This window comes from Dasypus novemcinctus, chromosome 16 (genome assembly GCF_030445035.2).
Source record: "Dasypus novemcinctus isolate mDasNov1 chromosome 16, mDasNov1.1.hap2, whole genome shotgun sequence".
Classification (NCBI taxonomy): domain Eukaryota; kingdom Metazoa; phylum Chordata; class Mammalia; order Cingulata; family Dasypodidae; genus Dasypus; species Dasypus novemcinctus.
The window spans coordinates 50,699,197-50,987,554 of NC_080688.1; the positions used below are offsets into that span (position 1 = coordinate 50,699,197).

The 288,358-nt window shown below is 40.2% G+C and overlaps 2 protein-coding genes and 2 long non-coding RNA genes across 10 annotated transcripts; 3 read left to right on the plus strand and 1 right to left on the minus strand.

Moving 5' to 3' along the window:
* Positions 1 to 324: 324 nt before the first annotated feature.
* On the minus strand, positions 325 to 1,763 carry LOC139436668 (uncharacterized). Its single transcript, XR_011646033.1, has 2 exons — positions 1,661 to 1,763; positions 325 to 433 (listed from the first exon to the last, which is right to left on the minus strand). It is a non-coding gene; the product is annotated as an uncharacterized lncRNA (long non-coding RNA).
* Positions 1,764 to 1,812: 49 nt separating this feature from the next.
* On the plus strand, positions 1,813 to 164,728 carry MAPRE2 (microtubule associated protein RP/EB family member 2). 7 transcript variants are annotated; one of them, XM_058277134.2, is made up of 9 exons: positions 2,044 to 2,121; positions 29,847 to 29,908; positions 54,134 to 54,179; positions 99,944 to 100,071; positions 121,493 to 121,638; positions 124,087 to 124,300; positions 148,285 to 148,424; positions 154,808 to 154,966; positions 161,541 to 164,728. In XM_058277134.2, exons 4-9 carry the CDS (start codon positions 99,951 to 99,953, stop codon positions 161,613 to 161,615), a joined length of 855 nt encoding a protein of 284 aa, XP_058133117.1. In that variant the 5' UTR covers positions 2,044 to 2,121; positions 29,847 to 29,908; positions 54,134 to 54,179; positions 99,944 to 99,950; the 3' UTR covers positions 161,616 to 164,728. The 7 variants fall into 7 exon arrangements, with proteins under 7 accessions (XP_058133115.1, XP_058133117.1, XP_071064734.1 ...); XM_071208633.1 differs by lacking the exon at positions 54,134 to 54,179 and adding an exon at positions 81,864 to 81,900; XM_071208631.1 differs by lacking the exon at positions 2,044 to 2,121 and adding an exon at positions 13,259 to 13,336.
* Positions 164,729 to 188,540: 23,812 nt separating this feature from the next.
* Positions 188,541 to 189,077, plus strand: LOC101430401 (ubiquitin-ribosomal protein eL40 fusion protein). Its single transcript, XM_004464498.5, has one exon. It carries the CDS (start codon positions 188,575 to 188,577, stop codon positions 188,959 to 188,961), a length of 387 nt encoding a protein of 128 aa, XP_004464555.1. The 5' UTR covers positions 188,541 to 188,574; the 3' UTR covers positions 188,962 to 189,077.
* A 9,956-nt stretch (positions 189,078 to 199,033) lies between these two features.
* LOC131273609 (uncharacterized) lies at positions 199,034 to 201,711 on the plus strand. The gene is made up of 3 exons (XR_009180856.1): positions 199,034 to 199,217; positions 200,531 to 200,607; positions 201,651 to 201,711. It is a non-coding gene; the product is annotated as an uncharacterized lncRNA (long non-coding RNA).
* The last annotated feature ends 86,647 nt before the right edge of the window (positions 201,712 to 288,358 follow it).

The following is a 288,358-nucleotide window of genomic DNA, read 5'->3' on the forward strand; positions in this document are numbered from 1 at the left end:
GGCTAGTAGGAAAGTCAGTGGAAATGCCTAGCAAGCAGTTGTAAATGCAGAAATGGGACTTGGAAACAGGTTAAGAATGTGGGTAAAGAGTCAGAAAAAAACCTTCACCTACTTGAAAGGTGAAACTAAAACATGAAAAACATTTCCAAGGGAAAGTTCAGAGTAAGAAAAATAAAAAGCCAAGAAACGAGTCTTAGGAAACACCCCAAATTTTAGGGGCAGAGAAAAGGAAAAGCAAGGAAGGATGATATGAGACTATGATGACAATACCCATTCATTTTCAGAGCTAAGAATATCATATCTTCATTAATAAATTCATTTAAATTTAAACTTCAAGGTTTTTAATGAGGATAAAAAATGTACTCTTCCTTAATCCATTTGCCCTCTCAGATATTAAAATAGATTATCCATCCGGCAGGCAGCTGGTCATCATCTGTAATAAAAAGCAAAATGATTCTTTAATCCAATGTCTCAGAATTAACTAATTTATCAAGATTTAAAGTTTTGCAGAAGAAGCAGTAGAACTTTTTGAACATGCATGACTTGCTCTTGCTCTGCATGTCTTGCTCTGCATCATTTACTCAACAAACTTATCCTACACTTCTGGCCTGTGCTAAGCACTGTACAGTAGGAGCAAAGTTATCACTCTCAGCCTGGCTGCCTAATCCCCTGTGCCCATTTCTCACACTGCCCCTGCTGGGGATGCGTGGGGCTTTGTGCCAGCTTCACTCCTGCAAGGATGACCTGGAGTTAATTAACATTTACTGAACTCTAGGTTTGTATGCTAGACATTGCACGAGGTGCTTCACATGGGTTATCTCATTTAATCTTGACAATAACCCTAAGAGGTGAGTATTAGCATCATCACTATTTTACTGCTTGGGAAGTTTAAAGGTAAAGAACCTTGCCTGAGGTCTTACAGCTAGTAAGTGGTGATGTCAGGACTCAAAGCAGGCTGGCCAGGGCCAAAGTGGGTGCTCTGGCCCTTGCTGCTTAAAGTGAGGTCCTCAAACCAGTGGCACTGACATCGCCTGGGAGTTTGCTAGAAATGCAGAATCTCAGGCCCAAACCCAGATCCACTCGACCAGACCAGACGTGGTTTTAACAAAATCCCCAGGTGATCAGTTTGCATACTACAGTTTGGGAAGCATTGTGCTAAATCACTCATCATGTAGACTTCACTTTAATGGATGCTGGGGGGGCGGGGGGCGCAGGGGGAGCCATCTTCCCCCTGACACGCAGTTGCGGGGGTGGGTATGGGCACTCTCCAAGGGCTAAAGGAAGGATTCAGACAACAGGTTCTTGCGGTTTCAAACACTGGAAATCATTGTGATCAGTAGCTTACAAAAGCATCAGATACTGAACTGGGTCTTGACGCCAGAACATCCAAAACATTTTCTCAATTCATTTCATTAAAAATAGGTGCTGTTCCAAATGGACAAAAGCCCACTTCGATAATCTTCCAGAATTAGCTTCTCCAGCCTGGATTCTATTTTCCAAGTAGAATCCAAATATCAACAGCATCAAGAAACAGATCTTAAAACTCATTAAAACTCGTTATTATAAATAATTACTTATTATTCAACGGAGAATTGCCTAGTTGATGATCAAACTAGTTTGCCCCCCAATTATCACTTGTTACGCAGGTAGGTGTACTAACACTTGGTGTAAAAATCAGATGCACTGCTGTTGGTGTGCGGGTCCCCGGTTGCCGGTACCGAATTCAGAGCGTGGCGCCGCGTTTTCAAGCCCCCTCTAGGGCAAGCCGCGCCGGGGTCCTCCCTCTCGGGGGCGGCCAAGTACCCAGCTGGCACTTTCTTCCCAGTCACCAACTCAGCCTGGCTCCGCAGAACCCGAACCAGAGTGCCCCCTCCACCTGACCCGCAGGCAGGTCCCCTCCAACCCGGCCGGGCCCCTCCTCCGCAGGGGTCCCCACCTGCAGCCGGCACCCTCGGGAAAGGGCGGCGCTGGCGGGGCTCTCCGGGTGGAGTGGCCCAGCCGCCGCGCGGGCGGAGTGCGAGTCACGTGTCGCCGTGGGGGCGGAGCGCGGCCGGCCCAGTGGGTGGAGAAACAAAAGCCCCCAGCTGTCAGTAGAAGAAGGAGGCAACAGCGCCGGAGCAGGTGAGTCAAGTGTATTTAAAGCGGTACCGCCCTGGCGCACCCCGACACCCCCTGCCCTGGAGCAGCCCCTCCCGGCGCGGCCGCCGCCTCCTCCCGCCGCGGGGTGCTGCAGCTTGTCTGCCGCGCAGCAAGCGGCCCCAGGGGTCCCCGACGCGAAAAGAAGTTGTGCAGGGGTCGGAGCCTCGGCCGCCGGGGGAGCACCCCGCCGCGCTCCCGCGGGGTCCTCCTTCTCCTTGGGGTCCCCAGCACCGCGAACACCGGGAAAAGGGGAGGGAGTCGGGGCTGCCACGCTGGCAGAAGCAGAGTGGACTGGTTGGGGGGTTGAGGGCCGGGGCTACGCCGGGCAGGGAGACTGGGCGCTGGTGAGCGGGGAAAGGAAGGGGGTCCGGCGACTGCGCACCCGCTGAGCAAGGACCTCGAGTCGCCAGAGGTGGGGTGTCGGGACTGAGATCCGGGGGCGCCGTCAGGAGGGGCTGCGCGCTTAGGGGCAGACCAGGAAGTGCAGCGCGCCGGCACCCGCTGTCCCAGCGCGAACCCTACCTAGATCCCGGGTCTGCTGCGGATCCTGACTCCCTCTCCGGAGAAACGTGCCCAGCACTCCGGCTCTCCCTGGTGCCCGGACGCCAGAAACTCAGGAGTCCGGCGGGTGGGGAAGGGCGCGCGTTATTATTCTGCGCCCAAGTGGTTCTTTGGAGGGAGCACCCTGCGCACAGAGCGAGGGTTGTTCAACTAGTCCCCCACGCTGCTACCCTGAGAGTCTTCAGTCTCCACTTAGGAGGTCTGAACCGAGGCCAGAAATCCTACAAAGGGCCAGCAAAGGGGTGGGCACAGAAATACCCTCTCCTCTGAGGGTGGAGCGCTCAGAAATGCAGACTTTCAGACCCCGAAAGGGCTAGTGGGGTTGGTCACCCTTTGAGTCACTTTGCCAGTCGCGTGTCAAGGGCCTCCCGAGAGCAGAAGGCAGGGCTATAATCTAACAGGAAGGGACGCTGCAGCCGCTTGATTAGGAGGAGGCCTTTGTCTCACCCCCAGTCCCTTCTGCCAGTTCTCGCCGGGTCAGTAGCGCATTGAGTCATTAATATTCCGAACATTAGCAGTCCCTTCTCGGCACCAGCCAACGCTGCAGTTCCTTTCCTGAGAGTCTTCTCCATCACTTGTTCATGTCCTCTCTTTTTCTAAAACAAAACAAATTTTTAAAAATTAAAAAGGAACGTGGTTCCGACCCGCTCATTACGCAAGAGGAGGTCACTAAACACACTAAAGGGCAGTCACTTAAAATCAAGGGTTAAGCATTCGAACCCTCGCTGGTTGGCGGGAAGGCAGAACTTTCTTGATTAGCATAGTATCTGCCCCGGGGCCGCGCTGAGAGGCAGAGGTTGGTCCCCGAGCAGCTGAAGCGTGCAGTCCTGTCTTGATTGAGGCTGGACGCAGCACCTGCTTCTGATCTAAGAGCACCCGAGGCTTACAACTTTGCCGAACAGGAGTGGAATGAAACAGAACAGAAATCAAAAGGTAACCGAAGGGATAGCAGCATTTGAGATGCTTCTCTTGGACATTAAATTTTGACTAAGTTTTTGGCAAGCGAAGGCGGTGAGGGGAGTGCTCCTTGTCTCGCCAGTGTGCCTCTTGGCGATGTTCCTTTGCTTTGCTGGCCTTTGTTTTCTGCCAAACTAATTAAGACACGGAGCAGGAGCTATTTGTCAGTAGATCTCTAAAACAGGAGATTTGGGAGCCTACCTAGCCTTCCTTAGGCAAGTTTAACTGGTAGGTTTCTCTTGTGGGAAGGTGTGATGCTTCTCCAAAGCAGTTGTTCCCAACTTTTGTTGCTCATTAGAATAACCTGAAGAGCATTAGAAACTCTGATTCCCTGTACCATTTAAATCAGAATGGGGGGGAGGGGGGAAAGGTGAGCACCAGGCATTGATATTGTTAATGGTTTCCTGGGGATTCCATTCTACAGTGAAGTTTGGGAACCACTGTTGCAGAGAAACACAGCTGTGGCAGGTGTTGCAAGACAAGATGCCAGTTTAACCACTTGAATGGGTGAAGGAAAAGACACTGAAACTGGGGTGCCTGACGAAGGACCTGGGGCGGGGGCCTTCATCTGGCAGTCTGACTGATGGTGACACTTGCCACATCACTTTTTGCCTTCCTTGACAAGGGTCTGGTTCTTGTTGGAAGCTCATAGATCACTGTCAGTGTTGTGCTTCTGCACTGTTAAGGGAGACCTGGAGAGACTTTCATTCCAGTGGTGACTCATCTATAGCAAGCAGTGGGGAAACCCATCAGAAACCAGCTGGGAGCAGTCCAGTGAGTGAGCAGACTGCACCCAAGGTGGAGCCTGTGAGTAGGAAGTAATTACGGCCTAGTAGCTTATTGGCACGCACATACTCCACTCCTTTGGAAGCACATTTTAATATCTGATCAGGATCTGTCTGTCTGTAGAAGCCGCTCCCTTTTCCAGCACGCCATTCCACAAGCTACATGTAATGTTCTCTCCTGTTAGAAGGGAACTAGGCATCTTGCAGTTCCCTTGGTGGAGGGCAAGGTTATTTGAATTCCTTGCGTTTCCATGAATTCCCGTGAATTGTAAATTCCTTGAACTTAAAATATAAAAAAAGTCAAATACCATTTGATTACACATTCAGGGGTGGATTAAAAGATCTATGTAAATAGAATTGGTTGCATCTAGCATTTTACATGAAATTTTTTGTTTGCCACAGACTGAAGGTTTCTTTCCGGAAAAACAAAGGAAAAAAATATATTGTTCCCAAAGGATGACCCTAAATAAGATAACCTTTTTAAAGATATATACACAAATTTATTAAACAATGTTATAAACTGATTTTTCTTATTTTCATTATTATTACTTTCAGTTTTTATACCTCTCATTTCTTGGTTCTTCTTTGTATTAATATAACTATACCTCTTGCTACCATTGCCTTCTACCAAATGCTTTCTTCACCATTCTCAATTTCTTTAAAAGGAGAAACAGTGCCTGGCATATAGTAAGTACTCAGTATTGTTAGCTATTTTTATCCTCTCCTTGAACTTTGATCGTCTCTTCTAGCACCGATTGCACCTTACTTGGTATTACATTATCTTTTAGGGGCATTTATGGCTGTAGTTCCCACAGCAGGGACCAGAGGTCCCTGGAAGTTATAGCTACTACTTGTTTGTCCTGAAGATTGTCAGAAAGTGGATAGAATGTTTTCAACCCAGCATCTTCAGTACATTCAGTTTTATTTTCCACGGTGGACATTTTGGATACGTAGGAGCCAAAGTTCAGTTGCAATTTTTAAATGCTATAAAATGGTAGTTTATTGTTCACTTATATTTTTACACAAAAGCCATTTAGCATTTTGAGTTTAATAATTGATATACTTAACCACACTTTTATGAGTCAAATTTTCACTTCACACCAATTCTACCCATTACATGGAAAAGAACACATACCCAACTGTGACCTGTATGGAGGCCTAAAGGAATCTATTACACCAAGAGAGTTATTGCAGAGTAGGAGAAACAACAGGCTAATAGTTAAACAGGTTTTATTGTCATCTGCCAAATATACTGCTCTCATTAAAATGGCATAATACATTTAAATAACCTGCATATTTAAAAGTGGAAATTTGGATGTATTCATTGACAGGTATCATAAAATATAAATGTTAAAACTTTCCAAGGGCCAAAATGATGTAAATACATCTACTCTCTTGTGAAGCTTCAAAAAGAGACTGGGAGTGCACTTCTGAATTTCTAACCCCTTTTTGAGTTCATATAAGTTTTGTGGGTTTTTTTTAAGTACCAGGGCTGGGGATTGAATCCAGGACCTCATATGTGGGAAGATGGAGCTCAACCACTGAGCTACATTGGCTTCCCTGAGATATAAGATATTGAAATGCAGTTCATCAGAAGATGTTCTGTACCTACCTCTGTATTCTCTAAGACATCATAAAGGGGTGTGTAGAAAGGAAGGGCATCCCATTTTTAGAAGTTCTGAAATTTTTTAGAACAGGTGAGAACTACCCAATCTTATTAAATTTGTTATGAAATTTGTTTAGCCCTATTAACAAATTAGGGCCTCAACATAAATGGGTAGATGGTAGGTATTTCCATTTGTCACATAGTGAAAGTCCAAAAACTTAAGTGATCTTCCAGAGTGGCAATGCCAAAGTTAGAACATTGGGATACTGACTTTTTCCAGTGTCTATTCCATCATAGTGCTTGTTTCTTGAACAAGTTTTGATGTAGTCTTGCCTGGAGGCTTTGCCTAGAGGAGATTGACTCTAATTATCTCTAGGAGACCTTGTTCACAGACATTGTGTCCTCCCAGAGGACCACACTCTTATCGACCTTTGTACTAGAGGAATCCCAAACAATCAGAGCCATCTTTAGCTTCTTATCTACCCAACCAAAGTAATATGTTTTAAAAGTCTTTGCCCAAGTCACAGAAGAATAAACTCTGTTGCTTTAACCTTAAAGGTTAGTCCCACCATCCAATGAAAGCTTAACTGCCCCGCACAACATCTTTACTAACTAGTCCTCCAATTTATGTCTCCATGAGAAACTCTTTGCCTCATTCAACTATTAGGCACCCCACATAAATCCAACACTCTTACGTATTCACCTGCAGATATCTTAAACATTTAAATTGAATTTATTGTCTTTAATCTGGGAAAGGGAAAAATCTAGCTACAGTATTTAAATTTGTTCACTCCACAAAATCCGTGCTCCAAAGTTGCAACATTTGAGGAGTCACAATTAGGATTTGTCACAACAGAGTTTTATAGAATAGAATTATTGGTGAATTTGCTTCTAACAAATCTAATTTAATAATTTACAGACTTCAGAAATAACTGCTGACAAACTTCGTACGATGACACTGTTTTGTGTTGATTTGAAACCTTTGGCTCTATCTATTTCAGGGATCAGCAAATTATGTCCTGCCTGACTAAAAGGCCCAAGAGCTAAGAATGTTTTTTTTAAAAATTATTGGGAAAAAAATCATAAGAATAATATTTGGGAATACTTAAATTATATGAAATTCAAATTTGAGTGCCCATAAAGTTGTATCGGAATACAGTCATGCCTATTCATTTACATATTGTCTGCAATTGCTTTTGTGCTGCAGTGTGAGAGTGGACTAATTGCACCAGAGACCTATGGTCCACAAAGCCTAAGATATTTACTAAATATTTACAGAAAAAGTTTAAAGCCTCCTAATTTATTCCAACTCAACATACTCTACTTTTAAATGAGTATTTGCTCACGTAAAGTCTTATTCCTTTTTCAGTGTTTGCCTTTACAGAAGGTAAATTTGTTTCCAAAGACAGGTCAAGTCACCACTACAGAGTTTATTCTCATATTCCTTTTTTGTGTGTACTTACTTTGCAAAAACAGGATATTTCTAAATAATAAATGAATTTTAGTTATATGGTCATTCATAAAACTGCTGGACCAAAATAAGCCCAAAAGTGTAATACTGAATTATATTGCTCTATGTCATTGTTTCCAGAGTTCTAAAAATGAGAAAACACATCTTTGTGATTAGTCCCAGGGTGAACAGTTACCTTATTTCTTTAGCAGTAAGAACTTCCTTATTCTCCAAACTGTGAAGCCATTTGGATGCTTATTTCAGTATATGAGGGCATGATTTGGGAAGTTATTCAGATTTTAAAATTTTAATTGACTCAATACACTTAATGCATGATGGGAAAACTTGGTGCTGTTGAAAATAGTGCTACTTTTCTAAAGTATATATTTAAGATAAATTTCTTGCTACTTATAATGGCAAGTGTCATTAAAAAATAAGCAGATATACATATAGCCACTAACACCAGTAGTGACTAACATAATGCCATGAGCAATTTGGTTTCGACTTTCAAAACTCAGAAACAGACCAGATTATGATCCAGAAATTCAAAGTATTTGCCTTTGCCCAATGCTGGAAAAATTACTATTGATTAAAATTCTCAGAAAACATTTGAAGGGACAGTAACTGCACTAGTAGGAACTTGCCTTAATTTTTTACTATAAGTATTGCCTGCCATAAAACTTCCTTCAGTTAAGAGAACTTCCTCCTTTTGATGACTTTTTAATATTACAGACTGGAAGTTTGCAAATGAGTTTCACTTCAGTTAATAGAGCATCTTTTCAGGGTTGTATGTAACCGGTGTCTTCTTCATCCCTTCCAGAATCAATTTAGAGACCAGAAAAAAACAAAACAAACAATAAAAAAACAAACAGGGGCTTTTCTTTCACTAAATCAGAAGTAATGCATTAAAAATGTAAATTTTGAGATACCTGATATCAGCTAAGTTCTTTCTGAAAAACATACCAAAAATTGTAAATATATTTAATACCATTCGAGGACTATTGGAGTAATGGCATGTAGATAGACTCCCAAGGAAACTTAACCCTCTAGTCCTTCTGATGGAGTAGTTGGAGGAGGAGGTAGAAGAGGAGAGAGGGGTCTATATAGCTCCTATAACTCCTCTGCTGAGTTGGAAAGGAGCCAGTCCAAGTGAAATTAACTTTCCTCCCTTATCAGAATTTAGATTTTACATTTTTACTTAATACATTTTGTTTAATATCGATTATAACATACATATAAGTATATTTATCACAAGTAGTTCTCTCCAAAAATGAGGAAATTCCTAATATTAGCAAATCTCCTAAAATCGGGCAATAATTGGATTTACTATATTTTTTGCTAAAGTTGGGAATTCACAATTGTCCATTGCTTAAATGGGGGCAAAACATTCAAAAGCCTAACAAGCAAACCTTGGTCCTAACTTAAAATTAATCATAAGCAGTATGGCAAATACTGTTGGTAGCTGAGCTACGTAGAAGGGATAATGTACAAGAAAAGGCAGCAGGAAAATAGAGGCGATTCCTTTCAGTTCTGCTAAAATATCCAACTATTGGATATCACACATAAAATGGAAATCAGGACTAGATTATCCTTTTAAAAATGATAAAGTCTGCTTTCAACAACTGGGGAGAGGTGCCGTTTTCCTTCTTTCAAAGTTCATCTTAAATTAGATCAATTTGCAACAATTTGAGATATTAAGAAGAGAAATCTTTCATGATTCTAACTAAGAAACTGTCATCTCTCTTTTCCCACTGAACTTCCCCAGCCCTCGGTAAAGTGGAAAAGAAAGGAAGCGAGAAGAAAAAACCTCCCTGCTTTGCCCCACCTGGTCCTTTCCCAGGAGGAAGCTATTGATAGAGCTTCACTCCCAGCTTGCCCTCCAAGGTTTTTTTTTTTTGAAGTGTGGTCTTCTGGGCCCAAATATTCTAAAAGGAGTTTCCACAGATCAACAGCCGTAGCAGCCAAATAGTAACAGCTCTGAGCTGGGTGTGGTACTGGCAAAAGCAGAAGGCGGTGCCCGGTGCAGTTGGAATGTTTAAACAGTGCTGTCAGTGTGTCTGTTCATTTTCCATCCCAGCACCTGCTCTCTCAGGACTTCAGTTTCGATTTATGGGGTTTGCTTCTATCTAGGTTCTCCAGATAAGATATGAGATGCCCCACTAAATTCAAATTTCAGGTAAACAGTGATTAGGGTTTTTTGTATAAGTATATCCCATGTATTGCATATATTGCAATAAGACATTTATATTGGAAAATTAATCTTTTATCTTAAAAATCAAATTTGACTAGGGTCCTGTTTTTTGTTATTGAGTTTTTTGGTTTTTTTATTTTCTCTTTTTGCTTTTGCAAAATCTGACAATCTACTTTTATCACATAATAAATCAAAATGTCTGGTTTTCCTGGTCTGTAAAATATCTGATTTGAGGCTTTATTTCTGGGAATGTAAAATATCTGAGCCTTCATCTAGAGAAGTAATAATTGAGCCAGTAATTGGAATCTTCAGTACAAATTGCTTAATTAAGAGGGAGGAGTAAAACCAAGATTTAAAAATTAACAATTTTTTTAAATTTTAAAAGATATTTTAAGGTACTTTCTTCTATTTTTTCATAGACCTTTTGATAGGATAGTGCTTCAAAGGTAAATTGTTAGGGGAGCTGATGTGGCTTGGTGGTTGAAAGCCGGCCTCCTGCATAGTAGGTTCCAGATTCAATCTCTGGTCCTGGTACCTTAAAAAAACAAAAAAAAAAGGGAGTGTCAAAGGTAAATTGTTTTGCTCAAGCAAGGTGACACAAGGAAACCCATCAACCACATCACCAGTGCCTTGCTAATCCAAGTGTGATCCTGGGTGAGGCCCCTGGTTGTCCAAGGACCAGTGTCATGAGTATCATCTGGGCCTTACTTAACTCATAGACTTTTGGGCTCCACCCCAGGATCTCTCAGTCAGAATCTTCACCATACCAAGATCTACAGGTGATTCCCGAGTACATTAATGGTTGAGAAGCTCTGAACTAGAAGATTTGTTTTTTCTACTCCCAGAGTTTCTTACTTTTAATACTAGGCTTAGATAATCCTTAACAAACATTTTTAACATCTAAGAATAGTTTCCTTTGACCAAATATCTTTAAGACATACAACTACATAGTTCTAGTTCAGTCATATAAAAATGCCACATGACCATTTCTATTATTGTTTTATGATGAGTGTAACTAAAAATAATTCAATTGTAATTTTGAAAAAGACTCATACGGACTAACTTGTTGGCCTATTTTAATTTTCCAGGTTATCCTTGATTAATAACCTATAAATTTGGTGGGGCACATTTCCTGATCCCCAGATCACCAGCAAATCTCTTTTGTGCTTGTTCATTTCATGTATTGCAATTTACATGAGGATTTTTCTATGCCAATACCAAGCATTCATATAAGATATACCCAACTGAACGAATGGTATCCAGGGTGAACCCAAACTAGTCTTATGAGATTCAAAGTTTTAAAAAGTAATTAAAAACGTTCTTTGTGATCTATTAACTTTAATTTTAAAAGGTGTTAAAAAATTTTTTTAATTAAAGAGATCTGTAGGTTTAATTTTTTTTTTTTTTTTTTTTTTTTTTAGAAAATATAGTGTTATGTCCTAGGCTATTTTTTTTTAGAAAATATAGTGTTATGTCCTAGGAAGAAGTCTGGATTTAGAGTGAGAACACCAGAGGCCTGAGTTTTAAAAGTGATGCTGCTGCTACCTGACTGGCTGCCTGAGTTTTCTCATCAGAGACAGTGGAAATGCCATGATCTCACCATGTTCTTGAAAGGATCACATTAGCTAAAATGCATGTAAGGGTTTCGTGACGGCTGTATAGTGTACAGCGATGTAGTCATTCTGTGTGCCTAGTGCTTAGTCATCTGTTTCAGATAGGGCAGGAAGTTGACTATTATATGATGATGTTTCTGCAGTGGGCCCTAATTTGAAAGAAAAGTGATGTTGGTCTGACAGTTCCATCTGTGCCCTGGAAACAGAACAGTAGACCACATATCTTAGAAACGTATAGCTCAGGGCTGTACATACAAGACATGCTTTCTGCTTCTCAGACACTAAAAGTCTCATCACGACTGGGGAACAGTGATATGCTCCAGGGCATCAAGCAATAATTCCTTATTGGGGTGCCACTCTTTGCCCTGTGATATTGAAAGCCACAGGTTTTAATTTCTTTTTGCCAGAAATTTGTTCAATCCCCTTTGCACATTTTCCCAGGAAAAGTTTATTTATGGATTGTAAAAATATGCTTTGGTATTTTTAATTACTTTTTTTACAAAAGATTATTCTATCGATCATTCCTTCAAAACCACACATTTTTATGTAGCCATAATAATCAAATTATTACATAATTTTTGTGTGATTAGTTATTAAGTAGATTTGGATCTTATCCAATCATAAAATTCAAATTGGAAGAGGCTTCAGTGGTTATTTTGTTAAAGACCACCAGAGTGCCCCCACTAGCACATGCAGGAGAAATTAACTTAGTCTTTTGTTTTAATAAATACAATATAAATTCATAGGAAGTGGATTTGGCCACCTACCATATGGGAGGTCCACTGTTCAAACCCAGGGTCTCCTGACCCATGTGGTGAGCTGACCCATACGCAGTGCTGATGCACACAAGAAGTGCCTGCCACGCCAGGGTGTCCCCCACGAAGGGGAGCCCCACGCACAAGGAGTGTGCCCCATAAGGAGAGCTGCCCTGCATGAAAGAGTGCAGCCTGCCCAGGAGTGGCGCCGCACACACAGAGAGCTGTCACAGCAAGATGACACAATGAAAAAGAGACGCAGTTTCCCAGTGCCACTGACAAGAATACAAGCAGACACAGAAGAACACACAGCGAATGGATACAGAGAGCAGACAACTGGTGGGGGTGGGGGAAAGGGGAGAGAAAAAATGAAATAAATCTTATATATATATATATATATATATATATATATATTTTCATTATTGAGAGTCTGAAAAAGATGGAGAAAGACAGAGTGCTCTTAATCTTACCACTCTCATGCTGCTATGGTAAAAACTTTTTCATTTTTGTTCTAAAGCTCTTCTTGTCTTTATCCACATTCATCAGTATTTTACGCAGATTCTTAGCACATTTTTTTTAGATTTTTTTCCCTGCCCCACTGTCTTTTGGTATCTGTCTTTTGGTATCTTTTGGTGTCTTTGGTATCAAATGGTATCCATTTGCCGTGTGATCTTCTGTATCCATTTCACTTTATCTTCTCATCTTTCCCCTCAAGAATTCAGAGGGATTCCATCCTGGGGACCTCTGATGTGGAGAGAGGTTCCCTGTCTATTGCATCTCCTCAGTTCCTGGTCTCTGCTGAACTTCACTTTGACTCTCTCTTTCATCTCTCTTTTGTTGCATCATCATCTTGCTGCATGACTCACTTGCGTGGGCACTGGCTCACCATGCAGGCACTGGCTCACCACGCGGGCACTTGACTTACCATGTGGGCACTTGCACGGGCACTCGGCTTGCCACGTGGGCACTGGCTCACTGCACCAGCACGCTTTCTCTTCTTTTTTCACCAGTAGGTCCCAGGGATCAAACCTGGATCCTACCATGTGGTAGGCAGGGGCCTTATCACTTGAGCCACATCTGCTTCCCAGCTCAGCATTTGTAATGTTTCCTGCTTTGTTGTCTTTGCTTGTCCCTGTGCTGTTTCTTCTGCCTGGGATGCCTTTGCCTGACTAACTCTTGCCTTGTCTTTGTCTTACATCAGGTGTTACTTCCTCTAGGGCCTTGCTACTCAGAGGGTGGTCCATTGACCAGCAGCATCAGCTTCACCTGGGAGCATCTTGTAAGTGTAAAATGCCAAGCTGAACCCCACACATCTCAGTCAGAATCTGCACTTTAATAAGTTCCTCAGGTAGTCCACTGCCCCTGAAAGTTTGAGAAACACTCCTCAGGGAAGCCTTTCCTAACTTACTGACCATCATCGATTCCCCACCAACCACCCATCCAGTTCCATTTCTGTTTACCTATAATCCCTATGCTCACAAATTCTTTGAAGATTGCAATGGAACCTTATTCATTTTCTCATATCCAGATTCTGCATAGAGTGCTTGACACACAATAATGCAATGTTTGTAATTATTTCATCATTTTCCAGTACCACTATTTTGTAGATGAAGAAATGCAGATGAGAGTCTTGTTCAGTGTGGGAATGGGCTACTCAATAGGGCTCTCAGGTCACTGGCCTGCAGTTTTTCAAGGGTTCCCCTTTGTTGCAGTCTTTACTACTGCAAATATATTTGGCAGGGTATGCTTCTGTTGCTTCTCTGTGGATAATTTCTGAAAGTCCACTGCCAGAGCTTTGTCTATTTTGCTTAGAATAGTGCTACACAAATATTTCTGGGAGAAATAGCATTTTACACTTGTGAAGGTTGAAAAGTCAGCAGATTTTGGTAAGTGCTTGCAGTGAGGCACATACAGATAATGATTCTCTGACAGTAGAAGGTCGGGAACACTAGAAGAGAAGGAATAAATGATGAAATGCTGGGAAACAACCAACTCTGACAAATTTTTTTACAGTATTTTTGTCTCGATCCACACTGTAAGTTACTTTTTTCTTTTTAAAAAAATCACATTATCTTTAAAATCTCCAGCCCACCTTTCATCTCGGACAAACTTCATCTAGCCATACATTCAAAGTGAACTGCTGATGCCCTGGGGATTTCTTTTCAGATGTTTGTTTTAAAATTCTAAACACTGAAAAGTGTAGGTATTTCTACGCTGATGTTCCTAAAGTCACATTAAAACTCAGCAACAAGTGAACTCTAGAGAGCTTTCACTGTGTCTGCATATGTGAACACACTCCTGTTCTTTGTGGAAGGAATGCTTTGTGAATTTGGGGATGGGCAATCTGATGAAGGGAAGGCACAGCCCCTCAGGCTGTTGTTTTTAAGTTGCAGGAGGAGGATTGGAGCTTTGAAATCAAATTGTGCCTAATAACAACAAACATCTGTCTACAGGGCTATTGTTTGCCTTATTTGAAAGGAACAAGAGGCTACTGGTACTGCTTACCAACAGCTCTGACAATTAGCCACACAGAGCACAAGACTGAAAGGAGTGTAATTATATTCAGGATGAGTGGTTTTTTTTTCCCCCCCCCACGGGAGGTCTACCACTGTACTTACCCATCACCATGGATACCAACTCCAGTCGTGAATCTGAGTTAGGTTCATCTCTTACCGTTCTGTCCTAAATAGCTCGTCTGAGAGCCTGCGATGATGCTATCCATGGTGATTTTCCAGACCTGGAACCTTGGGTAGGATTTATAAGATTCATTTGACACCTTCCAAATGTACCTGATTGAGCAAGCTGACGCAGGCGAACCAGGCAGGACGGGGAGAACAATTGTTGAGCACCGCACACTTTAACATCAAGCCTAACTCTATGAGTCATATTTTCCTATGGGGTTTGTGACCTATCCCAATGAAAAGAGATTTTTTTAAAACAATATATTTTTGTAAGGCTTAAATGGTCTTCTAAGAGTTAGTCTTGGAATCTGAAAGTCCCATGTGATTTCTTTTGTTTTTCAAATATGACATTTTGTTTTTAATATTAAACAATGGTTAGTAACCTTGGACTTTATTACTATCCTGTTAATAATTTTGTTTAACTTTGGTTGAGAAACTTTTGCACCTTGATTTCTCTATCTGAAATATTATGCAAGTGTTTTAACCAATGATCATGAGTACAGGCTCTAGAGATTAAAAACTTAAAGCAGTAAGTTAAAATTTTTGCAGATAAGATGAGTTATAGAAATGATAGCCAAAGAGGAAGCAATAACATTTACTAAAATATTCAAAAGAAAAGTAAGCATGAGTTAAGACAAAGAATGGTTGTCTCTACCCCATATAACTTAAAATTAGAAATTAAAGTCTAGATAATGAGCTCACAAAACCTTGGCAGAATGTCATTCAGATTGTTTTTTATTATTACATGAATATTGGTCAGTTGGAACTGAGAGCCAGAACCTACCTCTGTTTAACGTGCAATTCAAGACAACTTAATTTACTTTTGTGGTCTCCAGTCTCTTCAATAAAGTGAGCATCTTACCTTTTACTTATCTTCCGCCCACAAAATATCTCCTAGTACTCTGAAAGATTGTTATTAATCCATCCTTTTTAGAATAAAGTATAATAGAAAAATGTGATGGTAACTATTTTTTTCTTTGGAGAATCTGTAAATTACTGCTTTAATTATTTACATATGAAGAAAATATATAGTTTTGATAGTCTGTTAGCACGTTAAATTATTTAGTTAAATTTGTATAGACAGGTGTAGTGATAAGATTAACACTTCAATTTAATATATAATGAATGTCATTTTAGTATGACAAAATACAAGATCAGTGTGATTTCTAGCATCCTCCTAGAAACCTTCTGAACTCACTTTCCCTGTGTGTGTAGTTGATAGAGTGGGGTCATCTCGCCATCATTCTGCATGGACATAGAAATAGAGGCCACATATCCTGTCCTGTTCGAGATAAGGGAAGACATAGTAAAAGCAGAACTACTGACCAAGCCCAGCAGTGAGTTGAATTATGCTGTTTCAGAATACAGTCAGGACTGCTTGTAGCTCAGTGGTTAAGTGTGGGCTTTGCATGTACAGGGTTCAATCCCAGGTACCTTCAGAAAAAAAATACAGGCAAAGCCAAGAAGGCCTGACTCCAGTGGTTTTGCTGCATGGTTACTGGACACCAATATAGCACTGCCTAAGGCACCAGAGCATGCAAGGAGAAGGAGAAAAAACAGTGTTAAAACATGGGGATTGAACCAACCATCACAGACCTTTTCTTTTAACCTAATATAAAGGGTGTTATCCTTTTAGAAGTGTGGTTGTGCTAGCAAATACAGAGAGGCCGCACATGGCGGGAGAGAAGAATGACTGCTTCTCTTGTTTTGTGGCCCTGGGACCCGTTGAGAGGTTTGTAAGGAGCAAAGCCTCCACCTAAGAGGCTCATGGTATCACTGCAGTCTGGACTCCAGAGGCACGGGCCCATGATCCCTCCCATTCCAGGGAGAATGGATGGAGCTGGTTGTGTTCTAGCCATTTTGAAGGTCTGGCGTAATCGGTGTGTTCTCACGGAACTCTCCTAAGAATAGGCCTTCAGATAATTATGCCAAAACGAAACACAGTATTGAGGGTCACAGGCAACCTTGGAGATCATCTCATTTTATACCATTGTTTTCTAAATGAAAAGTGGAGGCATGGAGTCATGATACTAAAAGCACTTAGTAATTGCAAAGTTTTAGAGTTTTCAGCTCTTTGTGTCTGACAGAACATCCTCCTGGTACTTGAGCATGTGAATGTTGACAGAGAGGACTAGAGAATGTATTAGATGTTCCTAAAGGGAGCAACAAGGAAGACCTGGTGGGAGGGAGGAGATCAAAAAGGCAGAAAGTCTAGCATCCCCAGGATCCAAAAGACTTAAAAGGAATAAGGATATTAAATATTGTGTTAAATGTTCAAAACAATCCCAACAACAATCTTAGGACTAGCATTGAAAATAAAGCTAATAAGAAAAGTGTCACTTGTGATCAAAAATTAAAGTTTTGGGGTTTTGCGTTTTTTTTTTTCCTGGCCATCAACCTCAGAGAGCTGGTGGTCAAACTGTGGAGTTTGCTGAGGTGATATACTACAGAAGGGGCAGCAAAAGGCCAGAAGGGACCAGAAGGGCTGGTGAGATTCCTGTTCTAGAGATTCCTTGGGGCCATTTTCATCAAGGCCTCATCTGCAAGCCCCCTTCAGACAGATGTCCCCTGCCACTCTGTTTAGAAGCTTGGTTTTCCTGGAGTATATTCTATTTTCATGTTTCCTGAGATATGTTGAAATTCCATTGTTTAATTATGATAAAAAGAATAAGTATTTTCCATTTACAAAGAACTTTATAGTTCCTAAAGAATTTTCATACACAGCAACCTCCTTTGAGTAATTCCACTTTCTAGATGTGAAAACTGGGGCCTGGAGTTAAAATGGCAGTCCAAAGTTACGTGATTGGGAACACCTCAAACCCAGGGATTTTACTCCATGTCCAATGCTCTTTATGCCAGAGAGGATTATAAATGATTTCCAGGTTCCTTTATCCCACAAAGATGCTGAATTTTACCAGTACCCTAACCTCGAGCCGCCTCATGTTTCCCATGGAAAGCCATATTTCAGGTTTCAAAACATTGATTGACAAATACGTTTTTGCTATGCAGCCCACCCTAGATGAGGATTTTCCCCTAATGGTTTGGCACTGATAGTCACTTCTTCTCGCACAGTTTGAAAATGAGAATTGACCAAGACAGGCCATAATGACCTGATCAGGAATACAATTAGAGAGTGCATTCAATCTTAAGCATCTTTGAGCCTGACCTGTTTAGGCAAAACAGTGACCCACACAAACATGAAAACACTCAGTAATTGCCATGTTTTTAAGCTTTTAGCTCGTTGTTTGTTTTGGGCAGAGTTTGGCAAGTCATCCAAGCACCCCCCTGTCTCCCAAGCACACTGTGGTGACTCAGCTCAATCAGTGGCCTACAGGAGTTAAAAATAACTGGCTTCATCGAGGGTGCTCAGGGAACAAGATCCAGGGCCAGGCATTCAGCTTAGCAAAAAAGAAATAACTAATTTTCGTTATGAGCCTCCTCTAATACATTTGTACAGGTTAATCAATTGAGTACGTGTCACCTTGGAAAGAAAAGAACTTTCCATGAGGACCTTGAACACTGGACGAGTACATTATCCTTGGCGTATGGGGGATATCAAGGGAGAAGAAAAGCACGGAAAGAGGAATGTGCCGCAAGGATGAATTTTACTTACTTAAATTTGCTTTGGTCTATCCTTGGTAGCAAGGTCTGAGCTATAAATTAATTTATTTCACTTGGGACCGACTAAGTGAATGGCCCGTCTGTCTAAGTGCTGTTAGATGACCCCAGTAATAGATGGGAAGAGATCTGGAGCAGAGCTCTCCTATGCCTTGCAACTCAGAGTATGGCCCCTGGACCGGCAGCAGCAGCGTCACCTAGGAGTTTGTTAGAAAGGCAGAATCTCAGACCTACTGAATCAGAATCTGCATTTTAATCAGAGCTCAGGTGACTCATCAAGTCTGAAAAGCACTGCCATGAAGGACTCTGAGAAGTTGAAATGCCAACTTTCCTCTAATTTTCAGAATGAGAAAAACTTAAATAACTCCAAACCTCTACTTAACCATCCAAGAGGTCAGCAGTCATTAAGTTTTCCCTTTTGCTCTTGGGTTCCCCTTGTGAATATCACTGCATTCAAAGCCCTGCATTTAATTATCCATGTATGTGTCCGTAGCCCAATTAGGGTGTAGGCTCCCTGGTTATTTCACTGTGTACTCTTCACCCTTCAAGCCCCAGCACCTAGCACAGTGCCTGACATATAGCAGGTGCACAAGGAAGTGCTCAAGAGCTTCAGATTCAAAGTCAGACAAATCTAGGTTTGAAAACCAGCCTCAATACAAGCCTCAGTTCATGCATCTATAAAACAGGAAAAAATGATAGAACACCTCAGAGGGTTACTGGGCAGAATAAATGAGCTGATGCATATAACACGCTTAGCACAGCACCTGATGCATGTTAGGTTCATGCAAGTGAGAATTATTTTTCTTGTGTTCCAATACAGTTGAAGAAATGAGAAAATAGGGAGTTCATTTAAAAACAGATTTAAGATCTAAATTTGGTGCCCTGCTACTTCAAGTATATGAAATTGAATTTAAAGTAATAATATTGCACAAAGGATACCTGACATCCATAAGAGAAGGAAAAGGTAAAATGGGTCATTAATGGTTCCGTAGGGAGCGCATGCAATTTGGAATCAGAAGACTGGGCCTGGGTCCCAGCTCTGCATGATCCCTGAGCCCATTTCCTCACCTAAAGAATAGAATTACTCGTGCTCTTTATTTCATTGGGTTATGCAAATAGGATTTTGTACCTTGCAGAGTAGGAAAACAGGGCCCACCTTACTCATTTTATATCTCTAGCTCTTAGCACATTGCCAGGTAAGTAGGAAATACCTATATCTGACAAAATCTTATTCCTTAACAGGTGTGCGTGGGGGGAGGGTAAGTCTTAAAAGGCTCCTTGCCTAGGGACAGAGGAAGGGTTGGGAGTGGGGACAATAATGAAAGAAGAAAAAAAAGAAAGGTTGAGAAACACTGAATTTGAGGTTTGGTTCTGCAACTCAGTACCAGATGAGCGTTCATAGGGAAAAGATATAAAGGAGAGAAGAGTATCAGGATGAACACTAGAGGAAGTGATGCAGTTTCAAGGGTGAAGTGAGATAACACATGTGAAGGAGTTTTGCAAACTGAAGTGCCATAGACGTGAATAATTACAGAAAGAAAAACCTTTAAGAAATATTTTCAAGTTGGGTATTTTGCCTAGATTTTATTTCCAGTAATAAGTTGATTTTCCACATGGTTGCTTGATCCCTGGCAGCATAATTGGGGCTTCTTCTCAGGAACATCGTTTGGAGATTTCCCAGCTGAGTGGATTCACATGTTTCCCCATCATGGGATTTAGTCGCTGATACAACCCCCAAACCTTTTGTAAGTGAACTCCCCTGTAAGACAGACCCAGAGCAGTACGTTACATCAGCATTCTAGGAGCTTCACATTGGCTCAGAACTTGTAGGCAGAGTTGTTGTACTGGCATACAACAGTTTGTGTACGCAAACATTCCCACACACAGTCCCACACTTATCAATACTTTTAACAGCCTCAGTTGAAAAATGTAAATGAATGAATGAGTGAATGAATGAATGAATGGTGTTTGAACAACACAAAAGTTGGATCTGAGGAATCCATCTTTTGAGGTTATAGCATCCCATGATGTCCAGCGTCCTAACACCTCTTAGTGCCACTCTCAAAGTCTTAATTTGATCTTGCATGTTACCCTATTAATATGATTAATATATTATTGTGTTCCTTCTTTGTTTGGTCAAAGAAATAAGAGTCTTTAAAGTCAGGAAATGTATAAGGCAGAGTTTTGTTTGCATTGTGACCCAAACACTAAATTTGAACCCTGGACCCTGAATTTGAATCTGACATCTCTCTGCTACTTTCCTACTTCATGAGTGCTCCGTTACATTTCAGTAATAATCATGCTCATAAGGAAAGGAACTATTCTTCCATTTCTAATACTCTGTTTTCAAGGATATATGAAAATATGGATAAAAGGATGAGTGAAAATTTTGTAATTATCAAAAACATTTCACACACTTATAATACCACAGACATGATATTTCTCATGCATGTAGTTTATCTCATGTTGTCTTTTCTTCTTTTAGAATTTTACTTTATACATTTAGCAGTATGAAAATTCTATTCTAAAATAGAAAGGGCTATCTTAAAAATTATTTTAATGCTAGTTCACATGGTAAGAAGCAAAATGGATAAATGAGGGCTCTAAGAAGAAGAGATAAGTATAGATTTGTATGAAAGGAACTGACTTTCTATTTTACTACAGCTGTCACTTTAGTAGTTCCTGGAGATTATCTTTTATAGAAATCAAAATCACTTTCCAGAATAACATCTATAATATCACCACCATTCTTAATTTATAGTACCAAAATCCCTTTATCAGCCAGCTGTAATTTTTAAAAATCCCTTAAGTATACAATATGGGTCATTTGGTAGTTTGTCTTTCTTAAGTTAAGGCATTCATTGTACCAGACTTAATACCCAAGATTCAGTGTAATTTGACCTCCTTTACTTGCCAAGTAATCTCACTTGGGTTTTGGTTTCCTTGGCGTGTGCTCAGCTCTGGGCTCCCCGGCCTTGAGGCCTCTGTGTCCTTTCTCCCCCCCTCCCTCTCCCCCCCCCCCCCCATGTGAGTTGGACTGGGCAGTCTCTCGCCTCCCTTGACTGCCCCTGGGGAAAACCCTGCGCCCCGCCCTAGACCTCTAATTGCAGTGCTTTCGTGGAGGCAGGGCTCTTTGGAAGGCTGATATCGAGCAAAATCAGTTTAAGGATTAATAGCCCTGACCTTCTATTAGTTATTACAAACTGCTTTATTCCTAGAAAGCTATGGGCCTCCCACACTAAAGAATGTGATATAAAACTGAAGTGATTCAGTATAGCGAAGTTGCCATGGGGAGTTTGGAAGTCAGGATGTAGTTTATTCTGAAGATCCAAAGGTAACTTAGTAAACTCCTAAGGGGAAAACCTGGGTTCAGGTCCCAGCTGAATTCTCTTCCTGGAAAAGCTGGGAGCAGCTGGGGAGGGCAGTAATTCTGTCCCTTTGTAAGGAGAATGCTTTACCGCTGTGTGATCAGAAGCCTCATTGGCTAGATACAGGAGCATGGAAGAAAGACATCTTATTTCTTTCAATGGCTTAGCATGATTAGAAATATTTTACTACCATTTTTCTCATTCTGGTTTATCACTTGTGTGCCTGTGGTTTTATGTCCTGACAGAGAAGCAGCTTGAGATGCTAGAATTCTGGGTTTATTTAAAAAAAAAAAAGGATTCAAAGTTTTAGGGGAAGGTGGTGGAGTAGACTTTTGTAAAAAGAGAATGCACTTTGTTAGAGCTTGATTGCATCATGACCCTTTTCCTAACAAAGATAGCTGGTGTTTTCAATTAAAACAAAACCAACCAATAGGCCCAGAGAAGCAGCTGGCTTATGGCTGCTCATTTCTGAAGCATTTCTCAAAATGAGAAAAGAGTAAAATTCAACATGGTCTTTTCTAAAGTGAAGGGAGACTATGAAAGTTCCTCTTGGAGTGTTGTTGATGAGGTTATATTCTTAGTTCATGTGTGGCCCAGGCTAGAATACAGAACACCTGCCATGTTGTCCACAAAACTACAAAGGATGAAATTGTACACCTGGACAAAGATTTGGGCATTTGGAGAACTTTTGGAATGTCCTGGATAGCATGAACTCAAGAACTGAGAGATCAGTTTTTAAAAATGCGGCGTGTATCAAACTGCTATTTAGAACTCACGGTTTGGAGAGTGTGTATTTTGTATTAATGCTTTGAGCTTTAATGAAGTATTAGGCAGGTAAATGTGGGAGAAAGGAGAGAAAATTCCAAGATAAGCAAGATTGGACACCAGATTGTTGGCAGCAGTTTCTGAATTTAAACAACAATCCTTTTTAAGTTTTGTGAAAATGTGAGACTTTGGTCAAAGCTTATTTTATTTCATTTTATTTTGGCCTATTGATATCTCAGTGCTCCCAGCAGGATTTGTTTCTCCATTAAATTGTTTTTGCCACTCTGTCACAAATTGTTTTGGTATATTTGTGTATATCTATTTCTGTTCCACTGACCTATATGTCTATCCCCTTGCCAATACCATACAGTCTTTGTTACCACAGTTAAATAAGTCTTGAAATTGGGTAGACTAATTTCTCCCACTTCATTCTTCCTTTTCAAAATTGTTTAGCTAGTTGAATTCCTTTTCCTTTCCATATGAATTTAGAATAATCTATGTAGATATAAATCTATCACAAATTGGGAAGCAGATTTGGCTCAACTGATAGAGCGTCCACCTATCATATGGGAATTCCAGTGTTCAAAACCAGGACCTCCTGACCCGTGTGGTGAGCTGGCCCATGTGCGGTGCTAATGTACACAAGGAGTGCCGTGCTGCACAGGGGAGCCCCACGTGCAAGGAGCGTGCCCCGCAAGGAGAGCTGCCCTGCGCAAAAAAAGCACAGCCTGCCCAGGAGTGGTGCTGCACACACAAAGCTGACGCAACAAGATGACACAACAAAAAGAGACACAGATTCCCGGTGCTGCTAACAAGAATGCATGCGGACACAGAAAACACACCGCAAATGGACACAGAGAGCAGCAACAGGAGGGCGGAGGGGAAGGGGAGAGATAAAATAAATCTTTAAAAAAAAAATAAATCTATCACAAATCTTCTGGGATTTTGATATACATGTTTAATGAGCTGTCTGTCAATTTGGAGAGAACTGACATCTTTTCTATGCTGAGTCTCCTAACCGTGAACACAGCATGATTCTACATATTTTTGTATCTTCTTTTATTTTATTCATCAATGTCTTGTAGTTTCAGCATAAATGTCATGTACATGTGTAGTTCGATTTATACCTAAGTTATTTCATATTTTTGAGGGATTATAAATGTCATATTTTTTGTTCCAGTGTCCACATATCCATTACTAGAATACAGAAAAACAATTGACTTCACATGTTGAAATTGTATCTGAGACTTTGCTACACTCACTAATTAGTTGTAGGAAGATTTTTTTTCCTCTTTTTTTGTAGATTCCTTAGAATTTTTTACATTATCATCATATCATCAACAAATGGCACAGTTTTATTTCTTTATTCCCAATCTCTATACCTTTTCTTTCTTTTTCTGGCTTTATTGAACTGTCTAGAAATTCCTGCTCTATGTTGAATTAGTGTGGTGAGAGAGAACATCATTGACTTATTTTAGATCTTAGGGGGAGATCATTCAGACTTTCACCATTAAGAATAATATTAGCTGTAGGTTTTTTATAGATGCTCTTTTTTTTCAAATTGAGCAAGTCTGTCTTTTTCTGAGTTTATAGCCTGAAAAGGTATTGACATGTATCAAATGCTTTTTCTCCATTGATTGATATGATCTGGTGATTTGTCATCTTAAGCCTGTTAACATGGTAGATTACATTAACTGATTTCCAAATATAGAGCCAGACTTGCATCCCTGGAATAACCCTACTTGGTGGTGGTGTATATTTCTTTTTATAGATTGCTGAATTCTATTTGTGAGGATTTTTGCATCCATATTCATGAAAGATACTGGTCTGCAATTTTCTTTTTTGGTATTGTCTTACTCTGGTTTTGGAATCTGAATAATACTGGCTTCATAAAATGAACTGGAAAATATTCCCTCCTCTTCTGTTTTCAGAAAGAGATTGTGTAGAATTGGTGTTCATTCTTTAAACAAATATTTGGTAGACTTCTGCGAATCCATTAGGGCCTTCATTTGGGGGAATTTTTAAATTACAAATTCAATTTCCACAGTATTTATAGAGTTATTAAAAAAATCTATTTCATATTGTATGAGTTTTGGTAGTTAGTACTTTTCAAGGTTTTTCAAGGTTACATTTCATCAAATTTACGTTGTAGAGTTGTTCTAGTGTTCCCTTACTGTCCTTTGGATGTCTGCAGTCTGTAGTGATATACCCTGTTTCATTCCTGATATCATTGATTCGTGTCCTCTTTTTTTTTTTCTTTGTCAGTTTTGCTAGCCATTCATCAATTGTATTGATCTTTTCAAAGAACCAGCTTTTTGTTTTATTGACTTTTCTCTATTATTTTTCTCTTTTCAATTTCATTGATTTCTGCCCTTTGTTATTGCCTTCTTTCTTCTTTCCGTGGGATTATTTTTGCTCTTTTGTATCTAGGTTCTGGAGATGGGAGCTTAGACTCTTGATTTGAGACATTTCCTCTTTTCTCAGTGTGTACATTTGTATATATAATTTGTATAGAGTTGTAGACATGTGTACATAAGGTATATTATAAATTTCCCTCTCATCACTGCTGTAACTGTGTCCACAAATTTTGATATGCTATATTTTCATTTTTGTTCATGCTATATAGTTTTTATTTCCTTTGAGACTTCCTATTTGACCCATGGATTATTTAGAAGTATGTTGTTTAGTTTCTAAGTGTTTGGAGATTTTGCTGTTATCTTTCTGTAATTGACTTCTAATTTGATTCCATTGTGATCAGAAAGCATTCTCTATATGATTTTAATTTTTAAATTTGTTGAGTTTTGTTTCATGGCCCAGGCGATAGGCTGTCTTTGTATATGTTCCATGGGTACTTGAAAGGACTGTATGTTCTACTGTTGGTGGGTGGAATGTTCTATAAATGTCAGTTAGATCCCGTTGGTTAACGGTATTGTTGAGTTTTTCTACTAGTTGTTCTATCAGTTATTAGAGAAGGGTGTTGAAATCTCCAACTATAATTATGGATTTGTCTATTTCTCCTTTCAGATAAATCAGATTTTTCTTCACTCTATTTTTTAGCACTGCTATTTGGTACATACATATAATAACTTTTTGGTGAACTGACCTTTTATTATTATGTAATGTACATTTCATGTTTGTAATTTTTGTTGCTCTGAAACCTACTTTGTATGTTGTTACTATAGCCTCTCTTGCTTTATTTTGGTTAATGTTTACATGATATATCTTTTCCATTCTTCGAATTCCAACCTGCCTATGCCTATATTACTATATTTAAAGTAAGTTTCTTGTAGATAGCAAGTAGTTGGGTTATTTTTTAATCCACTCTGCCAATTTGTCTTTCAATTTGTGTATTTAGACCATCTATATTTAATGAAATTTTTTGTATATTAGGGCTTAAGTCTACCATTTTATATTTTGTGTTTATTCTATTTTTCATTTTTTTGTCGTATTTTATCTGCCTTCCTGTGAGTTACTTTAAAATTTTTAGAATTTCATTGTGAATCCCATCTCATTTATCTATGGTATATTTTAGCATCTCTTTGTGTAACTCTTTTAGTAGGTGCTCTCTCTATATATATCATAGTCTACTAGTTATCATAGTCTATTGGTTTCATCATTTTACTAGTTCAAGTGAAGTGTAGAAACCTTACCTCCCATTACGTCCCTTTACTTTCCCTGTTTATAAGTGCTTAAATATTTCTTTTGTATACATTTAGAACCACATCTTAAGCTATTCTTTTAGGATGGTCTGCTGGTGACAAATTCTCTTAGTTTTCCTTCATCTGAAAATGTCTTGATTTCCCTTTCATTCCTGAAGGGTATTTTCTCTGGATGTAGAATTCTGGGGAAGTGGATGTGGCTCAACAGATAGTCTGCCTACCATATAGGAGGTGCAAGGGTTTGATACCCAGGGCCTCCTGGTTCGTGTGTTGAGCTGGCCTGCACGCAGTGCTGCTGCGCGCAAGGAGTGCTGGCCCAAGCAGGGATGCCCCTGTGTAAGGGTGCCTCCCGTGCAAGGAGTAGCCCCTGTGCAAGCAGAGCCACCCCGCATGAGACCGCAGCCCACCCAGGAGTGGTGCCGCACACACACGGAGAGATGACGCAACAAAAAGAGACATAGATCCCCAGTGTCACCTGATGAGAATACAAGCAGACACAGAAGAACACACAACGAATGGACACAGTGGAGTGTGTGTGTGGGGGGGGGGGAGAAATAAATAAATAAATCTTTTAAAAAAATAATTCTGGGTTGACAGTTCTTTTGCCTCAGGGAGGAAAGCTCCTCATTACTACTGGGCATATCTCCGTGGCTGGTAGTGGCAGGAGTGCTTCCTTACTGCTCCCCACATGGCCTCCACTGGCACATGTGTGGAAGGTTAGTGTGTGGTCTGCTTACAGCTTTGCAAGGTAGAAATCTAGGCTCCCCACTTGGCCTTTGGGTTGGGGCAACAGTTTTCTCTGTAGCATTTGGAGAGGGTAGGGCAATTAACATTGAAAAGTTTTTTCTTGTAGGCTGCCCCTTTCTTCATCCTTTTGGCCACACTAGAGAGCAAGCTTTTGGTGGGGAAGTGATAGGGAACAGGTTTACCTGTCTGCACCCATGGGCATTTCTAAGTTTCTGTCTTTTTAACTGCAAGTTTGGGATATGTAAAGCAAGAAAGAAAACAGAGGGAACTCCCTGCCTGGATCCCAAGGCCCTAGCCAGTCCTATCTTCTCTTTAGCTTTCAGAGCCTTATGTTTCTTTTAGATATAATTCTGAAGGTTTTTAGTTTTACCTAGTGGGAAGAATAGGGAAAATATGCCTAAGTACTGTCTCCTGATGTTTTGACAAAGAAAAAAAAAATTATTTCATTATTTTCCCCTCTTTGGGTATTTTTCTTGTATGAAACAACCATTACTTTTCCCCTAGAGACTTTCATAAGTGAAATATAGGAAAGTTATGATTAAAGATGCATAACTAATAATGGTACCAATTAGCTATTCTTAAAATATTGTGACTTAGCTTTTATCTGTGATCCTTTCTTCACTGTCTTTGGAAGTATCATTTTCTAGTTTCCAAATAACAATCCTCTTCCTAATTAATAAGGTTTCATCATGCCTTATGAAGTGTGTGTGTTAGTAGTATTTGTCATGGATTAACTGCCAAAAGAATCAGGATTCTTCTGGTGGCAAATATCTAATCTATTTGTGCATTTTCCCGTGAAAGTTGCGTCAGATTACCCCACAGGTCACAAGCTGAAAGTTTGGTTTCAAGGTTACGGGAATTCCAAACCCTTTGAGACCAGATTCATATCTAATTAAAAAAGAGTAAATAACCTTCCATTGGTAATATATATATTTTTTAATTGACAGCAGCTTATTCATTCAGCAGTTACTTATTCGACTTACTATTTGCCAGGTCTTGGACTTAAAATGAGACTGAAGCAAAGTCTCTTCAGAAGTTTCCAATCTATGGCAAAGAAATGACTTTAAGATGGTATGTTGTGGAGCAAAGAGAGGACAGATACTAGATAGACCCCAACAGATTCAATTAAAATCTGGCACTTTCTATTTGCATGATTATGGACAAATTGCTCCACCCCTCTGAGTCCCAGTTTCTTCATTTGTGAAAAAGATTGCTTTAAGGATTAAATTAGATAAATGTGTGAAATGACTGGCACAATAAATGGCTGTTCAATAAATTATCTCATTCTTCTCCAGAATTGCTCCTTTGCAGCTGCTGAAAAATTAGCAATGAACTGTTGTCAGAGAACAGAAAATGGCCAGTTGTATACAGCCAATCCTGAATTTGCTACAGTCTAATTATTTGGTTTGTAGATGAACTAGGAACCTTATGCTCCTGCTTCCTAGCCTGAGGACCAATATTTTGCAGAGTAACATAGCTACCGGATACTGTTAAATAAAGACAACAAATGAGAATGTTTTCTTATTTGGTTAACATTTCTGAAAAATTCAGAAAGGGGACCAGTGGGTCTTAAGAGCAGAAACTAACGTGGATGGGAACAGATTTTTTTTAAATCTGATTTTTAGATTTGTCAACCATCATTAAATTATGGAAAGGTGTGAAATGCCCATAAATTTAAATTCTGCTATAAAACATGTAAAGTAATCCACCTGTTCTACCTAAAGGAAAAATTGAAAGTGTGGTGCACATACCTGAGTTCAGTTCTTGAAATCATTCATGTTACATTTTCTGATCTTTAAACAAGTCAAAGTTTATGAATTACTGTTGAACTCAGGCATTGAATAGCATAGGATTACAAATTCAACTTTCTTTTCTTAACACTTACCATTTTGTCCTTGACATTTTCTTTTACCATCTTTACTTTCCCTTATAGTAAAAATGCATAATGTTCCCACTTTTTAAAATTCTTCTCCCAAGAAAATCTCCAGAACTAAGTCTCGGATTAATCCCTTAGTGTTGGATCTGCCATAAATATTTTATTTTTATACAGTAGATTTTAGTCTGAATAGGTATTAAAGGCATTTCTGAGATGACCATACAGAAAACACTTAACAGAAGTACAATGTGTAAATAGAAGGTGGAAAGGGACCATTTCTAGTTTGTTTCTTGTAGTGGTGGCGAAGGCGGTATGTGCTCATGCATTTATGCATCTTTGGTCCTTTTGGGCTGTCTGACTGAGCCACAAGCATCCTCCCAGGTAACCAGCCAGCCCCCACATTGGACCCTCAAGGCTTGGAGCTTCAGACCCATTTCTCAGCCTCTAGAATTTTTGAGTTCACCATCTTTTCTTTATCATTTAGCCAGAGCATGTTTTGAAGAGAAATAGCCAGTTCATAGAAAGTAAATGATTGTTTGCTAGTGTATCTATTTTGCAGTTTGATCCTGTCATTTATAACCCTTACACTGTTAAAATTAGCAACGTTAATTGTTTTGACCAAAAGAATAAACCTCTCTTGATGTTAAATATAACACCTGCAAATTAACCTAAGTTTGGGAAGACTAAATACTTCAATTGATGTTAGCATTTGACCCCCCTCTAAAGGCTTTGCTTCTTGGCATTATGAGGGACACGTGATTCTATTCATATCACACTATCAAGGAGATGGTAAAAATATTAATGATATTATACTGAAATTTCACAAGCTATAATAAGTCAAACTATAAATTGATCTAATAATACAGATGGAAAACCCTATTCTCTTGTTTGGCTGGCTTAAATACTGTCATGGTAAAATCACCTGAATTTGGGTATTTTGTGGGATTTTCCTTTAATTTCCTTTTCCATCACTGACCACACCCAATGAACTAAATCACAACTTCCTTGCTCCTATGTTTTTTACACAGTAACAGATCTCTTTTTTTTTTTTTCTTTCATTTTTTTATTATCCCAGAATCCCATTTCTCAGAGGAATAGTTCATTTCAACAGCCAGGGAGAGAGCCTGGATGCTTAAGGTAAGATCTAAGTTTATATTGTATTATGTGACTCATGGTTTTTAGATCAAATTAAAGTGAGTGTTATTAATGTCTCTGAAACAAATTTATTTTTAAAATTTCATTATAGTAATTAAAGAGAATATTCAAGTAAACATGCTCCATTAAAACATTATTTTCCACTATATGCCATATTTCCCATGTGTACTAAGGGTGAATTAACTGCTATTAACAATTCCCCTAAAAATGGTCAAGCCAATTAAATTTTAATTTTGGAGATCTAATTTGTGATAAGTGGAGGGAGAGACTATCAAGGTATGGTCAAAAGGACTTCATAATAGTTCTCATAACTTATGAATACATGGTTTTTGTTTGGTATTGTTAAAAATCACAGCACTGGCTCTGGGGACCTTACAATAGACAGAGAGAGAGATGGCTGTCTTGTCTTAAAAAATGAAAACCTGCAAGCCTCATTTTTCAGTTTGGTAGATCTCTTTGAGACAATCATTTTGACTGTCAGTTGTTTCCCCCTGGTACTCTGAATCTATCTCACAATGCCTTCAAGGTTCACCTCTAGGAGCTCCCTAGAACAAAGGAACACTTAACTGAAATTCCAGCAGATGGCAATATTTGGAAAGCCATTCAGTGAGGCTTCAAAGCTGTGGGCTTGTTTCAGTTCATGCAGAGAATAGTCTTGCAAAGTATAATGCCCTAGATTTTGTCAAAGGTGCTCTAAATATCATTTATTTCTTTCTACCCACAGCATCAACATGTTTTACTAAGAAAAACAGGTGTCTATGGGTGTAGGTGTCTTCTTTAGTTTTTAACTCTGGAATGGTAAAATTAGAAGCCTCATTCTTCAACAATAATTCCCCAAACAGTATTAAGTATTAAAATCTGTCCAAATTAATGAATAATATTCCGTATTTGTCTTTGAGTCCCACTGTGATAAATACTATGGTTAGTGGCAATTTTTACATAAATTATTTTGAAAGACAAACCTGAAATGTTTAAAGAATAGAATTTTAAGGTGTTGCCTTGTTATTAAATCAAGTAAGGGGAAGTGGGTATAGCTCAGTTGGTTGGGGGCCTGCTTCCTCCCATGTCTGAGGTTCCAGGTTCAATCCCTAGCGCTTCCTAAAATAAAAAAAATCAGCTATATAAACTTTTTTATTGTAAAAATATTTAACAATTTTAAAGGAAATTTTGAAGAAAACTCCCCATTACAACACCAATTTTTCACTTTTTGCATATTCACTCTCCTCATAAACATTCATATTTTTCCACATATTTTCCAGGGGATATCATGGAACAAGTGAACTTTATCTTTTTCTTATATTAGTCACCAGTATCTTACTTTCAATAATCATCAGAACTATCATTAGAATAGTATAATAGTATTATGTTATATCAATGTGCCATAATACATACTTTAATTCTTAGTATTTTCCAAATTTTTACTACAAAAAACATGCTACAGTAAATTTTCTATAGAAACTTTGTTGTTGTTTTGTTATGGTTTAGTTTCTTGTTTTGTTTTTTAGTTAGTTTGTTTTTTTGGTCTGTTTATTTCCCTAGGACAAAATCCCAAAAGTGGGAATATATGAGCGGGGGTGGCTCAAGCAGTTGAGCACCTGCTTCCTAAATGGGAGGTCCCAGGTTTGGTCTCAGTGCCTCCTAAAAACAAAAACAAACAACAAGAAAACAGATGAAAAAACCAACTCGGGGAGCCAGTGTGGCTCAGTAGTTGAGTGCCAGTTTCTCACATATGAGATCCCAGGTTCAATTCCCAGCCCCAGTACCTAAAAAAAAAATAATAGTGGGAATATTATTCAACTGTGCAACCATTTTTATAACTTTTAAATCTAGTTTACCATGTTTTTCACAAAAGGTTTAGAATGATTTCTAAGCATTTCCAGTTTCACTACAACTTTGTCAGAAACAGCACTTAATTCATTCAAAAGTATTTATTCAATATCTATTATATGTAAAGCACTGTGCTGATTCCTTTGGTATATAATTCAACATGAATTATGTGCTCATTTCACAAACATTTACTGAATGCCTGCTATGAGATACATATCAGGGTTTCTATGGTAAGCAAATTATAACTTCTGCCTCAGAGAGTTTGATCTTATTGAGGAGCTAAAATCGATACATAAATAACTATAGCGAAATATAGAAAGTAAGAAACACCATAAGAGAAGTACAGTTAAAATGTTATGGAATTTTACAGGGGAGAGAGGTAGAGGTGGCATTTGGACCATGCCGTGAAGGTAAGTTGGTTTTGGATACTGAGTGATGGTGAGATTTGCCATTCATTCCATAAACTTTTATTGTCAACCAAGTGTCAGGTTCTATGCTACAAACTGAGAATATAGAAGTGAATAAGACAGAGCCCTTACAGCTTACTGGCTGGTGGAATAGAGAGTCTTTAAAGCATAATTGTAAGTGTGGTAAGTACAATAGCTCTCTGGCAGCAGATATATGGGGGTAGGAACAAAAGGGGGCTTCCTTTGGAACAAGGTTTCCACAGCTCCTCTTCTGGCACAGATCGCGTCACTGGTTATTGTGTCAGAACCTGTGGGAGATCTGCTTCTGGAAATTTGAAGGTTATTCTATTTGTACTTGTGCTGACCAACATTCCATTTAAAATTGGCCTACATTTACAACATGTGACCCTGGTTAAATACATTTATTGAGGAAGTACATAGAGCCTGGGCCTGGAATCAGTGGGACCTACCTTATGGCCCTAAGCAGCTAATGACTGAAGGAAATACTGAATGGTAGGGTTTGGTTTTGGTTTTGAACAGCTGGATGGACCCTCAGTGATAGCTTAGTCCATCTCACTCATTTTTCAGATGAACATTCTTGGGTTAAGAGAGTTGAGTGACTTGCCTTGGGTCAGATCATTAGTGACAAAGCCAGGACGCCAGCACCCTGGCTTTCAACTCTTATGTGCTGCTGCTTATTTTGTGCTCATTGCCTTAATCTTTCTCTGCCTCATCTATACCATAGTAGTGATCAGAACTAAAAAGAGAATTAGCGTCAACATTCTTCAGGCATGTAGAAGCAACAGCATCTTCTTCACCCCTCTCAAACCACTGCTATAATTTTGAAAGTTTAAAAATTGTAATTAATATTTTAATTTAAATAGTCACAAACAGATGACAGATGGAAAGAAGACTTGGAATGAAGGCATATTTCCACTATTTAACTACTTCGGGATCCTTGTCAAATAACTTCACCCCATTCAGCCCCACTTTCCTCAGCTTCGAATATAGGGAGCATAATACATTTTGAGTTTGTTGAAAGAATAATTTGAGGGAACATAATTGTGGGGTATATCATGGGTACTCAGCAAATGTTACTTTTCTTTCCCCTTCATTCCTAGGGCTCCAGATTTTTCACAGATTTCTTTTGTTTATTAATGAGGTTATATTATAAGACTTATAAGAATTAAATGGTGGAATGAGAGAACTTTTATAAAATTGCCTGCAGAGTTTAATGTTTAACATTCTCGTTTCTGAATTTCACCCAGCTATGACTGCATGGAGATTTATGGGTCTTTATTCATGGTTCCTTTTTTTCTTGAGTAGCTTATTTTATCTGTTCTATGACTGTCATGTGACTTGGTAAGACTTAAGAATTCGTTCATTTTCTCTGTGGTTTACTTTTCTGTGTGTGGTACTGGGGTGGGGAATGAATCCAGGACCACATATGCAGGAAGTTGGCACCCAACCACTGTGCTACATTGGTTTCCCTGAGTCGGCTTTTTCGTTTGTTTGCCTGTTGCTTGTTTTTGTTTTTAGGAGGCACCAGGGACCAAACCCAGGAAGCAGGCGCTCAACTGCTTGAGCCACCTCCAGTCCCCTGTGGTTTACTTTTAAATAAATTGTCAAATAATAGAGAGGCGGATAATTAGATGAAGCATTTAGATATGGCAAAATGTTGAAAATTGCTGAATATAGCTGGTTGGTATGTAAGTGTATATTATACTATTATACTACTTTTCTACTTTCCTGGATGTTTGAAATGTTTCAAGCTAAAATTTTCTTTTTTTTTTTTTTTTAATATTTATTATTATTATTATTTTTTAATTACATTAAAAATATATATATGAGGTCCCATTCAACCCCACCGCCCCCGCCCCCCACTCCCCCCACAGCAACACTCTCTCCCATCATCGTGATACATCCATTGCACCTGGTAAGTTCATCTCTGAGCATCACTGCACCCCATAGTCAATGGTCCACATCATAGCCCAGACTCTCTCACGTTCCATCCAGTGGGCCCTGGGGGGATCTACAGTGTCCCGTAATTGTCCGTGAAGCACTATCCAGGACAACTCCACGTCCCGAAAACGCCTCCACATCTCATCTCTTCCTCCCGTTCCCCACACCCAGCAGCCCCCATGGCTACCGTTCCCACACCCATTCCACATTTTCTCTGTGGACATTGGATTGGTTGTGTCCATTGCACACCTATGTCAAGTGAGGGCTTAGATTGCACATGGGTACTGGATGCACTCTTCCCGCTTCTAGTTGTAGACACGCTAGGCTCCATGTTGTGGTGGTTGACCTTCTTCAACTCCATGTTAGCTGGGTGGAGTAAGTCCAATAAGTCAAAGTGCAGGAGCTGAAGTCTGTTGAGGCTCTGGGCCTGGGTGTCATATTATCAGTCCAGAGATTCAAATCCCCTACATATATCTTAAACCCAGCACCAACTACAATTCCAATAAAGTAGCATGCAAGTATTGTGAAAAGAGATCCCCTCTGAGTCCATTTCCATCACGCAGAAACACCAGCTCCAAAGAAGGGCCATCTGTCATGGCAGTGAACCCCTTCTGCCATGACCATAGAACCCGTGGGTCTCTTTATCCCTCAAAAGAACCAATACCTGGGGTTGTATCTACCTTATCTGTCTCTTAGACTCTGTTCAGTTGTACATAGGGGTATTCCTTCTGACAACCTCCAGACTCTTTTTTAGAGACTCACAGCCTTATAATCTCATTTCTCCTTTCCATTTCCCCCTTACATTAGGTCAAACCGCTTCCCGAAGTCATGTTATTATATGTAGATAGGTATATTCTGCTGTTCCGCATTGAATCTTTAATTCAAGGTCATTTTCTAGTTGCTTCTTCAGCTGGTATGTGGTAGTGATCCCTCGGTGCCAGGGAGGCTCATCCCCGGGTGTCGTGTCCCACGCTGGGGGGAATGCATCACATTTACATGCTGAGTTTGGCTGTGAGAGTGGCCACATTTGAGTAACATGAAGGCTGTCAGGAGGAAACCCCCAGGCACAATGCTACTCTAGGCCTTGTTCTTATTGCAGGTGCATAGGCTCAAAAGTGTAGCCATTACTATCAAGAGCCCACTGTTGGGCCCTCCCTCCTTCCTGGTTCTTGCCGTTGCACCTGGAGGATTGCCGCTGCTCTCCCAGGGCCCACAACAGTGACCCCCTGGCCAGGAGCCCAGTACCCCCCCAGCTGTTGTTTTTAATTGTTTCCACTATGAGTATATATAGACATTACCATATACCCTGGGCATATGCCCTGTATAACTCCCTGTCAACCATATATATCCTGTCAATAACATCCCATATCAGTATTCCTCCGCTGCCATTGTTGAACCACTCTGTGATCCAAAACTTCCCGTAAAGTGAATCCCAACATAATGTCAGCTTCAGAAGAGTCTTAGATCACCAAAATTCATATATACAATATACAGTATTTCCCCAGATCCACTATAAAACCTTTTCCCTTCCACAGCAATAATCTTTTAACTTATTCATATCATATTTCCTGAAACTGATGTACAGATTCCGAAACTATAGTTTTCAAACAAAGTAACATTTGTGCTTACTATGTGGTCCATACTTTAGGTTGTACAGTTTTCTAAATTTTTTAGTTATCCTATGTTTTGTCTTATGGTTTTCATTATTAGTCTGTCGTCCCCTATATGTTTTTGGTGTAATATTAGCTCTTTTATACTCATCCTCGTGTACTCTCACATAACTCCTCTTTTGCCCCCTTATTTACCTTTGTTCCATCCATTGCACGTCCATTTTCCCCTCCCCTTAGGGCCCACAACGCCTGCCAATCTAATGCCCTGGGAGCCGTCCTTTCTCACGAGAGATACAGTTCTCTCTATTCGATGGCATTAGTCTTCCCCAGGATATGGGTCCACCCCACCCAATGGTAGAACCCACCTTGGCAAAATGAGCCTTCAGCTATTCCCTCCGGAGTCCTCCCGCATCAGACCATACCCCCTGAGCGTCCTAACCAGGTAACCCTCCTACTTTTACTTTGATACGTTTTACTCAACATTTAGTTCTCAATGAACTTCTGGCACTCTCCCATGTTTGTATGTTGCCCCTCCCTCCCACCTATTTCTTGGACCATATTACCCCTCTTCCCATCCCCAGCCCCCCTCAAACCCAGAAAACCCCACCCGAAGGTAACCCCTTGCCCCCATTTTGTCCCTTCTTTGTGCTCATACTTACCCCCAGCTCATCACAGATTCCACCCCTACAGACATTAACTCACATCCTTCCTCCACCCCCCGATTTCCAGTAAGCCACTTTTCCAGACTCTAGCTCTCTGAGGCAGTTAACTTATTTCATATCATTGAGGTCATATAGTATTTGTCCTTCAATGCCTGGGTTGCTTCACTCAACATAAGATTCTCAAGGTTCATCCATGTTATCACGTGCGATTGTAGTGTATTGGTTCTTACAGCTGAGTAGTATTCCATTGTGTGTATATACCACATTTTATTGATCCACTCATCTGTTGATGGACTTTTGGATTGATTCCAACTTTTGGCGATGGTGAACAATGCTGCTATAAACATTGGTGTACATATATCGGTTTGTGTCCTTGTTTTCAGATCTGATGGGTATATACCCAGCAGTGGTATTGCTGGGTCATATGGCAAATCTATGGATAATTTTTTGAGAAACTGCCAAACTGTCCTCCAGAATGGTTGGATCCTTCTGCATTCCCACCAGCAATGGATGAGTGTTCCCCTTACTTCACATCCTCTCCAGCATTTGTATTCTACTGTTTTTTTCATGGCTGCCAATCTTATGGGAGTAAGATGGTATCTCATTGTAGTTTTGATTTGCATTTCCCTGATAGCTAGGGATTTGGAGCATTTTTTCATGTGCTTTTTAGCCATTTGTATTTCTTCTTTGGAGAAGTGTCTGTTTAAATCTTTTTCCCATTTTTTAAATGGGTTGTTTATCTTTTTGTTTTCAAGATATATGAGTTCTTTATATATGCAAGTTATAAGTCTCTTATCAGATATATGGTTGCCAAATATTTTCTCCCATTGTGTGGGTTCCCTTTTTACTTTCTTGACAAACTCCTTTGAGGTGCAGAAGGCTTTAATTTTGAGGTAGTCCCATTTACCTATTTGTTCTTTTGCTACTCGTGCTTTTGGTGTGATATTCATGAAGCCATTTCCTATTACAAGGTCCTGTAGATGTTTCCCTACACTGCTTTCTAAGGTCTTTATGGTCTTGGCTCTTATATTTAGGTCTTTGATCCATCTTGAGTTGATCTTTGTATAAGGTGTGAGATGGTAATCCTCTTTCATTCTTCTACATATAGCTATCCAGTTCTCCAGGCACCATTTGTTGAATAGGCCATTCTCTCCCAGTTGAGAGGGTTTGGTGGCTTTATCGAATAGTATATGGCTATATACATGAGGTTCTATATCTGAACTTTCAGTTCGATTCCATTGGTCTGTGTGTCTCTCCTTATGCCAGTACCATGCTGTTTTCACTACTGTAGCTTTGTAGTATGTTTTGAAGTCAGGAAGTGTGATTCCTCCTATTTCGTTTTTCTTTTTCAATATGTCTTTGGCTATTCGGGGCCTCTTTTTATTCCAAATAAATTTCATAGTTAGTTTTTCTAGTTCCTTAAAGAAGGCTGTGTTGATTTTTATTGGGATTGCATTGAATGTGTAGATCAGTTTTGGTAGGATAGACATCTTAATAATATTCAGTCTTCCTATCCATGAACAGGGAATATTCTTCCATTTATTTAGGTCTTCTTTGATTTCCTTGAACAATCTTGTATAGTTCTCGATGTATAAGTTTTTTACCTCTTTAGTTAAATTTATTCCTAAGTATTTGATTTTTTTATTTACTATTGTGAATGGTATTTGTTTCTTGATTTCCTCCTGATCTTGCTCATTATTGGTGTATAGAAATGCTACTGATTTTTGCGCATTGATCTTATAACCTGCGACTTTGCTAAACTCATTTATGAGTTCTAGGAGCTTTGTTGTAGATCTCTCAGGGTTTTCTGTATATAGGATCATGTCATCTGCAAATAATGAAATTTTGACTTCTTCCCTTCCAATTTGAATGCCTTTTATATCTGGTTCTTGTCTCAGTGCTCGAGCCAGTACTTCCAAGACAATGTTAAATAGGAGCGGAGACAATGTGCATCCTTGTCTTGTTCCTGATTTTAGAGGGAAGGATTTCAGGATTTCGCCATTGTAAACAATGTTGGCTTTAGGTTTTTCATATATACTCTTTATCATGTTCAAAAAGTTTCCTTGTATTCCGATCTTTTGGAGTGTTTTTATCAGGAAGGGGTGCTGTATTTTGTCAAATGCCTTTTCTGCATCTATAGATATAATCATGTGGTTTTTTTCTCTCAATCTGTTTATATGGTGTATTACATTGATTGATTTTCTTATGTTGAACCATCCTTGCATACCTGGAATAAATCCCACTTGGTCATGGTGTATAATTCGTTTAATGTGTTGTTGAATACGATTAGCAAGTATTTTGTTAAGTATTTTTGCGTCTAGGTTCATTAGAGAAATTGGTCTGTAATTTTCCTTTCTTGTCGTGTCTTTGTTTGGCTTTGGTACTAGGGTAATGTTGGCATCATAGAAGGAATTAGGCAGTGTTCCTTCTGTTTCGATTTTTTGGAATAGTTTCAACAGGATTGGTGTTAGTTCTTTCCGGAATGTTTTGTAGAATTCACCTGTGAAGCCGTCTGGCCCTGGGCTCTTCTTAGTTGGGAGCTTTTTAATGACTGATTCTATCTCTTTGCTTGTGATTGGTTTGTTAAGATCATCAATTTCTTCTTTCGTCAGTATGGGCTGCTTATGTATTTCTAGGAATTTGTCCATTTCCTCTAAATTGTCATTTTTGTTGGAATATAGTTTTTCAAAGTATCCTCTTATGATAGTCTTTATTTCTGTGGGGTCAGTGGTGATTTCACCTTTCTCATTTCTTATTTTGTGTATTTGCATCTTTTCTCTTTTTTTCTTTGTTAGTCTTGCTAAAGGTTTGTCAATTTTGTTGATCTTCTCAAAAAACCAGCTCTTGGTCTTGTTTATTTTTTCAAGTGCTTTCTTATTTTCTATTTCATTTAGTTCTGCTCTTATCTTTGTTATTTCCTTCCTTCTTCTTCCTGTTGGGTTACTTTGTTGTTGTTTTTCTAATTCCTTCAAATGTGCAGTTAATTCTTCAATTTCTGCTCTTTCTTCTTTTTTGATATATGAATTTATGGCTATAAATTTCCCTCTCAGTACCGCTTTTGCTGCACCCCATAAATTTTGGTATGTTGTGTTATCATTATCATTTGTTTCAAGGTAGTCATTGATTTCTTTTGAGATTTCCTCTTTGACCCACTGTTTTTCTAAGAGTGTGCTGTTTAATTTCCAAATTGTCGTGTGAAGTCTGGGTCTCTGTCCCTTGCAAATTTCCAGCTTGACTCCACTGTGGTCAGAGATATTGTTTTGTATGATTTCGATCTTTCTGAATTCATTAAGCCTTTCTTTGTGGCCTAGCATATGGTCAATCTTGGAGAATGTTCCATGTGCGTTTGAGAAAAATGTATATCCCGCTGTGTTTGGGTGTAATGATCTATATATGTCTATTAGATCCAGCTCTTCTAATATACTGTTCAAATGTTTTGTTTCTTTAGTGATTCTCTTTTGAGATGTTCTGTCCAGAGTTGATAGTGGTGTATTAAAATCCCCCACTATAATTGTAGATGCATCTATTCTTTCACTTAGTTTTTCCAGCATTTGCCTCACATATTTAGAGGCGCCCTTGTTAGGAGCATAAATATTTATGATTGTTCGATCTTCTTGACAAATTGTCCCTTTCACTAAAATATAGTATCCTTCTTTGTCTCTCACAATTGTTTCACATTTAAAGTCTATTTTGTCTGATATTAATATAGCTACTCCTGCCTTTTTTTGGTTGTTGTTTGCTTGTATGATTGTTTTCCAGCCATTCACTTTCAACCTCCATGAGTCTCTGGGTCTAAGATGTGTCTCTTGTAGGCAGCATATAGATGGGTCATATTTCCTTATCCAGTGTCCCAGTCTGAATCTTTTGATAGGTGAGTTTAATCCGTTGACATTCAGTGTTATTACGTTTAGAGAGTTATTTATGGTAGCCATATTTTGGTTGGATTTGTGTTTGTTATATTTTGTTTGTATTATTTTATTTTCCCCTTCTATTTTTGTCTTTCTTGTTGCTTTTACACTCTCCTCCATCTCTGACTGTCCTGTTTTTTCCTTTCTTCCTGCAGAATTCCCTTAAGAATTTCTTGAAGGGGAGGTTTCTTGTTGATATACTCTTTCAGTTTCTGTTTATCTGTGAATATTTTGAACTCTCCATCATTTTTGAATGCTAGTTTAGCTGGATAGAGTATTCTTGGTTGGAAATGTTTTTCCTTTAGTACCTTGACTATATCATACCACTGCCTTCTTGCCTCCATCGTTTCAGATGAGAAATCAGCACTTAATCTTATGGAGTTTCCCTTGTATGTGATGGTTTTCTTTACTCTTGCTGCTTTTAGAATTTTTTCTTTGTCTTGAGCATTGGATAATTTGACAAGTATATGTCTTGGGGTGGGCCTGTTGGGGTTTATGACCAGTGGAGTGCGCTGTGCTTCTTGGATATGTACATCTGTCTCTTTCAGTAGATTTGGGAAGTTTTCATTCATTATTTCCTGCAACACTCCTTCTGACCCCTTTCCCTTCTCTTCTCCTTCTGGAATGCCTATAATACATATGTTTGAGCGTTTTGCGTTATCATTCAGGTCCCTACGTCCTATCTGGATTTTTTCTACCTTTTTATTGACCACTTCTACTATCTGTTTGATTTCCAATGCACTGTCTTCCACATCACTAATTCTCTGCTCTGCCTCTTCTAGTCTGCTGATATTTGCTGCAAGTGTATTTTTGATTTCTTGAATTGTGGTGTTCATTTCCATCATATCTGTTATTTTTTTGCGCATGTCTGCAATTTCCCCTCCAAGTGTTGTCTTCACGCTGTTAACCTCTTTCATTACTTCATCAAATTTGTCGGTGATAAATGTTCTGAGATCTTTCATTGCTTGTGCGAAGTCCTGCCCCCCTTCCTGATTTTCAGTTTGTTGATTGGATTCAGCCATGTTTTCCTGATTACTGGTTTGGTTTGTAGATTTTTGTTGCTGTCTTGTCAACATTTTTTCTTGACGGGTTTAATCAGTTCCTTAGCTTCTTTGTCTAGTCTTGGAGATTAATTAGCTGTTGTTTTTGCGTAAGTGTTATATCTTCTCTTTGTCACTTTGTTCTTCTTATTCCAATTTCTTATTGCTAGTTAAGCTCACTTTAAAGGAAAGTATTAGTGCTGGGGAAAGTCAATTGTGTAAGGAAGGAAAAAGTGTGAAGTAGTATTGGTGATATATGTTTACAAAGCAACAATATGAGTTCTGGGAGGATGGAGGTTAGATCATGTAAATTGTGTAGAGTTATAGTAGTAGGAAAGTACCTATAATGAGGTAGACGACTGAATATGGGAGAAATGTGGTACGTACTAAGAGGCTATTGTTTTCGTGAGAGAGGGAAAGAGAAAAGAAAGATAATAGTTTCAGGGACGAATACCAGATGGAAAACTAAACAAAGGTATTAGAAATTAAGAGTTAGACACTTTGTGGATCAAAGAAAGGGAGATGGAATATAGGAGAGATAGCAGATGGTGGAGGATATCAAGTTATAGGGGAAAGGGGATAGGCTAAATCTATTCACAGAGAAATGAGGCAGTGGAGGGTGAGGAAACCCAGCAAATGTGAGGTATTTCCTGTAGGACCTATTGTATTGTTAAGGTAAAATAGTATAAGAAGAATATTGGGGACAAGAAAGAGAGGATTGAAAAAAAAAAGAACAACAACAACAACAACAAAATAAAAAAAAAAAACAAAAAACCAAAGAACAGAAACCCCGCCGCCAGGCTCAGCTGGGCTCAGCTGGGCTCCGGTCCCCCGCCTGCCGCCCGCCGCGGCTCGGCTGGACTCGGCTGGGCTCGGCCGGGCTCGGCTTTCCCGCCTGCCGCCCGGCGCGGCGCAGCGCGGCTCGGTTCTCCCGCTCGCCGCACGGCGCGGCTGGGCTCAGGTGAGCTCAGCCGGGCTCCGCGCCCCCGCCCGCCGCGGGTCAGCCGGGCTCGGCCGGACTCGGCTACCCTGGCCGCCGCCCGCCGGGGCTCCGGGCGGTGCTAGCTGCCTCGGCTCCGCCTACCCAAGGAGGGAATCCTCCACACGTAGCTGGGATCTCCGTGTATATTTCACAGATGGATCCTCTCTGTTACCTTCCCTCCAAATCGATGTCCAGACACCTCCAGACCAGGAAAAATCCCGAAACAGCCGGTCCCAAAGAGTCTCCGACGCCTCCCAGCCGATTCCCCCCAGGAGCTAGTAACCGGGAAGTTCACTCAGCCGCCATCTTGCCTCCCCCTCCTGAAAAGTCCCAATTTATATCTTATAGACCAGTCCTTTCCATTACCTTCCCACCAAATCGATGTCCAGACACTTCCTGCCCTGAAAAAATCCTGAAAAAGCCTGGTCCCGGAGAACCTCCAGCGGTGCCCAGCTGCCTCTTCCCAGGAGAGACGGCAAGGCAAGCTCACTCAGCCACCATCTTGCCGGAAGTCCCTAAAATTTTCTTGAAGAATGAGTTATTAAATATTAATTGACCCTCTGCCATGGCCCCATCAAGGTACAGGGTGTGGGAGGCCTCAGTCCTGATGGAGCTGTGGTCCACTGGAAGTACCTTAAACAGGCAATTCCACTAAAGGGTGCTAAGTGCTATGGTGGGAGAAGCACAGGATGCCATGGGTGTCCCCAGCAGTGACAGCTAAGTGAGCACTGGTGTGGGCAAGCCTTTAAGAGGAAGTGACATCTCCTCTGAGAGGGAAAAGGAGGAGCTAGCCAGGTAGGGATAAGGGAACTGAGGAGAAGGGGGAAATTGGGCAGAAAGAATAGCAGCCTCAAAGACCTGGAGAGAAGAAGAGAGCATATAGCATATTAGAGACAGCGAAAGAAGCTTGGTAAAGCCACAGTATCAACTGAGAAGTGAAAGATAAGGCTGCATAGATAAACAGATCAGGAAGGGCCTCTGAGACTAATAAAGAACTTTGGATTGCATCCTGAAAGTGAGGGTTAAAGTGTTTTAAGCAGGGAAGTAAAAAGACCATGTTCATATCTTAGAACATTCTTCCTGACACCAGCGAGAGAGTGGATCAAGAGGGGATGGGATTAGAAGTAGGGAGGCCAGTTTCAAGACTCCTGCAATGAGGAGACACAACAAGCAGGGAGCAGATGTGGCTCAAGCAACTGGGTGCCTCCCTCCCACATGGGTGGTCCCGGGTTTGGTTCCCAGCGCCTCCTAAAAGAAGATGAGCACCACAGAGAGCACACAGTGAACAGACACAGCAAGTGCAAACGCAAAGAGTGTAGGGAGAAATAAATTTAAGAGAGAGAGAGACTTCTAGCAAACCTAGATGGCTGTGTAAGATCCTCCAAGGTACCATTATCCCATAGACTCTTTGATGAACAATTAGCAAAAACTAGCAGAACCATCTTCTTCAAAACTCCAGAAAACAAAGGGTTACAGTAACTAGGTGAGTGCTGAAAGTGAAGGCACCCTTGCTGGCATCTCCCCAAGTTCCCTCCCTCGTGTGGTGTAGAGCCAACCTGTGCTCCCATTGTGGGTCCCTGACCTTTCTCCAGAGGGAACAGAATAACCCCTATGCACATATTGGGGTGCCTGTACGTCAATGCCGATCTATTGGGTGGTGCCCTGAAAGACTCAACCAGGAAGCTCATCTGTCTTGCCTGCCCAGGATTTATTCTTTAGTCAGATGTAGCTTGCACACACTTAAAGTAGCTTAAAAAACAATTAAGTCAAGGTGGCCTGGGGCAAATTGTTACTGGCTTTAAGAAACTCAGTACAGGACCTGAAAGGAGGGGAAATTCTATTTCATAAGGAGAAGAGGAGGCATTCAAATTCTGGTAAGTGGGGAAATTCCTAAGGTCACAAACAAACACAGGCTCAAGACAAGATGCAGGCTCAGAAAAAAATGGAGAGAACCCTGCACTTCATTTTTGCCTCAGGATGATCTTCTAGATAGGAGATATAAATGCTGAAGGAAAACACCAGTCAACACAGAATGAATTTGCAAAAGACTGAGAAAGATGTTTTGAACATTGGTTTGTTTGTATTTGTTAGCTCCTGACTCCTAAAGAAATAAGTCATATCTCTAGCTGGATACAAATTTAAGGGACAGAGAGCTCAGGGACTAAATCCCAGATATAATACTTTAAACTTTTAAAATGCACAATGTGCAAAAAAAGATTACAAGACAAACAAAGAAGCAGGAAATAATGACCCATAGAAAGGAACAAGATAAAAAATCCAGAAGCCAACAATGAAGAAGACCAGAATTTGGACAAACCAAAAACTTTTAAAAATGATCCTCAATATACTCAATAAAGATACATGGAGAAAGACCTAAAGAAAAACAGTGAATGAGCAACATGAGAATAAGAAAAAAAAAAAAAAAAACAACAGAGAGACACCAATAAGTGCTGGAGAGGGTGTGGAGAAATAGGAACACTCCTTCACTGTTGATGAGAGTGTAAAATGGTACAGCCTCTGTAGAAGACAGTTTGGCAGTTCCTCAGGAAACTAAATATAGAACTGCCATATGATCCAGCAATTCCTCTACTAGGAATATATCCAGAAGAACTAAAAACTTGACATAAACAGACATCTGCACACCAATGTTCATAGCAGGTGTTGTTCACAATTGCCAAAAGACGGAAACAACCCAAGTGTCCATCTACCAATGAATGGATAAACAAAATGTGGTATATACGTACGATGGAATACTATGCTGCAGTAAGAAGAAATGAAATTGGGACATATGTGATAACATGGATGAGTCTTTTTTTAGATTTTTTTTCTATTTATTTCTCTCCCCTCTCCCCATCCCCCCAGTTGTCTGCTGTCTGTGTCCATTCACTCTGTGTCCTTCTGTGACCGCTTCTATCCAGGAATCTGTGTTTCTTTTTGTTGCGTCATCTTGCTGTGTCAGGTCTCTGTGTGTGTGGCACCATTCTTGGGCAGGCTGCACTTTCTTTCACACTGGGCGGCTCTCCTTATGGGGCACACTCCTTGTGCGTGGGGCTCCCCTGTGCGGGGGACACCCCTGCGTGGCATGGCACTCCTTGTGTGCTTCAGCGCTGCACATGGGCCAGCTCCACATGAGTCAAGGAGGCCCGGGGTTTGAACCACGGACCTCCCATGTGGTAGGCAGACACCCTATCCATTAGGCCAAGTCTGCTTCCCGACATGGATGAATCTTGAAGATGTTATACTAAGCGAAGTAAGCCAGACACAAAAGGACAAATATTGCATGGTCTCATTAATATGAACTAAATACAAATAATGGACACATGGAATTAAAACCTAGAGTATAGGTTATAAGGAGATAAGAGGAGGGTTGAAAAGAATTATGGATGCTTAATGTATGTAGCAGTTTTAATTAACTTGACTGTAAAAGTGTTGAGATGGATAGAGTTGATAGTAACACATTATAGTGAGTAATAACTGGTTTATAAATGGGATTGTGACTGAAAGAGGTAGTCTGGGGAAGTAAATGCCAATAGAAAGAAAGCTAAAGAATAATCTAGGGATTGAAAAACACAGTGAACCCAGAGGTGGCTGAGAATTGTGGGTAAGGGTACAAATGCAAGAGTCTTTCTGTGAGCTAGAGCAGATGTACTTCACTACTGCAGGGAGATGGGAATATGGCGAAACATGGGAAAACTACAATTGGTGTGACCTATAGACTGTGGTTAACAGCAATTCTATAATATTCTTGCATTAATGCCAAGCTATACTGTGTTGATAATGGAGGTGTATGGAAAAAGTGTGCCAAATGTATGCTATGGACCATGATTGGTGGTAATAGTCTAATGATATTATCTCATAATCTGTAACAAATGTTCTACCAGGGTCTGGAGTTGTATGGGAAATCTACACATATGTATGATTGTTTTTGCAAGTTCACAATATCTATAACAAAAATACATTTTAAAAAAAATATGGGGGGAAAATACACCAAATGTAAGATAAGGAATATACTTGGTAGTAATATTTTGACGATGCTTTTGCGTAGTTTGTAACAAATGTTTCACACCAATGCCAAGAGTTGGTGGAGGGGTGAGGTATGAGACCCCTGTGTGATGTTATGTATGTTTATTTTGTAAGTTTGCAATCCTTACTATATATACTTATTGTTTATGTGTGTTCATGTATGAATGATATACTTCAATTTTTTTAAAAAACTAAAAAAAAAACAGATAACCAATGAAAACAAAAGTTAATTCTTTGAAAAGATTAGCAAAAGCATTGAATCTTTAGATAGAATGACAAAGAAAAAAAAAAAAAAAGAGAGACTAAGCATATAACTAAAATCAGAAATGGAAGAGGGCCATGACTACTGATCCCGCAGAAATAAAATTGATTTTAACATGACACTATGAATAACTGTATACCAAATTATAAGAAATTATAACTGTATACCAAACTGTATAACAAATTAGATAACCTACATGAACTGGATGAATTCCTAGCAACACACAAACTACGTACAGTACTTTAAGAAGAAATAGAAAATCTCAACAAACAAAAACAAGTAAAAAGATTGAAAAAGTTATCAAAAAACTCCCAACAAAGAAAAACTCAGGACCAGATGGCTTCACAGGTGAATTTTACCAAACATTACAAGAATTAACACCAATCTTGCTCAAACTCTTCCAAAACATTGAAGAGGAAGGAACGCTTCCTAACTCATTCTATGAGGCCAGTATCACCCTAATACCAAAGCCAGGTAAAGATTCCACAGAAAAAGAAAACTACAGACCTATATCCCTTATGAGTAAAGATTCAAAAATCCTCAACATAATACTAGTAAACCAAATCCAATGGCATAGTAAAAGAATTATACACTATGATCAAATGGTATTTATCCCAGGTATGCAAGGATGATTCTATGTTTTAAAAATCAATTAATATAATATACCACATTAATAGAATGAAAGAAAAAAACAAACTTGGGCATATCAACTGAGGCAGAAAATGCATTTGACAAAACCCAGCACCTCTTCTTGATAAAACACTTAGAAAACTAGGAATTGCAGGAAACTTCCCAACCTGATAAAGGACATTACGAAAAATTCTCAGCTAACATCATACTAAATGATGAAAGACTGAAAGCTTTCCCTCTAAGATCAGGAACAAGACAAAGATGCCCACTGTCACTACTGTTATTCAACATTGTATTAGAAAGTTCTAGCCAGAGAAGTTAGGCAAGAAAAGGAAATAAAAGATATCCGAATTGGAAAGGGACAGCTTAGTATTGGCACAAGAATAGACATCTAGACCAATGGAATTGAACTGAGAGTTCAGAAATAAACCCTCACATCTATGGCCAATTGAGGTTTTTTTAGGTGGTACCAGGGATTGAACCCAAGACCTGATACATGAGAAGCAGGTGCTCAACCACCGAGCCATACCTGCTCTCCAGCCAGCCAATTGACTTTTTTTTACAAGGGCCAGGGATTGAACCCGGGACCTCATACATGGGAAGCCAGCACTCAACCACTGACCTACACCCGCTCCCCCAATTGACTTTTTTTTTAAGATTTATTTATTTATCCCCCTGCCTCCTTGCCACTTGCTTGCTCTCTGCTCTCTGTGTCCATTTGCTATGTGTTCTTCTTGGTCTGTTTGTCTTCCTTTGTTGTGTCACCTTGCTGTGCCAGCTCTCCGCCGGCATGGGCCATCAGCTCTCCACGAGCTCAGGCCAGCTTGTCTTCACAAGGAGGCCCTGGGAAGCGATCCCAGGGCCTCCCATATGGCAGACAGGAGCCCAATCGGTTGAGCCACATCCACTTGTTCCCAATTGACTTTTAACAAGGGTTTCAAGTCTCAGTAGTCTCTTCGACAAATGGAGCTGGGAAAATTAGAGATCCATATGCAAAAGAATGAAGAAGGACCCCTACTTCTTACCATGTACAAAAATGAATGCAAAATGTATCAAAGACCTAAGTGTAACAACTTGAACTGTAAAACTCTTAGAAAAAAACATGGGAAAACATCTTCAGGGCCTGTGTTAGACAATGATTTCTTAGACTTTATAGCAAAAGTAAAATTAGATCAATGGGGCTTCATCAAAATTAAAAACTTTTGTGCATCGAAGGACTTCATCATGAAAGTGAAAGCATAGATAGGGGAAATATTTGGAAAATCCATATCTGATAAGGTTATATATCCAAAATTTATAAAGAAATCCTACAACTCAACAACAAAAAGACGAACAACCCAATTAATTAAAAAATGTATCCAAAGAAGATACACAAATGGCCAAAAAGCACATGGAAAGATGCTTAACATCAATAACCATTAGGGAAATGCAAATAAAAATCACAATGAGATACCATTGCACATCCACTAGAATGGCCACTTTAAATAAATATATAAATAAGTGTTGGAAAGGATCTTAACACTTGTTCATTGTTAATGGGAACATAAAATGGTACAGCTGCTGTGAAAAATTATTTGGCTCTTCTCCAGAGAGAGAAATATAGAATTACCGTATGATCCAACAATCCCACTCCTAGGTATATCCCCCCAAAAATTGAAAGCTGGGACTCAAAAGAGATATTTGCACACTGATGTTCATAGCAGCATTATTCAAAATTTCAAAAAGATAAAACTAACCCAAGTGTCCATCAACCAAAGAATGGATAAATAAAATGCAGTATACACATACAATAGAATAATATTCAGCTGTAAAAAGGAAAGCAGTCCTGAGATATGTGACAACATGGATGAACCTTTGAAGACGTCACGTTGAGTAAAATGAGCTAGACACAAAAGGACAAAAATTATTAATTCCACTGGATTGAAACAATTAAAACATGCAAACTCATGGAGTCAGAATTTAGAATATAAATTATCAGAGGATGCGGTGGGAATAGGAAATGGGAAGTTAAGGTTTAAAATGTACAGGGTCCTATATGGAATGATGGAAATGTTTTAGAAATGGATTATAGTGAAGGTAGCACAACGCTGCGAGTGTAATTGATTCTGCTGCATTATAAATTTGAATGCACTTAAAAGGGGAAATTTTAGGTACATATGTTACTAAAATAAAAATGTTTTAAAAATCATAGGACTGTCGAACACAATGAACTCTCAAGTAATATTGGATTATAGTTAACATAATTGTAACAAATTTACCACACTAATACAAAGTGTTAATAATAGGGAAAACTGCATGTGTGTGTGGGGGGGGTGTAAATGGGAATTCTGTACTTTCTGCATGATGTTTCATTACATACAATGAAATGCGGAGAGAAAGAGTGATAAACAAAGATTAGCCAGAAACATAGGAGAAAGACCAGTTGAGTATGACACCATGGAAAAAGTGAGAGAAAATAGCATTTCAAGAAGGAGCAGAGTTGTCAATAAATCCAAAGGTACCACAGAGGTTAAGCAAGATGACTGAAAAATACCTTTGATTTAGCAAAAAAATGTGATTGGTGTTCCGGATGAGGGCTATTTCAATGACTTGGTCAGAGTGGAAGCCAGCATGCAAGAAGTTATAGAGTGAGTGAGAAATTGGGAAGTGGAGAGAGTAGGTTTAGATAAACTTTAAGTAATTTGCTGAAAAGGTGAGGAAAGAAGGACCTATTGGAGGAAAGAGTTGATTTAAGTTGGAAGAGACTTGAGCAGTTACGAGAGGGGCAAGGAAGGGCCTGGTACAAAGTTCACAGAACAAGGTCTTTGAGTAGGTAGGATGAAATGGATGAGGGTATACCTCTTCATTCAACAAGCAAGAAAGAGATTGGGATGGCCCTTCAAGTAAACATGCACATTTAGGGGTAAGAAACAAATTCTTGTCTGATGGCTTCAACATTATCTGTGATGTGAGAGGCAAGGTGGAGAAAAACTGGAAAAGTGTTGAAATATTTGTTTTATGGATAACAGAAAAATGCTGACTAGGGAAGCAGAAGGATGATCTGGAAGCATCAGTCCCCACTTGGGTTTGGAGGCTTTGAATTTTTAGTTGAGCTGATCTAGGCAGAGCTGACTTTTTTTGAGTATGTTCAGCAGCACGAAAAATGTACATGTACCCAGGCAGATGGCAACTTTATAAAACCTCTTCTTTGGGTTAACCCAAAAAATGATCATTAGTATCATGCATTTATTTTAAAGTGGGCTGGTGCTTTAATCTTTCTTTTTCTAAATACCATGAAAGCCAAATAATTGGGTTAAGCGTTGCAAATTGTTTGGCATGTAATGAGTTTGATATTTGTACGAGGACTCCAACTAACTCACAAGGGCCCCGTTGACTGCACAGATTATTGAAAACCACACTTAACAATCTATATGACTGATTCAGAGTGAAACTTTGAAATTTTTTGGGTAGTTTGATGGTGTCACAATGACATCTCACGAATTTGTATTGGCTGTCCTAGGGGCTTGTGACACCAGGGACAATTACTGTGTTCACACAAATAAAAGTGCTAACTGCTATCAACCCTTTAATAGATAGTACAGCTTATAGGCATTTTCTGCATTTTGCGTAGAATATTAGTAAGTAATATTAATTTTTGGTAGCAAAAATGTCACCAAAATTATTCTGAGGTTGACATATCTTATCAAAATTTTCTTTACAAGTGAGCTGTGCTATGTGCTATGTCTCATAGGGTTGTGCCTGAGGTGCTTGTCTTTTGAAGCCCCTAATCAAGAACATGTTTGTTTTTTTTTAAATCCCACTTGACCTTCTACCTTCATTTTCCCCATCTAAGCATCACTGAAAATGAAAGAATTAATGAACGAAGACGATGGGCACTAACCCTAGGACAGTTCTTTTCCTTATTGCTATCCCTAGAAGTCTTGAATTGAGCTGTTAAAAATGTGCTTTCTGCCATGATGAAAATGTTCTATATCTGTATCATCTAATTTTGTAGCCAGTAGACACACATAACTGTCTAGTACTTGAAATGTAGCTTAGTGCAACCAAGGAATTGGACTTAAATTTTTCTTTAATTTTAATTAATTCAATGTAAATGGCCACATGTTGACACTGGCTCCTGTATTTGACAGCATAGCTCCACTGGCCAACTGGGAAAGAACTGAAATTTGGATACAGCTTGCAAATACAGCCACCATAGGAAGCTCACTCTGGTCTTCGATGTCCAGACAAGTCTGGCCTGGCTTTATCTTGCCATCGCCAAATTGGTTATGGCCTAGGAATTCCAGTTCATGTGAGGGTAAGTGTAGGAGAAGGAAGGAGATCTGAAATCGATGGGAGCCAAGGTGGATTCACCTTTGTTTCTACGTAAACTGTCAGTTTAACACCTGGACACCAGAGTCCTGTATACAAAGAGGGGGAAATGTCTCCCCAGCAGACTAGATTTATGCCATGGAAATTTTTAATTTTCCAGCTGTACTCCAAATCCTACCTGCCTTCTCAAGTGTCTCATGCATGTATGATATTTTTTTTCTGCTACTATAATATTTCTAAAAATTTCATTATTAAAAATAGTGGAAATCATGAAAAGCAAAACATCTACAATCCTATTCTAACAAGTCCTTTGTTTCTTTTTTTCCTTCTAACCCTTATACATATGATTATATACCTTGTGCATATTTTAGTGTTCTGCTTTTTTTTAACCTAACTTTGTCATGAGCAATTTTGCATGCTGTCATTCATATTCATGATTATAGTGTTAATGTCTTTGTAATAGTCTATTGAGTTAACACACCATTTTTTATCCAAGCTGCCATTTTTCACCATGTAGTCTGTTTCAAAGCTGACTTTGATTTGATTTATTTTAAATGTATAGATCATAACCGATTAAATAACTCCCCTGAATGGCAGTCTCATACCTGTGTGTTCTCTCTTTCCCTGTGAATATAATTTTTAGTATACCACAGAATTCGTGACTGGCTATTACCTCAGATTTCTTTTTCATTTTGTCACATAAATTTTTTAACTTCCCAAATAAATTATAATAGTCTTAAGAACAAAGTTGATCCTTTCTATTTTAATTATCTCCCCAGACTTTAGGTACTTAATATATTCTTCTGGAATTCTACATAGCCTATAAAACCAGCTCAGCATCAAGTTGCCTGGCTATTTGCATTGTGGATGACACAAATTTTGAGCATCCCTTCCCTCACATGTCATTCTGCTTAAAATGTTTGCACTGACGTGTTTGTCTCCATTCTAAACTTAGCCATGCTTCAGTCTTTAAGAGAGAAATTCAAATAAATCGCTATCAGATTATCAAGTTTCTATCAAACCTTATTAGGGAACATGAGTAGTTAATGTCAAGTTAAGTCTCAGGGTACTCCTCAGCAGACCAAATTTTAAGCCATGGAGATTTTTAATTTTCCAGCTGTACTACAAATCCTACTTGAGAGTATGGAGTAAGCCTTTACTGGAACATGGCATTTCAAAACACTGATGTGTTATTTTATTATGATTTCTCAAAGCGATGACTAGGCGTTATCATATCTTCTCGATAGAGTTTCTCTCATGGGATTCCTGTGTCCCTAACTTTATTTTTGCTCTTGATGAGTGATATGTTTCAGACCTGTATGAGGTAATGCCATTCACACAACATTACTTTGGTTTATAAGCTGGACTGACCATTAAGATCTTCTTCCAGTGCTTGGCTTAGAGAAAAGCTTAGTTTGGTTTATCAGAAAATATGGATTGAATGCCTGGAGCATTGTGTAATGACAATATTGCCTCTAGCCAACAACAACGTAATTCTATCATGGAGACTTGGAATCAGAATATTCAGCCACTCTTGCCTCTTGCTGAAGAAGACATATCCCCTACAATAAGGAATAAAAATTGCCTAGTTCAATAACATTATTATTTTTAAAAGCATCATCTCATCAAGAATTTGATATTTTCATTGTATAATAAAATATCAAGACACAAAGCTTTTACTTCTAAAATTTAGTTCTGTTCATATAAAATTATTTTGGATTTCAGTATAAAAATGGTATAGGAGAAAAGTCTAGTTAGAAAAATTGGCACCGCCAGTACAAAAAACCCACAACAGGGAAGCAGACTTGGCCCAGCTGTTAGGGCGTCTGTCCACCACATAGGAAGTCCGTGGTTCAAACCCCGGGCCTCCTTGACCCATGTGGAGCTGGCCCACGCACAGTGCTGATGCATGCAGGGGGTGCTGTGCCACGCAGGGGAGTCCCTGCGTGGGGGATCCCCACGCACAAAGAGTGTGCACCGTAAGGAGAGCCGCCCAATGCGAAAGAAAGTGCAGCCTGCCCAGGAGTGGCGCTGCACGCACAGAGAGCTGGCGCTGCAGGATGACATGGCAAAAGGAAACACAGATTCCCATGCCGCTGACAACAACAGAAGCGGACAAAGAAGATGCAGCAAATAGACACAGAGAACAGACAACTGGGGTGGGGGGGAAGGGGAGAGAAATAACTAAATAAATAAAATCTTAAAAAAAAACCCCACAACAGAATCATTTACCTGCAACACATGTTTTAAAGTGATAAAGAATTTGAGGTATTCTAGAATAGTCATAAAAGGCCTAGAAGGAGGTGGGCTTTGAGCTGAGCATACCTTTGTAAGGTGTGGACAGATGAAAAAGAGGAAAAAGATATTCCAAGCACTGGTAAGAAGTTACAAGGACAAGCATAAGCTATCCTAAGTGGGGAGAGAATCACTTATTCTTTCATGTGAATAATGGAGGATAACGGAAGAAAGATAAACTAGAATCAAACTGTACAGAGTCCCAAATACTAAGTAAGTAATATTAATTTTTCTAGAAGAGTCCTTGCATCATGTTCAGTCATGCATAATTGAATTTTATCGTTGCAGGTATGCATAATTGAATATGATGCGAGGACTCTTCCAGAAAAAATGAGTGAGTTTTGTTTCAAGATAGCAATCTAAACACACAGTTTTGCTTCCCTTCCCTTCAGACATTTATTGAAATAATAATAGAGTGTAAAATGAAGAAAATTCCACGACAATACTGGAAATGTGAAAGGGGATCAAAAATTGACAAATTGCCTGAAGACAGAATGGAGCATAAAATGAACAAAGAACAAATATGAAAAGAACGACAAAAGCAAAAACAAATGAAACTCAAATGATCCAGGAAACAGGAAAACAACAAAAGAAATCTAATTAGTGTTCTCAGACAAAAAAAAATTACAATCATTAAACTCTATTCCTCTCCCCCCCAAAAAAAGTCACTATAGATTAGAAAATATAGTTAATTTGCAAATTAAAAATATAATTACCACATTAAAAGTCAATAGCTCAGGAAGCTTATGAGGCTTAAGTGATTGGGCTTCTGTCCACAATATGGGAGGACTGGGGTTTGATCCCTGGAACCTCCTGGTAAAGGCGTGCCCACATGGCTAGCTGACACTTCAAAAGAGAGACCCAGGGGAGAGTCAAGGCAAGACGCGACACTAAACAAGTAACTGAGGCGTCTCAAGTGACCTTACCTCTCTCCCACATTGGAGGTCCCCAGGATCGTATCCTGGTGAAGCCTAGATGAGAAAAACAAGGAGAGAAGACAGGAAAGCGGATTTGGCTCAACTAATAACATTCACCTACCATATGGAAGGTCCAGGGTTCAATACTCAGGGCCTCCTGACCAGTGTGGTGAGCTGGCCCATGTGCAGTGTTGATGCGCGTAAGGAGTGCTGTGCCATGCAGGGGTGTTCCCCAAGTAGAGGAACCCCATGCACAAGGAGTGCACCCTGTAAGGAGAGCCGCCCTGCACAAAAAATGAGCAGCCTGCCCAGGAATGGCGCCACACACACGGAGAGCTGATGCAGCAAGATGATGCAACAAAAAGAAACACAGATTCCCGGTGCCACTTACAAGAATATAAGCAGACACAGAAGAACACACAGCAAATGGACACAGAGAGCAGACAAATAGGGGGGAAGGGGAGAGAAATTTAAAAAAAAAAGAAGACAAAAAGAAAGAGATGCAGAAGATCACACAGCAAATGGACACAGACAGCTGAGGGGGGTGGGAATAATAAAAAAATCAATGGTTTATTGAATGTGGCTACAGAATTAAGAAGACAAAACCTGGAAACCATGAGAAAAGAATAAAAGAGATATGGGAGGATGATCTAGAATGTCCACCATGTGTTTAAAAGAAAAGTTTTTAAAGAAAAACCAAAGACATTGGAGAGAAAGAAATGAAGGCACAAAGATTCAAACTAACAGAGGCCACTGAGCACTGATAAGTATAAATTTAAAAACCAAAACTCAGATCCATCCTGGTGAAATTTCAGGATAAAAAAGTTCTTGAAACTTCTAGAGTGAAAGAGTGATCAGATCACCTGAATGATGTAAACTTTGATAAGCAACACTGGAGGCTCAGAGACAGGAACCCGGTTTCCAGAGTTCCAAGGGCAGTGAATTTGGAGCTATAGAGCTATAGAAGGCCAGTAGTAGTGTCAAAGCAATTGGACCAAATTAGGCAATGGGGTCCAAAAAGAAAAAAATCAGATTGCACTTCTTAAAATTTAGACCTAGACCTGAGTATTTTTTATCATACAACATGACATATGTTTTTTCTATCAAAGAAGTAGTTACTAAATTCTAAGAAAACAAAAACTATATATGAAAGGCAAGGTTCAAGTTTAACAAATCTTAGAATGAGACATGCTATTGAACAGTTAATGAAGAGTAAGAAAAGAGAATATATTCAACTTTGATGCCTTTGTAAAAATATTCTACTGATTGTAAAATTAAATGGGAGGATTCTATTTCCTTCTCTTTGGAAGGCAATGCCACTTAATCTAGAGAAAATAATTAAAGTCAATATATACTGTCCCTTGGAATGAATCAAGATAAAGGATTTTATGAATGTTATTTTAAGTTATGAAGGTAGCCACTACAAGAACTAAGAAATATATATTATTACCAATGAAATTGAGAGGGGAGATGCAAAGTAGTAGAAGTTTGTAATTTCTTTCATAGTGAAAAAGAGAGACTAAGATGATAAACCAAGAATAGAGGGAAGCGGGTTTGGCTCAATTTATAGAGCATCTGCTTACCACATGGAGGTCCGCGGTTCAAACCCTGGGCCTCCTTGACCCGTGTGGAGCTGGCCCACGCGCAGTGCTCATGCACACAAGGAGTGCCCTGCCACGCAGGGGTGCCCCCCATGTAGGGAAGCCCCATATGCAAGGAGTGTGCCCCTCAAGGAGAGCCATCCTGCATGAAAAAAAGCACAGCCTGCCTAGGAGTGGTGCCACACACACACAGAGCTGATGAAGCAAGATAACGCAATAAAAAGAGATACAGGTTCCCAGTGCCGCTGACAAGAATACAAGCAGACACAGAAGAACACACACTTCATGGACCCAGAGAGCTGACAATGGGTGGAGAGGAGAGAGAAATAATTTTTTTTAATTGAAAAATTAAAAAAAAAAAAGAATAGAATGTGTATGAATTTTCATAGATATGGTTTGTTTCTGTTTGCTAGGCTGCCAAAAGCAGATACCATAAAATGAGTTGGCTTTTATCAGAGGGAATGTATTAGCTTACAAGCTTACTTGTCTGGGGTATATACAATTTCAAACCATCACATAGTTTTACACACCTCCAGAGGAAGTGAAACAGAAATAGTTAAAAACCATTCATTCTGAAGAGTAGGATAAGGTAAGGGATAGTAGTAAGAGAGATGTTTACTCTTCATTTTACATAGTCTGTAGTCCTCCTTTTGTAATATATCCATGTTATTTTTATAAATTATAAATAATAATTGTTTACATATTTTGAATGGATTAGAAGGGAAGGAAAGGCAAGACAGAAACTTGAAAGTTATTGTGCTTGTCTACATTTTAAGTAATATGAATCTGGTGAAAACAAAAAACAAAAACTGAAGGAGGCAATTGAAGAAAAATTATAGGATTTGGTGATTGGGTGGATATTTGAATAGGAAGGTTGTGGTTTTTTTGTTTTGCTTTGTTTTAAAAGTAAACAAAGCAAAATTGCATAAAATTTTCAGACGCAGTATAAAGGTAACCTAAATTAAAGGTACTGACAAAATGATACCCTGGATAACATATTCACTTTTAACTTTACTGAAGCCTTGCTCTTTCTTACTCATAGTATTTTCCCAGGCTAAGTGAGAGTGAAAATATAACTAATCAGTAATATTTGTATTATGTGCAAATATTTATTATAATAAGAATATAACCCAAACACTTATTTAATCATAATGTATTTAATCATAATGTGTAATATATTACACTAAAGAACCACCATAAAGCGCAATACAGAATAATTTAAATGACATCACGTTTTTATTTAAAAAAATGTGCATTAATAACAAAGAATCTAGGCTTCAGGTTAATAGTGTATGCTATTTCTATTGGATATCTTTGAACAATTGATTTGTAGTAAGGGTAAGCACCTATGTTTTATTCCATTAGAAGCACTTAATGACCCAGGGCTATGAATATTTAAATTTTAAGTGAGCTTCTAATCCTACTCTGATACCATGAGCTGGGTTTCTAGCAACTTCCTGATCTTGGTCCTATTTCTTTCCAAACCCCTTCCAATGTGAGCCTCCCTGTGTCCCTCTCCCTTGGCATCCCAACTCACTGGCGTTCACACCCTGATGTCATCCCTCACTTATGGCATTTCTATTACAATTATTGGCTGAAAGACTTTTGACTACCGACATTTTTCTCAGACTGAAGTAGAGCAAAGCGTTTTATTCCAACAAACATATTTCAGTTCTACTGATAACTATATGACCTTTTTAACAAATAGAAATGGTAATTTCAAAATTAATAAAATTTACCAAGAGTATCTACGGAACTGAATCTTTATAAAGTATTACCCTGCATTTCCCATTTTGGAGAGAATTATAATCATGCATAAAATCATGTAGAAAACTTGGCCCTCATGTTTGCCTGAATATCCAGTAGGAATCAAAAGGAGATTTTTTTGAGTAAATTAAATGCCTTCCTTCATACCACAGAAAATATAATGGACAGCAAGTCCATTGCAATAGGGCACTCACTGAGTTTTACCAGGTCAAATCAGTGATAAGAAACTCAGGACTGTCAGATTCTATTTTGTTTTCTTTTGTTATTTCCTCCATGAAGTGAATGGCTATGGTGATGAATGACAAAGGATGGAAGTGATTCTTTTGCCTGGAGGAGGGGGATTGGAGAAAAGAAAACATGCAAAGTGATACATGTTAACTATCAATTTTAGAATCCTGTAAGTAGGAAACATTAGGGGCTTATTTGTAATGCCTTTTAGTGAAGTCAAGCCTCACTTTGATTAGAATACTAGCCATATCTCTTCTCTTGATGTGCAATGTCTTTTATATAGTATTTGTACGATTCATGACATAAGCATGGATTTGCAGCTGTTTCATAACCACTGTGAAGTTTATTGGCTCTTTTCCCCGGCACCGTGTCCAAACTTCAGGAACCCTTCTCATGTACTGTGAATGTGGGAGGAGACCCCTTGTGGAATGATTTACATTGCCCAGAGTCGTGTGTTTTGCGTGCAGAATGTGAGCTGCTGTTCAGCAGGTTGTGTCCAAATGTCCGTGACCAGCCAGACTTTTTTCGAACTTGTCATCCAGCCTCAGAATTTACCCTCTGCGGAACTTTGAACATTGTAGCCATCCGTTGGAAATGGCAGTGCTACAAGTCTTTATTTCTTCTAACCAATAATTCCCTCTGAATTTTTTAATTGATATTTTAATTCCCCAAAAATGCAGTGATTCTAATTTTAATGACATGATATGATTGTAGTGAAAACAGTTGCAAAGATGAGCCGGTGGCGACTGAATGTTCCTGGCTCTTTCGCCTCATCCCGAGTGGACAGGGACTCCCCGAAGGTAGCAAACAGCTCAGATACTGTTGCGTTTACATCATCATCATTCATTTACGTAAGTCACTGCCCTTCCTAGTTTTATAATGAAGTAAGCTGAAGTAGTAATTTCCAAATGGCAGCTTAGAGGTCCAGCAGTCCCACTCAACCTAGTCCATTACAGTAATAGGATGGCAAAACCTAATTCTACAAGCGTTTGTGAAGATTCAAATTAGGGATGTTTATAGGCTCTTCGCTTGTCCCTAAAATTAAAGACATTTACAGGCTCTTTGAAGATTCAAATTAGGGACATTTTCAGGCTCTTTGCAGGGAGAGGAAGCCTTTTCTTATTCTGAGGCCAAGAGGTAGAACTATTGTTCTAGGTTACCAGGTAACCAGGTTAAATCCTACTCTTCCTACAGGACAGGAAATAAGATTCTCATGGTAGTTAAATTGTATAGGGTGTTAAGTGCCAAAAGTATAACTTGGAGTTTTTATCCTGAAGGTGATAGGAAGCCCCTGGGGAATTTTGTAAAAGAAATGAGGAAAGATCAGTCTAGTGGTGATATGCTAGATGCGTTGAGAATTGAGAGAGTCAGAAGCAAGGAAGCCTCTTGGGAGAGCTTCGAAAGCTAAGCTTGAGGTATCAGGTCTGAAGTTGGTTGTTAGGGGTGGGAGAAGAAAGAGAAATACGTGTCACATTGTGACATGAGCAGATTTGCTACTGAATCAGAGGGAGAGAAAAGGATTGAGGCCTCAGGACCCAGGGCTGGATATCAGGAGTCCAGTTCAAGGGGGATCAGGAAAGGGAGTTAAGAGGGAGAAGCTTCCTTGTTAAATGCACTGTGCCTTATCCAAACCAATGGCACCAATCTAATTTCTGCTTCTGCCTCTGGTCTGCCTATTTAGTAAATGAGAGAATCAAGAGATGAGTATAGACAACCACACCACAGTCCCACATTTTTACAAGGTGCTTCTGGAAATCTGAAGAGAATTTTATTTTATTTTTTAATTGTTCTCAGGCCAACTCTTCTCCAGGAAAACCTGCTCAGTCAGAAGAGGAAGCCTATTTCTGCTGATGTTTCTGTCCCTACCACATGGGGCCAGTTTCACTACCATATGGGGTCAAATTTGCTCTTTTTCTTCCCCCCCCCAGTAAGAGTTGACAGCTCTGTAGAATAATTGGTGTCACCCTAAGCACATCATCTGTATTTCCATTCTGCAGTTCCTGTGCCATGGTGACTCAGGAATCTCTTTGTGCCTTGCCATCGATCAGAGTTCCAGATATAAAGACGAGATCAAGTTCCATCTACTTTCAAATCCCCAAGCCTACTTGGGGGCTTGGCTGGGGTGGGGAGAAGACAAGGTCCCTTCTCAAGGAACACACCACCCCCTAATTTTCATGTTTTCTCTCTGAATTTCCTCATTCCCTGCACTCACGGACTGGTTGTCCACTCTCAGAAAGCAGTCAGTCATGTAGAGCTGTGGTCTATGGCATAAACTTTAGGTTTAGTCTTTCAAGGATCTTTGTCTTTTGACACCTGAAATCAGACTTTAGAGGATCGCAAATTTTTTTTCTCAGGTTATCATCTCTTCTTAAAAGCCTGTTTTGGAACTCAATACCTAAGCACTGATTCTTTTCTTCTTCTTTTACACCATTACTCTAACAACCCTATGTTGGGAAATGGGGATTAAGAATATGGGAATACGGTGTATGTGGCAGAATTATTTTCCAAAGATGGCTACAACAATATCTCCCATCCCATTGTAACCGGATTTTGTTAAGGTTCTTGACTATGCTGCAGAAATGAATTTCAAGAGCATGTCAAGTGAGTTAGGTCAGTAATTTATTAAGAAAGGGAAGAAAGAGAAAAGGGAGAAAATAACAGATCATGAGTCCCAGGTAGAGAGGAAGGGGCTGAAAAGTGATAAAGCAGGCTGATTTATAGACTACAAATTCCCATTATAGTTTATGAATGCCCAGGTTTTACTTGCATGTTGATCCATGTGGGGACACGGCAAGAGCAGAGCGCAGAAGGCAAGAACTGGGGTCCAAGGCAAGAGAGCAAGCTCAGCCTTTGTGCTTGCTTTTTAAGCCATTAATTATTCCACCCCTTTGCTAATGGCAGGGGAGGAGTCCCAGTAGTTTGCTGTTTTGATTGATTACCCCATCCATCAGTCCTCCAGAAAGGCCTAATAATAAGGCCCCTGGAGAATATCCAGGGCTTCTTCTGGCTTCCAGAGCAAATCTTGTTATGAATTGGATTTCTCTCGAGAGTCTTCCAGCAGCCATCCTGGGGTTGTTGATATCTATGTGGACTTCTTGCCAGGTTCCAGATCCACCTATTGATTCCCTATCTTACTACCAGCTTCACCTTCATCTTCTTATAATAGGATATTGACATTCCTCCCATTTTGGGGATCAATGGTGTTGATATCCCTGTCTCTTGATTCTGGATGGACCTTTATGTTTGCCTTGACCAGAGTATACTGGAAATGATGCTGTGATTTCCAAGGCTAAGTTTTTAAAAATGCCATGTCCATGTTCTTCTGCCTTGCTGTCTTGGAATTCTCCTTCTTGGAACCCAGCTGCCATGCTGTTAGGGAAACCAGGCCACATGGAGGGCTTGTGTAGGTGTTCCAACCAGAGCACTGATGGAGACCCAACCAAAAGGCAACATCAACCACAGTCATGTGGCTGAGGTGACTCCAGTAATCATTTTGAGATGACTCCAGTAATCATTTCTGACTTGAACCACATGTGAAACCAGAGGTGAAATCACCTGAGCCCTGTCAACCTCCAAAATGACAATGATAATAATGAAATGATTGCTATTTTTTTAACCCACTAAGTTTTGCAGTGATTTATTATACAGCGGTAGGGAACCAATAGGGCATTTCTGTTATCTATAACCGAATAATAGACTACTCTGAACTTATTGACTTTACATAGACTTTTTGTTTTATCTCCTGGTTTGTGGATCAGGAAGTCAGGACCATTTTGGCTAGGCAATTTATCTCTGATCCACATAGTGTCGGCTGTGGTGGCTGGAGCTGGAGAGTCTGATTTCAAGATGGTTTCTTCACTTACATGTCTGGAGCCTCAGTACCTCTTGGTTCCCTCCCCTCCATTTCCCTCCCTGTTTTCCTCCACCCCTATTTTTATCTCTGGCTCCCTCACTCTCCACAATGTCTCATTTTCTGAGGCCTCTCTACATGGCTTGTACACCCTATGGTATACTGGTCCTGGGCTAGTAGTACTTCTTATATGGCTGCTGGCTTCCAAGAGACTGAGGGAGACGCTGAAGGCATTATGAAGTCTAGGCCAGGAGCTGGTTGGCATCATTTTCACCAAAATCTGTGGTTCAAAGCAGATACAAGGCTCACCCGGATTCAAGGATGGAGAAATAGATCCAACTTCTCAAAGAATGTCAAAAACGTGTGCCCACAGGGGACAAAGTGACCCTGTAAATTTTATTGCCTCCATTTTCTCAATGAGGAAGATGAGGCTAAAAAGAAGTTAAGTTATTCAGCAAAGGTTACACAACTTGTAAGTACCGTACCTGAAATTGGATTCAAATCCACATATGCATTAATCCAGTCTATGAGCTTTTTTTACTTTGCTGCTCTTTTCTTCTGCACCAAATAGAGTTAATATATAATTTATACTATATTTTCTTGATTCTAAAATGCATCTTTATTAAGGAGGATACCCGCCCCACACACATACACACACACATTGCAGCTCTAAATTTAGAAAATTCTAGAGAAATATTCTGAATGGCCTGGCTTGGATCACAGGTCTGTCCCTGTGGTCAGGAGGATGGAATATTATAATTGGCAAGCTCCATTAGAACTGTAATGTTTAAAGAAACGTTTCCCAGAAGAAGGAGGGGCAGACAAAATAATAAATACTCACTACACATACTCTTTGCACTACGTGCCACAACTTTTCATTTCTAATGATTCCATTGCATCCTTGAAGGTTGATATGATCCTCCCCAAAGGAATAAGAAGTGGGACCTGGGGAAGTGTGTGAAGGGCAGGCTGTTAAGGAGAATTCATCCCAAGAACTGGTTCTAGATCTCACAACTGACTGTGAAGGCATTGTCTTTGCTAATATGTTGTTAAGATTAAGATCTCTTTGCCTTTTCTAGGAAGTCTGATTCCTTTATAAATTAATAAAGGCATCAGCTTCCTTATATAGAAATTAAATGGAAGCTTCTTGAAGGTGATCCTTAAGTTTTTGTGTGCTGTGCTCTGTAGTTGGGTCCCTCCAATTCACTTTATGTATATTCAGTGAATGAGAATTAAGGACATGAAATGACTTGGCATTATAAGCTCACAAGGAAACAAAATATAAGCTCTAATTAAAACATTTCTGATAGAAAGTTAGTCTTCATGATTTCCAGTTACCTTCTTTTTTTCAACGAAAGCTGTTTTTGTTTGTTGTTGTTGTTTTGCAAATTTTATTTGAATGAGGTCAGATATTGAGGGATTTCTCTTCTATTACTCCCACTGCTTTCCCAGCTGCTGGCCTTATGTTCCCTTGATAAACTGTAGAGTTCTCCTCCATGGTGCGTTACAGCCTTAGCCATGGCCACTGCGTGCAGCCCTGCCTCGACACAGAAGGCTTGGGATGACCTCTCTCCCACTGCCGCTGGTTAGGACTTGATGGCCCGGGTCCTGAGCGGCTCTGAAACTCTGGAGGCCCCTGGTGTTAGTTAGAACAACTGTCTCCCAGCATGTACTAGCTTTAGTTTTCATGCTAAGGAGCCTCTTTACCCAATTTGGACTTTCAATACCAGAGTAAGAGATAAAGCCCAATGGGTTAGTTGGCTTTTGAGGGGAAACACTTTCTTGACAAATTCTGAGTCTTCTGGAAGATTATTTATTTGTTAATGGTACCTAGAGTCTCTGTCAGTTCAACAATAAAATGTGTTTTATTTTAACATGGAAACAGAATAGGGGAAGGAAATATAGAAATTTCATGAACTTGGGCTGAGATGTATTTTAGTGAAAGCATTCAAACCAGCAAGTATATAACTGGTTAGTTGAATTCTGACAGTGTTTGGCATAGTGAAAATGGAAGCAGATTTTAGCTTTGAAAACAAATTTAAAAATGCTTGCCATCTTCTCTCTCCTCCAGAAAGGTATCAGAGATGTGGATATTTCTAGTTGATGCTTACTCAGAAAAAATAATCATAAATAAGGGTGAGATAATTATTATTCTCTGAGTCACACATACTGCTAAGCCTGGTATCTCTTCCTCCCCACTCCCCTTTTCCTTGACCGAGATTTAAAACCATTTCCTTCCACTTCTTTTAACCCCTCACTCCCACAATTGCTTGCCTGCACAGCCTTCCATCCTTCAGCCCTCCCTCTCACCTCTCCGCCCCTTCCTAGCTTTACCCTCTTACGCCTAAATAGAAGAGTCTTCTCGCAGCAATCTTTATTATTTTGCTGTCCCATCCCTGCCAACTCCTAGCCCTGCTTTCTGCATTCTGACTTCCAGGTCAGGCTGAATTAGTAAATAAGAACAAGAGTTTTGACATTTGGCAGCATGTTCATGCCCAGCTCTGCCACTTCCTAGCTGTGACCTGGCCAAGTTATTTACCTAGTTACCTTCTCTGAATTTAAAATAGCCCCTTCCTTATAGGTTTCTGTGAAAATTTAAATACCTACTCAATATAAAGGACAACCCTTGGCCTATCAAAAATACTCAATAAATGTTAGGCATTATTATGGCTATTATTATTGTTATTGGAGAAAATTCCATAACTGTGTGGCACACAGTCAGGGCTAATACTACTACAAAATGAATGGTTTCTAATTTTGGTTTTAAGCCAGACTTTTTAAACAGCCTTTCAAAGCCTTATACATTCTAGTCCCCACCCAATCTTTCTGACCTTATCTCCTAAAATTCCCCACCCCACCCTGCATGTACACACATGCACACTCACTCTGCTGCAGGCACACCTAGTCTCCTCATTGTTCCTGGAACAAGGCATGCTCCCACCTCAGGGCCTTTGCACTTTCTTCGTCTTGGAACATTCTTTCTGATCTCTGTGTGTCTATCTTCCTCAAGTCTTTGCTTAAATATCACCTTCTCAGAAAAGCCTACTCTGGCAACCCATTTAAAATTGCAATACCGGGAAGCAGATTTGGCTCAACTGCTAGAGCATCTGCCTATTACATGGGAGGTCCAGGGTTCAAACCCAGTGCCTCCTGACCTATGTGGTGAGCTGGCCCACGCACAGTGCTGATGCGCGCAAGGAGTGCTGTGCCAAGCAGGGGTGTCCCCTGCATAGGGGAACCCCACGCACAAGGAGCATGCCCCTCAAGCAGAGCTGCCCCGTGCGAAAAAATTGCATTCTGCCCAGGAGTGGCGCCGCACACATGGAGAGCTGATGCGGCAAGATGACACAACAACAACAACAAAAAGACACAAATTCCCAGTGCTGCTGACAAGAATGCAAGCGGACAAAGAACACACAGTGATGGACACAGAGAGTAGACATTGGGGTGGGGCAGGGGGAGAATGCAAGAGAAATAAATAAAATAAAAAATTGCAACGCCCCTCCTCTGTACTTTATCCCCTTTCCTTGCTTTATCTTCCCCATAGCATTTACCACTATCTGACAAGCTATTCATTTTTTATTATTTCCTGTCTCACCACCCCACCATACACACTTTTTCCTCCATACCTCCACACACTCACACACACCCATACATACAATCAGGTGTAAGTTCCATGAGAAAAGGGAATATCTCCAGTGCCTAGAATTGTGCCTAGTACATAATAGGTGCTCACAGATATTTGGTGAATGAATGCCTGGGCTCTACTTCAAATGTTACTATCTGAGTGAAGCTTTCCTAGTTCCCACAGTCATAAGTTACTCCCTTTTCTATATCCCCATAATATTCAAGATGCACTTCACTTATAGCATTGATCACATTCTATTTTTACAGAAAACATATTTAAAGCTCTTTAATTTAACCAGATGGGTATAATTCTAAAGCACATTTTTATTTAATAGAGTGAAACCTCGCATTGCACGGATTTGATTGGATGTTTACAGAAATTGTAGGACTCAGTGAGTGTGTTTAAATTGCATTCATATATGTTCTGAGCTATTCCACAAAATTAAGTCCAAGTTTGAATAAATCCAAGAGAAAGCAAATAAGGAAAAAAAAATTCCCACACTGGAGAAATCTTATTTTATGCAGTGGCATATTCTATATATGTTTGGGTTTTTTTGACATTACAGAAACCTTGCTATTTTACTAGCAATTAGCGAGGAGACTTGCAAATTCTGCCTACTGAATATATCAGCATAGTTATAAATTTGGCTGGTAAATAATCTGCAAGGACAAGTAATCTCAAAAATCAGTCCTGGAGGAAGCAGATGTGGCTCAAGTGGTAAACGCCTGCTTTCCACATGGCAGGTTCTGGGTTTGGTTCCCAGTACCTCCTAAAAGCAAAAACAAACAAACAAATAAGAAGCAAATGAAAAAACCAACTCAGGGGAGTCGATGTGGCCCAGTGGTTGCGTGCTGGCTTCCCACATAAGAAGTTCTGGGTTTAATCTCTGACCCTAGTACTTAAAAAAAAAATAAAATCAATCCTAGATCAACACAGCTTTTTGGTTAGCTTTGAAGGGGGCTTTCTCCATCTGGAGAAAACCATTATTCAACATTTTTTTCTTCAATAAAATGCCATTACCAGAAGCCAGAAAGCATATATAAAGAATAAGACCCTCAACAGATTCAGAGGAAAAATTGATAAACTCTTTCTACACCTCTGGGTTAAAGATAATACACATGGACTAACCTCAAATACATTTCTATGCCACCAATGCAATTGCAGAGCAAGGGTCACTAGCTGACCAATTGTGTAGTTATCCACTGATTTCACTCTGGGTGTGGAGCATATTTGCAGCTATTGATTGATAACATGTATCTGTCATTCCATACTGGAAAATATTTTAGGGCATAAACACCGGAGAAATTATTTGTCCCAGGAAGTAGAAGTGACTGCTAAGTGGAATCTTCCGTCTGCATTCCAAGGTGATAACAATCTAAGGAAGCCCTGTGAAAAGTTGTGTGACAACTGTGAATGCCTTTGACAGCAGGGATTATCAGCTTCAGTGAACACATTTTAACTTGGAAAAGGCATTCGTGATGAGTAGGTGTTTCTGGAATTAGGATTAACATCTATCCCTGGCTAGTGATTTCATACCGTTTCTACTATTGTATTTTGGATTCCTTAAATCCAAGGCAATGTAAAATCCCTATTCTAGATGTGTTGGAGAAGTAGAGAGACAGTAGTTTCTGCCAAGATGCAATTATTGGTGTTTGCTGACCTAAGTCCTAAGAGAAGCATGGTTATGCTATAACCTAGGAATTATGAAAATTAAAATTTGGATGGGTGCCCAGTTCAAGCTTCCTTGATTGGACCTGTGCATTGGGGACCTGCTGCTAGTTTCCTTTTTGCTCATTGTTCTCATCCTCTACCTCTGTGTCTTCTGGGTCTGCCTTAGTAATCCTGCTCTCGAAATATGCATTTTAAATATTTGTTTTACTTTTTGTTTATGGGACCTGACACCTCTCAAATAGGGGCTTAAAGGCAGAATCAGTTCATCTGGTGGATAATGTCAGAGTTTGCTAAAGGCTGCCAATGCAAAATACCAGAAATGGGTTGGCTTTTATTTTATTTTATTTCGTTTTATTTTTTTAAGATTTATTTCTCTTCCCTCCCTCGCCCCGCCGCCCCTCCCCCCAGTTGTCTGCGCTCTGTGTCCATTCGCTGTGTGTTCTTCCATGTCCGCTTGTATTCTTGTCTGCAACACCGGAAATCTGTGTCTTTTTGTTGTGTCATCTTGCTGCATCAGCTCTCCGTGTGTGCGGCATCACTCCTGGGCAGGCTGTACTTTTTGTGCACTGGGAGACTCTCCTTATGGGGCTCACTCCTTGTGCCTGGGGCTCCCCTACATGTTGGACACCCCTGCATGGCATGGCACTCCTTGCATGCATCAGCACTGCGCATGGGCCAGCTTATCACATGGGTCAGGAGGCCCTGATTTGAACCCTGGACCTCCCATGTGGTAGGCAGATGCTCTATCTGTTGAGCCAAATCCGCTTCCCTGGGTGGGCTTTTAAAACGGGTATTTGTTAGGTTAAAAGCTTACAGTTCTGAGGTTGTGACAATGTCCAAATCAAGGAATCATCAGAGATGTTCTCTTGCCAAAGGTCGGCTGCTAGGGATCCTGGACTCCTGCCATGTGGCAAGGCAAAATGGCAGCCAGTCTGCTTTCTCCTCCAGGCTTACTTTCTCTCTGAGCTCGGCTATGCTCCATGGGCTTAGCCTCCGGGCCTCTTTCTATTCCTCTGTGCTCCACTGATTCTAGCCTCTGGCCTCTGGGACCTCTCCTTCTGTGTCTGAGGCTTTTTTTTTTCCTATGTGGCTTTTTAGTCCTCCATTTACAAAGGACTCCAGCAAGAGGGCCAAGACTCACCCTCGGTCCTGTAATCTAATCAAGGGCCCTCAGTTGAAGTGATCCAGTGAAAAGGGTCTCACGACCACAGGATTAGTCCCAAGGACATAATTTTCTGGAATCTACCCAACTCCAAACTGTCACAGATAACAAGTACTCATTCATTAATATGTTGACCCCTTCCAATATTGCTGGGAGTTTTTAATGCAAATGCTTGGTGTATCCAGTTAGTTGCTAATGATCAAAAGTCAATCCTGGATCAACTCAGCTTTTTGGGATGGTTTTGAAGAGGGCTTTCTCCATATGGAAGAAACCATTATTTACCATTTTTTGTTAAATAAAATGCCTTTACCAGGAGCCAGGAGGCATATACATGTGATAAAACTCTCATCAGGTGCGTATGTGCATGTTTGTGTGTATTCTTTGATTTGTTTTCTTCTCCTTCCTTGAATGTCTTGGTTTGGTCAGAGTTTTAATGATTTTGCAAAGAGTTGCAGGTTTACCCACTTATTAAAAAATTACTTTCTTCAGTAATCATTGACAGATCTCATATGTAATCCATCCTTTTAAAAGTACCTTTGAGAGTGGGAAGCAGATGTGGCTCAAGTGATTGGACTTCTGTCTACCATATGGGAAGTCCAGGGTTTGATTTTCGGCGCCTCCTGGTAAAGGCAAGTTGGCCTGTGTGACAAGCTGGCCTGAGCAGAGGGCTGGCCCATGCAGAGTGCTGGCCCACACAGCGAGCTGGCCCAAGCAGAGTGTTGGCCCACGTGGCAAACTGGCCCAAGGGGAGAGCTGGTGCAGCAAGATAATTCAACAAAAAGAGACACAGAGGAGAGACAATAAGAGACACAGCAGACCAGGAAGCTGAGGTGGCACAAGAGACTGAGCGCCTCTCTTCCACTCCAGAAGATCTCAGGACCAGTTCCCAGTGCTGCCTAAAGAGAAGACAAGCAGACACAGAAGAATGCACAGCAAAGAGACACAGAGAGCAGACAATGGGAGTGGGAGGTGGTGGTGAGAAACAAATAAATAGATCTTTTTTTTAAAAAGTACTTTTGAGAAATAAATCTTTTTTTAAAAAAAAAAAAAGTACCTTTGAGAAAATATTATCAAGTATAGTAACTACTTCTGTTACTTATTTTACTCAAATGTTCTATGGCATTGGCCATAAAGACCTCTTCTTTCTGTGCAAAACAGCGGCTTCTCCTCACCCCGGGGTGCCTTTCCCCTGTCATTTGCCTCACAAAGAAAAACCCTCCCTAGTCTCCTCTTGCAGACTTTTCTTTTATCGCTCAGCTTTTAAATGCCTTTGTTCCCTAGTGTTCCATCCTAGGCCTTCTCTTTCTGCCCAGTAAGACATCAGCAACTACAACTTCAATTATCACCTATGAGGATAATTTCCTCCAAATAATGTGCTTCTCCAAGCCAAAACTATCTCATAAGTTCAAGACTCATATATTCCCTTATTCAACAGGTGTTTAATGGACACCCACCATGTGTCAAGTCTGTTGACTACTCGTTATCACAACTAGGACACCCTATATATACCTCTCTGTGTCCAAAACACACTATAAGAATCTTTCTTCCAAAGGGGCAATTCAGTCTGTATTTGCTAGCTTGATAAATGATACCATTATTCACTTGGTCACCCAAGCCATAAAATTGGGATTCATCTGAGACTCTTCCTCCTTCACTACCCTTCCTTTTTTTTTTTTTAGAATTTAGTCTTTTTTTTTTTAAACTCTTCTTTTACTTTCTTTTTTTTTTTAAAGATTTATTTATTTCTTTAATTCCTCCCGCCCCCGCCCCCGCCCCAGTTGTCTGTTCTCTGTGTCTATTTGCTGCATCTTGTTTCTTTTGTCCGCTTCTGTTGTCGTCAGCGGCACGTGAAGTGTGGGCGGCACCATTCCTGGGCAGGCTGCACTTCTTTCGCGCTGGGTGGCTCTCCTTACGGGGCGCACTCCTTGCGCATGTGGCTCCCCTATGCGGGGGACACCCCTGCGTGGCAGGGCACTCCTTGCGCGCATCAGCACTGCACATGGGCCAGCTCCACACGGGTCAAGGAGGCCCGGGGTTTGAACCGCGGACCTCCCATGTGGTAGACGGACGCCCTAACCACTGGGCCAAGTCCGTTTCCCTCACTACCCTTCCTTAACCCCCACCAACCATTCTGCTCAAGTTAGTCACCAAAACCTAAGAGTTATACCCTCCAAATATCTCATATCTGTGCTGCTGCTTCAATCCCTTGGCCTCTGTCTAGTTTAGGCCTTCATTATTCTGGGCTCATTTTGACTTTCTTCAATATATCCGCCATACTAATAGCAGCATCAGATCTTCTTGATAGGTAAATTTCACTGTTAATTCCCCCCACTTCAGAATTAAGGTCAAGTTCTTTAGCTTGGCCATAGGAAAAGCTGTATGGACCTGGTCCTTGCTCTGTCTCCTGCCACAGTGAACTCTAATCGCCGTCCATATTAAACGACTTGCTTTTTCCCAGAGACACTAAATATTTCCTACCTCTATGCCAATGCATATCTGCCTGAAAAGCCCTTTACCTACTCTTCACACTTCCATTCCTCTTTTAAATGACTATATAGCACAGTGAATAAGCATACGAACTTTAGGGTCAAGCAAACCTGATTTCTATAGTGGTCAAGGTGTTTCTCCTCTTTGAGCTTTATTTGTCTCATTAATGTTGCTGTGAAAATCAACCCAAATACTTGTTGAATAAATGATTGAATTACATATTTATCCAGAACATTCCATGCCCTGTTTTAGGAATTACCGATATAACAACAAAATAGTTTAAAGGTCTTGCCCTCAGGGTGTTTATATCTATCTGGCACAGGTAACAAGCACAAATGTAACTATTATTATTACTCACCCAAGGCTTAGGTATCTGCTCTTTGGAGAAATTTTTCAGACCTACTCTCAATTTCCATTGTGTTTTAAGTGCTCCCATATCACCCTGATTGATAGCATTATTATAGCACTTACTATGCCATATTTTAAGTGTTAAGTATCTTGCACATCCACGACTCTAGGAGTTCCTCAAGGGCAGAGCCTGTGACTATTCTTCTTGTTTTATCAGCCCCCAGTGTTCAAGAAAGCAAGTTATATGTTCAATATTATTGAAAAATCAAGACATCTACCACTAATGAGCATTTGCTGTATGCCAGACACTATGTTAGCTGCTTACATACATTTTCTAATTTAGTCTTCACACTCTGAAATCAGTGTTATTACACCTACTTTTTAGATGAGGAAACTGATACTGAGATGCAAAGTGGTTTGTCAAGGTCACGTAGCCAGCAGTTTGTGAAGCTGGGCTTGGGGCCCAGGTTGGCCTGACTCCAGAGAACAGCCATTTTTCCATGGAGAGTTGGAGATGAAGGACAATGGTCTACATACACTCCATTTTAGATAGGCCTAGGCACATAGACCAAACCTTAATCCATAATCAGGTGCACAAAGATGTTTGAGTTTGGTTATTTTTTTTAATAATGATCTGTGTGACTCTCCCCTCCCTGCTGGGGGCTGGGGAAACAGAAACAGTTTTAAACTTGACAGTTCACTGTGTTATGGCTTCTTTCAGATGGTCTGCATCTTTGGGTGGCTCTGTGTCTAGGGTGAATATTCAGCCTTTAGATGCCCTTCCCTTTCTCTAGCCCCAAGACAGAGTCTGGATGTATAGGCAAGGGGGCAGTAAGAAGCATGAGAGTGTGGAGGGGGAGTAAGTCCTCCTGGTCTCATGCTGTCCCTTGGGTTTGCAACATCTGGGTCTGCTGGGGACTAACTAGTCTGACCCATCCATGGACATTCTACTGGTATCCTCTGCTGAACTCTTTGGCTGCAATATCTTGCTACAGACTTGGCCCTGGCACTGATGTGTGGCTTCCTTGGAACTGGCTATTTCTTCTGTTTGTTCTCTGCTCTAAATGCTCCACCCTATGGACCCAGGTTAAATATCCCTTTGCCTTTGTTGTGATGATATCTCTCCTCACCCCCCACTTCCATCCCACCCACCTCTGCCCAGTAACACAGAGACACACACAAACTAAGCTCTCGCAATAGGACAATCAGCTCTGCCTAAACACAGGAAGCCATTGATTTTAGTCTTCACTTTGGTGCAACTATACCTTGTTTGGGGAAGGAGCTCTTGGGCAATCTTCTCTGAGCCTTAAACAGGAAACGGGACCAAAGAAAGTCCGCTCTTCCTTTTTGAAGCTGATAGCTTTGTTTGAACCCTTCAATGTGTTCTTAGTCTATCTAAAGTCTCCCTTCTTGGGCGGGAGTCCAGAGTTTGCAGACAAGAGGCTCGTCTTTCCCTATCTCCACTCCCTTTTTCCTACACTCATGGGGCTGGAAAAGGTGGGCTTTCTCTTCCTTCTTGCTGCCTTTTTCTGGGCTTTCCCTATATCATATCATCCTTCCCAAAGTGGGATTTGCCCTCCCCCTTTCCCTAGGGCAAAACTGGAGAATGACTGCGAGGTAAACTGATTTATGGGGAGAAGGATGAAAATGCATCTGTTTAATATTTTCAAATTATTACCCCTGCATCTCCATGGGTAGTTGCTAATCTCTGGTGCTCTTTGGGTCCCTTTATAGTTGTGTAGCTCTGAGCAATCATAGGAGAAGATTTATAAGTGCTCTTAGATACCTACTTCACCGACTCACTACTCTCTCCTTTGAATCCATCAACCCAAATTCTTTGGCCGTAATCCCTTCCCTCATGAATATACCCTAGATATAAACTGGGTTTTTTGTTCCACAAAATTACATGTTGTAATCAATGAACTATACATTCAAAATCTGACAAATATAATCTCCTTGATAACACCAATATGTCCAACATATTACTTAAATGTGGGGTCATGAGAAAGTAAGTTGTACTAAAGAACCCGAATTGAGAAGGCCCATTAAATATTTGATTTGTAGACCATACCTTTCAACTTCAGACTGTCCCAAAGAAAGCGCAAGCTTTTGGGAACAAATTGGTAAGTAAATTGACAACCGTGGGTCGAGTAACAGAAATAAGAAGAGGAAGCTGAACTTTTGAAGCAGTGACTACACTCTTATGTCACTTTAGGCTCATTGTGCAATGTGAGAGTTGGTGTATATCTCTCGTGCTTTTAGGTATATTCATCTCTGTGCCTTGTAAGTCTGAAGTCAAAATTGAATCCTTACTGTATGAGAAAAAAATCTCATGAACTGAGTTATGAATGAAGGAATCAATTTGTGCACTGTGCATGTAACTGGAGAAATAGAAAATAAAATTATTAAAATAATAGCCCAAAAGGAGTGTATAAAATATTTTTTTAAAAGTGCCCCCTTATTTGATATTATCTCTACCATCTGGGTTGTGAACCATTTCATTCTAATTCTTAGACTCTCGATACCAGAAATAACTTATTACCTGGGAGATATACTGGAGAATTGACAGGAATGACAAAATTTTTACTTGTTTTTATCTGTATCACACAATGATAAAGCTGACAAATCACACAATAATGTGACGGGATGAGCCATAGCCTAGCAATTTCTGCCACATGTATTTGTGCTATGTTCTTTATAACCCAATTACTCTTCCATTCCCGCTTCACAAAATGTGAAAGACCATTTCTGATAAACAGAGAATCCTTCAAACTGGACACATTTGAGGTCTGTTTGGAGTTTATAGTCTAATCCATCCACTTGGCAAAGTCACTAGTAATTCCATTCACAGCTCCCTTTTCATGATGATCATGTTGGGGCTGTACAGAAATCACCTGATCACCTTGTATACAGATCCCTGCTGACCATTCACATTGGTAAGAATGTCCCTTTGAAGTTTCAGTTCACCTCTTCCTAGCTGTGTGACCTTGAGTTAGTTATTTAACCTTAAAAATTCACTCACTTTTGAAATACGAATAACAATAACAGTACCTGTGTCATAGCCAAGGTATTTGAAAAGTGCTTTGCAACAATACAGACCAGTTTGTATATTGAGAGGTTCCAAATGGTAATGGGATAAACATGTATTTAGTTCAGTTGAAAATAGAAAAAATGGCAGACGTCAGTTATCTGTATCAGGAAATCAGGAGGCTGTTTCAGAATTTGATTTGGGGGTCTTTGGGTGACCATTGCGTTTCAAAATGGTGGTGTGTTTATTTTAAACCCACCTTGGGGATTCTTTTGTGTAGAAAAAATTTATTTGCAACCTTTAATCAGATTATTAAAATAAATGCTACATTGATTAGAAGAAAATACAGGTTCCTCTTAGGCTTTTGGGTTTTTTATTATTATTATTCTGGAGAGGTTGCCGCTGTTAGAGAGTAGGCGGAAGAGGCTGGAAATCTTAACCCTTTTAGTCTGATACCTTTTCTAAAGGCAGGGACCTGGGTCTTTTTTATATTTTTCTGAAACCTAACCAAGTTTAATAAAATGGCACAGGAACTTGGTATTGAAGGAGTTAAAGGGTCTCCCCACACCCCTTTGCATGAATGGTTCTTTTGTGTACACAGCTGCAGTTGAAGCAAGGGTCGGAAAGGAAATGGTTAGAGGAAGAGCTGGTTTTCAGACAAGGCAAGTCTGCGAGGGGGGCTGCGGGGTAGCCTGGGGTTTTACATGCCAGATGTAGGCCTGCCCGCGTGCCTGCCTGGAGCTGCTGGCGTGGTCACGCCGCGGCCCTGGGCGAATTGAGGCGATGTGATGAGTTAGCGGGTTGCCATAGCGACGAGCCCGGACCACGTGATCCGGGTGCTGCTGCCGGGCGCTTTGACGTCAGCAGCTGGGAGGGCGGGGCCGCGGGAGGGCGGGGCCGAGCGGGAGCGCGGAGAAGGGAGCGAGTGAGCAGGCGGCAGGCTCGGTCCGCGCGAGGAGCAGACGAGCGGGAAGACGCAGCCCACCTTCCTCACCCAGCCAGCCGAGAGCGGTTTGTTTCCTTTCTCGGGAGTGCGCCAATGCCTGGTCCGACCCAAACCCTGTCCCCAAATGGCGAGAACAACAACGACATCATCCAGGATAACGGGACCATCATTCCTTTCCGGAAGCACACAGTGCGCGGAGAGCGTTCCTACAGGTAATGGGACTGGCAGCGCCAGCGGCCAGGGCTGGGAGCCGCAGGGGCGCGCGGAAATCCGGGCCGTTATATAATGGAGCAGCGTTGCCTCCCACCCTGGTTGCAGACGTGCATTTGTAAAGGCGGTTGTGATTATTTGGTATCTATTTCCATGTGTAACGTTGGGTGTGCATGGAGGTCTCACGGTTTCAAATGCCTTGTTCGGGCAGATGGAAAGCATTTTGTGAATAGGTTTGCTGCCTGCAAGGGTTCTCCCTCCACCTCCTCCTTTCCACATTGAGAAAATGCATGCTGGGTTTTTTGTGGGTTTTTTTGCCCTCTCCAAGGGGAGATTGGCTTAGCACTTCCTCTCCTACGTGCCTTTTAGATTTTAAAGGAGCCGTTAGGTAGCTGTGCCTAACAGCAGAGAACCGGAGGATGGCGAGAAAAACGTTTGCGTTTGCCCTGGCGTGTGTGCAGGAAAGATGGAATCCTCTAGATTAAGCTGCAGTCTGTGATGTTAAACCGCCAGATTGATGGAGCTTTGTAAGAATTCTGCTCGCTGATTGGTGCAAGGATTGACAGCAGAGGTCACGGTGTCAGACATTCACCAAAATTTTCCCCATAGAATCCTGGGCTTATTAGAAAGAAACTGGACTGTAATGGAGCTGAAAAAGACTGGGCGCTATTATGCATTTTCTTGGGAGCTTAGGGCCTCCTCATGGGTGGGGAGCCCTTCTTATTTAGTAGGAAGGTAATTCCTTGTATTTTGCTGAGGACTCATTTGAGGATGGGACTGATCTTGGTCATTGTGTTGTGAACCTTTAGATTAATGAGTTGGCTTGTACAGTTGGCATCGTTTTTACATTACCATATCTTGCAATATGTTCCAGTAGATAAGCTCATTAAAATTGTTTGCATTGTTTGATAAGGATAACAATGTAATGGAGACTGCAGCTAGAGTCTTATGCAGCCCAAGGCCAGATTTGAAGGGAGAGTGATAGCTTCGGTCTGGTCTTATTTCCTCTGAAGTTCTTTTGTACTGAGGTAGTTATTTTTAAATGTTACCTTGATAACCGCTAACAATGCTTTTGCTATGAGGCTGAGCACACAAACCTCCAAAGCGCATCCTCTCAGCTAGTGAGCAACAGGAAATGACTTTTTTTTATAACTTTCATCTAAACATTCAGATGGTATTATAGGTAGAATATTTTACCATATACATGCTGCATATCATAAAATAGGAACCAAAAGTACCTCACTTCCTTGATCTTTAATCAAAGATATGTACTATTTGTTGACTCAGAAAAAAAGTATAAGCAACCTTTGCCCTGTCATCTCTGGCAGTTATATAAATACTTGGAGTTAATTTTGGCTGTGCCCATGAGGTCACCAAAATCTCATGCCTTATGGTTCCAACTAATGTGTTGACAAGGCATCCTTACAGATTCTAAGTGCTTGTTGTTTTCTTAGTATAAAACAAAATTTGTCCAAAACATCTGGAACTTGCCTTTGAAGACCCTTGTGATTGTCAAGTTGGGCCCCTTCCTCTCCTTTACTCTCCTACCTTGCTGTCTGTGACCATCCCACAGCCTAAAAGCAAAACAAAAACTGAGTTGCTTTTAACCTGCACTTATTTAAATTGTTCTTGTAGCCCTTGTTTCCTAAATGATTTAATCCCTGCTCCATAGGCTGCAGTTGCTTTTAAGAAGGAGTTTGGATTTTACCACATAGGCCAAAGGAAGTTGCCTAGTTGGGTTTTATTACTCACATGAACTAACTTGAAATGGCAATGGAAAATTACTTGGCAGAAGGGTAAAATGTTAATGCTACCTTTGGTGAAAAATGACTGCCTTAAAATGAAAATTTAAATACCTCTTTAATTTCAGTCCATGTTATTAGTTCCATTTCTTGATTGATTTCTGATTTGCTTTCTAAACAAACTGTGTGTTCCTGTGTTGTTCCTGTGTTGGTACCTGAAATTACGTAAAAAGCAAAACTGAGTTTTAGTAAAGATCTGAACAAATTCTCAAGTCACTAAGAGTATCATTGCATTCATATTTTATATGAAAGGATTACTGGACACAGAGTGAGAGATGTCACCGGTTATTAAATGAAGAAGGAAGCCTCCAAAATTGCATTTGTATTGGATTTTACAAAGAGTGCATGCTTGGTCTGCTTTACTTGTGAAGTGGATGACTAATATACCATAACTACCACTTATTTTTTGGAGGGGCATAGGGAAAGGAGAAATGTCACACATTTTTGCATCTAGAAAGCATTCTATCATTATCTTGGCATTCCGAAGCTGGAATAATATAGCCATTTAATTGCCGAGGAAACTTGGAAGGTGAGCTGAAAGCCAGAAGAGCTTTAACCAATGCAGGATTATCTTTGGCTGTAGATTCGGTGTAGCTCTCTACAGTAGATGTGCTTGGAAGTTCTCCTTGGAGGCACGTAGGGGCGTGGATGAGCCCAAAGCTCTGGGAAGATCAGGTTCCTTTAATGACTTACAGGTAGGCCACCAGGAGGTCCTTTACCTTTGGCTTTATTTTCTATTATTGTTTATTACTACTGATATCTAGCCCTTTTCTTATACATATGCTGTGAGTTTAAAGGGGCATCTAAATATAAGGAGAATGCTGTCATTATTGAAAAGGGCCCTGGGACAAGATCACTCCTCACCTTGCTGGAAGCACAGGTGAAAGGCGCTGAGGACCCCTAGAGAACGAGGCCGTGTTCCCTAGCACTGTAAATGGACAAGCAGTTACTTTTCTGAGCAAGAGACATTATTGTTGTAGCATTTGCACCAGATTCTTCATAAAACATGCAGTCAGTTATGGTTCTTGACCCAGGTATCCGTTAGTGTAAATAGAGCGCCTTTACATAGTCTGGAACAGAGTGGGTGGTAGATCATTATTGAGACTTTGCAGTTTGGTGTTGTGCACTTTGATTAGAAAAGCCAATTTTCTTTGGAAGACTATCCTATTCAGAAAATGAGTCATTTCCATTGAAAAAAACAAGAGCAGAAGAACCACGTGGATGGACGTGTCAGCGTAGCTCCTCTCCACTACTGTGTGAGCCCCGGCTTCCTCGCTGTGTTGATGTGCACTAGAAATACATGTATTTTAAGGGGTGCTTAAAAAATAAATGTGGTGAGGGCCATCTGAGGCGACACTGTTTAATTCAGAGTGAGTGAGTCGTGCTCTGGAGCTCCCTGGAGAGGATACTCCCCGTAGCTCTATTTCATGCAGATGCTAGTAGGAAATGAGATTTATTAACTGGCCCTCTGCCCACCCATCTTTGTTTGCATGCTTCAAGCTTTTAAGAATGAATATATAAGTCTAGGGGACTGTTTCCACATGGGTGTTGGAACATGCATCTACAGTAGCTTGTTTCTTAATACTTTAAAAAAATGTATTTGACCCCAGGAATGGACTGTAAAGACAGGCAGAACTAGAATTTTTAAGGCTAAAACATTGACTGTGACCTCCAACTTTGTCAGTTTTGTGAAATGAACTATTGTTAAGGAATATAGAGAACAATATTGTGTGTGTGCTTATATGCATATATATAAAAGAGAGAGCTGTGAAAACGTGCCCCATTCAATAGAAGCTATCATAACATGGCTTACTTTCACTGGAAGGGAGATTTCCCATCATCCTCCCCCATACAGCAGTTGTAGACTACTAAAATCTAGTTTTATATATCTTCATTATGTGCTTAATAGTATTATCTGAGTATACTAATGTAAAAGGAGGTTTTGAATTTTATCCTTAATATTTTTCTCAGTGTTTGTAGAAATCAAAAGATTACTCAATGCTTTGATTTTGAACTTCTTGGCAGGTCCCTTTGTTGGTGTTTCTACTCTTAAACTTGGGTGAGAGGCTCTCCTCTGCTCTGCATCTGGTTGTCAGTGGTGGAATCTATTTACAGTGCATCATCTTTGCAGAACAATGGTTTGAGATTGGTCTTTTGGAATTTAGGAGGTTGGTTTTCATTTGAAGCATCTTTTCTCTATTTGTACGGCCCTCTTGAAGCTGTAATGAATTATCCCTTACATTAATGGAGGGTATCTTTGTTTGCCAAGGCTGCCGTGACAAGTGCTAAAAATTGGTTGCCTTAAACAACAGCAATTTATTGTCTACAGCTCTGGAGGCTAGAAATCCAAATCACCAAGCCATACTATCTCCTGGTGGCTGTTGTGTTCTCATGCATGCTTGATCGTATCGATGTGATCCATCACATATCGAGATCTGTCTCCTTTTCTGTGATCCACTTCTCTCTTCTGTGTCCAGTTTCCTTTGCTTATAAGAATTTCAGCCATGTTGGATTAAGGCCCATCCTTATTCAGTTTGGCCTCTCCTTAACTAATTACATCTTTGAAGGTCCTCTTTACAGATTTGTTCACATCCACAGAACCGAGAGTTAGGACTTGAACATGTCTTTATGGGGAACATGATTGAATCCTCAACAGAGGGGGAGAGTATTGGGATGAATTCGAATATTACATTTGGTTAAGAAAGTCTACACTGGCCACCGTCTGCTCTAGAGGCCCTCTAAGGACCTTAAGTTCTAGCAAGTCAAACATTGTAAACAGCTCATTTTGTAGCAGATTGATGTTGCTGTGAACTTTTAGTCTCTTTAAAAATGTTTTCTTTTGTTTCCTGGGCCCAAAGTGATTTAAAATAGAAGAAGATAACCTCAAGGCCACTGTGTTGTAGGAAGTTAATACTGAGAGGGGGGTGGGGGATATATGGGGACCACATAGTTTTTGAATGTAACATTGAAAAAAATAATAAGAAAAAAAAAAAGGATACTGAGAGACCAAAAAATTTGGTGTAAAGAGTGTAGGCTTTAGAATCAGGTAGAATTATCCTTGACCTTGCCAGGCTCTGTGTTGAGTGTTGTTGGAGAATAAAGTGGTTGGCGAAGGGGCATTGAAAGTCAGGCAGGGTAGATGAAATTTAGAAATGGGGAGCCACTGAAAACTTATTTTATGAAAAATAGAACAACAGCGTAATGGAAGCAGAAATTGATCTGTTTTGAAATGAGAGTTGAAAGGAAAATGGATTCCTCAGAAGTCCTGCATGGCTTGAGAATACCTAGCTCATCGGGAGAGAACTCATGACTGCCAGTAAAAGATAGGACAAGGTGGATAGATGTCTGCTTGCTCAATTCATCTTTCCCTGAGTGGAAGCAATCATTGCAGCTTCACCTCATAAGAGGACTGGTTGTTAGGTCAGACAGTGGTTTCCATATTTGCAGATGCCCACCTCACGGCCAGCAGTCTGACTTCCGGGAAAAGGGGCAAAGTTTTAGAGCTCACGCTGGTCTGTGTCTCCCACACTCAGAAGCAAGGTGTTTGGTCCATTATAGTGCGTGAATCTCCCTTGTCATTTGAGGCCACCAACCTTAAAGGGAATGGATAAACTGCTCTTAAAGCTCCATATGGCTCCGGTGCCAATTCCTCTTACAGATAGAGGCAGTGATTACCTGGATGGCGGTGTCCCTAGTGGAAGGAGAGTCTAGCCTGAATTGTGTGGATTTGTTAACTTTTGAGTTTTTAAAATTTCACTTTAAAGAGAAGCCTGATTCACTCCTCTCCTGTGAAAGGTACAATGAAATATGTTAGAATATATATGCTAGACTAGTTTTATTCTTCCTGACGTCAGGCTCTTACAGCTTTCTGCCTCTGTAATTATAAATTACCATATCTTAAAGTGGATATCTTAAGCATTATCATTCCAACAGCCTTTTTCTTATAACTTTCCATACACATCCCAGTGGGATCATATGAATCTTGTTTTAAAATTCTGATTGTTTATCTTGGTGTTTTGGGTGCCTTACTATTTATTTGTATTTTATTGAAAAAAATTCTTTCAAAATGGAAACGTACAGTTCACATAGGCCAAAACTGAAAGTATATGATTTCCATCTTATAGCATGAATCAAGGAAATTTCTCCTAAATATATATTTTTGTTAAATGCATCTCCAAAGATGATTTTACGGAATAAATTATTTAGTGAGGAAAAGACAAACTTTTACAGCTTATCAAGAAATAACTTCTTAGTAGGTTATTAAGAAAAATACTGGTGAGTTTACTGTGTCAAATCTCCCCAGGCAAATTAGGGTTTTACTCTTCTGAACCAGGATAAACTTTCTTAAAAGCATTCTTTTGTTTTTTCTGAAGTGACAGAAGATCCTGATATGTATACAGGATGATCAAGGTAATGGCTGTTTTTTGGAATGATGTCCTTTCATGTAAGTTGTCTAGTAGAAGAAAATATGGCTAGAGCTTAGTCTTCCTACCGTTTCTAGGTCTGGCCTCGTTCAGGCAGATAAAATGACTGCTAAAAGAACCTGATTTGGGCCATACTTGGAACAGAAAAGGGATAGGGAAGGCATCTCAGCGGGAAGAATATATGTCATATATATAATGTGCATTGGTGGAAATTTATAAAACTTGTGACCTTTTTCAGATATGCACTTTTGATATTAGGACTCTACTTTCTAAAGTCATTTTGGCTATCCATAAAATTCTATTAAGTGAACCTTGTGAAAGTACGGATTTTAAATGCACTCAGAACTGGTCCTGAAGTCTATGGCCAGTGTTGATGGTTGCATAAGCCTTAAATGACCGTGCCCTTCATGTCAGGCACATTTTAGCCAGAGTGGGATTTCTGTGATCCCGTTTTATTTTTACTAGAAGTATTTGGTTTTGGTTTGTTCTGCTTAAAGTCATTAATTCTTTGTTCTTTAGTGTCAGCCTAATCTGGTGAAGCCCTGGGAAGTGATTCATCAAAAATGCCAGACGCACTGACATCTCAGGAGCCTTTCTTATGTTCACAGTTTTACTTTGATTACCAACAGTAGTAGCCTTCCTTTAAGAGGTCCATGGGTCACTGTGCAGTTTTCATTTTGTGCTCAGCAAATCAGGAGAAAGTGAAGCAACTAAAATACCACGCCCCAAAAAGGAGGACAGTTGTCGTGATAAGAGTAATCTTGTGATTATTGTGCTTCTACTTTACAAGGGTAAAATGATCACCCTTATAATTTTCAAAAGCTTTCAGAAATGGAACATGTAAGGTAGAACTGTTCGCGTGTGTGTTCCCTACAATGACTCTATAAGTTTTAATACAGCCTTGAGGCCCTAGTTTGGGTATTATTGATTGACTTATATGGTAAGAAAGTTACTTATTTCTCCCTTGCAGAAGTTACTTGTGGAAAGTAAAAGACTTGTTACTTTGACCCACAACTTTAAAAATATTTGTATTGGTCATCACTGGACTAAACATAATGTAGCATACTAACTTTTATTTGAAAAAAGGAAGAAAATGAGAATAAACATTCATATTCACTTGATATGCATGAAGAAACAAAGAATACAGAATAATAAGTGGGAGGTAGGCAGTTAAGTCACAGTATAGCTTTTTATGTTTTTAAAGTTTGGAGAACTATATAAATGCATTATCTAATCAATCACTAGTGTTTCATTTAACACTAATAATAAGTGAGATTTAATTTTAATTTAATGAGTAGAAATGCTCAAATATGTTGGAAAACATCACAATTAAAATGCTTGGACTTATTGAAGTTATATGTGTATGATATTTAAAATCTGCTGAATGCAAAAGCAATTTTGGTATTAAAATATCACAAATAAGTAAAATATGCTCTTACACTATCTGCCTTGTTTAGCTTCTCGAGGTTTCATACATTGCTGCAGTCCATATTTTGTTTCATTTTCTCCGAGTACATTGGAGCTGCCTGTGTTATTTGTGACTTGTCCAGCCTGCTTAGTATGCTCCATGAAGCTTGCACTAACTGCAAAATAATCCCGTAAGGATTATTTTTCAGTATCCTTTTTGAATATTTGTTTTCTTTTTTATTGAGCGCCTGCTGTTTGTCATACATTGTGTGGGACCCTAAAGCTGTCCGATTACACCTTTTTTTTTTTTTGGCCACTTTCTCTGCAGTCCTCTGTCCTCCCCTAGTTCTTAGCCTAACTTCCCACCTTGTGGAAATTAATCAGCAGTATCTACCCTTAATATCCCCGCAATAGTATGGTCACCAGGAAACAAGCCATCTGGGTCCACCCTCCCACTCTGTGCCAGCCCCCCCATCGACCAGTCTGGGTTAAGGCTGAGTGAGTCCCCATGGAGACTGACCAATTAAAAAAAAAACAAAAACGAAGATGAAGAAAGCTCTAAATACATTAGCCTCACTATGGGGACCTGCTTGCCATCAATAACCATGAAAGAAAAAAGCTTGTAGAGCTTGAAAGGGCTGAGATAGTATGTCTGCTACAGAAGAAGGCTTTGGAAGAGGGCGTCCTTGTTGGGTGGGGTAGGTGGGGAGCCTCATGCAGTATGGAGGAGGGTGAGGGCTCCTTAGGGTGAACGTGCCAGGGTCCCCGGGGAGTTCAGTTCCAGCCCTGCCCTCCCTCCTTTGCTCCCCCCTCTCTCTTCCTGTTTCTGTAGTAGGGGTAAGTCTGCCTCACCAACTCTTGTCTTCTCAGAGACGAGTGTCCCTGTGGGCCACCTAGGCAAGGGTGTGGCAAGAGGAGATAGGAACTAGCAAGTCTCTCCAAGTCTCTTAGCTGGGCTTGGAATTCACAGTACACGGAGAAACAGGTTCAGTGGTTGGTGGCTGACTTTTCTCCCCCTGGAATTTCTGACAAGCACATAGCTTTGTCATAACACTGCCTTTAAGATGTCAGCATGAATAACAGTGACCACATTTCCAGCCTGTCCGTAAGTGTGTCACTACCTCGCGTCCACTTCACAACTTCATTCGGACGAAAAAGCTGGCCTGGACCAGGCAGTGTCTCCTCTCCTAACCCACATCAGGACCAACTGGGGTTCTCCAAGTTGGAGAAGCAGTCAGGTCTAGCAGGCAAAGGCTGGGCTCTGTTATTTTCCAACCCAGCTCCACCCCTTTCTAACTATATGTTCTAGGGCAAATATCTTAGGCTCCCTAAGCTACATTTTCCTATAGTGCAAATGGAAATAATAACAGCACCAATCTCCGGGATTCTTATGAGGATTAAATGAGATATAGGGGTGCCTCATTTACAGCAGAGCCTGGTGCAAAGCCAAATGCCTTAGTAAATGTTAGCTGGTCTTGTTGTTTTTAGTTTCACTCTATTATTTTACCCTGTCTTTGTAATAATATATGATCTTTGTGTCCTCAGTACCTGGTACAGGACCTGGCATGTAGCAGATGGTCATTAAAATCCAAATTGAACCTGAAAAAAACTCAGATATTGTGCTTTAGTCTTTTTTTCCCCTTTGTGAACTTTATTGAGGATTAATTTACATAGAAAAAACTACTTTCATCTAAAGGGTATCATTCAGTGAGTTTGGGTAATTGTATATGTTGTGAAGTTGTCACCACAATCAAGAATATGGAACATTTCCATCACTCCCAAAATAAATATTCCTTGTCCCCTTTGCAGTCCATACTTCCTCTGTCCTCAGCTTCACACAAACCACTGGTCTGTTTTCTGTCATCCTAGATTAGATTACATTTTATGTATGTATGTTATCCTAGATTAGATTACATTTTATGTATATAATGGAATCATACAGAACATACTCTTTAGCATCTGACTTCTTTTACTCAACATGATTTTGAGATTCATCCATACCATTATGTGTATCAGCAGGTGATGAGTTTTTATTGCTCAGTAGTACCTATTGTATGGCCATACCATATTTTGTTTACCAGTTTGCCAGTTAATGGAAATTTGGGTTGTTTACAGTTTTTAGCAATATGAAAATCTTCTATGAACATGAATATATAAGCTTCGTGTGGACATATTTGTCTTTGTGTGGACATATATTTTCATTTTCCTGGGTAAATATATGGGAGTGGAATGATTGGGTTGTATGTTTAACTTTTTAAGAAGCTGCACACTGTTGTCCAAATGTTGTCCACAGTTCCCACATCTACCTGCAAAGTAGGAGAGTTCCAGTTATTCTACATCCTTGTCAGTACTTGGCTTTGTCAGTCCTTTGAATGCTGGCCATTCTTAGAGGTATGTAGAGGTACCTCATTCTGGTTTTAATTTGTACTTTCCTGATGTTGGGTATCTTTTCATGTACTTATTCATACAATTTCTTTGGTGAAATGTCTTCAAATTTTTTGCCCGTGTTTTAAAATTAGGTTGTTTATCTTCTTGATAGGAAGATTTAAAAATATATTCTAGGGAAGTGGTTGTAGCTCAGTGGTTTGAGTGCCTGCTTCCCATGTACAAGTTCCCAGGTTCAATCCCTGGTATCTCCTAAAAATATATTTGGGGGCAGGGGTACTATAAAAAGGATAGTGGTGTCTACCTCATTTTTGTCCACAATGCCTTTTGTAGCAATTAGGTGTCTAGTCAGCTCTCAGTATGTACATATTAAATGAGTCTGTTAAAATAGACTGCAGAATAGTTACAGGATAATTATTTTACCTCAGAAGAAACACTAAATCCACCTTAAATGTTTCATATGAGAATGTTAAATTTAGGAGTTAGACTGTCTTTAAGGTCTTGATAGATAGGAGATGTTCTTTTAATTCTAATTATGTAGCTATTCTTTTCTTTGTATTGATTGCTTCCTTAATGCTAGATCACACTTTCCACAATTAAATTTAAGAGGAAAATGTGTATAGAAGTGTTTTTTTCTTTAAATACAAGAAGGAACCATTTACATGCTTTCAAAATTTTGCCCAGAAAATGAAAGCATTGGATCCCCATCCTTTCCCCAACCTTCTTGTTTTTTAAATTCTGAGGCCAGCAGCTCCCAGCTCCACCTCACTGCGTTCCCATTCTGTCTCATTTGGCCCTTCTGCTGTTGCCAGTTTGGCTCCTGACTTAAAAAAAGGAGACAGTGCCTCACATAAAATTTGGAGACTAGAAAGCAGAAGCCTCGCAAGGACATAGGTTTACCTGAAAGGAACGTCATGAGTGGCCTTGTTATTTTGGAGAGAGTGGGGACATTTGGCTTACAGAATCTGTTCAGAAATCTTACCAGCTAAAAGCCTAATTTCTAAATCACATGTGTTTCAAATTCCAAAGACATTATAAAATATAAAGTTTTACATAAGATCACTTACGATTTTACAAATGCTTATAGGTCTACTAGTAGATTTGGGGAGTGCTATTTATTTCAATATCATCTTTTCATTTTTATTGCCAAAACCTTCAGCCAAATTTCAGGTGAGTTTCTACCTCCATGATGAGAGTAATATCTTGCTATTTAGATTGTCGATTAGTATTTTTTGTGTTCCTGTTGAGATTGAACAGGCAAGAGCCATCAAGTATCAGTTGAGAATGTTCTTTTTGCTTTAACTGAGGATGTTCCATAAAAGAGAAGCCAGATAATCTTAGACAGGACATCCTGTGATTCCCTTAGTTTACCATGGCCAAGGACAAGACCTTTTTTTTTATTAAAAATAATAAAATGATGGCTTATTTCCTTTTCTGTTAACCAGGGAACCCAGAAATGATGATGTGCATTTGACTTTAAAGGACTGTAACTAGCAAACAACTAGACCCAAAATAAATCACCTGAAGAATTATAGATTGGAAAAATATCCAATATTTTTTTATGGGCTGACAGTGATTTGGTCATTGTTAGCATTTAACTAACCAACAGGCCTATTGTCTCAAAATAAAATTTAATTGAAAAAGAGGGGAAATAACTAAAGAAAGTACATGTTCTAGGAATCAAGGAGGAAGGAGTTTTATTTAAACACATTAAAATTATGCAATTGAATATATTGTGATACAGCTGCACAATGAAATATAATGCAAATATTACACATGAAGAAGATAAACAAAATGTTATGTTAACAGAAACAAGCAGACTGTTACAAAAGCTTGTGTGTGTTGAGGAACCCATTTTTATAAATAAGTGTGTATGTATAATCCATATATAAAAGTGATCTAAAAAGATGTGAATATTAATGTTAACTGGGTGATAGGTTGAGTACTTTTAATTTTATTTTTATCTGTGTTTTCTACTTCTATAGTGAAAATACTGATTTTTTAATAAAACATTTTAAAATAAAAACTAGCATATTGATGTCTGTGTTTAAAAAACTTTTTTTTTTTGTAACTAGCATCCTATCTTGAGTTTGTTGTTTCTGTGCCTCATTAAACTAAATTTGAGGTTTTTTTTAGCCTTAATTTTAAATAGAGTCCTTTGGAGAATATAAACATTGTTAATTATTATAACAAGCTAAAGCTGAAATAATGTAAAGTAAAATAGGTATTTGAAACATTGAGTCAACCAGTGTGATATCAGGTCTTTAAGATTAGGAAACCAAAAAGCAAAAGCTTCAATTATTACTCAGTTATTGTTACTGAATTTAAACCTAATTTTTGTTTGTCAGTTTGTTTAAAGTCTCTAAATCAAATTAATCCTGGGAAAGTAGAAACTAAGTGCAGGGTAGCGGGGGATACTTACCACATTTATGAAGGGTGGTGGGGTTGCTGAAAATTTATGAATTTCATCTGATTAAATTAGCTCAAATTGTTGGTAATTTTTAACACACATACCCACTCTAGAATTAATTTCATCCCCCCATCTTTTGTACTCATTAGACATTTTTTCTATAGTAACATCTCTAATTTATTTAGTCAAATAGTTTATAAGGTCTTCTCATGAGTCATTTCCTTACAGTTATCTCTGAATGCTTATTAACTGACTGCTGTCGTTCTGTCATTAAGTAACTTCTCAAGCTTAGCAAAACATTTCAAACTTAGTAGGGTCCACTATCCCCCATGTTTCTTAAACTATGCTACAGTGTGTTAAACTTTGTCCTTTGCTCTTGTAAGTCCTCATGTGATAGAACTGCAGGCTATAACAGGGAGACATTAAGAAGCTTCAAAACTTCCACTCTCTTCTACAAACCCAGCTGTCTTCTCAGGCCTCTGCCCCTGAGTATGATACAGTTCCTGTCCACTATTTGGAGACGTTTTACTGAAATGCTCAGTTTCAGTACCTCCCTTTGAGAACTGTAGTGATAATACATTGATGCTAGAGATATAATTTTTGACCTGTGACGAGACTATAGGGAGAAGAGTAGAGTAGTACTGCAAGTTAAGTGTGTGTGTATGAGAGAGAGGGAGAGAGAATTGATTTTTGTCAGTGGCAGCTGACTTTCCTAGCTAAGGCAAAAGTCTGTTAGTCCCTTCTTCATTCTTCCTTCCAGTAAAAAACGGTGAATAAGTTTATCGCTTTAAAAAACAAAACAAAACAAAACAAAAAACAAAAGACAGGCCTCTTCTACTACTACAATGGACAAGAAAGGTAGGATTGGTGTCTAGGTGCCCAAGGAAGAATATCAGGAAACTAGGGAAGTGGAAAGAAGAGTGAGCTCTGAGTCTGGGATGGAAGAGATGGGCCAGTTAAGTTCTCTGCTGAAATGTCGACAGCCATCTCATATGGGGAAGGAAGTTTGGGGGGTAGTGCTGTGGGGGAACTGGAGATGAACTAGTGCTCCTAGTTTTGATTGTATTTCTCTGTGGCTCCACCAATTTGGCTGAACATAGCTAATCTTAGTTCAGCTATAGCAGTGGCTGAAATTTCCTTTTTTTAGCAAGATCCTCATAATGTGCAGTAGAGGTCCCATCTCATAACTCACAAGGTGTTCTCTGGCGGGAGGGGAATAGGTTAGATGGGAAAGCTAATCAGTATGTTGTCAACTAAAGGTAAAATTTAAGAAGTTTAATGTACTCTTTTCCAACCTGAAATTTGCCATTTTGATTCCATGTTAGAGTCTGCTCTGGAATGGACTAAGGAAAGACAGGCAGGCAAGGAGGGCTACAAGGATATGAGTATGCATTACCCATTTTGGAGTCCTCTTCAACATTGGCCTGCACTTTCCTGTTAATAGGCTTAACTTTATTGGTACTACATTTTCCATTTCCATTTCAAACTGTTCCCGAGACTTTAAAAAATGAATTTTACCATAATATAAATACAGACCTTTGGATAGGCACCAGCCCCAAGGGTGAAATACTGAGAGATTTGTTTTATTTTTTAGAAGAAATCGATTTTTCTAAACATAGTCAAGATACCAATCTGAAGTCTTTTAATAGCGTTGAAAAAAATTATTAGCAGTAATATACAGGGTCTCTTTCCATTTTAACTAAACTACCAGAAAAAGCAAATTGAGAGGCTCAAATCCAAGATATGTAGTTACTAGAAATGTAAAATGTGGTGATTCCTAAAATATCAGCCTGGCTTATATGTTACAGCTGGCAGGCTTTCGAGCCAAAAATCATTCCCAGCAATAACCTGAGTAACTAGTCTACCCAAGGAAACTTCTGTAAAAATTTCATCTTGGTTAAAGTGAAAATGCAAAACAATGTCTTGGTAGAATGAAAAAAAGTAAAAATGGTTTTATTAAAGACCACATTTTTGTCCTCATTTGGGTTCTTCTTCCTTTCCGTTTACTATCATGACAAAAAGAGCAGGAAGGGACTTGGTAGGAAGAAGTCTAGCATCGAGTCTTGGGTCCACATTGTGATTTTGACAAGCCTCCAAACCTCTCTTAAGTATCATTTCCTGCATAATGGCATAAAAACAGTACCTATCACAGAGCATTGTTGTGGAAGACCAAATGAGAAAGTGCATGTGAGCTGCTTAGTCCTGTACTGGACACATGGTAAGTATTCAATAAATGTCAGTCGTTCCATCATACATCTAGTCCTTTTGCTTTACCAGTGAAGAAAAGGAGATCCAAAGTTGCCCAATTTACCGGACTAATTGATGATAGCTCTGGAACCAGAAGCAAGTGCCCCTGACTCCTAGGCCAGTGCTCTAATAGAGCTGCAGTATAACTAGTCAACTTTCAGATCTGTGTTCGAGACAGAGGAAGTTATACATTTTTCTGCTTACATCTGCATTTTTAAGGACAAAGGCCTTTAATCCACTCAACCCTGACTTATTCCTTCCTGGCATTTCCCATAGCAATGGAGACAGGTAATTGGCAGTCACTTACATGGTATGCTTTCGGGCACCCTGTGAATTTCTCCTTCTACAAACCTGCCACACATGCATTCAGTCAGTATTTCTTGTGTACCTACTATGTGCTAGGTACTGGTGTAGACCCATGAGATACAGCAGTAAGCAAAAATATTCTCTAAGTTCCTGTCTTCATAGAGCTTACATTCTGGGGGCAGGATGTAGTAGACAAACTGTAAACAAATGATAATTACAAATTATTTTAGTATGATGAAGAAAAGAACAGGGTGATGTGGGAATAACTGGAGGAAGCCACATAGGATAGGGTGGTCTGGGAAGGCTTGCTGAGGAGGTGACATTCGAACTGACTCTGAAGCGTAAGATGCAGCCACTGTTGCCAAGTGCTGAGAATGAGTAATCAAAGTTGGGCTGAGGTCTCTACCATAGAAGCTTCTCTTCTTTGCTTAAGACCTTGAGCTCTAATTATCTGGAAGGATTAACCTTGAAGCTGTCATCCATATCTGTTTTTTATTACGTGAACAGTTAGAGAAATCAGAAAGCTGAAAATGCTAAATACCTGAGGATGGGCCACCATCGGGAATCCGAAACTGAGAAACATGAGGCACTAGGGCCACCTCCAGCAGAGTGTGCCCACCACACCTTTTTGTCCTCAGTGGCCTCATAGTTGTTTGATTGCCACACACTCTTCTGCTCCATCTCGTGCACCTAATTTCACGAAGGGCAGATTAACAACTTGAGTGGCCACCCACCACGGTGGCAGCAGCACCCATGTCCTGGGAGGTTGACCTGTGGTCAGGCTAAGTGGGGGAGGTTTGGGCTTATTGGAAATGACTTGGGATCATGAGAGAGAGCTAAGGTCAGGGTGGGAAGGAACAGGGCCAACTAGGGCTGGGAAACTGAAAAGAAGGCAGATGGTTGAGAAGGAGTGGAGTACTGGAGCCAAGTAGGAGGACGGGAGGCTGAACAGAAGTTGGTGCCCTGAGGAGACCAGCCAAGCCCTGTGGCATGGGAATGAGCTCTGGGTCATTGAAATTATTTTCAGAGCATGGACCAAGCCACCCACTGCTTGAAACAGATGGGCATTTAGGCCAATATAATCAACTGCATTTCTGACCATATGAAGAAACATATGCCTGTTTTTCAGCGTGCGCGCATGTGTGCGTGTTTATAGCCTTAGCCTATTAATCTCTTATATGCAGTTAAGTTTCATTCATATTAGTGGACATTATGAATGCCACAAAGAACTTTTTTGGAATTCCAGAATTTCTTCATTCCTTGGATAAGAGCCAGCTTTCCAAGGAAAGTTGCCATTGATTTGTTAATTCTCAGTTAAAACAAAACAAAACCCTACATATGCTGTTTTGAGAGTTTCATTCTTTTTTTCACTTAGTTAAAATATGGTGGGCATCCAAATTAAGGACTCCATGCAAGTAGCCACCTAATGAATGATACTTGAAGGGGGTTCATACAGATAAGGAAAAAGGCTTTAAAAATGGGGATAGGCTTTATAGAATCTCCTTTTGCAGGCAGTTGGAGAAATATGTGTGTTTTGGTCATATTTAATTTTTTTTTAATAGTACATAAAATACTAGGGGTTATGGCAGGAAAGAGCTTGATCTGTTTTTAAAAGCAGTAGTAAATGGTGAAAGGGAGGGGCACCCTGAAAAGAATATTATTTTTATGTTCAGTCTCTCTGGGAGGTGACAGTTATTAGCTGGAGTTAGAGGATTTCTGATTGTCAGACTAAATGGACCTTTGTGCCCACATTAAACACTTCATGATTAAGTGATGAGTGATAACGAAGAGCACATGACTATCACGGTGATAGGCAACCTAGTAAAGCTTGGAATAAAGAGCAGGCAGCTCAGCACTCTTATAAATCCCATGAGCCTACGGATGTCATAGAATAACTTTAAGACACAAACATTTCTCAAAGCAGCTTAGTAATAAAGATACCTACACTGATTTTCTTCATGTGTCCTAAAATTGCAAATAATCTGATTTTGAGAAAAGAGTATCTGTATTGTAGTAAACCATGTATTTACTAAAATAGATCATTATATGTTAATTATTAAATATGAAAATTAAATATTACCCGGAATATTACTATTTTGATTATAATAAATATATGGATATGTGTATTGTATAATTCAGTCATCCTTGTCTGAAGTCAGCAGAGCACTCATACATCTGCTACTTCCAGAGGCCCTTTTATTCCCTCGTGGCCACTCCCCAGGGAGAGTGTGTCCTTGGGGAGTTAGCCTTGCTCTGTCTATTCTAATCTCATAACTGAGTCCCGTAACACTGTAAAAATAAAACAGATGCACATTTGCCCATGGTGGCTTTAAGTGTGTTATTACCTGAAGACAGTAAATGACTCTTAAATTCCCATTCCAGTCCTAGAATCCATGCATTCATTAGTTATGCCACAACATAAAGAGAAGCTTTAATACCTGATTTTAATTGATCTCTATCTAGTTTTTGTAATGTTCCTTCAGGGAGATTTCCTCTTGTCTTTCAAAGATATACTTTTTGACACTATCTGTACTCATTCCCCATCTCTGTCCTCAAGTACTTTCTCCCTGTCCCCATATTTTGGGGCGCACATAGTGATAAATAGAGAATTATCTGGAGATGTTTTTTCTGTGATGCACTGTTTAAATCCTGCCCCTCACGGAATTGAGTATAGAGAATGAATTATGCACAGCTGAAAAGTGGGGAAGTTTCTGGTTCAGGGGACACATTTAAGCTCACTCCCTACTCCTGCCCAGTTCATTATTAGGGGCAGCCGCAGGAGACTTAACTTCAGCCTTTTGTTACCGGGGCCAGAAGGAGGCGTTCAGGCAGAATCTCTTTGTGTTGAGAGGCTTCTCAGATGAAAACCCTCTACTTGAAGGTATGTGGTTGGGCTCTCTACAGCCGCTCTCCAGCAAATGACATCACAATGTCTATTCTAATGCAAAAGTGGCCTTTGAGGACAACTTTAGCACTCCTTCCTTTGGCTCAGCATTTAATTTCCTAGTATAAATGTACATTTTTTTTTCTTCAGAATACTTACGGATTACTTTAGAAAGGTGCTTCCCCACCGACTAGCTTGTAAGAGAAAAAATACTATTATATCAATAATTGGCTAAATCTCTTTTCATATTGACAAAGTAAACTATCCCACAATATTTGTGGATACTTAGGAGTGTGTACAAAATGACGATTTCTGTTAGAAAAACAAAAACAGTTCTCCCTGTTGAGTCAGCAGCCATGGTTGTGTGTTTGAAGCAGTCACTTGAAGACACTTGAAGGGAACTCTAAAACCTGGTCAGCTGGAAATGGCTGCCATGAAAACATTAATATTTTTAAGCCTCACTTAAGAAACCACTTCGGTTATAGGTTATAATAAGGGCTTCAGAAATCATTATGTGCCCAAGGTCAAAGAAATAAATTTCTCAGGTGAAAGGAAAATACCAGTATTTGCATCTCCTCTCCATCTGCTCTGTTTTCATTTATGTGAAACTGGGTAAAGGGGGGTTGCAGGTATTAATCTTGGGTTGTGGTTTACTTCTCCCAGGGATAGGGGAACATGTGGAGAGTAGATTCTGTTACAAGAGAGAAGAAAGACGTAACAAATATGGGTATAGTTGTCCGTGCAAAATGTTGAATGAAGGATATTGGCGTAGAGTTAGCTGAATTTTCAGAATAATTTATGAAGTACATATGGACACTTTCAGGGAGTGACATGAATGTGGTGACTTAAGTCAGGAAGAGTTTTTAAATGTTCAGCCTAAGAGTGGGTTTTGGGCAAATTTAAGCCAAATGGAACCCTCTTGCAGAGCAGCAGAGAATAGCCAACCACTTAGGGACGGCTGTTCTCCTACAGATGGTCATGTCTAAACTTGAGAGGGCTGGCAAACTCAGATTTCAGTTTTTCAAAAATCACATTCAAAATAAGCTCCACATGCCTCATTCCCAAAATCAGTTTGTCAAACCCATCTCCTTATATGCACACACCCAAAAGGGGACCAGTGCCAGGGTCCTGGGATACCTGGCCTCTGTGAGACCTACTGGGAAAAAAAATACCAGGTTTACCTCCAAAAGGAGTGATCAAAGTGTGAAGGGGAGGAGAGGAGGAAAAGGAAGCCCTTCCTGAAAGTATGACTGGTGTAGTCTATTTGTAAGGGGTGCAGTGGGGCAGAGAGACAAAACGAATGACGAAAGAACTAATTTCATTTAAAGGCCACACATAATACTAGTAGCTATGACATTCTGCATATTTGTCTGAGTTGAAGTGACACTCCTCTGGAATAATTCACAAACCTTGCCAAATTCGTTCTTAGACAAAACTGTAGAATATTTTGTAATCAGTTTTTGGTCCCAAGGCTGGTAAGGTGGAGGAATGCATATTTTGGTTACCACTGTTAGGCTTTGCTCTCTAGGCTAACTCAAAGTCTCACTGAGTCATATAAAATTCCTTTTGTTTTAGTAAGCCAAAGTGCAGTTCCTAATGTGTGTGGACAAAGGATAAACGTGCTTTCCCCCTCCATCACACCCCAGGGTTGAATGCCGGAGGAAAACCAACACCTGCCATGCAGCCTGAGGCTGTGCTTTTAACTTTAACCAAGTCTTGTGTGTCAGTGGTCACCGTCCACAGACAGGCCAGAATTGCACCTTTACCCCTGGAGGGATGAAGCAATTTTTGTTTTTCTGTGTTTTTCTCTCTCCTGTTCATAAACAGCAACAACAACAAAACCTCCCGCATACAAAAAAACAAAATAACCTCCCACCTATATATTGCCAGCTTCACTCAGAAAAGCGGTATGTAAATATGTTATGATTATTAGTTTATTTTCAATTGAATGCAAATTCATTTTGCAAGTAAAATTTAAATACCCTGTTAAAATATGGTGACCCAGAGACTAATGCTAGGCATTTGTCCCTAGCTTGTCCTCTTGTCTTCTCCTTTCTATTGCACTTACAGGTCTTGAGCACAGAGTGATCTGGTAAGATGCTGATGAAAAGCCACAGTGCTTTGATTTCCTTCTTTTCTCCTTTGGCATAGAGGTTAGATGGCAGGTCATCTGAGAAGAAACTGTCATTTCTGTATTAAAAATCATGCCAGAGATCCAAAATAAACCCAGCACAGGGCATTGGCTCTTTATTCTGTGGCATTTCACTTTTTGTTGTTTTTATTTTCTTATTCTTTTTTTTTTTTTTTTTTTTTTTTGTCTGCATCTATTGAAATTTCTTGGGAAACTTAAAAACTTAACATTTTGAATTATCATTCCTCCTCTTATGGACATTCATATATTTGTAAATACTCTCAGACACTAAGAGTTCTGAATTGAAGTTTGGCCTCCCATTTATCAGATAATGTGACCTGTCAGGAAACTGTGAGTTTGCATCTGTAAGTAAAGCAAATAATTTGTCCCCTGCCTTCCTCACAGGATTATTTCAGGGATCAAAATGGGAACATGGAGTCACTTTAACTCCTAAAATGATCTAAAAATTCCGTGTTATCCCTACAGCATTTCTGCAGAATAGGCAAGGGTGCTTACTTTGACCTTATTTTGTATCATAGATGAGGCATAAATTATAATGACATCTCAGGATTTTTAGAGTGTATCCAGGGAAAGTCTATGCCTATTAAATGCTTTCTCACCAACCCTAAATTTAACATTGGAAAAAATACAAATGTCCTTTTGTGAATGTTTTAACCTCCTGGTTGACTTAAGTTTGGCAAGATTATGCAGCTGTAGAAAAATTGGGAGCTGCGGGAGTTGGGGGGAAAAAACGGTAGGTGGCAGAGCAGGAATAGAATTCTTTTTCCATTTGTCCTCCACCTAAGAAACTGGAGGTTCAGGAGAAGGTCTGCTTCAGTGGAGAGGGAATCCAGAGCCAGAACCAACTGGGTTCCATTCAGGAGATGGTGCATGGCTGGGGTGGGCAACAAAAGAAGGAAAAGGCGGTCATGAAATGAAATTAGAAGTGTCTTGGCTGAAATTTGGAGGAGGAAGGTGGATAAGAATTTTCTAATGAGCATGGATGGTAAATAAACTGTTGATTCTGTTGCTAGTAATTTGAAGTAGACATTGAAATCTATTTATTTTATGTGTTGTCATTGTTTTATTTTAGGAAATGTGAAAAGGTATTTGTAAGCTTCATGGGTTCACCCTTACTCTTGCTCTGTCCTCTAACCTCTTTTTCCCACAAGTCTCTTACCACATGGTTGCGCCTACTGCAGGGTTTCTGGGGATTGCAGCTGTGTTGTTACCCAGGGGATATGGTAGAGGTTAGAGTGGTGAGTCCTGGTAACTAATTAACCAGAATTTTTCTAATCCACAAATCAGTGCTATTTTCATTGTTTACCTGGTCGTCACAAATAAGCTCCTTGAAAGCAGATAGTACCCTTACTTGACTTTCTGATGCTGAAAGCCTTATTTAGATATGAAAAGACAATTGGTGTTCTTTAGTGAATGTTACCAATGAAGATCTGGAGGAAAGGGCTGGTGATTCATTGACACAACCTGCCCAGATAACCGGCTTCCTTTCCTCATGACTTTTTAAAAAAGCTGTCCTAACTCTTCTGCATAGCCTTTTGTTATGTATTTCTTTCTGTTATGTAACCAGAGGAAATTTGCACTCATGTATTTGTATGTGGAGTATATTTCTAAAACACAAATCTGATTGTATCTTCCCTGCTTTGTGTTTAGTTTTGCATTTTAATCATCTGGAGCAACAACAACAAAAAAAGATTTCAAATTGGTTTGGTGCCATCTAGCACAATTCTGGGCCTCAGTTCCTCATCTTCCATTGCTATATTGGCTGGTAATGCGAACGCATTTCAGTACTGCCTGAGGGAGAAACCATTGGAAAAGTAAATTAGTTGCCAAAAGTTATTCCGGTATATGAAAATTGTATCAAGCAGTCCAAAATATTTTGAATTTTGAATTATCATACTAATGTTCTACATCTTTTGAATTATCCTTTTAAAACTTTTAAGTAATTTACATAGATGGTAAAAAAAAAATTGGGTATTAAAAAGTTTTGTTTAATAAATCAATAGACAAAACACTGGAAGTTATTAATCCAAAACTAAAAAGCCCTTAAAATTAGTTTAGAAAAGCAATTTTGGCTGCGTTACCTGAGATAGAAATGCCTTGGGTTTTTTCGATCATCAGGGCCAGAAGATTTAGAGATGAAAGCACTCCTCAGGGGTGGATGGATGGATGGATGGATGGATGGATGGATGCCGATATCCATAGCTCTATATCTAGCTCTTGACATATAGATATATACCTATATCTTTGTGTGTATGTGTGTGTGTATATATATATCTTCATATATTCACATGCACATTTATTTATAAATAAAATTTTCCTTTAGTACTGTGAAGCAGAAAACAGATTTCTATTGCTTAGAGGATTATGAGAATTAATTAGAACTCCAAAAGCAACTACAATTTTGAGAAAACCTGCTTAAAAATACTATTTCTACATCTCTAAATATCATTTTCCTGTGAAAGGAGTCAGGGATCCTTGGAGGAAATGACTAGTTTTATGTTTAAGACAGGAAATGCAAAGAAATGTACATATTAGAAAGCAAGAAAATCATTAAAGACCACTAGAATCTTGTGAAAAGAACTCAAAGCCAACTTATATAAGATCTTACTGGTTTCCATCAATAAAGACATAAGCTACAATGGATTGAAATTTATGAGTTCATAATGGTACTTTAAAAATAAAAATAAAAACCTCATTGGTTGTGTTTGGAGAATACTAGGGAACTACCTCATTGTTTTGAAAGCTAGTGAACAAAGTGAATTAATCAGGCACCTTCCCTGTCTTTATATGACCTGTAGCTTCAGAGGGGAAGTTTCTTTTTGTAGAATTATTCCAGCTTATGAATGAAGAATAAATAACAATATCATTCTCAAGTCTCAAGGGATTATTATATCTTGAAAAATATCATCAATGGCTAATAATGTCAAAAAAGGAGTTAATCAAACATTATGTACCTTCTTATTTAAGTTCAAACACCACATGAAGCAGTCTTGCCCCCTCCCCCATTCGAACTTGAATCAGATCATGCTTCTAGATTGAATTACTAGTTTATAGAAGTTCAAGGAATGGGAACATGTTAAATATACCATAGGGACAAAATGAGCAAAATCCAGATTGTGGGAAACATTATAAGACAAAGAATCCTTTTACTTCAACAGCAATAACAACAGCAACAAAAGAAATTTCAAGGAAAAACTAGAAATGGAGAAGAAACCTGTAGATAAAAATTAGTGAGTAAGGAAAAGCTCCATACTGAGTTGACAGAAGTTTGAATCAGCGTGACAGCTTTTGAAATTACTCTGAAGAGCCAGTAAGATTTGCTGGTGGTCTACATGTAGTGATGAGAGAAAGAGAAGTCAAGAAGGATGACTGAGGGAAGCTGATTTGGCTCAACTGATAAAGCATCCGCCTACCACATGGGAGGTCCAGGGTTCAAACCCAGGGTCTCCTGACCTGTGTGGTGAGCTAGCCCACACGCAGTGCTGATGCGCACAAGAAGTGCCATGCCCCTCAGAGGAGTCCCCACATGTAAGAAGAGCCACCCTGCATGAAAGAAAAAAAAAAGGTGCAGCCTGCCTAGGAGTGGTACTGCACACACGGATAGCTGTGGCAGCAAGGTGGTGCAAAAAAAAGAGAGATTCCCGGTGCTGCTGACAAGAATACAGGCGGACACAGAAGAACACACAGAGAATGGACAAGAGAGCAGACAACTGGGGTTTGGGGGGAGAGGAAAAAAAAAAGAAGGGTGACTGTATTTTAGCCTGAAAAACTGAATACAGTGGAGCTGCCATTGACATTCCTAAGGATGAGCATACTGGGGGAGTTGCCGATTGGCAAGTACTTGTAAACTATGAAATGCTATATAAAACAAAAAGATCATGTTGGTTGGTGTATACTGTTACAGACCTGCTAACTTTTTCATACCACATAGACTTAAGGACAAAAGTGAGACTCAAAATAGCTTTATGACCTAGGAATCTGAGAACCTGAAGAACATTTGGGTCTCTTTGAGGGAGAGGGAAAATGGTCCTACATGAAAAAACAAGAAATTTAGTCATAGCATGGCAAATAAGTAGAATATACATAGAGAAAGAGAAGCTAAAGGGCTTAGGACGGAACTTGTACATCCCCTAGAACTCTGCCAGAGATCCTATCCTGACTCTGAATAGGTGTCGTTTATGTTTCTGTGTTGATTTTTTCTTGTAGATAAACAAGCTTGTTTGTTTGTTTGTTTCCAGTTGGGGAATGGCGGTCAATGTGTATTCTACCTCGATAACCCAAGAGACTATGAGCAGACACGACATCATTGCGTGGGTTAATGATATAGTATCTTTAAACTACACAAAAGTGGAACAGCTTTGTTCAGGTAAGAGATTATCTTTTATGTAGTTACCTAAATATTTACTGTCTGTCATGTAGAATGTGATTTTATGAGTCATAGATAATGTATTTGGGTAGGAAAAATACATATCAGTCAGGTGTAAGTGGAGAACATGTGAAAAAATGTTTATGAGCGTTTAGCGCATAGAGCCATCCGGACGTGTATTGTCAACAGTTTCTTGCTTTGAGCTATTGTCATGCCTTTCAACGTGATCATCTCCTAGCTTTTTCTCTGTCTTCCCTTGTCTGTCACCACACTTACTCTTCTAAATAGAATCCTTCAGGACTCTACATTGTCCTTATTATAGGAGAAAAGTCAAACTGCTTTAATGTGGCTCATAAGGTCCTTTCCATTCTGACTCCAACCCATCACCTCAGTTTCATCCTCCACTTGTCTCTCCCTGTGTCTCAGTCCTACAAAATGCTCTCTGTTCCCTAAAGACTCCTTCCCTTTTACATTCTGTAGCTTTTCTCATGCTCCCTTCCCTTTGCTGGGAAAGGCTTTCCCTTTCTTTCTCACATGTGGTAAAATCCTGTTCATGCTTTAAAATCCAGCTCAGTTGCCACCTGCTCTGTTGAAGCATCCACAGCACCCCAGATTCCACAGTGTTCCCCTGACCCTGTGCCCACCCCTCCAGTATCACTTGACATACTGTGTCACGATATCTGGTTCTTCCTCCCCTGTCCTTGAGGGCAGGAATCTACTTATTCTTTGTTGTGCATCTGCACTAGCATCATCCCTGGTACAGAGTAGGTCTACAAGAAATGTATATTGAGTTAAACTTGTTTAAAAAGCAAAAAGATTTGAATTAGTGGTAAAGTACAGGCATGTTATAGAAACATGCCAGTGGCATCTAAAAGTAATTCATTGTGTTTTTTGCAATTTTTATTGTGGTACCTTGTATAACATAAAATTTGTCATTTTAACCATTTTTAAGTGTATAATTCAGTGGCATTAATTACTTTTACAGTGTTGAAGTAAGTCATTCCTAAATTTGATTGCTTATCCAAGAAATAAATGGTCCTCCTTGTGGAAGCAAGAAGTATTTTCTTCTTAAGAACTAATAAAGTGAGATTTTTTCTTGCTTCCTCTGATTCTACCATGAGCATGGTATTAAACAGTAGAAAATATTACTCAAATGTATTCGTGTGAATTTTCATGAGACATTATAGATATGAAGGAGTCATCAGTTTCAGCCGATGCAGTGGTGTTGGATGTTCTGCTGTCTCCCAGTGGGTCGTGCGTAAAAAGACTTCATACAGTGCAGTAAGAATTTGGAAAGACCCCAATGTCTGAATAAATGTCGTAGTCACACTCGGATCATTGCTAAACCTGACACACACCAATTTATATTCTCACCCTTTGCCAGATCTGGATTTGATCAGAGTTAGACTAGAGGGCTAACTTTCAGTGCTCTTGACACCTTTTCTCCCTTGATCATTTTGCCCACCAGGAGAACAGAGACCAGTGGCCAGGATCTAGCCTTGCCTCACCCACCCTCTCTGTGCCTATGGCATGAAATTCTGTGATTTACCAGGTCGGTAGTGGGTACTCACTAACTCACTCTTTGCCCTTCAGTACAAGCTAGAGAAAGGCTGACTTAGACTGTGATGATGGACCAGGTATTTCATTGATGTCCTGAAAGTTACTTTCAGAAGCAACCCTATTGCATCTTTGTTTTTTATTTTATTAAAAAAAAATTTTTTTTAAGATATTAGATTACATAAATGTTGCATAAAAAAGATAGGAGATTCCCATATGTCCTGCTCCCAACACTGCCCACATTTACCCCCAACTCTATTGCATCTTAACATCAAATTTCCTCTTGCTCAAATTTTAAGGTGCTATGATCTTGCTGTGCATTCTTGGAGCTCTCTACTATCTTGTTTTTAATTTGTGGGGAAAAAGAAGAGGAGGTTCTGTTGTTAGCAATTCCTTTGTCAGCACATGAGCTTTGTATTCTAATTGTTTATTTATGGCTCTGTTTCTCCACAAAACTATGGTTTGCCTTTAGAACAGAAATAAAGCCGTTTCATCTTTGGATTCTGGTGCCTAGCACAGTGCCTCATGTATGCCGTTCTCTCAGAAACGCTAATGTCAGGAATGAATGAAAAGCAGTTTGCAACTGCTAGGAGGCAAAGACAGAAATTTGTATTTTACCCACAAAGTGGGTGTGTATACATGTGGATGAGGGGAGTGGGGTTGGGTATTAAGGAAGAGAGGCACAGAATGGAAGAGACAAGGAGAAGAGGTGATAGAGAAAATTCCCAGTCATGGGTCTTAAATGTTAAGGAACCTATGAGGTGTTTCCCGTGCCTAGAAATTTGCATTTTAACCACCACCGCAAGTAGTTTTGCTGCAGTCCAGAGCTTGCAGTAGATTTTAAATAAACCCCAAATCACTAAAAGTACAATTTCATTATCCAGAACCCATCTGGCACAGTTTCCTTATTTATAATTTAATCTGTGACTTTTCTTTTGTCTTTAGTCATGGCATTTAGTAGGAGAATACAATCTTTCTGTTTATTTATTTATGAACCTATTTATACCTTTATTATTCTAGAAGACATTTTAAAGCAGCTAGTATATTGCAATTAGGATGAGAATAAAACCAAATATTGTTGATCTAAGTGATTTATCTTTATCATATATAGGAGTGGTCAAATTTCTTGGGTTGAATATTTTTTTCTTGAGGTTTTTTTTTAAAGATTTATTTTATTTATTTATGTCCCCTTCCTCCCCTCCCCCCCGCAACCCCAGTTGTCTGTTCTCTGTGTCGTTTGCTGTGTGTTCTTCTTTTTGTCCGCTTCTGTTGTCAGCAGCATGGAAATCTGTGTTTCTTTTTGTTGCATCATCATGCTGCATCAGCTCTCAGTGTATGCGGCGCCATTCCTGGGCAGGCTGCACTTTCTTTCACGCTGGGTGGCTCTCCTTATGGGGCGCACTCCTTGCGCGTGGAGCTCCCCTACGCGGGGGACACCCCTGCGTGGCAGGGCACTCCTTGCGCGCATCAGCACTGCGCATGGGCCAGCTCCACACAGGTCAAGGAGGCCCGGGGTTTGAACCGCAGACCTCCCATGTGGTAGAGGGACGCCCTAACCACTGGGCCAAGTCTGCTTCCTTTGAGGTTTTATTTTAATTCTTTTTAGTTTACTGTGTGGAGTTTAATTTTAGTAATGTGCTCTGGAAAACTATACACAAATTATCTTCACATATTTACCTGAATTTTTTCTTGTTCAATAAAATCACTTCTCACTGTTTCTTAAAGGCTTATACTTCAGGCCTGGTAGTTTCTCTTTTGCCTTTTTTTCTGTTTGCATTATTTCCTGTTTCATTTTCAGCTAAGACATCTCCCTTCAGTTAAGATGAAAACTAACATCACCTTTTCTTTCATGCATGAAGAGCTAAAATACTGCCTTACATTTGTGCTCTATTTTTTTTCCCAGAATTTTCAGCCTTTGTAAAACATCTTTTTTGTTTCTATGTAAGCAATTTTAAAAGCTCTTTAAAAGAAAGGTATGTGAAATGGTATAAGGCTTGGAAATACATTGTAGTAAGTTGCAAACCTGTGAAGATGGCTCGTCTTCTCTCCTGTTATTTCACCTCAAACTTGACACATTTTTTTCTTTGAGCATTAAATCTGGGTCATGTAATCATATGCATGTTTGCCTTGCATTTATTTCTTGTCAGAAGCAAACTTTAAGTTTAAGAAAGTGTGCTGCGTGAATTGAGAGTGCTATCCATGGGTGTGGAGAATACTTACATGACAGTACTCTTCTCACCAGAACCAATACTGGTTTTGAAAATGAATGGTATTTGTGGATTTCCCATAGTGACATGGAGGGTGGGGGTCGAACCAAATGAAATATCAGATTGGATCAACTTCAAAACATTTTTTGTTTTTATTCAATTGCTTTATAATATTTATAAGGACAGTCAAAGGGGAGTGGGGCAGGGGATATTTTGTTTTTACTTTACCACCAGCTAAAACCAGTTTATTAGATGTTTTATAAGGTATTCAAGAAGGAGAATGGACAGCAAGGTGCTAACAATCCATTTAAGAAAAAAGATGTAGCAACTTTAGATACCTAATTGGAGATAATAGAAAGCTTAGAGGACTCTATGGAGAGAAAGGGGAAAAGGGATGGGAGTGGAAGAAAACGTAGCTTTTTCTATATCTTCTTCCTCCCCTTTCATCCCCTAGCCCTACCATGCAGCTTCTTCACAGCTTATTTCTGACATCCATTTTTCTGTGGCCCAGGCCTCTCCCCTAGGCTAGACTCAGCTGCAAAGCCATTGAATCCATTGCTGGGTCACAGCCAGAGCTTGGCAGGCTGGCCTGTGACGGTCAGTCCGTCTGAAGTCTGGAGCAGCACCCTGCTCTCTCCATGCACCCTTCCCCTTCCCCTCTCGTTCCACGGGACGAGCAAACAACTGCCTTATTCAGCAGGCTGAGATGCAGTCCACCTGTAAGGTGGGCACTGCCTGTGCCGTCACCACGTCCGCCTATGCTGGTTCAGTTACTTTTCCAGAGATTTTACTATTTTAACAAAATGTAATTTGAATTAAACCATTTTGGGAATGAAAAACTTAGGTATTTTCTTGACTAGCTTAAGAAAGAGACAGACTTGAACAGGATTTGATTCCATTTTGATTCCTGCTTCTCCAGGTTGCCTCAAGCTTTGTCTTGATCAAGTTTCTGGTGTTTTCTTTCAGCAAAGCTTCTGAACTGGCTGATGGTCGCACTTGTAATTTTTTGTAAGTGATGGCTTCATGTAAGGGGTTGGGGTTCCCTTAACATCCTAGGACACCCCCTCACCCCCCAGGTGTGAGCACCAGCCTCCCCCTGGGGCCGGTGTTACAGGTGCTGGGCTTTGCCCTCCTGGCAGTTTCCCCCAAGCCCAGCAGACTGTTCTTCATGACCATTTTTGGCTGCAGATTTGTCCTTGTTGAACAGGTTGATCCCAGCCTAGTATGGTGTCCCCTCTGTGTTCTCCCTGCTGTCCGCAGAGACCTCTGTCAGGAGGACAGGTTAGTGATGAAATCAGCTCAGAGTCTAAATTTAGTAGGACTTGTCTTGTGTTCTCCCTTCCTGAAACCAAGTAAGGATGTTCCGTCAGAGTCTGTAAGCGCCAGAGCTGACTTAGCTTTATAAAATCAAGGACTGTTATTGCTGGAAGAAAGCTAAGTCATCCTGGATTGTGTTACTGTTGTTAGAGATATAATTATATTATATGGAATATTCTTCATATTTGTGACATATAGAGGGTGGGGTTTTTTGGTTTTCTTTTTTGCTGACAGTTTTTTCTCTCTAATTTTACTTGGTTTAACCTAATTTAAAAAATCAGTTTACTTGGTCTTAGCATATGAACTGATTGGAGAGGAAGGTGGCAAAAAGTGAGGTGGGTAATGGGGAGAGGTCTCCCTTCAGTTTAGTTGCTGCTGTGGGTAATATACTCGTATCTCCACTAATGCATGAGTTGAAAGGGAGTTTAATTTTAGGGGTAGAATATAGAATATATTGATTCTTATTCCTTCTACCTTTTTTATTCACATATTTTGATGCTTTGTTACTAAAGATAAACCTGATTTGATGGGGTTTTTGTTTTTTTGTTTTGTTTTGTTTGTTGCTTTTTGTAATGCTGTTTAAACACCATAGTGAATAAAGTATGTATACATTCACTTTCTTTTATCAAACTGGTGCTGTAATTTTTTTTTACTTATGCACATGTATATTTGTGAAAGCAATCTGCCACATCTTCCGTTCTGATAATTTTGTTTTATTTAACAACTTTTGAGCCCTTCTTTCGGCTAGGTCCTGGGGACCTGATGACAAATGCCATATGGACATTGTCCTAGAAGAGCTCAGCACAGCAGGGTACTGGCCTACAAAAGCCTACCAGGCTGTAGCAAGTGCTATTTTGGAAGAGCTTTTAGCATACAAAGGAAGAGTAATGAAAGTGGTGGGGAGATGGGGAGTCAGTGGAGACAGAAGTTCTGATTTTTTGGGAGTGGCTAGTGCTGTCTCAGTGACATTGAATGGCTCTAATTTGGGAAACACCTCTGAAATGCCAGTCATCCGGTGACTAGTACGCAGGACAAGGTGTGGAGTACTTACTTTTATCCACCCTGACTGGCTCCCCAGGCCAGGGTGGCCTTTCTCTTATTACGTGGGGATTCTAGTCAGTAAAAGGGATGTGTTTTATTAGGTACATGCAGCAACTTAAATACATGAAGCATGTTGTCTTCTCTAAGAGAAATGTAAAGGGTTTTTCCTGATGATCTCATCCTATGAGTATGCGAAATTGTTTTTCGGCTACTTGTTTGAAGCAACTGTGTATACATGTGGGATATTCTCATGGAAACCATAGAATTGCTATCTTCTTTGGGAGGATGCCACAGATTTTTAAAGCCTGTGAAACCAAACCTCTGTGATAACTGCTGGGTCTCTAAACACATAGGTGTCATGTGACTACATTAGCATTTTCTCAGGAACACACCTACAGGTACATCTTTCTTTTCTTACCCATTTATACTGGAATGCCTCCAGGCTAGTGATAAATATCCTAAACTACAGGACATCAAAAAAAAAAAACAGGCCATAAAAATAGAGCACCTGGGATATAATTATTTTATTGAAGGCTACAATATATACAGTATTCCCTTGCTAAAAATTAAGGAACAAGTAATCAAAATGAACTTAATATAGTGCCTTAACAGGGACGAATCAAATCGGTGGCATATTGGAAACTTAGATTGCCTTCAAGAATTCACAGTGAGATCACAAAAATTTCAGTAATTATAGGAATCTGTATAAGCAGCATTACTGGTTAAATCCTAGCCTTTCATCTCTTACATTTTCCCTTATCTGGGAGAATTTCCCAGGTGTCAGAGATGATGAAATCTTCAGGGTTCTTATTAAGTATACCACTAATTCACAATTTTCCCTTGGGCTCAGGTTCTTTTTCTTCTAATCTACTATAACAAAACCCAGGTCTTAAGTTTTCCCTGCTCAAAAACCATGAACGGGTTCAAGCATGTGAATCTAGAAATGAGAACTGCTGCACCATGGGCAGGTCATCAGAAGAGATGTTGGGTGGGTTCAAGTAATAAAGATGAAATTGATAAGGGTTTAGTTGTTAGACCAGTTAATGAGCCACTGAAACCCCAGCACAGGGTCTACAGCCCCAGGGGTCTCAGTGAAGGTTGTTGAAAACACAGGGCTGAAGCCCAAGGCTTGATAACTTTGTCTTATTTATATACATAATTCTAATTATAGAAATTTTTAGGGGGACACAGATGTGGCTCAACCAACTGGGCTCCCATCTACCATATAGGAGGTTCAGGGTTTGATGCCCAGGGCCTCCTGGAGAGGGCAACCTGGCCCACGCAGAGTGCTGGCCCACGTGGGAATGCTGTCCTGCGCAGGAAAGCCACCTGCACAGGAGTGCTGGCCGACACGGGGAGCTGGTGCAGCAAAGTGATGCAACAAGAGACACAGAGGAGAGAAAATAAGAAGACACAGCAGAACTGAGAGCTGAGGTGGTACAAGAGAGTAATCACCTCTCTCCCACTCCAGAAGGTCCCAGGATCGGTTCCCTAATGAGAATACAAGCAGACACTGAAGAACACACAGCAAATGAACATAGCAAATGAACCAGGGTGGGGAGTAGGGAATAAATAAAAAAATAAATCTTTAAATAAAGAAACCTTTAGGGCCCTGTGCTGGTTTGAGTCTTTTGTGGACCCCAGAAAATTATATTCTTAAGCCAACCCATTCCTGTGTATGTAAACCTATTTTATGTGTGAGACCTTTGGGTTAGATTCATTCAAGGAAACTTTTGATTAGATCACTTTGATTAGATTGCTGCTTCAGTTAAGGGCCTTTGATTACATGACAGGACCCAGAGTGGGTCCTAACCGTCTTACTTGGAGTCCTTTCTAAAGGGAGGACTAAAAGCAGAGACACACAGAAAGAAGCAGTAGAATGGCGCCGCCCACACTTCCCGTGCCGCTGACGACAACAGAAGCGGACAAAGAAACAAGACGCAGCAAATAGACACCAAGAACAGACAACCAGGGGAGGGGGGGGGGGAATTAAATAAATAAATAAATCTTTAAAAAAAAAAAAAAAGAAAGAAAGAAGCAGTAGAGACAGAGAAGAACCCAAAAGCTGGAATAGTGGAACACAGAGGCTGAAAGGAAGCCATTTTAGCCCAAAAAGATGAAACCTGGAAGATAAGGGAGAGACAGCCATGTGCCTGATCATCCGCAGCTGAGCTCGGAGAGAAAGTGAGCCTGGAGGAGAAAGCAGAGACCACCAGGGCTGCCATTGTGCCTTACCATGTGGCAAGAGTCCAGGATTGCCAGCAGCTGGCTTTTGGTGAGACAGCTCTGATGATGCCTTGATTTGGACATTTTCACAGCTGCAAAATTATAAGCTTTTAACCTAATAAATTCCCATTATTAAGGCCATCCCATTTCTGGTATATTACATTGGCAGCTTTTAGTAAACTAAGACAGGCCCCTGCTCTATTTTATGGTTAGACGCTTACTTTTAAAGCATATGATGCTCTGCATATTTTGAAGTCATTCACCAAGATCTATAAAAACAAGTATCTTAATAAGAAAAAAAAAAGGTATGTTCCAGAAAGTTATTTTGATTTTTCTAAAGCTGTCAATTACTTTACATGATGGATTTTTTTCCCTTGTAAAACATTATTTTATATTCTTATTGCTATTTTTGTCTTCCCCTTTTCTCCTTTCTACCTTAAATCACCTGAAGACTTTAGCAGTAAGAACGTAAATTTGGGAGAAAATAGTAATTTCCTTTTATAAATGAATTTGTGATTTCTTAAACATCTTATTCATTTATCTGGGGAAAAACATAAGGACTGTGAAACCTTCAAATGTTTTTCAGTAGATAGAGGAGGATTTGGGGAATGTATTTGTACCCTTCTTGACTGGTGGGAGGCCATGGACCTTATTTCATATGTGAGACAGACCAATTCAAGCCCATTCATTTTTATAGCTCTGATTTTTATAACCAGGCACATAAAACATAATTTTATATGTTAGGGGCATAATGATGTTATAAAGTCTCAGCTTTTCTTTATCTCTACCATTTTCAGTGTGCTTTTGTATGTATTATTTCATTTAATTCTTATAACAACCCTGTGAGGAAGATAGGATAGGAATATTCTACTGCTAATTTATATAATATGTGAGGATAAAAGCTCAGAGAAGCCAAGTGTTCACAGCTGATACTAGAACTAGGGTCTCCTTGGGACATAGCCTGGTGTTCTTTGTTATGTGGTAGCTGTAGATGTGATAGATGGTTCATTGTGTGTGTTTGTGTTTCTGATTTTTTCCATATCCATTCATCAGGAGCACATTAAAAGATCTCCTTTAGGACAAAGGGAATAAAAAATAAGTCTTAGTCCCACTCTTTAAATTACATTTTAATTTAAGAAATGAGACATATCTGGTAATTCATTAACTAATGACAAGGGTGTGTCCCAGTGATATCACTGTCATTGAGAACTTTCTTACTAAAAGTAGAAAGACACTGGTAGCATTTGTTCCAAGCCTCATACTCTTCCTTGTTCTACCAGCAGGGGAATAGAACAGGGAAAGAGCTTCCACTTCTCTCTGCCTGTTCTTCTCATTCACTCTCCTATTCTAACCTCTCTTCCCTTCCAAGCAAGACAGGTATGGTTCTGAGATTTTTTCCATCAGCCTTAGAAGTGCTTTTCAACCCTTTCATAATATTTCCTGGCCAGTGACACAGCAGCCAGGACCGTGCATCCTTACCATTGCACCTCATGCATGTGTGTGCATGACCTGCCATTTGAATCCCCCAAATATGGCCCTTTTTCATTCCTCATAGAACCCAGGCTTCCTTTAATAACTGTCTGACTGAGAGGACTTCACAGTTTCAGTTGCCTTCTCCCTATGTTATTGAAGAAAATAGAACATCTTCAAGAATAATTTTATTTACAAGTTTGGTCCCCCTGAGGATTTTATTCATCAAGGTATCAGTTTTCAACTTTAAATTCAGCCCAGTAAGCCTGTGTTGGCAGTAACTCTGTAAGAGACTCGGTAAGTACTTCTCCCTCTACTTTTTTAATATGGAAAGTTGATGTTTTCTTCTATAAAGTGACATGCTAATGCAGCACTTAAAAATAGCCCCCATTTTCCGTCCAAAATCTTTCCCCTTTTTCCTGTACTGGTTTTCCACTTCCAGCCATTTGCAGCTCCTGAACCATTTCCATATATAAATTCTCGAGCTTCCAATATATAGTCATTGTAGTCTGCTAGCACAGTCTTAAAGAGCTACTCACCAATCAGCAAGGAGAGATGGCTAATTAAAGCACAAGTTATACTGCTATTGGGCTCCCTTAGCCTTTATAGCAAAACAATTCTGCACTGGGAACAGAAAAACTTCATAGAGAAGGTGATGTTTGGATGGTGCTTTCAAGAATAAGGAGCTCCTACTTGAGATAAAAGGGGCAAAAGGACATTTTAGGCAAAAAATGTTTGATCAAGGCAGAGAGAAGGTCAAGTCCTTTTCCTGCATGTGTGCACCCGTGAGACATTTGAGACCTGGCACAATGCAGGGCAGCAGCAGAGGGACTTAATGTTTCAAGTAATAAATGCTGAAGGAGTCAAAGGAAGTATAGTTACAATCTGGAAACGCTTCTTTTTACCCTTGCTTGGGTTTTTGGCCCTAGTAGAGGCGTGCAAATTTAGTGGATGGTCAATAAGTACTTTTGAATTTGAATTTAACTTAAGTACCATTCCAGCTAGGTTTTCAAAGTGGACAGGATCCAGGCCAAAGAGAGGAAGATAAGAGACATTTTGAGTTAAAGTACCATTTGGATACTTTTTTTTAATGTTCCCCCTCTGGCTTTATTCATTCCTACAGTTAGTAAAGAATAAACTATGAGCTGAGCACCTACAATGTGTTAGATGGCGGGCTAGGAGCTGAGGCTACAGGGATAAGTAAGAAACAGCACAGATTGTATCCACCTGTTCATTTGCACCAACATTCCGCTAACATACATTTGTATCCAGAACATTCAGGTTCCTTCTTCTTAGCTTACTTGAGTACAAAAAAGAGCTAGAACAAGGTCCCTGGACAAAAGTAGATGTCTAGCCTGACTAACCATCAGATGACTTAGAATACTAATTAATGGGCAGTCTGTGCATGTGAATATCTGAAATACTCATAGGTCATCTAGTTTCTACACAAGATGATAAGCCAATCATTCCCAAATCCTGTTCTTCCAAAAAAAAATCAACTTTTTTTTTTCTAACCTATTTTTTCTGAATTGTGTTTTTTAAAAAATAGTTTATCAGACATGTAGTCACATGAAAAAGGAGTGTCAGAAATCACTGTCAAACGTTTGGTCATGTTAGAATTGCATACGTGGAAACAGAATAATTGAATTGCTTGGCAAGTCTTAAAATAACCATCACTCTACAGATTGGCTTTTTTCCACCCTGAAACCATTACGTAATTCTGGCAGATAGCAAGTTATGTCTCTTTTTTTATCCCCTCCCTTTCAAGGGTGTGTTCTTACCCAAGTAATAACACTCATAAGCTTTTATGACCATATTTTTTGACAATAAGAAGCATATAAATGTGAAACTAATGCCAGCACTATTTCTTGCAATTTCTTTTAACATTGTCCATAAAGGACTATCATTCTCCACTCTTACTTCTCCTAGATTATGTTTGTATGACAATTTATTGAAGAGCTTTAGAAAACTGTGAAAGAGCCAAATTTTAATCAAAATGAGTATTTCAACTTTAAAATTACACATAATTGCGCTAAACTCCATTGTAACAAAAACTTCCCTGCTTTCTATTTTTATTTTTTAATCAAAACTAAATTCCATTTGCCTTTTATTTTTCCTGTGGTCATATGATTGAATCCCTGGAGTAAAGACTAGTGCATTCCTCATGCTTCTAATACTAGAATTGTTCTTGGAAAAGCAACATATTCTGGAATTAGTCTGTGAAATATAAAGAAAACAATTCATATTAGAACAATATTTTGTTATATCATGCATCCCAGCCTGTGTGAATGTTATGTGGTAGCTCCTCTTGAGTTCCTCTTTAATCACTTGGGGCTAACTTTGGTACCACTCCCTGGCCTTCTGGGTTTTCCTTGACCACTGGGCTGTTTCTCAGGAACTATGAAGAAGGGTGTGCCAGCCTCTGGAAAGTTATAGTGCAGGATATTATTGGTTTTGGAGAGGGCTGGTGGATCAGGTGGAGGGGGAGTAAAGGGACATCTACCTGCAAACCCTGGAGAGAGGATGGAGTGGCTTAGAGCCAGGGAAGAATGCTGCAGCTCCCAGGGCCCAGTCCCAGGGACAGTGATCTCAATCCAAAAATAGTAGTGTGAGGAAGGCTGCATTGTGTAGAGATGGACTGTGGGTTTCTGCTAGGCCACTCATACCACCCTGTCGTACACAGCATACTAAAAGCCTCTCCATCATCACTTCATGGTCCAGCATGCAGTGGACACTCAGAAATAACAGTTGGTTGAATGATATGAGCAATCATTCAGTAGCAATTCCCTGCGAAATTGGGAAAAGTGTCTTAGTGTTAGGTTTCTCTTACTCTTAATCTCATTTGCCCTAAAAATAGCTGTGTTCTAAAATTGGAGCTTAAAAACTACATGGTTTAGATACCTTCTCTGAATATACTTATGCCCAGAAATCTTCACTGGTGGCTCTGCACTGCCTACCAAAATTAAGTATAAGCTTCTTCTTTCTGGGCACTGAAAGCCTTGTGCAATCTAATCCTAATCCACCTTTTCAACATCTGTTCCCACTGCTACCCTTCACATCACCAAACACACCTTTCACCTGCAGGTTCTAATTTCCTATCTTTGCTTAGAATGTCTCCTCAGAGGATCAGCTCAAATGTTTCTTTCCCCCTACTCTGGCCACCCTCAACAAGATGTGGGCTTTCCTTTTCAGCTTTCTTGGGCTCTACGAAGTATTAGATTGAGTACTTGTTTTTTGCTTTCTTTTTTTTTTTAAGATTTATTTCATTTATTCCTCTGCCCCCACCCCCATTGTTTGTGCTCTCTGTCTGCTCAACTTCTCTTTAGGGGGCCCCGGGAACTGAACCTGGGATCTCCCATGTGGAAGAGAGGCACTCAATGCTTGAGCCACCCCAGCTCACTGCTTTTTTGTGTCTCTCATTGTCTTTTATCTTTGTGTCTCTTTGTTACGTCATCTTGTTGAGTCAGCTCACCACGCCTGCCAGTTGCACAGCTCGCTGTCTTGCTCATCTTCAGGAGGCACCAGCACTGCCCACGTGATAGATGGGAGCTCAATTGCTTGAGCTATATCCGCTTCCCAAGTACTTGTTTTAAGTCTTCAACATTAGAGGTTAAGGTCCTTAAAGTCTGGAAATTACCATGCAAGTTTGACAAGACTTTACCTTTTGGACAACATGGATTATTCTCTTTTAGTTTTTTTATGTGCAAAACCTTTGAACTAATTCCTTTAGTATTCCTGTGTCTCTACTATATAATTTGGCACTTAATCAGAGTTGTTTTATATTTTGCTGATATTTTCCACGTGTATTTCTCTGGTCTTTCAAAGTTAAGTCAGTTGATTCTTTGAGGGAAAAAAATCTTGTTTCTCATTAAGCATTTGTTGGCTTCTTGATTTTCCATTGATTAATAAACAGAGTAGATTCCCCCCATGCCATCTATAGATGGTCATTTCTTTAGTGGTGACCTGTAACCACAGAAACTTTAGGAAATCTCTGTCTTTTCAGATTCTTATCTCCTGCTCAAACTATTCTTAACCGAAATCTCCTCTTTTCACATAATCAATCATGTAATTTCAGTACTAAAAAAAAATTGTGTCCATGAAAGTAGAGATTGTAATGCAAACAAATGTGTGAAAATAATGTGAGCTCACGTGTAGAAAAACTATATCCCCTTATATAACAGCTTTATAGTGCTTTCTACTTTGATGGTTCTAATAGAAAAAATGACCTCTCCAGAAGAGGTTTCATATGTACATTTCTGACTTGTTTTTCATTTATAATGAAGACTTTTTGTGCCTTCTTTTCTCCTCTCTCTGGGCTGCCAAATTCTAACTTTAGTTCTATTCTCGGACTCCAGCCTCTGGGACATCTCGTTGCCAGTTTCCGTATCAGACTCCCTGGAAGCCAGTAACATTTTGTACTGCACACCGTTCTCGACTTGTGCTCCAAGTTCCTCTCCTACTTCCTTCATTCTTGCCTCCCATGTAGAGGCAAGATCTTATTGTACAAAGCAGGACATTTCAGGCAGCTTATTTTGCTCAAGTTTGATGAGCACATTACGCTCAAGGAAATTGCTGGTGGCAGAATAGGGATGAAGCTGAGCACCAGCACTGGCTTATCAACTAGCAGAAGAGAAGAAACCTTTTAAACCAACACGATAATTTTTTGCCTTCCATTTCTTTATCCTTCCAATTGACCAAATCTCTTTCTGTTTTGATGAGCCAATAGGCAGGTTTGAAATCTAGTGTTGTTTTTTCCTACATTAATACAGAAGATGACAAGTTACAGGGTGATTACTATTTAATTGAATAAAATAACTGAAATGACCAATGTTCGTTGTTTTCCAGTTTTCCAGTAGAAAAAATTAAAATAGTTGATTTCTATGAAAATTATTTTCACAAATACCACTCGTAAAATATTAGCTCTCTTCCATGTATTGTATAATTCTGTTATAAACTCTAATTATTTCTCTATAATTTCCCTTTTAATAAAAATACTGATCCCTAAATTTCAGTCAAGCGCTATTTGCTATATAGACTTTTACCTCATTGAAATTTCATTTTGAAAGTTAGAGGAAAATATTCCTCATTCTTCCTTGTTACTAAGAAATACAACTGATTTTCTGTAAAGAACTTTTTTAAAATCAACTCAGTAAATCGATCCCAGTGTCTGATCAGTTTCTCTATAATTTCACTTTTAACTATTTTAACTTGTTCTGCAAGCTGTTTAATGAAAACCTGATTTAAAGGTAACTTTACTTTTTAAAAAAGTGTTCTTGGTTCTAAACAGAGGATGTTGGTACCATTAACTGCAATTTGCTACAGACTTACAATATTATTAAGGTTTTATAACATAAATTAATTAAAAAAACACAACAAAAAAACATCTAAGGGCATTTATCAGATGAAAGCCCAACCACTTTGGTTTGGCAAGGCCTTTTAATTTATCTGCTTATATTCTTAGAAATCCATTTGCCTGAATAGTAATGCTAGCTTATTTCTTTTTCTGAAAAAGAAAAGAGATGAAAATGTTCTTTGGCAGCTTACTCTGGTGTATAGAAGGACAGGACAGGGTGCTTTTCAGTGCTGTACACCGTTCACATAAACCTCTTTCTGTGTCTGTGGAAATTGAAGTCTTCCTGCTTTATTACTCCTTCTCTACGTGGAAGCTGTTTGAAAGTTACTTGTCTTTGGGACTTATTTGCAATATGTATAAAAAGTTTCTGGCATAGCTACAAGCTCTGGAAAGAAGCAGGACACTCCACTGGGGACTATGGGACTTCATGGAACAATCTCCGTTGAAACCAGATTTCTGAACTCTTGATGTTCGTTTTTGCGTTTATAACCAGGGCAGGTGAGGAAAACAGGGTCCTAAGTTCACTTTAACACAGTTAAATAATATTGCGGTAACCGATGCTGTCAAGCAAGCTTCTGTCCATGTCAGGAAAGTGAACGAAGCCTATAAAAACAATATGAAGCTACTATTAATTTAATCATATTTTTGTTGGATTAGAATGATACAGTTGAACTTTGGGATTTCTAATTTCTTTAAAATGTTAATCTTTTAACTCATTATTTCACCATTACTATTAAACTCTTCAAACCTTGCATTTGTAAAGGCAGAAAAATCTCTGCTGATGTACTGGACATATGCAGCACTGTATTTTGCAGCCTTATTTTCCTTTTTTGTAAGCCCTGATTTTCCATAGGGGAATACTTCCTTCAACGTGAGGTTTGGGCTTGTGGTTCTGTTGAGTCGTGTCGACTCAAGGAATGATAGGGCTGAATGCAGAAATAGAATTGTAATGATTTTTTGTGACTGTCACTTAAAAACAATATTCTAATATGAAAGATGCTTTTAATTGTTAATATCCAAATAGCAAAGATGCAAGCAAATACAATTATGTTACTTGCTATGTAAATATCAAAGGCACACAGAGATGTACCTGGAAGCCAGGATCACCAGAACTGCCGCAGGGAGCATCCCTCCAGCTGCTCTACATAAATGTCTCCTTGTATTGACTACGACTAAAGACGGTGAGGGTGGAATGAGGAGTACTGGCAAGTCTTAGTCTAAGAGGATGAAGCATTATTTTCTCCTAGATAGCAGAACCACCAGGTATCCCTTATAAGAAAAGTTGGCAGCAGACTGAGAATTGCCAGAATCGTCTCATTTTAGATTTTAGTGGTGGGGTAGATTTCCCGCCACTATTTTGCAGATAATACTGAAAGAGGGGTGGCTCAGAAGGGTGTGATGACATGTCACAGCCCATTCAGAATTAAGGCTTAAATGTACAAACCAAGTCCAGTTCTCCATCCCTACCCTCAACCCCCCATTGATATTAGCTTGAGAGAATAAACTTCTTTTACATATTGCTTACCTCTATTCCTGTAATGAAGGATATACTTGCTTAGATATAACCCCAAAAAAGTTATCATTCTTTTCTTCTAACCCTCCATCAATATCATGCAGGCCTATGGAAAGTGGAAAAGTAATTAAATTAATCAGTGATATAGGCAACTCTGTATAATAGGTCCTTGACCTGTAGGAAAATCAGATAGACAATTTGAATGGCTGTTCATGGCAGAACACAATAGGGCTTGATGTCTTTTCCATAGATTGTGTTGCATTTCTGTAAAAGTGTTGTGAGATATTGAAAGCAATGATGTAGACATAGATAGATATGTAAGTTGCTTCTAGGAATATGGGTGAATATACACACATAGGAATTATATACGATATATTTTTGTATATACATTATATATGTAAAATGGAACTCTCATGAGTGTATTCACTATAAAAATCACAACATTGGGGTAGATCTCTCTATCCAGTCTAAGAATCTACTATGAATAGGAAAGTTATAACTTATTCCCCTAGCATCAACCTGGAAAACATATACATTCTCCTTGCAGTTTTCTTTGTAATTCCTTATAAAATTGTAGTCTAGAGAAATTTCTGAACTTTCTTTGAACCTTTGTATTTTCACTTACAATTTCTTAGAAGCAGCATAGAAAAGAAAAATTTTAAAAAAGAAAAAAACAACATGAAGTTCAAACCAGAGTTTAAATTCCAATTCTGCTACTTATTAGTTGGGTGACTTTCTGAGTCTTGTTCCCAAATCTATAAAATAAGGTAAATGATAATAAAAATACTTAGCTCATAACATTACTAAGGGGTTCAGAATGTTAAAAATAGATTTGAAATCTTTTAATAGACTATAAAGCATTACACAGAGGCGGTGGAGTTCATCTCTCATACTTCTTGGCATAATATCTTCCATAAATTTATTATTGTTAAGTAGTATTTCCTTTTTCTTATCCTGGAATAACCTTTCTAAAACCTCCATTTATTCGACATTGCTGTTGTGGTACTGGTATCTCATGAAAATGAGATTGTTTTATCATGCTATTCATGGTTTTATAGACTAAAATCATATACCGCCAACTTTTGAGTATGATATAATTCTCTAAAGGATTATTAATCACCAGCTCAGAGGTTGGCCTGTTTTCAGGCTTCATCCTATTTGATCTCTCCACAAATAATTTTCAACACTGCTGGTGAGCGCTCTAGAAATTTCCCACTGCTTGTTCTCTGATGCTGAACTCTTCTGCTTTTCTTCCTGATGTGCATTTCTTTCTCAACTTCCTCTTTTTTCTTCTTGCCCCCTAAATGTATGCATTCCACCAAGACCTGTGCTTAGTTTTATTCTACATAGTCTCATTGATTCTGCGGACTCAAAGATGGATTTTTATGCCATCTCAATACCCTTTCTCCATCTCATTCCATAACCTACTCCTGACCCTGTCATTCCATGAAACACACTTGCAAAGGGTCCTCAATGACCTCCAAATTGAGAAATCCAGTGGACTCTTACGGTGCTCATTTTACTGGACTTTTCAGCAGATTTAGACACTGTTAGCCATTCTGCTCCCTTCCTTTAGCTACCCTGACACAACTCTCCCTAATTTTCCTTCAGTCTTTCTGGCATCTTCTCTGCTTCCTGTCCACAAGCACTCAATGCTGGAGTTCCCCAAGGCATTCGTCCTTTCTCTCTAAGTTCTCACTACCAGCTTCAACTGCATGGATATAAGGATGGATAATAAAAATTGCTAAAAATCATTATTTGCTGTATGCCATGGATAACAAATTCAAAGTACGTAGTGCAAATAAATGCAAGGAAAGTTAAAGAAAATTTTGAGAAAGAAGAAAAAGGAAGTTGTGCAACTGTAAACATAGAATTTAGAATAGTTCAGAGTATAGAGCTATCACAGGGAAAGACAGAATTTTAAAGTCTATAAAAACACCTAAATACTTACATAAAAAGTAATATATAGTAAAGACAGTGTTTTAAATCAGTGGTAAAAGTATGGAATATCTATTAAATGCTGTTGTTCAGCACCAAGCTAACTTTATCAGTTAGCATTTTGGTAAGAGAAACCAATCTTGTTAAGCTCAGGTGGAGCAGAAATTTGCAGGAAGAATATTGGGTGGCTCAGAATCAACAGAAGGACTGGAAAACAATGCTTAGAAGATGACCGGAGCCAAAGGATGGTAAGAAGTGGAAGCAGAGCTTCAGTGCCCCAGGAGCAGTGTGGTTAGGATGCCCCAGTGTTGCTGGTGCTACTGCGGGACTGTAGATGCCACCACCTCCACTGCAAACAAACCAGCGATCCCTGCAGATTTTTGCCACTCTCTCAAGACTCAGAGACCCAGTGAGATCCAGCCCAGCTGGAACACCCAAGAGGCAGGACCTACATCACAGGGGCCTGCACCCTTCCTGCTGGGCACAGGGAAAGGCTGTCTGCTCTCCTTTGACTACTGAGGTGGGAGGCAGGGCATCATCATCTCCCCAGATAGGAAGGTAGGTGTCCAAATGGTGGGGAGCCAAACACGACAGATTTCCACCAACATTTGGAATAACTAAAATTAGAACCATACTTTATATCGCAGACCAAAATAAATTCCAGATGGATTCAGAGTGTAAATGTAAAACTTGAAACCATAAAAGTACTTGCAAATTCGCATGAATATTTATATAATCTTAGTTTGGGTAAGTTGCTAAGCATGACATAAAAATCAGAAAGCAATTAAAAATGTTGGTAGAGAATATTAAATCACCCAGAAGGGGAATCCTGGTCTGTTAAGTTAAAAAAAAAAAAAAAAGTTTAAATGAAAAGTAGATATATTTTTTATAATGTCACATTTTAAGGAAAAAAAACGAAGCGTTTGAAAGGTATACACCAGAACACTAACATAGGTTATCTCTGCATGATAATATTAGAGGTGACTTTTGTTTCCTCCTTCCTTCCTTCCTTCCTTCCTTCCTTCCTTCCTTCCTTCCCTCCTTCCCTCCTTCCCTCCTTCCCTCCTTCCTTCCTTCCCTCCTTCCTTCCTTCCTTCCCTCCTTCCCTCCTTCCCTCCTTCCCTCCTTCCCTCCTTCCCTCCTTCCCTCCTTCCCTCCTTCCCTCCTTCCCTCCTTCCCTCCTTCCTTCCTTCCCTCCCTCCCTCCCTCCCCATTATTTTTTTAATTTGAAAGGGGAGTATTTGGTTGATTATAAGAATATATCATATGAACATCTGGGTCTCAGTAAGTAAATTTTACACTAAACTCTACAAAAATGGAAATACTCTTTAAAGAACAGGTAATGAAACAGTTATGTTTAGATACTCCCGTCTGTATAAAAATAATGTTGAAGTGGCCTTTGGAATTCACTCTAATTGATGGCACTTAAGAACTGAATAATAATTAAGTGACTCTAAGAATGCCCTCTGAACATATTTCTCTTGCCTCCCCCAGTGTGTCGTGCTTTGTTTTGAAGAGTACCCATCTGCTTGACTAGGAAATTATTAGTATTCAGGATATTGTCATCTAAAGAGATGCATCAAAGAGATGTAAATATTCTGGAGATGATAGTTACTGTTGCCTGTATTTTGTCCTTTGTACTCTTACCAGAAAGAGTGAGTTGCTCCAACCTGTTCTAACACCCCTTAGGCCCCATCCAGGTTTCTCAATTCCTGTCTCAGAAAAGGAGGCTGAGCACCTCTTTGGCATAAGAGACGAGTGTAGAACGAAAGGCTCCTACAGAAGCCTGATGGCAAAGGACGAAGAGAGGCCCTTCATATTCAGGAAGGCTTATCCTGGCACATTAAAGAAACAGACTATGAGATCTGGAGTCAGAGAAGAAAAGAGAGAACACAAAAATGACTGAGCATTCCCATTCTTGCCTCTCAGTTGCTCTTCTTCCCTGCCAAAGTAAAACGATCTTTCCATTCCTTTTTCGCAATGCCATTAGCCTTTTCTATTAAGAGGACATGAATCAACATAGTCTTGCTAGTTTTTTTCTCATTGAAATTGTCATGTTTTAAGAATTCTTCAGGGAAAAAAAAATCAAACTTAGTAATAAATCCCTTTTCCTAGTACTCTTTCCTCAGAGGACTCGTTGAACATTTCTGTCATTTTTTATTCTTCAGTCATAAACAGCATGACTCTGAACTTCTGTAAGTTTCAGTGTGTCCATTCTTCATGGTAATATAAGAACCCCATTGCTCTGGACTGGAATGAATTGGTATTTCACTGGTTGAGGTGGTAGATGGCTTAGTTATACAGTTTCACCTGAGTCATTTTATAAGATGAATATAAAACAACTTGGGCATATATGTACCTTTTGAATTACACACTTCATGAGAACTTTTGTAGTTCTCTCATGTTTAAATTTTTCTATTTTTTCCTTAAATTTATAAATTTTGATGATTTGGAAAAATAGCAACCAGATCAAAGAAAAATATGTTCCTTTTTCCTGGTAGAAGCTAAGGAGCATTTTTGTCACCCAAATTCCCTTAGCAATAAAATACGAGGTTCTGCTCCTTGTTCATGGACTCCGGTGACGCTCTGGTGAGCAGCGTCAGCACCTCGGGGGTTATGAAGGGGGGAAGCTCCCACCCCTGTGGTCAGGGAGGTATAAGTGTCTTCCATGGTGAGAGGAGCACCTGTGGCCAGGTGGGCTCTGCTCTGGGTGATCCTGGCCCCCAAAAGGACGTTTGCCTTCTTGCAGGTGACACTTGGGTACCATAAGCTTCAGTAACGCTTTTCTGCTCTCTGCAGGAGCGGCCTATTGCCAGTTCATGGACATGCTCTTTCCTGGCTGCATTAGTTTGAAGAAAGTAAAATTTCAAGCAAAGTTGGAACATGAGTATATTCACAATTTTAAACTTTTGCAAGCATCATTTAAGAGAATGAATGTTGATAAGGTAAGAGACTAATTTGTACCTCCTTAAAGTGCATTGTCTTTCCTTAAAATTGCTTTAGAATAAACAACCAAAAATGTTTCAGTAGAATATATCTTAGCATTTCTGCAGTAGATTAGAGTCTGTACATAGCATGAAACATCAACCATGACTCCCATAAAAAAGCTCCATAGGCCTTTTTTGTATACATTTTTATTTAAGGAAATGTTCTCAATTTGCAGCTATTTTACTGAAACTCACACAGGAATTACAAATGTTAAAATATTACTAATGTTTTAGTATTGCAGATGACAGCCTCTCTGGGTAAAATGCTGTGATTCTGTCCATAGGTCCGGTGAGAGACAGTGGTCCCTGTTCTTGTTTGTTGTCAGGTGTGGAATGGTTCTGTGCAGAGGTTTGCGCACAACCTAAGATTTTAAACTTAAAGGCCTTGAACTTCCATTTGGATAGAAATGCAAAATTAAGTCAACAGCAGTGACTGCCTTCTTTTAAAGGCTAATGCGCCACCATCATCTAAAGCTATTTATATATTTTCACATGTCTGGCAATAGGCAGAGTAGAGCAGCGTGTTAATTAAAGAGCCTCCTGCTCTAAGATGTCGCTTTCTAAAGCATAAACGAAATTTAAAAGTCAGAAGATGTGAAAATATTTAAATAGTGCAATGACAAGTAAATTAACTACAACATGTGGACTAAATGAATTCATCCTTGTGAGCAGACTTCCTGTTTAGAAGGGGTGGGTGGGTGGAGCAAGAGGGAAAATGGCACCTAATCTTGCTCCCTTTCTCTTTTTTTTTTTAAACTGAGGATTGAACCCAGGACCTCATACATGGAAAGCAGGTGCTCAACCACTGAACTATATCCACTCCCCCTAATTCTCTCAACAAAAAACAAGCAAAAAACAGAAAGAGTCAGCATGAAAAATGTGGACTCCTCTAAAAGTTTACTTTTTTAAATTTTGTTCTGTACTGATTTAGTTTCAATTATAGAAAACTTCTTTTAAAAATATATTGCAAATGATTTAGTTTTAACAGATGGCCTGAAATGTTTCAGTTGTTTTGTCTTTCAGGTTGTCATTGATACTTAACCCTTTCTACATTTTTTTTAAAGTGACGTTGATGATATATAGCTGCCGAGGTGGCAAAATCTTACCAAAAGCTTCCGTTCATATTGCTACACATGAAACAGCAAGTTTGTTTTTGTTGTTTTTTTGCGGGGGGAGAGAGGTGTGGTACTGGGGCTGGGGGATTGAACCCAGAACCTTGTATACAGGAAGCTGGCATTTAGCCACTGAGCCACATTGACTCCCCTGAGTTAGATTTTTTGTTTGTTTGCTTGTTTTTTGTTGTTGTTGTTTTTGGGGAGGCACCGGGAACCAAACCTTGGGCCTCCCGTGTGGGAAGCAGGTGCTGAATGGCTTGAGCCACATCTGCTCACTGAAGCCGCAAGCTTTTGAGTGCCATGTTTCTGTCTGAACCACATACTTACACATTTGCACTCACATGCATAGTCTAACTCCCTAGCTTTGTAACGCCCTTGTGGCTCACATTTAACCTATATTGCAACCCAAAGATGTAGCAAGTAACAATTGTAATGGTCCAATTCAAATAAGTGTTACCTTTCCTACTTTCCTTCAAAGAAAGTTGCCTGTTGGATTAGAACTAAGCAATCAAACCATTTTTTTAAAATCATAATTATAGGTTCCTATAAGACTTCCAAAGGGAATGCTGATTGGTTCTTTAGATTGCTGGTAGGAAAGATTGCTCTATGAAGAGCTGAGATTCATGCTTCAGAAGTTGATGTGAGCACTGAGCTCCTCCTCCAGGGAGCTTCCTCTACCCAAGTCAGCCTCCATTTCTCTCCTCCAATGCCTGTGACATACTACTGTGTGCCTGGTAGCGTGTGCCTTGAAAGCTGGGTTCCTGTGATATGGTTCTTTTCATGCTTATCTTCCTGCATTGTAAATCCGCTACATGAAAGCTCATTTTTGCTTCACTTGAACCATTAGGTTGGTGTAGGCCTGCATTGATTAGAATCTTACTCATTCACATTTTCTACTACCATAATTCTTGTCAAAGTTTATCCCAACACATTTGGACCAGAAATGAAGCTAACGCATCAATCCTGATGCATGTGTTTTGAGGGGTCGTGCTTACTCTGAGAAGGGTCAGCACCTCCTCTGACAGCTGAGGGTATTCCTTCTTTTGTGTGGTTTGTTCAGAAACATTGAATACCCCAAGAGACCCAACTGTGAAGTTTTGGTTTATTATTCTTTAATATGATGAAAATTCTCTTAGTTCTAGAAACAAGCTGGCCATGAAGCTGAGGAAGAGGTCGGCAGTCATGGATTGTGCAGACATGTAGGAAATAGTTATATATTGGGAACACTTCAGTTGTGGTGAATACAGACACACCTGAGGTTTGTGACTCACTTGGCAATTTTATATTGCAGGTAATTCCAGTGGAGAAGCTAGTGAAAGGACGTTTCCAGGACAACCTGGATTTTATTCAGTGGTTTAAGAAATTCTATGATGCCAACTACGACGGGAAAGAGTATGATCCTGTAGAGGCACGACAAGGGCAAGATGCAATTCCTCCCCCCGACCCTGGTGAACAGATCTTCAACCTGCCAAAAAAGTCTCACCATGCAAACTCCCCCACGGCAGGTTTGTAACAATGCGCTTGTTCTAGTCACTTCCATTTTAGGAAATGGTTCTGACCCACCTATGCTTTACTGTACTTGCCACTGATTCTTCCCAGCAGTCCATATTTTACCACCCTTGGATACTTTTCATTGTTGTCTACTGGATTACATTTGTCTTCCTAGCACTGACACCCTTTGTAGTAAGTCTAGGTCATGATTTAAACGATTAAAAATGCAGTGCTATTCACTTTACATCACTGATGCCGGATGTTAAGATAATACTACGATAAATTTTACTTTCTAATTTTTCTGAGAAATTTCAGATAGTCTATATAGATGTGTGTTTTTTTAAAGATTTATTTATTTTATTTCTCTACCCTTCCCCCTGCCCCCCCGGCCCCAGTTGTCTGTTCTCTGTGTCTATTTGCTGCGTGTTCTTCTTTGTCCACTTCTGTTGTCAGCGGCTCAGGAATCTGTGTTTCTATTTGTTGCGTCATCTTGTTGTGTCAGCTCTCTGTGTGTGCGGCACCATTCCTGGGCAGGCTGAACTTTCTTTCGCGCTGGGCACCTCTCCTTACGGGGCGCACTGCTTGCGCGTGGGGCTCCCCTACATGGGGGACACCCCTGCATGGCAGGGCACTCCTTACGTGCATCAGCACTGCGCTTGGGCCAGCGCCACACAGGTCAAGGAGGCCCGGGGTTTGAACCATGGACCTCCCATGTGGTAGACGGATGCCCTAATCACTGGGCCAAGTCCGTTTCCCTATATAGATGTTGATTGAAATATTTTCACCTTTAATCGCTGACATGACAGAACAGAAAATGAATTGATTTTATGCTTTTAAATATGGATCATCACCTACAATTCTTCAAAGGAACTTCATTAAATACGTATCTTAGCTGCTGTATAGATAGTGCCAGTTTTTATCTGATTGTGTTCAGAAATCTCTCTTTTATCCAGCTTTGTCCAGAAGTGAAGTCATTGAGGATAAATACCTGGAACTGTATAATTTTTAATAATTTTTTTGGATAAAACCTTTCTAGTAAACATTCTTGCCATAAAATGTAGACTTTACAGAGCAGAATGTGTTCTTGTAAAATTGGGGTCATTATTATAAACACCAGTTATGGTCCTGGAAAGTTAAACAATGAAATCCCCAGAAACCATCTGTTTCCATCCCAAATGTGGAAACTATTGTTCCAACTCATTAAATTAATAGCCTTAATTCTGTAAATAACACAAAATCCTTATTTATGCCCTACCTCCAATCAGAATGGATTAGAGATGGTAACACTACCAAATAGGAGGTCCCAGTCTTCCTCACTGTTCAGAAGCTTTTGTTTTTCCTTATTTCTGGGTTCTTGGCTATGTTCCAGCTAGACTGAGGCCATTAGAAATCTGGCATTATTTAATTTTTTTTAACTATGCTGAAGATACAGAGTTTAATGCCTGTAACATTCTCAGATGGTTCTAGAGAACATAAGTGTGCATGTATGAGTATGTGAGGGGAGAGAGTGAGAGATCAAGAGATGAAGTAAAAGTGGTAAAATATTAACAATTGATGTCTCTAGGTGAAGGATATAGCGATGTTTATTTTATATTATTGCAATTTTTCCATAACTTTGAAAGTTTTCAAAATAAAAACTTGGGGGAAGGGAATAAGATAATTACTGTCCTTCTTTCACTGGAATAGATATGATTACCTGATTATATCACAAATAATATTATCCTTTCATTAAGAAAACTGAAAAGAAAGGCCATTCTCTTGTTTCTTTTATGTTCATATAATTAGCTTGATTTTGCAATTTCCTTTCCTATGGCCGCTGGCTTTGGAGTTAGACTTAGTCCATTTTGTTTTGCTTTGTTTTGCTTTGTTTTTGTTAGTTTATTTGTTTGTTTCCAACATCAGACACTGGGTTTCTTCAGGAGATAGACTTGATTTTTTTTTTTAAGGATTTATTTTTTTTTTTAGTTTCTCTCCCCTTCCCACCTCCCTACCCCAGATGTCTGCTCTTTGTGTCCATTTGCTGTGTGTTCTTTTGTGCCCGTTTCTATCCTTATCAGTGGCACCGGGAATCTGTTTCTTTTTGTTGTGTCATCTTGCTGTGTCAGCTCTCCGTGTGTGCGGCGCTCTTCTTGGGCAGGCTGCAATTCCTTTGGCGCTGGGCAGCTCTCCTTACGGGGCACGCTCCTTGCACATGGGGCACGTGGGGCTCCCCTACGTGGGGGACACCCATGCATGGCACGGCACTCCTTGTGCACATTAGCGTTGTGAGTGGGCCAGCTCCACATGGGTCAAAGAGGCCCTGGGTTTCAACTGTGGACCTTCCATGTGGTAGGTGTATGCCCTATCCATTGGGCCAAGTCCGCTTCCCAGACTTGGTTTTAAATGACCATGTCTACCACTTGGGGATAGTTCTTTAGCCCCATCCAGCCTTGGTTTTTCACCTCTGTAAAATAGTGTCTGCATGCACACACTCATGAAAATAAACACACCAGTACGTAAGATGAATTCTTATTCACCTGGATATAGTAGAGATGGAGAGGAATGGATAAATCTGAGATATTTAGGAGACAAAATAGATTAGGTATTGGTAATGCATGGACACTGGGGTGAAAGAGAAATGTCAAGCTTGACTTCTTGATTGTCTCATACAACTAGACGGTGGCATTCGTTGAGATGTGCTAAAAGAGAAATTTGAATGGAGATCATAAGTTTGTTTTTGAACATACTGAGTTTTAGGTTCCTTTTCTTTAAGAGTAGATATAAATAGGCAGTTGTGCGTGTGTATGTGTGTGTCCGTTTCTGGAGCTCAAAGAAGTGTAGCCTAGAGATAAAATATTTGTGACTTAATATATCCATATAATAGAAGCTAGAAGTGAGTACCCAGTAAGAAGGGGGAGTGTCTTGAGGAGCTTTAATGCTGAGAGGTTGGGTGGAGAAAGGAGGAGGGCCTGCACAGGAAGCAGAGAGGTTGCCAGAAAGATTGAAGGAAAATCAGGCAGGGATGTGTCAGGGTAGCCAAAAGAAGGGAGCAGAATGGTTAACAGTGTCTAAATCTTCGAGAAGTCTAGTAAAATGAACGTCACAAGAGTCCATTGGATTTCTCAACTTGGAGGTTATTGAGGACCCTTTGCAAGTGTGTTTCATGGAGTGATGGGGCCAGGAGTGGGTTGTGGAATGAGTCGAAGAAAGGATATGAAAATCCATCTTTGAAGCCATAGAATCAGTGAGACTATGTAGAATAAATAAAACTAAGCATAGGACTTTGTAGAATGCATATGTGTAAGAGGTGAGAGGAAAAAGAGGAAGTTGAGAAGGAAATGCACATCAGGATGAAAAGCAGGAGAACTCAGCACCAGAGAACAAGCAGTGTGAAATTTCCAGAGTGGTCACCAACAGTGCTGAATATTAATTGTGGAGAGATCAAATAGGATGAAACCTGAAAATAGGCCAATGAAATCTGCCTCCTAGTTGGTGATTAATAATCCTTTAGAGAGTTGGTCCATTAAAATGCTGAGTGCGTGCACCTTGATTGCAATGACTTAACAAGGGCATGAGGATGTGTTAGTGGATGTGCTTAGGAGTAGATTCTATCTTTAACAAATTTGTCAGGAATCAAGTTGAGGAAAATTAACTCATTAATTGTGCAGAGAAGTGGTTGTAGTTGCTTCAGGAAGTAAGATTGGAAGGAAAGTGGTATTTTTCTTGGTCTGAATTTTGTGGTTTTAGGATAAGGCACAGTGGGCAGGTTTCTAACATGGAAGAGGAACGCCCTATCGAGAAGAGTAACTGAAAATGGAACAAAAGAGGGGAAATTAGGGGAGCATGATGCTGAAGTTGCAAGGAGAAGATGAGGTCAAGGTCATAGGTACAGGGTTGGAGGGGACAGGCTGGAGCAGAAGTGATGAGAAAGAGATTGGGTTAAAATTAAAACAGTGAGTTGAGGAAGCACAACTTTAAACTGATTAATCATGACCTTCACCCTTTGTCAGCAGCTTTCATCAGCTCAAGAGCTGGAGTGGAGAAAGGGGGTGGTATGTACTTTTCAGAGTTTGGGATTGGAGAGGCAAATGGAATGGAAAGATGAAGTGAGAAAATCAAGGATGCTAAATATTTCTCATTTTAAGGCCTTTGTCTATATTTCTACATTTTTATATTCTATAGCTGTTGATGTACAGGTTAGTCTTTGATACACAACTAACTGGCCACTTTTTCAAGATTTTGGTTGTGAAATTGGACAGACCCCAGGATGTTTTTCTTCTGTAATCATAATACATCCTTAATTTTTTTCCTTTGTCACCAACACTCCTACTCCCCCAAACAGAATGATCTTTAAGCTGCCTGGGCCTCGTTTTCTAGGAATTCCCTCATCTGCCTTTCATAAAAGCCACAGAGAAATTTGTGCCATTTTTATAGAAAGACTGTCCATTGACATAAAGGAGAAATACGTATTTTCCAGAGCTCGTGCTCTCAGTTTACAAAGCTCAGGAAACACATTAAAGTCAACAGATAATAAATTTGTTTTTTATGTTCCAGAAGGCAGTTATTACTGAGACTTGTGTTCTTGATACCTTGACTGTGTTTACCTTAATCAGAGAGAACGGGTATTTTCAGAAGTCCAACCAGCCATTCACTTTTTAAGAAAATATGTCTGACTATTGGACATTGTGGGATAATAAAACTATACAGGGGAAAAATTGTAGCTAGGTATACATCACATATGGAACATTATTTTAAAAGCCAAACAGGAGAAAAGCTCCTAGAAATACGGCAAGACCTCATTTTTCTAAAGGCCATGTACCCAACTATTGGGAATACAGCCAAGAAAATTCAAGCCAAAATGTCATCTCCAGGTCAGAGTAGGTGTTGTAAAATCTATGCTATAAAATTCATGTACTTTACTCTTTACTTGAGAGAGTTCCTAGGGTACTTATCCAGTCTATTTGCTTTTTCTTAATTTAGACATAATTATAATAAACATGGGGATCTGGTGTCTCAGCACATAACATATTAGGGCAAGTGGGTACACTGATAGCTATAGAATATACAGACATCAGTAAAAGAAGAGCCAAGAAATTAAAATCTTGTGTTTTAAACAGCCTAGTGGCTTGGGATCTTTAGACCAGAATCTTACAGCTCCCTTCTATTTCTTAAAGGTCTAAAAAACAATAATAATAATTCTTAAAGTTCCATTATAATTCTCTGTTGATAACATTGTCCCTGAATCATCTCCGCTGTGAACTGAACTGTTTACAGTTTCTAAACTGGTTTCCCTGCCTCTGCTGTGAAGCCACTCAGGGCCATCCTCTTCAGACACAAGTCTGATTTCATCCATCTAAAATTTCAGAGAAATTTAAGTGCTCGATGAGGTGAGGGTCAGCTCCCTGGGAGATTTAAATATCTATAGAGAGAGACAGAAAGAGAGAGATCACCTTTATCCCATAGCGTTGCTCTGTCAGCAGCATTCTGTAATGTTTCTGCTGTTCCCACTTCTAAGCCTTGGTCATTTCTAAATTATCTGCATTAGTGGAAATAAGCAGTGACTGGTATAATCAAAACACACACTTCCTTGATTATTTTTTTTCTTCTTAGTTTTGGCTTTGGAATACTTGAACCATTTTGCAGTGATTTCTCTCTCCTGAAATATTTTTTCACACTAGTATTAAAATTAACTTACATGTCCTGACTATACATACATTAAAAGCAGTAAGTGGCAGTTCAGAGACATCTTGTATGGCAATGGGACCATATAAGAGTGGAAAAAGTGATTATGGAATGGATTGTCCAAATGTTGATAATTAAGTGAGGACTGTTCTTAACATTGACAAAAAATGCTTTTACGTCATACAGATTCTGCCACACACTGCAGGTTTCTTGCTTGTTTTTGTGAGAATGTGCTGATTTTTCAGCTATGTCAGTACAGATAGAAGATTTTCTTTTGTGGGTTCAGAGAACCCATAGAACAGCTCAGGGTCTCTATGGCTGGTGACTTCCCTGGACTGTAATAAGCTTCAGCATGAATAGTGGCTATTACAGAAGGCTGAATGACTGCCTGGTGAGTTTTAGTCTGTCTACATTCTGAAGAATTGTGTCTCGAATTGCTTTTGATCTACCAACCATGTGCATGCATTAAAATGCACATTTGCATAATGATGGGTATCTATTAAGTGCATACATCATCGTGAGTCAAGTTTGTGTATTTATTGCTGTGAGCCATATCTGCAACTTGAGATAGCTTTGTGGGGGCATCAGATTTTATGTACGAGCACTTACAAACTTAAAAGGAAATTCAAAGTTGCAGTTCCTATAGCAACTACAGCTTAGACCCTTTGCAAATTCACATACATTAATGTATTTAAATTCACGTATATTAATGGATTTAGAGTTGCTATGGGAATTGAGTCTTAGCTGTCTCATTTCCTCAGGGATGGCAGTGTTTCAGCCCTAACATCAGACTAATGTGAATACGAGAAAAATGGTTTCAAAAAGGAAACAGCTGAAAGACTATGGTAGAACAGAGTATTTGAACAATCGTAATTAAGCCTGTAATAAATATAGATAGGAATAAATGCTAACAGTGCTTCTCAAAAACTGTTGAATATTTGAATGCTCTCATCCTCAATTACCTTTAATTTTAGGCTCTCTAAGGCAGTTCATCCAGCTTTAAAACTATGACCATGTTCATTGCTTCATTTTCTTAGCAGCCTTTGAGCATTTGTTGAGCATTCATCATTTAAGCATCAACTATCACCTTATTTTGGAAACAAAGATTTATTTATTTTTTTCTGTTTTGAAGAGAGTCCACGAAGTATAGCAGTTGGGAGTGGTTTTTATTCTCATTCTGACCTTGGTGTTATGGCTCAGAATATGGTCTTTCTTAGTCAATGAACCACATTGGGTGTAGTGTTTTATAAATATTAAATAGGTCAGGGTGGTTGATAGTGTTATTCAGAGTCTTTGCGTTTTTACTGATTTTGTTGTTATGTAGTTCTAACGGTTGCTGAGAAGGGAGTCTTAAAATTTCCTGTTATGATTGTAAAATTGTCTGTTTTTCCCTTTAATTTTCTCTATTTTTCACTTATTTTGAGGCTCTGTTATTAGATATATACACCTTTATGATTGTTAACTCATCCTTATGAATTTTATCCTTTTATTATTATGAGGTACTTTATCTTTGGTAATAACTGTTTAAGTCTGTCCTAGCTGATAGTACTATAGCCACTCCACCTCTCTTATTCTTATTGTTTTTAGGATATATCTTTTTCTATGATACGTTAACTTTCACCTATCTTTATTTTTATATTTAACATATGTCTCTGTAGACAGCATATAATTGGGTGTTGCTTTTTTTTAATCTATTCTGGTAATTTCTGCCTTTTAATGGAGTGTCAGTCTATTAATGTTTAATGTAATTATTGATTTGGTTGGATTTACATCATCATTTATTTTCTGTCTGTCCACTCTGTTTTTTGTTTTGCTGTTTCTCCTATCTTATCCTTCTCTGGATTTTTAAATATTGTTTGGTACTACATATTATTGCCTTTTCACCTATACACTTTGGATTAATTTTTTAGTGGTTGCTCTTAGTATTACAATATGTATTCTTACCTTTTTACAGGATATTTAAAATTAATTTTGTACTACTTAGTATAAAATGTGGATACCCTCCAACCTTCCCACCATATCCTGTGTTATAGTTGTCATAGATATTGAATTCACATACATTATCAATCCCACAAGACAAAAAGTTTTGCTTTAAACCCACACTATTCAATGCAGTGGCTACTGAATACTTGAATTGTGCTAATTCCAAGTTGAAATGTGTTGTATATGTAAAATGCCACTGGATTAAGAAGACTTAGTATGAAAAACAAAGAATGTAAAATACCTCATTAGTAATTTTTATATTGATTACTTGTAGAAATTGTATTTTGTTTGTATTTTATATATTAAAATGTTACTTTTTCATTTTTACTTATTTTTATGTAACTACTAGAAAAGTTTAAATCACTTATGTGCTTCTTGTATTTCTTATATGCTGTTTTAAACAGTCATGCATTTTAAAGAAATTAAGAGAAAAATATAATTTATTTTTCAAGTTTTTTCCATTTTCACTGCTCTTCATTCATTCCTGAATTATGTGCATTTCTTACTGGTTTCACTTCAGGCAGAACTTTCTTTAGCATTTCTTGTAGTTCAGGTCCAGTGGCAACCAATTCTTTTTTTTTTTTTTTTAAAGATTTATTTTATTTTTTTCTTCCCCCCGCCCCAATTGTCTGTTCTCTGTGTCCATTTGCTGCGTGTTCTTGTTTTTGTCCACTTCTGTTGTTGTCAGCTGCATGGGAATCTGTGTTTCTTTTTGTTGCGTCATCTTCCTGTGTCAGCTCTCCATGTGTGCCTATTCCTGGGCAGGCTGCACTTCCTTGAGCGTGGGGCTCCCCTACGTGGGGGACACCCCTGCATGGCACAGCACTCCTTGCTCGCGTCAGCACTGTGCATGGGCCAGTTGCACACGAGTCAAGAAGGCTCGGGGTTTGAACCGTGGACCTCCCATGTGGTAGACGGACACCCTAACCACTGGGTCAAGTCCGCTTCCCGGCAACTGATTCTTTTAGTTTTCCTTTTTCTGTAAATGTCTCTATTTCTCCTTCATTCTTAAAGGATAGTTTCATTAGATTAGATAAATAACTCTGGGATGATTTTTTTCCCCTGTAAGCACTTTAAAGGTGGTGTTCCACTCTCTTTTGGCTTGCATGGTTTATAATAAGTCTGTGTGAATCATTCTTCCCCTGTGTGTAAATGTCATTTTTCTCTGTGTGCTTTCAGGATTTCCTCTTTATCTTTAGTTTTCAGAAGTGTGACTAATCTTGGTTCTCTTTGAATTTATCTAGTTGTGGAGTTCATTAAGCTTATTGAATCTCTAAGTCTATGTCTTTTACCGTATTTGGCAAGTTTTCAGCTGTTATTTTGTCAGCTCCATTCTCTCTATCCTGTCCTTCTGGGACCCCATTTATCCATTTATTAGACCATTTATCCATGCCATAGCTCATAGGTCCCTAGAACTCGTGTTAATTTTTTTCCAGCCTTCTTTCTCTCTTCTTTAGATTATATTATTTCTCTTGTTCTATCTTCAAGTTTTTCCACTCTTTCTTTCTCATCTCCATTCTACTATTATTGTTCTTAAGTACTTCTCATTATTATGTGGCACAGTTTTTATGTTTTTCACCATTGCTTTCCCCACAATAGCACTGTATTCACTTGGCCTTTTGATATTAAGAAACCACCCCATTGCTATGCTGTATATGGCTTAATAGCTGTTTCCTTAGCTATATTAAGATTTGGGGGAAATGGAAAGAAAAAACTTACATTGGCCAACTTAAGTAAATTGTTCGAGGAGGTCCCTCACTCCCTGGAAGGAGAAGGATGTTGGTGGCTTTGTTCTTGCAGTTACAGAGCTATCATATGTAAGCCGTATGAGGCAAACGTTGGGATCCTCTTCTCCTTATAGAATAATTGCGGTTGCATTTCCTTAGTTATAAGGAGGAAACCACAGTATTAAATAGGGTAATAGAATAAAAAAATTTTTCAAATCCATGAAACTGTACTACACAGTGAACTCTAAGTTTAAACCATGGACTACAGTTAATATAGTACAATTATAAAAATGTGCTTTCATCAGTTATAACAAATGTACCACACCGATGAAAGGTGCTAATAATAGGGTGGAATATGGGAATACTATATTTTATGCATTTCTTTTTTTTTTTTTTTCATTTTATATTTTTTTATTTTTTTTTATTTTATGCATTTCTAACTTTAAAATGTTAATGATTTTAAAAATGGGAGTAGTCCTCTGCTTGCCAGCATAATAAATATCTGTGAGTTTGGAATATTAGGCACATAGAGAAGCAAAGGGTCCTAAAGAATTCAGGAACTTCAAATAGGAATCTTCTGGCAGTGTGTGCGGAAGAGTCCAAAGGCTCCTTCCTAGAACAAGCCATGCATTTTTTATTTCCAGCCCAATTTTTCTTTGCTTACTGAGACAACATCTTTGACAGAAGATGATTTACTTATTCATTTTGCAATTTTTAATTATTTTTGGCTTTCTGGAATCAAAGTATGTCCTTTTTTTTCTTTTTCTTTTTTAAAGATTTATTTATTTCTCTCCCCTCCCCCACTCCAGTTGTTTTTCTCTGTGTCTATTTGCTGCGTCTTCTTTGTCCGCTTCTGTTGTTGTCAGCGGCACAGGAATCTGTGTTTCTTTTTGCTGTGTCATCTCGTTGTGTCAGCTCTCCGTGTGTATGGCATCATTCTTGGGCAGGCTGCACTTTCTTTCGCGCTGGGCTACTCTCCTTATGGGGTGCACTCCTTGCACGTGGGGCTCCCCTACGCGGGTGACACCCCTGCGTGGCAGGGCACTCCTTGTGCGCATCAGCACTGCGCAAGGGCCAGCTGCACACAGGTCAAGGAGGCCCGGGGTTTGAACCGCAGACCTCCCGTGTGGTAGACGGACGCCCTAACCACTGGGCCAAGTCCGCCGCCTTTTCTTTTTTAAAAAAGATTTATTTTTATTTATTTCTCTCCCCTTCCCCCCGCTCCGCCTCAGTTGTCTGTTCTCTATGTCCATTTGCTGTGTGTTCTTCTGTGTCCACTTGTATCCTTGTCAGCAGCACAGGGAATCTGTGTCTCTTTTTTTGTTGTTTTTGTTGCATCATCTTGCTGTGTCAGCTCTCCATGTGTGTGGTGCCACTCCTGGGCAGGCTGGACTTTCTTTCGCACTGGGTGGCTCTCCTTACAGGGTATACTCCTTGCATGTTGGGCTCCCCTATGCAGGGGACACCCCTGTGTGGCAGGACACTCCTTGCGCACATCAGCACTGCACGTGGGCCAGCTCCACACAGGTCAGGAAGGCCCGGGGTTTGAACCATGGACCTCCCATGTGGTAGGCGGATGCCCTATCCATTGAGCCAAGTCCGCTTCCCTTTTTTCTTTTCTTATAAACTGAATTTTTAAAAAGCTTAACGTCAAAAACCTACTGAATGTTGTGGTACTATTTTATAAACTCTTCGAATCTAAAGTTAATATGATAGAAATTTTTTCGTGAAAGTTGGGAGAAAGGAAAACATTTGAAATATTAAGGGAGTCATCAGTAATATTAGCACATATTTATTGAGCATGTTGTAAGTGTCAGCTCTTATAAGCACTTAATATCCATTAACTCAGTCCAGTTTCTCAACAATCCTAGAAGGTAGATAGTAGCATTACCCCATTTTAGAGTTGAGGAAACCGAAGCACAGAGAGGTTTGGTAACTTGCCAAGGTCACACACTAAGAAGTAAAGGACTCAAGCTTTGGAGTCAGACACTGTGATTCCAGAGCACTTCTTGAAAACTCAGGAGTCCACATTAACCAGGTGAAGGCTGTGGGGAACCAGTGGTTAGGGCGTCCGTCTACCACATGGGAGGTCCGCGGTTCAAACCCCAGGCCTCCTTGACCTGTGTGGAGCTGGCCCATGCGCAGTGCTGATGCGCGCAAGGAGTGCCGTGACACGCAGGGGTGTCCCCTGCATAGGGGAGCCCCACGTGCAAGGAGTACGCCCTGTAAGGAGAGACGCCCAGCACGAAAGAAAGTGCAGCCTGCCCAAGAATGACGTTGCACACACGGAGAGTTGACGCAGCAAGATGATGCAACAAAAAGAGACACAGATTCCCATGCCGCTGACAACAACAGAAGTGGACAAAAAGAACACGCAGCAAATGGACACAGAGAACAGACAATGGGACCGGGGAGCGGGAAGGGGAGAGAAATAAAAATAAATCATTAAAAAAAAAGAGAGAAAGTGCTCTGTTCAATGGCGTACATGTCATTCAGTGTGGATATTCAGGCGAGAGAGGTAAGTAGGGCCCTTGTATAATGGGTTAAGAGGTTGTTAGTGTTCTATTGCTGCCACACAGAAACTTAGCAGCTTAAAACACCACACACACATTATCTTACAGCTTCTGAAGTCCAGGCACATCCTAGCTGGGTTCTCTGCTTTAGAGTCTCACAGACTGCAATCCAGATGTCTTCTGGGGCTGTGGTCTCCTCAGGCTCAGTTGGGGAAAGATCTACTTTCAAGCTCTCTCAGGCTGTTGACAGATCCCTTGCATCTACAAGACTGAGACTTCAGACTCCGTTCCTACAGGCTACCTGCAGTTCCTTGCCGTATGGGCTTTCCCAGCATCACTTACTTCACAGCAGCTTACTTCTTCAGGGTTGGTGGGGGAGTCTGCTAACAAGATGGAGTCATATATGTAGTCACATAATCATGGGAGGGAGACATCCCATCACCTAACATGTTCTCTTAGTTGGAAGCAAGTCACAGGTCCCACCCACACTCCAGGAGAGGGGTCTGTTTGTCACAAACATTTATACTTTATAATGGGGACAGTTGGGGGCCATCGAAAGGTTTAAGTGGAAGTTTGCTGTGCCATATAGAGAGCACCAAGTGATATGAGGCTATTGCAGAAAACAGTGTGGGAGAGGATGATAGCCTGTCCCCTGAGGGTATAGAGACTTTAAGGAGGTACAGTCAACAAAGTGATGATTACCTGTGGAAAAGTATGGGAGAGAGGAAGCCAAGGATAAATGATCTTTAAATTTCTGGCTTGATGGTTAGTGAAAGCAGAGAACCCTGGAACAGGAGACGATTGGGTTACGTGCAGGACAGATTCAAATGGGGCCCTGTTTTGGGCTCTCACTTCCCTGAGCTCCTTCCTGCTCTGAGGCCTCAGACTGTGGCTCTGTGCAAGGGAGTCAGGGTAATACCGTGTTCAGACTGTGGCTCTGTGCAAGGCAGTGTGGGTAATAGTGTTCACGTAGCACAGCAGACTTGCCACTATCAGAAAAACATCCTCAAACCCTGGTCTTGCCCACTGTAAGTCAATAGGGACATCGACTGCAATGTAAAGGGCAGCACCATCATGCGTGATTAAGTTCTTATGTTCCCCCCAAAATGGCTGTTTTAGTTTATAAGCTTTTTGCTGCATGCCAGGAGTGCAGTGACACCCGTGATGTTGTTGTCATGGTAACGCCTGTGTGTCTTCTCTGCCGACTGGGTTTGCTCGGCTTATTCAACCACTCCCTTTCAACCTCTGCCTTTCCCTGTTGCTGGAGTCAACAGGCGGGAGGTGGGGGTGGCGCCCCTCTAAATTACTTTAGGGATGCTGATGGGGTTGAGGGATCCTCACCATTTCTTTGCTCTGAGAACTTTTTTTTTTTTTTAAAGGATTTGAGCTAAGATGGTGATTAGATTTTGTGCCTAATGTGTTTCAAAGCAGACCTAATTTTCTACCAAAATGCTAGAAATGTGAAAAGTCAGGTTTATCGAAAGACGTATATACCATGTTCAAATAACTGTTTAAAAGTTAGAATTTTTAACACTCAAGCCATTTCAAGATGAGGAACTCTTTCCTGTATTTTCCCCTCTTATGAAAAATTCTCTGAAACCAGAATGACTCAAGCAGAGCCTGGAAAATACTGGAGAATCACATGATGGCTAAAAATAAGCACATCATCTCCAGCAGGGACAGTAACCAGGGCAGAAGTAGAGCGGTCCCTGAACGCACCCCCTCCCTGGACATGCTCGGCGCAAGCAGTCTTCTGGCTCCTCACGGGCAGGCGCGGGGGTCGCAGTCAGGGGAGAGGGCCCACAGGTACTGCTCGCTCTCTGTAGACCCCTGACCCACGGTGCGGCTCATGCGTGCTCTCCCGGGGCAGAGCCATTTATTACACTTGAGCAGCAGGTTGGGAGGGCCTCAGACTGACTCCTTTCTGATGTCCCTGCCTTCTTTTCCTTCAGTACCCCTCCACCTTGGAACCAACAGCAAATGGTACTATGGTATAAACAATTATGTTATTGTTTACTTTGCTAGTGTCAGCAAATGGGAATTCAGCTATTGATCACAGTTTGTCTTTTTGTTGCTTAACGTTGCAAAGCATAGTGATGTAAAATGGCCAGGACATTTGGCAGCTGTCCTATAGGATGTATAATATAGTTTTCTAAACTGTAACCTTGCAAATACTTTGCCTAAAACGGTCACTCACTACTCATACCCAGAGGAATTACCGCACTAGCCTCCTAACTGATCTTTCTGTGTTGACTCTCCCCCTCCCCCAGTCAGTTCTCAACACAGCAGAGTAGCCTTTTTTTAAACCTAAGTCAAATCATGTCCCTCCTCTGTTCACAATCCCGCAGAGTTTCCATTTTCCCTTGGAACAAGAGTCGCCTGTGTGAGGCCCTACACCTTCACTCTCTGGCCTCTCGCCTGACCACGTCCCAGGTTTCCTCTGCTTTACCCACCCTGGCCTTACACTAAACAAATGGTGCAGGGCCTTTGCACGAGCCTTGGGCCTTTCCTCTGTCTGGAATGCTCTTCTCGCTAGCCATCTGGCTCACTTCCTCTCCCCACTCAAATCTTTGCTCACATCTCAGTTTCTTAACGAGGCTTTGGAGTAAGGGATACTTCTCCAACTGGCATGTCCCTTGCAGAGATCCTGTAAACTGTGAGTTGTTGCAAGAGATACTGGCTTCTGTGCTGAATGAGCTGGGCAATTCCCACGTCTACCGATTTGAAACTCGCCTCTTTGTGTCTGAAAGGACGTGGTTCGGAATGTGGCCCCAGTCTGAAGTAGCTGTAATTTGAGAAGACCCACAGCCAACGCTCAACCTTCCCTGAACTTCCTGTCTAAAATTGTTGCCCACCCACTCCCAACCTGGCAGAACGTCCCATTGCCCTGTTCTACCTTTCTTTTTACCATAGCCCTTATTTTCTAGTTTACTGCATCATTTACTAATGTATTATGTTATTGTCTGTGTCTAATTTCCCCTGATAGAACATAAATTCTGCAAAGACAGGCATTTTTGTTTTGTGTGCATTGTTTTATCCCAAGTGCCTATTAACTTGTCAAGCACATAATAGAGGTTCAACAAATGTTTTTTGCATGAATAAGTGAATTAGGGTAATTTAAGGAGGCGCATAGACACTTGAGCAAAGTTATCCTGATATCCAAGATAAAATGTGCATGGGAATAAAATTAAAACCTACAAAAAATTTAAAAAATAAAAATAAAAAAGTGCATGGGATAGTGGAACCTCTGCCTTGGAGCCCAGTAGTAGGTTATGGGGTTAGTAATTTTTATAAAGGTTTTCTTTAAATAAAAAGTGTCTTCTTTCCTTCTTACAGTTTCAGCAGTTTCATTTTTATTTTGCCAGTGTCTATAGTCTTTCACCCGCTGAACTGGGTCTCATTTACTGAGCAATAGTAATGTAAGCTGACATTTACTGAGCACATACTGTGGTCCAGGCTCCGGTTTATAAGAGTGTTCTGTGTTTTATTTCATGTACTCCTCCCAACTCTGTGAAATAAGGACTAAAAGTCCTATTTTATACATAAAGGATGCAGGAAGGCAGTGAAAGCTACCTAGCCAGCAGGTGGCAGAACCAGGACTCCCAGGAAGGCGGTCTGGCCCCGGAGCCCCCACTCTTCACCAGTGTGCCACCCACACCCCTACCCCTGCAGGATGACGGCTGTCCCACTCCACCCCACGTCTTCATTCCCACAAGAGGAGTGTGGTTCACTATCAGCTTTGGGGAGCCTCCCCAAGTGGTTCAAAGAGGAACTGCCCACTCTTATGAGCTGACAGAAATAGCAAAAGGGAAGAGCTGCCAAACTTTGCCAGTGTCATTGGTAAGGACCAAAGCCTAAAGGGCTGTAAACTACTAATTTCAAAATAAAAAGAAGCAGCATCTTAATGATCTCATGAACCAGGGCTCCCAGTGCTATCTAAGTGCCATTTGGACTGACCTCTAGCCACAAAGGTGCTCCCCCCACCCCCCTTTATTAAAGAAGTTGTGTGTTTACTGAACAATCATGCATAAAATATAGGATTGCCATAAACCACCCTGTTAACACCTTGCATTGATGTGGAACATTTGTTACAATTGATGCTAGAACATCTTTATAATTGTACTATTAACTATAGTCCATGGTTTAACTTAGGATTCACTGTTTGGATAGTGTAGTTCCATGGACTTTTCTTTTTTAATTTTTATTTTATCACCACATAACACAATATTTTAATCATGTCCTATATATGTGTTTATATGAACTGTTAATTACATTCATGATGCCGTGTTACCATCTATAACCAAAATATTTCCATCGTTCCAACTAGGAACCCTGCACATTTTAAGCCTTAACTTCCCATTCTCTATCCCTACCCCCTGGTAACATATATTCTACATTCTGACTCTGTGAGACAAAGGGTTTTGTTTTGCCCTCAGAGCAGAACATAGCTACAGAATCTACAAAGTGAAGGTATCATTTTTTTTTTTTGAAGGAAAGCATTAGATCTTTAACTACTAAGTTGAACTTGCATCATCAGAATTGTATGGGAGCTGACAGTCATCTTGCAGTGTGATGGCTCTGGCGTCAGTTTGGTCACTTAGGAAACCCTCTTCCTGTAGGCATTCCTCTCTGCTCATCAGACCTGCCTGCACTCTTTTCCCCAGCAGCAATTTCACTTTCTTTTTTTTTTTTTTAACTTAGCCCATATCTCAGTTAAAAAATAAAATCTACTTACCCCAATAAATGGGATGAGGAAGAGATGTCACACTCATTCACGAAATACTAATCAATAAAGATTCATTGTATTTTCCTTCATGTTTCAGTTGTGTGTTTTTTGGGTTTCCTTTTTTCAGTAAATACATTATCTTCAATATACTTTTTTTTTTTTAAGATTTATTTATTTACTTATTTTTCCTTCTTCCCCTCCTCCCACCCTGCTGTTTTTGCTCTCTGTGTTGTCTTCTCATTTTCTCTCCTCTAGGATTCATTTCCCTCTCCGGGATTTGATCCTGGAGACCCTTGAGGTAGGGAGAGGTTCCCTGTCGATTGTGCCACCTCAGTTCCTGGTTTCTGCTGCACTTCACCTTGACTCTCCCCTTGTCTCTCTTTTTTGATGCGTCATCCATCCTGCTGTATGACTCACTTGCGCCGGGCACTGGCTTGCCACATGGGCACTGGCTCACCATGCTTTCTCTCCTTTTTCACCAGGAGGCCCCAGGGATTGAACCCGGGTCCTCCCATATGGTAGGCGGAAACGCTATCACTTGAGCCACATCCATTTCCCTCAGTATACGTTTACTCATCCTGTTGAGGGGCATTTAAATGTTCTCTCTAAATGTCTAAAGCATTTCTTTTGAACAATCATTTTTTTATATTAGAGAAAGTGTAGGTTTACAGAAAAATGCAGAAAATACAGAGTTCCCCTATACCGCCTGTAGCAGTTTGATATTATTGATGAATTCCAAAAAGAAATACTGGATTACATTTGTACCCTGATCATTTCCTCTGGACATATGAGATTATATTGGATTTACTTAATCAAGTAAACCTCTTGTGTCAGTAGGACGTTGAGTCCCCACCCTTTGGTGGGTAGGGACTCGCAGATAAAAGGCCTGGCAAAGGACAGAGTTAAGGGTTTTTGATGTGGGAGTTTTGATGTTGGAGTTTGATGCTAAAGCCTTAAGCTGGAGTCCCAGGAAATAAGAAGAGAGAAGCAAGACCAGGAAAAGAGGAAACCGAGGAAGCCTGAACCCTCACAGATGTTGGCAGTCATCTTGCTCCAACACGTGAAAATAGACTTTGGTGAGGGAAGTAACTTATGCTTTACGGCCTGTTTGTCTGTAAGCTCCTACCCCAAATAAATACACCTTATAAAAACCAACCAATTTCTGGTATTTTGCATCAGCACACCTTTGACTGACTAATACACCCCCCCCCCATACACACAAACAGTTTCCCCTATTATATTAACACTTTGCATTAGTGTGGTACCTGTGTTACAGCTGAGGAAAGAAGCTTATAAATGTGCTATTAACTACAGTCCAGAGGTCACTGTTTGTGTTGTACAGACCTGTGTGGTTGTTTTGTTTTATTTTGTTTTTATTCTAGTAATATCTGTACAACCTAAAATTTCTCCTTCTAGCCACATTAAAATGCACAGTTCAGTGCTCTTAATTACACTCACAGTGTTGTACTACCATCCATTACCAAAACTTCTCCATCACCCCAAAAGAAAGTCTGTACCGATTATGCATTAACTTTCTCTGTTTTTTTTTAATTGAGTGAGAGAGACGGGGTGGGGGGTAATGATCTCACAAAGTAGGGAAGACTGAAGAGTGTTGCTTCTTGAATGTGTGTGTGTACGTGTGTTTTTTAACGTCTCATCAGTATTAGTGTCATATTTTTAGCTCCTCCGTTTATGACTTTGGCAGAAGGAATATGGCAGATTACATTAAAAGAATATCTAAATTCCTCCAGAGCTCTGGCCATGAAAGATGAAGCCAAGTACAGTTGTTTTATTTGCTTCATCCTAGTGAATTCACTTGGTCTCATATGACCAAAGTGTTGCAGCATTTTCCATAAACCTTAAGCAGGCGACTAATTATTGACTTAGACACAGCGATGCTCCACATTTACTAAGGCAGTGAATCAGGCCACTCTTTTTTTTTTTTTTTTTTTTTACAACTATGGTTAAAATGTCTTAGAATCATATATATACCCCAAATCCTAAAGGCATTAATTAAAATGCAGCTGCTCAAAGACAAGCATTGTAAATCACATCTCTATACAATGAATGTCAGAATTATAGAAACTTGTACAGAATTTATGTCTGTTTTCCTCTGCTTCTGAAACTCCTTTTTATTTTGAAAGGGAAAATTAGGGAGGGAGAGAAAAGCTTGAGGGCAAAGCGACTGCTTGTAAAACAGGGCTACCACTAATTATGTTTTCAGGACATCATCAAATGCAGCTTGAAAAAAAAATTGGAATGTTTGATAGCTACAAGAACAGATCTTTATCTGTATTATAGCCAAAGTAGCTGCAGTCTCTTTAAAAGCCTTTATGTAAATAATTCTCACATGCCCGCACTGTTGAGTGAAGAGGCATGGGAAGGTACCAAGTGAAGTCATCAACTGAGTAGAGGATTCTGGGAATCAGGAAGGCAGCCAGTGAGGATCCCAGCATTTAAAAACCAGGGTTTGTTACTATGAAGGATGTTATTGGGCTCATTTCACAAAACTGGAATATGGTAGCTTACATAAAAATATTGTCGTCGTTAAATTTACCAGTGTTGATAACTGTACAGTTTACTGATACCATGCTTATTATATTGGCCCATGTAACTACAAAAGGAGTATTGGGCAGTCCCAGAAACTGCTAAAGCAGGGGTTCTTAACAAGGGGTCAGTGAGCTTGAATTTAAATTTAAAAAAAAAAACCCATTATCTTGGTGGGGACTTGTTGGTTCCGATGTGATGTATTTATTCAATAATACGCAGTACAGTGTGGACTTAGTAAGGGATTCGTGGTTTTCATATGAATGGCAAAGGGGTCAAGAGCCCCTGCTCTAAGGAGTATCCTCTACTCTAAGATATTGTTTATTATTTTTCTACAAAGTACAAAAGTTTTGTTATATAATATAATACAAAAGTTTTGTTTTTATTTTTATAAATCTAGTGTATCTCTGTTAATCATGTGATAGCTGTGAGGAGTAAATTACTTGATTTCAGACTGAAGCTTGTGATGATTTAAAGAGTTGACAGTCCTTTAAAAATAAGATTTTAGTTTCACCCTTGATTGTGTTCTTTCAAAGCCTCAAACCCCTGAAGATACTAATATCTTTCCCGTATCTTTCTGTTCTTTCATCTTTTCCGATTTATTCCTTAGGAGATATTAATGTACAATTAACTTGGGCTCATGGCTCATATCATCACTCATCAGACATTTGTTGCCATTATCAATAAGTTTCTTTCTAAACTGCTTAATCAAAATTTCAAAATCCCTCCGATTTTAGATACCAAATGCTAATTTCTTAATCGATCTATTGTTAAATTTTTAACTTTTGTTTTCCATCCTGTGCCTTTCCTTGTGGGTCCATACCACGCTCCCCATTAGTGATTGTAGGGTGGCTGCAGCTGCTCTACATCCCAGTGTGCTGGGAGAAGACGGGGAGAGACCGGCCAAATCCCCTCCTCCCGCCTGGCAGGAGAGGGCAGGAGAGCATGGCCTCCACCTCTTCATCTCCAGAGAGTTGCAGAGAGCGTACGTGGTGTACCAGGGTGGGAGACGCAGGGCTCTCAGGTCCAAACTGACCTTCACGGGAATGGGGAAGCAGATGCCATTTTAAGCGGAGACTCTGAGGAGCCAGTTTGGGAGTCGATCCACACAAGCATATTTAAATTGGGCCCTGGCGACAACAGTCAGGGATGCAGTTTCCTTCCCTGTGAGGCCTGATGTGGTTGGAACCTGCCCCAGGGCTGCTCTCCCGCCTTGAGCCACAAAGAATATGTCTCCCCGGGCCTCTCACTTTCTCTCCACCCATGTCTTCTCCTTTCCCTTCCTCTGCTTATTTCTAGTAGCTCTTCTCTGATAACTTGGGCTCGACTGGGGCCTTGACTTGCCCTGACCCCTTCGGCCCCTTCCACTTCCTCTTCTGGGCCTCCTTTCAGTTTCCCTTTCTTCCACGTTTCTTTGTTTTGTTCTGTTTTAATGAGACTGGGTAAGGCAGAGTATAAGAACACAAACGTGTCTGATGAACCTAGCTCACTTATCGCGACCAGCCACGTCATCAGTTCTGAGCTGCTTTGCGAGGACGGCCGGGGTGAGTGGGCAGTCACACGCTCCTTAGGAGGCTCCTTCCACAAGGCTGTTGCCCTCAGAAGGGGCCTTGCTGAGAGCAGAGCCTTACTGCCTTGCTCCTTTTAGAGCTAAGCATTTGCTGACTGGATTTACTGACCCCATCTATTGTCCTGATTCCGGATAGAAAGGGCCTAAGTAATAATGAAAGGTGATCTTGACAGGAAACCACATAAGAGCTCCCCTTCAGGGAAGCTGGCACTTTCTGGTTTCCTAAGTGGATTGCTGGCCCTTCCTGTCCATGACTTCAATTCTTTGCCATCAGCTCCTCTGGCTTTCTTTGACATCTTTGCTCTGGAGAAGTGCCCTCTCTTAGGAGTTGTGTTACAAATTATAAAATCTTTTACTGAGTGTCTTCTCTGTGTCAGGCACTGTGATTGGCCCTGGAAAGATAAGATGGTGAACAAAACAGATGTAACATCATGGAGTTTGTCTGATGGTTCATATTACTCAGCCAAAAGGGGTGCTGATGCAAAGTACCAGAAAGCTGTTGGCTTTTATAAAGGGTATTTATTTGGGGTAAAAGCTTATAGTTAACAAGGCCCTAAAGAGTCCAACTCAAGGTACTATAAGAGGTACTTCCTCACCCTAGTTCTGTCATTTCTTCCACATCTTTTAACCCTACATGCCCTAATGATATGGTCGAATCAAAGCCCTAATCTTCATTTAATCAAGTAAATGTAAAGCCTTTGAATTTAACACAAAGGGTATCCCGCCCAGAGAAACAGACCAGTTTACAAACATAATGTCTCTTTTTGGAATTCATAAATAATACCAAACTGCTATGGGAGAATAGGCCTTAAAAAAAGGACTATATAATTACAGTTGGTGTGTGCTCTGAGGAAAGTGTTTGGGGTGCTGAGGCCTCCCAGGGGAAGTGACAGAGACCTGAAGGACGATGGACTTTGTTTCTCTCGGGGTGGGGTTGGGGGGGACGCAGGAGGGGAAATGTCTCAGGCAGAGGGAACGCAGCCCGAACCACACTGTGTGGTCATGCAGGCATGGAGCCCTAGTCCGCGTGTGTCAACATCAAGGGTAGCCAGGCATAGGCCTTCTTGGATGACTCCGTTGCCCCACGGGACTGTGAGCTCCTGAAGAGCCAGGACTGTGTCTTAGTCGTCTTTGTATCCCCAGCACTCGACGATCTCTAGTACATGGCACATAGTAGGCACTCAGAAAATATGCATTTATTAAACAAGGAAGGGGTTTTGATGATCAGAGTCCTTGAGCTGCTCTGTTAGGTTTTCTTTATATTAAAATACAATGTATTGCTAATAAAAAGGCCTGAACTAACTTGACTTTTCAGGTACTGCTTCCCTAGCTGGGCTGGTTGGCTGCCCTCTGAGGAAGGCCCTTTGCCAGGTCAGCATTTCCCAGCCCTGCTTCCTCTCCTCTTCTGTGCAGTGTTCTCTGCACCCAGTTGATATGGCCTTTGGTCAGAGAACCTGGATGGTGGGCACCAAAGTAGTGAGTGCTACAGGAGTGCTTGACCTGGGCTCCCACAGAGATGAAGGGTCCTTGCAGCAGTACATAATCACCAAGAAAGCAAACATCAGCTCTCTAGAATCCTCGGGAAGTTCTGCCTAAGTGAGATCTCAGATTGCTGAAGATTCACCCTTTGAACTCTCAGACTACTTTAAGGCATTCCCAATTTAATTGTTCTCATTTTAAAGTATATTGGGCATTATCTTTTTTATAACTTTTCATTGCAGTAACATATAGAATTCTGAATTTCCCATTTTAACCACTTCCACGTAGTTAAAAGGGGAAATGAGAAATTCTTTTTTTGTTTCTTTATAACAAAGAGGCATGTATATTAAAGGGCATGATGCTGTCAGTGCTTTTTGAAGGTGTGAGTGGCTTTTGTATCTATAAACTAAGCACTCCAGGCACCTGAAGACATATAAATAGAAATATTATAGCCTTCCTGTTTGCTACTTTGTAATTAGGATATTGGTTGAGACTTGAAACTGCTGTCAGCATACTTGCCTTTATAACCCCTTGCCTCTTTCTTATCTTTTGCTTCTGATAAACTGTAAAATTGGATACCACATAACCACGTTTTATTTACTTGTTCATGTATTTATTTCAACATGCATTTGTTCAGTAATGGCCTGAAATCCGTAGTCCTTTGGTATGTGTATAAGCTTCATTGTGTAGATTCTGTGGCACCTGTTTTGGCTACATAGAGGCCATTTCCTGTGTCTGTTCTGTGTTCTAGACTGAGATCACAGTGTGAGCTGAGCTCCTGGTATCTTGTCTGAAATCAGTGCTCAGTTTTTTTTGTTTTGTTTTGTCTTTATTTATATCACTATTAAAACTGTTAAGATGGATCATTTAGTTAAGATGCTGATTCCCAGATCTCCCCATTGTAAAGGTGCATTTTTCCCTTTATAATAAATAACTGAGTAATTTATAGGGTAAAACCTTGACATGTGAGAATGTCTTATTTCCCAACATCCTCTCCCTTAATATTTTAGCATCTATCAATGATACTTTCCTGAATAGATAATTAGTTGATGGGTGTCGAAAAATTGTGATTTTTCTTGTTCTGACATTTCTTCTACATCTTCTATCTGGCAGTGTTTTGTAAAGAAACTCCTTATAGTCTGTGTGTGTGTGTGTGTGTCAATATCATGGTGGATGTATGGATATTTTTTTCAATGCATTTTAATAAATTTCAGCCACGATTCTTTTTTATATGCAAATTGTCCCAAATTCGGCCAGTTGGGAGCCCTTTAAACCAGGCCCTGTAATCTTTTTTACATTACTCCTTGAGCACATCCTTGCTTTTTTGATACAATAGGCTGTCCCGGGCTCACCTGTACTTCCCCACCCCCAACCCTGGAATCAGCCGTTTCTCAGGAAGCCATTTGAATGCAGAAGAGCACTTAGAAACCAAGGTTTGGGCACCAAGAGTGTTCACTGCTATTGAGATGCATTGTTCCTAGGTGCTTTCAGTGGCTAAAGCTAGGAAATAAAATAAAAATGAAGAAATACACATTAGTATTGATATTTCTTCTGAAATATTAATCTGTTATAAGGTCCTCTTCTGTTAGGAATTTCAATTATATGTGCTGCTTCTGTAATGGGAAGGATTACTGGGGTATGTCATACCTTTTATTAAACTCCTTTTATATCATATATTTGCTTCCTATCTTAAAAAGCATTTTCAAAACATATTATTTGAGATATAGTCACATACCATATAACCCATCCAAAGTGTACAAAACATTTTATAATTTATTCTGGTTGCTTTCAGGTGCAGCTAAATCAAGTCCAGCATCTAAACCAGGATCCACACCTTCTCGTCCCTCATCAGCCAAAAGGGCTTCATCCAGCAGCTCAGCATCCAAATCTGATAAAGATTTAGAAACACAGGTCATACAGCTTAATGAACAGGTAACTCAGCATCCCTGGCCCTGGCTCTGGTAGCAGTGGCCTGTGTAAGGGGTAAAGGACCCAGACCCTGTGGGCCTGGGAGAAGAGGGGGGAAATGGGGCAGAATCAGTGGTTTCCAGCAAGTAAGAAGAAAAAAAACTGTTCAGGAAGAGAGAGTCAGTGGCCTGTTGTGAATGGAAAGTGATGGTCACAAATTGCAAAGGTGTACATTAAGGCTGAATATCCAATGACTCAATCCAAAGGGCATGCAGGCTTGCAGGCCAGCCTCCCCCTTCCCCACTTCAGTGGCCGTCGTGAGCTCCCGGCTGGACCATGGCCTCTGTTAAAGACCACTCTGCAGTTAGTCTGCCTTTCTCCCCTCGTCCCTCCCCCCCTTTCCTTCCTCCCTCCCTCCTTTCTTTCAACAACTATTTGTTAAGCACGTTCTATGAGCCAGACACTGAGCTTGATGCTAGTAGAATAATAGTATGCAGGATATGGCGGCAGACTTGGCCCAGTGGTTAGGGCGTCCGTCTACCACACGTGAGGTCCGCGGTTCAAACCCTGGGCCTCCCTGACCCGTGTGAAGTTGGCCCATGCGCAGTGCTGATGCGCGCAAGGAGTGCCCTGCCACGCAGGGGTGTCGCCCGCGTAGGGGAGCCCCATGCGCAAGGAGTGCGCCCCATAAGGAGAACCGCCCAGCGCGAAAGAAAGTGCAGCCTGCCCAGGAATGGCACCGCACACACAGAGAGCTGACACAACAAGATGACGCAACAAAAAAACCACAGATTCCCGTGCCGCTGACAACAACACAAGCGGACAAAGAAGATGCAGCAAATAGACACCGAGAACAGACAACTGCGGTAGGGGGCGGGGGAAGGGGAGAGAAATAAATAAATATAAAAAAAAAAAATAGTAAGCAGGATAGACACCTTCCCCTCCCTCATAGAACTCACAGGCAGCCCTTGTGCACCATAGGCTGTTACCTAAGCCAAAGCAAAACCTAACAGTTCCCGCGGTAGGGGAAGGTCAGTGTTGCAAGAACACTGAACCCAGTTGGTCAGGATCAGAGGCTACAGTTGCATTTTAAATAGAAGATCTTTTTTATCTAATATTCCTCATGATTACAGTAATAAACCTAACTCAAATGTCTGAAATTTTCACAAATAAAAGTTTACGGATGCTTTTTAACTAACAATAGCTCATTTTGCCAAGGCTTATCCATAATTTAAAAGTAGTAAAACAACTGGTGGAGTAGGGCCCCCTGCAGAGGCTGGAACCCTACCCTTCGTCAGGGCAGTCTTTAATCCCAGCTGCTTCCTCCACTTTGCAAAGTCTTGACTCAGAGTCCTCAGGCTCTTTCCCAGCCACTCACTCGGCTGTTCCGGGTGATTAATCTTATTCTTGATGAGCCAGCAAGAGTCTGGAAACAGTTTTTGAGATAATTGTATATTTACCACCAAGAATCTATTTTGAAAGCAGGCATTTGCTTAACTGGGGTGTTTCTTTACCATTCTGATCACTTTAATGAAAAAGGTAAAGCCTTAAGTCATCCCGGGGGTAGAGCTGTGATTTAGAAACTGCTGAACAATCTAATTACCTGCTGATTCTCAGTCTGAGCCCAAACAGAGTTTCCAGTAATAAGCCCAGCCTGGAGAAAAGGCAGTCAGGACACTACGTGAGCCTCGGGCACATGCAGAAGGCTCCAAGCAAATCAGGGCAGACCTGAAGAGAATTGGGAGTGGGTCTATTCCGCTTTGGATTAAAACCCTTCTTTCCATAGGAACTCAGATTCTTTTGATAGCTTTATTTTCCCATGTTTATTCATGACTCCTCTCCTTTCCTTTCTCTCTGTCTTCCCTGGTTCCCACCCCTCCAACCCATATTATAACCACATGCAAACCTCCAGGGCCCTCCTGCCCCTTTCTCCTTACAGCCTAACCAGCCGGTCCCACTTCCTCTCCTTGGGGCCGGCTCTCATCCCCAGTTCTCTGAATCATGCAAAGCGCTCCAGACCTCCCCAGGGGATCCAGACTTCTAAATGCCTTGGCTAAACCATCCTGCCATAATCCCACCCTAGAGAGATGAGAGCAGAAAAGTGGGAGGAACATTCCAGTGGCCTGCCTTCTCTTTGGGATCCTCCCTTCCTTGCTTTCAGAGGCCTCACGGCCTGCTCCTGCCCCTGAAGCATTCACATCAAGAGTGGGCCTGTGCCCCTCTCTGTCCCTCAGAGGGAAGGTCTCATACACCCTGCATTGTGTGAGTCATTACGTAACAAGTGTTTACTGAGAACCCACTCCACCTCCATTTCCTTGGTTATCCATTATTGTCCCCTCCATCATATGCCCTTGCAGGCTGTAAGGACGCCTCCCTGAAGCTGATGGGTAGCCACACCAGCATCACTGCATTGCAGCTGAGAATGCTGGGACAAGGAGAGGTGGAGTGAAAATGCCCAGGATAAAGGGTGAATTACAGTAGTAATAGAGAAAGTGACATGTGCCATAAACTTTAAGAATTTTCATTTACCTGGCCTCGTGCCTTTATTCAAGCAGTCTCCCATGATATATTATAAATCTACCACAGTGCCAGACAATTCCAATGATAGAAATGAATCAAAAGACATAGGAGAGGGGAGCTGATGTAGCTCAGTGGTTGGGTGCTGGCTTCCCACACATGAGGTCTCAGATTTAATTCTCAGCCCTGGTACCTCAAAAAAAAAGGAGAGAATGTATGTCTGTACATAGGATGATTAGGGACTGTTTCTGGACAGAGAGTTAGCTAATGGATAGTGGAGTGGAGTTGCCGCTGTGCTTGAGAACCACTGGTGGGATGGGATGTTCATGAGCCCATTCAAGACTGATCCTTGACTCAGGCTGCAGGCCTAGCACAGACCCTGCCTCACAGTGTGTGGACTTACTGAGAGGACGGGGGAAATTGTCCCTTCACCTTGACCGTCTCCAGTCTCTCCTCTTTTCTTTTTTTTTTTTTTTGTCACTTGAGGGTGTTATTAAAGAACAAATACTGTCTGACAAATAACATTCTTTTTTTTTTCCATTGTTTCACATTCATTGCATTTGGTGAATACATTCTGGAGCACTGCTGCACCACATGGATAATAGTTTACATCGTAGTTTACCCTCTCCCGCAGTACATTCAGTGGGTTATAGCAGGATATATAATGTCCAGCACCCATTATCTCCTCTTTCGCTTAGGCTTTTGCCATGAAATGTAGGGATTAGGGGGCATTGGTCTTTGTGAGTGGGGCTATGGAAAATAGAACTCTGTGTGCCAATTTATTTTTCATCCTATAATTTAGCTACTTTTGGCTTTAACTAGGGAATGTTTATAGCTGAGCATTTATTACCTAATGCATCTGGAATACCACCAAAACCCTGCTTGGGTTTTCTGTTTCCACAAAAGCCTCAGCTGTTTTCTCATTGTGCCAACCAAAGCAGTCTTGGAAGGCAAACAAACCTGGTTCTTCTGGGTTAACTGTGTCTAACCAGCACTTCTGGTAAAGGGAGCACTTATAAGTAGTAGCACACCATGAACTGCCACGGATCACCTGCTAACACCCACGCAAGAAAGGATTTCTAGAATAAAGGGAGTTTTCTTTTTCTTGGAATTTAGGATGCTACCTTCCATTTCTACAAATGGCCAAGCTATAGTATTAACAGAATTAAGGGCTAAAACTTAGCAAACTGGCCCCACACTGCTTTGCAAGAGTGGTTTACAAACTTTTTCCGGGACAGTAGTTTTGATTTTCTTGAAATCTTTGGATCACTAGGCAGGAGAGGGGAAGCAGAGGACTGACAAGAAAGGGGTGGTAAAAGCAATCCCTTCTACCGGAGAACCTTCAGAGACCAAAGAGGGCAGACGGACAAAAGTATGACTTGCATTTTAGAGCATTTTCCATCCATCCGCAGACCATGTGGACTGAGATAGGGGAACTTGATCTCACCCTCTGGAAGCAGTGTCATTACGTGGCATAACATCCCTTCCAAAGAGAATTCTGATCGCAGAGCAGAACCTTGTTCTCACTTTATAAACCACTTAGCAGAAACACCGAGAGGCTAACTGACTTCTCCAGGAGCTGCTGGAGAAAATCTGGGGCTCTTGCAAACTTGCTGAAACCCCATTAAACTAGACTTTGACCATTTCTGATAATTGCTGCTCAGGACACATCTCTAGAGCCTGTTCATCAATTGCTTCCAGCAATCTGGATGCTTACCCCTTGGGCTTGTGACAGTTTACCAGTCTCCTTATTCCAGGATGCTTTTATTAAGTTAGCATGATCAGTGTGCAGCAGAATTAGTTAACTGACTAATTCATGTGCAACAGAACTAGTTAACTGCTATGTGTCAGGCATTGGGTATAATAGCAGTGAACAGAAAAGACAAAATCCCTGCCCTCATAGAGTTTATTATTGAGGGAAAACAATAAACAAATATAAATATATCAGATGGTGATAAGTGCTATGAATAAGCCTTCAGCAAAGTCTGTCAGTTGCGTAAAACACACACATGCATTTATATACATCCATACACATAATATATACATCCAGACACGTGCTGAAAGTTCCTAGGAAACTGTCACTGTTGAAACGAATTAGCCTCACTCTGGAAATGAATTGGCCACATAGATAATGGAAGTGACTCTTACTCTATCAGTAGTTTAACATGGCCTCGGAAATAAATATCTAACCTTAAGAAGCCAGTTGGGATTCTGCCCATAAGAAATCAGTTGCAAAACTCTGGTGTTTTTGAAAGAGGATTTGGCTTTTGCTTATGGGGAAATTTTTTGAGGCTGTTTGCTTCCAAAGAGAGCTTTATCTTCTCTCTGCTCCTGTCACAAAACTGTCCCAGGCCAGGGAGGACCTGAGTAGAAAAATGTGTGTGTGCGTGTGTGTGCATGCGGGAGGGGGGTAGTCAAGAAGGAGTCTGGCATTCATTTAACATTCCTCTTCTGCTGCTGCTGTGTACCATACCTTCTCTGCTGTCTGCCCTCAAGTTGTTACTATCCAGGGGGAGAGACAGACAAGTGAGCACATAAATAACAACAAACAAGTGAAAACTGCTGTCGTGGTGGGAAGAGTGTCCCGTGGCTGGGAAAGCCACCATGTGAGGGCGCCAGTGAGTTCACACTGAAGGCTGAGTTCCCGAGTCTTAGGGGAAGAATTAGAAATTTGCCAGGTGAGCAAAAGGCCAGTGGGCTCGGTGTATGCTCAGTGTATGTGTGAATGAGCTGTAATTCCAGACAGATAAAGAGCCTAGAATTATTAGAGAGGAAGAGAGAAAGAAGACAATTTTGCATTCCAAATGTAATTTTTGGAAATTCTGTTAAGGGTGATTGCTAAAATACTGAAAGAGTTCATCCAAGGAGGACTGCGAAAGACGGAATTTACCTCCTAGAGAATATTCTCTGCATTAGTATAAATACACAGAGGGCCAAGAATTGGGGGGTGGGGGTGGGTGAGGCAGTTCCCTGAGAACAGTGTACAGTTGGGCAGCAGTGTAGACGGGTAGAAAGAGCGTGGCAGCCTGAGATTGAAACCAGGTCCATTGACACCCCCTCATGGTTTCTCCAGCCCCAGCAGCAGCTCTTGTTGGGGTGCGCCTCAGCCGAGGTACCTCCTCCTCTTCTCCTGCACTATCTCTGTAACCCCTGCAAGAAGCTGCACAGTCCTAAAAGGCCCTTGACCCTGCATCGGGGGCCAGGGAAGGAGCAAGGACCTTTTTGATGAGGGAATGGAGCTTGTGTATCTTCCCACCCTTCCAGTGACCCACCCAGAGCCAGACCTAGAGAAATTAAGACAAGTCTCCTCAGCCAGGCTTCCATTCTCACCCAGTTTTCCTTGTGGTGCCAAGACCCAACCTCTCAGTAGGGAACATGTATCTAGGTTGGCTCAGTGTCGTTTGTGAAGGGGTCCAAAAAGAAGGGTGGCTCTTAATGCAAGTGATTTGCAGAAAGGTGGGTCCTCATAACAAATCTCTAGTAACTACAATTGTAGCCTTGCCCTTTTATCCCTTCTTCCTCTCCCTCCTTTCTGTCATCGCCCTCCCTGCAGATTCTGAACAAGTTAGAGAAGTGTACTGTAGCCTGTGTTAGCAGGAGAGAAAGCTCACCAGAGCCGGGTGGCACTGCGTCAAGCGAGGGGTCCCTCTGTGCTGGTTAGCACACTCAGGTGACTGAAGGCAATGACTGGTGTGTTACTGAGGTTGGACGTTTTGGCCCAGGCGCGAGCGTCACACAGCAGCAGCCCGGCTATTTCTGCCTCAGACTTCCACGACCTGGTCCCGCATGCCTCTCTGTCAATGTTTCACGCTCCATCCCCAGGCAGAGTGGGGCACTTATCTCTAATACTGTCTTTTGGGGCTTCTTTTCCCCATCCTCATTCCTTGCAGGTACATTCATTAAAACTTGCCCTTGAAGGTGTGGAAAAGGAAAGGGATTTCTACTTTGGAAAGTTGAGAGAGATCGAGCTACTCTGCCAAGAACATGGGCAGGAAAATGACGACCTCGTGCAGCGACTAATGGAAGTTCTCTACGCTTCAGAAGAACACGTAAGTGTCAGGGGCCTTGACTTCTGTGTCCTTAAAGGACTCGCCGGCCAAAGTGCAGTGGACGGACGTGCCTCAGAGTACTGCCCTGGGACTTCAGCGAGAATTAAAACTCAAGCCAGGGCATTTGATATTCCCAAAGGAATAAAAATCATTTTCCTCCTGATCTTGACTGTGCCCATGGAGCATGTGTTTATGAATTAATCTAGGGAGAAGGGTAGACAGAAGAAGAGGAATCCTTGAGAGAGATAGGCTTATGCAGGCAAGTCCCCAGTGGTTTTCCGCCCTCTGAGCAAATGAGCAATAAGAATTTGTGTAAGGATTATTTGTTCTTCATGAAAGATCGGAGTGTGGTTAAAGGAAAAAATCCTATCCCCATACTTCCCACAGCTGTCTTTATTTCATAGCTCATTGTCTTGGATACTCGTTGCCATTACAGAAAAAAACTGTTGGACAGCCCTTTGTTGAAAGATGCTTCTAGAAGGTCACCTTTGTGGGTCGGACCTGCCTCCAGGGTTGCCTCATGAGTTAATGTGCTGGAGGAGACTCTGAATGCGGCTCCGTGGTGGTGATAAAAAGTGGATATGAAGGGCAGGGAGGACCAGATCAGATGAGAATCTCAAGAAGTGGGGAGAGGGAAGGCAGAATAAATGGCAGAGACCGAGGCAAGTGGCCCAAGTCTGCCGACACAAGGAGAACAGCCCCAGCGGCCAGAGGCAGGAGTCGGGACCTAATGGAGCTTGACGCTCCGTAGTGCTGTGCTATGTGGAAGGCAGGAGGCTAGGTTGGGATTTCAAGCTTCTTCCAGTGCCAGGTTGAAACTGGCAGAGGGTTCGGTTCTGTTTGACCAGAAAGTTGGAGGGGCTCTGACGGCTGTGTGGTTGGGTCTCATGGGTGTTCATGTTTCCACAGAGTGGAGCTACCACCAGGTTTACTTATGTCTGTGTCTGACCATCAGGCAAATAAATGTTTACTTCATTTATGACTTAAAAGCCTAGCTTTGAAATTCTCTAAACTGTAAAAAACTATGTCTGGGATTTAGGGACTCTCCCAATTTCCTCCAGATATATATATATGTATTTGTATATTTAACTCCTTTCTTGATTATCAGTAGCTCTGAATGTAGATTTTGTTAATTTTGATAATGTAGGAGTACGCCAGCTCAGGTCCCAGAAGCAGTGATGGCCTCACGACATAGGGTTTCCACAGTTTTCAGATCTGATGGGAGAAGCAGGTTGATTTGTAGTGTCTGGAACCACCCAGAATGGCACGTTTGTATGTGAAAAGTGCTGTGTGAGCTGCCAGGCACTGGAGGATACTGTTGTCTGAGGAGCTCTGAGTATGCAGGCGGGTGCCTGCCTGCCTGCCTGCCCTTGCCCACAGCACCCATGAGGAGTAAGGCCTGCAGGGCAGCCCTGCTTCTCCAGCGGGAGGAATCACCTTCCACTTCTAACCTGGAGCCAGATCTGTCCCAAGGAGGAGCCCTTGTTAGGAGCACCATGGAAATTCCTGGCTAAAAATAGGCAGGGCTGCCTCAGGCAGGAGCTCTTGCCTCCTCGCTGTGTTATTAGGGAGGATCCGCCTGGATACACTCAACTTCTGTGCTGCCTTTCACACACACCCCCCAACATGCCTCAGTCTGGATTTAGCCTTTCTTACAATTTTCAGGCAATTAAAATGCAGACACCCGAGGGAGTTATAATACCTTAAAGCATCATTGGTCATTAAGACTGGAATAATGGGTTTAACAGATCCTTCCCTCAGACACTCAGGATGGGGGTAGGGGGAGGCACTGTAGCATTGGCTTTGTGTATATTAATTTTTTAGGTGGATGTTGTTATCCCATTTTATAGATGAGGGAAACTAAGGCAGTGGAGTGGTTAAATAATTTTCCAAGTTCCCAAGTAAGTAAGCAGCATAATTTGCATTTGAACATTTTCTCTGAATCCTGAGTTTATGCTCTCCCTTCTCCAAGACTGAGTCACCTTTTAAGTGGAAATCATGTCAGTAGCAAAGCTAGCACGTATTGAGCATTTAGCATATGCTAGATAATATATTCATGTTCTTTAGACATTGTCTCCTTTGCCATCCTAACCACATACCTAAGAGGTGAGAGTAGGCCAGTTTACAGATAAAATACTCACCCAACCACCCACGGTTAATAAGCTCCAGCACTAGGATTTGAACCCAGATTTAATTGAACTCAGCCTAAGAATTATGTTACCTGCCTGTCAGTCTGTTGCATGCCATGGGGAAGGAAGAAAGTAGAGGTAGTTACCAGCTGGGAGAAACTGCAAGAGAGACTGCCTGGCAGTATTGTGCTGAGCGAACTCCATGTGTGAAGGAGTAAGAAGTCAAGTGCCTGCCAGGGGGAGTTGGTGTAGCTCAGTGGTGGAGCCCCGGCTTCCCACATTCCCAGGTTGAATCCCTGGCCCCAGTCACTCAAAAAAAAATAAAATATCCCTACCTGGATTTTCTCCAAAGAACTCCTCTCAAAAGTGCTGTCTTGGCCCCTTTCTCTGGGCACTCATCTGTTTAAGTCAGAATTTCAGAGGAAATTCGTTTTCCTCTGGCTAGTTGGCAGCTTTTGTAAACCCACCTTGGCAGTTGTCATCAAATAGAGGAACAAGGTAGGGAGGAGAGAGACCGTGTAATCGCACTTCAGTGTTTACTAAGCAGTATCCAGGTTGAGAATTACTCACAGGCAATAACCAGGCAATTGGGATCTGGGAGAGAAAATACACTTTCACCCAAACCACACGTGTGGGTTACCAGAAGAAGATTTTCAAACCGAGTAGCTGGCTTAATTTTTCTGGTTCCAGAAAATTTTACTGCAACTCCAAAGGACACACACTAGTCTATACTGATAAAAGCCTTTTGATCTGGAATATGCCAACTATGTTTGTTTAAAATGTGACCAGACCCAGTTTTTACATTCTTGGTTTTGGGGAGTGAATGTAGCTCAGTGGCTGCATGCCTGCTTCCCCTGTATGAGGTCCCAGGTTCAATCTCCAGTGCCTCCAAAAAAAACCAAAACAAAAAAACCTTGGTTCCTATATGGGAAGATGGAGAAGAGTGTCTTCCATGTCCCATTGCACACACCCACTGCATTTCCTCCAGGAGTGGGTGTGGAGAGGCCCAAGAGCAGCTAGCCTGCTCTCCTTTCTGATTCCCTACGTAGAGGTGCAGGGAGTCATCCTAGACATCGTCACACCTTCAAGCCCTTCTCCATAAGGATAATGGATCCTGTTTCTAAGGCAGCATCCCAGAAGCATACCCGGCTTCTACTATGGAAAAGGGCAGGGTGAGCCTTAAAAAAGCTTCTATCCTTGCCCACCTTTCCCTGCATCTCCTAGTCTGGGAAAGTACCACTTTAAAAACATCTGCTCAATGGTTGCTATCCACTGCACCATCCCCCAGCCTTTGGAAACTTCCCTTTGTCCCACTGAGCTTGACCCAGACCCTGTCGTCTGTGGCCTCGTGCATGTCTGGTGTGCCTGGTGTCTGGGAAATGCCCAGACTTGCTGCCTTTGGTATGACTGGATACGGACAGATGACAGGCATGTCTGGTTGTCTTGCCTTTCCCAGAGCCCTCCAGGATATAGGAGAGGCGCTGAAGGCAGACAGGCTTGTTAGCTGAAGAATTGAAGGCTGGGTTCTAGTGCGGGCTCTCCTGTTAAAGATGAACGCTGGCTGTATTTACATTTCAGGTGGAGGTATTTGCTGGAGGGGAGCTCATCCCCCTAAGTCTTTATTTGGTGACAGCGGGTCTCTGATTCTTAGAGTCAATCATGGAGTATCATATGTTCGTAAGATGTAGAAATCCAGATGGGTATTTTGAGTAGTGGAATTAAACAGAGGCAGTTTCATTCCCAGGTGTGAAACCTAATGGAAGTTGCCAGAGTGGACCACCAACCAGCTGCCCAGTGCCGTTCTTTTTCATTCTCACTATAGTTAACTTGGGGCCACAGGTGTCTGGACTTAGTCACTGGATAGCTGATCCCCTTGATTCTTTTCAACCAAGATGCACCTATTTATAAACAGGTGCTTGTTTCTTGAGGCACTGTTATGGATACTACTGCTAAAATGACCAAAGATTTTCCTCTACCCTCAAGTGACATTTACTGGATACAGCCTGTTTCTGTCATTGGTTGCTGGGTATATAGAAAGGAGCCAACCTGTGCCCTGAGAGGAGTTCACATGCCTAGTAAGGGAGACAGACAAGGATTGAGCTGACTAGAATGTCACATTATGATAAATGTGATAATATAGACATAAATAAACTGGTGGGGCGCACATAAAGACAGCCTGGAGGCACAGTCAAAGACCTTACAGAGAAGATGACATTTGTGTTGAGTGTCGAAGGATGACCAGGAATTTCAGCAGGATAGAGCTAAGACAGGGAACAAAGCAGAGCGGAAAGGGGAGGGGCTGTTCGGGAACCTCAGCCGGATGTGGCTGTTCTGAGCGGGGTTGAAGAGGCAACTGAGTGCAGCCTCACCATCTAGAAAGCCCGGAGCTGTCGCGCTTCTTCAGGAGCCCTCCTCTGTCCTTTATCCCCTTTTTCCTCCCACAGTAGCCGAGAACCTTCAGTTATCATCTTCTAACTTGCTTCTCTTTGTAATGACTAAGAATAAGGAATTATACCTGGAAGCGTTCACTCCTAGCTAAACATTTAGAGAGAGGTGAGCATTAATAAGCAAATATTTGAATTCGTTAAGTAGATGTCACTCAATGCATTGGGGCCAGTTTGACATAGGTTTTGAGGGACCTCCTACTCACATGTGCCTTTAGGTTCTTTGTTTCAGATTGCCTTACCATGGGCCCCAGGCATTAGCAATCCTTTAGTAATACGGGAAGTTTGTTCTCTGACTGGCCTGGGGTCTGCAGTTCCAGCAAATGATTACATCACTGGCAGGGTCCCTGCAGGTGAGCTGTCAGTGGGTGTGCATGGGGAGCTGCCCTTGGCCAGCTGGAGAGACGGAGCCCTGAACAAGGACACAGAACCCACCCCCGTGGTGGGTTCTGAAAGGAGCAGTGGTCCTCTCTGAGCATTCCTGGTCTCACACCTTTATAATGACTCAACAATTCCTTGAACCTACGTCTTCTGACTTCTAACCCCGGGTTAATCCCATTACCCCACAGTTAACTTCCAGTTGTGACTTGAGCAGATGAGATTCTCTATAAAATGTAAAACAGATCCTCATTCTGAGATCTTCCCTTCAGCAGCCTAATATGCACAAATACAGTTAGGTAAGAAAAACATGCTTTGGACCAGCTGAAGATTGAGTGTTACAATATGGAAGACATATGCTCACGTTAAAGAGTTGGAAAAATAAAACAGCCCTAACCCTGAAGAGCTCAGAGCTTCATTGGAGAGGCAGATGCATGGGAAACCCACAGTGCCGTAGTGTCACCTGTTAGAAATTTAAACCAAGGATGAGAGAAGCTTAGTGAGAGCAGCTACCAATCCCAGGTCAGTGGCAGTGGGACAGGCTCCAGGTAGGAGTGGCATTTTCAAAATTCAGAGGAACGCATGCCAGAACAGACAGCTTGAAGTTCTCAGTCCTCTATTCCCGTTTGACTCCCAGCAGCATTCTGATTTCCTTCTTTTCCCCTAGACAAGAGGAGAGTGCTCACTTACTGAAGGAGGTCGGTGACTTTTTCGTAGTGCTATCCTTTGGGAATGAATGCTGCTGATTGGATCTCAAAAACATTTTGCCACCCTTGGGGAGGAGGGGAGCCAGCAGTTATCTGCTACTGGATTAGCACTGCCCCCTCTACTTGGGTAATAAGGTGTTAATTATTCTTTGTGAATTTGCAGTTGTAACTGACTACAGTTGACATACCCCACAGTTGGTAATGTACTTCAATGGGTGAGGCAAATGAAGAAAAGTGACATTTGGAGCCAAGCAAAAGAGTCCCTATCTGGTTCATAGTTACCAGAAAGTGAGCAGAAAATAAAATAAAAAAGGCCTCAAGCACCTTAAATAGATGTCCCAATGTTCTTGATTGAAGCTCATGATCTTCCTATTGGGAGAGGGTGCCTTGCTCAGGGCAGCCCTCAAAACTTGGTCGTTAGCCTTTCCTTTATTCCAACAACCTTGCTTATCTGGCGGCTAAACCTACCTCAGATTAGTAACAGATCATAAGAAAGGGGCTGTAAGAAGCAGACACACTACCCAATCAGAAGAGGGCAGTCATCCAACCACAGAGGACTGGGGGCAGATTAATTCATGTTTATCCTGGTGACCTTGGCACTATATTTGGTAGAGGGTAGAAAAGCATGTCATGTTCTGTGAAGGTTCCCCCCCAAAACAATAAAAGCGGGTACTTCAAGCCTGATGACTGTGCTCCCCAAAATCGTTCATTCTAAGAGTGGTGGCTTCCACATCCCTGTGTGCGCGTTGGCTGTGGGGAGCTGGGAGAAACGGCAAGGCGAATTGTCCCTCGGGGCGCCCAGGGCTTTGAGGCACGGTGCTGGGCATCGGTAATGGAGCTGTGAGCAGAGGGAGCAGGCGAGACACACTTATAAACAGGAAATGGTTTCAGCTGACACTTCTCCCCCGCCCTGCAGGAGGGCCACACAGAAGAGCCCGAAGCTGAGGAACAAGCCCACGAACGGCAGCCCCCACAGCAGGAGGAGTACTGAACCTGCTCGGCAGCTCTTGACACTTCCATTTTGTGTGGGAACTTTTCTTCTGGAGAATTGGAATATGTGTGGCCTCAAGCTCAGCAGAAACCAGTTGTTTCCAATCTGCCATTAACATCAATGCACTGTTGCACACGCCAGCCACGGCGCTTGGTTTCCATCTACTCTGCTGAGACACGTTAGCAGACGGCGTTGTGGCGTCTTCCCGCGAGATTGTAGGGTCACATACCTTCAACTTCACCACTTGGCTGCTTGAGATTGGTTCTGTTCTTTCCTTCCTTTCTTTCCAGAACAGCTCTTCCCACCCCACCACTGCCACCCCCTTTTTTTTTCTTGGTGTGAAACAGTGGTCATTTGATATATGGTATTTATATTGGCATTTTTCAACCCAGTGTCACTAGATATCACACACATTTGTGGTGCTTTGATGTTTGCAAGTCTAACCTGTGGACGTAAATTTGGTCAAATAATGAGTTGGAACAAAGGGAAAAACAGACACTTGATCTGAAAGCCATACAGTGATTTGTTTCATGGGGAAGAACACAGGGTCAGTTTCTCCCTCTCTTACAACACTGAAGGGAAACAGTGGATTCAGAACAAGGACTTCAGGGCCCAGCAGTGTTCATACATCAGCATGTTAGACAACCACACAGTATGTTGTTAGTTTTGAAAGATATTCACTGAAGGAAGACACCATCTCAACTTTGCCCTCTCACCACTTGCCCCTGCCCTCCACCCCGTCAACCCCCTGCCCCCCAGTTCTCATGTTCTTTTCTTTCTCAGGGTCCTCTTTGGTGGGCAGCCACTCTCCCCAAATGCTATCATCACTATCTGCAGTCCAAAGGGGTTCTGGGTAGGCACACGTCCTCCTGCCTCAGTCACTCCCCCTCTCCCTCCTCGTACGGGTTTCAGCCCAAATCCTGCCGTTCACATGAGGGGCATCCTACTAAGGAGTATCTTAAGGGCGTGCAGCCCTGAGTTTCGGGGTTCGACATCATGCTACACACTTTCTGGAAGGCTGGAAGTGAATATCTTATTAAGAGTCTAATTCCAAGGGAGAGTCAAGGTTCTGCAGTCAGGTGTGAGCATAGGAATGACAGCAAGAAACATCTGCGACTCCCAGTACCTTCTGGAATAGGAGTTTCCCCTCTTTACTGAAAGGGCCCTTCTTGTCATTGACCTTTGTTAAACAGTGGCAATTATAAATATAGGAAACATTTAATGAATTAAAAGCATTCCTTATTTTTTTAGCTAATATTTGCACATTTTCTTAGTCTCTCTCAAAATCTTGCCTCTTCTCCCCCCTCCTTTGACAGATGGTATCCCTTCCTGGATCATTCATTTCACTTGGTTTCTAACTTTAGATTTATTTTCACTTGTTATTTGACTTAGCAGGTGCAACAAAAACAAGAAACAAGTGTGCCCACCCTACTTAACTGAAATGCTAAAATAAATTTCCAAATTGTGTATCCTAAAGCTTTGAGATTTCTTTATTAATTGATCAAAGACTAATTCTAAATTCTAGCATTGAATATTTTCACCAAAAGAGGTCTTCTAAAAATAAATCTCTTTTTTTTCGTAGCAAAGAGGTATTTATTGAGTTTTAAGTGAAAAAGATGGCTTGTATTTTTGAGGTTACTACAACACACTGTGCAGAACTGGACAGAAGTTCTGTGGTGGTTGGCTTTCCTTTCTTCTCTCTCCTGCTTCCTCTGCATGACGGCAGCAGCTCCTTTCTCTAAGGCTGGAAAGTCTGGCTCTCAGCAGTGACATCCTCCCACACCTGGTTGCAGATAGTGGTTGTGCTCTAGGCAGCATCAGGCTTACCGGCGTAGTCCCCTCCTGACTTGTTGGACTCATGGATTTTCCTTTTTTGTAATAGCTCTTGTCAAGAGGCACAATATATCATTCAAAACAGCTGATACTTTGGTAGATTTGGGGCTGTTCTTTTCCTGCCCTGGACAGCTCAGTAATACCCAGAGCTAGGTCGATCATCACTAAAACTCATCTCTCATGTGGATGCACATGAGCCAAGATCGCAGGGCAGATAGCAGGGCGTCAGGATCTTGCCTTCTCCAGAATCCGCTGGAGCCCGTATAATTTTCATAAGCCTCACCCGTGACACACACACTGGCCCAACTTCCCCCTCCTCAGCTGTACGTGGAATGACCAGGCATCCTATCCTGCAAAGAGAGCGTCCCCCATCATTTTATTCTCCTTCCCAAAGGTTTGGGGCAGACTCTTCATTTATTTAGAAAAGAGCTCTACATTCCTCTTTTCTGTCCCCATCTTAAACATATTCCATGGCATTGCTTCCCAGGTGAAGTCATTGACACCTTGGGGAATCCAAGAGCTGAATCTCTGCCTCAGCCCTTTTCTGCCATACCCCCAGCCTCTGGGCAGACGATCACTCCCTTCCATGGCTCCTACTTCCACTGCTGACGGGCCCCATCATCTTTTTCTCACCTCAGCAATCGAGCCTCCTCTCCTCTGGCCACTGGGCATGGTGCCCCTCGTGCTAGGCCAGGAAGTAGCCTGTGAGGGGTGTCGTCGTCCCCATCCCGCCCCCCACCTCCCTCCCAGGAAGCATCCTCAGCCCTCCACTCGCCCGCCTGTGGGCTGCTTACACCACTTCCACTGCTCTGTCAGGTAGGAAGTGATTGAAGCGGGGGGCAAAGAAAGCCTGTGTACTTTTTAAGCAGATAAGAACAAGGAAAATAAAGGGAGAAAGACAAGGACAAACACCCCATTAATCAGAGAGAAGTAAACTCCAGGAGGGAACCAAGAACTCCTCCCTTGCCTGGTGAGTATTTCCATTATTCTGTTACGGTTTAATATGCATTGGAATTACTTTACTAAATAGTACATCATACAGCCTTTGTTATATATTAAATGTAAACTGAAAGGAATGTAAACATATGTATTGTTAATTATAAATATAGATAAGTAATGACACAATAGATGAAAAAGTCTTATTCAGATGTATCACATTCATTTTACATTATCCACCCCTTGTCGCATGGTAGAATAGTTTTTGGTCTCTGAATATGTGAATAACTTGACTTGCATTTATCTTTTTACATATTTAATAAAAAAAAAAGTATATGTTAAAATCCCCCTGGATCTACAGAGTCTTAAATTTTTATGCTAAAGGTTTCCTTTTTAGTTTGCATGTGTTTATGAATCGGTTATTTGTGCAGATACACATCTACCCACATCTTACGATTTACATAGGTGAGGGAAATATCTTTTTAAATTTATGGCAAATGTTTTAACAGCAATTGTGGATTAGTATTTGCTTGCAAATATAGCAGCAATAATACCTTTAAAAATAAAACTGCCTTCAAAAAATAAAGATGAACCATTCCCTTGGGAAACATTCCACTTGGAAGTAAACAAATCCTGCTTCTTTGGGCCCTGCCTCCACCAGGAGGAGACAGGACTGAACAGAGAGACACTGAGTAAAGCTTTGTGGCTGAATGACCTGTTGTGGGCGAACGCTTCTTTGACCCAGTGGCCATTTAGAAGCAGTAGCATCTGTGGCAGACTGAGTTGTGGCCAATCCCCTTTCCACCCGAAGGATGCCAGCCTTCCTTAAACTGCTTCTAAGCACCACCTAGAGGTCACTTTCATTTCTGTACTCTCCTTTGACAATTATTTTCCCTTCACTTGTCTTTAGTCACTTTTAAGATCAGAGAAATGAAAAATTTACAGACAACATAAAGATACTACAACTTGTCTCTAAGTTCATGGCTTCACAGAGTGTATTTGTGCCAGAAGTCTGTGAGCTGGGCCCTGGAGTGTGAAAGCGTCTGCCCAAAGCACATGTGTGTCCATCTAATTCACAAACCCTGGGCTTTTAAACCCTAGGCTTACACTGAAACATTTGTGCACAAGAGTCAACAATACACATAATTCATGTTGCTTAAAAGGGAGACTGGTAGACTATTAATGGTTCAAGCATATGGAATATCAGGTTCTATTTTGTTAAATCTGAGGTTATCCCTAAAATTTAATATGTTCCTACTGATATTACAAAGAGGTTCCTAAGGACAGACAAAAAAAGTTAATGGAATTCCACTAAATTCAATTTATAAAATGCCATTTCTCTAAAATTAAACACACTTAGTTTCTGACCTTTCTTATTCCTTTCTTCACTGCTAGAACACAGCTAACATGATCATTTAAGTTGCTCTCACTATTAAACATTTAATGACCCAAATTCTCCACACTAACGCTAAAGAGCTCAAGCATCAGATCAGAACATCTTCTGAATGTCTAGCAACTCCTATTTTGTTGTACTGCGAACTCCTCAGAAACATTCTCCATCCACTGGCTTTTCCTTAAAGGAAGGCAAAGCTCAAGGGTTCAGTCCATTGACCCCTCAAGGACTCTCAGATGGCACCAGAATCACCAATCACCAGACAGTCCGACTGGGCCAGTACAAGCTCATATAGGTGGAACTTAGGCAGAAGTTGCAATTGGTGAACCCACATTTTCCTCTGGGTTGGGTTTAGGATTGTAAGCAAAATGGAAGTTAACTTGTTGAATGCCTTTTTTTAAAAGGCATCCAACTGTAGAAATTTAATTCCATTGAAGGAAAATCTTTTACCTAAATTTTTAGTTTGCCAATATTGAGTTTCTTAAACAGTCATTTTATTTTGTAACTGTTTAGTCAAAACTGGGTGTCCACATTTCCTTCTATGTAGGTAATGTCCCTTATATCTTTACAATCCAGAATTTCTTTAGGTCTTAAAGGCTATCTGCATAATATCACCCAAAAAATTTAAATATAGTTGTATCTTACTCACTGAAATGTTTTGGTTGATTCCCTGACAGCTTAATTAAACCTTTAGAAATCAGTGAATTAATGAAAAGTTCCCATAAATGTGCTCAGAATCTGATCCAAATTCGTATCTTACTGTGAAGATGAGCTTTTTCAATCCAATATACTAATTATATGGGTGAAATATGAAATATACCCTCCTCATAATGGAACAGTTTTTTTACCAGCTTGGAAGATTAAAAAAAAAACCAAAACCCTGAACATCAGAATTTAAGTGTTACTTTTCTCTAAGCCTTCTCTCTGATTGGCTCACGGGCCTCCTTGTCCAACACAGACATCCTCACCACCTGGGCGTTCAAAAAAAAAGGGGCAGAGAAAGAATGTGTATCTCACCCCAGAACATTTTCAGTTTTTCTTATATCACAAGACGCTAACCTGTCATCACCATAAAATTGAAAGTTGTTTAGTTTTACCTTTTTTAAAAAATTGTGATCCCATCTACCTAGGTATCAAAGTATTCCTTTTAAACTGCATATCGAATAGGCACAAAATGAATGGTTGTATTTGCCATCTCCACAATAGATCTAAAAAAGGGCTCGGATGTAAGAATTTGTCTCTTCAGAGAACATAATGGTGGGAATTTACTGACAAATTATTGTATTTCCACCAATTTTACTAAACAGAGATCTTTCACAGTGCAGGTAATCCCTACTTGAGATGCACATTTTTGTTAGCCCCTGAGTATTCAAAAGAGATCACACTCCTACTTGCTTTGAAAGTTCTCATAATAACCAGTTTACATACAACTTAAAAATAGTACCTTGCCATTCCTCATTAGAGAAATGTAAATCAAAACCACATTGAAGTACTGTTTTACACCCACAAGAATGGCTTTTTGAAAAAAGTGTGGTGAAGATGTGGGGAATTTGGAACCCTCATACATTGTTGGCAGGAATGTAAATGGTGCAGCTGCTGGGGAAGACAGTTTGGCAGTTTCTTAGCTATATGCCCTGGCAATTCCAATCCTAGGTATATAACCACAAGAATTGAAAACAGGAATGTTAAGAGATACTCCTGGGAAGCAGACTTGGCCCAGTGGATAGGGCATCCGCCTACCACATGGGAGGTCCGCAGTTCAAACCCCAGGCCTCCTTGACCCGTGATGAGCTGGCCCATGTGCAGCACTGAGGCACTCAAGAAGTGTGGTACCACGCAGGGGTGTCCCCTGTGCAGGATAGCCCCATGCACAAGGAGTGTGCCCCGTAAGGAGAGCCACCCATCGCGAAGGAAAGTACAGCCTGCCCAGGAATGGTGCTGTACACACGGAGAGCTGACACAACAAGATGACGCAACAAAAAGAAACCCATTCCTGGTGCCACTAATAAGGATAGAAGCAGTCACAGAAGAACACACAGTGAACGGACACAGAGAGCGGACAACTGGGGGAGGGGAAAGAAATAAAAATAAAATCTTTAAAAAAAAGAGAGATACTCATATACCAGTGTTCATAGTACATTATTCACAATAGCCAAAAGGTGGAAACAACCCAAGTGTCCATCAACAGGTGAATGGATAAACAAAATGTGGTATATACACATAGTGGAATACTACTCAGCCATAAAAAATAATGAACTTCTGATTCATGTGCCAAACATGGGTGGTCACCATGTTGAGTGAAATAAGCCAGGCACAAGTAACAATATTGTATGATTCCACTAAAATGAAATACCTAGACTACGAAGATTCATAGAGATAAAAAATATATTAGCAATTACTAAGGGACAAGGGGAGGTGGAAAATGGAGTTATTGCTTAATGGGTACACAGTTTCTGTTTGGGATGCTGAAAAAGTTTTGTAATAGATGATCATAGAGGGTAGCACAACATTGTAAGTGTAATTAATGCTGCAGAATTGTATACTTAAACATGGTTAAAACAGCAAATTTTAATTTATGTTACCACAATAAAAAAATAAAATAAAAAACCTGCCCTGCAACTTAATAGTTTATGTCCTTTGACACAAACCATTTAACCTATCTAAGCTTATCAGTTAAGAGAGATTTAGGGGAAGTGGACTTGGCCCAGTGGATAGGGCATCCGCCTACCACGTGGAAGGTCCGCAGTTCAAACCCCAGGCCTCCTTGACCCGTGTAGAGGTGGCCCATTTGCAGTGCTGATGCGCACAAGGAGTGCCCTGCCACACGGGTATCCCCCACATAGGGGAGCCCCACACGCAAGGAGTGTGCCCCGTAAGGAGAGCCGCCCAGCGTGAAAGGAAGTGCAGCCTGCCCAGGAATGGTGCTGCACACACGGAGAGCTGAAATAGCAAGATGGCACAACAAAAAGAAACACAGATTCCGGGTGCCACTGATGAGGATAGAAGCAGTCACAGAAGAACACACAGCCATGGACACAGAGAGCAGACAACTTGGGTGGGGGGGGAATAAATTTAAAAAAAAAAATCTTATTAAAAAAAAAGATTTAGCAGACTGTTAACCTCATAGGATTTCCAGGCTAAACTCTGATACTCTATAGGAAGATGATTATGATCTGCATTGCTTTCCTCAAATAGTTGTTATAATTTTGAAGCCCCAGGTCATGAAACTCTTGAAGGGACAGAACCAGGACTGGAAAGCCTAGGTTCTTCCCTCAGAGTTCTATGCCTTTAGTTATGCCATGGCCTTGCTTGGATCCCCAGGGTTTCCTGTGGGGCCAGGATTGGTCTAAAGTGCTCACAGCCCCCTGGCGCTCTGCTCTGGCTGTAATCTGCCTCTTCCATCTCCCCCAGTGTACAAAAACGATGTTTTTGATCAGAGCAAAGCGAGGGAGCACTAACTTAGGAAGCCTGGCCCTCTGTCTCCGCCAGCCCCACTCCTGCTTGCCAGACACTTGTTGGCATTCACACTCAAAGGGTTGGAGGCAGAGAGCTGTAGCCCAGAAGCTACTGGCCAGAAGCCCTTAGGGGTCATGAGGGCCTGCTCATGGCCACAGAAATGACTTTGCAGCTAGTTCTGGAGCAGACGTATGGTGCTCTGAAGATGCTGTCTGGATTGTGGACATAGGGCCCAAGTCTCTTTGAGTTTCCCTAGGAAGCATGGGTATGTTCTGTTTTGATTGTTGTTACAGTCAAAGGCTGATGACATAGTTTACAGGAAAAAGAGCTAGCCAAGAGATTTTCTTCCCAAGTTGGAGAATATCATAAAATCACTGAGAAGACTGGGCAGGGAGCAGAAGCCTGGAAGCCCTTGAGTACTCCGCAGTGACAGTGCTCTGATGTTACAAACTCGGTGTTTGGCAGCATGTAATAAGGGTGAGAATAGGTCACCTTTTCACGGAGGATACAGCAGACCTTCCTGCCAGAGAACAGAAAGGCAGGTCCCCTAAACTTTCAGTCCATGGAGTGATGATGGCTTGTCTTGAAGACCAGACAATTGTCACTTGAAGAGACATCAAAATCTCTCCAGTCCCAAATGAATGGGACCATAAACATCTTAGCTTCATCTCAGAAGCATGTAGGACATCAGGCGGGAATAGTTTAGGGTTTTGATGAAAAGTTCAGCTTCAGGGAAGGCCAAAGTTCCTTGTCCAAAAAAATGTTGAATGGAAGAATAGTCAAAGGAAAAACAATGCTTGAAAACTTCACTCAAAGGGAACAGGTTGTAAATGCCAAAGAGGCAGTCAAAATTTCTGAATGTGGTGATACATGGGGAAAATATAATGTAATTTATACCCTATAGTTAACCACAGCGTAATGTTTTTGTAGCAAAGTTGGTACTATATTAGTGCTAAAGGTCAATTAAAAGAAAATTGACTTTGGTTTTGTGAGATGTGAGTATGATTAAGCATTTTTTCTTCATTTTTTTTTCATTAATATGGAGACCTTGACTATGCATTGAACTAATCTGTGTTTATCTGTGTATCTTTCTGAACACTAGAGGAGCATTTGTGTTAATAGATGGAATTAGAGGAGATGAAAGTACCTGGACAGAATTTTTCAGGAGTAATGATTCCATAACTTGTTGAGCTGCCTTGTTCTTTTATTTTTTTTGAATGTGAAATAAATTTTTTTTTAAGTCTCTGACTGAAACTGTGCTAAAGAGATTACATTCACCCCCTCTCTTTGGAAAAGATTACAGAAATGACAGCAACAAGGAATTGCCGAAAGGAGAGAATCAGGAAATGGAAACTAAGATTATTAGAAGTCAATTTGAAGAAATTCATCGATGCTGTTAAATATTTCCTTAAAATTTTTTTGAAAACAAGGAATATTTTTCATGTTATGTAAAGAAACTCAAGTGAACGAGGAATTTCTGTATTATAGTTCACACACAGTCTCCACCCAGAGCAAACATCCTTACAGTGTGAAAATGCACAATCTGAGAAGTTGAAAAGCTTTGCTGCAACTCCAAATACGATGAAAACCATAAAGTACATGAAATACAACCTTGCAAAAAAGTGCAAGGAAGTGGAGAATTTACCACTTAAGAATAGAGGAGACGTTTCCCAGTGTGTGACTACATCAGCCTTACACATCAAAGCCTTAACTCCTCCGGGCAGAGGGCTGAAGAGTCAGGTCAACATTTGAGAAGCACCGTTTTCTTCCTTCAATGTGGATTAGCTCCTATGAGCTGAAGAAAGTTGGTTGGCAGCCAAAAGAAAGCTCAGTAATCTAAGAAAAGAAAAACGGTCACAACAGCTGAATTAGAGAGTTTGAAATCCAGCATTTTCCACGTGCGCCCAGGACAGGGGCGGGAGCTTGAGGCTGAGCTGTGAGAGCACTGGGGTTCGGCGGAATGCCAGTCAAACCAACTTCTGAACAGCCGCGAGACCAGTGGCACGTCTGATGTGATTCCTCTCTGAAGTAATTTTCATTGAGATCTTTTTAGTTTAGGTGGTTAACTGATGAGGCATTTGCTCTTATTAAAGTGTTGTTATTCTTGTAATTCCTGACAGTGTTAACAGAATATAAGTGGTTTAGATACAGTTTTTAAGAATATATCATTTCCATTTTATTGGGCCCTCTAGAATTAGATCATATGTGTATTGTCTTTTAGTTTAGTTGATCAGTCCACTATTACTTAAACCATTACTAAAGTTTGACATGACTAGGTGGAGACATTTGAAACATTAAATACCACTTCTGTGCGCTATGAGGTATAATAAGAAATCTGCAAAAGTAACCTCATGCTGACCTCAATAAATGTTGATTGGTTTTAAAAATAATACAGACAAAAAAAAAATCACCAGCCACCACACTCCCACCTGAATTTATTAGTGTTTTTTTTTTTCATTAGTTTAACCCTAAATTCATAGATTTGGGACAGTAGACATGTAGCAAGCATCTGTTTGTTTTGTTTCTTCTTTTAAACTTCTGTTTTTTGTTTAAAATATCCTTTGCTGTTTAAATGTTTCTAAATTTTATGCAGGTACAGCATCTTTGTATGAAAAAAAAAAAATACTTGGGCCACACAGCTATACACTCAACAGTTAACATTTTGAAATAATCTCATTTAGCTCCCTAGGAAGAGAATGACTGTTCTAGCATGCTTTATTGGGATGCTTCTGTTTCCCAGACTGGTTTCCAGCTGCAGTGAAATGCTTCTCCCATCTTCTTGTGTGGCTCTGCAGCATTCCACAGACTGGAATGCTGTGGAAATGAGCAAAAAGAAAGGGGGTGGTGGTAAGTTGATATATAGAAATGCTCTGGAACTGAGAGTGTCTACAACTGCAGGCCGGAGAATCGCATCCATCAGCCACATGGGATCTAAGCCCCCTCTCGATTTAGAGGTGGAGTGGACATCACCATCCCATGGGTCCACAAGACATAGGAATATAATGAGTGGACTTGTTAGTATTCTACTATAGAACTGTTGTGACTCTAACAATGGAAGGAATTGTATCATTGATATGCAGACATGGCCACAGGAGGGAGTTGCTGAGGGCAGGGAGAGGGAGGAAGACGTGTGATGGGGGTATTTTGGGGGCTTGGAGTTGTCTCGAATGATTTTGCAGGGGCAGATGCAGGACATTGTTTATCCTGGCATAACCGACTGGATGGACTGGGGGAGTGTGTGAACCATAATGTAAACTATGGTCCTTGTGGTGTGGCAGTGCTCCAGGGTTTATTCACCAAATGCAATGATGCTTTATTTATGAAAGGGGTTGTTGATGTGGGAGGAGCGGGGGTGGGGAGTGGGGTATATGAGAACCTTTTACGGTTTGTTGTTTTTTTAAATTAAGTGTTGCGTCATCTTGTTGTGTCAGCTCTCTGTATGTGTGGCGCCGCTCCTGGGAGGGCTGCGCTTTTTTCACGCAGTTGGCTCTTCTTGTGGGGTGCACTCCTTGCGTGTGGGGCTCCCCTACGTGGGGCTGCTCCTGCGTGGCACAGCACTCCTTATACAAGGCAGCACTGCACATGGGCCAGCTTACCACACGGGTCAGGAGGCCCTGGGTATCAAACCCCGGACCCTCCATATGGTAGGCAGACACTCCATCAGTTGAGCCACATCCGCTTCGCTAACGTTTTGTGTGATCTATTTATCTTTTTTAAAAAAAGACAAAAAATAATAAAATAAAAAAGAAATGCTCTCAGTGTGCTTATAGAGATAAAGTTATTACAGGCTTTCGAACATTTAGATAAGGGCTCCTGAAGGCTGTACCTACTTTGCCTATAAGGGCTTTCAGCTACCTGGTAGCCCTACTAGTTCTTCCCCCTTGCTGGGAGTCTTGTTATATAGTTTTCCTTCTGAAGTAAAGAAGGTGAAAGAGGACACAGTATGGTCCCTCTTTTCTTCTAAGGTATTTTAAAGAATAACCCTGCATCCTTCCAGTCACTTCTTACTATTTTAAAAACCACATGGTGGGGAATGGCTCAAGCGACTGAGCTCCCACCTACCACATGGGAGGTCCCAGGTTCAGTTCCCAGTGCCTCCTAAAGAAGAGGAGTAAGACAGCGAGCTGACGCAACAGGCAGGCGCAGCAAGATGACACCACAAGAGACATGAGGAAAAAGATAATGAGAGACACAACAAAGCAGGGAGCAGAGGTGGCTAAAGTGATTAGGCATCTCCCTCCCACAATGAAGTTCCTGGGTTTGGTTCCCAGTGCCTCCTAAAAAGAAGACCAGCCCATAACAGACACAAAAAATGTAAACTATGGGGGTGGAGAAAAATAAATAAATCTTAAAAAACACCACCACCACCACCACAGTGGAGGACTTGATAATGTCCTTAGCCCAGATATGGCCAGACAAGAGCCCTCATAGAATGGAATTAATTTGAGGCAGGAAGTGCAAGCTCACTCGACAGGGGAGAACCCAGGCCCCAAGGGGAAGCCAGAGGCCATACAGGTGGGAATGGGGCAGGGCCACAGCAAAGCAGCTCCAAAAAGGCCTCAAGGTCAGCACAGGCGGAACGTGCAGCTTTAAGTAGCTCGTCCATTGTCGGAAGGTGCCTTGGTGGTTTGGCCCATTCATATTACTCTTCTGGAGAAATCCTGGCCCATGAAACCAGAGAAAGAACTGGCTGCTGTTTTACAGAAAGGGTGGTTAGAAGAAATGGAAGGGAAATATTAACAAACCCTGACTCTCTTTGAATGTAAGACATATATCCAAGAAAGCAACTTAAACTACCTCAGAGAGACCCAAAACCAAATTTTACTCAAAAGAAGGGTGGGGTGTGAAAATGAGAGGTTTTCTTTTTTCCTTTAATTCCATTATTTTTAAAAAGTTAAGCACCAACTACGAGCAAAGCACAGCAGTCAGTAATAAAGTTTTACTCATATGTCACTATCCCTAAATTACGCTAGTGGAACTTTGTAGAAAGAGGTATTCTGAATCCATTAAGTTTATCTGCCTAAGTCAAAAGAAGATCTGAAGCAGTTCACATATATATTTTTAAAATAGCATATCACATGGAAGTGAGGAAATCAGGGGGAGAAAAAATGAGGGAAAGGATGAAGTCAAAGGTAGGGTTAGTAGCCTCACACATGCCATAAGGTCTCCTTGACTTGATTAGAACTTAGGGAAAGAAATTACCTCTGAGCCTCCTAGTAACCAACACAGAGAGGAAAGTAATCAATGCTCAATTTGCAGTGTCCTTAAGATGAAAACAACCAGTTGCTTAGGAGGACAGATACTTATGCCTAAGAGATATTTCTCCATTGCAACTCCTAAGAGGAAATTAAATGATGCAGCACACTGACCTTCACAACATCACGCAGCAAATACAGTAACAGCGCAGGAGGCCTGCTTCCAACCATCCCTGATGGCCTAGGGCCAAGATGCACTTCAGCCGGTCATCCTAGAGGGAGCAAGGCGGACTATGCATGCAAACAACTCTTGGAGGATCTGGCTTCTTCCTGAGAGAAAACGTCGAGTGTCTAGAGGAATGTCAGGAAGGCCACTTGCAACAAAAGTTTAGATAAATACTAACTCGGAGAGAGTGTGACCTGGTACCCATTGAAAAGTCCTGGAGAGTAAGTACTGATAGCCTCTTGAAATCAGAACCACCCACCCAGGTTTGTTTGTTTGGGTTTTTCCTGAAATCCAGTTGATCAGCCTTAAAATGTGTCAGAGGTAACTTAAGTGAGTCTCCCTGGCAACCTAAGGCATTCTTGTGAGCTTAAGCTCTTGAGAGGGAATAATGATCCAGTTTATAGAACATAAAGGGACCTTTAAGGTTTTCCAGTCCCAAGCCCAGCTGAGCTCCCACCACAGCCAGCATCATCTGCCAGCCATGTGTGTGAAGGAGCCAGCGCCCTGTGCCTTCAGATGACTCCAGTCATCCACCAACCACAGGAGAGACCAGCAAGCACTGCCCAGCTAAGCCGTGGCCCGTGAGAAACAGACCAAGAGATAACTGGAACAAATAAAGATTGTGGTGAAGAGAGACTTTAGTTTGTTAGGTTGTATAGGCATCATGAAAAGAGAACGTGATTTCAGTAAGACTTCTGCTGGAACTGCTGTAAAATAATTTGGCCATAACACTTCGTTGAGTTTCAGTTTCTTCATCTGTTAAATGAGAGAGTCAGCCTAGGTGATTGCTGAGATCCTTTCCGGTTTTAGAAATTCTGATTCCCAATAAACAACACAGTTGAGAAACATGGACCCTAAAGGATAGTTCCCTGGTCTGGTCATATCTGTCCTATTTTATAAGCAGTGGGGAGGAAAAAAAACCCCAACTTTTTGTTTTAAAGACTGCTTTCTACAGGTAGGAGATGCTCAGAAGTATAGTTTGAATTGAAATGTCACTTTCACGGGAATGTTGTTTTAACTTACTTTTCTCACTTATTTGATCTGAGATCACTTCCCATACAAATAAAATAAGGAAGACTAGTGAATGCAGACTGGTCCAAAGTGAATCTTCAGAATGAATTAAAGAACTCCAGTTGGTTCCTTCACTTTGCTATATAGACTCGTACCTAGTACCAAAAGTTTTCCAGCCACTGGTCATCTCTGACCTGCCCCCAAGTCTCTCCCTCCCAGGGCAGCTGAGCAGATGGAAACCACAGGCAAGTCACACCCTCGTAAAACTCATCTTTCATAGAATAGTCTTTCAGTGAAAAGGGCACGGCCTCGCCCATCTATACTGCTTTTGTGGCAATTTTCTCTTCATCACTGAAAAGAAACAAAAGATCAGATATTCACCATAATACACCCTGTAGTGGACGAGAGCCACTCTTTTCAACGCAGAGACTGGAAAAAGAGGCAATTCTTCCAGCCTTCCTGGAAGTCCCATAACTGCAAAGAGAATGACAAGGACCAGGAGAAACACAGGCCAGTGAAAGGGCTGATCTGGTGTTTCTCACTGGGCAAACGATCACTAGGCACTGTTGAAATAACAAGCACATGTTAAGGTAAGCAGGAAGGCAATGTTGGCTAAAGGAAGCACATTCAAAGTTGCCAGTATCTATAAAAACTTCCTCTTCTTCCTGCCCTGCTCTCTCTCCAAACTTCCTGCTCCTGAAAATGCCTGCCTTGTACTGAGAGCTAGGAAACCTGGGCTTTTTCCAAAGAGAAGTTTATGGGAAATGCTTTCTTTGGCTAGATTTCTTCATCGGTTGTGATTTTAAAAACAGCTCACAGATAATTTAAAACACATATTTTACTGGACATGCTGTTCACTTTCAACACACTGAATACCTTTTTCTGTATTCACAACCATTCTGAATATCCAGGGAGACGGCCCAGGCATTGCCTCATTCATCAGGATAATGGTTCTCAATTGCTTGGTAGACCCAACAGCACATTCTGCTTTAGCCAGCTCCAGTGAAGGCAAGCCAGCGGCAAAGATGGTGAGCCAGCAGTGGTTTATTCTCTGACGCCTTCCATATGCATGCAGCAATCCATCTCTTAGCACACTGGTTTAGGACACATCTTTGAATTCTGGCAAGTTACTGGGTTATTTATTGATTCTGAGTTTCCTTATCTGGAATGCAGAGGCAATATTAGTAGTCCTGTAGTCTGCCCACGGCCTGGCAGATAATAGGTCTCAATAAATAATTGCTGGGAAGTGGACTTGGCCCAGTGGTTAGGGCATCCGTCTACCACATGGGAGGTCCATGGTTCAAACCCCGGGCGTCCTTGACCCGTGTGGAGCTGGCCCACGCGCAGTGCTGGTGCGCGCAAGGAGTGCCGTGCCACACAGGGGTGTCCCCCGCATAGAGGAGCCCCACAACAAGGAGTGTGCCCCGTAAGGAGGGCCGCCCAGGGTGAAAGAAAGTACAGCCTGCCCAGGAATGGCACCGCACACACGAAGAACTGACACAACAAGATGACGCAACAAAAAGAAACACAGATTCCCGTGCCACAGACAACAACAGAAGTGGACAGAGAAGAAGATGCAGCAAATAGACACAGAGAACAACAACCGGGGTGGGTGGCAGGAAGGGGAGAGAAATAAATAAATAAATATTTAAAAAAAAGAAAAGCTACATATGCGAGCATTCAGCACAGTGTATATATACACATGTGTGTGTATCAGTGAAATTATTTGGCTAATGTCTCGTTGTTTTGCTACTAAACTCCATGACAGTATAGACTACGTCTGTCTGGGTCACCATCCTGACCCTAGTACCTAGGACTCAATTGATAGATAGAAGGTGCACAATATACCTACTGACGAATGAAATGAGACTATACATAAGGTTGGTATGCGGGTTTAATAAATAACACATTAGAGAGCTTAGCACTGTGCTGGGCACAAGGTTAGTGCTTAGTATGTTGTTTGCTGCTGTTAATAGCAGTAATATTGGTAGCATTGGTATCAGTATTGGTATTTTTTCTTTCAACCTGTGCCTGAACTAGAGTGTGGTGTGAAAGGAGACACTCTCTCCGCCCTCTAGAGGCCATCATCCAGAGACAATTCCTCTACCACTTATCCTTTTGAGGTCCCCCACCTCCACCATCACCATTTCTACTTCTAAAAAATTCCTGCCTCCCTGCGGGGCCCCGACACACACAATTCAACCACCCACCACACATTCAACTCCTCTGGCTTATGTTCAGGCCCCAGCAGGGTAAAAAGGTTCACAGTCCAGTGGTAAGTGATAAACTTTCTGCTCAATCTAATCCCTGAAATCTTTGGATCTGCACATTCTGAATTATCTCATGACAGAAAGGGGACTAGAGCCCATCAGTCAGTCACCTGCCATTGTCTTAGGAAAGAAGAGAGAAGTGCCTTGCCCGAGTCACACAGCATGCATCACCACAGGTTTCTCTTGAAGGAGTTAGGTCTCTCTTCTCTTAACACATTTTATTGTGATAACTGGAGTTTGAAAGTTCTTTTCTCCACTAGGATATGATTTCAGGAATGGAACCATTTTGTTTACAAATTAAATATCCCCAGGATCTAGCAGTTTCAACCAGATAACAGACACTCAATGCATGCTTACTGAATAAAAGAAGGAAAGGGTGTAGTGAAGGAGTTTATTAACAAAGGTATTTCCTACATGTCCATTTTGTCCTCCATTAACACAAGTAACCAAAATCGATGCTTATATTAGAGAATATTACAGTTGAGATAGACAAAAGAACAAAAGAGATGGGAACACAGAATTGGGAGAAAACAATGAAGTGTGACCTGATTCTCCTGTGTATAGAAGTTCAATATTGTGATTCAAAAAGCTGCCTCTTTATCAAATGATGTGTTTTCAAGCTGTGGGGTCTGGACTCTATTGGTAAATATTATATTCTGATTATATGATTGTATTTAACTATTCTGATATAAATCTCAAAACCAAAATTGAAAGGCCATGAACAAGAAAAGAAAATGTTGAGTTAAGGAAAGATGTCACAATCCTCTACCAATAATTGTTAAAGTGTTATCCCTTTAGGGATCCCCAAGGCCTTTGTAGGGAGTCCATAAAGTCAAAATTATTTTCATTATGATCCTAAGACAGTATTTGCCTTTTTCACTCTCATTCTTTCACAAATGTTAGCAGAGCTTCTCAGAGGTTATATGATGTGTGATATTGTAACAGACAAGTGCAAAATCAGATATAACATATAACAACTCAACTATCTTCTGATAAGCCAGGCATTAAGAAGATTTATAAAAATGTAAAATAATAACACTTTTCTCACCTACATTTTGTATTGAAAAATGTTTTTTCAATTAAAAAAGTTATGTTCACATGCAATGGGTTTATTATTGTTATTTTTAAATTCTCAGTTTTAATTTCTACTCTGATAAATATCAATAACTATAGCCCATATGAACTTTGGAGCCCTCAGTATTTTTTAAGACCAACAAGTGTGAAAACTGCTGTTCTAAACCCATAGTTTTTAACTAGGACTTTCTATTCAAATCAGCAAAATGAGGCTCCCTGGAGTCAGGACCTGGCTTTTCTATAGGATAATTCATAAAGAGGGCAATAAAGCACTCTAAGCCCCAGTTTTCCAATTTCCTTGGATGGTCACAGCAAAAAGAGAGAGGTGGCAATGGAAAGTATTTTAAACTAATTAATAGCAAGCCATCCATGTGAAACTAGATATAAAAAATGAAAAGATATGAGTCAAGGCTCAAAGATTTTTGATTCAAAGATAGGCTGAGGAACTGGCAGAATAGTAGTGCCTCTGATAGTTGAGAACAGCCAGGTTGGGACCAGGGGAGAAGCTGATGCATCCAGTGTTGGATGCCAAGTCCTGAAAATGGAGATGGCCTGTTGACATTTGGAGTGACTACAGCAGAGGTGAGCAGCCAGAGCCAGAGGTACGGCTTTGAGGACTAACCCTCTGCAGTGGCAGGTGGCTTCCGGAATGTGAATAAACCCACCAAATAAGTGAATGTGGAAAGTGAAGCTGTTCAAGGACACAATCAGGTAGGGGATGGACTGTACAATTTGGAGTAGGAATTCAAGAAGACCGTGGAGATGTTGGAAAATGCACACTTGGAGAGTCAGGAAGAGAATCAGATAGTGCAGGACCCTGGAAAGGTTCTTGGCACAACACTGCCAATGGATGGGTGGGAAGATGGAAGGAAGGACAAAAAAGAGAAAGAAGAATACCAAAGGGTAGTTTCAAGGAGGAGTGACTGGTCAACAATGTCAAAGTCATAGAAAAGAAAGGAAGGAAAGAAAAAGATTGAGAGAAAAAAAGTAGAAGAAAAATCCAGCAAAAATTTTTGTTCTTTAAGCCAGTGTAGAGCTTTCATGGGTGAGGTACAAATAGTAAAAATCCAAGTATTGGAATTTTGTGTTTTAAAAAAAAGGAATTGCTATGACAACCACAAATCAGCCTCCACAAAAAATATAAATAGGAATCAGAAAGAGAAAATTATAGCGAAATGTGACTTCTTCCGATTTGGAAGCAATTTCAACTACTGTTCTTTAATGCTTTGCTCATTTGGCTCTGAAATAAGAACATGAAAAATATTCCTCCACTTCAGTAGTTTATTTGTATTACAAATTAAAAATGAGTAGACCACTAATTTATTGAAATGAAGCTGGAAACCAAGGACTATCAAATGAATTACTCCATTAAGATGCCCCTGTCCCCTTTACTATTAATTTCTACTATTTAAGGCACCACACAAAAATTAAAGTGTATAAATGCATTAAATGTACTACATTGAAAGCTAAGTAGCAAAAACCAGGTAACAAGAAATGTGGCGTCAATACATCTTTAGCTGCCACATTGTACTGCTTCAAACCAGTTGTAAAGGACCAAAATTTCCTACTTCTTCTCCAGCATTTTCCTTTAACAAAGACAATTCCTAACTCCTACTGAAAGGTTTGTTATTTATTTGGCTGGTGAGGGAAGGTAGACTAGGGCAGAATCAGATATCCCAGCTTCTCTTTGGAGTAACCTGGGAACGCTGGGGAATCCTCTCTCCCGAAGACAGAATAATCAGGCCTGAATGTGCAAGGCCGCTAGGGATTCAAGGTCAGGGTATCCAATGATTTGATACTGGATGGAGTGTTTGAGATCTAAATCAGTTCTAACTACAGGCATTCTCCAAAGTACTGAGTCTCCTCCCATGTTACCCAAGTTCAACCCTACTCAAATGGAAGAAAAGTGATTCACTGATTCAGTGTGCCTGAAGGTCTCAATAAATTGAAATTATACAAAACACTTTCTCTGATCATAACAGAATGAAGCTGGAAATCAATAATGAACAGAAAAAGGGAAAACTCACAAATATATGGAGATTAAACAACACACTCTTAAATAATCAGTGGGTCAAAGAAGAAACTGCAAGAGAATTCAGTAAATATCTTGAGACAAATAAAAATGAGAACATAACATATCAAAACCTATAGGATAATGCAAAGGCAGTGCTGAGAGGAGAATTTATAGACCTCAATGCTTACATTAAAAAAGAAGAAAAAGCTAAAATTGAAGACCTAACTGCATACCTGGAGGAACTAGAAAAAGAATAGTAAACTAATTCCAAATGAAGCTGAAGGAAAGAAATAGTAAAGAGCAGAGCAGAAATAAATGAAATTTAGAACAACAGCAAAACAAAAACAAAAATAATAGAGGGAATCAACAAAACCAAAAGTTGGTTCTTTGAGAAGGTCAAAAATATTGACAAACACTTGGTTAGACTGACAAAGAAGAAAAGAGAGAAGAGGCAAATAAATAAAATCAGAAATGAGAGGGGGACATTATCACTGACCCTGCAGAAATGAGAGATCACAAAAGGATACTATGAACAATTGTACACCAAAATATTAGACAATGTAATCAAGATGGACAAATTATTAGAAACACGTGAGCAAACTACAATGACCCTAGAAGTAATTGAAGACCTTAACAAACCAATCACAAGAGATTGAAACAGCCATCAAAAACTTCCCAAAGATGACAAGTTCAGTACCAGATGGCTTCATAGGTGATTTCTAGCAATCATTCAAGGACAATCTAATGCCAGTCTTGCTCAAGCTCTTCCAAAAAATTGAACAGGAAAGAATGCTACTAAGCTCATTCTTTGAGGCCAATATTACCCTAATACAAAAATCAGATAAGATATTATGAAAAGAGAAAATTACAGACCAAAATCTCTGATGAATATAGATGCAAAAATCATCAACAAAATACTTGCAAACTACACCCAAAAGCACATTAAAAGAATTATACACCACAGTCAAAAAGGTTTTATCCCAGGAAATGCAAGGGTGGTTCACTACAAGAAAATCAATTAGTGTAATAAACCACATTAACAAACTGAAGAAGAAAAATCACATGATCCTCTTGATTGATGCAGAAAAGGCATTTTGCAAAATATAGCATTCTTTCTTAATAAAAACACTCCAAAAATAGAAATAGAAGGAAGCCTTCTCAACATGGCAAAGTGCATATATGAAAAACCTACAACTAGCATTGTACTCAACTGTGAAAGACTGAAAACTTTCCTGCTAAGATCAGGAACAAGACAAAGATGCCCACTGTCACCACTGTTATTCAATATTGGCTAGAAGTTCTAGCTAGAACAATTGGGCTAGACAAAGAAATAAAAAGTACCCAAATAGGAAAGGAAGAAGTAATACTTTGACTATTCACTGATGATATGATCTTATATCTAGGAAATCCTGAAAAATCCACAACAAAGCTACTTAGAACTAATAGATGAGTTCTGTTTCTATACAATATTAAGAAGTCTGAGGAGGAAATTAGGGGGAAAATCCATTTATAAAGCAACTAAAAGAGTCAAATATTTAGGACTAAACTTAATCAAGGACATAAAGGACCTGTATTCAGAAAACTAGAAAACAGTCCTAAAAGAAATCAAAGCAGACTTAAGTAAGTGGAAGAACATTCTGTGTTCATAGACTGGAAGACTGAATATTGTTAAAAAGTCAATTCTACCTGTAGCAGTTTGATATAATTGATGAATTCCAAAAAGAAATACTGCATTACGCCTGTAATCTGATCTGTACCTGGGCATGATGGAGTTATGATTAGGGTGTTGAGTCCCCACCCACCAAGAGGTAGGGACTCACAGATAAAAGGCATGACAAAGAACAGAGTCCAGGATTTCTGATGTTGGAGTTTTGATGTTGGAGTTTGATGCTGAAGCCTTAAGCTGGATCCCCAGGAAGTCAGCATGCAGAAGGAAAGAGAAGTCAGCCCCAGGAAGAAAAGAACCTTGAACCCAGAGAAAAGCAAACCCCAGGAATGTAGGAACCCAGGAAGCCTGAACCCTCACAGACGTTGGCAGCCATCTTGCTCCAAATAGACTTTGGTGAGGGAAGTAACTTATACTTTATGGTCTGGTATCTGTAAGCTCCTACCCCAAACAAATAGCCTTTATAAAAACCGACCAATTTCTGGTATTCTGCATCAGCACCTTTTTGGCTAACACACTACCCAAACTGATTTACAGATTCAACACAATCCCAATAAAAATCCCAACAGTCTTTTTTTGCAGAAATGGAAAAGCCAATTAGCAAATTTATTTGGAAGGGCAAAGGGTCCTGAATAGCCAAAACTGTCTTAAAAAAGGGTGAAGTTGGAGGACCTTCACTTCCTAACTTAAACCATAATTCTTAGCTACAGTGGTAAAAACAGCATAGTTCTGGCATAAAGACAGACAGATTGACCAACGGAGCTGAACTGAGAACTCAGAAATAGACCTTCACCTCTACAGTTAAGTGATTATTGACAAGGCAGTCAAGCCCTCCCAGCAGGGCCACAGTAGTCTATTCAAAAAATGGTGCTGGGAGAACTGAATTCCATATCTAAAAGAAAGAAAGAGGATCCCTGTCTCACACCTTATACAAAAATTAAATCAAAATGGATCAAGGGCCTAAATATAAAAGCAACAACAATAAAACTCCTAGAAGAAAACGTAGGAAAACATCTTCAAGATCTTGTGGTAGGTGGTAGTTTCTTAAACCTTACACACAAAGCATGAGCAACAAAAGAAAAAAAATAAATAAATGGGACCCCCTCAAAATAAAACACTTTCGCACCTCAAAGGACTTTGTCAGAAGGGTGAGAAGGCAGCTGATTTAATGGGAGAAAATATTTGGAAATCACATATTTGATAAGGGTTTAATAGACATGATATATAAAGAGGTACTATAACTCAACAATAAAAAGACAAACTGCCTGATTTAAAAAAGGGCAAAAGACTTGAATAGGCATTTGTACAAAGAAGAAATACAAATGGCAGGGGGGAAAAAAAAAACACATGAAAAAATGTTCAACATCACTAGCAATTAGGGAAATGCAAATCAAAACTATAGTGAGATATCATTTCACACCTATCAGAATGGTCACTCAATGGTATCTAAACTTCCTCTCAATCAGAAACAGAGTGGGCATCACCATCCCCAAATCCTCAAGATTGAGTAATGAACAATGGACTAAAGTAGACATTATTCTATTATAGACATTATTATTCTAGAAATGGAAGAAACTTGAACCATTGATACAAAGTCAGTGGCCACCAGAGGTTCTGGGGTAAGGGAGAGGAAAGAATAGGTGTAACATGGGGACATTTTGGGAACATTAAAATTGTCCTGCATGATATTGCAATTACAAATACAGGCCATTATACATTTTGTCAAAACCTATAAAATTGTGTGGGGCAAAGTGTAAACTATAATGTGAAGTAGCAATGTGTCAATATGTGTTCATCAATTGTAACAAATGTACCACACTAATGAAAAATGTTGTTAATGTGGGAAAGTGTGGGAGGGGAAGGGAGTGGGGTATATGGAAATCCTCTATATTTTTGATGTAACATTTATATAATTTAAAGTTTTTTTAGAAATTAAAAAAAAATTTTTTTAAAGAATGGCCACTATTAAAAAGTCAGAAAACTACAAGCATTGGAGAGGATATGGAGAAATATGAATACTTGTTCACTGTTGGTGGGACTGTAGAATGGTACAGTCACTGTGGCAGTTCCTAAGAAAGTTGAATATAGAGTTGCCACGGGACCTGGCAATACTACTGCAAGATATACACCCCAAAGAACTGACAGCAGTATGAACAGACATCTGCACACCAACATTCATAGCATAGATATTCACGATTGCCAAAATATGGAAACAATTCAGGTGTCCATCGATGGATGAATAGATAAACAAACTGTAGTATATACACACTATGGAATTTTATACAGTAGTAAAAAATGAAGTTGTGAAGCATATGACAACATGGATGAACCTGGAGGATATTATGTTGAGTGAAGCAGGCCAGACACAAAAGGATAAATACTGTACGATTGCATTATTATGAACTAAATATCTTGTGTAAACTCAATGAGTTAATAATTAGAATACAGATCACCAGAAAATAGAGTGAGGGTGGAGAATGGAAAGCTGAGGGTTAATTTGAGCAGATTTGGTTAAAAAAAAATTATTTGTAAGTCTTTGGAAATGAATAGAAATGGTGAAACACATCATAGTGCTTGTAACTAGCAGAGCTATTATATGGGTATGACATTGGTAGAAAGATAAAATCTAACGACATGTATATTACTAGAAGGAAGGCTTAAAAATGTAGCATGGAACTGTATAATATAGTGAAACCTCATGTGAAATATGAATAAGGGTAATATTGCATATATAAGACTGCTTTTACAAAATATAAATAAACGCAAATAAACTAAAGAGACAAATAGAACAGGAGCTATGTACGACAGGGGAAGCACAGAGAGATTGTGAAGTGATGGGTTTTTGTCTTTTTTTTTTATTGGAATAAGAAAATGCACTAAAAATGATTGAAATGATGAATGCACAACTATGTGATTATATCAAATACCACTGATTATACACTTTGGATGGATTTCTGTTTATTAATATGTATCAATAAAATTGAGTTGCTTAAAAAATTGATTTGTTAAAAAAAACAGGGGAGGTCATCCTGAGATAACTTTAGCCCTCCCCAGCACCAGAAAGCTTGAAGCTCTCTTTTCACAGATAGATGGCTATTAAATGTGGATTCTATATACCAATTGGGTTTCGTCAAAGCAGACTTGGTTCAAGGATTCACACCACCACTTTGGAGGAGCTTCACCTGGGAAACTACATTAATAGACTTCAAGATACTTAGTTACACTAGAGAAAGCCACACTAAACATGAATAAAAACAGTCCAAACTGGTCAATATGTCCAATGGGTTAAGGCCTGTATTAGTTAGCCAAAGGGGTGCTGATGCAAAATACCAGAAATTGGTTGGTTTATATAAGGGGTATTTATTTGGGGTTGGAGCTTACAGATACTAGGCCATAAAGCACAAGTTACTTCCCTCACCAAAGTCTATTTTCACGTGTTAGACCAAGATGGCTGCCGACGTCTGTGAGCGTTCAGCCTTCCTGGGTTCCTCTGGTTTCAGCTCCTCTGTTTTCCCCACAAGGTCAGCTGTAGACTATCAGGGGAACAGCTCTGTCTCTCTCCCTGGGGCTCCAGCTTGAGACCAGCATCAAAGTCCAACATCAAAACTCTAACATTAAGAACCCTCTTACTCTGTCCTTTGCCATGCCCCACCCCTTGGTGGGTGGAGACTAATGATGTGGTCCTAACGATATGGCCCAATCAAAGCCCTAATCATAACTTAATCATGCCCAGGTTCAGACCAGTTTACAAACATAATCCAATATCTACAAACATAATCAATATCTTTGGAATTCTTAACTATGTCAAACTGCTGCACCGCCCATTCAGAAATGAGGGAAAACAAGAAGGCAGGAACCCCCAAAGGGAGCAATGCTTCATAAACTATCTTCTTCAGATAAGCTGCACAAAGAAAAACACAAAAATACACATTAGAAGACTTTCCAGTGATCATGCTAACACTCAGAAATCTTCTATGCTTTCATCTTTGCCACACAGAAGTCTCTGAGCTACATATTGTCTTTGAAGAACATCAGCATTGTTGAGCATATACTGTGTTCCCTGCCACTTTGCTCTTTACCCTTCCCCCCTTTGAACTCCTACAAACCACTGAGCAAGTCAATATATAATTTGAGAAAAGAGGGTGCAAGAAGTTGGGGCATGGCCTTTAATCTACTTCTCTGTTCCTTGTTGCTATAACAGCCCCGGGCCCAGTTGGGAACAATGGTCTCTCTTATGAAACAAGTCTCTCTCTGGATTCAGGCCCTCCTTCAAGGCAAATCTCACAAAGCTCAGGGTCTTTTTTCAAAGAATCTAGGAAGAAAGGTTTTAAACTGCCACACAGCTACTGTTTCATAGCTGAGCTTCGGACCCAGGCTGATCTGATCCATCAGCCCCCTACTCTTTCCACTGAGCTGTGCTACCTCTAGTGCCTTCTATTTTACCTTTTTAAATTTATACTTACATGCAAATGTTATGCAAAGTCTGCAGAGAGGTCTACAGAAAGGCAAGGAATACTCGGCAAGCTGGAAAAAAGAGAACAACAATTTATAATATCTATGAAGATTTGTTAATGTCACAATCATAAGTTGTACCATAATGATAACATAAATATTATACTGTCTTATTAGAATATAATAGAATTCTTGAGCAGTTACACTCAAGTGCTGCTGCAGCAGTAGTAACACCACTAATGTAATAATTGATGATTATTACAGTCATATATATGTTATTTCTAAAGGACCAGTTAATGCAAGTTGTTTGGAGTTTTTTAAACCAGATGCCCAGCATTCCTAATGAGGAGCACATGGTAGAAAATTTAAATTTTAAAGAAAATGTCAACGCCAAAACAATCAATGATTTTAAACGTTCCTGCTACAGAATGCTGCTTCTGCATTACATGGCCAAGTGTACACATGGATCGTAGCAGGTTCGCTGGCACACAGTAGACCAGATATGAACATGACTCCAAGCTGCTCATTTAATAACCATATTCTCCTAACACAGTCAGTCCTAAAAGGACTGAATCAAACTGATGAGAGCATCTAGGAGTGATCACGGGCCACAGAAGTCATCTAGACCAACCTGCCATTTAGCACAGGAGTGTCTTTATAGTATCCCCACCACACAGTCCCCTGGCTGCCCGCGGCTTGCCACCCACCCTGACACATAGCTCACTGCAGCCCGGGAGAGACTGCCCAGCCCATCTTTGGACAGCTCCGACTGTTTCATGATTAGTTGTAGCCTTTGAAATAAACAATCAGTGATTGACCTCAGGACATGGATATGTGTTTATTTTCCCCAGTAATTTGAGAAAACAAGAAAGTCTGTAATCAAGTAAATCTGAAGAGGGTACAAACATAATTGTGGCACATCTGTTTAGACTATCTGAAGCACATCAGGTCCCTCGACCAGGGAAGACCCAATGTGGGAAGTAATCCAGTGAAGAAACAGTACCTATACCAGATGTGCATCCATGTAGGCAGTGCTTTTTCCTCTTAAAAAATTTTGCCACAGACTTGAAAAAAATTTCAGATTGTTGGTTCAGTACTAATAGATAAAAGCAGCCTTTTGACCAAAGGAACTGGGTGTCATTGTTTGTGTCACCAAGTCAGTGAAGGCCATCGTGTCCTTCTATGGCCAGCTGACCTAGAAAAAGATGTATGCCACATGGGGTTGAAATGGGCAATCTCAAAGTTGCTGAGATAGTCAGATGCTGGAATGACACAACTTAAGAGGACTAGCTTTCTAGATAGAATATTGTGACGCTGTGAAGTTGGAATACAGAGTGTTAAAAAATGACATCCCACCCATATCACAGACCTCCCAGGTAAAGAACTGATACTCAGCTCTTTCTCGTCGGCGAGGCGGCCGAGAGGACGCAGCCATGCAGATCTTCGTGAAGACGCTGACGGGCAAGACCATCACCCTCGAGGTGGAGCCCAGCGACACCATCGAGAACGTCAAGGCCAAGATCCAGGACAAGGAGGGCATCCCACCCGACCAGCAGCGCCTCATCTTCGCGGGCAAACAGCTGGAGGACGGCCGCACGCTGTCAGACTACAACATCCAGAAAGAGTCCACCCTGCACCTGGTGCTGCGCCTCCGGGGGGGCATCATCGAGCCCTCCCTCTGCCAGCTGGCCCAGAAGTACAACTGCGACAAGATGATCTGCCGCAAGTGTTATGCGCGCCTGCACCCCCGGGCCGTCAACTGCCGCAAGAAGAAGTGTGGGCACACGAACAACCTGCGCCCCAAGAAGAAAGTCAAGTGAGGGCCCCGCTCCGCAAGGCGCCCCGGCCCCCCCTCCCCCCCACGGGCGGCCTCGAGACCCCAATAAAGCCCCCTGGGTCGACTGAAGCAAAAAAAAAAAAAAAAAAAAAAAAAGAACTGATACTCAGACTAGTCAAAAAAGAACAATTAAGAGGACCATTTCTCAGGTCTTAAACTAATGCATTTTCCATCTTTAGTATTTTTTGTTTGTGTTCCAGTGTCTTTTTTCTTGGGGAAAAGTTTATTTCCTCAAATACTGAAAAAGATTAAGGGTTTATAATCTAAGTAAATGACCTAAATATTTCTTTTGTCCATGTAGATTCTCAAGATTTTCTGAGTTCAATGAGCACTAAATTAGACTGTTTTCCATTAAAAAAGGGAGGAAGACAGAAATTCAATAAGTGCTCAAATAAAATACAGCCATCCTAACATCTGCAGTATATTAGGGAAGACACAAGACAAAACATTGACTCTTGAGGTTAAATCTAAATTTCCTGCTGCAGTTCTGAAAAAGTTTGAGAGTTTATATCAAAAAGGCAATTTTAAAAAGGGACAAAAAATTCTTAAAGTAGGTTTCAAAAACTATTAAATGCCAACACTTAGTAATTTCTTTGAAGCTGGCAATTACTCCGTAACCATAAACAAAAATCAATGAAAAGTCTGCACTGTGCTCAAGTCTTTTTCCAAGTTAGAGGTCTGTGTATCATGGAAGGTGCCAAACCACCCCTCTGATTCCTCTCTCCTACGAGATGTCGTTGGATTTCCACATCTTTCTCCCTAGTATAGTCTTATATGGCACCTGAATTGCCAATGATATTGTTTCAATCTCCCCTGGAATCTACTGGTCTTTAATTTCATAACTCATCTTGTGAGAAGAAATGCCAAACTCCCAAGGGGTCAAAGGACAACAAGCAAGACAGATTATTGTAGCAACAAGTAAAGGGTCTGGCTTTCAAGCCCACAATGCCCTCCTTTACTAAGTTTATCAACCGTGAGAAAAACTAAGTATTATGCAGGAAAACTCTAATGTCCCCAAAATGCCCCCATGCACTTAATCCTTGCTCTCCCTCCCCTCAGAATCTATGGTGGCAACTGCCTTTATATCAATGATACGAGTTCTTACATTGCTAGAATAATAATAAATTCACTTTAGTCCATAGTTGCATTCCCCCCTTATGTTTGCTCCTTCCTTAATCTTGGGGATTTGGGGATGGTGATGCCCACTCTGTCTCTGATTGAAAGGGGGCTTAGATCCGATTGCAATTATACAGGCCATTATACATTTTCTCAAGACCTATAAAATTGGGGCAAAGTATAAAACATAAAGTATGTTTTAGCATAAACTAATTTCTTTTGAGTTTATAAATCATTTTTACCAGAATGTATTAATATATTGCTGTTAGGTTAACATGTTCAGTAGAGCCTTTGCTCATCACTGAGATGATGCTTAACTCTGTAGACCTCATAACTGGTGCCACTCCTCTCCCTCCCTCCCCACTCAAAACTTAATTTCTCACCAAGAACTTTCTTTATAGCAACTTATACACATAAAAGGTAGTAAACATGAAACTCCCCCCAACCCCAGCAAGTCTTCAAATAAAAAGTTAGTTTTGTTCAGATGAAAATGTTTAAACCAAAAAGAAAAAAGAAAAAAAAAGAAGAAATCTAGATTCTATGCCTGATCTTCGGGATCTTTTACAAGTAGTCCTTTGTTCTATCTCAACAGATTATTAACACTTCACTACAGCCAAACAAATCTTAATGCAATTCTTTCTGCCTCACTGTTTAGTACTTTATCTCTTTTGCTGATTTCGTCCCTCAATGTTGGAAGGTACAAGGGCTAAGTCCTTGATCCTTGACTCTTCTCTGTCATCACTCTCACCCTTAGTGAGCCCACCCAGTCTCTATATGCCAGTTAACTTCCCCAACTTTTCTTTCCAGCTCAAACCTCTCTTCTGAACTAAAGACTTATATTTAATATCTCCAAGTGGATGTCTAATAGGCATCTCATACTTAACATGTCTGAAATTGAACTCCAGATTCCTCCCCCCCGCCCCCAAACACACACAAACCTATTTCCCCCTACAAACTTCCTGATCTCAAATGATGAGACCTCAACTCCACCCTGCTGGTTGCTCAAGGCAGAAACCTTTGTGTCATACCTGATGCTCACATTCCTCATGCAATCCATCAGAAAATCCTATTGGCACCAAGAAATCCATCAAGTTAACAGTATTATATCCAGAATCCAGTCCACTCCCATACCACCTTCACAGCTACGACCCTTATCAAGGCTCCATCACTTCTCTCTTGGATTACACCAATCACCTCCCATTTAGGAGGTCTCTTTACTTCTATCCTTGCCTCCTAGAAGGCCAGGAGAATCCTCTTTAAACATCTTTCACATCATGTCATTCCTCTGCTTAAATTCTAGAATGACTGTCCATTTCACTCAGATAAAAATGAAAGTCCTCACAATGGCCTCATTTCCTGCTTCTTCTCCCTCTTGCTCACCCTGCTCCAACCATAATGGCTGCCTGACTGCTTCTTAAACATCTCAGCTTCCCTTAGATCCTTTGTTCTCCTGCATCCCTCCTCCTAGAATGCTCTTTCCAGCTACATGGTTCCCTTGCCTCCTTCAAGTCTTTGCCCAAATGTTCCTTTCTCAATGAGGCCCACTCTGAACACTGCTTAAAATTGCAACCACCCTCTCTTCAATACTCCCAATCATCACTTCCCTGTCATACAACTTTTCTTTTTTGAAATACATATCACCTTCTAACATTCTATGCTATTTACTAATTTGCTTATTTCCTGTGTCCTTCTACCACATACACATACACATTCCAACAATGAGGTCAGTGATATTTATGTTTTGTTCACTGACACAACCCAAGTGCCTAGAATGCAGGCACACAGTCAGTACTCAGTAGCAGTAAAAGTTTCTTGACTTGAGTCCACCAGCCACCAATTTACCCATTCTATTCTCTGAAGTATTGTTTTTGTCATTTTACCCTTTTTAAATTGTCTTTCCCCAATGTCTCTAACAATCTAAATACATCTCTCTCCCTTCGAGTTCCATTTTAAAACCTACCTCCTCTTGAACCTACCTCCTCCTCTGACGAAAGATTTTTATACACTCAATTAAAAAATTTCATTGGGTTCTTTGTTTGCTGACTCTGTAAACCTTCAATAATGCATGTATATGACAAAACTCTATCCTTTGTCACTCAATACATTTTGTTTTTCACCTAATGATTTGAGGTCTTAAAACTATTACATTATCATTTAAATTATGAGAAAATTATAAATTTTCAGCTATTCTCTATAGATTGTAAAACAAAATAAGTACAAAAAAACAAGGACAAGTTCATATTTAGAAAAACTATAGCCACTAGAACTTGTGAATATTTCATATTTTTAAGAGACGGGTATGATGAAGAGAGAGAGAAGAGTATCAGAGAGCTCCTTGGTCCTAGAATAAATACTAAAAGCTCATGAGTCTTCTTTGGTAAAAAACCCAAACCCATTATGTAAGAGATTGAGCTGAAACCTGGTTAAATACCCACATTTTGAAATGATTCAGTTTGCAACATGCACCCTGAAGCTAAAATTTTTCAACTTATTGTCTTGATTATAGTGTGACATTGTAGTCATTATTACATTACAATCATTTCACTGAAAAACATGTAATTGGAGATAAGGGAATTTTCTTTCTATGCCAGTTATCAAAAAGATCCTCCTTTGTGAGTACAGGTGAGTATCGCTCAATGTTCTTGGCATATGAAACTTAAAGTCAGAAAACAATCTGCACTATTAATTAGCAATTATATGATTAAATTGAATATAGCTGGTTCAGAGTTTAGAAAAATGCCTGATTTGAATCACCTGTCCCAACTGTCTAAACAGTTTCTTCCTTTCTAATTGGAAGTACAACCAACCTTTTAGCTTTGGCAGCATGGTCCAAACTGCATTCTAAAGGGGGACGTTATAAGAGCCCCTGCTCAAAGTTTATACTTCAGGTATAAACTCAGTTCATTTCCTTTGCAGGCTAAGAGACTCGGATTACTAGACCTTTCCTAGATGTGAGGGTGAGAACTGCGCCCACCACTGTGTGAGAAGGACTTTAATTGCTCTCCCTACTGTGTCTCCAGATCAGATGGCATCTGCCCAGCTTCATTTCTTCCTTGAGCTAAATGTCAAGAACTCATTTTTTCCTACTACTGCAACGTTCACAGGTCTAGAGAGAGAACAATTAAGGTTTAAACACTCTTGTCAGTTATTGGCTATTTTCCAGTAAATGAAGAATCACCATTAGCAATCAGACACACAAATTCGTTCCTAATACTTCCAATTACAGTAATAATTCTAGCACCTATTGAGCAGTTTTATTAAAGCATCAGATGTTTTCTATACATTTTCTTTAATTGTCAAAAAAACTATGCAAGGAAGAGATTTTTCTCCATTTTGCTAAGGGGAAAAGGAAGTTTCAAACAGGCTAAAAGGCAGCATTAAGGTTTAAACCTAGGTCCACCTTGGCTACAAACTCAGCCACTGAACAGCTAGCATTATGAAAAGCAGATTCCCACTACTTTCCAGAAATTTACTTTATTATTTTTAATTGTCAGAACAACCCTCATCCACACGCATTACTGTGGTCGCCATATCACATGTGAGAGAACTGGAACGCAAAAAGGTTAAGTGACTTGCCCAAGATCTCACAGCTATTGGGCTGTGGAACTAGACTCAAACTCCAGAGCATTTTCTCCCAGTAATGAAAAATAACTCCCCCAGATTAACACCATTCTAAGCAATTTATAAACATAAACCACTTTAAAAGGTAGGTGGTCTTATCCCCGTTTTCTATATGGGGAAGGTAAGGTTTAGAGAAGTGACTAGACTGGTCATATCACAAAGCTATCAAGTGTCAGGGACAGGATCTAAAGCCAAACTTCCCCCTCTTGACATAGATGTGGAATGGACACAACCAAGCCAAGGTCCACAGGAAGGAGGAATACAGTATGGATTAGAGTGGACTTAATGATATTCTATTCATGAACTATTGTGGTTAGTAATCGAGAAAATGTGGCATTGGTGTGGAAAAAGCAGCCATGGTGGCTGCTGGGTGCGGGCAATGGGAGGAAGAGATGAGATGTGGAGGCATTTTCGGGACTTGGTGTTGTCCTAGGTAGTGCTGCAGGGACAATTACTGGACATTGTAGATCTTCCCATGGCCCACTGGATGGAACGTGGGAGAGTATGGGCTATGATGTGGACCATTGACCATGAAGTGCAGTGATGCCCAGAGATGTACTCACCAAATGCAATGGATGTGTCATGATGATGGGGGAGAGTGTTGCTGTGGGGGGAGTGGTGGGGTGGTGGTGGTTGGGGTGAATGGGGACCTCATATTTTTTTAATGTAATATTTTTTTAAAAATGAATAAAAATAAATAAATAAATAAAAATAAAACCAAACTTAAGGACTCCTTGCCACTGCACCAGGCTTCCCCTCCCAGGTCATTTTAGCCCTTAGGCCAATGACTGTCTGTTGACACACTAGGCTACCTTTCAAGAACCTAATGTTAAAAGGAGAGCACTTGAGATACTGCAAAGGATTAAAGTAAGAAAACTTGACACGGGAACAGGAAATAAAAATATGATTCAGGATTGCAAAAAGCCAAGTTCACATAGTCAGTGTACAAAGCAGTAATCATTCTTTATTTTCCAAATTATACTCTTACCCATGGGAGTTATGGTCATGGCCGATGGGGTTAACTACCAGGTCAGATGGCCCCTCTTTGGAAATGGTGTTTATGTGTGATGAATCTGGACTCAGATGGGATCTTCCTTCATAAGACTTTCATGCTAATGTGCTGGAGGTGCAGTTAATGTTGGGGTTTAAGATATATTTAGGGGATTTGAGTCTCTGGACTGACAATGTGATAGCCAGGTCCTGAGCCTCAACAGACTCCAGCACCTACAATCTGATTTATTGGACTTACCACACTTAGCTAAGATGGAGTTGAAGAAGGACAACCACCACACCATGGAGCCTAGAGTGATTACAACTGAAAGTGGGAGGATTGCATCCAGCATCCATGTGGAATCTGAGCCTCCTCTTGACATAGAGATGCAATGGACACAACCAATCCAATGTCCACATAGAAGAGGTGGCATTGGATTGGGAAAAGTGGACATGGTGGCTGATGGGTATGGGGTAAGGCAGGAAGAGATGAGAGGTGGAGGCGTCTTTGGGACATGGAGCTGCCCTGGATGGTGCTTCAGAGGCAATCACCGGACATTGTAAATCCTCACAGGGCCCACTGGATGGAATGGAGGAGAGTATGGGCCATGATGTGGACCATTGACTATGAGGTGCAGAGGTGCCCAAAGATGTACTTACCAAATCCAATGGATGTGTCATGATGATGGGAACGAGTGTTGCTGGGGGGGGGAGAGGTGGGGTGGGGGGGTGGGGTTGAATGGGACCTCACATATATATTTTTAATGTAATATTATTACAAAGTCAATAAAAAAATAAAATTAAATTAAAAAAAATTATACTCTTAATTTGATTTATAAATAGAAATAAATTTACATAAATGGAAACCCCAGCAAGAGGAAAGAAGTATGCATTGCAAGGAAAGAGTTAGCTGTCAAGTGACAGAAGCCAATATAGGTAATTTCTGTTATTTTTATTCATTTTCAGAGGCTCATCCCTGCCCATGTTCTCCCCACTGCTTTCAGTGACAGTATTCCCATACCTTTAACTGAGATATTAATTTGGCAGGAAGAAAGGAGAAGGTTCCTTTCAAATTCAGACTGTTACCCATGATTAACCTTTCTCCTTTAGATCACAACCTGGGGTCCCTTTGCTAAAAAAGGCCAAGAAAAGAGTAAATAATTTCACAGTTACATAAAATACCTCCATGTACGTTCTCTCATTTGATCTTCACATTTAGCCTTAGGAGATAGACAAAGTCTAGATCATAGTCCTCATTTCATTCACAATAAAATTTTAACTCTAATTAGGTGACTTGATCAAGGTCATACAACCAGTAAAACCCAGGCTAAAATCTCAAATTTTTTCCACAGCAGCATCATGTTCTAGATTACTTAATAAATATCAATTTTATTATACACTGCTGAATATCTCCACATCTGCTTTTGCAGTCATCACTTTATCACCATTTTTTATCAGTAAAGAATCTGTAAATTACAATTCTATTAGCATGTTCTTATTAGGTCAAAGCTATGATGTACAAATAATGTAGCTATCCATTATGGAGCACATGCTATGTGATACCTCCTGAATGGCAATTTTCAATGGAAGGGCCCACCCAATCCAGTGCTACAAAGAAGAAACATCTCTCAGTGAGAAGGTGATTTATCATGCGCACACAGGGCAGGGAACTGGGGGAGTCTTCCCCAAACCAGTCAAAGACTGCAAGGTAGGTTTTTATAGGCAAAGAAAATGGGGTAGGGGCTGAGGATTAAGTAATGACCATGTGATGCATTAGGAGATGATATTGGAGCATTCAAAGGGTCTCATGAGGAGAATGTGGGCAAATTTCTCAATCCTGAATTCCGCAGGAGAAGCCTCAAGTTGGGCTTCTAGAGTATAGATAGTAATTCTTCTTCCTGACTACAGAAATCATCAGTTCTCCCTTTAAGATCTTCAACTGATTGGATGAGACCTCTCATGCTGAAAACAATCTCCTTTTTATGATTGTCAATACTAACCAGTCACAGGGGCAGCGGACTTGGCCCAGTGGTTAGGGCGTCCGTCTACCACATGGGAGGTCCACGGTTCAAACCCTGGGCCTCCTTGACCCGTGTGGAGCTGGCCCATGTGCAGTGCTGATGAGCGCAAGGAGTGCTGTGCCACGCAGGGGTGTCCCCTGCATAGGGGAGCCCCACGTGCAAGGAATGCACCCCGTAAGGTAGCTGCCCAGCGCGAAAGAAAGTGTAGCCTGCCCAGGAATGGTACCGCACACACGGAGAGCTGACACAATATGACACAACAGAAAGAAACAGATTCCTGTCCCGCTGACGACAACAGAAGCGGACAAAGAAGATGCAGCAAATAGACACAGAGAACAGACAACCGGGGTCGGGGGGGGGGGGGGGGGTGGCAGGGAAGGGGAGAGAAATAAATAAATCTTTAAAAAATAATAATAATCAGCCATAGATGCAATCAATTGACTAATGATTTAAATCCACAAAATACCTTCACAGTAACAATCAGGCCAGTGCTTGCTTGACCAAACTACTGGACACCATAATTTATCCAAGTTGACACAGGAAATCAACCATAACAGTCATCTAGGATGATATAAAGACTGGGATCATTCACTCAAAAGTTTGGTGGTTGAAGCTGGCTGTCAGCTGGGATCTTTGCTCTGGCTAGAGTCAGAAAACCTACACAAAGCCTCTGCATGTGGCTTGGGCTTCCTCACAACAGCGGGGCTGGGTCCCACAGACGAATATCCCAAGAGAGAGCCAGCTGGAAGTTCTATCACCTTTTCTAAGTTAGCCTTTTAAGTCGCACAGTGTCATCTGAGCCACATTCTATTCTCTAAAATCAAATAACTACTCAAGGCGGGGTGGGGGGGGGCGTGGCGCTAGATTCCACTGTTTGGCAAGAGGAGTGTCAGAGGCTTTGCAGACACATTTTAAAATCAGCCTACTGTACTTGTTCCAAATGTAGATTCCTTGCTGTTCCTTTTAAAGGCAAAGGCATCTCAGGTAATTTAATGGAAGGAGCACTGCATCAGGATGCTGGGAAACTGGTCAGATTCTGATACAGATTTGAGACTCTCAGCATTTACAGGTGCTAATTTTTCCATGTTCAGAACAGAGGCTAGGAAAAGTCAAAGTGGGAGAGGGGAGGGGAAAAGAAGGGAGAGGAAAGGAGGGAATAATAGGGGAGGAGAGGAAAAGGAGGCAGGTTGCAGAATTCAAGTATTTAGCCCAGAACAGCAAAGGCGACAGCAGGAAAAACACAGTATTGACTCCGGAAAGTATGCCTAAAGACACTGGTGGCTCAGCCCATGAAAGCAGAATGAGGAACAGTGGTGGGCAGGCCTAGAGCCACCAACAGGGAGCTCTTGTAGCAGGTGGCAAGTGACTCTCAGGCCAGGACTGAGCTGTGCTACCTCAGTCCCTGTGCTTAACTCTGGACATTAAACATTCGCTCTTATTGTATCAAATCATACAGGACCATACTTGCATTTTATGTGACCAGCTCACCCAATAAACTATCTGATCCATAAGGGCAGGGAACATGTTTTATTCATTTCTGAATCTCACCACCTTGCATGGTGCCTTTTGGTGCTCAGGGCTCAGCAGGCACTCAACAACCAGTGAAATGCAACTGTCAAAGTCAGAGCAGGAAGCCGGACTCCAGAGAGTAAGAGTTTAGGGCGGGGTATCAGGACAGGGTTGAGAACCCAGGAAAATGAGGGCCCAGCTATGAAACTGCTTGGTGGCCTACCTAGGTCCTGAGAACAAGGCAGGTGATCAGTTCCCCAATTCAGTGGCGCGCTTGTGAGTGTGATGGGCAACAAGCTGAACCACCTCAGCCTTTTTCCCCCAAAGGTTAATCCTAAATCTTGGGGTAGGGGTGTGGGGGTCGGGGAGGAGGTCCCAGGTTCAATCCCCAGTACCTCCTTAAAGAAAAAAAAAAAAAAAGGAATGGGGTTCTGAGACATGGTAAGGGGTAGGGGTGGGTGGGGTACGTAAGCCTGCAGGAGGGCAACGATTCTGCCTTCTGCGATCCTTCTGTGGCCAGAGGGGCTGCCTGACACGCCGCCCTCTCACGACACGCCCGGGAGTCCCCCACTGCACCAGAAGGCCTCCAGATCACGTCCATCTGGAGCCCCACAACATCGAACCACCTCGCCCCCTCCGCCAAACCGCCGCGCGCCGCCCGCCCTCCCCGCCCGCGCCGCGGAGCCGCCTCCCCGCCCCCCGCAGCTGCCCAGCCGCCGCCTCGGCCCAACGCCTCGCCCCCCTCGCCCCCCGCGCGCGGGCGCGTCCTGCAGATTCCAGCTCCTTATTATCACTCAACACTGTCTCCTCTCCCAGGAAGCCCTTCCTTGACCCCTGCGAGCTGAAGTCCTGCCTCCCTCCCGCCCCTGCCCTGTCACATCTCCACCCCGTCAAACCTGGGCGGCCCCGCCAGCCCCGCAGCAGCTTCCCGGCCCGGACCTCGCCCGACAACCGCCTGGATGGACTGGCGCCTCAGCAGACGGTGGGCTAACCAGAGGGACAAACTAAAACACCCGGCCACGGCGAACCATCTCCCCCCCGCACGTCCTAGCCCCTTCCCCCTTTCTCCTCCACAGCACTTACCGCCCCCTCACGTACGCTGCCACTTTACCTGTTTCTATTATGTATTGTCTGGTGCTCGCTCCCGCAGCACATACACTGCTATGTGTTATCTGTTTCTCCTCAACACCCTCCTGACTATAAGCTCCATGACAGAAAGGGTTTTTGTTTGTAGGTTTAGTCCTGTGGCCCCGGTACGTGGTATAGTTCCTGGCGCTTAGTAGGCACTTGACGTATTTGATGACTTGATGCGCTTCCGCTGCCTGGCCAGGTTCAGATGACCGTGCGCTTCCCGGGCTCCCTGGCAACCCCTCCTGGGCTCACCTCTCTGAGGTGCCACCCTCTCCCCACCCAGGGCGCACTTTGCTCATTTGCCTGGACAATAGCTTTTTTTAGGGCAGCAGCTGCTGCTACAGAACCGATTACCAAAGGACACACTTCCTTTTTCAACATCTGGAAAACATGCTAAGAAAGTGTCTTAACCTTCATATGCCAGGAAAATAACTTTTTCAGTTCTTACGTTCAGAGTAGCCAAGTGGCTAGAAAAATATCATTTTCAACGGGCGTTTAATGAGACTAGTTGGCACGTTAAAATTCACATGCTTGTCAAAAGTTAACGTTTAAAAGCTTAGTTTTGGGAAATATTGAATTTTGGGTTACTTTTCTAAATTGGTGGTTGAGAAAATCTTTTTGCCTCTGATAAGAAAATCAAGGCCTCAGACTACCTACAGTAAGCAAAATTATGTTTTACTATCTTTTTAAAAATTCTTCCAGAGTTTTAAAAAGGGACAATAAAGTATGATTCATGGTTCTCCATATAAGAAGTGGGAAAAAATGTTTTTTAAGTACTTACCGTGTCAGCCACTTTAGATATGTTCTGCTGTTTAATTGCCATGACTCTGTGATATAGGTGTAATTAGACCCATTTCAGAGTAAAAGAAACCTCCATTCAGAGCCATTAAATAATTGGTGTAATGCTTTGTTTTATAACAGAGATCTGAGGTTAATATGGCGAAATAAGACTTGACAAAGCTAATTGGTAGGGTAACAGATGTTCTTGTTATTCTATATACTTCCCTGTGAGCTTGGCATATTTCATAATAAAAATAAATGAATTAGCAGCAATGAGCTATATATTTGAATGTAGTTAAAAGGGAAACTTTTTGTTGTATATTTGTTGCAGAGCCCAGATTCAAACTCATTTGTTTGACTCAAAAGACCATGTTCTTTCCACAGCATTGTGCTACCTCCCCAAAACGGAAAGTATAACAAATACTTGAATTATTACATAGCCAAGTTAGAAGACCAGCAAGGTAGGTATAACTCATTATTAAGTAGAATTGTCATTAGCAGTGATAATGAACATTGTGACAAATATTTTCCCCAAGGTCTTTGTTGGTTGAGTAATGCTAGGCCAGGAAATCTTTAAAATTATGTCCTCTTCCCAAAAAGCATCCTAGCTTGCAACCCTCCCCCCCCCCCCCCCCAATCCAAGACAGAATTAGAAATAAGGAACATTAATCTCAGGAAATATTATGGACAAATCAGGAAAAGTGAGTAAAGCAAAGAGAGTAGGTGGTTTGGCAGTAACCGTGGGAGAGGCTGGGAAGAGGAGTAGGAAAGAATCTGCAGGAGCCTCGAAGACCAACCGGAAGAGGGGAGAGTGGGAGACATGAGGCTGTGGACAGAAAAGAAGCAAAAGAGGGGGGATAGGTGGACAAGAGATGAGGTGAAATCTGGAGATGGAGAAAGACAAGAGTTGGAGAAAATAAAAGGAGCACAGGAAAAGGAAATATTTTAAAGTAGGGACAAAGAGATAATGAGGTAAAGGGAATGACATAGAAGGGAAGGCAGAGGCAGCCTTCTACTCATTTCATAAATTAGTTCCACATCTGCCATGTGGGTTTTTCCCTCCCTTTCCTGACATTAACAGGATCAGCAATTTTGAGTGATACATTCTGCAATAGCGGGATAATAAATTGAAAGCATCAGTGAGGAAACAGCCCCCTCACAATGAAAATGATGCACCGAGGAATGCAAATTTGATTCCGACCTGACATAATACTTAGAAATGTGGCACGTGGCGCTTAAACATGATGTCCTTCTGGAACCGTTTTCAGTTCTGCAGGGAATCTCCAGACCGCAGGCTGCTGCTACAGATTTTATTCCTTCCATGCTTTGTCCACCAAGCTATAGACTGAAATCCAACTCCATCTTTACTACTGAACAAGACACACCAACGCTTACCAATGATCTAAACTAGCCTGGTGATGAGCTGAGCATCAAGCAGCAGTGACACACCTCCGTGGAAGGGTGTACACTGTTCTGAATATTTTTTTTTCTCTCCCTTTTCCAGAAAAATAATTTTTAAATGACAGTCACAACATGCAGTGTCAGATCCTTTTTAAACCTGCAACCAAAATCTATTTTTCCTTCTAGATTCAGTAAGTTCCTTTTTTTTTTTTTTATTGCCTTTGTAATAATATTACATTAAAAATATATATGTGAGGTCCCATTCAACCCCACCCCCCCACCCCTCCTCTCCCCCCCCAACAACACTCGTTCCCATCATCATGACACATCCATTGGATTTGGTAAGTACATCTTTGGGCACCTCTGCACCTCATAGACAATGGTCCACATCATGGCCCATACTCTCCTCCATTCCATCCAGTGGGCCCTGTGAGGATCCACGATGTCCGGTGATCACCCCCGAGGCGCCATCCAGGGCAGCTCCACGTCCCAAATACGCCCCCACCTCTCATCTCTTCCTGCCCTTCCCCATACCCATCGTCCACCATGTCCACTTTTCCCAATCCAATGCCACCTCTTCTATGTGGACATTGGATTGGTTGTGTCCATTGCACCTCTATGTCAAGAGGAGGCTCAGATTCCACATGGATGCTGGCTGCCATCCTCCCATTTTCAGTTGTAATCACTCTAGGCTCCATGGTGTGGTGATTGTCCTTCTTCAACTCCATCTTAGCTGAGTGTGGTAAGTCCAATAAATCAGATTGTAGGTGCTGGAGTCTGTTGAGGCTCAGGACCTGGCTATCACATTATCAGTCCAGAGATTCAAATCCCCTAACTATATCTTAAACCCCAACGTTAACTGCACCTCCAGCAGATTAGTATGAAAGTCTTATGAAGGGAGATCCCATCTGAGTCCAGATTTTCCTTTTTTTTTTAATGTGACGTTTTTTTGCTTGCTGTCTGCTCTCTGTGTTCGTTTGCTGTTTGTTCTTCTGTGTCTATATGTATTTATTTTTATTTATTCCACTCCCCCTTTGCAGCTTGCTTGCTGTCTGCTCTCTCTGGCCATTCACTGTGCATTCTTCTTCGTTTTTTTGCTTGTCTCCCTTTTTTGTTGTTGGGTCACTTTACTGAGTCGGTTCTCGGTGGCACTTGCGGGCCGGTGGTACTCTGTGGTGTGCGGGTGAGCCTGCCTTCACAAGGAGGCCCCAGACGGGAACCCAGGGCCCCCCATATGGTAGATGGGAGCCCAACCAATTGAGCCACAGCTGCTTCCCAGTAAGTTCCTTTTTGAAGGTTAATATTTCTTTCTAAAGAGTTAAAGGTCAAAATCCATAAGCCATACAGGAAGACTTAGGAAAAATATTAGTTTATATCATCCAATCTAGCACTTGCTCTTCTTCAAAATGGGATTCACTTTTTAAAAAATGTATTAATTGATTTTGCAGCTATTTCATCTGTTCATAGAGAAGTTTTAAGTTCATGCAAGTTAGGGTAATTCAATAAGGATTTAGGTTAAATCCTTAATGACTGCCTACTTAGACCAAAGCACTGTGGTCTAATCCACACAACACTATAATTAAAACGTCAGCCATATACTAGCTGACCTATCTAACGTGAAGATAACCTACATGTATAGGCAGGTCCTAAGTCCAAGTGACAAGGACAAATAAACAGCAAGTGCAACTCACTCGCTCTCCATTATTTCAACCCATATCACTGAGGACCACCAACCCCGAACCTCCCATGGTGCTGTGAACTGCTCTTGGCCCTACGACCACCAGTGTTCACTTATCTCCCTCCGCAGGTGCTGCGCATTTCTATTGCTGACACTGCCTCCCACCTGCACAGTTTGTCCAATTACCTGCTTGGGAGTACGCTGGTCATGGAAGCTCTAAGGTACTGCATTCCCACTGCAACCTCAGTGGAGGGAAAAAACACTGGTGGCAGACTCAGAAGAGCTGGGTTTGGCGAGAGTCCTACACCTGCTAGTTGAGTGTGGCTATGGACAACCTAATTAACCTCTTGGTACTTCAGTATCTTTATCCTCAAAATGGAGACAGGCTCTGCTCTACCATCTTCAGAGGACTGTTGGGAAGATTTTTGTGAGCCTACTACAGGTGCTTAAGCGATATGCACTTATCCAGAAGTTAACATTGTAGAGATATACAATAGTAAACAGTGGTCCAAATTTATAAATTATAGTATAGTGGAAAGGTCACTGTCCTGAAAGTCAGGGGCAGGGATCCAGTCCTGGCTCTGCTGGATAACCTTAGGTAAATCACTTGCCTTCTCTGATCCTTTGTACAATTTAATGGTTTAATTGAACTTGATCTCTGAAGACTCTTCGAGTACTAATAATCTGTGAGTCGAGAGCAGCATCGTTCCTTTGCACATGTGTTAAATGAGCTTTTAGGAGCCAGCCTGGGAACGGAACTAACATTATAGCATTGCTTATATCGAAAGAAGAGTTCTGAGTGATGACAGCCAGCTTACAAGTGAACTTTTGGAACAAAACCAGTTCACCATTTGGAGACAGTTTGAGTCACTGCAATAGATTTCCACTGCAAAAAAAAAAAATTGTTTTTTTTGGTGAAGTGAAGAGGCACCTTCTGTGCTCTTCTGGAGCTAATTTTCCACATTTGTGCTTTGACACTGGTTAAGATCCATGATGTACTAGGGTTTTTATTCAATCAAAGCACAACTATTGCAGTAGATAATGGCTAATATTCCCTTTGGCACATAGTTTCTGTGTGTGTCTGTACACACGCGCATACATGTATTTGAGTGGGGGAGTACTGAGTTGGGATTTTATTTAAAATCTGATATTACATGAAAGTCTTATAGGTTATGAAAAGGTGTTTTTTTTTGATTCTTAGAAAAATAAATCTGCCATATCCAAACATACTTTTATTTTTATTTCTTTTTTATGATATTCTGACATTAACTGTTTAAAGTGAAAATGGAAGGTGGGTATTGCATCCTTTAATCAGTTCTGCTAAGGGCAATGGGATAACTAGCACTCTCTTAAATTAAAAACTAAAATAAAATGAAAGACCTCCCCTCTTGTTTATCCTTCCCAAAACAGGGAGATGTGGCCCCTAACTGCAACATGTTATAGCAAATTTTGGATGACATGAGGAAGTGTGGAGAGATCATGAGATAGAAGTTTGGGGTTCTATAACAAGAACAAAACCTTACAAACCTTCAAATGGGGGACAGCTTGGATGAAGGCAGAATCAATAGACCTAGAAACCTGGTTTTTAAATCCCACACAGTGTGGTTCCCATCAATTTCTGAACCTAGTTCAAATGCAGCCTCTATTCTATCTACGGGTACTATCTAAGTCAAGGAGATTTGGTAAAAGAAGCCCCTCATCCCTCTTCTGGAATCAAAGGTTTTGCCAAACCAGAGCTGAGACTCTCTAAATCGACTGCCTTTCCTACAACAAATAGGTAAGAATTCATCAATACAAGTCATTCCAAAAAGTGAAAAGAAAGGTGTCCGATTTGGCTGGCTCTATATCGATCAATTTCCATGGAGGTCATTTTCTTCCTATGGAAAGGAAGACTCAAACTAAGAGGAAGCACAGAAAAGACCTCATACTGCTGATGGAAAAATTGCAAGTCTACACATCACAGAAATAAAATGCAGTGTTCATAGTTCTCTGACATGTTCCAAGATTAATTTATGTTTAAAAATAAGAACCTAAGAAATCCTAATTATGAAGACCTAAGAAATTCTCTCATACATCTTTCTACAATGAATTAAGCTATATACACTCTTGAGAAGATAATGCTTTCCCATTCAACAAAATCTCACATTCAATGGGCTTTTTATTTTGTTATGAGATGCAAAGAATAAATTTTCCAAAGGCATTTTAAAAACACAACACTTTTAAACATACATAAAATTAATTTCCCACAATCGGTCTCCAGAAAAAGTTTATATGCTGTTTGTCAGAAACTATTCCAAGGATTCTGGCAGTTGATGTATTAAAGTCGATTGTATTTCTAATCTAGACAAAACAACTTTTCTTTTCTTTTCCCAACTATGGTGGCCTTTTGTGTCTTATGGACTTTCCGGAAGTTACACCTGACAATAAACCGTACGTATTACCAATCTAGATCTAGGCTGACAGGCTCTGACAGCATAATGTGTTTGTGGAAAATGAAGAATTAAAAGCAAAAAAAAAAAAAAAGCACAAGATTTTCATTTTATGATGCAATCATAATTATCAAGCCACTGATAAGGATCCAAGGTCTAGCTGGCTTGGGCAACTCTGGGCCAATTGACAACACAAGACCCCTCTGCAAGGGCTCTTAACAGCCCCTAAAGAATCAGCATTTAGTCAATGGATCCTTGCAAGATTTCCAGACCAGGGCAGGCATGCATTAAAAACATGGTCTTTGGGGAATTAAATAAGATGACGGGGAGGAGGAGGAGGCTCATGAAATAGCTAACTTGTACTGATCATTTTCTCTGTGTGAAGCATCACACCCAGGGCTTTCTATAAATTAGATCATTTAATTCTAACCATAACCCTCTGGGGTAATATTGTCAACTCCATTTTACATATGGGGAGATAAGCTTACAGTGCCTGAATAATTTGCCCAGAGGTGCACAGCTGAGAAATAGCGAAGCCGTGACTCACCTGCTGATGGGCATGAGTTCCAGACCTCTTCATGTACCCCTCCGCCCAGACCTCCAAGCCAGGTGGTGGTCCTCTATGGTCTGCGTCAACAGGCTTCCTTGTCTTCTGGGTTCCTGTTGTCTCAGCTGATGGGAGCCCAGGAAGAAGATCAGATGGAGGAAGGAGAGCAGGCTGGGGTGCTTATTCTCCAGGCGCTCTCCCTGCCGAGCCACCGCAAGCTGTGTCTCTCAACTGAAGAAGACCACTGCTCTTCTCAAGAGGAACCTTCCTACACAACTCTTCCCCTCAGGGTTCCAGGAACCAGGCCCCGCCCTCCATCACCCCGAGCCCTTCAGGCCAGAGGTGGTAAGAGCTAAACTGTTGCTTGCTCTGAGAGACTCCACCATCCCATGTGATTTCTCCATACCAGTGTCTTTGTAATAGTCCCTTTACTAAATCTCCCTAAATTACTCTAATTTCAATGTATCACTTGATTTCTGCTAGGTCCCTAACTGATATAGTTTGGCCCCCAAAGCAGCTCTCATCCACCATGTTAAACGACCTCCTAAAATTGTCTGAGAGTAGAGTTTTTAAACTAGTCTCCAGTGTCTGTTAGGTCGTTTTCCTACTCTTTCTCTTTACTACTCTAGTCTCATCTATATCATATTTACATTTTATATTATTATATGGAATTATTTGTTTAAATAGTAAATACCTATGAAATTAATCCTTTCCAATGAAAGGTGATCTCCCAAAAAACTGTATTTTTTCTCTCTAGATCTCAACTCATTAGGACTATCTTCACTTGTTTATGAGAATCTAAGCAGTAAGAGACAGATAGCTGTGAATATTTCTTTTTAAACTCTTTAGAACACTGAAAGGCAAAGATGGTTAAAAAAAAAAAAAAAGAACCAAAAGACCACTTATATTTCCAAAGCCACTATGCCTATGTACCATTTCCCAACCAATACTTAAGAAAAGTTCTGACACATCCTAATCACGAGACCCGACAGTCCATTTGTGATTAGGCATTTTAGTGTGCAAGACATTACATCTTGCCACACAAAAAGGAAGGTAGAGAAAAGTCTGGATGTGTGTGCGGCAAAGGCTGTGGGGTATTTACATGCCCAAGCAGTCCCAAAGAGCTCCTGAGACCTGGATCTCTGCAGAAAGTACTGTCACTACCCTCAGAGGGGTATAAGGTGATTCCAACATACATTTTAGAATGCAATTACCCTTGGAAGTAATCTCAGAGAATCACAATGTTATAGCTAGAAGGGACCTCAAAGATCAAACATGAGCCTGGCCAACCCTTTCAAGAACCTGGTATCTCTTGATCTCCAAATCAGGGGTCTGATATCAAACTCTCTGAAGCCCTGGGATTTTTTTTCTTATTCTCCCAGGTACTACCTCCTCTGTCTGTTACCTACTATCCAATTAATCCTTGAAATGACCCGGGGATTGACAGATGACACTATGGCTAAGAGTATGTACATATCACACCTAAAATATTGTAAATAGCTTTGCATATCATTAAATGTTTTTACTAGATTTTTAATGACTTCATTACCCTTCCTAGAAAGGTATGGATGTAGCATAATTTAATTTACCAAGCCCCTGTTGTTCACATTTCCAAAATTTCACTCTCAGAAACAGAATTGCAGGGGACACCTTTGAGCATCTATCATTTGTAACTATCTCTGGTCATTTTCTTAGGAAAATTCCTCAGTGCTGAACTTAAGTGGGAAAAGCAACAGCAAAACAAGCTGGTTCCAAAAGCAGACACAATGGTGGGGGCTGTATTTCATCCCACACCTGTCAAATAATTGTTTTATTCTAGACAGAATGTTATGTTGCTTTTATTTAACTACTTTGTCATTATAAAACTTATGAATTCTCATAATATTAAAACAATACAAAATGGTATAAAATGAAAAATATGTTTCCCTCTTCTGCTCCCAAGCACCAACTACCTGTTCTCTCCTAGAGCAACCATAAAATGTTTATGGCTATCCAAGCATACATCATATATCATTTTTTAACTATTTCCATAATTGAGAGGGTACTCTACCTTATGCTAAGCCTTGTGTTTTTTTAAAGTATTATTGAGGGGTTAACGTGAATGGCCATTTCCCCTCCTTCCCCTTCCTGTTGATTAGAACTGAGGGAATGGATGGCCTGAACTTGCCAGCAGCCTGGTTGTTGAAGATATTAATAAGAGCAAGGATGTGGTAGAATGCCCTGAGAATCACATGCACGAGCGTAGTCCTTGAGCGTTTCTGTAGCTGTTCTGGGCACTGCCCCCCACCCCCCTCATGCTGTTATACCTTTATAAACCCCTACCCCACAAAGGGTGGTGTTTTATCTCCTGACCAGCCGCCATTGGGTCCTGTAAGGATTACAGCACGTCTACTCCTTCTGGCCTCCCATGTGGTTTCTTTGGAATATCAAAACAGTCTGTCAGCCTCCCTGGGCTGCATTTGAACTAGGTTCAGAAGTGGATGGAAACCACACTGTATGGGGTTTAAAAATCAGGTTTCTCCATCTTTTGATTCTGCCTTCATCCAAGCTGTCCCCCATTTGAAGGTTTGTAAGGTTTTGTTCTTGTTACAAATATTGTTTGCATAACTTTCTACATCAACACATACAGAACTACTTCATTTTTTCAGTGCCTGCCTAAGTACTTGATGGATTCATTACTATAGATTTTGTTGTTTCCAGCTCTTTACTGTTAATATTACAATGAATATTCTTGTATATGTATCTTTACACATATGTATGTATACCTATAATGTAAACTCCTAGAGGTAGAATTGCTGAGTCAAAGGAAAATTTTTTTTGTATATAACCAAATTGCCAAATATAAATTCCACATACAGTGTACAAGAGTAGGCATTTCCCCTCACACACAACATAGGATGTAATCACACTTATTTTCTTCTTTATAAGTAAAAGAAAAACTCATTTGGTTTGCTTTTAATTATCAATGATGTTTTATACAATATGCATTTTATGGTAAGATAACTACCATTCTTTTTTTTCATACATGCTATTATATTTATGCTGATTAGATGCTTACCTTCTATATATTATTTTTGAGAATCAAATCTGCTAAAATGTCTATTTAAGTCTTATAGTCAGATAACTGGAAATTTGATTCTGATGTATCTAATCCAGTTTATTTACTTATTTTTAAGAATTATTTATTTATTTCCCGATCCCCCCGGCCCCCACTGTCTGCCCTCTGTGTCCTTTTGCTGTGTGTTCTGTGTCCACTTGCATTCTTGTCAGTGGCACTGGGAATCTGTTTCTCTTTTTGTTGCGTCATCTTGCTGTGTCAGCTCTCCATGTGTATGGTGGCGCCACTCCTGGATAGGCTGTGCTTTTCTCACGCAGGGAGGCTCTCCTTGAAGGGCGCACTCCTTGAGCATGGGGCTCCCCTATGCAGGGACACCCCTGCATGGCACAGCACTCCTTGTGCACATCAGCACTATGCGTGGGCCAGTTCACCACATGGGTCAGGAGGCCATGGGTTTGAACCCTGGACCTCCCATATGTAGGCAGCTGCTCTATCAGTTGAGCCAAATCCACTTAAATCCAGTTTAAAGAAGCATAGTCATGGCAGCTGACTTGACCCAATGGATAGGGTGTCCGCCTACCACATGGGAGGTCCACGGTTCAAACCCCAGGCCTTCTTGACCCGTGTGGAGCTGGCCCATGTGCAGTGCTGATGTGCACAAGGAGTGCCCTGCCACACAGGGGGTGTCCCCCACATAGGGGAGCCCCACACGCAAAGAGTGCGCCTCGTCAGGAGAGCTGCCCAACATGAAAAAAGTGCAGCCTGCCCGGGAGTGGTGCCACACACACGGAGACTGACATAACAAGATGATTCAACAAAAAGAAACACAGATTCCTGGTGCCGCTAATAAGGATAGAAGTGGTCACAGAAGAACACACAGCAAATGGACAGAGAGAACACATAACTGGCGGGGGCGTTGAAGGGGAGAGAAATTAAAAAATAAATAAATCCGGAAAAAAAGAAGCATAGTCACATATGCTTTGCATAGAGTAGGTTCTAATTAAGTACTTGCTGAATGAAACTGATCACTGATGGCATTTGCTAGCAAAACAAGTCTCTAATTATCAGTACATTAATGAATGGTTATGTGTCTCTCAATAACTCTGAATTAATTTAAAGACATTTTCCTCTACCAATTCCTTTCCATTTGACATGTAGACATGACTTAACCTGGTGTTCTCAAATTGGGTTGAAAGAAAAAAGTTCTTAATTTTAAACTTACATAAAAAGATTTTGTAAATAAATCAAATAGCATTTTTAACCTAAGTCTTGGGTAGACTTAACTGCTTTTATACACTTCTGTGCTCTTGGAGCTTCTACAGGACTAGTTCAAATGAATAGGCAATAAAATACCAAAAGCACAAGCAATAAAAGATACAACAGATAAATTCAACTTCATCAAAATTTAAAACTTTTGTACATAAATATTTTTTTAAGAAAGTTAATAGACAACTGTACTAGTTAGCCAAAGGGATGCTGATGCAAAATACCAAAGTTGGTTGGTTTTTATAAAGGTATTTATTTGGGGTAGGAGCTCACAGATATCAGGCCATAAAGCATAAGTTACTTCTCTCACCAAAGTCTATATTTTCATGTGTTAGAGCAAGATGGCTGCTGATGGCGGCGAGCGTTCAGACTTCCTGGGTTCCTCTCTCCCAGGGTCTTGCTTCTCTCTGGTTTCAGGGTTCCTCTCTTCCCAGGGCTTGCTTCTTCCTGGGTTCAGTTTTCCTCACTTCCTGAGGCTTGCTTCTGTTTCATCTGTGAGCTTACTTCCAGGGCTCCAGCTTAAGGCTTCAGTATCAAACTCCAACATCAGATCTCCAACATCAAAAGCCCTCCTACTCTGTCCTTTGCCATGTCTTTTATCTGTGAATCCCCACCCACCAAAGGGTGGGAACTGAATGCCCTACTGGCACAAGAGGTTTACCTGATTACTTAATTAGGTAACCTTCTGAATCCAATATAATCAAATATACCCAGAGGAAAAGATCAGTTTACAAACATAATCCAGTGTTTCTTTTTGGAATTCATTAATAGTATCAAACTGCTACAACAATCTACAGAATGGGAGAAAACAATTACAAGTCATATAAGGGCTTGATATCAGGAATATATAAAGAACTCCTCCAACTCAACAACAATAAGAAAATGGGCAATTAGAAAATGGGCAGAGACTTCCAGGAAGATGGAGGATTACAGAGATACAGGACTCACTTCTTTTCCAGAAAAATAGCTACAGGACATACAGAAATGAAACAGCCTGGAAAAAAATGTTCTAGCACTTAAGAAACCAGGGGAAGGCTGTATATTGCTCAGAAGAGAAAGGGGCAAAGGAAAAGAATCTTGATGAGGAAAATTCTGTAAGTAAAAGCTGTAGCAGCAGCTGCTGGCACCTATTCCCCCACCCTCAGAGCAGACAGCATTGAACCCTTCAGCCTCTGACCAGTGGCTACAGACTGAAGGGGCCACAGGGGCCCACCTCCCCAAGAAAGGGGAGAAAGACGAATGTAGCCAAAGCCTGATTCAGCCTTTGGTCAACCACAAATTTGATCTGCTGTGTCCCATTAGCCCTTCCAGGTCAGGTGGGGCAACACCATTGCTTGCCCTGGGAGCCAGTGTGGAACTAAAGTGATCCAACCTTCCCAAATACCCTTCCTACTGACCAGGACTGGGGATGAAGAGGGGTGGAATTATTTCCTATCTATGGAAAGAGAAGGGGCTGCTGGTGAAGGACAGGGAAGAGCTCTGAGAAAGTTTGATTTGCAAGGCTCTGAATAGCCTTTGGGCAGATTTGTCTATCACATTGTTGCAATTGGTGTTGCAGCAAACATATTCCCACCAGGGTTTGAACTGAGAGGGCTGCTGAAGAGCACCATCTGCTGGCGGGTCAAGGAAGTGCATGTGAGGATATTAAAAGTAAATAAATGAGGGAAGTGGATTTGGCGCAATTCATAGAGCATTCATCTACCACATGGGAAGTCCAGGGTTCAACCCGTGGGCCTCCTGACCTGTGTGGTGAACTGGCCCATGCGCAGTGCTGATGTGTGCAAGGAGTGCCGTGCCACATAGGGGTGGCCCCACATAGGGGAGCCCCACACGCAAGGAGTGTGTCCCATAAAGAGAGCTACCCCGCATAAAAAAAGTGCAGCCTGCCCATGGTAGCGCTGTACATATGGAGAGCTGACGCAGCAAGATGACTCAACAACAACAACAAAAAGAAACCCAGATTCCCGGTGCTGCCAACAAGAACACAAGCAGGCACAGAAGAACACACAGTGAATGGACAGAGAGCAAACAACTGGGGAGGGGAGGGAAGGGAGAGAAATAAATAAATGAATAAATAAATAAATAAATAATCTTTTTAAAAAAAGAATATAAATGAGAGGCTTTTGGGGACCTTTACAGCCTTCCCTCCCCAAGACCCTTGGAAGTGGGTCTGCAACCCATTAATAGGTTCATGGCCCAGATTTGAAAAACTAAACAGGTACAATCTTAAAGACCTAGAACAGATTGCACCAAGAATGAAATCACAGCGTAACACACAGCCTCCCACCACTAAAGCCACAGGCAAAAAGAGAAATTGGGCATCATAGTAAACTCACCATCATAATCAGATGCCTAGACACAGAAAAAAATTACAAGCCATACTAAGAAAAAGAAAGATATGGCTTAAGCAAGGGAATATATCAAAACCCCAGATGAGACAATTAATCAATGAGATTCATACAATTCTCCTAAATCAAATCAATGAGTTGAAAGACAATATGGTTAAAGAGATAAAGGACATCACCATGTTACTACAGTCTCTTCAACAAATAATGCTGGGAGAACTGGATATCCATAACCAAAAGAATGAACGAGGACTCCTATCTCATTCCTTATATAAGAGTCAACTCAGAATGGACCAAAGACCTAAACATAAAAGCCAGGACCATAAAACAACTAGAAGAAAATGTTGGGAAACACCTTCATAGATGGTGGTTTCTTAGACCTCACACCCAAAGCATGAGCAACAAAAGAAAAACATAGATAAATGGTATCATCTCAAAATTAGGTACTTTCGCATCTCCAAGGACTTTGTCTAAGGCTGAAAAGGCAGCTGACTCAATGGGAGAAAATATTTGGAAATCACGTGTCTGATAAAGGTTTCATAGCCATCATATATAAAGAGATGCCTCAACTCAACAACAAAACTACAAATGACCCAATTAAGAAATGGGCAAAAGACTTGAATAGACATTTTTCTAAAGAAGAAATACAAATGATAAAAAAATAATAATAAAAGGTTCAACATCACTAGCCATTAGGGAAATGTAAATCAAAGCTACAATGAGATATTTCACACCTATTAGAATGCCCACTATTAAAAAGATAGAAAACTATAAGTGTTGAAGATGATGTGGAGAGACAAGAATGCTTATTCACTGTTCGTGGAAATGTAGAATGGTACTCCACTGTGGAGGACTCTTTGGTAGTTCCTAAGGAAGATGAATATAGATTTGCCATGTGTCCTGGGAATACCACTACTGGGTATATTCCAGGAAGAACTGAAAGCAGTGATGTGAACAGACATCTGCACGCTGATGTTCATAGCAGCGTTATTCACAATTGCCAAAAGATGGAAACAACACAGGTGTCCATCAACCAATGTATGGCTGTGTATAGTGGTGTATACATTTGCTGGAATATTATGCAGCTGTAAGAAAAAATGAAGTTGTTAAGCATGTGACAACATGGATGAATCTGGAGGACATTATGTTGAGTGAAGCAAGCCAGACACAAAAGGACAAATACTGTATGATTGCACTTTAGGAACTAAATATACTATGTGAACTCATGGAGTTAATAACTAGAATATAGGTCACCAGAAAATAGAATGAGGTTAGAGAATGGAAAGCTGAGCATTAATATGTGCAGAATTGGTAAAAAGGTTGTTCATAAATCTTTGGAAATGAATAAAAATGGTAAAAGTACATCATCTTGTTTATATCTAGCAATGCTAATGTGTGGGTATGACTGGTTGAAAGGGAAAGTCTCAGGACATGTATATTACGAAGAAAAGCTTTAATAAAAGCAACATGGGACTGTATAAAATAATAAAACTTCATATGAAATGTGAGTATGGGTAATATTGCTTAGAGAAGACTGTTTTTCTTTGAAACTGAACAAATGTGGGTTAATGTTACAACACGTTAGTATCAGGCAAAAATACAACCAAAGCAAACTATGGACAGTCGTGTATAATAATATATTAATGATCTTCCATTAAGGATTAAAAAACAAATATACTTAGTGAAAGAAACTAGAATAAAGGTACTACATATTGTTTGACTCCATCTATACAAAATGTAAATACAAATAAATTAGACAGAAACAGAATAGCAACTATGGACACAGGGGAAGGATAGAGAGATTAAGAGGTGATTAGTAAGGGGTAGATATTTTTGTTTGTTTGTATGCTTTTTGTTTTTATTAGCAGCAAGATTATTGGAGTACTGAAAATGTTCTAACAATGATTGAAGTGATGAATGCACAACTATGTGATTATACCAAATACCATTGATTGTATACTTTGAATGGATTGTATACTTCATGAATTATGTATCAATAAAATTGATTTAAAAATAAAAATAACAGAAGAGGTTTGGCTAAAAAATGAAAAGGGAAAAAAGGCAAATGACTTGAACAGACATTTTTCCCAAAGAAGATATACAAATGGCCAATAGGCCTAATGATGCTCAACATCATTAAACACTAAGGAAATGCAAGTCAAAACCACAGTTAGCTACCACTTCATACCTCTAGGCTGTTTATTAAAGGGAAAAGAAAAAAGAAAAGAAAAAAATAGAAAATAACCACCATTAGAGAGGATATGGTGAAACTGGAACACTTATGCATTGTTGGTGGGAATGTAAAATGGTGGAGCCACAATGGAAAGCAGTATGACAGTTCCTAAAAAAGTTAAACATAGAATTACCATATGACCCAGCAATTCCACTGCTTGGAATATATCCAAAGAAATGGAAAACATAGATTCAAATAAATACCTGCACGCCATGTTCAGAGCAGCATTATTCACAATTCCCAAAAGGTGGAATCAACCCAAGCGTCCATCAACAGAGGAATGGATAAACAAAATGTGGTTGTCTTAGCTTTCCAGACTGCTATGACAAATAGCACACAAAGAGTGTGTTAAACAACAGAAATTTATTGACTCACAGTGTTGAGGCTAGAATAAGTCCAAGCAAGGTTTGCATTCTCTCTGAGGACTGGTATTCTGGTCCTGGTTGCCATCAATCCTTGAGGTTTCTTGGCTTGTATTTCTGTGTACCATCACATGGTGATGTCCTTGCATTTCTGGATTGTATGAATTCCAGTTTCTCTTTATAGAGCCTCTAATAATCCAGATTTAGGCCCACCCTGGTTCAGTTTACCACATTTTGACTGAAAATAACATCTTCTAAAGGCCCCACAGAAATGTAGATTAACTTTATTTTTTTTTAAAGATTTATTTTTTATTTATTTCTCTCCCCTTCCACCCCCCAATTGTGTGTTCTCTGTGTCCATTCACTGTATGTTCTTCTGTGAGCGCTTCTATCCTTATCAGCAGCACTGCGAATCTGTGTCTCTTTTTGTTGCTTCATCTTACTGTGTCAGCTCTCTGTGTGTGCAGCGCCATTCTTGGGCAGGCTGCACTTTCTTTCACGCCAGGCGGCTCTCCTTACTGGGTGCGCTCCTTGCGCGTGGGGCTCCCCTACGCGGGGGACACCCTTGTGTGGCAGGGCACTCCTTGCATGCATCAGCACTGCGCATGGGCCAGCTCCACGGGTCAAGGAGGCCGGGGGTTTGAACCGCGGACCTCCCATGTGGCAGGCGGACACCCTATCCATTGGGCCAAGTCTGCTTCCCTAGATTAACTTTAAGAACATGTGTTTGCTGGGGTACATTAATTCACATTAATATACCACATTACTATGCCACAGTTATAATGCACACTGTAAAATATTATTCAGCTGTAAAAAGGAATGAAGATGCTGATACGTGCTATAGCATGGATGAGCCTTGAAGACATTATGTTGAGTGAAATAAACAAGGCACACAAGGAAAAATACTGTATGTTTCTCCTAAATGAAATATCTAGAAATAGCAAATTCATAGACACAGAAATTTCATTAGAGGTAACCAGGATTTAGGAGAAGAGTAGCTGGGGGTTTGTTACTTGGTGGGTACAGAGTGATTGTAAATTTTGGAAACTTAGAAAAAAAAATTTAATGAGTAGGCAAGATGCTAGAAAAAAAGAGAATTTTCTTTGCTATGAAACTTGAAGTTTTAAAGAGAAAAATTACCTGCAAGGCTTTGGTATAAGTGTGTATGTACTGGGGTAGGGACCCCATAGTGAGGGAGGAATCATTTTCATATTTATTAGGACTGCCCATATTTCCCAAGTGCCTTCTAATAGGAGTAGTAATATTTACGAAAAGATTTACTGATCAGTTCTCTTGGCCGCATGTAAATAAAAGAGTGCACATTAAGTTTGCTTTATTTCAGGATTTCATCATGTTTTGGCAAGGGTGTGAATAAGACCTAAGGACATAAGACCTTTTGTTAAATCACATAACTCTGATCTTGTTTATGAGCTCTAAAATTAAATAATCTCCCATAAATACTAAGAAGGTAATTTTCCTATTAGTCTCAATGGCCCATAGTACCACCACAAAAGATCCAGTCACAATTCATTCTGTGACATGGGGCAGCCTGTCGGCTTGATTGGGGACGCAATGTGCTACTTCATGGGAGTTTCGTGACCTACAGACTCTCATGCATTTGGAGGGGGTAAGAGTAGCTGGAAGCACTTTGGCTGGAGCTGTGGCAAAAGCATTTACTATTGAATAAAGGAAGTACACTAATGGAAAAAAATGAAGACTGCAGCTCAGGGTCGGCAAACTTTTTCTGTAAGAACCAAACGGCAAATATTTTAGGCTTTGTGGGCTATAATATAGTCTGTCACAACTACTAAACTCTGCTGTGTGCAAGTGGACAGGTGTGGCTGTGTTCCAATAAAACTTTATTTACAAAATCAGGTGACTGGCCAGACTTGGCCTGCTGGCCACCCTTTACCAACTCCTTCCTTAAGCTGTGTTAATCTATCCCTTCTCTGGCATTTTTCTTTTTTAAACATATGTGTTATTATGTGCCAGGCCCTATTCAGTCCTTAGAATATTTATTTAATACTCAAAACAGGTTCATTATTATCCCCATTTTATAGGTGAGAAAACTAAGGCACAGAGAATTTGAGTAACTTTCCCAAAGCTGTACAACCAGTAAGAAGCAGAATCAAAATTTGAACTCAGGCAATCTAACCACAGAGACCACAATTTGCCACCCACTCTGGTGATGTAGTGAACTGTGCTAGGTTAAAAATTCACCTACCCTTCCAGGAACTCCTCAAGCTCTTCAAGTCTGGCTGGTACCCAGAGCAAATTATACTTGCTGCTGTTAGTCCAGATGGATTCCCAGGTTGATTCTAGTCCATGTTAGACTTCTAGAAACAGAAACATGGAGATCCTGAGATTCACAAATCCACCCTAGCATTTGGAAGCACTCAGAAGCCTTGTTAAAACTTCTAGACCTAAATCCAGCACCTTTTCCCAATTTAATGCCTGGGAAAAGTCTAGAATTTACTATACCTCCCAAGGGATAATTTGAGATACTGCTCTACCACCAAAATATGCTGTTTAAAACACTAAGACACTAGAAAATTGCCATATTTCAGGTAAAATTAATGAATGTAGAAATTTAAAAATTAAGCCCAAATTTCTACTATATTATAAAGTTATGGGTCATTTGGATAAAAAGAGATGATCTCTACACTGTAAGTAATGAGATACTCTTATGAAGTTTGAAATTTATCTCTTGTAAGCCTGAATAAAGTATTCAAGTCCTGAATATCGGTGTCCTCATAGATCTAAGGAGAGGAGTTCAATTTCAAGGTGCTGCTGGCCTAACATTCTTCACGATTGATCTTCCCTCACCATTGCATCATACTATCTGGATTTTTCTTTTGCTGAAAAGTTACCTATTTGGATAGGGTTAAATCCCTATCTAATTAAAGAAGAAAATTAACTGAACATTCCTCTTAGGAACATGGAAGCGTCCTGTGGTTGCTAAACAGAACTTGAAATGCTTTAAGATGGAGATTATACATTTAGTCAAGTCAGCAGTTATAAATTAATAGCTTTATGCAAGGATCTAGAATGTAAGTAGAATGAGAAAAGAAATTATTCTCTACAACAGCCACTGGGAAAGGGAAGTGGGAGTTTTCAAGTCCCATTCATAAAAGCCAAGCACCACTCCATAAACTTTTCCATGGCCTTTACAGCAGAGACAAGAAAATCCACTGTTTCTATTCGCTAAAAAGGCTTCAGTTTTCATGTCCTGTGAGAACAGAGAATGCCTGACCCTGAAGTGCCATACAAATCCTATGCAGGACTTTTTTTTTAAGTTAAAAAAAAAAGATATTTTATCATGCAAATGTGTCTTGTCAGCATAAACGTAACGTTACTCATAGGAAGGAAAACACGGCGCTATACTATTGTGATATGGATCCCTCATGAAAGCTGAAGTGTTCATTGACTGGGAAAGATATGAAAGGACAGGGGAGGAGGAAACTTGGTAGGCCTACTATGTGCCAGGTTCTGTGCTAGGAAATTTAATAGAAATTGTTACATTAAGAAAACAGCTCATTTAAAATGTTACTTTCCCTCTTCATGTTTGAAGATTGTTGGTTATCATTAAAAATACGTTCTCATTTCAATTGCTGTTTGGAAAATTATAGTTCTATCGCAAAAGCGTTTCTTTCTTATACACTAAACACCTTCATTTAAAGAAGACCACAGAAGACTTAGACGTAGCTCCAAAGAGGTCTCCCTATCAGGGATTTTCCTGTCCACTTATAACTCTGCAAGAGCGGTGGGGCCTCTGAGCATTTTTTTAAGCAAGCCCTTCCTTCCTATCTCTCATCCCCTGTTATGAATGAATAGATTTTTCAATCGGAGGACACGTGCGTGTTCATGATTGTGATAAATGAGGCGTGGCTTAAGTAGCTTTGCAAGCAGCCGGAATGGTCCCTTGAGAAGTCCTTTACACAATTAAGCCTTTGGAGCATCTGAGCCTGGTGCAGTATGTGACCCCCTCCTGCATCTGAGGTAGCTCCAAAGCTGCGTCATATTCTTCCCGCAGGTGCTCAATCCAGTCGCTCCCAATCCTGAGCCTTCGCCTGGTGACCTGGAGAGCTGCTTCCCACACGGCCATCCCACTGCCTTCTCTCCATACTCCCCACCTCAATTGTGCTGAAAATTCACTTTCCTTAATTTAAGCTGACTTAGTCTTTTTGTGTCCCTCATATCAACTGCCTTAGCTTAAAATAATTTTAAAATGAGGGAAAAACCATTTATTGAGTATCCCTGAACCTAGTGTCACACCTGTGCTCTGTTTAGGGGGAAGTCACATTTTTTCTCCATGGATAATTCAATTTTCCTCATTTACCTCCACAAGAACCTGATGCAGTATAAATTTCTAGTTCCACTTTACAGAAGAAGCTGAGCCTCAGAGATAGGTTAGAAAATGAGAAGACATTGATGATGATTCAAACCCAAGTTCTGACTTCCCAAACCCACTGCTCTTGACTGTTGGGCAGCACTGCCCAGGACGTTCTCTTCATCTAGTGTGGCTCACGTAAGACGCACGTAACTACATCCTTAGGAACTACCTTCAACTCTATCTTTACATGGTGTCTTTTTGAAAATCACTCTTGTAAGGATAAGTTTAGATGAACTGGTTCTTTTTGTTTTTAAAGGGTATTTATTTGGAGTAAGAGCTTACAGATACCAGGCCATAAGGCATAAGTTACTTCCCTCACCAAAGCCTGTTTTCACCTGCTGGAGCAAGATGGCTGCTGTCTGCGAGGGTTAAGTTCCCTCCCTTCCGGAGGCTCACTTCCCTTTCCTCTGTGAGCTTACTTCCTGGGGCTCCAGCTTAAGATTTCAGTATGAAACTCCAACATCAAAACTCCAACATTAAGAACCCTCTAACTCTGTCCTTTGCCATGCCTTTTATCTGTAGGTCCCCATCCACCAAGAGTGGGGGCTCAACGCCATTCTGGCCAGATGAACTGGTTCTTGACTTATTTTTGATGCCATAGAGTCGCCTGTGCTATGGCCGCTCCACCCAGATAAAAGCACACCCCACAACGGACAGCAAGCCTGGACGGCTCTCCACCTTAGGACAGTCTCCACTGATTGCTAAAATCCTTCTCAGTCACAGGCTAGTGTTGGCAGGTCATCGCTTCACAGATATTACCAGCAGCCCCTCCCCACTCTTTGCTTTCCTTTTCTACTGAAGTAAAATCTACCATTTCCATTACGACATTCTGCCCGTGGGGTAGGGAAGCAGACAGACTCTGTACACTACTGAGGCCCACGTCTTTTTTTTTTTTTAACAACGATTTAAAGATAGTGAGGGGAAGGGAGTGGGGCATATGAGAATCTCTTATATTTTTTATGTAACATTTATGTAACCTAAAGCTTCTTTAAAAATAAAAAATAATTAATTATAAAAAATTAAGGATTATTGTTTATTTTGAAAAAAAAAGTAATGTATGTAGGGGAGTAGGTGTAGCTCAGTGGTTGACTGCCTACTTTGCATGTATGAGGTTCTGGGTTCAATCCCGGGTACCTTCTGGGAAAAAAAAAAGTAACGTATATATAATTAAATTATGCACTTTTTTGCTTGTGCCCAAAAGGAAGCCCAGTCAATTGGATTGTTGATTTTAAGACATTGGAATATAATTTAAAATGCTTAAAGATGAAATCATATAACTTAGCCTCCCTTTAATCATTTGGAAGGATCCTCTGGGCTCAGAGTTAAACTGATGAATATTAATCATCATTGTTATATAGTAGATATGCAGAAATACAGAGGAATAGAGGTTTCCAGATGCTAAAATATCAATTATTCTCTTACTCAAGCACAATATTCTATGATGTGCCCTTGCATTAAAATGTCACCTGGAAGATTTATTTCTAAATGATATTGAGAATGTAGTGGGTGCTCAATGAATATTTATTTAATTAAAGGCCAAACTGAAAACCAAAGCTGCCAGATACTGCCTGAGTACCTTTTACGTACCCTTCCTTTGTCTCCCAACTCCCTAGCAGAATAAAGATTAAATGCCTAATTTATGTTTGAAGCAACTACATGTTAGAAGGCTTAATTCCATGTTAGTAAGTTGTATAAAATAACTAGTAACTACTACATCAGGATTTCAGCCCTGCCCTAACCTCAAAACCCACAATCTTTCTACCATCCTCTTCTCCCGTCAAATTTTACAATGGGGCAGGGGATGTCACTCAAGCCATTGAGCATCTGCTCATATAGGTTCAGTCCCTGGTGCCTCCTAAAAACAAAAACAAGCAAGCAAACGAAAAAGCCAACTCAGGGGAGCCCACGTGGCTCAGTGGTTGAGCTCCAGCTTCCTGCATATGAGGACCCAGGTTCAATCTCCAGCCCCAGTACCTCCAAAAAAATTTTTTCTTTAGAATGAAAATTAGATACTTTTCAAACCAGTCAGCGGAGGCAGGGCAAGCTGGCATCAGAGTAAAAGCAAAAAAATGGCTAAGTGGGGACAAAATCCTGCCTGAGTGAGCTGTTTTGGGAACCCACAATGCAGGAGGCTGCTGGACATCGATCCTGAGAGAGCAAGACAAGAGTGATCACTCAAGACAACAACAAGGTAATAGAATTTGCATAAAATTTTGGAAAATCAGGGGTTTGTCACTTTTAATTCAGTGGTTCTACTTATAGGAACTTTACTGTGTCCAGGAGAGGAAGGTAACTGGTGTCATAGCAGAACCACCCCAACATTTGGGGGGCCTGGGCTAAGAGACAAATGGAGGTCCAGTGACTGTGCCTGCCCCCACCCTCTCACCCCTCGCTCTGTCCAATGGAGCAAGGAGCTTATGTGTTAATACCCAAGCTAGCCGGCCTGGCTCCCTAGCCCTCCACAGCCCCTCCCCCAAGAGACACCCTGGAATCCAGGGAGGGGGACCACACAGGTCCAGAAACCGGGCTTGGGGCCATTTGGGCAGGGAATCCCAGGGTTTGGGGAACCTGGAGCTTGTTCTAGAAGAGGTCCACCTCTCCCTGCGAAGAGGGGTGTAGCATGTCCTAAGTCAGGATACAGTGCATGACGATGGCCACTGCATTATTTGTAACGCCAGTAATTAGAAACAGTGGAACAGTCTAACAGTAGAGGAAAGGGTAAGAGATGATTTGAAGCTGTATGTACCCCAGAAAAATATGTTCTTAATTTAATCTGTTCCTGTGGATATGAAACCTTTGTAAGCAGGACCTTTGGATGAGGCTACTTTAGTTATGGTAGGTCACACCTCAAACAGGATGGGTCCTAGTCCTATTACTAGAGTCCTTTATAAGAGAATGAAATTCAGATAAAGAGAGAAAATGCTACGGGAAGTAAAAAAATGAAATCGACAAAATCCTGAAGAGAAGGGAGAGACCAAGAGATGCTGCCACATGCCTTGTCATGTAACAGAGGAACCAAGGATTGCCAGCAGCTACAGTCTTCAGGGAGAAAGTATCACCTTGATGACACCTTGGTTTGGACTTTTCCCCAGCCTCAAACCATGAACAAATAAAATCTCATTGTTTAAGCCAAACCATTTCGTGATATTTGCTTAAGCAGCCTAGGAAACTAAATAATGAGTATATGTCTTTAATAAGGAATTATGAAACATCTTTTTAAAACTTTAGCCTTGGAGGTCATGTAGTAATATGGAAGACGTTTACTGTGTATTAAGTGAAATACTAAGTGAAACTGAACAGACAACTATGACTTTAACTGCATAAAGCATCCACTGAAGGAGATACCCTTCTAGGAATTTATCCCACCAATATACTTGTGTATCTGTATACAAGTGCCAGAATGTTTACTGCAGCACTTTTGTAATAACCAAAAATTGTAAACAAGTGCATTGGAATTCCGTAGAGACCAGGTAAGTACATTATGCTAAAGGTATGTATTTAAATAATATGCAGTCAGAAATAACAAGGCTGCTTTATGTACCAATATGAGATCATCTCCCAGAAACATTTATGTGAAAAAAGCAAGGAATTAAATAGTGTGTATAATATATTCCTATTAGTGTAAAATAAAGGTATTTGTATCCTTAAAAAAATAACACCAGAAAGAACTATTGCAAATGATAATTGTTTTAAGGTGTCAGGGATATGGGTAATGATTTTTCTTTATTTTCCAAACTTTCTTTAGTACTTTTGTGGCTTAAAGAGGAAAATTAAGGAAAAAAGAAATATTGGAATAAACGAGTGCCTGAGATTTAAGCAGCCATGAGAGAAATTTCCTAGTACCTAACCATTCTTTTCTGCTTTTGAATTCTGGGTCTACTTAAACTTAAGTACACTTGTGCATGTCACAGTCTTTATTGCCTCAGTTGTATTCAGAGATAGAGTGCCGTGATTTTGTTTGCATTAATACAATTATTTTTAGCATCTGCAAATCATCATAAAATGATGAATAAATATAGTTTCTGGGCTTAATTATTGGGCACTCTATAGCAACACTCAAGGGAGAAGACTTAATTCTAGAGAAATCTTTGATGTTGTCTGTGATTTCATACCTGGTTCATTTCTCTCAATAATTCCTGGCACAGTCTTAAATAAAATAAAGCTTTTTTGGGGCTTTATAACTGAGCCTTAATTTGCATGATTTTAACTTTAGACATTGTACTTCTTTTTGTATCTACACCTTTGATTCTTGATAACAATTTTGTCCTAGTAGAGAAATTAAGGCAGATAATGTCTATATCAAAAGTAAGTGGTACTATTTTTAGAAGACTGGAGTAGTAGAATTAGTTCATTTTGAATTGCCAGCCAAGGCTGAATTTCTACTATAGTCCTTGAATTCTAATAATTTTTGTTATTTTTTTCAAATTCTTGGTAATAAGAAGATACACAAATAATTTGCTACTATACTCTTTGCACAGATGAAAATGAAATCATCCTAGATTGATTACATTTTGTTCAGACAAATTGTTTGGGATTACAGGTTCCTTAATTGGCACATAAACTGACTTTTCACTGTGGCTTAGCTCCTAAAAGATATGACTCATTAAACTTGGAGAAATTATCTTGATTTATGCATACAGTTTTGATGTGCCCTTTGTGTTGCTTCATTCAAATTGGTAAGTACTCAAATTGCCAAGTTATATTTGCAACTGGTGTTCTAATTAGTTTGGGATGGCAGCTCATTCATTTGAAACACCATTATATGTCAAAAAATGGGTGTTGTATTGCATTTTTTTACCTTCTATTTTTTTGAAATTGAAATATCCCTGTTTTTTCAAGAGCTAGCATATTCTGTATATTCATTCTTGAAACTTAACCCATTTTTCCCCCCAGAAGGTATCACACTGATAATGGAGAGAGTAAGATATTTTATAGGTAGAGTTGTTGACTGGATTTTTTGTTTTTGTTTTTCCATGAAAAACATTTATTGGAGAAATCAGTTAGTTATTGCCAAAGACAGAAGTTTATTTGGTTGGATCAAGATGATATTCCATTCTTTCACTCCATCTTTTTTTTCCTTTCAGGTGTGAAATATTTTTAAAATAGTACACAGTATAATGAAGTCTTTGTACTGGGTCCGTGGTTTTCTCCTGATTGGCAAAGAGGTCTCCACTTTATCATAGGTTTCGCCCTTGTAGGCGTCACCTCACAACCTTCCTCTCTGCCACTATTTCCTGTAAGCCTATCGTCCAGTCTCTAGCTCTCTGAGACAGCTTGATTTGCTTAATTAATGTCAGAGGTCATGTAATATTTGTCCTTCAATGACTGGCTTGCTTCACACCACATAAGGTCCTCAAGATTCATCCATGTTCTCCCGTGTGTTAGTACTGTATTCCTTCTTAGAGCTGAGTAGTATTCCACTGTATATATATACCACATTTTGTTTATCCATTCACCTGTTGATGGGCATTTGGGTTGATTTCAACTTTTGGCAATAGTGAATAATGCCAATACAAACATTGGTATGCATATATCAGTTTGTGTCCTTGTTTTCAGTTCTTCTGGGTATATACCCAGCAGTGGAATTGCTGGATCATATGGCAAATCAATAGCTAGTTTTTTTAGGAACCACCAAACTGTCCTCCAGAATGCTGGACCCTTCTACATTCCCACCAGCAGTGGATGAGGGTTCCCATTCCTCTGCATCCTCTCCAGCACTTGTATTCCTCTGATTTTTTAATAGCCTCCAATCTAATGGGTATAAGATGGTATCTCATTGTAGTTTTGATTTGCATTTCCCTAATAGCTAGTGATGTTGAGCATCTTCTCATGTGCTTTTTAGCCATTTGTATTTCTTCTTTGGAGAAGCATCTTTTCAAATCTCTTGAGCATTTTTTCAATAGGCTGTCTTTTTATTTTCGAGATATAGGATTCCTTTATATATGTTGGATATTAGGCTTCTATCAGATTTTGATTACCAAATATTTTCTCCCATCTGGTAGGCTGTCTTTTCACTTTCTTAATAAACTTCTTTAAGGTGCAAAAAGCTTTAATTTTGAGGAGGCCCCATTTATCTATTTTTTCTTTTGGTGCTTGTGCTTTGGGTGTGAAGTTCATGAAACCATTTCCTATTACAAGGTCCTGTAGATACTTTCCAAATTGTCTTCCAAGGTCCTTATGGTCTTGGTTCTTATATTTAGATCTTTGATTCATCTTGAGTTGATTTTTGTATAAGGTATGAGATGGTAATCCTCTCTCATTCTTTTGCATATGGATATCCAGTTCTCCAAGCACCATTTGTTGAGAGGCCCAGTGGAGTGGGCTTTGTGACCTTGTTGAATATCAGATGACTGTATATGCAAGGATCTATATCCAAACTCTTAATACAGTTCCATTGGTCAATGTGTCTATCCTTGTGCCAATACCTGCTGTTTTGATCACTATGGCTTTGTAGTATGTTTTAAAGTCAGGTAGTATGATACCTCCAATTTCATTTTTCTTTTTCAATACATCTTTGGCTATTTGGGGCCTCTTTCCCTTCCATATACATTTCATAGTTAGTTTTTCCAATTCAGCAAAAAATACTGTGTTGATTTTTATTGGGATTGCATTAAAGCTGTAGATCAGTTTCAGTAGGATAGACATCTTAATGATATTTAGTCTTCTTATGCATGAACAGGGTATATTCTTCCATTTATTTAAGTTTTCTTTGAATTCCTTTAACAGTGTTATGTAGTTTTCTGTGTATAAGTTTCTTTACATCCTTAGTTAAAGTTATTGTTTGGTATATGATTTTTTAATTTACTATTATAAATGGTATTTTTTTTCTTAATTTCCTCCTCAGATTGCTCATTATAGGTGTACAGAAATGCTACTGATTTTTGCACATTGATCTTATAACCTACGACTTTACTCAACTCATTTATAAGTTCTAGAAGCTTTGTTGTAGATTTCTCAGGGCTTTCTATGTACAGGATCATGTCATCTGAAAATAGTGAAATTTTGACTTCTTCCTTTCCAATTTGGATGCCTTTTATATCTGTTTCTTGCCTCAGTGCTCGAGCAAGTACTTCTAACACAATGTTAACTAGGAAATAGGGGCAGTGATATTGGGCATCCTTGTCTTGTTCCCAATCTTAGTGGGAAAGCTTTTAAGATTTCACCATTATGTATGAAGTTAGCTGTGAAATTTTCACATATACCCCTTATCATGTTCAGAAAGTTTCCTTCTATTCCTATCTTTTGCAGTGGTTTTATAAGGAAAGGGTGCTGTATTTTGTCATATACTTTTTCTGCATCTATAGAGATGATCATGTGTTTTTTTCATTCAATCTGTTTATATGGTGTATTACATGGATTGATTTTCTTATGCTGAACCATCCTTGCATACCAGGAATGAAACCTACTTGGTCATGATGTATAATTCATTTGTGATGTGTTGTTGAATACAATTAGCAAGTATTTGCTGAGGATTTTAGATTCTAGATTCATTAGAGAGATTGGTCTGTAATTTTCCTTTCTTGTGTTGTCTTTGTTTGGCTTTGGTATTAGGGTAATATTGGCATCCTAGAATGAGTTAGGCAATGTTTCTTCTATTTTGATTTTTTGGAAAAGTGTAAGCAGGATGGTGTTAGTTCTTTCTGGAATGTTCGGTAGAATTCACCTGTAAATCTGTCTGGCCCAGGGCTCTTCTTAGTTGGGAGGTTTTTAATGACTGTTTCTATCTCTTTACTTGTGATTGGTTTGTTGAGATCATCAATTTCTTCTTTCGTAGGCTCCTTATGTGTTTCTAGGAATTTGTCCATTTCCTCTAAATTGTCCTCCTTATTTGCATATAGTTTTTCAAAGTATCCTCTTATAATAGTCTTTATTTCTGTGGGGTCAATGGTGATATTCCTTTCTCATTTCTTATTTTGTATATTTGCATCTTCTCTCTTTTTTTGTTAGTCTAGCTAAGGGTTTGTCAATTTTATTGATCTTCTCAAAGAACCAGTTCTTTGTTTTGTTTATTTTTTCTAATGCTTTCTTATTTTCTATTTCATTTAATTCTTCTCTGATCCTTGTTATTTCTTTCTTTCTTTTTCCTTTGGGGTTAGTTTGTTGTTTTTTATTAATTACTCCAAATTTGTAGTTAGGTTTTTGATTTTAGCTCTTTCTTCTTTTTTGATGCATGAATTTGTGGCTATGAATTTCCTTCTCAGTACAGCTGTTGCTGCATCCCATAAGTTTTGATATGTTATGTTGTCATTTTCATTAGTTCCAAGGTAGTTACTGATGTCTTTTGAGATTTCCTTCTTGGCCCACTCTTTGTCTAAGAGTGTGTTGCTTAACTTCCCTATCTTGGTGCCTAATCTGGGTCTGTGACCCTTGCAGATTTCCAGCTTCATTCCACTGTGGTCAGAGAAGTTATTTTGTATGATTTCAGTCTTTCTGATTCATTGAGTTTTTCTCACTGGCCTAGCATGTGGTCTATCTTGGAAAATGATCCATGTGTGCTTGAGAAGAATGTGTATCCTGCTGTATTTGGGTGTAGTGCTCTGTATGTATCTATAGGTCCAGATTCTGTAATATTTTATGCAAAGTCTTTGTTTCTTTATTGATCCTCTGTTGAGATGTTCTGTCTAATGATGATAATGGTGTATTAAAGTCCCCACTATAATTGTAGAGGCATCTATTCATCCACTTAGTTTTTCTAAACTCCACTTAGTTTTGCCTCACGTATTTTGAGGTGCCCTGATTAGGTGCTTAAATATTTGTCATTGTTCTTTCTCCTTGAATGATTACCCTTTTTACTAGTATGTAGTATACATCTTTGTCTCTTAAAATAGTTTTGGATTTAAAGTCTGTTTTGTCCGACATTAGTATAGCTTGTCCTGCCCTTTTTTGGTAAACTGAGGGACATCTAAAAATTGCTAAAAATTGTCATTTGCTGAATTTAAAGTCCTGAGCACTTTGAAATTGTGAGAACAGTGGCATGGGGAGTAGAAGACTTCACTTCTAGTTCTGGTCCTACCAGTAACAAGCTTTGTGAACTGGAGAAGATTACTTTTCATCCTGAATTTTGGTTCTTCATTTTTTTGGACATTTATTAAATGATTTCTAATGTTCTTTCTCAAATCTGATTTCTATGATTCATCTCTTGAATGGATCATAGACTTAAATGTAAAATGTAAAATTATAAAACTTATAGAAGATAATATAGGAGAAAATCTAGATGACTTAGATTTGGCAATGATTTTTTAGATACAACCCAAAAAGCACAAAGCATGAAAGAAAAGAAAGTGGATAAGTTGTACTTCATTAAAATTAGAAATTTCTGCAAAAGACACTGTTAAGAGAATCAAAACACAAGCCACAGACTGGGAAAAAATATTTGCAAAACATATTTGATCAAGGATTTGTATCCAAAATATACAAAGATTTCTTAAAACTCAATAATAAGGAATCAAGCAACCTAATTACAAAATAGGCAAAAGATCTGAACAGACAAATCACCCCAGATGATAAACAAGCATAGGAAAATATTATATGTCATAATAGAACTGTAAACTATTAATAAAACAACAATGAGATAACATTACACACCTATTAGAATGACTAAAATCCAAAACACTGGCAACACCAAATACTGACAATGATGTGGCACAACGGGGAACTCTTACTCATTGCTGGTGGGCATGCAAAATGGTACAGCCACTTTGGAGGACAGTTTGGCAGTTTCTTACAAAGTTAAACATGAGCTTACCTTACAATCCTGCAATCATGCCAAATGAGTTAAAAACCAATGTTTACCAAAAAAAAAAAAACCTGCACAAGAATGTTTAGCGCAGTTTTATTCATAATTGCCAAAAATTGGAAGAAACCAAGGTGTCCTTCAACAGATGAATGGGTAAACAAACTGTGGTACATCCATACAATGGAGTATTATTCAATGATAAAAATAAATGAGCTATGAAACTACAAAAAGACATGGAGAAACCTTAAATGCATATTGCCAAGTGAAAAAAACCTGTCTGAAAAGGCTATATTGTGTATGATTCCAACTGTATGACATTCTGGAAAAGGTATAAATATAGAGACAGTAAAAAGATCAGTGCCTGCCAAGGTTTGATAGGGAGGGAGGAAGGGATGGATAGGTGGAACACAGGCTTTTTTAAGACAGCGAAATTATCCTGTATGATACTGTAATGGCAGATACATGGCATTATGCATTTGTCAAAACCCATAGCACTATACAACAGAGTTAATTTACTTTTCTTGACTTAATTAATTTAGATAATTTCAGTTAGTTTAATTTAATTAACTAGTTTATGGTAATGTATCATTACTGGCTCTTCAATTATAACGAATTTACCTGTATTAGTCTGCCAAAGGGGTGCTGAGGTAAAGTACCAGAAATCTGTTGGTTTTTATAAAGGATATTTATTTGGATTAAAAAGCTTACAGTCCCAAGGCCATGGAAAGTCCATTCAAGGTACTATAAGAAGTACTTTCTCATCAAAGTCAGCTGCCACATGCTCAAGCAAGATGGAGGTCAATCTCTTCTAGGTTTCAGCCATCCCTTCTGGGCTTCCTTTTCTTCTTGGGGCTCCATAGGTCCAGTTTTTCACAGATCTCAGCTGTAGGCTGGCATAGAGCTTATCTCTCAGGGCTTTCTTTATCAGTCTCTACTCTCTTCTCAAAGTCAGCTGTAAGCTATAGGCAAATAGTCTATTTTTCCCCAGGGCCCCAGGATCAAAAATGACAGAGTTCTTTCTCTTCCTGTGTGTCTTCGTGAGTCAGCGTCCATTTATATCAGCCCACCAAGGGGGTAGGGACTCAACCTGAGTCATACTTTACTGACTTAGCCAAATCAAAGCCCTACTCTCAACAGGTAATTTAATCAAGAATCCCTCAACTGAATCCAATATAATCAAAGGATATCACCCAGAAGAGATTAGTTTACAACCATAATCTTTCACTTTTTGGGATTCACAAAAATAATCTCAAACTGTCACACTCCACCCTCTGAATCCCAAAAAGATATTACAATATTCCAAAGAACCTCGAATCATCTCAGTAGCAATGCTAAGTACAAAATCACATCATAATCAGTTATAGGAATACAGTTCATCTTAGGGCAAAGCCCCCTCTGGCTGTAGACCTGTGAAATTTACAAAACAAATCATCTGTTTCCATATACAAATGAATCACAGGCATAGGGTAAACATTTGCATTACCACAAGGAGAATTTGGGAGGTAAACAGTTCCAAAAACCTGCAGGGCATACTCTATTAGATTTCAAAGACTGAGAGTCATCCTTAAAAGGGTGATTCTTCTTTTCCTCAGGGCCTCATGGGGTCCCACCCTTTCCACAGACTTTCCCAAGGGTCATTTTCTTGGTTCCACCCTCATCAGGCATGTGGGTGGCCATCCAGCTCCCGACCTTACCCTATAAGAACATTGGGATGGTGGCCACACTTTCCCCAATATCTGGGGTAGAGTCTCAATCTCCTTCATATAGTGGGGTGTATGTCCTAATCTTGGGCATACAGGCCCAACCTCCTCAGAATAGTGAGGTGGTGACCTGGCCTTCCCTAATCTATGGGAAACAAGCCACCCCTCTCTGAGCAGTGGGGTGGTGACCTCACTCTCTCCAACCCATGGGGAATTTGCCCCACCTTCTCTGTAGTCTGGGGTGGCAAAACTCCCTGAACAGCAGGCTGGAACATCCACCCTCTTCAAATGCAAATGCAAACTCACCCTCTCTGTGCACATGGATGGGGTTCCTCTCTTGACCCAAAGAGATGTCTTAATTCCAGACCTCGGCTTCCATGGTTTTCCTCTTAAAGCTCTTTTCCCTTCCATATCTCCCCTCCATGTCTCTTTTAGTCCAGGCTGACAGTGGTTTTATTCATATAGATTTTCTGGAAAAAAAATGTTGGTTTAGCATGCAGGAAGCAGGGGTCCAAGGAATAAGAGAGTAAAACTTTCCGCAAGTCTTTCCTGGATAACTGCATTTTCAATCATGACTTACAAGTTCCAAGTTTAGTTAAATCCTCAAATGGGCACTATCATCTGGGGGCTCGATTTCCAAAGGCTTGGGATTCCTGGAATCAGTCTCTGGTTTTGTGTACAACAATTCAGTTCTCAACTTATCTCTTTCCTCTTGCATTTTGCTATAAGTTGCAAGGAGAAGTCAGGCCACATTCTCAAGTTTACTTTGGAAAGCTCTTCAGCAAATGTCCAATATCATCATTTTCAAATTCTGCCTTCCATATAACATCAGGCATTAATATTGCTAAGTTCTCTGCAAATTTAAAACATGGATCACCTTTCCTCCTATTTCCAATAATATTTTCATCATTTCCTTTAAAGGCCTTATCAGAAATAGCTTTAGGCTCCATATTCCTAACAGTCCCTGTGAAGCAATCTTGGCTTTTTTCATCAAGCACCTCAGAATTCCTCCAAAAAATACCCCTAACCCATTTAGAAAACCATTCCAGCATTTTTGGTAATTGCAACTAACTGTACCCCACTCTCCTGGTATCAAATTCTGTATTAGTCTGCCAGAGGGTACTGAGGCCAAGTACCAGAAATCTGTTGGCTTTTATAAAGAGTATTTATAAAAAGTTTACAATCCCAAGGCTATGGAAAGTCCAACTCAAGGTACCATAAGAGGTACTTTCTCATCAAGGTCAGCTGCCATATGTTGAAGCAAGATGGTAGTCAATCTCTGCTGGGTTTCAGCCTTCCCACCTGGGCTTCCTGTTCCTCTGAGGCTCCATGAGGCCCAGCTTCTTCCAGAGTTTAGCGGAGGCTAGCATAGGGCTTATCTCTCAGGGCTTCCTATAGCAGTCTCTACTCTCTTCTCAAGGTCAGCTGTAAGCTATCAGGCAAATGGATCATCTTTTCCCAGGATCAAAAATGACAAAGCTTTTTCTCCTCCCATGTGTCTTCTTTAGTGAGTGCCCATTTATATTGGCCTGAGTCATGCCTTACTGACTTGGTTGAATCAAAGTCCTAATCTTAATAGGTAATTTAATCAAGGATCCCTCAACTGAATCTAATATAATCAAAGGCTATCACCCAGAACAGATTAGTTTACAAATATAATTTTTCACTTTTTGGGATTCACAAAAATTATCTCAAACTCTCACAGTACCATACTAATTTAAGATGTTAATAATAGAAGAAACTATGTATGGGGGGAAATGGGGTATATGGGAACTCTCTGTATTTCCTGTTCAATTTTTTCTCTAAACCTAAAAGTACTCTAAAGGTAAACATCTATTATTTTTTTTATTACATCTCCTCCCTCCTGTAGATTTTTGCTGTTCCCCCTCTTTTGGATACAAATGCTTCGTGTTTGCTCTGTGCTCCTCAAAGTTCATTTACACTTGGAACCCTCTTAAGTGAGGAAGGAGCATTGTACAGAAGAGGAAAGGTAAATAATGAATGACTTCTCTTTCAAAATATTTATAAAGTTAAATGAGGCTCATGGCCTCACAGTTACCTTTTCCAGATCTAGGCCAGCAGGGGGAGATGTCCTCTTTTGTTAAAATTAAATTTCTATACAGATATCTGCTAGAATCCCAATAGATGCAAATATAGAAGAATCAACTATACTACTTATTAAGAATGTCTGTGGCAGCACAGGTGATATAAAGATGAACCTTGATGAGAAAATCCTAAGGTTCCAAGGCTATATCTTGTTATGTCCTGATTACTATTGTAGTTGATGCTTTGATTGGTGGGGTTTTCATCCCCAGGGAAGGAGTAACACCCTTTTCATTGTAGGACCCAGAAATTTACTATGACCTCAATTATGGCAGTATAATTCTATTAAGGCTTGAACAGCAGACTGTTCTTTCTTAGTATTACCATTGACCAATTTGGGTTTTAAGTGACAAAACAAAATGATGTTACATAATCCTTATTTACTTTTTATAAATTGCAAGAAATTCTTATTTAAATTATTGTTTCTTTAAATAGTTAGCAGAAATATTATTTTCTCTGAGTCTTACCAGAGGCTCAGAGACTCAAGAAAGAAAGAAGACTCCAGTGTTGTAATTCTCCAGTGAGAACACATGAAGTTAAATAAGACATGCTCAGGAAGGGAATATCAAATTCTTAGACAGTAGCACATGAGCAGAATCAGGGGGTAAGTGTGGAAAGGAAGGTGGCCCAGCTCTCTAGGTCAGGTAGCTCTCTCAGTGGAGAACTGGACTGTGTACTTGTTTTAGTTTGCTAAAAACTGCAAAAAGCAATATACCAAAAATGGGTTGACCTTTACAATGAGGGTTCATTGGCTTGCAAGTTTTCAGTTCTGAGACTGAGAAAAGTGTTCAAATCAAGGCATCATCAGGTGATGCCCTCTCCCCAAAGATTGGCTGCATGCAATCCTGGACTCCTCTGTCACATACATGGTGGCATCTGCTGGTCTCTGCCTTCTCCTCCAGGCCCCATTGCTTTCAGCTTCTGGCTGCTCCATCTGTGGCCTTCTCAGCTTCTGTGGTTCCTCTCTGAGTTCCTGTATTTCTGTGACTTGCTCTTTTTGTATTCATTGCATTGATAAAGGACTCCAGGAAGAGGATTAAGATCCACCCTGGGTCACATCCTACTGAAGTAATCTAATCAAAATGAAGGTCCCACCTACAATAGGTTTATACCCACAGGAATGGATTACCTCTAAGGATGTGATCTTTTCTGGGTCCCATAAAAGCCTCAAACTACCACAGTACTTGTCACATGTTCCCATCTATGAAATCCAGAAGGAAAATTTTAAAAATAAATCAATCACTAAACTTTAAAATAAAATCTACTTATTGTAGTTTTATAGTCAATTCAAATATTCTTAAGGTTATTTTCTACGTATACACTTAAATTCAGTCTATTAAAGTGGAATAATATGAATTAAACTTATTAACCAAAAATCTTAGCCCTACATGATGCTAAGCAATTGGTTGATTCAGTAGCAATATTTATCAGTACTCTATAAACAAGTTGGTGAGGTCTACTCTATTATGAGTACACTATAAACAAATTGGTTATCATATTGTGGATCAAGATTCTCAAAATAGGAAGTGGTTGTTGCTCAAGCAGTTGAACACCTGCTTCCTACATGGAAAGTCCCAGATTCGGTTTCCGTGCCTCCTAAAAAAAACAAAAACAAACAATAAGCAAAAACAAAAAAAACAAAAAAACCCACAAATGAACAGACCAACTGAGGTGAGCCAATATGGCTAAGTGGTTGAGTGCTGGCTTTGTAAATATGAGGTCCTAGCTTCAATCCTGGGCTCCCTGTACCTCAAAAAAAAGGGAGGGGAGGAGAAGTGGCAAGATGGCATTGGTTTAAGTGTATACTCACCATCTCTCTCTCTCAAAAAAATGGCTGAGAGGGGGCAAGATCCTGCCCGAGTGAGCTGTTTTGGGAACCCATAGAGCAGGAGACTTCAGGGCATCAATCTGGAGAGAGCTGGACAAAGAGATAAATTGCTCAAGGTAAAACCCCAAGTTTTTTGTTCCTGAGGCTGGAAACTGTGGGACAACTAAGCCCCACCCTCAAGGCAAAGCCCCAACTCCCATTAGCCACCCAGTGGAAGGGAGTGTTCTCCAAGAGTGGGAGGGTTCTGGTGAAGGATGGAGAGGGGTTTTCTTTTTATGGATTTGGTTGCCTGGACCCCCTTTGAGCTTTGAGGAGCATACCAACTGGCTGGAGGTGGCACCAGGAAGAGGGGAGAGGCAAATCTACTGAGGCAGCCCAATTTTCCTAACTGCCCTGGGATAAAGAAACTCAGCCTGGAATAGGGTGGAGTCAGGCAATTGAGTAGTTCCATGCTGAAAACTATCAAAGTTTCAACTCTAGGGGAGGCAGGCAGTAGGAAGGCTTAATAAGCTTCCAAAAACCTATTTAGGATCCTCTGGGAGGAGGGGTGTCTGGAAGAGGGTTGAGAGTCCTTTTCCTCTGGTGAGTTCAGTCTCTGGGTCCCATTTGAATTTCAAAAGGGAACTCAGCCTGACCTGGAGAGGTGAGGGGAGGTCCCCTCACAGAAGCTATAGCATCCTGCTGCCCTGGGAAAGAAATCAATAAGAATAGAAAGGGGGCAGGGATAGACAGCTAATCAGCAGGAATCTATCTAACCTGCCCAAGGGAAAGTGACTGGATAGCTTTCTGAAGAGCTAATTGACCCAATGAAAGACCTTAGTTCAGTGGAGGAGTTTCTACCTTGAATATAAGAGATCCCTAGTTCAATTCCTCACACCTCCAAGAGTAATGATCCACTGGAACAGCAAACATCCAACTGATACTTTAAGAAAAGAAAAACATATACATAATTTTTATATTAGCTTCTCTTGGGTCTCTTATTTTTCCTAAAAAAAAAAAGTGTTTTTTTTTTTTTAAATTAACTTAGTTTACTCGCCAAAACCTGCTTCAGATCCTGCAGAGGAAAGGGTAGTTGACTGATAAACACTGGCAGTTTAAGAAGCTCCACAGGGACCTAAGAGGGAAGGTTGTTCTTCCTTAGTTTTAGTTTGACTCATACTTGTATGTTTGTTTGTTTTTGTTTTCTGGTTTTTCTTTCCTCTCTATCCCCATCCCCTTTATTTCAATTAGGTGCTGCTGGCTTGTTTCTTATTTGCTATGTTTCTTCTTTCTTGATTTCCCCTTTTCTGTGTATACCAGTTTTGTCTACCAACACTATCTCTTTTCTTTCCTTCATCTTTCTAATTTCCACTTTCTGTTGTTGTTCTTACATTCCACCTCTCTTTGTTCAGTCCTCAATTTTTCTAGTTTTTATTTCTATGTCATCTATTCAGTTTTCTTTCTATTAACTTTTTTGCTTTTTGTCCTTTTTTCCTCTTTCCCTCTATCCTCATTATTCTGACCTTTTAATTCATCCTATATATTTTTCTCTATTCAGTTTCCCATTTCATTGTACGTACCCCACTTTTTTTTCCTATTACTTTATACTGCTTACATTAATTAAATATTCATTTTCCTAGGTCTTATGTGGTTCCTTTTCTAACTTTTACTATTATTATTACTATAATCCTTTTTCTTTTCTTACCTCTTTTGCTTTCACTGGTCCTTATCTTTTTCCTTCAAGGTAACATAGAAAACAACAAGGAAATAGAACAAGAACAAAGTGTCAAAGAGAAAAATTAACACACACAAAAAAACAGCTGCTAAATAAAACCCTAGAGTAGAGAGAAAAGCTAATCAACTGAATACACCCATCAAGATAAAAAGATGACCAGACAGTAACAAAAAATTACAAACCATACCAAGAAGCAGGAAGACATGGCCCAGCCCAGTGAACAAACTAAAAACCAGAAAGAGATGCAGTACATCAAACAACTAATGAAAGCTGTCCAAACAAATATCATGGATCAACTTAATGAAGGGAAGGAAGAGATTAAGGATATTAAGAAGATACTGGGAGAGCATACTGAAGAAATTGTAAACATACATTAAAAAAATAACAGATATGATGGTGATGAATGGCACAATCCAAAAAATTAAAAACACACTGGAAGCACATAACAGCGTATTTGAACAGACAGAGGAAAGAATTAGCAATGTGGAAGACAGTACATCTGAAATCAAACAGAGAGCAGAACAGATAGATAAAAAGATAGAAAAAAAATAGCAGGGACTTAGGGATATGAATGACTATGCAAAATGAATAAGCATATGCATTATAGGCATCCCAGAGGAAGAAGAGAAGGGAAAGGAAACAGAAGGAGTGTTGGAGGAAATAATGGCTGAAAACTACCCAAACCTATTGAGGGAGATAGATGTACATGTCCAAGAAGTGCAGCACACCCCAGACAGTATAAATTCCAACAGGCATACTCTAAGACATATGTTTGTCAAACTGTCCAATGCTCAAGACAAAGAGAAAATACTGAAGACAGCAAGAGAAAAGAAAACCATCACATACAAGGGAAGCTCAATAAGAGTAAGTGCTGATTTCTCATCTGAAATCATGGAGGCAAGAAGACAGTGGTATGACATAGTTAAGGTACTAAAAGAAAAAATTTCCAGTCAAGAATTCTCTATCCAGCAAAGCTGGCATTCAAAAATGGTGGAGAGTTCAAAATATTCACAGATAAACAGAAATTAAGAGAGTATGCCAATAAGAAACATGCTCTTCAAGAAATACTAAAGGGAGTTCTGCAGGTTTGAAAGGAAAAACAGGAGAGAGAGAGTTGGAGAGAGTGTAAGAAAAAAAGATAAATAAAAACAATATATGACATATATAAACCCAAAGAAAATATGGCTAATGTAAGTAATTCCTTGAGAGTAATAACACTGAATGTTAATGGTTAAAATCACCAGTCAAGAGACACATATTGGCAGAATGGATAAGGAGATATGAACCACCTATATGCTGTCTACAAGAAACCTGCCTTAAACCCAGGGATTCAAGGAGGCTGAAAATGAATGACTTGAAAACAATCTTACAAGAAAACAATAACCAAAAAAAGGTGGGAGTAGCTATACTAATATTGGACAAAATAGACTTTAAATACAAAACTACTGTAAGAGACAAAGATGGACTCTACAATTATAGTGGGGGACTTTAATACACCATATCACCATTAGACAGAACATCTTGACAGATAATCAATTAAGAAACAAAGACTTGGAAGCAGATGTGGCTCAACTGATAGAGCATCCATCTACCATATGGGAGGTCCAAGGTTCAAACCCAGGGCCTCCTGACCCATGTGGTAAGCTGGCCCATGCACAGCGCTGCCACACTCAAGAAATGCCATGCCACACAGGGGTATCCCCCACATGGGGGGGGGGCATGCACAAAGAGTGTGCCCTGCAAGGAGAGCCACCCTGCACAAAGAAAGTACAGCCTGCCCAGGAGTGGTGCTGCACACACAAAGAGCTGACATAGCCAGATGACACAACAAAAAGAGGCACAGATTCCCAGTGCCACTGAGAACACAAGAGGACATGGAAGAACATACAGCAAATGAACACAAGAGAGCAGACAACGGAGGTGGGGGAGTGGGGGGAGAGAAATAAATAAAATAAAATCTTAAAAAAAAGAAAAGAAACAAAGACTTGGAAAAATCATTAAAGGATATGGACCTAATAGACATATACAGAACACTACACCCAAATATAGCAGGATATACATTCTTCTCGAGTGCACACAGGTCATTCTCCAAGATAGATCACATGCTAGGCCACAGAAGAATTCTCAATGAACTCAGAAAGATTGAAATTATACATGCCAATTTCTCTGACCATAATGGAATGAACCTGGAAATCAGTAAGGGCCAGAGAACCAGATTAGGCACAAAGATATGGAAGTTGAACAACACACTCTGAGACAAACAGTGGGTCAAGGAGGAAATTTCAAAATAAATCAGTAATTACCTTAAAATGAATGAAAATGACAACACAACACATGAAAACCTATGGATGCAGCAAAAGCTATACTGGGAGGGAAATTCATAGCCATTAATGCGTATATCAAAAAAGAAGAAATAGCTAAAATCAAAGACCTAACTGCACACCTGGAGGAATTAGAAAAAGAACAACAAACTAACCCCAAAGGAAGTAGAAAAAAGGAAATAACAAAGATTAGAGCAGAACTAAATGATATTGAAAATAAGAGGGCATTAGAAAAAATAAGCAAAATGAAAAGCTCATTCTTTGAGAAGATTAATAAAATTGACAAACCCTTAACTAGACTAGCCAAGAAAAAAAGAGAGAAGATGCAAATACCTAAAAAAAAAAAAGAAAGAAAGAAAGAAATAAGGAAGGGACATCAACACTGACCCTACTGAAATAGAGTATCCTAAGAGGATACTTTGAAAAATTGTATGCTAACAAGATGGATAACTTAGAGGAAATGGACAAATTCCTAGAAACACACAAGCAGCCTACACTGATGAAAGAAGAAATGATGAACTGAACAGACCGATCACAAATAAAGAGATAGAATCGGTCATCAAAAACCTCCCAAATAAGAAGAACCCAGGACCAGGTGGCTTTACAGGTGAATTCCACCAAACATTCCAGAAAGAACTAACACCAGTCCTGCTTAAACTCTTCCAAAAAATCAAAATAGAAGAAACATTGCCTAACTCATTCTATGATGCCAACATGACCCTAATATGAAAGCCAAATGAAAGATGCCACCAGAAAGGAAAATTACAGACCAATCTCTTTAATGAACCTAGATGCTAAACTCCTCAGCAAAACACTTGCTAATTGTATTCAACAACACACCAAACAAATTATACACCGTGGCCAAGTGAGTTTCATCCTGGTTATACAAGGATGGTTTCACATAAGAAAATCAATGTAATATATCACATAAACAGATTGAATGAAAAAATCACATGATCATCTCTGTAGATGCAGAAAAAGCATATGACAAAATACAGCTCCCTTTCCTTATAAAACCACTGCAAAAGATAGGAATAGAAGGAAACTTTCTGAACATGATAAGGGGTATATGTGAAAAACTCACAGCTAACTTCATATATAATGGTGAAATCTTAAAAGCTTTCCCACTAAGATTGGGAACAAGACAAGGATGCCCAATAGCACTGCCCCTATTTCCTAGTTAACATTGTGTTAGAAGTACTTGCTCGAGCACTGAGGCAAGAAACAGTATAAAAGGCATCCAAATTGAAAAGGAAGAAGTCAAAATTTCACTATTTTCAGATGACGTGATCCTGTACATAGAAAGCCCTGAGAAATCTACAACAAAGTTTCTAGAATTTATAAATGAGTTGAGTTAAGTCACAGGTTATAAGATTAATGCACAAAAATCAAGTAGCATTTTTGTACACCAATTATGAGCAATCTGAGGGGGAAATCAAGAAAAAAATGCCATTTACAATAGTAACTTAAAAAATCACATACATAGAAATAAATTTAATAAAATGTAAATGACTTATACACAGAACACTATACAACACTGTTAAAGGAATTCAAAGAAGACTTAAATAAGTGGAAGAATATTCCCTGTTCAAGGAGGATAGGAAGACTAAACATCATTAAGATGTCTATCGTACCCAAAGTAATCTACAGATTTAATGCAATCCCAGTAAAAATTACACAAGCATTTTTTACTGAATTGGAAAAACTATGAAATTTATTTGTAAGGGTATGAGGTCCTGAATAGCCAAAGACATATTGAAAAAGAAAAATGAAATTGAAGGAATCACACTACCTGACTTTAAAGCATACTACAAAGCTACAGTGGTCAAAACTGCATGGTATTGGCACAAGGATAGACATAGTGACCAATGGAACCAAATTAAGAATCTTGATATAGATCCTCACATATACAGTCATCTGATATTCAACAAGGCCACCAAGTCCAGTCAACATGGAGAGAATGTCCTCTTCAACAAATGGTGCTTAGAGAACTGGATATCATATTCAAAAGAATGAGAGAGGACACTATTTCACACCTTATACAAGAATCAACTCAAGATGGATCAAAGATTTAAATAAAAGAACCAAGACCATAAAGGTTTTGGAAGACAATATAGGGAAGCATCTACTGACCTTTGTAATAGGAAATGGCTTTATGAAATTCACATCCAAGGCATGAGCAGTAAAAGAAAAAATAGATAAATGGGATCTCCTCAAAATTAAAACCTTTTGGACCTCAAAGGAGTTTGTCAAGAAAGTGAAAAGACAGCTACACAGTGGGAGAAAATATTTGGTAACCATATATCTGATAGAGGCCTACTACCCAGCATATATAAAGAAATCCTACAACTTGAAAATAAAAAGACAAACAACCATTTTTTAAAAATAGGGAAGTGATTTGACAGATAATTCTCTGAAGAATAAATACAAATGGCTAGAAAGCACATGAAAAGATGCTCAGCATAACTAGCTATTAGGGACGTGCAAATCAAAACTACATTGAGGTACCATCTTATACCCATTAGACTGGTGGCCATTAAAAAACAGAGAACTACAAGTGTTGGAGAGGATGTGGAGGAATGGGAATCCACATCCACTGCTCATGGGAATGTAGAATGTCTAGCCATTCTGGAGGACAGTTTGTTGGTTCCTCAAAAAGCTATATCTGCTATATGACCCAGCAATTCCACTCCTGAGTATATGCCCAGAGAATTGAAAGCAAAGACACAAACAGATATATGCACACCAATGTTCATAGTGGCATTATTCACTATTGCCAAAAGTTGGAATCAACCCAAATGCCGATCAACAGATGAATGGGTAAACAAAATGTGGTATATACATACAATAGATAATATTCAGCTGTAAGAAGGAATACACACACAGGATAATATGTATGAATCTTGAGGACCTTATATTGAGTGAAGCAAGCCAGTCATTGAAGGACAAATATTACATGACCTCTCTGATATGAATTAAGTGAATTGAGCAGACTCAGAGAGTTAGAGTCTGGAAGAAAGGTTTACAGGAAATAGAAAGGAAGAAGAAGGTTGTGAACCAACGCCCATATGGATGAAATCTGTGATAAGGTGGAAGTGAGTAGTTGTGCAGTGAAGGAATATAACAGGGGTATAGGAATACTATTGGATTGGGCTGTGCAAGCTTGACAGGGGGGATAGGGTGGAGAGATGGGTTGGATGGTCTGTGGAACTAGGGGGAAGGGTCGGGGGAGGGAGCAGGTGAATACTGGAGATTGGTGGGTACATGGTTGAAACTACAGTCTTGAGAAAACTCTTGGCAATATGACAAGGGAGGGTTACTGGTTTAGGGTGTTGGATGGGGGACATTAGGGACTGGACTCACCTGGGGCAGTCTTGTAGAAAATGTGTGAATGATCATTTTGTCATAGTGAGTTGTATCAGTGGGGGGAGACTCAAAGAATGAGTGGGAAGGAGTTGAACTCCCATACTGGGGAGGCCCGATATCATCTCAAACAGAGGGGAGGGTGTCTCTCGAGAGCATGGAAAGTTCCTAATATGGGAGGACAGACTAGTGTGTCAAGCTCTCAGTGTTGTTGCAAGTATATATGACTCTTGTCCTTCAAGGAGTGAAGCTTGGAGGTTGCTGTGGGCCCCGAGGGGAGTGGGAGGGAGGAATAGAAGAGATTGAAGAGGGGTATTTTGGGTGCAATGGAAGAATTCTGCATGATCTTGCAATGATAGATACAGGCCATGTTAAATTTTATCAAAAAGTTATAAAAGTGTATGGTCTAAAATGTAAACCATCATGTAAACTGTTGACCATGGTTGGTAACTATATTTCAATATTTGTACATCAGTTGTAACAAATGTAACATCCACATGTAAAAATGTTATTAATAGGAAAGGGAAAAACGGGAGGATGTTGGGTATAAGGGAATTCCCTATATTCTGTATATGACTTTACTGTGACCTAAAACTTCTTTGAAGACAAAATGGAAAAAAGTAAGACACTGGGGAGGTAATGAAAGAAAACACCAATGTACATACAGGGCAACAGATTTTACAGTGATGAAAGGCAAAACATCAAAAAAATTTTTTTAATATTTTTCATTTTTTATATCATTTTTTTAAAGATTTATTTTATTTATTTCTCTCCCCTTCCCCCCTGCCACCCCAGTTGTCTGTTCTCTGTTTCTATTTGCTGCGTATTCTTTTGTCCACTTCTGTTGTTGTCAGCATCATGGGAATCTGTGTTTCTTTTTGTTGTGTCATCTTGCTGTGTCAGCTCTCCGTGTGTACGGCACCATTCCTGGACAGGCTGTTCTTTCCTTTGCACTGGACGGCTCTCCTTATGGGGCACACTCCTTGTGCATGGGGCTCCCCTATGCGTGGACACACCTGTGTGGCATGGCACTCCTTGCGCACATCAGCACTGCACATGGGCCAGCTCCACATGGATCAAGGAGGCCTGGAGTTTGAACTGCGGACCTCCCATGTGGTAGACAGATGCCCTAACCACTGGGCCAAGTCTGCTTCCCTCATTTTTTTTAATAGCCCAATTTTTTTACTTTAATTTTAGTTTTTCTAAATTATTACGTATTTTATTTCATATGTTTAAATCTATCATTATTTCATTTTCCTATTAATAAAATTTGGCAATTTTCTTGGCTTCATTTTTTAACAAGTTTTGGATCACAGAAAGGTTACAACTGTGGCAGGGAAGACCATTGGTTTGGGGTGTCAGTGATGGGGGATACATGGGAGGAAGTTCACCTGGGCAAATGTTCATGGGGTATTGCCACAGTGGGTAGAGATTCACACAACAACTGAAAGAATATTGAATTCCCATCCTGGGGAGCTCTACTACATTCTCTAATGGAATAGCAACAATCTTCCAAGTACAGGGGCAATGACTAGTGAAGAAGGATGGTCCATTCATGGGGCTTGATATTGAAAATGATGCTTATGAACCTTTTGCTCTTGAAATTGCAACTTAACCTGGTATTGTAGGGTGCCTAAGAGTTACCTCCTGAAAGCCCCATATTGCTCAAATGTGAACTCTTTCTAAGCCAAACTCAGCAGATAAATGCATTACCATCCCCCAAGCATGGGACATGCGTCCTGGGGATGAACCTCCCTGGCACTGAGGAGTTACTACCAAGCACCAGCTGGTGATACAACTAGAAAAAGCCCTTGAATAAAAGGGGGAAAGTGTAAAGACAAATGAGTTTCTATGGTTAAGAGACTTCAAAGTGAGTCAAGGGCTTATCCCAGAAGTAATACTTATGCATATCTCAGTAGGATCTCATAGATAGCCAAAGTAGATACTACCCCAAATAGTGGGGCTCCTGAGGGCTCTGGAGACACCCAGGTCCTACGGTCATGGCAGATAGCTCCAGAGTTTAGTACCTTGCCAGTGGTCCCTACTTTGGAGTATGTTCTTCTGAGTGTGGAAGAGTTGGACTCAGATGTGACTTCTCTACACATGCTTCTTCTGTCCCTTTTATTTGAACCTATAATTGTTGCTGAAGTTGGTAAGCATATGTTCAAGAGACTTGAATCTCTGGGCTGTCCATGTGCCAGCTGGGCCCTGAGCCTCAGCAGAGTTGCAACACCTACACTCCAGTTAATTTAACTCACCCAGAACAACCAACAAGGAGGTGAGGATGGACGATCACCACATCAAGGAACCGAATGAGTCTACAACTGCAAACAAGAGAGTCCCATTCACCAGCCATATGGGATCGAAGCCAGCTCTTAATTAGAGGTGGAGTAGGCATCACCACCCCAGAATCCTTAGGATTGGAGAATAAAATACGGACTAGAGTGGACTTATCAGAATTCTACTATAGACTTACTGTGATTCTAGTAATGGAATAAATTTGATCATTGATGGGGAGACAGTGGCCCCTGAAGGTGCTAAAGTAAGGGAGAGGGAAAAAGAGGTGTAATATGGGGGCATTTTCAGGACTTGAAATTTACCTGAATGACATTGCAATAACAGATACAGGCCATTATATATCCTGCCATAACCTACAGAATTGAGTGGAAGAGAGTATAGACTACAATGTAAACTATAATCCATGCTTAGTAGCAATGCTCCAAAATGTGTTCATCAATTGTCATGAATGTACCACACTAATGAAAGAAGTTATTAATGTGGGGAAGAGTGGCAGGTGTGGGCAGTGGGGCATTTGGGAATCCCTTATATATTTTTACGTAACATTTTATGTAATCTAACTATCTTTTAAAAATAAAAATATATATTTTTAAAAATTAATTCTGAAAATATAAATTAGGAAAATAGAATACTGTAGTGTTTAAGGGCATGATTCTGGAGCCAGAATTCTGGGTTCAAATCCTGGGTTTGTCACTTGGCTGGCTGTGTGAACCTGAAGGAGTTCTTCATTTCAGTGAAGAGACTTGGTGTCTTCATGTTGTACAAGAGACAATAGTAACTTCCTTATGGGGCTGTTTGGGAGGATAAAACAGGATACTATGCTGCTTGCCACACAGCAAACATTCAGAACTATGAAGATTTGTTATGATTAGTCAGTGGATCTATAGGCTCAATTTTAACAGTGCTATGGTATAAAGATGATAAGGATTATACATTTGTTTTTTTTCCTTTAAGATTTATTTATTTATTTCTCCCCCTCCCTCCATTATTTGCTCTCTGTGTCCATTCTCTTCGTGTTCTTTCATTCTCATTAGGCAGCTCTGGGTACCGATCCTGGGACCTTCTGGAGTGGGAGAGAGGTGATCATTCTCTTGCACCACCTCAGCTCTCTGGTCTGCTGCATCTCTTATTATCTCTCCTGTGTCTCTTTTTGTAGTGTCATCTTGCTGCAGCAGCTCTCCGTGGGCCAGCACTCCTACACGGGGCAGAACTCCTGTATGGGCAGCACTCTGTGTGGGCCAGCACTCCAGGTGGGCCAGCACACCACATGGGCCAGCTCGCCACACAGGTCAGCCTGCCTTCACCAGGAGGCCCTGGGTGTCAAACACTGGACCTCCTATATGGTAGACAGGAGCCCAAATGCTTGAGCCACATCTCCTTCCCCATTTGTTTGTAATACAACTAATTAGTTCTTTATTTTTAAAATTTGTACCATAAGTGCTTCATCAAAATCAATCTCATTGTTTCCACTAATTTTGATGAAGTTTTCTGACATCACCATACAAGCTTCTTCATTAATATTTTTGCCTCACAATTTCACAACACTGAGTAATAATATTATCTCAATTGTAACTATTGGCTCAATCTTGTAAACAATTAGGTACATAATGCAAATGAAACAAAAATGACCAGACTAGGAAAACACTAAACTATATTTTTAATAGGAATGCCTGTAAAAGACTGCTTATAGCATTTCTGTGTGCTTTACAACCATATCTCCTGTGATAAATTGCCGGTTCCATGGATTGAAAAGAAAGGGAATTACAACTTCACTTGGAGATTTTCACAGAAGAGCACTTCGTAGAACAGTGTGATTCTTCTATCAGGAAAGGCGAGAGAGGAGAGTATGTCTGCCGAGCCAACCGGAGTGGCTCAGTCAACCCCGGAACTAATCAGGGTGAGAGAGGTGCAGCTCAATTGTCTACAACTTCTTTTTCACTTAGTTCAGCCTCATGAAACATATGCCTGTGATACTGTAAATGTCCATCACAGATGGACAGAAAAGCATGAGTGGTCTGATGGATATTATAAAACATTTTCAAAACTGCATTTTTACCTAATAGAGTATAGGCTATGCTCAAATCAGACTTTTTTCCCTGTTGCTTTTTTCACAAAATAAACCCACAATCTTCTCAATGATTTTCTCAATAAGAAACATATGCAGGGAAGCAGATGTAGCTCAAGTGATAGGGCCTCTGCCTGCCATATGGGGGACCCAGGTTCAATTCCTGAGGCCTCCTGGTGAAAAAGAAGAGAAAGTGTGCCTGCACGGTGAGTCAGTGCTCGCGTGACAAGCCGAGTTCCTGCACGGTGATCCCAGTACCCATGCGGTGAGCCGAGTGCCCATGCAGTGAGCCAGGTGCCCACGTGCGTGCCCACGTGGCAAGCCAAGTGCCCACACGAGTGCCCACATGGTGAGCCACTGCCTGTGCAAGTGAGTCATGCAGCAAGATGATGATGCAACAAAAGAAAGACTAAGGGGAAAGCCAACGTAAAGCATAGCAGAGATAAGGAACTGAGGTAGTACACTAGACAGGGAAACTCTCTTCACATCAGAGGTCCCCAGGGTCAAATCCCAGTCAATCCTAGAGGAGAAAAAGGAGAAGAGAAGACAAAACGAGAAATAGATACAGAAGATCACACAGCAAATGGACCCAGATAGCAAAAACATCAGGGCAAGAGAGGGGAAGAGAAGGAAAAAAAAAAAGAAAGAATGGTTTAAAGAATTTCTTTAAAAAAATATATATACAGTGGAACCGGTACAGCTCAGTGGTTGAATGCCTACTTCATGTATGTACAAGGTCCCAAGTTCAATCCCCGGTACCCCCAAAAAACAACAAAAAACATATATCTAAATGTCTGTTTTTCATATTCGCTCTTTATTTTGTGTTCTAGACAAAATAGATACTTACAGCAAGAGAAAATGCAGACATGACTGCAATGCAGCAGTAATTATGGTGTACTTTTTCACTATTTAAGTTGGATATTTCTTTACATTCCTGAAACAATTTTTAGGGTTTTTTGGTACAAGAAAATGCAGGTAGCATTTTCACAAAAATAAATGTACAGTGATGGGAAATACCATAAATGAAGGCAAGGCATGGCCTTCCAATAAATAATATTTGAAGACTGAAAAAGAAAAAAAAAACTGCAAGTATACCAGACACATTAACCTGCAATTTTATTTTTCACTTCACATGTATAATTTCCTAGTTTAATATCTATCATTGTAACTAATTTTAACATTAGAAACATGATATTCTTATGTACCACCATTTATTCCTCCATTCTACTCTGGAAGTTTTCAGGGTTTTGCTATTACAAACCATGGTGCCATAAAGAGCCTTGTAAAATACATTCTTAAGTACTGATGATTTTATTTCTGCAGGATGGAGTCTTAAAAGTGTTATGAATGAGACTGCTGGATCAAAGAACAAGCTTTCAGGAAGGAAGGGAGGAAGGGAAGGAGGGAGGGAGGGAGGGAGGAAGGAAGGAAGGGAGGAAGGGAGGAAGGGAGGAAGGGAGGAAGGGAGGGAGGGAGGGAGGGAGGGAGGGAGGGAGGAAGGAAGGAAGGAAATGGCAGCTTGTTTTCCAAAAATAATGTATCAGTTCACCCCCTACTTTCACCCCAGGAATTATGCAAAAAAAAAAAATGCCCATTTCCCATACCCTTACAGTCCATGAATATTATCAATCTCTTTCAGATTCCTCAACCTAATGAGTAAAAATGCTACCTTGTTTTATTTCCCTAACTAATAATGAGGTTGAATACCTTTTAATAAATCTACTGGATGTTTGTGTATCTTTTTCTGTGAATTACCTGTTTGTATTCTTTGCCCCTTTTGCTAATAGGGGCTTTGCCTCTTCAAAAAAAAATCAGATTGTAGAAGCACAACCTATTAGTGATTTATCTTTCAAATGTGTTGCAAATATTTTTTCAGTGTATTGTTTATCTTTTGACAGCATTTATGGCATTTTTACCATTCAGACACTTTAAATTTAAATGTAGTTCAAATCTGACTCTAAGCATCTGGGTTTTCCTTCTTGCTTAAGAAACTCTCCTTCTTTGCTCCCACATCCTACCCTACCACATTATAGAAATAGTCTCCTATAGATGTATTTGTTACATTTAGATCTTAGTCCATTCTACACATATGTATATGAATACCCATATCAAAAGAATGTACACCAATTTGTTAACATTGGTTACTTTATCTTTATACTGTATTATTAAATTCATTATAATGTATATGTATTGAATAACAAAGAGAAAACGAAGAAAGAATATTGCCTAGCTCTAAAAAAAAAAACAGTAAATGTTGGGGAGTGGCTTGAGCAGTTGAGCACCTGCTTCCCACATGGGAGGTCCCAGGTTCAGTTCCTGGTGCCTCCTAAAAACAAACAAGCAAACAAACAAAAAAACCAACTCAGGGAACTGATGTGGCTCAGTGGCTGAGCACTGGCTTCCCACATGTGAGGTTCCAGGTTCAATCCCTGACCCCAGTACCTCAGAAAAAAAACATAATAGTAAATGTAAACATTACCATCTTCCTTACCAAGCTGAGGAAAGGAATAAAATACAACTTCATTTGAGTGTATTCAAAAGACAAATATCACCCTAGATTTTAAATAACCAGTACTTGTATACCTTAGAATAACAAGAAAAATGTTTGTTTGTTTTTTTCCTTTCCCCATAAATGGTATAACCAAATGGAAGAATAAATAAACACATGTTCTGGAGAAGCAGATGTGATTCAAGCAGTTGAGTGCCTACCTCCCACATGGGAGGTCCAGTGTTCGTTCCCATTGCCTCCTAAAGAAGGCAAACAATGAGCAGACACCAACCAAAACAAATGAGCAGGGAGCAGATGTGGCTCAAGCAGGTTATCACCCGCCTCCCAGTTGGGAGTTCACCGGTTCGGTTCCCAGAGCCTCCTAAAGAAAAAACAGACAACAAGCAGACAACAGGCAAAAGAAAACACAAGCAGACAATAAGAGTAAACAACAAGCAAAACAGATGAGGGAGCCATCTCATGAGGGGAAAAATAAAATAAAATAAACTCATATTCCAATCAAGACGAAATGAACCTTCAGGAAGCGGCTGTGGCTCAATCTGTTTGGCTCCCATCTACCATATGGGAGGCCCTGGGTTTGCATCCCGGGGCCTCCTTGTGAAGGCAGGCTCGTCCACACCCTGCGGAGTGCCACCTGGCCCGCAAGCACCAGTGGAGAGCTGACTCAGCAAGGTGACATAACAAAAATGGAGACAAGTAAGAACACATAAGAGCGTGTGTGCAGCAAAAGGACACAAAGAGCAAAAACAACAAGCAATCTGCAAGGGGGGGGTGGATAAATAAAAATAAATAAATAAATACAGGCACACAGAAGAATGCACAGCAAATGGACACAGAGCAGACTGGAAGCAAGCAGCAAGGGGGGCGAATAAAAAAAACAAAACAAGTTAAAATGAACCTTTGACTCACCTAAAGATGACACTTAGGCTAATTAATAAAAGGGAGGAGGGGGCAGAAAAGATGATGATAACCAGCCCGAAGGAAAAAGAAGCACATAATTAAGCAAGCAGGTGGCCACTTGCAATTTAATGAACACTTTTTTATTTGGATTGCTGGCCGGACTAGGGAAGGTCTTTAGCTTAATCTTCTCCCTTGAGAGCTCTAGATGGCTGGATGCCAGGATTTGTTCAAATTAGACCCCTTTTCCTTCCATAATTCATAAAATTCCTAATGTCCATATCAAGCAAGCATAAACCAGGGTGCGCACTCCTTCACATGGCATTCTAACTAACTACTCCAGTCTTCAGGAAGACACTATTCGTACTTCAAAGATCCCATTTAAAAAGCAGGAAGTATTGGGAGAAATCCCACCTTCCTGTGGTAGATTGAATTACATACCCCAAGGAAAGTAATGTTCTTTATCTTAATCCACATTCCTGTGGATGTGAAAAATTTGTAAATAGGTCCTCTTAGAGATGTTATTTTTACTTAAAGTTGGCCAAATGAATGGGGGGTGGGGCAGGCAGCGGGTCTTAATCCATATTAGTGGAGGCTTATAGTGAGAAAAAAACCTGAAGCCAAAAGGTCAGAGAAAAACACAGGGAAGAACCAGAAGTCAGTGGAAACCGGAAGAACAGATCATCATGCAGGAAGCAAGCCAAAGGATGCCAAGGATTCCAGCGAGCCGGCCCCAGAAGGCTATAACTTTGGAAAAAAAGCATTTCCTTGCCAACTGCCTTGATTTTTGGACTTCTAACCTTCAAAAATGTGAGACAATAAATTCCTTCTATTAAGCCAACCCATTGTGTGGTATTTGTCATACCAGCCTGGCAAATGAGACACTTTCTTTTCTTACATATATCCTGAAGTTAATTTTAGCAGTATTTTGTTGACAACCAGCTGAAGGTAGAATCAAGTCTCAAAGAGAAACAGGGTGCTGGTTTAAGAAGGTGCCAAAATGCTTGGTGTATTTCTCAGTTTTGCCTAGAATAAACGTATTAGCTACAAAAGGGCTTCCCTAGTATGAACTAACTGCCCAATCAAAGTGTCTGTTTATTAAATTGCAAGTGACTATCATATATCAAAGAAAGATCTCTCAAACAAAACCATAGGTATTTCTGATAAGGTGTAAGTAGAATATATACATCTTTAAGTATTTTCTTTTTTTTTTTTTCCTTTCTTTTTCATGTAAACTTCTATAAAAACAAGGTAAAGGGAGCCAATGTGGCTTAGTGGTTGGGCACTGGCCTCTTGTATATGAGGTCCTGGGTTCAATCCCCAGAACTGGTGCCTTGGAAAAAAAAAATGGTAAAGATTCAAATGTGGCAGGCAGGATTATGGCTTCATCCATTCATGAGTTTTTCAAGGAGTTGCAGCTAAAAAATATTTAAATAAATAAAAACTGAGGGATTTTAATATCATTCTGAAGTTACTGCTATAATTTCTTTGGTTTTGGTTTTGCTTTTTGTTTTCCTTTTCTAGCTTAAAAAAATTCTGTATTAAGCCCCTCATAAGCCAAAGTTTTCTAAACACTATTTTTTCCATATTTGTATCTTTTTCATTAGCTGAAAGCTAACTAGCATTAAATTAAAGACATACAAATCAAAACTCATGTTTTCTCCAAATAACTTCACAAACATGTTAAACAAGAAAAAGAAGTTATAGTTAGGCACTGGGAGGCTCTAAGAATTTTTCATTTTTAAAGAATCAGATGTGACTGCCAACAATTCTGCGGTTTTAGTTGCTTTCAAAAGGAGGAATGTGATAATAACTCCTGAGTGGAATAATTTTGGCTGGATTTGATTAAATCTAAGCTTAAAACTCACAGAGAACAGCTTGGACTGCATTTTTTCAAGAAACAGCGATGCATTTCATCTTACTCTGTCCATGCCAGATTCCAGGCCTTTTCAGAGTCTGGCACTAGATAAGACACTAACAAAGCAAGCTGTAATACTCTGGGTGATATGAGTTACATAACTCCAAATCAACACTAATGAGTGTGTGTCTCACTAAAACCCTGCACGTGTAATTTTGGAAAGGAGAGCTAAATAATTCTATGGTCTTTTCCTTTGGCAAAGGGCTATTTCATTAAGCTCCTAAAGAGTAACCAGTGCAAAAGAAAATGGGTGACAAATTTTGGATGTATCCAGCTGGTGTTTTTGTTTGTATTCTATTGGCTTTTTCATTTGGCATTAAATTATCTCACATTCTCTAGAAATGTATCTAGATTTTGTATCCAATAACTTATGATTTGTTCTTGACATTTTCTGGTGACTTCAGGATATTTGATTTCAATACCACTGATGACAATCATAGAATACTTGAAAAGAATCAACTATGTGTTGGAGAACTCCAGGAGTCTCAGTTTCCAAATTTGAATCCAAAAATATTAAGAAATATTAAGAAAAGCTTGCTGTCTCTAGACAAAGGATCTGGAAAGGGGCAGCCTAGAAAGACAGACATTTTTTCTTTAGACAATAGCCTCTTTATTCTAACCAAATACCTTGGGAAAAAATACCAGCCTGCCCTGGTTACAATGGTTAAAGGCTGAATGGAGAGCCTGCACATTCATCCTTGCCCAGCTGTAATAATTCACCCAATCTCTGCCAGGTAGTGTCAGAGAAGAACAAGTGGGGAGCTAGGATTTTCATCATTGCTTTGTGGTAACAAAACTCCTTCCCCCATGTTATCAGTATAGACATGTGGGGAACCTGTACTCTTTCCCTTGCCTCTAGTAGTAATAAAGCAGTGCCCCCCACATGCCTCTGCCAGCATGGCATCAGAAGAGACCTGCTAAAATAAGATCCAGGGTAGTCTCCTAACAAAATACTCACAATGTTCTGGATATAATTTTTTTTTTTTAAATCCCAAGAACCAGGAAAACCTCAACTTGGATGAGAAAAGACAAATTAACAGATGTTCACACTGAGATGACAAGATGTTGGAATTATCTGATAAGGATTCTAAAGCAGCCATTATAAAAATGCTTCAAATCATTACAAACACACTTAAATGAAAAAAATAGAAAGTGTCTTAGATTGCCAGCAATGCTGTGAGCTGCTATGAAAAACACTGCACAAGTATTTATTGTCTCAAGGTTTTAAAGGCTATAAGTCCAACATCAAGGTCTTAACAGGCCTACTTTCTCCCCAAAGTCTGGATATTCTGGTGCTGCATTGCCACAATCCTGGACGTTCCTTGGCTTGCTTCTCTAACTCAGTCACATGGTGGTCTTTCTCTTCCTCTACCTGCTCTTCTGGTTACTGCTGACTTCTCTGACTGACCTTGTCCAAATTTCCCATCTTTACAAGGCCTTTAGTAATAACGAATAAGACCTACCCTTGTTCAAACTGACTACACCTTAACTAATAATATCTTTGAAAGATCCTATTTACAAAATGGATTCACACCCACAGGAACACAGATTAACATTTTAGCATGTCTTTTTGTGGAAGACATTATTCAATCCCCTAGAATGTCTCATAAAAGAAATATAAGATATAAAGAAAAACCAAATGGAAATTTTAGACCTGAAAAATAGAATAACTGAAATTAAAAAAAAAAACAAAAAACTCATGGATTGGTGTAAAGCAGAATGAAGAGGATAGAAGAAAGAATCTGTGAACTTGAAGACAGAGTAAAATAAATAACCCAGTCTGAATAAGTGAGAGAAAATGGACTGAAAGATGAACAGAACTTCAGGAACCTGAGGGGCTGTAAAAAAAGATCTAGCATTTATGGCATCAGAGTTCCAGAGGAAGAGGAGAAAGATAACAAGGTTAAAAAGCTATATAAAGAAATAACTGCTAAAAATTCACAATATTTGCAAAAGAATCTAAGTGAACCCCAAGCAGGTTAAACACAAAGAAATCCACAGTAAGATACAACATAGTCAAATTTTTGAAAACTAAAGATAATGAAAAAAATCTTGAAAGCAACAAGAAAAAAAAAGTTACCCATGTGGGGAGGGGCAAGGAAAGGGGAAAATTCTGTTGGTGGCATATTTTTCATTAGAAACCGTGGAGGGCAGAAGGAAAGACACAATGTTTTTCAAATACTGAAAGAACTATGAATGTAATATTCATCAGGAATAACCTTCAGGAATGATTGGAAATCAAGACATTCTCAGATTAAAGCAAAGAGATTTGTTGCCAGAAGACCTGCCCTAAAAGAGTGATTATCAAAATAAACATACACACACAAAAGAATGACTAAAAAATTTCTTGAAACAGAAAGAAAATGATAAAAGAAGGAGTCCAAGAATATTGAGAAGGAATAGAGAACAACAATAAAAATAAACATTTGGGTAAATATAATAGACTTTCCTTCACCCTTTGAATTTTCTAAATTGTATTTGTGATTGAAACAAAAAAATGATAACATTGTTTGATGTAGTTCCTAATTTGTGTAGAGGAAATGATTAAGACAATTATAAATGGAAAAGGCGAAGAAACTTAAAAGGACATGAGGTTACTACATTTTATTCGAGCTGGTAAATGTCCACATTATGGACTATGTTAGGTTATGTATATAAATAAAAATAACTAGAGGGAAGAGAATTTGGCTCAATGGATACAGCATCTGCCTACCACATGAGAGGTCCAGGGTTCAAATCCAGGGCCCCCTGACCCATGTGATGAGCTGGCCCCATGCAGTGCTGATGCGTGCAAGGAATGCCGTGTCCCCTGCATAGGGGAGCCCCATGCGTAAGGAGTGCACCCCGTAAGAAGAGCTGCCCAGCAAGAGAAAAGTGCACCCTGTCCAGGAGTGGTGCCCCACACATGGAGAACTGACACAGCAAGATGACACAACAAAAAGAGACACGATTCCCAGTGCCACTGACAAGAATGCAAGAGGACATAGAAGAAAGCACAGCAAATGGACACAGAGAGCAGACAATTGGGGGGGAAGGCAGGAAGGGGAGTGGAATAAATAAAAAAATAAATCTTTAAAAAAAACAACAAAACTAGAGCAACCACTAAGAAAGTTATACAAATGCATACACTCAAAACTCTATAAATAAGTTAAAATGAGATTCTTAAAAATATTTTAGTAGTCCACAGGAAGGCAAGAAAAAGAAACAGAAAAACAGTGAACAAACAAAATGGTAGATGTAACCCCTAGCATGTCAATAATTACGTTAAATGGAATTACTCTAAATTCACCAATTAAACAAAGATTGGCAAAGTGTATTTTTAAAACATGACCCAACTCTATGCTGCCTACAACAAACTACACACAACTAGGATGTCACTGAAGGGCATCGTGCCTGGTTTCAATATTGTACTAGAGTGACATAAGATGTGACCATCAGAGAAAACTAGGTAAAGGATAACCAGGACCACCTTACATAATTTTTGCAACTTCCTGTAGAATCTCTAATTATCTCAAAATAAAAAGTAAAAAAAATAAATTACCTAAGTTCAAATCTGGTCTCTACCATTCCCTGTGTAAATTTGGGCTCATTTAACCAATCTGTGCCTTGTTTTTGTCATCCATAAAATGAGAACAGTATCTACCAAATAATGGTAAGACATAATCAAAACAATACATTAGTGGTCTGTGAGTAATAAGTGATTACTTCTGTATTTCTCATTTTCCTGTGTTGGAGAGCTAGGCAAGACCAAGCCTTCTTTTATCTTTGATTCTTTACAGGATCTTGTTCATATTCAAATTGTTCATATTCATCTATTATCTGGGAGCCTACATGACCAATCAATTTTTCTAAGCATCTTTCCAACACATCTATGGAAATGTTGGCATGCAGGATGAACACAGGGTAGACACTGAGCATAGTAAGGTGCAGGCATGGGCAACTCTACATTCTGACTTAATCAACATCTTACCTTAAGAATCAATATATGTCTCCCAAAGCACAGGCCGTTTACAACCCTGTATTATTAACTGAACAAAAATAAACAAAAACATATTAGAGTTTAATAACTAAAAAAATGTTTAGGAAAAGGAGCACATGAATAGGAACAGACCAGGAAGCCAAGATAAATTGTGTTATAACAATTTGATAGCTCCTTGGGGAAAAAGTTGTTGGATTTACATTCTATGCTAGGATAAATTCTAAATGTATTGAGGCTTAGATATGAAAAATAAAACAATGAAAGTACCAGAAGAAAATGAGAAACTTCCTTTATAGCCTGGAAGTAGGGAAAGCTCTTCTAACAATGACAAAAAAAAAAAAACAGAAGCCATAAAAGAAACAATTGATAAAAGTGGCTACGTGAAAATCAAAAGGTTGTACATGACATAAAATATCAAAGTCAAAAAACAAAGAATACATGAGATAAAAATATTTAAGGTAAACAATAAGAAAAGATCAATAATCCTATTTTAAAATTTACATGGTTATTCCTTGTACCATTGTTTATAAGAGCAAAAGATTGGGAACAATCTGAATATCCATCAATAGTAGGCTGAATGATTGAAAAAACTATAGTTTTATAAATTTCACACGGTAGAGTATTATGAAGTTCTAAAACAGCAACAACAACAAGGAAGATCTTTTTGAGTAAAGGGGGAAATTAGAAGATACTTTATTTGTTTATTATGCATAAAGAAACTCTGGAATGATATATGACAGATTAATTATACTAGCTATTGAGGGAGTGGGCAGGTAGGTGGGAAATGGACAGAAAAGGAAAATTTTTCATATTATAACTTTTGATATTTTTGAACTATTAAAAAATTTGTAAAAAAAAGCAAAAATAAAGATAACTGTTAAGGAGGTTAGGAAAAGATTATTGTGTTTTTTATTTTAATCTCCATTTAAAAAGGCATTCCAAGTGATATTTTTAGACTAGAAACATCCTGGAAAATACCTACTAATCAGAGTCTTAAGATACTACAAAGAATCTCTGAGTCAAAATGTTGAAAATTGACTTCCCTTTCAACAGTCTAAGAAAATAGCTAAAATGTACTTTAAAATATGAATAATAAAATATTTTAGCAATTTTAAAGGCTTTAACAACTTGTACCTTATCAAATTCTGAGATGTAGCAATGCCACACTATTTTAAAGAAACATAAAATACAGGACAAAGACACCAATGAGCATGGGTAATTGGCAAAGGAGGAGAAGTAAGTGGATTTTGCAGTAAGCGCATGACTAGTAGAAAAATATCAAAAACCTACGTTTTATTATAGCAGTAATTTAAAGTTTGAGAGAAATGTTCCAACATCTCATTGTCCAAATCCACATCTATTGGGTGTATATATAGTGTTCGTTTGTTTTAATTGACTGATTGACTGGTGGGTGAATTAAATTTATTCGTTCATTCATTCCAGGTTCATAACTTTCCTTTTCATTTTATATAAAATAAATTTTGAAGTAGAAGGGAATTATATTCTCAAAACTTACAAACCTGTACAGATGAAAAATTTCAATTTAAAGTTAAAAAGCAGTTTTGGAGTAAGGAATTTAAAATTTTTTGTGGTAATGAACACAACACTGTGATTTTTACTAAAACACATTGACTGTGAAGTTAAAAAGCAGTTCTTGGCAACTCACCCTGCAGCATGCTCACAGTCCATGTCTAGGACTGTGTACTCGTCTCTTATTTCTTAATAATCTCTTTACTCCCTTGCCTACCTATGGCATGTCCTTAAATCCTTTTATGCAACAGGAGCCAAGAACCTAGAAGCCCAGAACCCAGAGTCTTCCACCAGCATATTTGGTGAGCCAAGCCAGTAGATAAGGAGGCAAGTAACGACCCCCAACTCTGCCAAAGACTGGTGAGTTTTTAATTAAATCCTGCCTGTGCCCTCTTTTGCCTCTGCCCAAGACTCTCACCCTGGGCCGTGTTTGTTCCTTACTCAGCCCCCAGGAGGCCCTACAGTTGTTCCTATTAATCCATTACCTCCAGGCCTTGAGGCTGTTCGCCTGTTAGCCATACATCAGCCTCTGCTCTCAGTGCCTCTTAATGTCTGATTTAACTGCAAACTTGGTCGCTGGAAGTGGTCTCTCTCACAGTCAAGCCTTCTAAGACCTCTGCAATAGTAGGCCAAAAGAAAGATTTCAAGCCAGCCCCTTTTTAGGAAGAATCATGTGGTTTGGTAGCTTTGGTCAAGAACTTAGTGTTACCAGATTTTATTTAGGTTCTTGGCTATGCTGCAGAAATGAATTTCAAGAGCACACCAGGTGAGTTAGGCCAGTAATTTATTCAGGTAGGGAGGGAAGAGAAATGGGAGAAAATAACAGATCAGGGGTCCCAAGTAGAGAGGAAGGGGGTGGAAAGTGATAAAGAGGAGCTGATTTACAGGCTACGATTTCCCATTATAGGTTATAAATGCCCGGGTTTTACTTGCATGGTGACTCAAGTGGGGGAGAAGCAGCTGGAGTCTGGGGCCAGAGGCAAGAGAGCACAGAGAGCTCACTTAGGCCTTGCACCTGGCTTTTGAACTGCTAATTATCCCACCCCTTTGCTAATGGCCTGGGAGGAATTCCAGCTGTTTACTGTTTTGATTGCTTATTTCCCCCATCAGTCTCCCAGGAGGGCCCAGTGATAAAGTCCTTGGGGAATACACAGGGCTTCTCCTGGCTTCTGGGGGAAGTCTTCTGAGTGGCAGAATCTTGGGGAGTCTTCCAGCAGCCATCTTGGGGTTGCTGATGTCCACTTGGACTTCTTGCCAGGTACCAGATCTATCTATTAATTCCCTGTCTTCAGCCTGCTTCACTTGGTCTGGACATCTCCCAAGACCTATTTCGCCCTGGGGATGCCCAGGTGCATGGTCTCCGCAATTTCTAGGATGCCAGGAACCTCAGAAGCAACTCCAAAAGTGCTGTAAGACTTAAGCACCTTGGGCACTTCAGTTTGGAGGACTGGGATCTAGGATGACAGATTGACTGGCAGACTTTTTTCCATTTCTCCCTAGAACAATGGTGGTTTCTCTAGCATTCCAGCAGACTCCTAATGGAATGCCTTCCACAGAGACAAGTAATGCTCTCAAGGAATTGGGACAACCTGCCTACTGATGGTCTGAACGGGAGAGGCTAATCTTTTTGCCACGCCATGTGGCTGCAGTATCACCAAGTGTGGCCTCTGCATGGGACCCTGAATTCCTGTTAAACCTGTGTTAGAGAGACAGAGAGGACAGGCAAATGTGAGGGCCAGAGACCACATGGTCCTATCTCCTTAGAGGATGAGTAAAATGCACTACTAAACCAGTCAATTATAAGCTCAGGGAAATTTTTCAAAGGCAGAACCTCAAAACCCAGCCAGTATGCCTCAGATATCTGTTGGACGCTGCAGAAACTTTCCCTGGGCCACCAAACTTCCATTAACAGTTCCATTAAAAACAGCCTTCTCAGTTTTCAACAATACAGACCAGGGAAGTGGATTTGGCCCAATGGATAGGGCCTCTGCCTACCACATGGGATTCAAACCCAGGGCCTCCTGACCCGTGTGATGAGCTGGCCCACGTGCAGTGCTGATGCACGCAAGGAGTACCAATCTACGCAGGGGTGTCCCCCTCGCGAAAGGAGTGCACCCCATAAGGAGAATCGCCCAGCGCTAAAAAAGTGAGCCTGCCCAGGAATGGCGCTGCACACACGGAGAGCTGACAGAGCAAGATGACACAACAAAATGAGACACAGATTCTGGATGCCACTGACAAGAATCCAAGCGGACACAGAAGAACACACAGCTAATGGACACAGAGAACAGACAACTGGGTGTGGGGGAGGCAGGGGAGAGAAATAAATAAAAAAGAAATCTTAAAAAAAAAACAGTACAGACCATGCTACCAAAATGGAGAAGGTAAGAAGCAGTGGGTACAAGGATCTAGGAGAGGCTCACCTTTTAACTGTCACCATTAAAGACACTGTCACCTCAGGGTTACCCAAATCCAGGCTCCACGTCAGCAGGAACCTGGCTTCAAGCTGCCTCAGCATGCAGACCTCCAGGACCTTGCCTCAGGGGACGATGGAAGGAGCCTAAAGCAATCCGTGAACCATCAACCAGAGGAGCCTCAGGTGACGCTTGACATAGCAGGCGAGATTCTTAATTTCTTAACTAAAATGGGAGCCAATTACTTGGTCCTGGGAAGCACTCTGGACCTCTATAGCCTTGGATGTACCTAATGAGGGCAGTGAATGGGGAATTATGATCTCAGCCATTAACTAAACCTCCTCTACCTCCCGCCCGTGATTTAAAAGGCTCCTGGCTATTCCCAGTTCCTTGCCTATTCCCTTGCAACACTCTAATCATTCCAGTGAAAAAGTCTCACAGGGCTTTATCCCAGGCAGGAAGTAGCTAATGGGATGCAGCACCCCAGACAGCCCCGATTTGTGTCTCATTGGGGACAAGGCTTCTCTGGGCCCCTTAGCCCCATACCTAGCAGCTGCCCAGGGATTTTGTTGGAGGAACAAAACTGGAGGGTTCTGCACAAGGTTTCTGCCATGGGCAGACACTGGAAGCTTCGTGTTAAGGTGATTCAAAAGTCAGGTCTTTCCCTAAGCTAAGTGTGTAAAATTCTATCTTCTGCTCTAATTTGTGCTTACTTTAACTTTGTCAGTCTGCTTGTGCCTAGGAACTTGTAAATCAGATTTGGGGTTCGACTTTTACAAATTTGATAATGGTCAAAGGTAAGCTAAAATTAGTTTTTAAATGTCAATACTATCTTGCAATTGGGTTTGATGTATAAAAGAAATCACAAGTGGAATTGGTTCAACTGCGGGAAAAGAGGGAAAACTTAGCAACGTTAATGTTACTAATAAATAGTTTTAATTGCTTAGTTAATAAGCAAAAGTACCCAATTTGTTCTAAAGTGAAAACTTACTGGAAATGTAAACTTAAGAGTTAAGATCATTGCATAGATGTCTTTATATTATAAAACAACAAAAAGATAATATCTGAAATTGCTATAACTGGGTGGATTTAGCCTAGACCTACTATTGTTTATGGTTATTTCTGGCCTAGCCACACCCTTGCTTATGCTTGCTATAGTAATGGTAATTCTAAACTGAGTTTGCCTTTGCTCATGGTTATTCCAGGACTGAACTCACCCTTGGTTTGTCCTTGCTCACCATTGTGAAGGTAACTACTCAGTTCTCCCTTTGTAGCCTGGAAATTCCTGCCCTCTTTGGCTCAGGGAAGGCGAGTTTGAGATACCCCTGTCTCCTGTCCTTCTGCTGGTGTTAGTAACCCTTCTTTCTCCCATAGTTATCCAAATGTAGATTAGACTGCTGCCTGGTGGAATTTTCGACCCTCAGGGTTAGATGTCCATTCTTCCAATTGAGCCGCCACTGGCATCCTGTTATCTCTGAGGACTGGGAAATGGGGGCCCTCCCACTTTGAATGATAAGGTTCCTAAAAAGCAGCAAGTCAGGAGAAAAACCAGTTTCCCTGGAACTTCAGTGACCTCATTAAGTGTATATTGGAATTTGTGGTGCTCATCCAAGGTCTGCCAAAGTCAAAACTGGAAAGAAGCAAAGCCCTGAGTAAAGGAAAATGTTGTAAATGGTATTTTAATTAATATAATTTATTTAATTAAAAGGAATGAAATTCTTGTGTAAAACTGCAGTGCAGATTAATTAGAAATAGCCTTCAAATAGATCATTTAAAAGTTATTTTACCGTTAAACTTATTTTGTAAGAGAATGAAAATTATAAATAACATTAGTAAGTTGTGTGTTTGTGTCTAACTCTGTGTCTACCTATTTGTTCAGGGTATATCTACATACTTTGGGATGGTAATATCAAATTAGCAAATAAAAATTCTTGAAAGGGCTTTATTTAAATTGTTAAAAATTAAATAAGGCTTACCTACTAGGCCAAGGAATTAAGAATCCTAGTTTATCCTGTAGTTACCCAATTTAAACATTTTAACGGCCTTAAAGTAAGGGTGGTTAATAATCCAATTTCCAAATTCCAGTAAAGGAAAAAGTCCTTGAGAGCTAGGGAAAGATCTTTTCTAAATATAATTTAAAAAAATTAAGCAATTATAATATATTCCAGAACCTAGTAGTCAGCATGCTTTTAAAGTTATCCACAGTTGTACAATTTTATTAAAGAAAAAGATTTTAGCCCCTTATGAAAGAAGGAAAAAGAACATTTCCTGCATAAACTATAGTTTTAATTTTATTTACCTTGGATGCAATTTCCCTAGGTTTATAGGATAATAATTAAATAAATTAGCATTATATGTATTAAATCTTTAGGGTGATGAAAATTGTAAGTTGATGTTTTAATAAATTAAGATAAAGGTAAATTTCATTGGTTGCTAATTATAATTTAATAAGCTTATTTAAAGTACCTAGTCTATGTGGTTATGGTTAATTATAAGAAGTTTGTAAATGCATTGTCTAATCAGAAATATTAAATGGCTAATTCCAGGAAGCCATTATTAAGTAGAAACCTAAATTGATATTAATAGCAAAAAAGTAACTTCATATCAGGGAAACCTGTCAGGGGCCACCTCAATCTGTATATTAAAGTGATGGTAAGGAAAGATAATCTTGATTCTATTAGGAATCTTAGAGTATCATAAAAATGATTGAGAAAGTAGTTTTTCCTGCGCTGCTAAAATAAAATACCTGTTAATTAACATAATCATGGTAAAGGTGTAAAAGTAAAAAGTAAAATACTAAAATACTTAAGTTCATTTAATATGTTATAGATTGCATTGGAAGCATTCAGAAAGTGTATAAGCATTAAAAGAGATAGACTTCAGTATTGTCAAACTCTCTTGAGTACTCAGACCAGGTCCTAAGCACCCTGCATGGTCCCTCTCCGTTTGAGTTATTGGTTAGTTTGCTTACTGACCTCTAAAACAATAAACTTATCAACCACATCTGGACATGATCCTGAAGTAGCTAGAAAGTACGTTGCAGTTTGTACTCCTGCAGCAGCTGGTGATGGCTCAGTATGGCCAGATGTACAATGGAAATTGCCTCCAGACTGGCTCATAGTGCCAAAGGGCACTATGTACCAGGCTGGTGAAACACTGGAGCTTCCCTCCAAGGGAAGCTTGGCTGGCTGTGTAAAGGATATACCAAGTGGGGCAATAATTACCAGAGTAATATGAGTAGAACTTAAAAAACGATTGGGGAGACAACCAACAAGACTGTGACAGGGTAAGGAGCTCCTAGAGTCAGCTTCTCCTACAGAGCAGTTAGTGTCACCCAGAGCTATTTAAAGCACCTTTTTGGGGGCACCAGGAGACCAGAAGAGCATCCTGCAATATCCTTGAAAAAATGGAAGCAGGAGACTGTCCATCTGCAGAGAAGATTTGTAAGAAAAGCACTCTACGCCCAGGAGGCTGGTGCCCATCCTCCACTGGATGCCTTGGGAACTATTCATGGCTGGAATTGGAAGCTCCACTTCCCAAAAACGGGGGAGGAAGAGATGGTTGGGCACCAACTTCAGCTACTGATTGGTAAACTCAGCTGGCTAAAGTATAACCCTAAGAACAGCTGAAGGTTGAACCTGTCCAAGTTGGAAAGAGGCTGGTAGTGCTATTTTGACTTCACCCCCAATATGAGGGTAAGCCAGGCTGATTGAAAATCACAGTGATGGCAGAGACTAGTTTCTTTCATCCAGATTGGCATACAGCCCTGGCCTAGGCTTCAACCGCCCTCTAGCAGGGAGGAAGCTGGCAGGCCCTGCACCAGCCTATTCAGATAACAACAGGTTCATTTGGCTGGCACACACTGAATAATTGGAAGCCTTCGAGGCTAACTGTGGTCATCTTGGACCCACAATGCATAGAGCGTTGCCCACATCTGCAACTCCATCCCACCCCAGGCAGGTGAGAAAGTGGCATGAAACTTCATCAGTCTCTTTGGGTAATTACCATCTAGGCCTGCACGACTTGGATTATTCCACACAACTGTGGCTCTGTCCCTACCCCTGACAAAGGAGAAAGTTGGGAGAAGTTTCATTTGTCCCTGGGGCAATGAGGGCAGCTTGCGACTCCACAGTTTATAGCACCAACTACATCCTTGGTTCCTACTACACAACCAGCAAGGGAGAAAGGGCAGGAAGCCCTAAACTAAAGAGAAAAACTGCACCCAGAATACTGTAGTAATCCAGATGTGGAGGCAGCAACAAAAAATTACAATCTACACCAAGAAACAGGAAGGCATGGCCCAGTTAAAGGAATAAGATAAGCCTCCAGATGACATATAGGAGCTGAGACAACTAATCATAGATGTTCAAAACAAATCTCCTTAATAAACTCAATGAGATGGCTGAACAGATTAAAGATATTAAGACATTAGATGAGCACAAAGAATTTGAAAGTATACATAGAAAAATAGCAGATCTTATGGGAATGAAAGGTGCCATAAATGAAATTGAATATACACTGGAATCATATAATAGCAGATTTGAGGAGGCAGAAGAAAGGATTGATAAGTTTGAAGAAATGACCTCTGAAAGTGAACACACAAAAGAACAGATGAAGAAAAGAATGGAAAAAAAGTTGAACAAAGTCTTAGGGGAAAACATGACAGCAAGAGATGTGCAAACATATATGTCATATCCTCCAGAAGGAGAAGAGAAAGGAAAAGGGGCAGAAAGAATATTTGAGGCAAAAATGGTAGAAAATTTCCCAATCCTATTGAAAGGCATAGATATCCATGTCCAAGAAGCACAACATACTCCCATTCAAAAAAATTCCAAGTAGACCAACTCCAAGACACATACTAATCAGAATGTCAAATGCCAAAGACAGAATTCTGAGAGCAGCAAGGGAAAAGCAATGCATAACTTATAAGGGATACTGAATAAGATTAAATGCTGATTTCTCACCAGAAACCATGAAGGCAAGAAGACAGTGGTATGATTTTTAAGATACTGCAAGAGAAAAACTTCCAGCCAGGAATCTTATATCTAGCAAGATTGTCTTTCAAAAATGAGAGTGAGTTTAGAACATTCACAGATATACGGAAACAGACAGTGTATAACCAAGAGCCCAGCTTTGCAGGAAATACTAAAGGGTTTGCTACAGCCTGAAAAGAAAAGACAAGAGAGAGAGGCCTAGAAAAGAGTCTAGAAATGAAGATTATATCAATAAAAGTAACTAAAAGTGTCAAAAGAGTGGTGAAAATAAAATATGACAGTTAAAACCCAATAATTCAAGAATAAACTTAACCAATGATGTAAAGCACTTAAATTCAGAAAACTACAACTCGTTAAAATAAATTTTAAAAGGCCTAAATAATTGGAACAGCATTCCATGTTCATGGATTAGAAGACTAAATATCAGTAAGATGTCAATTCTGCTCAAATTGATATACAGATTCAATGCAACCCTAATAAAAATTCCACCAGCAATTTTTCAAATAAATGGAAAACGTAATTATCAAATTTAGTTGGAAGGGTAAAGGGTCCTGAATCGCCAGAAACATCTTAAAAATGAAAAGCAAAATTGGAGAACTCTTATTTCCAGACTTTAAATCATATTACCTAGGACAGTGGTAAAAACAGCTTGGTACTGGCATAAAAACAGACATATAGACCAATGGACCTGAACTGATGGTTCAGAAACAGACCCTCACATGTATGGTCATGTGATTTTTTTTTAAAGAATTTTTTTTTTTAAGATTTATTTATTTATTTAATTCCCTCCCCTCCCTCCCCCGGTTGTCTGTTCTCTGTGTCTATTTGCTGCGTCTTGTTTCTTTGTCCGCCTCCATTGTCGTCAGCGGCATGGGAAGTGTGGGCGGCGCCATTCCTGGGCAGGCTGCATTTTCTTTCGTGCTGGGCGGCTCTCCTTATGGGGTGCACTCCTTGCGTGTGGGGCTACCCTACGCAGGGGACACCCCTGCGTGGCAGGGCACTCCTTGCACGCATCAGCACTGCGCATGGGCCAGCTCAACACGGGTCAAGGAGGCCCAGGATTTGAACCGCAGACCTCCCATGTGGTAGACGGATGCCCTAACCACTGGGCCAAGTCCGTTTCCCTGGTCCTGTAATTTTTGACTAGCCTGTCAAACCCACCCAGCTCAGGCAGAACAGTCCATTCAACAAATGGTGCTGAGAGAACTGGATATCCATAGCCAAAAGAAGGAAAGAGGCCCCCTATCTCACAGCTTATACAAAAGTTAACCTAAAATGAATAAAAAACCTAAATATAAAAGCAAGCACTATAAAGGTTCTAGAAAAAAATGTAGGAAAATATCTTCAAGTCCTAGTGGTAGATGGTGGGTTCTTACAGGAGATAAGAGGAGGGCTTAGATGGACTACTGATGTTTAATATATGTAGAAGTTTTAATTAGTTTTACTGTAAAAGTGCAGAAATGTACAGAATTGATGGTAACACATTATAAGGAGTAACAGCTGGTTTATAAATGGGGATGTGGCTGAAAATGGTAGTCTAGGGATCTAAATGCCAATTGACAGAATGCCAGAGAATAATCTAGGGACTGAAAAGCACAGTAAAGCTAGTGGTGGACGAAAATTGTGGTTGATGGTACAGATGCAAGAAAGTCTTTTGTGAGCTAGAATAAATGTACATCACTGTTGCAGGGTTGTGGGAATATGGAGAAGCATGGGAAAAATATAACTGGAGTGACCCTACGGACTGTGCTTAGCAAAATAATATCATATTCTTACCTCTATGCCAGAGATGTACTGTGTGGATAATGAGGGAGTCTGGAAAATATGTGCCAAATGTATGCTATGGACCTGGTAATAATTGGATGATATTATCTCATAATCTGTAAGAAATGTTCCATCATGGTGTGGTGTGTTGCTAGATGGGTGCTGTTTGGGAATTGTCCACATGTACATGATTGCTTTGTAAGTTTACCATATCTGTCATAAAAAATATATTTTAAAATAATAATAGGGTGGGTTGGGGGGAAAATACACGAAATGCAACATAAGAACTATAATTAGGAGTAAGATTTTGACAATATTCTTTCATAATTTTTAATACATGTCTCAGGATAATGCAAGGTGTTGGTGGAGGGTTGATGTATGGGACCCCTGTATGATTTTATGCATATTTGCTTTGTAAGTTCACAACTTTTACTATATACTTATTTGTTTATGTATGTTCATCTATAAATGATATAAAAATAATAATAGGGTAGGTTGGGGGAAAAATACTTTGGTTAGTAGAAATATTTTGAGGATGCTCTTTAATCATTAGTTAAAAATGTTTAACAACAATGCAAGGTATTGGAGGTAGGGTGAGGTATGAGATCCCTATATGATGTTATGTATGCTTTGTAACTGCACAACTATTACTATATACTTACTGTTGGTTGTTTTTAAGATTTTTATTTTTTATTTATTTCTCTTCCCTTCTCCCCTCCCCCAAGTTATCTGCTTTCTGTGTCCATTCACTCTGTGTTCTTCTGTGTCCACTTGTATTCTTGTCAGGCAGCACCAGGAATCTGTGTCTTTTTGTTGCATCATCTTGCTGCATCAGCTCTCCATGTGTGCAGTGCTACTTCTGGGCAGGCTGCACTTTTTTCACATGGGGCAGCTCTCTTTACGGGGTGCACTTCTTGCACATGGGGCTCCCCTACATGGGGGACACCTCTGTGTGGCCCGGCACTCCTTGCACGCATCAGCGCTGCACATGGGCCAGCTCACCACATGGGTCAGGAGGCCCTGGGTTTGAACCCCAGACCTCCAATGTAGTAGGCAAATGCTCTGTCTGTTGAGCCAAATCTGCTTCCCTATACCTATTGTTTATGTATGTTCATGTATGAGTGACAGACTTCAATAAATTAAAAAACAACAACAACAAACCTACACTTGACATTATGGCCTGCTTCCATGGAGAGACAACATATATGGTATTACAAACCTGGAGCTTAGATCTGTTAAGTGCAGCTCAAAGAGGAACGTGTGCATTGGTTAGTATTAAGTACTGTACCTATCTGCCTTATGAATATGATACTATCTCTTCCATTCTAGTTCATATACAGAAAGATATTGAACATATTAAAAGTCTTGGTAAACTTAATTCATTTTCTAAGTAGTTAATGAATGTGCCTATAAGATAAAGGAATGGCTCTTATGTACTATCTTTATTTTGTTTGCCATATGCTTGTCTTGTTGTTGCCTATATTGTCTTTTTGAGTTTATGTCTAGGGCAGTCGCTCTCCTGTCTTTGGCATAACCACCACTGTGGGAAAACTGGGGGTGGCAATTTATACCACACCCAGCTTGTCTACCACAATCTCTCCCTTGAGTTAACCAAAAGCATAATGGAACTCAAGGAAGAATACTGTTTCCCCTCAGTTTGGGGAGGATGCAGCCTCTCTCACTCTCGTGGTCCAGTATGTCATGGCTGGCCCCCTTTTTGGGCCCACTTACCACCATCTTCTTTATCCTTTTAAGTGGGGCCCTGTATCTTAAATTTTAACTGAAGTTATTTCTTCCAGAATCAAAACCTTCCAGAACAAGATATTCGTTATTTGGCAATTTATTCCAGTTCCAACTACAGAGCCTAAGCATCTTCCCTCAACCTCAGTAGAATAGCCAGAGTAGGGAAGTAGATGTGGCTCAACTGATAGTGTCCACCTACCATATGAAGGGCCCAGGGTTCGATCCCCAGGGCCTCCTGACCACGTGGTAAGCTGGCCCACAAGGAGTGGTCCTGTATATAAGGAGTGCCGTGCCCCACAAGCAAGGAGTGCACCCTGCAAGGAGAGCCACTCCATGTGAAAAAAGTGCAGCCCACCCAGGAGTGGCACCACACACACACAGAGCTGATGCAGCAAGATGATGCAATGAAAAAGAGACACAGTTTCCCAGTACTGCCTGATAATGCAAGCGGACACAGAAGAACACACAGCAAATGGACACACAGAGCAGACAATGGAAGGGAGGGAAGAGAAATAAATAAAATAAATCTTAAAAAAAAAAGACTGAGTATTAAACTAGAGAGAATAAATATACACTCTTTCATTGTCATCAGTCATTTTTGTCTAAAATTTAGCTATTAACTAAATGACTTACATCTTAACCTTAGAAAGTATGCAATTTTTGTAAATTTAAGGATTTTTCCTTGCAGGAAAAGAAAGTAGGAACAATTACAATGAATAATTTACACTTTAGATAGAAATCTGACAATTAAAAACTGGAGCTTAAATTTTTGCTAGGAAAGACATAAATTTAAGCCTAAATTGGTCAACTGTATATTAGTGTACCTATTTTAAAAATTTTACATTAATCTACTTTTTCTTTAATTTTTCATAACCCAAATCAGGGTTAAGAGTCCCTCCTCCGTGCTTCCAAGGCAATTCACAGGTACCTTTTATGTTGTTCTATAATTCTGTTGATGTCACAGTCCCACCTTCTCAATAGCATTTCTTGAAGGCAAGGCCCAGAGTCTTTCATTCACTGTAGTAGTCCCAGCACCTCGCAGAGTGCTTAATAAATATTTCTGAGCTAATTAAGTATCAATAAGTTAAGAAATTATAGTATATAGTTTATATTTTAGTGACATTTAAAATATCTGCTTTCATGTAGGCAAAAGTTGTTGTGGGAAACTGGCTTACTTGTTCCCTATTTGTTGTACTTGTCCCCAATTATTGTAAACATTGCTGTGCTGATGAGAAACAGCTGCTTTGGAGTTCCTAATAAATATGATCTGTAAACTAGGGTCAAGGCTCTCAGTTCCAGAAGGTGTGAGCCCCCTGGTTCCATCCTTGGTTCCTCTCTCATGTTTCTCTTTGCCCACTATTTCTTTAAGTTCTGTGTTGCCTTCCCTTCAAGCAAACCTATTGCTGAGCAGTTGGCACCCAACATGGGGCCCGAAGGGAAGAAGTCTCACTTGGAGTGAAACTAAAAGTTGGTGTAACTGCATAAAGCCCTGAGTGGTACAGAAAGCCTTCCAAGTCCTTGGTAAGTAAGGCCACTCTCGGGTGTTTTTGCAGGGTTACAATGGGAAACAAAGACAGTTTAACAAAATATCACCCATATGAAGCAGGCTAATAAGATATGTTTTAATAGATGGATCTAGAACCTAACAGGGAGTCCACGTGGACATCAGAAACCCCCAAGATGGCTGCTAGAGGAACCCCACCCCCAGGATGCTGTACCGAGAACAAAGACTTCTTCCTGGGAATAAGGAAAAGCCCGGATGTTCTCTAGGAACTTTATCATTGGGTCCTCACTAAGGAATTGATGGGTGGGGTAATCAGTCAAAACAGCAAACAGCTGAACTGCCCCCCCCCATTAGCAAAGGGGTGGAAAAATTAGCAGTTTAAAAGCAAAGCGGGAGGCTTGAGCTCGCTTTCTCACCCTGCTCTCCTGCCTCTGGACCTGTTCCCTGCCCTCTTTGCACAACTTTCACCATTTCTCCTCTGCCATGTAACCACACAAGTAACCCTGGGGATTTATAATCTATAATGGGGAATTATAGCTTGAAATCAGCCCTCTTCATCCCTTTTCATTCCCTTCCTCACTACCTGGGACCCCTGCTCTGTTATTTTCTGTTATTTTCTCCCATTTCTCTTCCCTCCCTACCTGAGTAAATTACTGGCTTAACTCACCTGGTGTGCTTTTGAAATTCATTTCTGCAACATAGCCAAGAACCTAGATAGAATCTAGTAACACATATGTCTGTCTCTTGAAACAACTTCTCAAAGCAATAGGAGCTATGGTCACTGAGCCTTGTATTTTGGACTTCTCTTGCAGGTTATAGAGCAATATCGCTCATGGTTCCTAGCAATAGGAAGTTTAGAATTAGGATACAGGGAAAAAGTGGGAAAAGAGTTAGAAAATTTATTTGTATGAGGTGTTCTGCTCCCTATTACTATTTGGTCCACTTTGATTATAATTAAATCTATTTTAGAACCCTTGCAAACAGAAGAGGATGAAGATAGAGAATGCAAGGAAATTCCTCCCATTGTTTTGCCTTCAGCTCCTTCATTACCTGACTTTAGAAAATCAGTTTCCCCTCCACTGACTCCCTCTGCCCCTCCCATATCTGGAGATGCTCAGCCAAAGTTGTCTGCTCTACAACAGGGTATCTTACAGCCTAGAAGGGAGTGTGATTTGGAGGCATTTCAAATGGTCTTTCCAATTAACATACAAGAAAGAATAGCTCCTGGAGTAGATCCTCAAAACCCGAATGGAGTTCATGAGTTCACCCATGAACCTTTCCCATTTAAAATATTGAAAGAGTTAAAAGCAGCAGTGCAACAGTATGGTCCAAATTCTCCTTTTACCTATGGTGTGGTGCAGAGGCTTGCCGAAGGCTCTAGGCTGATTCTGGCTAATTGGTCTATGTTAGCACGCATCACCCTAGGGCCTGGAGAATTTTTACAATTCAAAACCTGGTGGAGGGATGATATAGAGACTCAGGCTGCTCACAATAGAACCCATAATGTTCCCATTTCCTTGAATCCGTTAGTGAGGGTGGGGAACTGGGTGGGAGTAGATCAGCAATTAGTAATAAATGATCAAGCCATTGCACAGGTTCAGCGCTGTTGCTTAAGAGCCTGGGAAAAGATTGAGGCTAAGGGCCAGCCTCCAGTGTCATTCCAAAAAAATATTACAGGGACCTAAAGAACCCTACCCTGACTTTATTGCTCAGTTAGAAGAGACTATCAAAAAACAGGTCAATAATTTAGAGGCTGCAGATACTATTTTGCAGCTAATGGCTTATGAAAATGCTAATCAGGATTGTCAGAAAGCTATAGGGATTACGAAAGGTAAAGTGGATTTGACTGGATATATTAAATTGTGCCAGGATGTCAGGACAGAGGGTCAATGTGCTACAGTGATGGCTCAGGCTATGGCAGGGATTTAAATCAGTAAGAGTGTTTCTGGAAAATACTTTAAATGTGGAAAAACTAGTCATATGAAAAAAGATTGTTGGAAAGGTTTGAGGGAAAAATGCCATTCAGATAGAATATTTCAGCTCAGAAACGACCTGAGCTGTGTCCCCGCTGTGGTAAAGGATATCACTGGTCTAACCTATGTTGGTCTAAATACCATAAGAATGGCACTCCTTTGTTGGGAAACTTCCAACGGGGCCTGCTCCCAGCCCCACTCCAAAAGGGGGTTTTCCCAGTTCAGTAGAGCAACCCCGGCACTCCCCAACACTCCACAATGTCCTGGATTTATCCCCCACCCCAGCAGGAAGCACAGCCGTAGATATCCCTACAGCTGAACCTGTTATCTTGCTTCCAGGGGATACCCCTGTCTATGTAAAAATGGGAATAAAGGGACCTTTACCAATTGGAGTGGTCCGACTTCTCCTTGGGGGAAGCAGTCTTACCTCACAGGGAATTAGAGTACACACAGGAATAATTGATTGTGACTATCAAGGAGAGATTCAAGTTATCAGGTCCACCTCAATTCCTGGGAGAGCCGATATTGGAGATCACATAGCACAATTATTGTTGCTCCCTTATGTTTCCATAGGAGCTAGTAAGAAAGTTCAAGGGAAAGATGGTTTTGGAAGTATAGGAATGACAGTATTCTTGACTGAAAAAAATTTAGAATCTCATCCCGTTTGTGAAGTAACCATTCAGAATAAATGGTTTAAAGGACTTATTGATATGGGAGCTGACATTTCTATCATTAGTTCTAACCATTGGCCCTCTGCTTGGCCATTACAAGATGCATCTATTCCTGTTGTGGGACTTGGCACTCCCAGAGGTTTGAAACAAAGTGTGCAGATTTTTCAGTGTCTGGGACCTGATGGGCAACCTGCCACACTGTAGCCATATATTGCAGACTTACCTATCAATCTTTGGGGACATGATCTATTAGAACAGTGGCAGGCTGAAATTTATATTCCCCAGGAGGACCAATATAGTAAACAAAGTCAACAATTAATGAGGAAACGAGGACATGTTCCAGGATTAGGGTTGGGTAAGCTCCACCAGGGAATTGTTAAACCATTCAATCCCACAGCTCATGGTAATCGTGAAGGATTAGGATACTCACCTTTTCCATAATGGCCCCTGCTCAGTCTAGCCTCCTTGGATCGCCCAAACCCATCTCTCTCAAGTAGACTACAACTTCTCTGGTTTGGGTTGAACAGTGGCCCTTAACTCAAGACAAATTGGAGGTACTTCATAAATTAGTTAAGGAACAATTAGATGAGGGGCATACTGAAGAATCTTTTAGTCCTTGGAACTCTCCAGTGTTTCCTATTAAGAAAAAATCAGGCAAATGGAGGCTTTTAACAGACCTCCAAGCTGTAAATGCAGTCATTCAACTATGGGTGCACTGCATTCAGGTTTGCCCACACCAGCTATTATCCCTCATAGTTGGTCACTTGTTGCTATTGATTTAAAGGATTGTTTCTTTCCAATACCTTTGGCTCCCCAAGACTGCGAGAAATTTGCATTCTCAGTTCCTTCTTTCAATAACAAAGAACCCATGCAACGGTTTCAGTGGAAATACTTTCCTCAAGGAATGCTTAATAGCCCTACTATATGTCAAAATTTTGTGGCTAACGCTTTAGATCCAGTCAGAATAGCTTTTCCTTCCTGTTACATTATACATTATATGGATGATATATTACATGCTGCTCCCTCTTCCCAGACTTTAGTTTTAGCATATCAGGCCTTAGAAAAGAGCTTAACTGCAGCAGGGTTAAACCTTCCCCTGAGATAATTCAAAAGGATACTCCAGTTTCTTATCTCAGGACAATTATTGATAAAATTGCAATTAGCCTCAGAAAGTTCAGATTCATAGAGATTCTATTAAAACTTTGAATGATTTGCAAAAATTATTAGGAGACATAAACTGGCTGAGGCCCAAAGTGGGCATTTCCACATATGAACTCTCTAACCTTTTTTCCTTATTATGATGAGATCCTCAATTAAACAGCCCCCAAGTTCTGATGAAAGAAGCAGAACAAGAATTAAAACTTATAGAGGAAAAAATTCAAAGTGCCCAAGTTGAATGCATTAATCAAGAACAGCCACTGCAATTGCTTATTTTGCCTTCTTTACACTCTCCCACGGGAGTCATTATGCAACAAGGTCATATCATAGAATAGATATTTTTGCCTAATAGTGTTGTTAAAACTTTGTCTTCCTATGTGGATTTTATGGCCCAGATTATACTCAAAGGCCGTGAATGCACTCGTGCCCTTCACGGACAGAACCCTTCTCATATCATTCTCCCACTTTTATGCAAAGAAGTTGAGACTTGCTTACAAAATCAGTTACAATGGCAAATAGCCTTTGCCGATTATATTGGACAGATAATCACTACCCTAAGAATCATATATTACAATTCATTAAGTGCGCTCAATGGATTTTACATAACATAACTAGGTTTCAACCAATATCTGATGCCCCTACAATCTTTACTGATGGGTCTGGAAATGATGCAGCTGTGTATACTGGGTATACGACTAAGAAAATTCCTACTTCTGGATTCTCGGCTCATCAGGCTGAATTAGTAGCAGTGCTTACTGCTTTGTAGGACATACCAGAATCCATTAACATTCTTTCGGATTCTGCTTATGTCGTTCAAGTAACCCAATTAATTGAAACAGCTTTTATCAAACCCAGTATAAATCAATTCCCTTATAAACTTTTTCACAAACTTCAACAGATAATTAGGAATAGAAAAAGTCCAATTTTTATAACTCACATTTGATCACATTCAAATTTACCTGGACCATTGGTACGGGACAATAATGAAGCTGACAAATTAATTACTCCTGTTTTACAAGAAGTATTCATTTTCATCATTTAACCCATCTGAATGCAGCTGGCCTCAGATTCGTTTTCCTTTAACATGGATGCAAGCTAAGGACATGATTCGCACTTGTCCATCATGTCAAATTCTCAATAATCCAAAATAATCGGAACCTAGAGTAAATCCCCATGGTTTAACTGTTAACTCTCTGTGGCAAATGGATATAACTCATATCTCCTCCTTTGGAAAATTATGTTATGTTCATGTCTCTGTAGATACTTGTTCAGGATTCATTTGGGCTACAGCTCAGACTGGAGAAACTGCTCAACACGTAAGACAGCATTTGTTAACTTGCTTTGCTGTAATGGGCCTTCCTAAAAGTCTCTAAAAACAGACAATGCTCCTGCTTATACCAGTGTCTCCCTTAAAAGGTTTCTAGATATTTGGAGTATTTCACATACTACAGGACTTCCTTACAACCAAAGGCAAGCTATTGCCGAGCGAGTAAATCAAATCAAACCCTTAAACTCATGTTACAAAGACAAAAAGGGGGAGACAGGGTGATGCCGCAGGTGCAGTTTCACAAAGCGTTATTCACTCTTAATTTTCTTAACTGTGGAACAACCCTGGATGGGACAGCAGCTGAAAGGCATTTCCAAACTAATTCTAAAACTCAAACCCAAACTCTGTCTGAAAAACCTTTAATTTGGTGATGATCCACTGACCAATGAATGGTCAACAGAGAAGATGTTAACTTGGGGAATAGGGTTTGCTTACATTTCCCCAGGAGACAGAGAATGTCCTGTGTGGGTACCAGCTAGTTGGATAAAGCCATACCATGAATGCCAAAAGCCGAGGAAAGTTCCTATGGAACCCAGAACCTCCGGTCATGCAAATGGAGAGACAGACACTGAAAACTGCATGGCTGGGTCTCATTCCGAAGACAAGAATGGCTTTACATCAAAGTATCTAAACTATAGAACTTGTTCAAGCATGGCATCATGAAGCAAGTATGGCAGAAAGAGATTAAGAAGGAAATTGAGAGGAAGAAAACTGGAAAAGAAATGTTGGATTATAAAAGAAAGCAAGAAGAATTAACAAAAAGAATGTTAGAGGAAAGAAACAGAAAAGGCAGAAGACAGGGCAGCTCAAGAGTGTATAGAGGCAGCGGACTTAGCCCAGTGGTTAGGGCATCCGACTACCACATGGGAGGTCCATGGTTCAAACCCCGGGCCTCCTTGACCCGTGTGGAGCTGGCCCATGCACAGTGCTGATGTGCGCAAGGAGTGCCGTGCCATGCAGGGGTGTCCCCTGTGAGGGGGAGCCCCACGCACAAGGAGTGCACCCCATAAGGAGAGCCTCCCAGCGCGAAAGAAAGTGGATCCTGCCCAGGAATGGCGCCGCACACACGGAAAGCTGACACAACAAGATGACGCAACAAAAAGAAACACAGATTCCAGTGCCGCTGACAATGACAGAAGCGGACAAAGAAGAAGATGCAACAAATGGACACAGAGAACAGACAACTTGGGTGAGGGGGGAAGGGAGAGAAATAAATAAATAAATAAATCTTAATAAAAAAAGAGTGTATAGAAAGTAAAATTAAAATCAATGAAGAAATTCTATGTTAGTAGATTTGGAACTGCTTTTATGTTTGCTTGTTCAATGTCAGCGCATATGCTGTAATTGTTTCAGTGTATGTTGTAACTGTTTTTGTGATTGTTCATTGTCAGTGTATATTCTGATACCTCCAGATGGTGATATAATTTGATTTAAAAAAAATTTTTTAACTGAAAGAGCTCTATACAAATGGCCAAAAATTAAATAAGCACTTATATTATTACCTAAGTTTAAAATGTTAATGAGATCTCTATAATAATAAAAAGTGTAAGTCTTGATTAATAGAATTACAATGTCTCTTTATAAAAAATAGTTCTTGCTTAAATTGAAATTAATAATTTATTTCTCTTAGGATAAAATGAAAGATGTAAAAGTTAAGTAAATATTGAAAAAAGTAAAAAGTTTGTGGGAATGCTAACTGAAATGTTATAAGGTGTATTTTGTCCTAATGTAAAATGGGATGTAAAAGTTAAGCAAATATTGAAAAAGGTAAAAGGTTTGTGGGAATGCTAACTGAAATTTAAGGTGTATTTTGTCTTAAAATAAAATGGTTAGTTTTATAAAATCAGAAAATGGAGATATGTGGGACAGAACTAGTGTGCATTAGCAAGTTGTAAAAGTATTGTGATAGTATTCGGTGAGTTAATGTGTTTTGTAAAAGTAAAATGAACCTGAATGAATACAAAAAGTATAAAAACTTTGTGAGAAGGTCGGCAATGAAGTTTTGCAGTTCTTCCTCAAGGCTTTCTGCCCTGGCCTGATGGCAATGAATCTGGCTGCATAGAAGAAACCTGTGGCAGTGACCCTACTAAGAAACATCAGAGACAATGGTATTTTAAGGGCCTGAAATAGGCAAACAATTGGGACAAATTGTAAGGTCCCTGTTACTTTATCAAATTCTTAAGTGTTGTTTGGTTGAGTAAGACAAAATTATTCCATCTACTGTATTTGATAAAGTATAGTGTTTTCTCATGTTAATAGACTTTGTAATATTGTTGGAATACTAAAAATCTTTTATCCCCCACTAAGATGTGTTAATTAGGGAAGGTCCTTCATGGGAGTCGGAGGACCTCCAGTAGGCTGCTTTAAAAAAAAAAAAAAGAGGAGGAAGGTGGTTATTGACTTAGCCTGTGAATTGGCTGTGGCCAGCACTAATATTGGCTTTGGGTGGAGTTTGTGGCAAAAGCAATATTCTAATTGAGTACCCCTTTGGTTTTAGTCACAAATGTGGGAAGAGGCCAAAAGTGCAATATAAAAAAGCAATTGTGTGCAGCATAGCAAGTCCTGCTGAAAGTGAAAGATCTAACCCAATAGTGTCTGGTCACTCTGAAGACTGCCATCCCTATCCAGAGATGGATTGCAAACCGGAAGCAATGGACTGTTGAGAATCACCCTCTATGGAGGAGAGATCTGTGGAAGAACATCTGGGATGCCTGCCAGCAGTGACAGGTAAATGTCTGTCATGTCCCTGTCCCCTCCTCTAACATCCCTCACAGGACTGTTGAGGCAAATGCCTCATGAAGATCCAGAGCCATACAACTGACACCTGAGAATTAGGCAGAGTGGCTCCACCAGAAAACTGAACATCATCAATATCAGACCTTGTGGTGCTTAGCGCAGCAGCTCCTGCTCCCTTGTGGCTTGTGGCCTTAATGCTCACTTCAATGACTGAATGTCCCCTCCTGCTCTTGGAAGGGGCAAGATATGCTTTCACTACCACAGACACTGCAATGGGACTCTTATAACAGGTTAGCTATTGTTTTCTGCCTGAAAAACGAGTCCTCACAATGATGGACTAAGTTTAAATTCAACACTGAGTTGTGGGCCCAGGTGTAGTGAAGATGCTAAGAGCAGGACCAAGGAGGACATTGAAATTATGTGATAAACTTCCAGCTGTCCCACAGCCCCAAATGGGGAAGTAACAATAAGTTGTCATTGCCCTTGCCTCAAACTATACAAACTGGGGGAAATGAGGTCATTTTTGATTGAGTACTGGCCTCGATAGCCTTGCTGGTAGGAAATCCTAAGCCTGTGAGAAATAAATCATCGCTAGTTGGAAGTTTGTATAATCTATAGTTATTAATTATGTATAAAATGCTGTTCTAAACTTGGAAGAAAAATTACAAAATGTAACAATGACTGGAATTACCATGGACTACAGTCATTAAACCCTATGACTTGGGGGAAAAGTTGGGGAGGAGGTATTCTGGGAGAAATGCTGCTTGTTTGTCTTTGTTTTTTTAAATTTTTTTTCCTTCTTTATTTTCTTTTAAATGTTACATTCAAAAAATATGAGGTCCCCATATGCCCCCCACCCCTCATGCCCCACTCCTTTAGTCCTCAGAAGCATGAAACAAGCCCTACGGGGTATGAAGCAGCAAGAAACCACCGAACCTGCCTTTGTTGCATTACAAAAACAAAAGGGGGAAATGTTGTGGGAAACTGGCTTACCTGTTCCCTATTAGTTGCACTTGTCCCTAGTTATTGTAAACATTGCTGTGCTGATGAGGAACAGCTGCTTTGGAGTTCCTAATAAATATGATGCGGAAACGAGGGTTGAGGCTCTCAGTTCCAGAAGCTGTGAGCCCCCTGGCTCCATCCTTGGTTCCTCTCTCATGATTCTCTTTGTCCTTTATTTCTTTTCTTTTTTTTTTTTTTTCTCTCCCCTTTCCCCCCCCCCCCCCCGCAAGTTGTCTGCTCTCTGTGTCCATTTGCTGTGTGTTCTTCTGTGACCACTTCTATCCTTAGCAGCAGCACCAGGAATCTCTGTTTCTTTTTGTTGTGTCATCTTGTTGTGTCAGCTCTCCGTGTGTGTGGCGCCACTCCTAGGCAGGCTGCACTTTCTTTCATGCTGGGCGGCTCTCCTTACACTCCTTGTGCATGGGCTCTTCTAGGCGGGGGACACCCCTGCGTGGCACAGCACTCCTTGCTCGCATCAGCACTGCACGTGGGCCAGCTCCACACGGGTAAGGAGGCCCAGGATTTGAACCACGGACCTCCCATGTGGTAGGCGGACGCCCTATCCATTGGGCCAAGTCTGCTTCCCCATCCATTATTTCTTTAAGTTCTGCGTTGCCTTCCCTTTGAGCAAACTTACTGCTGAGCTGGTTCTCAGCAAAAAGTTATTTGATTTTCATGTGCCCTATTACTTTTATAAAACAATGACATATTTTACAAGGCTGAAAAAGTAAAAAAAAAAAATTGAACCTGAAATGTTAACTATAAAACTCTAGTTAAAAAATTCTCCAAGGCTAATTTTCTTTCTCTGTCCTTAAAACTTATAAATAGCTGGGATAATTTCATCTTTGTATTTAAGTAACTCTTTATTCAAGATTATTTGGGGAAGCAGAGAGAAATAAATAAAAAATCTTAAAAAAAAGATTATTTGATTTCTTAGAATGTTATATAATTTTTAAAAAATATTTAATGAATTCATTGGTTGAAAATCCAAATTTTCTATGTTCAAAAAGCATTAATAGGGAGTTCTTTTTTTTATTTAAATATGGTTTCCTTTACTTAGTTCTTTTTTATTTTTAAGATTTATTTATTTCTCTCCCCTTCCCACCCCCCACCCCCATTGTCTGCTCTCGTGTGTCCATTCACTGTGTGTTCTTCTGTGTCTGCTTGCATTCTTGGCGGCACCAGGAATCTGTGTCTCTTTTTGTTGCATTATCTTGCTGTATCTGCTCTCCATGTGTGCGGTGCCACTCCTGGGCTGGCTGCGCTTTTCGTGAGGAGTGACTCTCCTTGGGGGTCAGGCACCCCTATGCGGGGGGGCATCCCTGCGTGTCGCAGCACTCATTGTGTGCGGCAGCACTGTGTGTGGGCCAGCTCACCACATGGGACAGGAGGGTCTGCATTTGAACCCTGGACCTCCTATATGGTAGGCAGATGCTCATCTGTTGAACCACATCCACTTCCCAGTAGGGATTTCTTAACAAGAGGTCTGTGAGCTTGAATTGAAAATCAAAAAAACATTCTTTTGGGGATGCATTGGTGTGATTTTTTTTTTTTAAAGATTTATTTATTTATTTATTTATTTATCCACCACCACCCTCATTGTTTTTGCACTCGCTGTCTGCTTTCTGCGTCCATTTGCCATGTGTTCTATGTCTGCTTGTCTTTTCTTTAGACAACACATGGAACCGATCCTGGGACCTTCCAGAGTGGGAGAGAGGTACTCAATTTCTTGCATATCTCAGCTCCCTGGTCTGCTATGTCTCTCATTGTCTCTCCTCTGTGTCTCTTTTTGTTGTGTCATCTTGCTGTACCAGCACTCTTCTCGGGCCAGCTCTCCCGTGATGGCTAGCACGGCCAGCTTGCCGTCACCAGGAGACCCTGGGAATTGAACGCTGGACCTCCTATATGATAGATGGGGGCCCAATCACTTAAGCCACATCCACTTACCATGATATATTTATTAAATAGTACATAGTATAGGATGGACTTAGTAAAGGGACTGCGGTTTTCACCTGACTGGCAAAAGTGTGCTTGGAACCAAAAAGGTTGAGAACACCTGCCTTAAATATTAAACTGCAATCTCCACTGAGATCCTTCTGAAACTGCCCTACTTCATATGACCAGGAGGTGGCAGCATGTTCCAGGAAATGTCTCAAGAACCCTGAGTGTTCTTTCTCCAGAGTATTCAGAAGTGCCATAAAATGGCCATGAAACTCACGGTAAACAAAAGTCTGTTTACACTACTGATTCTAGCCAAACTGAATTTCGAAGGTAGTACAAGTCATTTTATGGTTGCAGTCATTTTGCAACTAGATCCAAAGTTGCCACTGTTGCTAAGTATCACCTGCTTGTTAATTAACAATAGGTGTAATACAATACAAACAGAAAGGTTCCTGCATGCTAGAGGAGAGAGATGAAAAATCTAATAAGGAGAACTGGGAAAAAGAGAAATAGAAAGATGCTTAAATAATCTGGAATCCGTTTCATATGCAAATCTGATGACCTTTCTAATAAACATGATTAAAATGTGACATTTTTATTGTTTATAATAGTCCTTTATATATAACTATATTATTAACTTAGTTATAAGCAATAATAGTTGAATCGAATACCTTAAAAAACTAGAAAGAATTTTTAGATTGACTGATGTACTCATTCTTTTTACAAGTAAACTCTTCAGTAAAAATGGAAGAATTTATCCTATGGCATTGGTATGCTCATCATCTTCATATATTCTTTACTAGTGGGGTATTACTTTATATGTGCTTCTTTTACAGACTAAAAAAATTATGGTGAAATATTGGGCAAGGTAGACAATAAAAGATAAACAATTACTTGTTTGAGTTTATTTTGTTTCATTTGGTTAAATTTGGCCTTTGGTAGAATGCACTCATCTGTCTATTTTCCTAATTTTATTTTATTCTGCCATGTCATCATGCTTAAATATGCAAACTGTTTTATTAATAGATAAACTATTTAAAGAGTTATTTTTTGGATTCCCAGTTTCCATGCAGTTTTCCAGGAGATTGAGAAATCAACTGCTACTTAAACACAAAACTACATTGACTAGACTAGACTTATCTAACTGCAGATAATTTAGTTGAGAGATGTTTAAAATTATAAAGGTTTGTAGCCACTAAGGTAAGAAATGTGTCAAGTATGAGTCATGTTATGAGCGCATATTTCAAATGAAACTTGAAGACTTTTGTAGCATATCATCTCCTCGACTAGCACTCACCAGTGGCCCTATGGAAACACAGCCCTGGAGGAAGTACAATTACTTCATGTCTCTGCAGCACTGGTACACAATTCACTTAATTGGAGAGGGCTGAACCAATTGCTAGATCTTTCTGTACTTCTGTATCTAGCTGTCTAGATATCTATTAAATGTTTGTCAGAGTGATGATAAAAATGATGATGATAGTTTGGTTTGCTAAGACATCAAACAAAGGAAATTTACTTTATAAAGAACTAAATGGTAATAAAAAACCACCTTTAAAGGATAATTTCCAGAAACAATTTTTTTTTAATTTTAGAAAGAAATCAATAGTATGTACAAAGCACTTAGTATCCTAGGAATACCAATACAAATAAGCCAAGAGGTGCAAATAAGAGAAATATAGTCAAAGCATATCAGAGCCCTTCCTGGGAAGCTGAGGAAAGTTTCATAGGAGAATAAAATATAGGTTGGCCTTGATGGATGCTAAAGATTTCAACCCAAAGCTAAAAGGGTAATAAGAAAAATAGTCAAGGGAAATGGATGTGGCTCAACCAATTGGGCCCCTGTCTACCATATAGGAGGTCCAGGGTTTGATGCCCAGGGCTCCTGGTGAGGGCAAGCTGGACCATGCAGCGAGCTGGCCCACGGGGAGTGCTGGCCCACGTGGGAATGCGGCCCTGTGCGGGAAAGCCATGCCGCACAAGAGTGCCGGCCAATGTGGAGAGCAATCGTACGTAGCAAGATGAGGCAACAAGAGACACAGAGAAGAGACTATTTGCCTCTCTGCTACTCTGGAAGATCCAAGGATTGGTTCCCAGAGCCACCTAATGAGAATACAAGCAGACACAGAAGAACACGCAGCAAATGGACACAGGGAGGAATGGGGTGGGGGGTGGGAGGGATAAATAAAATAAATCTTAAAAAAAAAACGATAATCAAGGCAAAGGCAAGGAAATTTGAACAGAGTAGAATAAGAGAAATGGTGCATCAACTTGGGAGCCTAAGCATACAGGGTGGATAATAGCTATGGGTCAGAAGGAAGATGTTGAATGGCATGGGCAGAGTATGCAGCATCTTATATCCTGTGGACACAGCAAGGCAGCCAAGGTTTCGAGTAGGAGAATTGCGTATTCAGATTCATATTAAGACCTCTGGCAGTATCCTGAAAGATTCATTGGAATGAGGGGGCAAGGAAATCAACTAAGGAATGATTATAAGAGAGACCATATAGGACTGGATTGAGAGAGTAGAAAGGAAAAGAAGGCAAGTTTTTTTTAAGTTTTTCAGATGAAAATTTAATAGGACCAGAGTTAAAGAATGACCAATTATTCACACTCATTTATAGTGACCCTAAAATTTCTAGCTTAGTGACAACAGTGTGAGGCTAAAAATAAAAATAAAAAGCAATAATTCCATAATAGTAATAATTCATGATTAATAATAAGATTTAAAATAGAGGAAAGGAGAGCAGATGTGGCTCAGTGGTTGAGCACCTGCTTCCCACGTATGAGGTCCTGGGTTCAATCTCCAGAACCTCCTTTAAAAAAAAACAACAATAAAATAGAGGAAAATAGTAGAGTTGGCTTTGTTTGGATGAAGGTTGAGGTATTAATGGACTGTCCAGGATAGATGTTTGTAGAAATTGGAAATTAAGACTTGGGGGCTGATGGACAAGTCAGGGATGAAAATATAAATTGGGAATTGTCTCTGTATGAGTAGAAGAGAGAAATCCCTCCTCCAAGGAAAGAATAGAGAGAGAGAAGAGTGTTGAAGAGGAGCTTGAAGGAAGACTTTATAAAGGAAGTAGGTAATAAAGGGGAACTAACTATGAAGGCAGAGTGTGGATTGAATAGTAGAGAAAAAAATAGTGCCCTGGAAACTTAAAAAATAAAAAAAAAAAGGATAGGGTGTGAATTGTGGCAAATGTTAGAGTTTATGAAGAAGAAGGATTGAGAAGAGGCCACTGGATTTGGCAATACAAGGTAACTATCTTCAAAAGCTCAACTTCAGTGGGATGGTAAGAAGAAACCGGATTGTATTAGGTTAAGCAGTAAATAAAAACTGAGTATATATTTCCATAATTTCTAAAATCATATTTTAGAGTAAAAGTAAATTCTATCTTTAAAGGTTTTCCTTATCTTTCAAAAGGGAGGGAAATATGTGACATATTTAGAATATGAAAAATGTTAGGATCTTGGCTCTTGAAGGCGTAAGCAACAGCTGTCTAAAATGCCGCTGGAAAGAACACCTCATTTCCCCAACTGCAAAGTTCAAAATATATTTTTTATTTTTTATGTTTACACTGTAATTAATGCATAAGTACCAAAAATAGAGAGTTTTCCCACAGTATGAAATAAATCCTAGAAAACAAAGGGTAAATATTGAGATATTTACAAGATTCAAAGAAAACAGTATTATATCTTTTATGTCTATTCTTTACAGAATAAACTTGAATAGCATTATTATATTAATCCTAGTGTACTTTAATTCATTTACTTAAAAACAAGCAGACAACAAGACAAAACAAAAAAAGTATTATAATCACCTCTCCTGCTTCGGCAGGTGGATAGGAGACAGGTAATGTTAAAATGAATCCCAGAGAAGTTCAGTCTATTTTTGGTGTCCCCTGACCAGTGAGCAATAACACTATTTTCAAAGGTAAATATGTCCTGATATAAGAAGCCATTGACAAAGTGAAAACATCTATGTGTTCGATCATACCTTCCTAGGGAAAAGAAAGCTCAAATTCAGCACTAGGCTGCCATAATATCCCTTTCCAAAGGGCAATTTTGAAGGGATTTATCAAAATCCCTTATTAGGCCTGGCAACTAGCCATTCAGGCTAAATAAAGAAACTCAAAACCCACAGGAAATTAGTCTGGTCATGTCTGCTTATCTGTGCTCAAGTGGCTCAGTTTCCCACATAAAGGTAAAAACCACTTGGACATCTTCACCACCACCAAATCACCAACCCCACCACTTTTTTATTTTTTTTAAGCCATTCTAAATTCTTTAACTTGATATGAACATCAGGCCTCTGGGAATCTAAGGATTTCCTTCTCCTTCAAGAGCTCACAAACTCTGGCTTTATAATTCTGACTTTTTCTCTTTCATATACTTTTGTGACAAGGGGAGGAAATCTTGTACTGTTTAAATGGTTCATTCAAGTCACTTAGCTAAGCCCTGGTTGGCATCTTAGATTGGGAATCCTAGTACACCATGAGATCCATAAGGACAAAAAGGAGAGATGTGCTTGTCCTCATTAGTCTCTGCTATATCCCCAGCACCTAGAACAGTACTTTGTACATGAGGACATTCTGGACATGATTGTTTAATGAATGGCTCAGAATCCACATCTGTCTGACTCTGAAGCCTAGACTCCATCTACCTCATGACAATTTCCCAAATCTATGTGATAATAAGAATCATCTGACATATTTGTCAAAAATAGAAATTCCTACAACCCTCCCTAGGTATTCTGATAAGGTGTACAAATGTGTATTTTTAAAATATATTTTTGATTGAAGTATATCATTCCTACATGAACATATATAAACAAAAAGTGTATAGTAAAAGTTGTGAACTTACAAAATAAACATGCATAACATCACAGAGAGGTCCCATACATCACCCCTCCACCAACACCTTGCATTGTTGTGAAACATTTGTTACCAAATATGCAATAGCATAGTCAAAATATTACTAGTAACTATAGTCCGTATCTTATTTTTGGTGTATTTTTCCCCCAACCAACCCTACTGTTTTACTTAATATATTTTATTACAGAGTTTATGAGCTTACAAAACAATCATTTACATGTGTAAAATTCCCATACAACACCCTTTTACCAACATACCACACTGTGGTGGAATATTTGTTATAGATTATAAGATAGTATCATCAGACTATTATCACCAACCATAGTCCATAGCATACATTTGGCACATTTTTTCCATACCTTCCCATTATCAACATAGTACATCTTTAGCATTGATGCAAGAATATTACAGTATTACTGTTAGCCACAGGCCATTGATCACGCCAACTGAATTTTTCCCATGCTTCTCCACATTCCCATCCCACTGCAATAGAGACGTATATCTGCTCTAGATCACAGGAACTCTTGCATCTGTACCATCAACCACAAGTCTCATCTACCTCTAGATTCACTGTGTCTTTCAGTCCCTAGATTATTCTCTAGCTTTCTTTCAATTGACATTTACATTCCTAGACTACCCTTTCTAGCCACAATCCCATTTATAAACCAGCTTCTATTCACTATAATGTGTTACCACCAATTCCATCCATTTCCACACCTTTACAGTCAAATTAATTAAAACTTCAACATACATTAAGCATCGGTACTCCTTTGCAGCCCCCCTCTTATCTCCTAATAAGCTATACTCTAGGTTTTAACTCCATGTGTTTATTCTTTGCATTTAGTTCATGTTAATGAGACCATGCAATATTTATCCTTTTGTGTCTGGCTTACTTCACTTAGCATAATGTCTTCAAGATTCATCTATGTTACCATATGTGTCCCAATTTCATTTCTTCTTACTGCAAGATAGTATTCCATCAAATGCATATACCACATTTTGTTTATCCATTCATTGGTTGATGGACACTTGGTTGTTTTCATCTTTTGACAATTGTGAATAACACTGCTATGAACATTGGTGTGCAGATGGCTGTTCATGTCACAGTTTTTAGTTCTTCTGAATATATTCCTAGTAGAGGAATTGCTGGATCATATGGCTGTTCCAAATGTGTATTTTTAACAAGGACCCTAAATAATTCTTAACATGAGGCAAGCACAGGCCTGCAGAAATTGTTCTTCCAGCTCTATTCTCTCCTAACTTACTCAATCCCTTCTCTCCCAAATATCAATAATATGTACTCGGTAAGCACTGTTCTAAATGAATTAATTCACTTGATGCTCACAACAACTTTATGAAGAAGGGACTACGACTATATGCATTTTACAGACAAGAAAACTGAAGCATAGGGAGTTTAAGAACTTTGCACAGTCACAGAGCTATTCATGATGACTAGGAATTTGAACCCACATGTCTTGTTCCAGAACCTGAACTGATAAAACTTATTCTGCCCATACTCCCTTGTCTTTTTTCCTAAAAGTGCTGGCCCCAAATGTTTGCTTTATGTCCCCATTTCCTCTTCTGGAATGAAAGTCAATTTATAGTCTATTCACAGGACCACGAAATTCAAACAGGTAGATTATAAATAAATGTTCCATGAAAAAGGTATTCACTTGGGTCTTTTTAATATAACCTAAAGAATTAGTCATTTATAAGAAAATATTTATACCTGAGGCAGTATAATCTCAGTTATAAAAACATAATATGGAAGATGAATTTTTTAAAGTAAGACAAATCCAGGAAAGGTAAACAAATTAGGATAAATCCACAGTAGTACCACCTGAAAAAGAAAAAAGAAAAAAAAATTTTTTTGGTATTCAGAAGGTAATAGTTATTCATTTACCACAATGTTACCTAACAGGATTAAAAGAAATGAATCACTCATCAAACATCGTCAAACAAAAACCCAATTAGTACTCAATAAATTCACTATTCTATAAAAAATTCAATTAAAACCTAAACACCTAACCAGAAGTTTTTCAATCAAGCCACTTTCAAGTAATGATTAACTACAACAAAAGAACTTAGGCAGAGAAGCAAATGTGGCTCAACTAATAGAGCATCCACCTACCATATAGGAGGTCCAGGGTTCAATACACAGGGCCTCCTGGCCCGTGTGGTGAACTGGCCCCCACGCAGTGCTGCCATGCACAAGGAGTGCCATGCCACACAGGGGTGTCCCCTGTGTAGGGGCGCCCCACGCACAAGGAGTATACCCTGCAAGGAGAGCCGCCCCACATGAAAAGCACACATACGAAGAGGTGATGCAGCAAGATGACACAACAAAAAGAGACAGTGATTGCGAGTGCCACCTGACAAGAATACAAGCAGACACAGAAGAACACACAACGAATGGACACAGAAAGCAGACAATG

What these genes read in the sequence shown, in the direction of transcription:
- MAPRE2 (XM_058277131.1), top strand. Translation starts at nt 75,572, where the DNA reads ATGCCTGGTCCGACCCAAACCCTGTCCCCAAATGGCGAGAACAACAAC. An exon ending in TGCAAACTCCCCCACGGCAG is followed by an intron (nt 124,301 to 148,284) that starts GTTTGTAACAAT and finishes GGTTGCTTTCAG; the next exon opens with GTGCAGCTAAATCAAGTCCA. An exon ending in TCTACGCTTCAGAAGAACAC is followed by an intron (nt 154,967 to 161,540) that starts GTAAGTGTCAGG and finishes CCCGCCCTGCAG; the next exon opens with GAGGGCCACACAGAAGAGCC.
- LOC101430401 (XM_004464498.5), top strand. Translation starts at nt 188,575, where the DNA reads ATGCAGATCTTCGTGAAGACGCTGACGGGCAAGACCATCACCCTCGAG.